Source organism: Glycine soja, chromosome 10, assembly GCF_004193775.1.
Source record: "Glycine soja cultivar W05 chromosome 10, ASM419377v2, whole genome shotgun sequence".
Taxonomy (NCBI): domain Eukaryota; kingdom Viridiplantae; phylum Streptophyta; class Magnoliopsida; order Fabales; family Fabaceae; genus Glycine; species Glycine soja.
Genome location: NC_041011.1, coordinates 5,910,643 through 6,186,346, shown reverse-complemented (window position 1 = coordinate 6,186,346; position 275,704 = coordinate 5,910,643). Strand labels below are relative to the sequence as shown.

The following is a 275,704-nucleotide window of genomic DNA, read 5'->3' as shown; positions in this document are numbered from 1 at the left end:
ATATATATATATATATATATATATATATATATATATATATAGATGGTGACAAGTTAGATATACAAAACAGTCATAGTATTTCTTATGTATGTGTTTAGAATTCTTTCAAAAAAGAAATATATGTGTTTAGAAATTTAATTTCGTATCTGTGGGATAAAAAATGTTGAACAAAAGTAAGTCTTTCAATAAATCTCAATATCTTTAGAAAGTTTTAGTCTTCATGTAATTCTAAAAAAACATTTCCCTTTGAAAGGGACAAATTCCTAAAAACAACCACTGTTGAGTGTTGACCGAATCGGAGTTCGTATTTTTTGTCGCTTTCAGTTTTCAGAGTCTTTCTTTCGTATCAAGGGTCAATTTATTTGTATTTTTTTAAAAAAAAGAGGTTTTTGGTTAAAAATATATTTGAAATTAAGAAATGCTACAAGTAAAGCTAAAAAAATTATTATAAGAAAACGAACCAATAACTGTGTCTTTACTTTTTCTACTCTAACTTTAAATGTCCCCCACTGAATCAAAATTCATTGTTGTACAACAAATTTGTTCTTATTTGCCTTTTTATGCAAATGTTTGGTTGAGTGGAGTGAAAGAGTTTAGAACAGAACGAGTAACATGACATAATAGGGAAGCTCACGGTCACGGGATTCACACTTTCATTCATGAAGTCAATTTTTTAAATGTAAATATGCAATACCTCTAGGTCAGTTGTAAAAAAGTTGTACCTACAAATATGGCGAGAATATTTTAAAAAATTGACCAATTATTGAATTGATTAAGATATTAGTCTAATGACTAACGATTCGATGGAATCATGATTGAATTCATATATATATATATATATATATATATATATATATATATATATATATATATATAAAAATTAATTTATTGGAAATAAAATTTATCAAAAATTAAAAAATTAAGATAAAAAGTGTAATTAAATCTAATTTTTAATATTACAAAATTATAATATATATATTAAAAATTAGATTTAATTACACTTTTTATCTTAATTTTTTAATTTTTAATAAATTTTATTTCCAATAAATTAATTTAGTTCATATTCTTAGAAAATAAAAGGTTCCATCGTACTTATTTTGTTCGTCTTGAACTCCTTCTTCTACGGTGACGACAGTCATAAGTTGACCTTGTCGTCGCCGTGGAAGAATGGAGAATGAGTGTAAATTATTACCCCTAACCTTTGTTGTGCCTTGCTCACTGATGAAGACTTTATCCTTGTTGCCTCCCATCCCATGGCTTAAACACCTTCGAGTAATAAATAGTTAGTAGCTTGAGGACAAATGGGCTAACACTGTTAAACCCACATGGGAGTTGCTACGTGCACCCAACATTATTGCTGGGGCACCCAGCAAACAGTGAAGTGGCGAAACTGCCCTTCAGCAATTATTCTTCCGGAAGAAGGTTCTTCCGGAAAAGTTCCGGAAATAATTTTTCCGGAAAGTTTCCGGAAGAATCTTCTTCCGGAAGATTAATTTGTGTCTTCCGGAAGTACTCACAGACAATTTCCGGAAGAACGTCATCCGGAATGTTTCCGGAAGAAGCTTCTTCCGGAAGAATTCCATTGTCTTCCGGAAGAAGCTTCTTCCGGAAGTTAGTTTTTTTTTTTAACAAATATTTTATTTTGTCTCCTTTATTACTTTTAATTGCATAAACTAATTTATAAAATAATTAATACTATTATGCATAAATAATTAAATAATAAAATAATTAATATTATTATGCATAAATAATTAAATAATTAGTGAACGTAATTATGACTAATATTTATAATTTGTTTTTTACGCGCATGTCAAATATTAATTTAAACCATAAAAATTAATTAATTCCTAAACGTGATTATTGTTTTATAACAAAATGAAGAAAAAAGAATTTTTATTTTATAATAATAAGTAAAAATAAAATAATATTTAATGCGTATGTAATGACGATTTTGCCCTTGTGTAAATTTCTTTAAATTAACGTCTTCAGGCTGTATTTTACTGCGCTTTCTTTGTTTCTTCTTCCGTTTGCTTTGTTTCTTCTTCCGTTTGCTTTGTTTGTTTCTTCCGTTTGCTGTTGTTTCGGTGGTGGTCCCTTCAGCAGTCTGTTGGTGGTCCCGTGAAGTGAAGTATTTGAAGATTTGGTGGTCCCGTGTTCCGTATTTGAAGTTTTATTAGTGGCTGTTGTTCCTATTTTGTCGGAGGTACGCGTTTATTTCGTTTTCCGGTTAGTTTTTAGAGAAGAAAAACAGTAAAAAGTGTATTCGGAAGAAATTTTAGGCACAGAAGGAGGAAGGTCCGGAATGACCACTTCCGGAAGAAGGTCTTCCGGAATTTACGAAGCCCAATTCCGGAAGAAGGTCTTCCGGAAGTAGTTTCCGGAAGAACTTCTTCCGGAATTGGCCTTCGTAACTTCCGGAAGACCTTCTTCCGGAAGTGGTGAAGGCCAATTCCGGAAGAAGTTCTTCCGGAAACTACTTCCGGAAGACCTTCTTCCGGAATTGGGCTTCGTAACTTCCGGAAGACCTTCTTCCGGAAGTGGTGAAGGCCAATTCCGGAAGAAGTTCTTCCGGAAACTACTTCCGGAAGACCTTCTTCCGGAATTGGGCTTCGTAACTTCCGGAAGACCTTCTTCCGGAATGTTAAATTATTAGTAATTTTTTTTAATTTCTGTTTTATAATTTTTTTAATTTCTGTTTTATATATATTTCTGTTAGTTAATAATGAATTATTGGTTTAATTAGGTATAATGATATATATTGTGGATTATAATTTTTTTGTTTTATAATGGTATATATATATATATATTTCTGTTTTATAATTTTTTTTTATTTCTGTTTTATATATGTTGTGGATTATTGATTTAATTAGGTATAATGGTATAATATTAAATGATTTAGGTAACTTAAATGTATAATGGTACAAAAATGTTTTATTAGTTGTTTATTATAGTGATAAGTTTAGTTTAAGTAAATAGTGTAGTTATAAATTTAGAATATAGTGATAATTTTAATATAGTCATGTATGATGCATATGTCCTATTAATATGTTTGTTATTTAAGGTGTAGTAAATTTTTGGATGTGGTTATATGATAATTTGAATGTACTTGTGTATGATGCATATGTCCTTAAGATGGACGAAGATCAATGGAGGTATGACTTTGCGATGTCACAAGAAGTTCATATGGATTATGATTATGATAATCAAGAAGAATGTGGAGTGAATGAACGACATGTCGATTGTTCAAATGCTTTTAATACATCTTAGGTAATCATAGATAATTTGAGTCATTGGTTGAATTGATGGTTTGTACGAAAATTAATGTGTTAGGGTTGCGTTGTAGGTATTCGCTACTCGAGATGATGTTTTGCAATGGGCTCGAACAGTTGCCCATGAAAATGGATTTGTTGCAGTGATTATGAGATCTGACACAGAGACCGGTAGCAGAGGAAGAAGTTCATTTATGTTAATTGGGTGTGAAAGGAGTGATACGTACAAGTGTAGAAATAAAGAATTCGTTAGAAAAGACACCGGGAGTAGGAAATGTGGTTGTCCCTTCAGGCTTCGTGGGAAACCAGTGCGTGGAGGGGAAGGTTGGATGGTGAAGTTGATCTGTGGGATTCATAATCATGAATTGGCGAAGTCCTTAGTTGGACATCCATACGCCGGGCGATTGACTAAGGAAGAAAAGAAAATTATTGCTGATATGACAAAGTCGATGGTGAAACCGAAAAATATCTTGCTAACGTTGAAGGAACACAATGCCGACAGTTACACCACGATAAAGCAAATTTACAATGCAAGAAGTGCATATCGTTCTTCAATAAGAGGAGCTGATACCGAAATGCAGCATCTGATGAAGCTTCTCGAACGTGATCAATACATTCATTGGCATAGATTGAAGGATGAAGTTGTGGTGCGTGATCTGTTTTGGTGTCACCCAGATGCAGTAAAGTTATGCAATGCATGTCATCTGGTATTTTTTATAGACAGTACCTACAAAACAAACAGGTACAGACTCCCACTACTTGACTTTGTTGGAGTGACACCAACGACGATGACATTCTCTGCTGGGTTTGCATATCTGGAGGCTGAGCGTGTTAATAATATTATATGGGCTTTGGAACGATTTCGAGGCCTATTTTTAAGACACGATCGCCTCCCTCTTGTTATTGTCACTGACAGAGACCTAGCACTGATGAATGCAGTGAAAACTGTGTTTCCCGAGTCTACTAATTTGTTGTGCAGGTTTCATATCGATAAGAATGTGAAGGCGAAGTGCAAATCTTTAATCGGGGAAAAAAATGCGTGGGACTATGTAATGGATAACTGGGGTACTTTGGTTGATTGTCCGTCCGAATACGAGTTCCATGAGTCATATCAGAAGTTTCAAGTTGCTTGTTCGCCTTGGCCGATGTTCGTTGACTATGTTAACGACACATGGATTATCCCCCACAAGGAAAAATTTATTACAGCATGGACGAATAAGGTCATGCACCTAGGCAACACAACAACAAACAGGTATTAACAACTGATTTTATTTGTTAGTAACGATTAATATTAAATGATATTTAATTGTTGTATATTTTCATGTTTGTTGTGTATTTTAAATGTAGGGTTGAATCAGCTCATTGGGCTCTCAAAAGAGTACTACAAAATAGCGTTGGAGACCTATGTAGTGTTTGGGATGCCATGAACAACATGATCACGCTGCAACACGTCGAAATTAAAGCATCCTTTGAAACCAGTACGCATGTGGTTGGCCATGTATATAAAAAAACCTTATACAAGAGGCTTCTTGGGATGGTTTCGAGGGATGCTTTAAATCAGATTGCTTCTGAGATTGACCGTCTACGTTATCTTGGCAACAATCTCTCTTCTTGTGGTTGTGTGATGAGAAGCACGCACGGGCTTCCTTGTGCATGTGAGCTTTCTAGGTATACTGCTACCAGCATCCCATTGGAGTCAGTCCATCTTTTTTGGAGGAGACTTTGCTTTTCAGACCAAGGGTTATGTGAGACGGAAGTCACCATCAAGGAAGAAATAGAGGTCATATCTAAAAGGTTTGATGAACTTGATGTGGCTGGCAAAGTAAATCTGAAGAGTAAACTTCGAGAAATCGCATACCCTGATCATAACTCTATGTGCCCTCCTCCATCAAAGGTGAACACTAAAGGTGCACCGAAGAAACCGATGAAAAGAAGTCAAACATCCACAAAGCGTGATCCGTCTTACTGGGAGTATGTTGATGCTTTTCATTCTGTTCAAAGCAGCAACTCTCCAGTGAAACGAAGTGCATCATGTTCTCAACCGCGTCAGCCAACAAGGATCATCCCGATGTTGGATCAATTTGCGTCATTCTTTCAAGGTTTCATTCGTGACGTTGTGGATGTGAAAGCGGACGGTAACTGTGGATATCGGTCCATTGGCGCTTTATTAGGTATGGGGGAAGATTCGTGGCCGTTAGTGCGTAATGAATTGCTTAAAGAACTTGGCAGGTGGTCGCATGAGTACATGAACCTCTTCGGTGGCACAGAGAGATTTGAACAATTAAAGTTGTCCCTACTTGTTGATGGATTTTCAAAGGTATGTTTTTAGGTTAATTTTTTTTAATAACAATGTTTAAATTACTTACATGTGTATGTTTGGTTCATTCAGGTTAGTGTGGACAAGTGGATGGATATAACAGACATGGGATATGTGATTGCTTCACGGTATAACGTAATCCTTGTATCGTTGTCCCAACAACAAAGCATGACATTTTTCCCTCTTAGAAGTCAACCACCACCTGACTCTTCTGGCCACCGCATCATATGTGTCGGTCACGTGTTTGGAAATCATTTTGTTCAGGTACATTGAACATAGTTAGTGTAACAATTATGCAATGACTTCGCTGGTTCGTTTGGCACGGTCAGCGCATGATATAATGTTTGTTCATGTACAACAGGTTTATTTGAAAGACCATTGTCCGTTGCCGCCCCCAGCGCTGTTGTAGTCAACCAATTGTTATTCTCAGGCAAAGCAATGGGCAATTCCATATATTAGTAGAATGCAGGAATACACAAGCTTGATGTCATTCAAAACACACTATGTAGACCTAAATGAAGACTAAACATTCATTGTTTATTTATTTGTATTCATTATGCGATATAATTCGTTGTAACCCGTCACTAACCAATTAATATTATCAACTACTCGTTTGGTTAAGCAAGGAAATTGTTGGTCCAACAAAAATCATTTACGCGTGCAACATACATCATTGTCATAATTGACAACACATAATGACATGCATGCGTATTACAGTTTGAGCGTGACAACACATTGGTTGACTTCAGTACACATTTTGAAACTAGCAGTCGCTCGACAACACATTGGTTGACTTGACTACACATTAGCGACAACACATTGGCTGACTTGACTACACATTTACGCGTGTCTATTTTTTTGTAAACAAAGTTAAACAAAGGCTCGGTCACAACCATCTATATATATGGCAGACTAGGCTACTAAATCACACATTATCTTGCTTTCAAATAATCTCCCAACTGATACACAAACTATGGCATTTCTAGGAGAAACTAGCAGTCAGACGATTGTCAACTCAAGGTTGGCTTTCATTTATCCAAATGGATCGATTATTTACAATGATACTGGGGTTTACTTCCAAACTTCAACTCCGGTGCCCATTCGAGTACCAAATAGGTGTGATTTTGCAAGCCTAAAAACCAGAATACACAATACCCTTCAGCTATCCGACAAACAATTTTTGGATGAAATTCACTACCGGAAGCCATTCACCGATACAGGTAACCAAATTCGCTTTGAGTGTATCAAATTGATAAATGATGACGATGTCAACACAATGTTAATGTGTAATGATCAATTTTCTTGTGTTGGTCCGATTGAGTTATTATGCACCGTTGGAAGAACACCAGATGGAATAATAAACTTACTTGAACGCACTATGCCTCGTATTCATGACGCGATCCTGTATTACAACGACAAATGGAACATGCCACCGCAGAACAAATTTGTTGGTTGCGCGTTCACAGGAAAAAATCTTAAGAAATTTCAAATTCCTTCAACATGTACCATCGATGAACTGAAGAATTTAATCAAGCAAGTTGCACCTAAAGGGATTCCCCCTCTTGGAATTCACGAATCACAAACGGTAAAACGATTGTTTTTCCGCCAACCAGCTCGGTTTGAGTATTCAGATACGGTTATAAAATATGAAATAAATGAGCTGATCACCAACGAAGAACTGCTGAAGGTGTTAGTACAATCTAACTACTGGAAAAAATATGGACCAATAGAAATTTTAGCTGTCTTTACTAAATATGTTGAAGACGAGGTCAGTGGGACGTCGCTAAAGAACTGAATGTCATGTTTAATTTTTTGTTTTTTCGTTGATGTAACCTTTATATGTTTACGGCGTGTTTAATTCCCATAATAAAGTTGAATGCGTTGTTTCAGTGGTCCAAAAAATTAATTGTTAAAAGGGTTCATTTTGTATTTTTTTGGATCTTGAGGCTTTGTTTTGACGTGTTAGTTGACGGAACCATGGAACGGAACTATTTTTTTTGGATTCTTTGACGTCCAAACATGAGAAATGGCCGCCCTCCGTTGTCTCAGGGCACTGGCACACCCACGCAAAAAAATCCCAAACATGGGTACTTGAACATGGAAAAAGGGTTCATTTTGTATTTTTTTGGATCTTGAGGCTTTGTTTTGACGTGTTAGTTGACGGAACCATGGAACGAGACTATTTTTTTTGGATTCTTTGACGTCCAAACATGAGAAATGGCCGCCCTCCGTTGTCTCAGGGCACTGGCACACCCACGCAAAAAAATCCTAAACTTGGGTACTTGAACATGGAAAAAATATTCATTTATGTAATTCTTACAAACAAAACTCATGATTCTAAAAACTTATGTTTTTTATGTAATTCTTACAAACATGGAAAAAGGGTTCATTTATGTAATTCTTACAAACATGGGTACTTGAACATGGAAAAAAGGTTCACTTATGAATTATTAATCATTTTAAAAACTTTTATTTTTTATGTAATTCTGACAAACAAAACTCATGATTCTAGGTTCCTTTTTTTAAAAAATAAATTTAAAACAACCGTAAACTTCGCTTAAGGACCACAAACAATCGGAATAACAAACTATATTATAAAATAATAAACTGTGCAAAACACGTCAACTATATTAAACAAAAACTGTAATAATTACAAATATTCATGTCAACTACAACACAACAAAATAAATACAATGATCAATGGTCCGTGCGGCGTCTCTGACGAGCCCTGACCGTCCCATCAGCACTGGGTCCCCCTCTCGCAATCGTCAGGCAGTCCTGCATAATGTCATATAACTCTGTGCCTGCAGTGACTATCCTGAGGTTGAGCACACGCTCCAACCTCTGTGCAATCGCCTCATATCCCTCATAATCATCCTGTCAAAGTCAGTAAAAACATTTATTATGAAATTCAAAATAAACAACAACTCATAAAACATTAAACGCGCAAATAATCTTACCACATATGGAGGGGGGTCAAATGCCACTGGAACCTGGGGGCTGGGCGGCTGTATGTAGTCCTCAGGGTCTGCAGCTGGTGCATCCCTCTGCTGGTCAGCTGCCTGGGTCGGTGTCATGAAAGGGTGAGATATGCGGAAAAACCACTCAATGTAATCCGCAGATACCTGCCCAGGCACTAAACAAGGCTGACCCGCAGGTAGTAAGTGATCCGCAAACTCCATCCACCTGTCATCTATCTGATCCTGTGACAATCGTGCACTAACAGGCGGCGGAGGGATGCTCTGGATGTAACCGAACTGGCGTACCACCCTCTCCGGTCGAACTGCGACGATCATAGGACCCCATCTGAGCTGACCCTGGAACGATGAAATCTCCTGAAACGCCCTAACACCCCGATGCTCCGTGTACGGCAACCAGGACACATCTGTGACGGTCAAACCATCACAACGTGCCCTGTAGGGTGCTCCTGTGATGCCCTTCATGTGCGCCTTCGACGTCAACCACCGGGAAGCACGTGGGGACGTCTCCTGGTATGTATCGTCAGTCACGCACTGATGCACACTAGGGAAGTGCTCATAGATCCAGCACTACACAATAATTGAGGTTAACATAACATAAAAACATGTTTAAATCATAATCGAACCTAACATATTAATAAACACAAAATTTACCTGAAATAGCGTCAAGTACCCCGCAACCTGTCGGGTGGTGGTCCTACAAGCCTCATCTAACTGGTCGTACATATGAACCAGCGCGGCAACCCCCCAAGCGTAACCACCACTATGAGCGAGGTCCCGGAAAGCGTCAAGGTGGACCACATGCACGTATGTTGCACTCTTATTAGCAAAAAGAGTGCAACCGACAAGGTGCAGCAAATAAGCGCGAGCTGCGACAATCCACCGCCGGGCCTGACATCTGGTCTCATAAATGTCACGAACCCATCCTAATCGTACATATGCTCCACGTGTGAGTGTTGTCTCGGCTCTGGCCTCCTCCGCAGACACTTCCAGTAACTCCGTGAGCAAGAATCTGGCCTCCTCCGTAGAAAGAGCGTGGAAACTGTGCAAGGCGCCAGTGATGGGCAAATGTAGAATGGACGACACATCATCCAATGTGATCGTCAGCTCTCCTACTGGAAGGTGGAAGGTGCTAGTCTCACTGTGCCACCTCTCCACAAATGCGGATATAAGTCCAGGATCGCCAGTAATAACTGAACAATCTATCAGTGGACTTAATCCTGTGGCAGCCACCAGGCCTTCAATCTCAGGCACTGGCCTCCCAATCAGTGTCAGCTTCCTCCCATGTGACACTAACTTCAAATCAGGACGTTCCTGATTTGAAGTACAAATTATACAATTATTAAAAAAAATTAATCATAAACAAATAAATAAACAATGACAAATAATTAACAAATTAAAATACCTGTCCACTCCACACGGCATGTGCAACATGCTCGGCAAATGATGTGAGCACTGACGGGTCACGTGGACCACCAGGGAATCCCTCTGCAGCATCATCACCATCTGACCCCTCACCACTATCAGCACCCTGTGCGTCCGCACGCATCTCAGGTGCCTCCGTAGGCTGCTCAGGGACATCATCAGTCATGTCAGCGACGTCCTCAGCCATATCACGTCCCTCCGTAGTCATCTGATGAACGCGTAGCCTACGGGCTGAGGCAGTAGGCCTACGCCTCTCGGGAACATCGCCAGCATCCTCGTCAGCAACTCTATCTCTGCCTACAACTCTACCTATGGCACGACCTAAACCTCGTGTTCTGGCCATGATCTGTAAATCATGTCGAACACGTATTTTTTTCGGTCAAAATATACACAATTTTCTTTATAAAAAATCAACTTTATTTATAAACAAATAAGACTAACTTAAATCAAATTATTTTCATACATACACGACCTAATTTTAAAAAAAAAATTAAACAACTTCATTTATATAAAAAAAAACAACTAATGTAAAATAAAATTATTAATAAACATGCACAACTTAATTTTTTTAAAAAAAATTAAACAACTTCATTTATAAAAAAAAAACACAACTAATATAAAAATAATTCATTACTAAACATCCACAACTTAATTTTTTAAAAAAATTAAACAACTTCATTTATAAAAAAAAACACAACTAATGTAAAAAAAATTAATTAGTAAACATCCAACTCTTAATTTAAAAAAAAATAAGAAATTTCATTTCTAAAAAAAAACACAACTAAATTACTTAGTAAACATCAACAAGTTAATTTTTTTAAAAAAAAAAATAAACAACTTCATTTATAAAAACAAAACACAACTAATATAAAAATAATTCATTACTAAACATCCACAACTTAATTTTTAAAAAAAATTAAACAACTAATGTAAAAAAAAATTATTTAGTAAACATCCACAATTTTTTTAGTAAATAAAATACTTCATTTATAATAAAATAAACTAATTAATTATAAAAAATTAGTATTTTTATAAAACTTCCAAAACACACAACTTTAATTATAAAAATAGACAACTTCATTTTTAAAGAAAAAACACTAATTTAAAAAAAAACAATAAACAAAAACAAACACAACTACTTTTATAAAAAAAAATTAATTTACAAATTAATATTTAGTAAAAATACACAATTTAAATTATAAAAAAAATATGACATCAAAAACCCAAACTTCATTTTTCATAAAATCTAAAAAACAAAATAACCAAAATAAATAAAATAATTCATTTAAAAAAAAAACAAAACAATTTCTGTTTAAAAAAAATTTTAAAAAAAAAACACAAAAAAAAAACAAAAAAACCACTTCCGGAAGAAGTGGTTCTTCCGGAAACATTCCGGAAGAAGGGGTTCTTCCGGAAAGGTCTTCCGGAACTTTGAAAGTTCTTCCGGAAGTGCGCGTCTTCCGGATTCTTCCGGATGAACCACTTCTTCCGGAAAGTTCCCGGAAGAGGTTTTCCGGAAGTCTTCCGGAAGAACCCCTAACGGGTCTTCCGGGAGACTTCTCCGTCAGCCTTTTCCGCCATTTTTTTCGGCGTACTCTCGTCTTCTCCCCTCTCGTCTTCTACCCTAAGGTTCCATTGCTATGCTAAGGTTCCATTGTTATGCTAAGGTTCCATTGCTATGCTAACAGTGATGCACATTACAAGCTAACGGTAAGGGGAAGGGGAACTAACCTGTTCGCGGAGAAGAAGAAGAAAGCCTTGGCGCGCCTCGCGGAGAAGAAGCTTCACGGAGAAGAGAAGAAGAAGCAGGTTCCGGGAGAAGAAGAAGCTGTTCCGGGAGAGAAGAAGAAGCTGTGTTCCGGAAGAGAAGAAGAATCTGTGTTCCGGGAGAGAAGAAGAATCTGTTCGAAAAAAAGTCTTCCGGAAATTACATTTGCGTTTTTTATAATTTTATTTTAAAGGGCAAAATGGTACTTTCAATAAATTGCTGGATGCACCAGCAATATTGCTGGGTGCACCTAGCAACTCCCAACCCACATTCTTAGTGATCTTATGTCATTTAGGCCCATAATATATAAGCTAGGCTAGTCCACATACACTTTTTTTTTTAGAAAAAAAAACTAATATTGATACTCTCCTTGGCAAAACTGAAAAATATATCAAAATGACACACATAAAATTAAAATATTTTATTTATTTTTAACTTAAAAAATATACTTAAGTACGTTAATAAATTGGTCCATAAATTTCAATTTTAGAATAACGATATTTCTTCTCTTCTTTGAATGTATATTTCATGTATCATTTCTATACTAGTTAATCATAAATATTTTGTTCATGTCAAATTATTCTCCTTTTATCTTTATTTATATATTTAATCATCTTAGATGTTTATCTTCTTCAATTTATCTTCTTTTATCTCTATCTCTAAATTAAATTTTAATAATTTAAAAGAATTATCATTATTTGAAAACAACCTTATACTATAATTTATTATAAATCTAAAATATAATTTATATATTTAAATACATTTATTTATTATGAATTTTAATTATAATATAATTTATATATTGAAAAATATTTATTTCTTATTAATTTTAATTGCATAAAAAATAAACATTTTAAAGTGGTAGAAAGAAGAGATACCCTAAACACTATTAAATAGTGTACCAATGGAAGCTCGTACTACTAGAAGTACTACCAATGGAAGAGATACCCTTAGTCATTTTTGTCAACTCACATTAACTAAAACATAAACATTTACTCAAATAATTCGTAGACCAAAATACTAATTCTATATATATATATATATATATATATATATATATATATAAAATCTGTAACGAGCTGTTAGCGTATAATGTGAATTCACGGCTTCAGGGCATAAATTTGTGTTGTAAGGCCAAAGTAGAATAATCTAGGGTGTATTTAAATCAACAGTTTAATTAAATCCATGCAATAAGCTTTTGTCAAATAAGATCTTATTTATAAACTTGATTTTGAGATTTATTAAAATAAATTATATAAAAAAATTCATAAATCACTTGTACAAAGTTAAATAAACCCTCTGGAATGCTCAAAGAACTTTCTTTTTAAGGTCTGGAGATTTTAGCACCGTAAGTCCCTGGATGTTCTAGAGTGCTCCCAATGGTAATACTCTTCCCAAAGGAAAATAATGTTAATGTGATAATACTTAATACCAAAATCTTGATGAGTATAATAATAAGTAATATAATATGATAATTCAGAAAGTTAAAAGAGAAATAATAAGTGTGAAGTGTTTGAGATGATTAAGTGTTCACATTAGACTACTCTTTTCTAAAAGTTACCTCATATGTGTTTGAACATATGGAGAATATAATACTATTAACTATAATAATAATCTAAATCACACATAGAGATCATGGAAGAAAACAAGCCCGACATGGCAAATATCAATTTCAGAGTGCAATTGATTGACACGGAAAGGAATCAGATTCCTTAGAGCACGAGGAGGGGTTGATGGTGCCTTAGAAGGCCTCTTGGAGTGCTCAAAAAGCTACACACACATCACTATTCCTATAAACAATGGACAACCAAGTAAAGTAAACAAAATTATGCAACTTTCTTCAAACCATTGGCACCATAAGAAGGATCAAAATTCACATTTTGTTGACATAGTTTTCAATTGAAATTTCTCTCTCTTTATTCTGAATGGGACTCACAGCACTGAAGGCAGAGAATCTGAAGCCAGTAATCCTCCTCAAAGCTGGTGTTCCCTTGGCTGTATCTTTGGCTGGTTTGATCTATGCATGGATTGTTGCAAAGAAAAACTTATCTACCAAAGTTTTTTCTTCACCAGAAAAAGAGTGTGTTTCTCCAAAAATCACTTGTCATCAAGGAACAAAACATGAAGAAAGCTTTCTTCACAATCTTTCTTCTATTAAATATGAAGAATCATCATTTTCTCCCATGAATAGCAGTGTTCTTTCTGGGAGCTTGGTGATCCATGATCACAACAACTGTTGTTTGGAACAAGAGATCACTAGCCTAAGAAGCCAAATTGAAGGACTTCAAATGAGGGAATTGGCCTTGCGTTTGCAGTTTGAGCTGTATTGTGAAATGAAGGAACAAGAATCTTTGCTTCTAGATGTCAAAAACATGTTGTCTTTGGAGAATGATCGCGCTGAGTTCTTGAGTAAAGAGATTTCGTCGATAGAGACCGAGACTAAGAGGTTGGAGAGTTTTGTAGTCCAATACATGAGTGTTGTTGAAGAGCATCAATATTGGAAATCACAGAATAGGGTGCTTCAAAGGAGGGTTCAAAGGCTACTTAGGGACTCAAAGGCCAAATCTCGTTTGATAAAGTGTCAGGCTTTGAAGATCAAAGAGAAAGAAGAAGAGATATTGAGAAACCATGATGCCTTGCAAACAAGGGTATGTGTTATTAACAAGTTAGAGGGTGAAATCATGGAGCTACAAAGGATTTTGGAACAATTGGAGGATGAGAAGGACGAGGTTGTGAAGAAGCTTGAAACCGCAGAAGCGTATGCATCTAAGTTAGACAAGGAAAAGATGCATAGAAAACCTTTGAAATACTATTTGGAGGTTGAATCAAGAGATGTGAATAAGGAGGACTACACCAAGGTTCTCAGTGAATTGGAGGAAATCAAGAAGGATCGCGCAACTGAAATTGAAGAGCTGATTCATCTGAGGAGGGTCAATGCTTGCTTAAGGGAAGAGTTGATGAGGCACTATGAAGAACAACATGAGCAAGATAGAGATCATGAAGAAGTGGAATTTGAAGGAGGCTTAGGAGTTGTGAAATATGAGTCAGAGCATGAATTGCATCATTCCCTTTTGGAGCATCAAAATGGTTCTTCTGCTCATGGTGATCATGCTGCTTCCAAAAGGAGAAAGTTGCTTAAGAGGCTCAAGAGGTGGGTTGAAGGAAGTGAAAAGGTAAGAGTGAAGCCTGAAATAAAGTGCCTTGATATGCATTCTGGTTCCTATGGATCAAAGAAACCACAAGTTCCTCCAAGTGTAAGGTTCTGCTCTAGTGCTTGAATCAAAATACCATAGCAACTCTTCCCTTTAAAAAAAAGTCAAAAGGTAATTAGACCAAGTCATGATCATAGTAGAACAAAACTTAGATACAGTTTCTTTTAAGTATTTTTATGTTGTTTTTCAATCAGAATTGGTGTTTCGAAAATAAGACTTTGATTGAAAAACAGCACAAAAGAAACACCTTAAGAACTGGCTCTAAGTTTTGACCATCACAATATAGCAATTGATACTAGACAAATAAAGAAACTTGGATGTTGGTTTAGAAGCAGTGACACTGAGTTTGTTGCAAAATAAATGGTGACGCCATTTCATAATAATTTGTACATTTCTGCAAGGCATTCGGACTTTATTAAACAAATGAGTCGTTTTCATTAACTATGTATCAATCTGCTCTAAATTTCAGAATGAATGAATGCTAACCTAGAATTAATTCTAAAGCAAGAATGAAACATATACGCTTATATTGAGAGACGTGATACTTTGCAGCAAGACCAAATATGCACAAACTAGACAAATTACTTGGTAGATTTGGCATGTTCAAAGATTACATTTTAGGGTCAGCTTAATTGAAAGAATAAATAATCTTAAGTATAAGGTGATTATGTCAATGCCAATGTCAATATAATCTTAAATTTATGTCCATGTCAACTATTTATGTTACCGGGACTCGATTCATATGGTTAGAAATCGACTTGGCTTTTCTGCTGTCTCTTTTCAAATTGTCCCTGTGTTGTCCCTTTGAAATGATACCGTTTTCATGATTTTTATGGAGTGAGTTCACGATTAAATATTAACACAATTGTTATACGAAGTCGTTTTGAATGGGCAGCACAGGGACAACTTAGAAAGAAACAGCAGGGAAGCCAGATCGGTGTTTGTACAAGTGTTATGATTTGCAAATCAATATTTATTGGAATAGTCGTTCTTACGAGAATTTACTTCTTCCTAATCAGTAATCACCACTCCCAAGGTTATCAAACTTAAGAGTTTACGTAAAGTCGTAAGAATTTTATAGACTCGACTCGAAGACTCGTAAGAGTCCACTTCATATAAAAATAATTACAAAATATCTATAAATAACATACCAAATAAATATTTCAACAATATAATAAAGTAAAATAGTAAATCATAAATTTCATACTACTTAAATAATCAAGTCTAGTAATGCATCATTACTAGATAATAACTTGCAGATGTTATAGTAGTGGTAATCATTCCCATCGGAAGTTTCATGTTATTAGAGAACAAGAGTTTGATGTTATTAAAGGTGATTTTTTTTTATTTAGGAACAACACATTAAATGAAGGTATGTTGAACATTAAACAGACAGAAAACAGCCCATAATATATGACTTATATTTTGGTCTAATTTTTTAACTTATTGACTCATTAACTTGATGATAAACTCGAAAGTCTATCGAGTTTACTTAGAGTTTATAAAGTCTATCCAGTCTACTAAAAATAGAGTTTTACACACGAGTCAACTCACAGAGGGTAAATGGACTCGTATCGTAAGAGTTAGTAAGTTAACTCGAGAGTTTAATAACGATGATCACTCCTAACTTAAGGATTAATCTCACAGTTATATTGATGGAATACCCAGTAAAATATTAAAAATTCAACTTTTATGTAGTTTTTTTTTCACACTTCTTGATAAAGAAAATAAAGATGGTAAAAAGTTGAGCTAATTAATTTCATATGCAAAAGAAAACTATTGAATAAATCAAAAGATATAGTGAATTCATTTTCTATTTTTGATGTTGGATTTGTTTTTTGTTGTTATGTGGGATCTTTGTAAAATCTTCCTCGTCCTAGACAAAAATCTGTTTAGATTTCCGAAAATAAGAAAATCGCGTATTGGTATTGTCTTTGTTTTAAATTTCCAGAATATACCATATATTAGAAATTTCCCATTATATGAATTATAAACTACCGAATCCATTAAGATTTTGAGCATATTGGCACTCAAATTTTACTCCAATGGTTTGTTGGTGACATATCAATATTAATTATATATCAATAAATAGTTGATTTAAGTGATATTAAATTTGATCTTTTTAAATAAGATTTTAAATTTAAGTTTTTGAAAAAAAAAATTGAAAAAGGAAAAGAATCCATTAAAAGCAAACACCTATACTCTCGTATACCAATAACATACTAATAAAAAAAAATCAAAATATCAATCATATGAATAACCCAATACTCTATGATGTAAAGCAAGTCAAAACCTGTGATTTTCTGAATGCTTCAAAATTGTGGATGGAATCAACCACGTTATCCTCTCAATATTTCTCTCTCTCTCTCCTCTGTAACCAAATCAAAAAATAAAAAAAGGAGCTAACTAAACATAATTCTGATATCGCAGTAAAGTATCAACCAAACCAACAATCCAACACCATGAAACTCTCTGTTTTCCACCATCAGCACCATCCTATGATTCTCAATTGCCCCCTTACCTTGACAAGTAACTTCTCTCTTCTCTGCTTCTCCATGTACTTTTTTCTATCCATACTAAGCTGAGGCAATTCCTTAACTCCACAGGAACACACAAAAGACTTAACAACAAAGGTTCATATAGGTGGTTACCATGCCACTGCTCACATTCTTCCACAAATAAAATTGCTGCTGAACCAGTTACGGTGTCTTTAAGTATTGAAGGAAGGAGAGCATTACTCAGTTGTCTCCTCACAACTGGTTAGTTATAAGTTATTAGTTAACTATCTTCCAAAATTCTCTTTCTATGTTCAATGTTCCATTCCATGTTGTTGTGGCTTCCTTAAGTGTGTTTATCTAATGTTAGTTGTTGGAGTCTATGCATGTGATGTGGCTGGAGCTGTTAGCACAAGTAGAAGAGCTGTATGTGTCCTCATTATTCTCCTTTTATTAATGAGAAAAAGTAAGAGAAAATGATTGTTCTGAAAAGCGAGTATTAATTGGAATTTTCCACTCTTTTGTTTTCTGCAGCTAAGGGGAGCCAAAATTCCTGAAAGTGATTATACAACCTTGCCCAATGGTTTGAAGTGAGTTTATGTTAACTTGTTAATCTTTCTAACTTTTGTTTTAGTATCATATTCTGGCGACTAAAGTGTGTTAAAGCCCTTCAAATAGACATCATCATGGATGAATTCCTCCATTTAGTACATTAATTTAAGTTTTCTTTAACTTTGACAAACAGAATCTGTCACTTTTTTTTGGTTTGCAGCATTTTGCAGACTAGTCTTAAGTTTGGTTTATCTTCCATTTAAACTTTCACAATTCACACTATTTTTTTTTTGTTGATTTCACTTTTAAGATGTGTATTGCTAGTTGGAGGCTGCTGTGTGATGAAAGTGTGATATCTTCAGGTACTATGATTTGAAGGTTGGGAATGGAGCTGAGGCTAAAAAGGGATCCCGTGTTGCAGTACGGTTGTGACTCAGTTAAATATGTTTCACTCATCAGTGTTTTGCATGTTATATAGAGTTGACTCATCATGTTATTAACTAAATGTGTGGGATTACCATATAGTTTGGTTTTTTTAGTACCACCTCAAGAACTTTTCTGAAGAGGAAACTGTCACAGTACTCAAAGCTTGTCAATGTTTTCACCAGTGAAACTGATGAATGCATATTCTGGTACTTAAGAATTAAGCAGATATTATGTATTCTGAGGATTGAAATTTACATAACATGGATTGTCAATGCTACATCTACTGAGGTTTTGGACCAATAGGCAACAAGCCTTGATCTGAGAGGTTAAAAGAACCAAAAGATTTAACAATCAGAAACTTAAATTTGTTGGCCATTGGTTATTGTCAACTTTGATGCCCTCCAGTCCAGAATTACATGGTCTGATGACTACTAGATCAAAGTCTGAGATGTCTCAAGTAATATTTTATCGAGTTGTTTATCATACAAATTCATTGAATTGTAAAAATAAAGGGATTGCACCTGATTCATTTTGGCAGAAGATTACTATGCAATTTTCTGTCTTTAATTCTGATAGGCTGGCATATGCATTCATATCAACTGATGTTACCAGTTCCACCCCCCCGGCCCCAGCCCCCATTCTCAATTTTTCATTTGCAAGTGCAATTTATTAGTCATTAACTATTATTAATCAAAATTCAGATATAATGAGATTATCATATTGTAGATTCACTATGTTGCCAAATGGAAGAGTATCACCTTTATGACTAGTAGACAAGGAATGGGCGTTGGAGGAGGAACGGTATTTTCCTAATAACCCTGCCAAATTGTAAACTCTTTGTATGTTACCTTATTAAGGTCAATTAGTATAGCAGTTTGGAAACATCAAATAGACATGAGAAAATGAACCCTATCATTTCCATTATTTCTGTAAGATATTCAGTTTCAAAAAACTATTTATCCTCTGTTGTGAGTGAACAGGTTATTCCTTGTATAAACAAGGCAGTTCCTCTTGTACACCTCTTGGGACAAAAATTATGTCCACATTTACGTTAAGTAAACTATATTGCCTAGTGGACTAACTGGTAGTGGTCTTGATCTGTGAAAAAAGCTCAACCTTGGCTTGGATCACCTATGAATATTTAGATTCAAAATTAGATATAATACTAATAGGCATATGTTTGATCACAATTACGCAATGAGCAATTGTAGGCATGTTGTAATGTATTTTATTTTTGCATATTATTGCTGCACATTAACTCAGTCACACCGAAATATCTACATGTTTATTGCATGCAAGTGTGTCCACCTGTTTCCTGACAATAAGAGTTTTGATTCTCTGTCTTTTCCTTGTTGCATAATGATAATTGATAACAATTACAGAAAATTCTGGATGATCATAACGTATAAATGTATGATACATTTTTGTTGGAAAATTTGCTTGTGGTTTGATGAGGACATGCTTAAATTATTGCAGCCCTATGGATTTGATGTAGGCCAATCTGAGAGGGGAACAGTCCTTAAAGGGTTGGATTTAGGAGTACAAGGCATGCGGGTAGGAGGCCAGGTGAGAACATATTCAAGAAGCAAGTCTCTGTTTTGTTAAGAATGTCATTGAAAATATTGGCAATCATTAAAATAATGTGTGAAATCTACAAATCCTTTTATCCAATTTGATGGGAAGCTTCATAGTCCTTTTGGCCTCTTCTAAGTCTAAGGGCACCGCACTGCTGAACAACTACAATGAATTGGAATTTATACTACTATAGTTTATGTTTTGTTTTGCTTTATCTTTGTATATTTTATTGTCATATAAGTATTCAAAGATTTTATATATTAAAATATTTAAACTACAGAGTTTTATTGTGCCCCTTGACGGCTAGACCTTAAGATTATAGATTTACAAGTTGGGTGAGTTCTTGACATCTCACTAAATATTTTAAGCTCAGAAACTATTTTCAGCATGTGTAAATAATTTTGCTTGGAAGGGGTGGAAATTGTTTAGATTTTAGGTTGGCTCGTATATTTCATCAAGCATTAATTCAGTTAGTTTTCTGCAGCGACTGTTAATTGTTCCTCCTGAACTTGCCTATGGAAGCAAAGGAGTCCAAGAAATCCCTCCCAATTCAACAATAGAGGTGAATTATTCTGATCTTTTTGTTTAGATTTTGTTACAGTAAGTTGATGCTTCAATTAATACTGCGTATCCTTGTTCTCCTACTGCAAGACTGATTCCAACCTTTTACTGTTCAAGTCTAAAGTGCTCTTTTGGTTTCTTCTCTGATTTGACTGCAACCTTCTGATAATAAAACAGTTTAATCAAAATTTAATCAGCTTGGTTGTTAAGGTGCTCTTTCTAAGTAAAACACAAGTTTTCATGAACCCCGAAGCCTGCTGAAAACCTGTGTTTCACTGGCATTCAATAAATTGCTTTAGTTAAAAAGCACGTTTGAAGTAAAAAGTAACCACTTTCACCCAACCAAACCCTTACCCCCTCCACTTTAACCTATCCCTTCCTACACTAGATATCAGGTTCTGTAATCAAAAGTATAAAATAACTGTTAACCCAAATAGAAAACTTGTTCATAAGGAATGGTGAAGTCTTCCTACATTTATTATCTTCAAAGCTCTCTGTCTATTGCTGTGCAGTATTTTATTCTATTGTTCTCTTGTTAAAGTGGATTTTCTCTTCAAAATACAATTTACCGTTTGCTATTTTCGGACTGCAGTTGGACATTGAATTGCTTTCTATCAAACAAAGTCCATTCGGGTAAGTAACGATGTCAGAAATTTTCTTTATTCCTATATCTTATAGTAATTCTGTAGTTTTAATTTCGATGATTTTTGGTTCTGCAGGACTCCAGTAAAGATAGTTGAAGGTTAATGCAATGATTTAATATTGATAATAAGTACTTTAAAACTTTAAAATGTTAATTTATCTACGATTAAGAATGTGATAATAAATTGATTTATCTCTCTCTCCACTTGCAACCCAAATAAGATATATAGGATTCAGAACTGTATCACATGTATTAGGTTCTTTAACCATTTTATAATGGAGTACACCTTCCCAAGCTTGCCCAAATGGCAATTGGAAAAATTGACAAAAAGACGAACTTTTCTTTTCATTTTAACAAAAAAATGTAGGATGAAAAATCATACAAGAATCAAGTTTATCCATGTAATCGAAATTCAAAGCAAAATTTATCCCCGTTAACATCATCAATATTCACTATTTTCCGGGTTTTTTTTAACAAGAAAATAGACTATAGAACATATACCGTAAAGGTTCAGGAGATGTAAAAAATCATTTATCAGATATCTCAGTTCTTGGAAAAGCTTCAACCACGCATGATCTAAGCTCCAAACTGGTAACATCTCACTTGCACGGCTTGTTTCACTTATGCAGAAAGTCTCTTCAAGAATCTTTGCAGCTACACTAGACTGTACAAGTAACATAATAAATATATCGTTGCAATCAAGAATTCAAAGGAATAAACTGTCTTCACAATTTTAAACTTACGAAACAAATACTACTACTTGAAAAACAAAATTTGATAATTTTCATCTTAAGTTTATTTCTGAATATTTTTGGAGCAGTTTTTATAAGTTTCACATGTTTTTCATATAATCATCTCCTGCCTTCCATCTTTTCATCCTCATTTTCACCAAAGATTTTGTTTTTTTTGGTTTATAAAACCAATATGACAAAAATGAGCGTACTTCCTAGTAAGTTATAAACTTATATGAAACAAGTGGCAGTAGCATCATCTTGTATAGAGAATGTGCCATACAGAACTCTAGTACTATAAACAGAATGTGACATCTTTGGATTTATGTTCAGTACATAAAAGGGGGAAGAAAAAGAAGCAAACCTGCCAAGTACTCTACTGCCTGATAGTATTGCGGGATATATACACCAGAGTGAGCTTTTCCCAGTGAATTCACATTCCCATTCATCCTGCTCCTGTTTTGCCTATGATGCCTAGTAAAGTTAGGAACCTGTGGAAGAGAGAAAAAAAATCATATATAAGGCTCATTAAAGGTATCATCAAATCAGGATTAGTTTTTCCTAATAAAATAATTTCATTTCCTCAGTGAAGATTTTATACAACTAAATACTTTGCATGAAGGAATAAAAGTTAGATTTTGTATAAAGATGCGGCTACTTATTCTTTAATGGTAAATATTTTCCCAAGAAGTGTCTACTTTACCCATAAAAAATATAAAAGAATCATAAAAAGAAGTAATGAAGACATTTATTTTTCGAGTTATCATGCAAATTTGTCACTCATAATAGGAACCTGTGATTGTTGAAATGATCTAGTGGGAGGCACAGAGTCATTAGCCCTCCATCCTGACCTCAATCCCAGAGGTTGATACAACAGCCCAGATTGAAACATCTGTGAAGCAACACTATGATAGAAGTAAGGTGGAAATCCACCAGGGATAACTGGAGTTGAAGATCCATCCAATCCTGTTTGTTGCGGTGCATAATGGAGATTCAACTGTGTTTTCCTGTCCATTTTCCTCTGAGCAATAGCAATATACAATGGTTTACGGTGGAACATGCATCCTGTGGCATATAGCATCAACTTAAAAACATAAACAGCGTAATAAAAGCAATGCAGACTTTATGATCCTAAACGGAATTCTGACTTATATGTAAGTGTTCTAAAATCATTAAAAAAATCTTTAAAGGGTAAATTCTCAAGATCAGAACATTAATAATAAATCACTACAAAGAAAACAACATAAAAATTATATCTGATCTTTCAATCAACCAAACTTCAAGAAAAAATAGTTTGTGATTCAATAAATAGAACATACAGGTCTTGTGTTCTATTATTGAAATGTTATATCAAGCATTTATATCCTGTTTCATAGTACTAACACAAATCTAGCTAAAAAAACAGAACATGTCACATTCAAATCCTATTATCTTACAGGATTACACCTGCAAAACTCACCATTAAAAGACCTCACAGCTTTATTAGCTTCCTCTGGGTTGGAGAAGCAGACAAAACCAAACCCCTTGCTTATCCCTTTGTCATCTCGCATAACTTTTACAGAAGTTATAGTGCCACATGAACTAAACAGATCTCGCAGTTCTTTATCGGTAACATCGTCATCAATGTTCTTCACATACAAGTTAGATGCCTGGAAGTTAAATGAAGACATGCTAAGAAAACTGAAATTGACCAGTTAAATGTAGAACAAATGGCATGGGATTACCTGATATTTCAATATTTGTTCCTTACGTTTCTCCTCAAATTGACGATGCAAGATTTGCTCACGTTCAGCCTTCTTTTGTGCCCTAGCTACATACAGATTCTTTGAACCTACTTAGGACAAATCAAAAGGCAACAATATGTGGAGAATGCCAAGAAAAGGCAATTTTGTGTATAAACAACCTGCACAGTAAAAGGGTAAATAAACTACCAAATTTTAATCCATTCATTGCTTCCATCGCCTTTCTAGCATCATCAGGATTCTCATAGTTCACAAATGCAAAACCCTTTGATAGCCCATTGTCATCCTTTGATATAACCAAGCTAATAATTTTTCCAAAAGAGGAGAACTTTTCCTGAAGAAGTGCTTCTGTAATATCTGAGTCCAAGTTTTTAATGTACAAATTTGTATATTTGGCATCATAGCCAGGCAAAATGCGGTCACCTTTTCTGACAAACTTCCCAACATATCTAGTAGAAGAACCAGAATCAGATTAAACTTAATCTAGGCAATAATGTGAAGACAGTAATTAATTTAAGGCACAAAATGCAAAAGACTTCAAATCATAAGAATATATGGATGATGAAAAACTTTAACATAAGGGTTTGGCTTAGGACACTGGTTAAGGAATTAACAATAAAAAGTTTTATTGAAAATTACATTGGAAATACACTGAAAATCATAGTGGGGTGCATTAATAATATTTTTTGATAAAAACTTTCTACTTTTAATTCCATTACTGGCATTTGCCCTGAAATAATGGAGAGTTTCACATACATCTGCTTGTCTCCCACAGTAGAGCCATTCAGCTTCTCAATGGCATTATTTGCAGATTCCTCTGACTCAAATTGAACAAAGCCATACCCTTTGCTCTTCCCATCCCCAGACATGACAACTTTGCTGGACAAAATATTCCCATATTTTTGAAATAAATCATGCAACCCCGCATTATCTATGGATCCAGCTAAGTTCTGCCACGGTATTGAACACCAGAAACTTTCCATTAGAATTCACTTCAAGTGATAACGAACCAGACAATGATTTAACTATTTCATACCAAAGCTGCAGATATACCTTAACAAACACATTCCCTCTGCCACTTTTCCTTGCACTAGGATCAGGATGTGACCACATGACCCTTATCACTTTTCCATTCAGATAAGAATTGTTTTTCAACTTCATTGCACGAATTGCTACTCAATAAATAAATCAAGGTTAGTGGAATCACACTACATCAACAGTATAAACACACTAAGGCAACAATAACCCCAGAAAGCACAAGTACAAATAAAACTAAAAAAATGAAATTGAGGTAAGCATCTTGTTTTGAAGATTCTCTAAGATCTCACAATCAATATGCTCTAATTTTTTAAGAGAAAAAATCTTGCAGTTAATAAAAAATTACAATTACAAATTTCAAGCCACACACTATGACAGTGACACAACTTGGTCTGGATCCTTTACGACACATAACTAAACAACATGCAGCCAACCAAATCAAAATCCACACTGATAAACCCCATAATGTCAATTCCCTTTATCCCCACCCTTTTCCTACACCATTAAGCATGTCAACATTTCAAACACCATTTTATACAATTTTAGTTTTTACCCCCATTTCCACACGCTAAACTCACAGGAGTCTTCCAAGATTAGTGTTTCTTTACAAAAACAACGATAGTATCAGACTATCAGTATCAATAAACCCTCCATTATCAATGAAGCCACCAAAATCTCAAACATCAAACTATGTACCAAGCAACGAAAAACCAGCTAGCTGGCTAGTTTCGTACATTATTCCGTTGCCACATTATTGCAATAATCGATAAATAAAAAAAACGAAAATTCTGTCTCTCTAAACACAAAAGAATAATCGAAGAAACGATAAAGAAAGAGACGCAATGCAATTTATCTCATAAATCGAAGAAACGGTAAATAAAAATGAAAGTTCTCTGTCTCTCTATAAACGCAAAAGAATAATCAAAGAAACGATAAAGAAAACACTGCAATGCAATTTATCTCAGAAACCGTTAATCGTTAATGTTATTAATTATTATATATACGTGTCTCAGAGAGAGAAAGAGAGAGAGAGAGAGAGAGATACCATCTTGCTGAGACTTGAAGTTGACGTAACCGTAACAGAGCGATTTCATTGTGACGCGGTCTCTGCAGACGCGAACGGAATCCATGGTCTTGAACTCCGCGAAAGCCTCGAAGAGGTGGTGGTCTACGACTTCAGGGTGGAGGTCTCCGACGTAAAGCGATGCCGGAACGGCGGCGACCGTCGCGGGAACCGCCATTGGTGAATTGGAAAACGACGGAGCGGTGGTAAAGAACCGAACGAAAGAAAGAAAGAAAGATCGAAAAAAGGTGGCTACTAAAACCCTAGCTTCAACGACGGCGTTTTATACGAAAATCTTGGTGAGAGGGAGTTATACAAAGAGAGGGGAAGTAGAAGAAAGGGAAATGAGTGAGTAAGTGAGTGACGAGGATTTTGCATGCACGCAGACGAAGGTGGATTGACCATTCAGTATATAGAGGTGAACGTGGAATTATGATCACGCGCTCCGCTAGAGCGTTACATACACGTCATTATGAAACTTGTACCAACAAGTAATTTTATTAGTAGAAATAATTAATGAAACTTATACCAACAAGTAACTTTACATAATTATGAGATTTTAAATGTGCATGGTGCAAGTTTTGGTTGATCATTATGAAATTTTTTCATAAAAGGTTTTTATGGACATGTGGGAGGAGTTTCCAATATTTTGTTGGCTAGAATCCTTGCTTTGTAGTTTGTATGATGAGATAATGGTTCTAATCAAGTAGTATGCTACTCTGAGTCAAATCACACAATCGAGCTGGTTGAGGATGAGATCTATATATATTTATCATCACTAAAGAAATGAAATTTGGGTGATAAAAGATTATTTAATTGCAAAGAGATTGGATTGCAGGTTGTTGCACTTTTAATTTGGAGATAAGGGTACTGCACTGATTTTCTTGCCAAGTTGGGGGCAATGTCTTCGATCATCATATCTTTGTTTTGCTTAATTAATGATGTTATATATATGAGCATAGTTCTTTTACTTTTAGCATGAGATAAGTGTAATGTTTCCTCGTATCTAGTCGTCCTTTTTAACATCTTGTGAAAACAAAAAAATATTTGTGTTAATTATTTACATTTGTAAAATCTAACAATATACTATTGTAAAGACGATAACTATAAGTAAACTATTAAATTCTTAAATGTGACATGTTTATCATTCTGATATCTGAATTTAATTAAACAAAAAAATATTATTAAATGTTTAAATCTTCTTTTATGTTAATCCCTCTGTTAAGTGGTATTACCTCCGAATTGAAATCTAAGCAAAAAAATATATGATGGGCTAAAATATAAACAAATTTTAATTAATTTCTTCCTATTTAGTGATAGAGTAAATTACACAAATTTTCTCTGAGGTTTGAAAAAATTATACAAGTTTCTCCTCCATTTTAATACATTACTTTGACCTCTCTGCTTCAATAACTCACAAAACTCTTAGTTTAAAAGACTAAAACACCATTTTCTTTTGCCTGAGAAACTCTCATCTCTAACAGACAATACCTCTCCTCAGTGCCGAGTAACGACTAAGTGGGGCCCCTATCAATGCTAGCGGTGTTGAGGAACAACTACTTGTCAGATCAAAATTGCAAATGGAAAAGGGGTTGGGGAGATTGACTAAGAGGCACCATCTAAGGAGGTAGTATCTTTATGTCAGGTGTTTTGAACCGCATTAATCAAAGATATGGAATGAGCAGTTGCATTGAAGCTCTATGTTTCTTTGATTGTTGTTTCTTCAAAAGATTTTATGTTGTTGCAATTTGCGAGTTTCATGCAATTTGGGGGTGCGGATTTTCCTGGTGAATTCTAAGATTCATGAGACATTTTAGCTTGCGATTTTTCTATAAAAATCCTTGTTTCCTCCGTGTTGTTTAGGTCTCTTAATGCTTATTCTATTTGATTTTGTAAATCGGGTCATTTGTTAATTTAATTATACATACTTATTGAATGAATGATGATGGATTCTATGGCAGTGGAATTGGAATTGTTTTATAAAAAAGTAAAAGATATGAAGCATCTATTTTATTGATAGTCTGACACGCATACTTAATAGAAGTTTATAAATTGACATAGATGGGGTCCTCAGTCATATTGTGCCAAGACTTCCTTGTAATTGTTAGGAAGAGGCTAATCAGGGATTTTAAGGTCACTCATGAGAATGCATCGTCTTTCTTAAAGCTGGAAAAGAATGTGGCCTGCAATTGTGCAAACTATAATTTTTTTTTTCAAAGGGTTAATGTTTTAAGGTTCAAGGAAAAGGCATTTTAGGAAAAAGAAATCATTAAATGTTGCATGAGTTTCACGTGATTGCTTTCGGTTAAAAATTTAAACGGTGTTAATCAATGAGGGGAGCCTTGTGTAACAATTGTTGAACATTTTGGGCGTTTTGTAGAGATTAAAAATGGAGGGGGGGTGCTTGTGTAATTTTTTCATACCTCAGGGGAGATTTGTGTAATTTATTTTTAATGATATCATCACCAAAATACCCATCATTTAATTAGAGTTTTATTTTCAACAATTTTTTTCTTATGCAATTAAATGTAATGGGTACTTTAGAATACGAGTTACTTTTTATTGAGACTATCAAAATTAAATGATACTAACTAATTTTCTTAATGTGTATGAATTAGTTGTTTTATATTTAATTCCAAATGGAGTATTTGTTAAACTTAATGGTGTGCCCATGTGGCCAGTTATGTAACAACATGTCATTGACCTTAGTTGGACTAGCATATGTGTACATGTGGATAGCGACCAGAGTAAAATAAGCAATGACCAAATTGAAAGTGTAAAACAATGTACTTAGCTCACTTCTTTTTTTCCATTTTCTCGACTTTCCTATTTTTTTGAAGGAGAAGAATAATGAGTCATATCCCTTCTCTCCCCTTCCATAGTTTGTCACCAATCATAGGTCCTTAGTTTCAACAAGCTTCAATTACCAAGAAAAGATAACTCTAGCAAAATACCTTAAAATGAAGCAAAGGTTGTAAGAATATTTGCTTAGAGAGAGAGAGAGAGAGAGAGAGAATGCTGGGTTGTGTGGTTAGAAAAGTTTGTTATTGGAGTTTTTATGTTTGGTGGTGAAAGAAGAATCATTTACTATGTGGATGGCACGATCATTGTTACCAACATAGACTAACGATTGGAGGTGCCTATGGAAAAGGTGGAGCGGAAGGACCAAGTTTAAGTGAGGGGTGAAGACCAAAGGGTATGAAAGGGAAAGATGTGTGTGTGGTGCATAAGAGGATAAGGTTGTGAGAGAGGAAAACATAGTGAAATAGAAGGAGTTAGACCATTGTGGTGGAGGGAGAATTCTCCTATTGTACAAAATTGGATCAAAGTTGTAGATTTTGATTAAGTGGGAGGATATGGACAAAATGGATTGAATAGAGAACTAATGGGAAAATATGGTGAGGATGGCATCATCATTTTGGGTAAACCAATATGCATTTTTACACTTCAATTTGGCCTCGGTTTATGTCCCTTTAGTCCCTCTCCACATGTATTACTTTTTGGGCTATGATTAATGTCACATTGACACATAACGTTCCATGTGTCACAATAGCTAAATTTAATAGGGGCAACTACAAGATTAACATGAAATGCAATTTACACAATGAGGGGGTTATTTTTTTCATTTAGTTAAATTTCGGGACTAAAGTGGTAACACTTGCCACATTTAAGGAATTAGTTGGTGGTTTACTTTATCTTGACCTTACAAAAGTGAGAAAATCTAGGGTAACAACTTTCTTGTCTAAACAAGAGATTATTTATGTTGTAAGTATGAAGTATTAATGTTATAAAACTATTACTAATGCATACATTTTGCTTTAAATTTGTTTCTCTACAAGAATGGATAGTTGTACCATATTAATTCGATGATTAAGTGAATACATGTTTTTAATGTTGTACAATGAAAAGTCACTATTAAGTCAACATTTGTGCAACTTGCTAATCCTTTATATAACTTCACTTCATCTAGTCTTTTTGTGGGTAGTACTCATAATTGTCATTTCTTTAATTTTTATGGAAAAATATCAAGTCTCAAAGAAAAAAGGCAGGCCTTCTTCATCTTTGGTGCCATAAATTCCAATATCAAGGAAACTCAGCATGGACAAGTTGAACGAAAGTGAAAAGTTTTAGTGTGTTCCTTCTAAGTTATAATTATCTTTATGCCTTTCGCTATGGATGACCTTAGAGGTAAACTCCATTCATTTTTTTGTCTTTTGTTTTTTGGCTCCAATAAAAAGGATAGTTAACAAAACTTCAGCTTTTTTATTTTAAAAAAAAATCTATATTTTTTTATTTGTATTCTTATCTAAAGTTCTACTTAGACACCTTTTATTGGGCACTTCCTTTAATTTCTACTTTGTATCACTTAAGAAAAGTTGTGCTTAGTAGTTAGTATCACTTTATTTTCTTCAACATTAGTGTATTATTTGATTTTATGCAATTGAACAATAGGGATTTGCTCTCTTGAAAAAAAAAGAGAAGGTGAAATGCATTTAAAATTTTCACAATAATGTTTTTGAATTCATTGGTGTTAGGAGTTTATATTTATTTTTTACCTTGCTTTTCATTCTGCTTCTATCGATATTGTATTGGCGTATATATGCTAGTAGTAACAGTAAACTATATATATTTTTATATATTTCTTGTCAAATTGAGGAAGTTCAAAAGCATTGACTCATGACTAAAATATAATTTTCTTTTTAGTGTATTGAAATTGGTAGACTCCTTAAATATAATTATATATTACTATCTTTTTTTTTCAATAATATTTGTTGTAGGTTGGCTATTGTTACTCTAGTACAAGGAAAAACACAAGCTCTTAGATTGTTTCCTGAATTAAACTATCAAAAACTCTTTCTTTGATATATTCACTATTGTTTGTGTTGTTGTCACAATGTTCACATTTCATTTTTATAGTACTTAGCTTGCATTAATGAGTAACAACTTTACTCATTTATAAAGGTATGTCTAGAAAATTTGTGTTGATAGATTTACTTGCAATGCATCCACTTAGGTTTGAGCTTGTCAAGCCATATGACATGACAACAACAATTCAACGCTATTGTTATGTGTTGTCATCTACCTTACAATAGACACATTTGGATAATAGGTGGTGTTGTCTCTTTAAGAAATTAGCATATATAACTAAGGAAATATGGGAAAACAATATTCTTGCCTAAATCAAGTGTTTTAGAAATAAAAAATTTATTTGTTTTGTAATTTAAGAAATATTAATGAAGTGGGGGACTCGATAATGAAATGTAATTAACTCAAAGTAGGCATTTTGCTTCAAACTCTTAGCTTCTCTACAAAAATGGATAATTGTGCTATATTAATTGGTTGATTAACTCAAGACTTAATTCAAAGTTACACAATAAAAAGTCACTCTCATGATAGCATATCTATAATAGATAATCTTTTTTATAATCTCACTTCATTTTGTCTTTTAAGGGCATCTCTTATATTTTTTATTTTACTTATGAGAAAAATATCAAGGTTCAAAGAAAGGGAGACTTTTCTTCATTGGTGTCACAAATTCCAATGAAAGTGTGACAACCTAGTACAGACTAGTTAGAAGAATGTGAAGAATTTCAAGGAATGATTATATTATGTGCATGACGGTTCAAGCATATTAGGTACTTTAATAAGCAGGAACATAAAATTTAGTTATAAAAGTTATGTTTTTGGTATTTGTTCTTACTGGATTTGACAAGTTCTACCCATGATGGTTCTCCTTTGTGAGTCTCTCCACGAATAGTGATAAGAGTACTTGTGATGATGGCCGTCGAATCGCTTCAAATAAAATTAGGAAATTTTGTCGTACATGATTAACTTAGGTTAACTCAGAGATATGATTCAATATGGTTTCTACTTTAATTCACTTATAAACAAGGGGAATTTCAAAGAATAGTTGGTAGGCACCGGAAAGAAATGCGATAACACAAAACAAAAACATGAAATCTAAACTGAATCAGAGTTTAGTTGCATAACACAAATAGAATTACACAAATAAGTTGTAAGAAAGATTCGAAGTCTTCAATCCAAATCACCAAACCAATGTAAATGGATTATTACAGTTCTGCAGAGAATGATCAAGTTGTGAAGGTTCAATCAATGTTATTAGAGTTAGTTCAATCGAATTAATCCCTAAATTTATTGAGATCATAAATTAGGTTGGAATATCATCCAAACAATCTGTTATTAAGTTCAAAATTAGGAAAGGAATCCCTAACCTAATTCGTTTTCAATCCTAAGCATATTCATAATCATGAAAATTGAAAATAGGATTGAAAAAAAATAAGGGGGTGTTTGGTTTGGTTGTTTTCTATTTTCATTTTCACTGAAAACAGAAAACGGTAATGAAAATGTATTTGGTTGGATTTCTGAAAACATTTTCAGTGAAAATGAAGACAGGAAACAACCAGAAAATGAAAACAATAAAAATTTTCGTTTTCAGTTGAGAACAGAAACCTCATTTCGATTAAAATGAAATTGCGGTGACAATGAATGTAATTTTAAGCAAATCTAAAAATACAAAAAGACAAGAAGTCAATATATCATAAATTTTCAATATTTTTATTTCATGAAAATAGAAAACAAGAAGTCAAATCAAGCATGTTTTCAGAATTCAAATCTTTTAAAAATGAAAACAATTTTCAGAAAATAAAAACAGAAAATGAAAACAGAAAATGAAAATGCAAACCAAACACACCCTAAACATTCACATAAAATTAGAAATATTAACTAGAACTCAAATTCAACCTTGCTTGGAGTGGATCCTTGGATTGATTAAGTGTTTAGCCTTTCATGATCATCACCAGTGGAAAAACCATGAAATTTGTGCAAGAAAAAAAAAAGAAAAAAAGTGAAAAGAGGAAGAAGAATGAAGAATAGTTGAGAGAAAAAGAGAGAAAAGATTTTGATCCTAAAGCTTGCACAACAAGCAACTAAATATGTTTTTGTACAAAATGAACTAACTAACTAACTAAATTCCACTAATATATATAGTTACTACCCAGAAGGAATGGATGGGCCTTGATTAGGTCCATCTAATCTACCTAATTAAACTAATTACATAAAACAAAGCCCAAATTCCTAGCCCAATTATTTAAGTACAGAGGTTCTGACTTCCAAGTCGATTTTGACCATCGAAATGGTAAAATTGGCGCAGGCTTACTTGTGACAAAATTGAGGATATTTTTCTTAAATTTCTAGGGACTACTTAACATTCCATTTAGAGTTCTGTAGTGTCCCATAGGTCCTGCACAAGGCAGATATATCGATTAAGCACAAAAATATGAAAATAAGCCACAATTATCAATTGAGCTCAATAATTTGCCTAAGACCAAAATTGAGTTAAGGTGAAAAAAATAAGAGACCAAGAGAGGTCAAATAAGCTAAAAAGAATAGAAAAATACTAAACTATAAATTATCAATCAACTTGCAAAGACACTACAATGCTCAAGTTAGAGGCACAAAAGTATGCAAGCATTAATATATGACTTGGAATCAAAATGATCTAATTGAATCCTGATAATCCCTTTCTAGAAAGCAGATAGAGCTATCTAATCTTAATTTTCCTCTTCAAGATAATGTAATTGCTTATCTTTCCCCTAATAATTGATACTTTGTTGTTTTGGGATGTTATCTTTATCTTTGGGCTAGAAGATAAAGTTTCTTTCTTACCTATAATTCTGCTAAATATTTGGAATCTGAATAGACTACTTGATCGACCACAAGTACTTTCGAATCCTAAGTAGTACAATATTCAATAATCTATTTACTTTCAATTAGTTTAAACTTTTGTATTCAATGATCATGATTTCTTGAATTTTACACAAGAAACAATTACTATTCAACTAACATATTATACTACAATTTTTTTTATATAAAACTAATAAATGTTTCTAATGTCATATAATTCATCTACTATACTATTTTTAAGGTTCACACACACACACACACAAACAAACAAACAAAAAAAAATTATATCATCATTTATTTATTCTTCAATTGTGTAGTACATGTTAGGTAATGATCACACATAAAGTTTTTTTTTTTAATTTGTATGGTGACACCAAAAACTACATTGGTGGATGACATTATTGATGGAAGTATTGAGTGGAGGATAAGAGTTAGAGTAGTCTATTTTGGAATGTTTTTGACTTCAAGGATGCTATGAAAACTAATTATGTTTAAATGATATGCCTAAATGATTAGATAATCAAACTTATATTTTCAAAGTGCTAGAAAATTTGGTTCCATGTTATCAACATTGATTTTTTTTTTCTAGTTTTTAAATAGAAGTCTATCAAGATACATGTTTCCATCAAATGTAGTCTCATCCCAAGGTTAAAAATATTGTTGGAAGAAGAGTTTTCTTTTCTAATTGGAAATTTGTTGGTTTTACAAAATGATCTCAACTATAAGACAACAAAGCACATATACAAGTTGAACTTTATGAGAAGCACAAGTGCTGTTAAATAAATGGATGTGTTAAAGAGTAAACACACATAACATGTTTTGAGAAATTAATGTGGTTTTTTATTTTGAGAAATTACATTTTTAAATTTTTTTGATTATTTATGTAATAAAAAATGTAATTGTGATGCATGTGTAAATATTTTTATACTACTAACCAATTAGAAATTATCTTAAATATGATTTTTTTAGAGTAATAATCATTATGAAAGTAGATAATGTTCAATTCTATGATAATTTATGATATAATAATAATAATAATGTAAAAATATTTGCACTACCAATGTATTTTAATTAATTTCATAACTGAAGAAAAATTTAAAAGTATAAAATAAGATCATTATAGGAAAAGATAAATATAATTTTATAAAATATTGTAAAATGTTAACAATATTGACAATAACATTGTATTTTAATAAATTTCATAATTGAAGAAAAATATAAAGTATGGAATATGATAATTATATGAAAAAACTAATTTAAAATAAATGTTTTTATAAAAATATTGTAAAGAAATTATATGAAGAGAAATGTTTAAATATTTTTTAACACACTTTTTTAATATATTATTTGTTGAATTACAAAATTGTGTAGGTTTTATTTTTTATTTGATGAATTTTACTTATAATTTTATAGATTTTTTTTTAACTTATAGTAGTACTCTGGATAGTGGGTTAGAGAGTGTTACTGTGACTTCTCTTACTAAGTAATAAACTTTTCTCTCATTTTTTACATTTACTTTTGAGAGACTTGAATTTAGTTATTTTTAAATACCAGTAATTATTAAATACTGAAATTTATGTTGATAAACAATTTTGTCAATAAAAAACATTTATGCGTTAACTTTTATAATTAGATTATTAGATACATGTATGGGTAAGTAAGCATTTAATGATACGATATAAAATCAATAGATAAATAAACGGTGATATTAATATTTAAAGATAAATAATTTTGTCAATAGAAACGTCTATGCGTTATTTTTTTTAGAGTTAAATACATATATGGACAAGAGAGAATTTAATTATAGAATATAAAATAAATAGATAAACAAACGGCTATATTAATATTTAAATTTTAGCATTAATTTTAAATAATAAAAATAGTTTCTATTAAAATAAAATACATTTATTACATAAAAATATAAAATCATAATAAATATTTTTATTATCGACTTTTTTTTACTTAATTAAAATATGCCCTTAACAAAACTGATAAATAAATATAAATTTTTTTATGATGTTTATGAATAAATTTTTAATTATTAAATGAAAATAATATTTTTATATTAATAAAATGATAAATACATTTTTATTTAATTCTTTTATATGAACAAAAAGTATTATTAATTTATGTAAATACAACATAACTTGAATCAGCTTTACATTTTTATGAAATTGGTTATTCATAGAAAAATAGTATATATTGTTAATTTATTAATTGTATAACATACATATTAATTTAATTCTTTAACTATAAAAAAATTTATTCTCAAATATTATAATTTTCATAAAAATTGATTTTAATTTTATAAAATATTAAGTTGATGATAAATTTCTAATGATTAAAATAATGATATTTATACATTTAAAAGATTAAAATGAGTTAAAATAAATAAATAAATTTGGGAAGCATGACATCCATCGTTTGATTAGGAGTGACAAGTCAATCCATTTTGCCAAGGAAAACTAGTTGAAAAACATATAGCAAATTGACTTCGAAAAAGAATGAAAGTGGGTGGCAAATTGGTGGGTTGGTAATATCTCAAAATACTAATTTAAAGAATTGATTTTTCCTAACTCTTAATTAATAATATTCATTTATATACATGGACTTGAAGATAAAATTTCTAAGGTGTGTTAGAAACATGAATATTTGGCAATTGTGCTTTTGTGTCAAATCATGTTGGTCCCATCTCTATTTTCCCCTATCAACGACGCTATTCTAGCTATTAATAAATTGAAGCTATGTTGGAGAACACGTTTTATAGCTTATTTATAACTTTTTACGGGTTAAAAAGTTTGTTTGATAAGTCAGTTTTTTTAATAATTTGTAGCCAAATGTCATTTTAAGTAGTGTTTTTTAAAACATTAATTTCTAAATAAATTATTATTTTTTTTTTATTTTATATTTTTTAATTGTTTTAATGATTAATTTTATTAAACACTTTCAATTTAATAAGTTAATTTTTTAGCCTTTAGTTATTATCTAGTCTTTCAGCTAATTTTGCCAAGCTTAAGCTTATGTATATTTCAATAAGATAAAAAATCAAATTTAAAATGAAAAAAAAAGTATTTGTTAACGTTAATTTTTCTTTTTCTTTTTATCTTTTAACCAATTTTCTCTCTCTTTCTTCATCTTTATCTCTGATCAAACATAATGTGAAGTTTAGATAAATGCATCGTTGTACGGACTAAATTTCACAAAATATTACAGTTCGATTTTGTGTTATAAAAATTGTGATAAGTTTATCTAGGCAACACTTCCAACAGAAGAGAGTCTCGTCTTGCCCAGATTGCAAGGCATAAGGCATAGAATTTTCTCCCTCATATGCCAATAACCTGTTTGATGATCTTGTGGCTAAGCTAAGAAAGGAATTTGATGCAATCTTACTTTGTGATGAAATCTTCTGCTTTTGATCTCCTTTGTATGAATAATTTCTTTGGTTTGGTTGTGGCAGAGGACTGGCGGAAAGTAAAATAGAATTCTCATGCCATGAGCTCTTATCAAAACCATTTTACAAATGAAGAAGTACTCCTCAGACCATTTGAACACTAATGCTAGTTACCCTTATGTGAATTGCAATGGAAGATGAGCCTTGGATAGATCTGTCACAATGAAATAGATTAAATAATCATAAAAAAAAAACCCACTATGGGTTACCTTTGCTTTTTTTCTTCCAAAATAGTTGGAACCGTACTACAGATAGCTAATGTAGATTCATCTAACATGCTTAGAGAAATAGCGAGCTTATAAAACTAACGTACCTTAGTCTCTGGAGGCTTCTCGCTATGCGAAGGTGTATAATCAATCACCAAGCAACAACTTTACCATTGTACAAAGACTCATCCTTAATTTATTTTAGATCAGCAAGACTCACCCTTAATGGCAAGCTTATGAAACCGATTATTTTCTTCTCGAAGCTAAATCATCCGAAGTTCATCTCCAAATTTTGCCTAATCTCCCTATGCAATGTTATTTTAAAGTGTACCATTATGGTCATTACTAATTGCATTGATCCTTTATTCAGAGTGCATTTTCCTTTACCGAGCTAGTTTTCCTCTGGGATAAACATTTATGTTAATATAATCATAGTGCCTATGATGAGTAAAAAAGCTTAAACAAAGGGTATTAAAATAAACCTCTACATAGTTTATGACTACCTTTACTGGAGTTTTATCAGAAATACTACTTACAAGAGCTATCCATGCCTTTTGACGTTGTTAATTTGATCCTGAACTGCATATCATCCTCCTTCAAAAATTTTGGAATGGCAATAGGATTAAAAAAATTTCCTTCTAATGGAATTTCCTTCATGGAGATATGTTTCTTAAGGTGGTAGAGTTTTCATGGAGGCTCTATTTACTTTATTTTAAATTAAATAAAAAACTTAAGCAATATACACATAGCCTTTATTATTATACTCTTTTTTTTCATCTTTATCATTTTTTTTAATATTTAGGAATCAAAGACACATACATACCAAGTATCTTGTTTGTGTTTTACAACAGTGAGCCTTTGAGGGGAACAAAGGGAAAATACTGTTGCTTTGATTTTTTTTTTTTTCTTTTCTTTTAATGATACACAAACTTGTTGCACAAAATTGGCGAGGCTGACAAGAACAAGAAGCCATGTACATGTGGCATGTTGAAGAGCAAGAAATGAGACAAGTAGAAACGGAAAAGAAAACACTAAAAATATATATTTTAGAAGTTTTATTTAATATATTTGAGATAAAAATAGAAGAAGACAAATTGAACCAAGTCCGAAGAAATACACTTCAGGTTCAATTTCAATTTAAGTTATCAAACAAGAATAAAGGTTATAAACAAATTATTCAAACTTCAGAAATTTTAATAATAATTAGTTTTTTTTTAATCAACTTTTGTTTACCACACCCCACCCCTTTTACCCGGTCAAAATTGGGTACTTTCAATCATGATATTTCAACCAATCATTCTTTGAACTTCCATGGAAATCTCCACTTATCAAACTTTTGTCAAAATTTTCCCTTCTCAACCTTTCATCGAAATCTCCAATTGTCTAGCTTCTATCCAAATCTGCATTTCTTCCAAGCTACTTGAATCATAAATCTTTGTCTTCTCACTTGATCTTTCTTCCCATGGTTAATGTTGAAAGCTTATTTTTACATTATCTTGAGTGATGATTTTGATTCCCAACACTTCACATAAAAATTTTCATACCAACATTATGTACATAGAGAGAGCCACAAAGCTTACAGGTAGTAACTTAGAAAGAATGTGTATTTTGGAGCTGCTAACATGAAGCTGCCCTGCATTGATGTACTCGTCCTTGCTCATAGTCACCGAAACATTTACAGACCAACCTAGCAGCAATTGAAAATTTAAGACACAGTAAAGTCATATATTCTTTGCAGGAATGAAAAGTCTCTGGTGAACTTACAGTCATAGTTAGCCCATCCAATTCGTTGTTGAGCTATGTCATACACAACTATCTTATCCTTTAGGACAAGATCTGCAAGTTAAATCAATTTTCATTAATCTCAAAACATCATAGTAGATCACTAGTTGATGTGATATATTTGATGCACAATTTACAGAAAACAAGCACGGATAGGACAACTTATGATTAGCATACTTATTCATGATCTTTTCAAGTAAAAAATCACATCAAATTTTTACCATAACACAGCTTCATTTACTATTTGAATGATGAAAATGAGACAATCTACCCTTTTTAGGATCATATTTTAGAGTTCCATCAGAATGTTTGCTGAAATCTGAAAATCAACTATCAACTACTATTTTCAAGATTTTTTTGTAACACTCAACCAGGTGTATTTCCATTTGCAGTTCTACCATGTAACAACAATGGGTTATGTGAAATTGTGTAGAAGCAACAAACCATAAATTCTCAATGGAATGATGGCACATTATCTGTTTACCACAGATACAGAAGACATAATTAAGACATTTTTTTTTACTCTTGATTGAAGTGCCCCATTTCATAATCACAAGAGTGTTATAATTTCTTTCAATTCCTTGCAGTCTGCAGATTTTGGTATGTTAAAAAATGTCCAGCATCTAACCTCCTAAAATTGAGGCTCCCTCCTGCAATTTCTGGAAACCAACGCACCACATTTCTGCACCATCCTGTTTAAGCAAATGGCACCTCAGCATATCAGCAACATATAATTTCAAACAATAACTTCCTTATGCAAGAATATGACATAATAAAAATACTTACAAGGTAACCATTATGCATAAGGTACTGCTCTGGTTTTAAAACCATTGATGCTCCACCCTCAAAGTTTAAACTTACCAAAGGAAAAATGTCACCTATACTGTAAAACATAAAGTCTGATGAGTTATCGAGAAATCCTAACAGGAAAACTTTATGAGGAAAAGCCATTCAAAAATCTTCTCAACAATTATTGTATATGTAATAACCTGGTTGAGACCAGATAACACTGGTTTCCTTTGGAATTTGTTTGCCTAGCAGATTGTGACACGGCAGTATTTATCTACACACTCATTTAAAATTTCAACATCAGTATATGCTATAGCTAAAGCCAAAACCATTTCTTAAAACACAAGAGGAAGAATTTATTTGCCTCCTTTCCCAACCCCCTCTTAATAATAATGATACCAACAATATAAAAAAGGATGTAAACCTCAATAAGGTGTCCAATGGCTGGAGTATCTTAAAGCATGCAAGCCTCCCATTAAATCACTTCTAGATTTTCAATACAAAGCAATTATCAATTAGATCAATGAATTGTTCAAAATAAATCTATAACTGACACAATAAAACTTGATAGCAGCAAAATAAAACAAAGGTAGAATCCAAATTAACTCAATGGACAAACATGCAATCACTGATTTCATGAAACAGATAAAACAAAAGACATGCAAGCAACAAAGTATGAAAAATATCCTCATTATTTACTCGCTATTTACAAATTCTCATCATGGAAAAGGAAAAAGAAGAATAATGTGCTCAACAAAGTACAATGTTTCAAGATTTTGGGTGAGGTACAAGAGAACTTACAGCAGTGACAAGAGGATCATAAGCTTCTTGAATAAGATATGCCAATGTTGTACCACAGTCAACTATAGTCCCTCCTCGGTTGTTAGATATTGATAATACAGCTGGATTAATTGGGAGAGGTTGCCCATTGACAGCAATACTCTGAAGATTCAAGTTGTAATGAGGCCTGAGATTTGATCAACCAGTCAAATACACTGAATATCTCATAGAATTGCAAATTATTTGACAGGAAAAAAAACAGCATAACAAGCATTTTAAAAACATGATTCTTTGAGAGCAATATTACCTAACTCAAAAACTTATATTAATATTATATATTAGGATTCTCCCTCCACCCACTTTCTCACCTTAATTTCCCTCCCCAAACTACCAAATCATACTATATATATGTGTGTGTGTAATCATAAATATATATATATATATATTATAACAAAAAAATAAACAATATATTATTTACAATCTATGAAATAAGAATTTTGAAAAAAATAATAAGAAATATTGTATTATTATCTATATCTATATACATTACAATTGACAATTCATCTCACCGCTCATTCTCTCACCTATTTTTCCGACCTATTTGCATGACTTTTTCTTGCCTATTTTTCCTTTCCATTTGAAAAAAATGCCCTTAAATTATATTAAAACTAGTTCTATTAAATTAAACAATGCATTTTATATTTTCAATTATATTCATTTTAATGCCTCTTGAAAAGAAATTTTGAAATGGTTTCCACCAGTAGGTTGATTCAAAAATACTCATCAAGAGTGTGGCATGTGACATAATTTTGGGTTTGTGTATGCCAAAATGCAATAGAAGCCAAAGGGGTTTTGATGAGAGGGTGTGATAGATCCCTTCAAGACAATATCATCTTGAGAAACGTTAAGATCTTCCAGGATCACTACTTTTATCATAAGAATAAGAATACTTACCTAAATCAAGATGTAGGCTAAATACAACAAAATAACACTCACCCAGCAGAAATTACCAATTGAGGTTAAAAAATGACATAATTTCAATCCACCAAACATTGGCAATTGCACCAAACAAAGATCATAAGATTTGTGTAAGCTAAGAGATTTTTCATTTCCTCTCATCCATACTAGTAAATTTTCATAATTACTACACGAGTAATAAATTTTGGCAATTGACAATAATGCAAATACCTAAATCAATTTCTTTCAGAAATGCCTTGTACATTCCTTTTACAACAATGTTAAAAAATATTAGGGGGAAATTATCAACTAACTGGGGAAAGAAAATGAGAAAAGAAGTGAAGAAGAGAACATACTGTGATGGGACAAGTGGACTATAAACAATACTTGGCTCCAAAATCTCACCAAGAACTAGAATGCCTCCTCCATTGCCGTCTCCCTTTAAGCAATGAGAGAAAACTTTGGGTGTTATTCCTTGAGATGACAATTGTGATACAACAGATAGAGGTCCAGGGCCAAACCCAAAAATTCCATCAACTGCCTTATCTGTCTTAGTCAAATCTCCAGACTGACTAATGCTACACCTGTTTCCAATACAGTCATCCAAAACAGTCTCATTTAAAACCAAAATGGAAAAATTCATACTAACTATTAACATAAACATGAGGGTATATGCAGAAAACTACCAGATGAGAGAGCATGCACAAAAGAGTAAACAACATCAAAATAAGCAATCCCTGTCTATTAACCTTTTTTTTATTAACAAATCATTCATCAACCTATTGAGTATTGACAAATCTTGCATTGTCAATTTAACACCTCCCCCCTCCTATTCCCTCTAATTTTCACTCCTACCAAGCATATCCCACATTTCCCTCTACTCTTCATGTGTTCCCAACCTTACATTGATTGCACACACCTTTATTGACAATAACAAATAAGCATAAGAACTCACCCAAAAACAATGGTAGCCGTAGAGTTAACTGCCGGAGGCTGTCCCATGATCAAGTTAAAATACATTGCATCCGAAACATAATAACCCGATGTCCCACTCCCATCTCCATACTGAAAGGTGTAGCTGCACTGATTAACCCTCGGGGAGCACTCAGCAGCAGCACCCTGGACTCCAGAAGTGCATATCAGGTCCGAGCAGGGAATCAACGCTGCCGTGGATGAGCCAACCGTGTCAAAGAAATTAAGCTCAATCTGAACATCACGAAACACATCCAACAAAAAACTCAACACATCAATCTCCAAATCAAAAAACCCACTCCCCATTAAGGCACCACAAGTATGCACGATAACAAGAAGCTGAACACATTAAGCACCAAAATCAAATTCGAATAAAAAAATGCTCACTCCCCATTGTGGCACCACAAGTATGCATGATAACAAGAAGCTCAACACAGTAAGCACCAAAATCAAATTTAAATTGAAAAAACCTCACCCCTAGTTGACTAGACTGAGGACAATTACTGCAAGTATTGCAATTCACCCACAATATATCACTCCCCGTATCAATCTGAACGTTAAACTCTTTAGGAGGAGTTCCCATCTTCACTTTCGTATAATACAACCTGAACATGAAAAATTGAAAACCAACATCATCAACACCATATTAATAACATATTCTGTAAATATTAAAACAACACTCTCACTTTGTCAATCAAAAACTAAATTCAATAGTAAAACTTAGCACTAAAGTATAAAAATGTAGTTTTGTTTCACACATACAAGTAATGCATTTTAGAAAACAAAAAAAATTTAATGAATTACCCGTACATACCCAACGGAGTTTGGATCGGAGGTGCCTTGGACGGAGAAGTCGACGACGCCGCGCAACATGCGGGCATGGCGGGCTCTATCGCGGGCCCTCAGCGCCGCCACCTCCACGCGGTGGCTCGTCGGAGGAATGCTCCGCTCCAGAGGAAGGAAAACGCCGTGCACCGCCGACAACAGTACGGTGATTACGGCCAACAACGTCGGAATGCAACACCGCATGTTTTTCTGTTATTGCGTGTGGTATTGGGTTTTGTTTGGGTGCTACTAGTGGGAATAGCGAGTGACTCGGAGCATTGAAAGTTGAAACATAGAAGAGAGAGAGAGAGAGAGAGAAGAGACTGTGACAGTTTCTTTAGGACACGATGGTTACTGATTATGGAAATGTTTAATGACCAGGATTCATGTCAGATACTAGTGTTAATCATGACTCATAAGGAAACAACACTTTGTGAGGTGCTGCTGCTAATGCTTATATACACATATAACACACCATCCAAATTGATTTTGTTTATAATTTCTGTTTTTATTTTTTTACTATGTTGGATAAAATTAACTCACAAACTAACCAGTAGCAAAAAGAAAGTTAGTTGAAAACTCTGAAATAATTTTATTGAATCTTATAATTGTCTGGTAAAATTATATTTTCAATTAGTTGAAAAATTAAAATTACATAAAAGATAAAAATAATAACAAATATTTAACAACAAAAAACTAAATATAAATTTTTTAGAAATTAACATTTTGAAAAACATTATTTCATGTAACGTTTTCAAAAATATTAAAAATTATTAAAAAAACTAATTTTTCATACAATTAAATAAATTTTTTAGTTAATAAAAAACATAAAAATTAATTAAAATATTTTATCAAACATACTCAAAATATTACATGAACATATGTATGTATTGTTGATAAAACAATATAATAAAATGGCACCTTAATATTTTTATTAAATATTATTAAATATCAAAGTTAAACTAAAGTTGTATGATTAAAACAATAATCCATGAAAAAATATTGAACCAAAATGGCAAATTACCAATAATAATAGGACGACTAAGAGTGGAATAAAGCTGAATTTGAATTAGTGGTGAGGTAGTAAGTACACTGACACGATGCTTTAGCCTCTCAAACTTTTTCAAATGAAAGTGAATGAAGATTCCTTATAATTATTGAAGTTTTTTTTTTGTTTCTAAGTAGCATTTAAATCAAGTACAATTAATTTATTCTACTCATTTACAGCCCCCTTTTGCCTGCAGTGGATCTAGAGGGCAGGGGCTGTTAATAGAGGAAAAAATAATGCAAGAGTTAAGTATTATTGTACACTCATGTTTTTTTTTCTATTTTTTCATTTCTCATTACATATATCTATCTTTTTTCTTTTTTCATTTCTCTGTTTTTTTCTATTTTTTCATTTCTCATTACATAGGTTCTACTCATAGAACATAAAAATAGGGTTACATTGATCATTTCTCATAATATAGAACCTCATTGTTTTTTATTTTTTCGTGAAACTTCGTTATAGATTTAGAAAATGATGGGAGTGAATAAAAAAAAAGGTAGAAAGATATTGCTGAGATCCCCACATCTGTATGAAAACAGACCCTTTATCGCTAGGTTGTATTTTATTATTATAGTGTAGTTTCTTATATGTACCAAAAAATTGATATGGATCAAATATCTTATCATATGGTGGATCACAGGGAAAATATAACAGTGTACTTATCGGATTAATTAGGAATGTTTAATTTGAGAATTTTCTATTTTTAATTTTACTTAATAGTGATAGAAATGCGTTTGATTAGATTTTAAAAATATTTTTAGTGAAAATATTTTTTCAAACAAACCAAAAATTAGAAATAATAAAATCTCAGTCAGTTGAAACCAGAACTTCACTTTGGATAGAATGAAAACACGTAACAAGGATTGTAATTTTAAGTAAATCTAAAAATATATTTTTTTAAAAAACACATTTTCATTATTTTTATATCTTGAAAACCAAAAATAAAAAGTCAAACTAAACATATTTTCAGAATTCTAATATTTTAAAAATAAAAATAATTTTCAGAAAATAAAAATAAAAATCAAACACACTCTTGTGTATATACTATATTTTTTGCGAAGAGATTATGGGACCTTAGACGAACTCAGATTGAAAATTGCAACAACGTGTCTAGTGAGCATACTAAGATCGAAAAAGATGGAAAAGAGACATGTGGGAACAGATACAATGGCTTGCTTCAATAATATGGAGTTGAAGGGACAAGAAGAAATTCAGAGACACTAATTTGAGTAATTTCAATTCACATGTGTTATTTTATTTCCAATCATAGATAAGATTAGCAAGCACGCATGAAAAAAGGGGCTCAGATTCTATTAATTTTGTTAAACTATAATAACAGCAACCTTTTATTTCAATTTTCATGCAATGTTATTTTATGTCAAGCATCGTTTTAAAAAATGTACTAAAAAATTACATAAGAAAAATGTCCCATTGTGACACTGTCCCACATGCAAGACTGGCCACTAGCTGTACAGTTACCCAATAACTTATTAACTTGAAATGAAAGGAATAGAATACGATGTTACAATTAATTATTAAAATATTTATCATTATTTTTTTACTGCAATATCATTATTTAATAACTCTCAAAATCAATAAATGAAAAAAAAATCATTTCTAGGTTGTCAAATTCTGATATTGTTATATCTAATATGACTTTTTTAAAGGACATCTAATATAGTAATATATGACCTTTTTTTAAAAAGGAAATCTAATATATGACTTAAGATCCACAAAAGTAAATAAACCAATTATCTGACCGATCGATCCACAACTTAAACAAGAACGAGATTAAAAAAAAAAAAAACAAATTTCCAATATACCTATAAAGCTTTGGCGTTGTATATGAAAAGCTTAAATAATGAGGCCATGAGGGATAGAGAATGAGAATATTGGTATGTGCGTGATTCATTGATAAATTAATGAAATTTACACAAATGAAAATTGTGTATGTATTATTGCTAACATGTTATTGTAATCGTATCTCATTAATTTGTCTCCTTTTAACATGATAAAGGATAATAGAGAAACCAAATCCTTTGTTTACATATTAGTTTGTGCAGCTCCATGATCAAGTTTATGTTGTCTTGTTGGAAGACTTTGGGTTACTTAACATACATCTCTTGTTGATATAAATATATCATAACCTTTGTCCTATCAACTTTGAAAGTTCTCTGATTTTTGTACTTCTAGCATATTGTTATTGTGAATGAAATCCTTCTAATATTACATAAACTAATTTGAACAATTTTTTTTATAAGAATTGAAAGTGAAAAAAGTATATATATGTAGAGTCCAAAATGTTGATTAAGCTTTCAGAAATATAAACTAGGAATTATAGTGGGATTACTTTTTTTTTGGGTGAATAATGGGATTATTTACACACAAGGAAAGACATGTGTTGTACGCAAAAGTTTGTCACATAATTCGTATTGATTATGTGGCAAGTCCACAACCAATGGAAATTAAAAATACGTATTAAGACTAACAACACATCATATTGTAATGGATTTTTTTCTCAGGAATTGAAAATAACAATTTTCTCTAACCTTTATATTGTCACATGCTGAAAGAAACCTAACACACAGGTGAATCAAACACACACAATTCCAACCCTGTGGCTTATATTATAATGAATTTAATTATGTATTTGATGAATTTTTAATAAATAAAAACATCCCAAAAATTATAATCAAACAAAAATTGAGACTAAAAATTTTCAGTTTTTAACAACACCGATAGGAATCGGAGAAGAAACAGGAACAGAAAGGTTTGGGAAGGAAGCAGAAATCGGGGTAGTGTGAGAGACGAGCATGGCGACGTGTCTTCGCCTTGGGAGATTTACGACTATTGATTCGCTCTCTCTCTTCGTTTCCACCGCTAGATTCTCCTTTTCTTCATCATCTTCGTCGTCGTCGTCGTCGTCGTCGTCATCGTCCGGTAAGTCCAAGACGGGGAAGAAGCTGATGGATCGTCTTTCCGCCGTTATCGACGCCGTCAATGATCGCAAACTACCTCCTGAGCTACGTGGCCAGCGCAGCAATGTCAGGTAATAATAACACACACAAAGGCACAAATAAACTTTCCTCTGTTAGTGGAATCAAATTTCTATCAAGTCTTAGAAATTCGTCACAATTGTGCGCGTGTATGCGTGTGCATTTGTTAGAGAGATTTTTTTGTTCAATTACATAGGTCTTTATCTTTATCGGATATCTCTCTCTCTCTCTCTCTGCGCTTACGTAGGTTTAAAATGACAGTGAATATGAAATTTAATAGATTAGACTCTTTTATATGGTTAAAATTATGATGAAAATGCGTGCACTATAATAAATTGTTGAGTTGTTTAAATGTACTTTTTTTGGTTTTCTCATTAACGAATACTACAAGGTAGTGTTTGATTTATACTTTTAAATAACTGTTTTTAGTTTTTGAAATGTAAATGAATAAGGTCGCTAGGACAGTTAGTGGGTGGAGGTCGGTGCGAGGCGCAAAGAAGAACTTGCTTTAGGAAAATGATTTTCGAAACTTAATAGATTTTTGATGAGAAATTGATTGGTGAGTAGTGTAAAATTATTTTCCAAAACAGTTTTTAAAACCAGAAATTGAGGAGGAAATCAAAGGGGCTCTAATTCATCACTTACCTCTATCAAGGTGAATTTCTTATTTTAGATGAGCTAAATCGGAAATGATAGACAAGAAATAAAAAAATAAGATGTAAAAGTTTCATATTTTTCATGTGTAACAAATGGATTTGAAACCAGGTGAACTCTAGCACCACTTTCTAACAATTTTTTTCCAACACATTTTCTCCTATCGAGTGCAATTCATGTATGTCTCACTAAACATACGAGTCACATCTCCAAAACTTGTAGAACACACGTGAATTTCAACCAATAAAAAAAGAGTATTGGAAAGAGTGTCAGAGAGTGTTACTAACATTTCACACAGACAAATATGTATCATTGTTTTAACATCTCCCAATGGCTAGCTAGGTTGCCTTCAGGGAAAGGCACTGCTGTGCTAGTGGAATTGACTTTGAATCCAATACATTTGGTGACTTTGTGTTGGCTTTCTCCTCATATGGTGTTTAACGCAAATTGGCTGTGTTGGACAGGTCAGAAACTGACATTATCAACGTTGTTGAGCAAAGAATATGGCATACCATGGAAGAAGGGAAGTTTGAGAATTTGCCAGGCAAAGGCAAGCCGCTTAAGCTCGACACAAATCCTCATGCAGATCCAGCTGAAGACACCCTGTACCGTATCCTGTCGAAAAACGGATGTGCACCGGAGTGGGTTGAACTTAACAAAGAGATTAGATCTAAAATATCTGAATGGAGGAAGTCCTTGAAGAAAGCTTGGGCTACTAAGTGCAGTGGAGATCACTCTGAGTGGGTTGAAAGTTCAGAGGCTTTGAAATCTCAGTTACGAGAAATCAATGATAAGGTGAGCTAGGTCATTAGCTGTGTTAATGTTTCCTGGTCCTTTTAAATCTTTAATTACTTTTCATAATTGTAATGCACATGTAATGAATCTATATTTTTTGGCAGGTTTTCCGTTATAACCTTATTGTGCCTTTTGGTCGGCAAATGTTTGGCCTTAAGTGGGAGAAAGAGCTAGGTTACTTAGAAGAAAAATGAGAATCATTGTTGTTAAATTTGAGCCAGTTGGTTCACTATAGTAGAAGATTAAAATTTGTTATTTTCCTGAGAAAAGTCATGCCAGGCGACTAATCAACTTGGAACTAGCTTAAGTTATTCAGTTCAACTAATGTTGATTACTTTTAATTTCTTAGCATTATGTTACTGGTTATGATTCCTCTTTCAGGCTTATTAGTATGGCTATATTTATATGGTTCATAACCTCCGATCATGTACATCCCAAGGATACAATACAAGTAAAGATAGTGAAAATGTATGTGACTCAACAATACTAGTTGTCCTGACGATTGTATTATCAGTTTTTGCTTTGAGACAAATTGTAGACTTCAGTTTTCTCTTTCAGTAAACAGGATTATGTTGTAACTACTAGGTGCATGTTTGGTTTGAATGCAAATCCAACATATAAAAGCAAAATGAAAGCAAAAACAAGGGTCTTGATCCTTTGGCAGAATGACTTTTGCCTCAAAAGTCATTTTGCACCGGATTTTTAAACATGTACTAGATGACTGGAATGATATGAGTGAGGGTTTTTTCAACTGCAGTGCGATAGTCTGCACTGCATTTGCCATTTATCTCCCGGCCTTGATCATAAAACTAAACGTTTTCCAAATCCTTTGTCTTTTAGAGGGAGATGATTGTTAACATTATAGACACCTACATCAGATTACTGCGGTTAAAGTAAAAAAAAAAAATTGAAATTTGAGGATATTATCTGGACCAGTTTTTCAAACAGACGAAATGTACCCTATTTTGATGATAATATAGCGCATTATTTAATAGGAAAATAACCTATTTTGCTGATGGGTTGTTTTTCTTTTATACTGTCCCCTTAAAGGTATACTTTGATCAACTTCGATCAAAGAAAAGGGGAGGGAAATACGAGAAGTCAATGCACTTTTCACGTGTCCCAACACAAGAGTGGAATCCTATAATAGCGATGATAGTAGTATTATTACAAATTACAGCTCGTAGACTCAGAAATATCTTATTGATAAAAGTAACGCAGAAGCTGAATAATGATGCGTTTGTCAGTAACTCTTTCCCAGATGGTCTGAAACTACTTAAAAATGAAAACATATGTATTGACTGATGACTACTATATTGACAAGAATGAAGAAAAAAAATCAGTTACATGCTCCACAAACAAAGAGTAACATTCTTAATTTTCCTATTCTTTATGTAGCTATATATTTGATGTTCTAGCTGCAAGATGTATGAGACTTTTCCTGTGGTAAGCAGTACGTAGCTTTTTGTATTTCTGCAGAAAAGCTCCAAGGTCAATCTCTCTGTCAAGGACTTGCTGATGCAGATTTTCAGATTCCTCTTCTGTATTATTCATAGCCTCTGCAAATTCATTTCATAAGACATTACGAAAACAAGCAAGTCATAACAATGAAAAAATTTTGTGATTATAATAATTAAGTGTTTATGACTGTAAATCATCATGTGAAGCCATACCTTGAATCCATTGGAGAAGGTATAGTGGGGAATTCAACTTCAACATTTCCTCTTTCTGCTTCTCAAGCTCATTCAGTTTCTCTTGAGCCACAGCCAACTCGGTTGTACAAATTATTTTATACTGTTTCCATAGGAGGATGGAGAAAATCCATATGTACAAAATTTAAAAAAGAACCACACAAATCATAGGATTATGATCACACCTGGTTCCTGAGTTCCACAACACGAGGTTCCTTTCGTAGATTTTCATCTGAATTTGAAATAAATTGTTAGAGAAGATCTGAAATATTCAGGTGGCTGCTAACCATCTAATGGCAGCGTGACAATAAAAAGAATTCCATAACTTACCGGCAAGCTGCAGATTCTCCTTGCAAAGAACATCATTCACCTGATCACATCCTTAGGTATAAAAATTGTTAAAATACAAACAAATAGCGCAACAGACTTTTCGGTATTTACTTGGGAGGGGGAGGGGGGGCGGATTGAGAGTATAATGTCTATGTAAACAAGACGACAATAACATTTGGTGTGTTTGGATGGACGCTGATAGAATTGATTCTAATTAAAATTGATTTTGGTTTTGAAGTGATGGAATTTCTGTTTGGATGGTTTTGGATAGAATTGATTTTGAAGTAAAATTCAATATAAATTTTTTGATCCAACACAAAAACTACTTAAAGTTGCTTCAGCTTAGAATCAATTCTAAACTTTTCTCAAATATGAAATCAAACATGTGAAAAACTATTTAAAATCAATTCTGAACTTGAAATCAATTATGCAACGTGAAACCAAACACACTTAAAAAATCTTTACATATCTGAATTTCAGGTCACACCAACTTGCTGATGGAACTACTTGTGCAGCTTTGCATAGGTATGACTATATGAAACTTAAGAACCATGTCAGTTGTATGAAATATGAATACATGGATTGCAGAATCAATGCAGAATGCAGACATTAAAACTTCCACTACTGCAACTAGCAAATTAAAATACTAGTAGATGACAGCTAGCAGAGGAACCTTTCTATGCTAGCTTAAGTAGCTATTAAGGATGCAGTTTTTTCCTCATTTTGATTCCTTAGTTGAATCAAGTGTCTAGTTGTTGCACCCAATATAAACACTACGAGTTGGGACATTAAACCCAACAATCTTAAAAATGAGGTTAGCCTAATCAGGCAAACAAACAATCTCCCCCACTGTAACAAGAGGGATATAAACTCACAACCTTGCTTTCATAAGCCTTTGTAGGATCAATCACCTGCCACTACACAAAAACCTTATGCTAACAGTGAAAATTTTGTGCTTATTATTTCTTGGAGCCACATTGAGCACCAAGTGGCTGATCCATGATAAGCACCATGTGTTGGGAATGGGATGTTGAGCTCAATAATCCTAAGGGAAAAAAAAACAGACAAAAAATGAAGCCATCTAATAGAACTTTCTCTAGAATGGCAACACCATAACTCCTTAACATCTTACATTATTCTGAATCTTGACCTCATCAAGTGAACTTAAAAACTGCTGATACACATCTTTGTTAGATAAAAGCTTCCGCAACTCATCAACACTGCCAAGTTCAAAAAAGAGGAAAAAGATATCACTACTATTATTTAAAGAATAAACAGTGCAAGCAAAGAAAATAATTTGTATGATAAGTTTATTAACTTTTATAATAAGACTAATGATATACACAAACATACCATTATTTTTAATACTCCGTCAATATCTCTTATTTTTTTTATCTCTCTCTTCTTATCACATCTTAAATTATATTATATCTATAGTTTTTTTCTCTCACTAGGTGTTGAATAGGACTTTTGGATGTCCATGTGACTTCTTCCTTATAATAATTACTTGAAAATCTTACTAATGATAATTTTTTTGATCAGTGTAAAAACTTTTATACTAAAGTGAATCCTTATTAAACTCTTGTTTGAAAAGATAAAATAATTCATAACATCATAGTGAGATTGCAATATAAAGTCAATGCACTGTTACATAACCAAAAAATAAAATTTCAAAAAACAGAAGAAACCATATGATGGCGTTGAAGACCTTTTATCCTTCAAAATAGCAACAAGTCCAGCAGCTTGGGCAGGGGGGACGTGTGAAGTGTTGCTGCTGGAAGAAGAAGAACCATGTTGATGTTCTTGTGATCCCCTGTACGTAAACAAACCTATAATTATAAGCTTTTGTAATTTTCAATTCACATTATTTTTTTCTCTAAACTTTTAAAAGGAAGAGAACATGTGGCATGGGAATGAATACTGCATAAAACATGACATGAATCAATCAAATAAACGATGGAAAGAAGGAATCATATCTGAAAACAAATTAAGAAGGTTACCGAAATTTAGTGGACATGGTTCCGTTTGAAAACTTAAGAACTAACGAGGTTTTGCAATGTGTTTGGTTGGGAATTCTGAAATATTCTCGTCTCTGTTTTCTTGTGATCCTAAGAAATAATTAAGCAGTAACTAACGCTTCCGCTACGCGTCGCGTTTTCTCTTTTTCACTGACGCGGGACAAAGAAATCTCTTTTTTGGAGAAAGTTCTTCTCTTATACTAAAATATTTTTTAAAATTTGGGTGAAAATCCTTTTCTCTATAAAAATGTATTCGTTGCATTGAGTTATTTTTTATACTTTCCAAAACTATTTTTTTTTTCATTTTTTAAGAATAAATTTATGAATGTTACACACTTTCAGTGATTATTTACTGTTATAAAAAATTCTCATTCTTTTACTCATTTGGAAAATGATCGATGTACGACTTTAACCAGCAGAAGTTATTATATGATCTAAAATCCTTATTATCTATTGTGTCAGTTAAGTTACATATGACATATCATTTGAATTTTATTATTATTTTTAAATTAAAAAAAATCAACTATATCTTATGCTGAGATTGACCGATGCAATAATTTATAAAAAAATATTCTCTTTTCAAAAATAAAAATAAAAACTTTCTAATATTAAAAAAAATACAAATTTTGATATGTTATTTTCTAAGAAATTTTAATAAGTTTCATATGACTTTTTAGTGACATATAAATACTACATTCTTTAAACAATATCAATTAAACTCTTAGATTTTGTCATATTTTTTTTCCTCTCATCACACATCATTTATTCTCTTTTGATTGAAAGTAATCTAAACAATCATGATATATCATGTGTAACACTTTATGACTTTCTTTGTAAAGATTGTCTTTATAATGAATTTTCAAGTAAACCAATAGATTTGTCTTCATCTTTTACCATATAATGGAGATCATAATTTTAAATATATTATTTAAACCTAAGAACAAGAATCAGAAGATGGTATTACATAGAGGGCTACAATAAGAGAACATGGAGCTAAAATTGTTCAACTATTTGAATATTGAACAAATTGTGTTGATTTTATTTTCCTTTATCTAAATTATCATATTTTTACTATTTAGTTTTATTAACTCTTATAATTTTAAATATTTTTAAAAGGATAATAAAATTCTTTCAAATTTATATATATTTTAAAAATCTTTTAAATTTTTATCATATAAATTCATTGAAATTCAAACTACGAAAATCTAAATAGGCCATAAAAGTCTTCTAAAAAAATTTTGTTACTAAGTAATAAAATTCTTATATAATCTTTTAAAACTCATTAATTTTTTATATTAAAATATTTTTTTAAAATCTCAATCCAATAGAACTCCCTTACCCTTAATCTCATGTTTAACGGATTTGGACAACTGCGTCAATTGAAAGCTTCATGGAGTAATAAAAGACCAGATGCTAAGCAATATAATATTATTTCCTGCCGTTCAAAAAGAAAAAAAGAAAAAAAAGACCAGATGCTAAGCAATCCAAAGTTTTTGAGAATTTCGCACATTTCCCTGTCCTTAGTTTCTTGCCCTATTCGTGACAACTGACAAATGACTCTTGGTCAAGTGCTATCTTTTGGCTTTTATTCTAAAATGGTGTAATTTTTTCAATAAATTATCAAAATGGGTAGATTTAAAAAAATATGGAATTGAATAAATCATCTTTTAAAAAACAATTTCAACATATGAAGAAATCGAGCTTCCAAATACAATTTTAATTTATTTTTCTAGTTTTTGTTTTATTTGTTTTTTTTTATAGACTCCTGCCCCTACTTAGCCAAAACTTCCATAGTCCTTGCTTTTCACCAAATGGTTATATAGCCTTCTATTGTGATAGTGTCTGTTTGGATAATTTTTTTTAGAATTACTTCTAACAGAAATGGATAAGAAAAAAAATAATAAAATAAACCTTTTCATAAGTTAAAATGAGTTATCTTATAATTTATCTAAAAGATGAAATAATATCTACAAATTAACTAATAATTAATTAATGAAGAACTTATTTTAGCTCATGAAAAGTTTATCTCATAATTTTTTTCTTATTGTCTTCGCTGAGAGTATTTGCAGAGAAACTTAGTCAAACAGGATCTTAAGTAAATTCTTGTTCAGCTCGAGGCACTTCTAGAGTCTTCAAAACTAAGCTCAAATCTCCATTTCTGCATAAAATGTTGACAAAATATTTAAAATAGTTGTTTAGTATATAAATTGGGAGGGGGGGCTTATTCGATCTTGGATAGTTTTCTTACGCTACTCGTATGTCAAAATTCATATTATTTGAAATAGTAGTAGCTATTAAGATAAAAATAAAATAATCATTTTAAGGTATTGTTTAAGAAAGTAAAATAAAAAAATATTTATTGTATAAATCATGAGAGAGTGAAAAAAGTATCATGGAAAACATAATTTTTCTGAAAATGCTAATTTACACGATGACAGTTCTCGTGCAAACTACACGAACTTGTATTTTATTAAAAAAAAAATTATAGATTTTTTAATTGCTAATTAATAATTACTTAAAAAATGATAGCAATCCATTATAGAGTTCGTGCTATTTAAATTCCTAAACATTTGTTAGTATATTTGCCTATGTTAAATAGCCAAACATTGCCGGGGGCAAAGGAGAAACAGCATTGCTACTCTAGCAGCGTATCGAGCGATTACGAAAGATGCTATTTTAAGGCAACGACAATGAGTTTTGGTCATCGGTTTCTTTGCCGCTAATTAATAAATATGTTAATGATAATTAATATGCCAGGGTGTTCTTGATCTTAGGCTTCAAAAGTGTGATTTGTGGCAGCAAATGATGCGCCTGCAATTGCATGTATCTATCCATATATAATTTAAATCACTATTAATTAAGCTAATCAAATCTTGAATAATAAGGAAATTACATGCAGATCATGATCAGAACCAACAGCATAAGGGTTGCCAACCTGCCATGCCAGCTAGCTTGCTCGCTATATACTTAAAGGTTCCTGATTTCTTTTCATGATTTAGTAAATAATTTGGTATAAAACTAAGTCATTCATGCATAACGAAACAATGATGAATGGTTTAGATAGTTTACTAGGAAAACAACAATTTAGAATCTATTATTGCTAGATTATCATTCATAGGTCATTTTTTATTTTTAAAATGAATTAGTAAATACTTTATTTGTTGATTAGCTTTTCTAATTGGAGTTGTTTAATTAACATAAGTTTTTTTTATAGTGAAATTAACATAAGTTTTTAAAGTTAAGAATTGCCTTCTATATGATCAAAAAAAGAATTGACTTCTATATATGAAATTTTATCATTGGAGGAAGTACTTGTGGTGTAGCCAGATATAACGACTGCCCTTGTACAGGGAATGATTCTTTAACATATCAAATAATTTTCTGACTCAAATGTTATCTACAATCAACAAATTAGTCAAAAGAGAAAATAAAAGAAACAAACCAGAAAGAGGAAGATCAGAATTGAAGAATCAGAAACTGGAAAATTAGAAACATATGAAAACTTGGAAAGAAAAAAAAAATGAAAAACTCAACTTAAAAACCTAATTGCATATGAACCAAACCTAAAAATCGAGAGCACTGGATCTAGATGAGATCCTATCTCCATCTACGTTGTCCATTATAGCTCCCTAAAAAAACTTAGAATCTCTCTCCCTCAAACAAACAAAAAAAAAGTAAGAACTCATAATGATATCATGTTTGACATATACTATTTTTTTTCTTAAGATTTTATTCTTTGTTCTAGAATTGAAAATAATATTAAGAGATTTATAATACTCACTCATATATTATGTTTTTCTCAAGATGAAGGTAATTTAAAACTTTAGTATGGATGCCAATTGTTTTGAATGATAAACTTAAAGGAATAGTAAAATTAACTTAACACTACCAAAATTTGAGTTTTTTACATCGGTGATTCTAAGACGGTTGTAAAGGATCGTCTTAGAAAGTGCAGTGGTGACATTTTCATAATTAACAGGAACACAATGACGACGTTTCCGCAAATCCGTCTTTGAACTGCATTCGATGGCAAACTTGTAAATTTTTTATTATAATACAAAGACGGTCTAGTCCCGAAAAACCGTCTTTGTATGGTTAGTGCTAGTTCTCACCTAATTAAGTCTCCGAAATACTCTCTCGTGCCTTACCTTTAAACCTCGTCGTATTGAAGCTTCCATCGTCGTCGTCTTCTCAAGACCATCGTGCCCCCATCGACGTCAAAGTCTGAACTCCTCCACCACATTACTCTCATCATTAGAAGGTATGAACCCTTCTCTTGCATTTTGATCTCTTCTTTGTTGAATTTTGTTGGGGTCAAAGTGAGTGTGGGTGTTGATGACATTGGGTTTGAGGTGTGACGGAAGGAGCATTGGGGTTTGCGGTTGTGGTCTAGGCCATGGTGGAGGAGTGTTGGGGTTTGTGGTTAAAATGTATCATGCTAGCTTCCAATTCATATATACAGTCTTTATGTTTTGCCATGTTTGTCACCCTAATGAGCAAACCCTTTTAATTGATGTATCTTAGTTTATTTATTCAGTATAATATGCTTTGCAGTATAGGACGAGTTGGTTCTACTTTTTCTCTCTCTACTCAGTGGTTTACTTCTTTTACTACAAACACGAGGCACAAGTTTATGGGCAATTAGGCGAGAACACTCGTGTTTGAAAATTTCTTATCTTTAAGATTAATTTTTGTTTTCTTGCTTCTAATTGCACTTCTTTCAGCATATAATATTATACTGAATATTATAGGATGTTATTATTTAGCTATAAAATTATATAATTTTTTTTCCTTTAGAAATAATTTTCTGTGCACAATTTATGGAGGAAGCATAATTGCAGACTAGTTTGTGAACAAGAAAAAACATGTCTTGTTCAACCAAAATGTAAATATTTTTCATTTAGGAAAAATAAAGTTGAAGAGGACATTGTAGTTTTCTCTGACATAATCCAAAAAAAATAAAAATCTTCACAAACAATTCCATGATATATGTGATTAATGATAGGGCAAAATAAGTAATGCTTAAGAATTGTTGCTTCATACATTGGTCCAAAGAAATCTTATTGGGTATCTTAAGAACAATGTGGTTGAAGAAGCCAACAAGTTGTTTGGCATAATGTTTGAAAGATTTGCAATAAGTATGTACATATTTTATGTAATGATCCACATGATTGAGAGACTATCATCTAAAAGGTGAAATTATTTGTAAGTTAGAATTCATCTGAGAGTGGGCATTCTTGCTTTTCAAATTCTTTATCTTTGTTTTTCCTTAGCTCTTAAAATGTTATTATTCGCATCGGTATTGTCGTGAGAAACATGGGTGTTTGACTGCTAGATTTTATAAGGTACCTATCCCGACCTTCAAATGGGGTCACAGAGGAAGGTGCACTGAGCTACAAAAGGAGGAAAACACTTGCAACTGCATTAATGTGAGGGATAGGTTTAAAAAAGAATAAAAAAGCAATTTGATAATTTATAGCAATGGAAAACATACTGTACCCATAATTGGGGGAAGAAAAATAAAGAGTTTGGATGGAATAGATTGGAATTCATTCCATCATCACCCAATTCATTCTATTGCAATTCAAATGATCATACAAACAATGAAGCTTGTTAAAATTCCATTTTCTTCTGCTTCAATCTATCCCTTTCCATCAATTCAAATGATTAAGGTTTTCTATTTTCTATCCTCTCTTTGATTTTTCAATTGTTACATGTCTCAGTCTCTCCTCGGCTCTTCCCTCACAACTCCAAGCCTTTCTTTGCCTCGTGAAGGTTTTTCTCTACTCTCTGCATCTATTTTTCTTCTTCCTTCTTGAGGTTGCCAATGAATATGAGTAACTATATCACAGTGCTTCCTCTGTTGATCCTAAAAATCTAAATTAAGAAAGTCCTTTTTTTTTGTTCTATTTTGTGTTTTTAGTTTCAAATTTGGAACCTACCTTTTAGTGCCTGAGTATGATAGGCCTGTGGTAGATGGAAACACAGTTAGGGGGCAAGGTGTGCATGTTGAATAAAATCATAAAATAAGCTAGATTATGTAAGCCCATCTAACTTTTCAATTGTTAAATTTATTTTAAACTAATTATTATAGTGAAATGTACATGTTAAATGTTGCTCTAACATGTTTATTAAAAATAGCATACAGTAAGATTTAACTAAAGTACTATAGTACTTATTTTTTACACTTGTGTTTTAAGAAGAAGAAAAATATTCTAGGCTTTATATTTCTCTTTTAATATTTCTCATTTTGATTAATGTGTTCATTTGTTTTCCTCTTTTTATTTTGGCATCAATCCTATAAATGAAAATTTACACCCTACATGTTCTCATTGAAAACTACATTTAATTAGCGAGTTAAAGAAAGTTTATGCTTTTTAACATTTTTAACTGATGCCATTTGCCATTAACTTGCAGGCTTCAAACCACGTTGAACTTTGGTCTCGAGAGAGTATGGAGTATTGGAATGCAACAAAGGATCATCTCAGTAATTACTTGAAACTTCCTATGACTACTCAGAACATGCAAATTTAATTAAAACGTATTGGCCTTTATAGGTGCAAATTTAATTAAAATGTAATCATATGATGTGGATCTATTGCATGATGCATCATTATTGACCTTTATAGGTGCAAATTTAATTAAAACGTATTTACCTGAATCATTATTGTATATAGGGGCAATCAAAACAAATAAGATTTTTTTAAAAAAAAAACCCACACATTCTAAGACGATTATGTCGAGAACCGTCTTAGAATGTAGTACATTCAAAGACAGTCTTAATCTTGGAACTGTATTAGAATGTCATCCTATGAAACCGTCGTCATAGATCCCAAAATTTTTTACGACATTCGCTACAACGACGTTTCGTATGTTCAAAATAACCAGCGTAAAAGACTCAATTTTTGGTAGTGTAAATTAAAGTTCTTAAAAATAAAGATTTTTGTATTTGAGACTTACTCATTTTTAACTCAGAGATGCCTACAAGTTATGAATATGACCCAAAATCACCAATTCACCATTATTCCTAAGGAAAAAGAAACAAAAAAAGAGAAATGCAAAATAAAATAAAACATCTTTCTTGACAATGCTAACTCTACCTTCATGTTGTAAGAGACAAGTCGGAAAAAATAGCTATCATGACAAAATTGACACCTTAAAAAATAAGTGAAAGGATAAAGAGTTGAAGACATTAGTACATAATGATCCAATAAGTAATAAGTTTAAATTAACTTGATCATTAACTAATAAAAAAAACTTGATCATTAAGTACCCTATTCATTATAGATTAACATCCTTCTAGCAAAGAATTACTTCTTGGATCTCAAATATAAGTTTAAAAAATAATTAATTTATGCTAATTAAGAAAGTTAACTAATCATATTTAATTGTATTAATCTTCATTAAAAATTATTTTTTTCAACTTACTCTTTATTAGAACTTGATAACAAGAATAAAAAAGAATCATTAAAATTCAATCAAATGAAGAGTTCTTTAGAGATAATAATAACATTAAATTAAGTAAAATTAGTTAAAAAAATTATATTTTAAATCAAGAAAAAAATATTATTTTCTTATATTTGATATCGAACAGAAAGTAATTACAAAATTGAAAGGAGAAAAACACACTTTCAAACATATTAACCATTGATTTCAAATCCATAGTAAATGTACTTCATATATGTATTTTTGTTGTTTTTTACTCACTAAGTCACTACTTTCTCGTTGAAGGTTAATTTACACTAACAAATTACATACATATATAACTAAGGACATTATGTTCGATTCTATTAAAAGTCAAGAGCTGAAATTGGTGCATTGAAAGTGCCATTCAATGGTTAATTTTACTAAGTATTAGACAAAAAAATATTATAAAGATCACATGTATATATAAACACATAACGCATAAAGTGAAAATTTCAATAAAGTTAGTCATTAAGACTCGAGGCTTGAGTAATTTTCAGAAGGAAAAAAAGTAAATCTTTGGCTTTATGATTTTGGTGCTCCAAATATTGATCAACCTCTAAAAAAATTCATTGCATTTGTTCTCTAATTTTTTTAAAAATCTGTCTTTTAAGTCCCTTCACAAGTAAATACTTGTAACACATTATAGCATATTTTCTCTCTTTTAAATCTCTCTAATAAAAATACTTGTAACACATTATAACATATTTATAATAAAACCTTTGGAGTAAATATGCGATAATGTGTCCGAAAGTTTGTTTTCGAAGGATAATTTTTGTGAGAAAATATACTATAATTTATCGAGAAATAAATTATGACGTTCTCTCTTTCTATTGCCCTTTAGTGAATCATTTATGTTCCTTTTTTCCTCCACTTCTCCATTAACGCAAAATGTGCGATACTTCTTTTTTTTTTTTTTTTTATCCACCAAAAGATTTACGCTTCATTAACAAATGGTACCAGTGGTACCTTTAAAACATACATAAAATTCCATATTACATATAAATCCAGTACCCCCTTAATAAATCTCTGCACATGCTATAATCAATTCTAAGCCAAGCTTTTAACCTCATATTACTGTTTTTTGAGGTAAGCGATATCCTAATATAGCAAGATTAGCTTATTACTCAAGAGCCTTAATACAAAAACATGGGGCTTACATACCAATCGTAAAAAGAGTGATTAAAATTCTTAACCTTTGCAGACAACCAAGACCACGCTTTGAATCGAATCTGCTCCACCCTACTATAGAAGTCCAGCTTTTCACCATAAAAAATTATCCTATTTCTATGGCACCAAAGTGACCAAGTTGTAGAACACCACACTGCCCTCCATAGAATAGTTTTCCTTTTCCCTAGCCAAAAACAATTATGCATAAAATAGTGTTGGAACAGTTTACAATGTTGAACTTGTTGTACTCCAATCCAGTTATAACAGATTTGCCACACTATGAATGCAAAATGTGCGATACTTAACTGCATTCAAGGTAACCTTTTGTTTTGCTCTCTAAAGGGGTAAGGAAGGGTAAACATGAAAGTAAGAATAGCAAGTAAAGCATGTCTTGTCAGCAAGGCCATTGAATTGGATTGTTACTACTTAATATGATATAGAAGCTGCTTTTCTTTGTTAACTCTTTATTTGGATTCCAAGCTTAATTGGCTTCATATCTTTACCGCATAATTAGCATTCCTTTCACATAATCAACGATACTTCTCTTCTATATTGATATACTTTTCAAGGGGAAAATGCATGCTATTAATTGTTCTTGGTCTTTATATTTGTCTATGAGCTAGTCCCTAATTTAAGTCTTTTTCTCCCTCAATTGACTCGATCGAAACTTTTTGGTGTGCATCTTTTGCTTTATTCTTTTAGTCGCATATTATTATATTCTACTTTTTGTTTTGCCCCGTTAATTCTCCTTTCTTTCTTATTTACCATTCATGCAAGTAAGGCTGAATCTACCATTTGAAGAGGGAATACGTGGGTTGGCCCTAATGATTTTTTTTTTTTTAATCCGTCCTCGTGATTCAGTTTCTCACACATTCAACTTTTAAATGAATTACTAGTAATGTCAGCTTAAGATCTTAGAGGTTGAGGTTATCTCTAGGACAATTGCCTTCAAATTGGTATTGCTTGAAGAAAGCAATGCCGACTTAAAGAGTTCGGATATCGACAAACTTAAATCTAAATTTTAATTAAATAAAAAGTTAATTTTTATCAACTTAATTTATTTTACTTAATCTGAATTAAACTATATACCAGGAGGAGAGTTCTGTTCTATATGCACCCCAACTAGCATGAAATTATGGGATGACGATAGTGTATTATGTTTACGACGTCAAAATAAAGACCATGCAAATAGGCCATGCCGAATGCCAAAGCCCAAAGGACCTTTTCTTTCAAAGGCCACTAGTAAAGTTGTAATAATACACCAATTTGTCCTCTTCTCCCCTTTCCATAAATCTATGAATCTTATATATCACACTTTTAAAATAATTATTTAATAATTTTTACATCACAACCTCGAAAGAATAGTTTACTAGCAGACAAATACACAAAACGTGGATAGTTAAATAATATCATACTTAAATTTTAACTATGCCAATTATTTATACAAAGTTATAAAAAAACATTTTTGTAACATTTCTTTAATCCCCACACGAACCTAAAAAATATCTGCTTTTGAGGTGATTAGGAAAGTAAATTTGTTCCAAACTGGCACTATAAAAAGGCCAATTAAATAATAACTAGTATCTCAAGACACTGTTAAACAAATTAAAGTAGAAATATTTTTTATTAAAATATAATTTTAGTTCCTTAATTTTTTATAATTTATAATTTAAATTTTTTAGTTTTAAAATTAAGATATCTATTCCTTTACTTTTTTGAAGTTAGTATTTTAGTCTTTCATTCAAATATTAAAGGTTGACTGTCAATTTTAAAATTTGAATGAGGACTAAAATTATTAATTTCAAAAAAATTAATAGATTAAATGTTTCAATTTTAAAATTAAAAGATTAAAATTATAGAATATAAAAAATAGAAAAAATAAAGTTATATTTTAGTCAATGTTTTATTAAAATACATAAAACTATGATATCTATAATATTTTATGTGCTTCTTTATAATTTTTACCGTGAATATATTTGTTAATTAGTACTCTTAAGACACTCCTTACCTTAATAAGATCCTATTAAAAAATTAGAGGATGTTATAAAATTTAATGTGGTAATTTTGAAGAACTATATGCTAGTAGGTGGTGATGCCATGGCATGGGAAAGTGGGCCCCACCAATCTACGATGGACCGTGGTTAGAACGCCACGTGGACAATGGTTTCCCCGATCGTGGATGAATTTGAGAGATACAGCTATTGAGGAGAAAGAAGGTGATGCTGATGCGTAGCCGACCCAACCTTGTGCCACTTCCAACGTAGAGACGCAAACAAGATCCAAAGTAGCGTAAGCACAAGACACTTCACCTCATTCCCATCCAACGGCTCATATCACTCCTCAGCCACCTCTTTCAATCTCCACCCTCTATTCCCACCCCTAGTTCTTTATTCACCCCCTTTGTCCCTATAGTCTTAGCTTCTTCTGTCTTGTTGAATTCTTAGTTCAACCCCGTTTACTCTCTCTCTCTCTCTCTCCTTCTCTCTCTATCTCTCTCTTATTCCACCATCCTCGTTTTCAGAAGTGAATCCCAATGCCTTCCTCACTCACCCATTGAGGCACATTCCATTAACTATCCATCAATTCAACCATGGTATGCGCATACAAACATATAATTTATATAATATATACTATGTAGTATTATAGCCTATGGTTTCTATATGATTTAGAATTAAATGCCCATTTTGTTTGTTTATTATCAAATTTTTTGGTTTGAGCAGGGCACAATGTTGGTGCCACCATGGCTTGAGCCACTCCTAAACACATCCTTCTTCAATGTGTGTCGGATTCACGGAGATGCCGCGAGGAGCGAATGTAACATGTTTTGTCTCGACTGCAATGAGAATGCGTTTTGCTTCTATTGCCGTTCCTCAAAACACAAGGATCACCAAGTCATTCAGGTTAATTTTTAATTAACTAATTGGACCATATACACAATTTACTTTTTAAATTATTCACATTTAATTTCTCATTGCCATTTCATGACATTGTCAAAGTCAAATCTCTTTTGGGAAAATGGGGGGGTTGAATCATGAATGATGATAATAACAATGATTGAAATTTATGGTGTTATTGCACAATCTATATAAAGTTGATTGATTGTGTTAATGCTGTTGATTAGATACGGAGATCTTCGTATCACGATGTAGTGAGGGTGGCGGAAATTCAGAAAGTGTTGGACATTAGTGGAGTTCAAACATATGTGATCAACAGTGCCAGAGTTTTGTTTCTGAATGAGAGGCCTCAACCAAAGTCTGGAAAAGGAGTAGCTCACATTTGTGAGATTTGTGGAAGAAGCCTCTTGGACCCATTTCGCTTCTGTTCTTTGGGGTGTAAGGTGAGACATTTATCTTAATTAATTGATTTTTATAATTTTAATTTCCCTCTCACAACACATCATTGTTCATTCATCCATATATATCATTATCAAAATGAGCATAATTCACTATCCCCATTCACCCTCGTCATATGGGTATAACACCCACCACCCGTACACCGTCACCTACATTTGAAAGCCCATCAACATCATAATTATATTCCCACCGCCATTAATCATCATTGTGATATGCATATTTATCCATTGACATTTTAATTTGATACATTTATAATAATAATAATAATTAATCTTACTGTTTTATTTATATAATGATAATTATTGAATAATAGACGGGAATCAGCCTGGCGTATAATGTGTTTAATTTAATTAAATAATGAATGTATGTAATGTATGATTGGACTAATTTAATTTGATAGTTATCTTGGTATTAATTATATTTTTGTTGTTGGCAATGACTGAATTAGCTTGTAGGAATAAAGAGAAATGGGGATGCAAGTTTTACTTTGGATGCTAAAAATGAGGCATCAACAATGGAGGGTATGTCAAGGAGATCGGTTTCTTCAAGACATCATCAAGAAGAAGAATTGCGTGAAGGCTCACAACAAGACATGTACCCGGCCACACCTTCTCCACCTGCTTCAAACGCAAGGAGAAGAAAAGGGATTCCTCATAGGGCACCTTTTGGCTCCTAATCATTTTTTTTTCTTTTTTACCCTCAAAAATTGGTGGTACATATACTCAATATTCAACCCCCGTTTACCATTTCTTCTTCTTCTTTTGAATCAATTAACCCCTCTTTGGGGGGGAATCTGGTCGGTTGTATAATCTATTTTTTTTTCAGTAAAGAGAAAAAGAAAAATGGTAGGCTTTGGTGGAGGGTGTCATTTGTCCAATGTCCATGAAGTGGTAAAAGCAAAAAAGAGGAAAAGGGTATATAGGAAAGTTCCTTCTTTTGGGGTTTGGGTCCCAAAACAACAAATTATCCCTTGTGAAGAATCAATAATGCATGTTTGTTTAATATTTAATACTTTCGAGTGTACATGTCATTAAGAAATTAAAAAGCAAGACTTTGTGGAGTCCGTTTCAATGTTTCATAGTTTTCTATGCCCCACCATCCACATGGGCCGTTTACATGAAGTTAATCACACCGTTTATATGCCTCATATCATATACTACTATTTAATTATTTTTTCTCACCATTAATGAAAAGTTGTCTTCGGGGAGATTATGAATAAACACAAATTAAATATTTTCTTTTGAACATAATTTATTACATATTGAAGAATCAATCATAACTTAAATCTTAAATCAATTAATTAAAAAATACTTTAAATCACTTAATTAAAAAATACAAATTATTATAGTCATAATACTATTTAATTTACAACAATATTTGTATATGTATTCATTAATATTTGTATGTATTGTTCTTGGGACAAATCGAATTACAACTTATCCTTACCAATTTTTGAGAGCTCAATGATGTTACATTCCCTCTTTTCTACTCCCTTCTATTCTTATTCTTGTAATTTCTGTAGTTTCTGTCTTTCTCTTTATCCCATATCGATATTTTTTTCATTTTCTTGATGGATTTATCGTCATGGAAATTATGAAAATGGAAAGGGTAACAAATGTGAACCATTCGTTGTTTTTATAATTAGGTAGTGTCCTTTTCTCTCTACTACATAATTAATTCCATGAGCTAAGCCAATTAGGTAGAGCAGATATTGAATTGATCGCTACTCAAAGTTATCGATTCTGAAAACGCGTGTCTTCCAAATTTAACATAGACTAGGTACGTTAATTAAGATATTTTAAGTTTTTAATAACATAATGTTCTTCAATCAGTACGGATTTTGTTGTTACAGTATTACTACTACATGATTTAACTTTGGCCATATATTTAACTTTAACTACATTTTTCTCCTAAGAAAAAATAAACTTTAACTACACTTTTTTCTTTGCATAAAGACAGTTAGAGACTGGTTTATTTTGATATGTAGAAATTAACCTTAACATATTATTATATTTTTATTTTAACTTTAACCTTGTCTATTTAGCATTAAATTCATGGAATTAGTATTTTTTTTTGGATTTAATCCACCCATTAAACTCGAGTTGGGAAATATAATTAAGAATGACATTTTTACTGAGTTTTAATGTTATTGTTTTTAAGATTCAAATTTAAAAATGTACAGTATATTTTATTAAATTATAAATTGTTTGAAATTCCTCATTGTAAACGATGTAATTTCCTATTTAAAGTACACCTATAACTTTAGGATATTAAATGTGACGTCACCATTTCTTAGTCTTTTCAGTTCCCCAAGCCCGTCGTTCTTTTACTCAACCTGTACACTAAACCATCATAACAATTAAGTTCAAATTAACTTGTTTCATCTCCTTTTCCGGAACATCCACCTGCAATATATGTATTGAAAATGATCATGGAATTAACGTGTAACAAAAAATTGACAAGAAAAGAATGATCATTGGACACTATAATTTTTTTAAAAAAAAAATAGTGTAAGATGTCCAAACTCTCGAGAGACATTTAGGTGTTTTATTTTGTCACAATGTCTCAGAAAGAGTAGCATAAAATGGGGAATTTCCTACGCATGTTATGCCGACTACAGTATTCATTTTCTTGACATAGTAGATATCCCAAGACTAGTCCTTATTATTACATTTAGCTGTCATTGAACCCATTTCATGGGAATATTGATTTTCCTTTTCATGTACGGTTTATTCTAATTAATATATGTACTTGTGTATTTGGAGCTAGTAGTACTTTAGTAAGGCGTTTTCAAAGTAACTTCGGAGTAGGAATGCAATGAATTTATAACCAATCAAATAAATGAAAGGCTCCGTAACATTGTTATTCATTTATTAGATATCACCAAATCTATAAAAAAGAAATGTTTATAAAAAAAATTTGTCTCTTTAAAATGAGTGGGTTTTGATTATTTTTTTCCATCGTGTAACATCCATCAATTTCGATGATAATTAAATTTTGTTGAAAAATCTAACTAGTCGATCTCTCATCCCAATCATATTTTTTACCATCCACAAAATTTAAACTTAAGACTTTTTTTATGAGACTAAGTCCAATTTTACTCAAATCAATATGTTGGTATGATATTTGATTTTTTCAAAAAAAATCTTGATTTTTCTTCTTTTTATATTTTGAAATTGTTGATTTTGAGTTGAATTTTACGTCCAATCATTACACACCAAGATCACATGCATCAAGCCTAAACTCTTACTCGTGAAATATGTCAATTAACCCCTAATAAGTCAATCAATCCATAATATGTCAATTAACCCTTGATATGCCACCATCGGGTTAAAGATATACCTCTAAATATAGACCATCTCACAATAAAAAAATACAAAACAAAAAAATAAGTTAGACAATGTCGAGCTATGTGATCGACTAGAACTCAATGTTAGTTGGAACATTTAGCATCAAGTGTGTCTTAGTCTCCTTGTTCCAAATAATGAGGTAGATCCCAATTTGAAGTTACTAGCTAGTTTTTAAGGTTGCATCTTTACAACTATGACCCTAGGGACTTTGCTAAGCCTAATAAAATGTGATCGCAATCACATCACTTCATGATCCAATGAGAAATGAATAATGTATATTATATAGTTGAAGACAAATTAAGTTGATGTTTAACTGATGCAAAGGACAAATATTGTGCCTAATAAGAGGTCAAACTGAGAATATCCAATCAACATAAACATCATTTCAAGGTCATCTAAAGATAGATGACAAAGAATCATTGTAAGTTGACCTATTACTAAAACTTATATTCCAAGTCGTGTGCTCATCAAATGGATGACTAATTGTCATGGAAGTATAATGTAGTAACATGAATTTAGTTTTTTAAGCATTGCACACGCCTTTGACTCGTTAAGGGAAGATTGTGTATTCTCTCAATTTTAGGCTAAGTTATATGTTAACTATGATCTATTTTCTTCTTTTTATCTTTAAGTTTTATTCACCTCTCAGACTTGAACCTGAGGCTTGCATATCCTCCTAGATTTCAGGTTGAGTTCTAGATCCGAGTCCACAATTATTGGACACTAAGCTTATAGGTATATCAATCATGTCACATGGACACCAAGCCTAAATTCTTACCAACTAAATATGTCAATCAATCTCTAATATGTTAATTAACCCTTGATACACCATACTAAGTTAGAGGCATCCCCCCACCCTTCTCATGTATATACCTTCCCACAATGAAAAAAGACAAATGGGTCAAGCAATGATGTACTTTGAGATCGACTAGAGCTTAAGATTGACTAGAACAAGAATAAAGCTTAAGGGTTTCTTATATTTCCTTCTTTTTAGAAATAGTGACATCCATTTTGTTTCACTCCCCCATCTCCGCATAATTGCTCTTTATGATAGAGCCTCGTACCCTTGGGTTAGAGATCATTTTGTATACCTTTTATGAATTCATCTTTCATCTTCTATCCTTCTTTGACTTGAGTGGAAGTTTTGACGACAATGGCCTATTCTAGCTTTAGTTATAATAATTCTATCGCTTGTTTCATCACCCTTTTTGTTATGAAAAGAGTTAAAAGATTATGAAAAGATAAAACAACTAAACTTTAAACTTTAGGTTGACAAAAAAAAAATTAGTATTAGTTTTTATAAAACAAAGATGCCTCATATGTTGATAAGTTCATCTATATTAACAAAAAAAACCTATTATATAACTATCACAATTAAAATAAAATATATCTCTTAAATTTTATTTTAGCTCTCACTTACCATTGGACCGTTCCTGTAAAAAATTATATTATATAAGAAAAATTAATCTTGATAATATAATAAAAAAATAAAATTTAAGTAAAATAGTATCATATAGTTAGAGTAGGTCAATATGACAATCTTATAAACCGAACTTATCACAATTTACCAAACAAATAGAATCTAAAATGTAAAATTTGTCATTGTTGTGGATGATTAATCTAATAGTGTGTACAAATTTCTCAAGATTTAACAAACTCATCTAATTAAACTATAGGTTGAGGTGATATCACAACCCAAGAAAGATAATTTTAAAAATGCTAATATATCCGAAGAAACAACTTTTTTCCACGACCATGCCAGTTAATTAAATTTTAAAATAAATTAAAATACGATCCGGATAAGATAATTTTAACATTTCAAAAGTTGATCATAGCCACTAACCAGCACCATTTAAAGCAATGACCGTACCATAAATGTAGGTATATATCATGGCCATAATTACAATTTAAAAGCTTGCATGTGATAAAATGCCTTACTGATCATGCTTTACAGTTATACATACAATGACTCATCCTATGGAACTTTGTTTCTGATCTATTTGTAAAGTTGCAATTGTATCCACGATGCACTGTTATGACCATGAAATGGGTCCATATGCAGTAGACCAGGACTTCTTCAGGTGCATGTCCATAGCAACCTGCTTGTGCTCCATGAGCAACACGACATAAACAGATCAGTGTTTCGAAGCAACCCAGGTGGGATGCTGAAATTTTGAGGGTGAAAACAGTCAAATCATTACCCACTAGTTGATGGTGATCATCACTTATCTAGGTTGTGTAAATGAAAATTGGTCATTTTTTTAATTAACATTTTATTAATACATAGTATCTATCACTGGTAAGATTTTAAAAATGATACACGAGTATACAACTGTGATTTAGACCGTAATATGAAGGTTTTTTAACAGTTCATCACCGCAACACGATCGTAATTGAGATCGCATCGGCTGCATTTATTCATAAGTTGTTGTGATACCAACAAATGCAAAATTGCAACGCAACCGTGACCAATATTTAAACCTTGATCACTAATTTTACTGATATAATTAATTTTCGTCAAAGAATCTGATTGATTATTTTTAATGGATTCTCTCCTCTCAATCATGTTTTTTTCGTGAACAATTTGTTTGGGAGTGGTTTATGTCAAATGCATATATAGATATATAGCAATAGGGGTAACAATCTAACATATATAATGGCCTATGGTTGCGAGTGGGGCTTCCATTAAATTTTCAACAATGTTCATCTCTTTGGATATATACATAGCATGTTAATTACATATATATGTGTGAAGTGTGTGAACATTTCTGGAATTTGCTAACTCCAGAATTGCTTAAGGCTGTGGTTAAACATGAAAATAATGTTGCATCTAGAGTGTACATGTTGTAGGGAAGTAAGTAATGGTTGGTTTAGATTTCATTTTCAAACGGTGGAATTTCAATAAATCTGGGTTCTGTTTGTTGGCAGTAAAAATGAAGGATAAGATACTCTCCCTAAATTTTTCTCCACAATCAAACTGAGTAGGTAACAATTATTCATTCTATATGCAATATCAGTTGCGCTTAAAACAAAACTTGCATGTGTCGTGTTCAAACCAGAATAATAGTGGGAATTAGGATGGTAGCAAGTCGTTTAAACCAGACAGTGTTATCAGTTCAGATCTATTAAATAAGTCTTTAAATTTACATATTTTAAAATTAATTATAATGATTAAAAAAATTAACAGGAAGTAAATTAAGAAAAGTCATATTTTAAAATTTTTAAAAATATAGTTAAATGCTTTCAAAATTACCTTTCCGTAAAAGCTGCATTCAGAATTACCTTCATTCCGAAAGCATTTTTGCTTAAAAAAACATTTTGGAAGCAACTTTTTTAAATTCAGAGCAGTTTTTCTGAAAATTTATTTTGAATATTTCAAGAAGAAGGTTCTGGAAATCATTATTGTGTTTACGGAAAGCCATTCCGGAAGCAACAATTGTAATCCAGAATAACCTTTTTAGAAGTGTATTTTGTATCTTCTAGAAAGGATGTTTTAGAAAGTATTATTTAACTTATGAAAGAACCATTTTGATAACAAAAGTTATAATGTAGAATAACCTTTCAGAAAGTGCATTTTGTATCTTTCAGAAGGATTAGTCTGGAAGCACTATTTTTACTTACTCAAAAGGTGTTCTATAATATTTTTCCTTCCGTCATCCCATAAGAGTTTATACCCTTACAGAACGCCTGTTCAAAATAGGAATGACATTCCTGGAAGAAGAGTTGAGTTGGTGAAGAAGACAAAGAGGAAGAAGGGGAAGAGGATCCGAAGAAGATAGAAGTAGGGTGGGGTTTTAAGAAAACTAGGAGGTGCATGATGCAATAAGAGAGATCAGAATTCAATTGCCTTAACCATAACGTACCAGCCCGAATATATAATGGCGGTTTCAATTATTCACGCGATTCGGTTTGTATGATTATTGATTATAAAATAATGATGGAGCTTTCAATTATGCACGCAACAATTATTGTTCTGAAAAAATAGGCTCAAATAATAATGGAAGTTCCAATTATACACGCGTTTGCTTTGATTTGTTAAAAGATTCAAAAGGATTTTATTCTAAATTTTTAAGGGAAAGGTGAAGTGTATTTTAAAGGGTAAAAATAGAGTTATTGATAAAAAAATAATGATTTAAATTATGACAAATTATATTTACACAGATAATATATAATGAAGTTATTAAAATCTAAATTATTAATCTTTCGATCATGAATGTGATTTTATATTTTATATTTAAAAATATACTCTTTTATTTTGGAATAGTTAGATTTTTTTAATAAAAAAAGTAACTTTTTGATAACTTGAAAGGTTTGCTTCAAACATATACTGTAACAAAAAGGTTTGCTTGAAACAAACATGTGATATGTATTGTGTAGATTGATATGTGGTCAAATAAGCAGTTGATTGAATAAAAGACTGATGTAAAATTTAATAAAGAATAACATAAATTGTATTTAAATAAACAACAAAGACCCAATCGATTTAAATTTATTCTAAAATCGTTCACTAAATCATCCTCTGACAATTTTTAAATTATTCCCCTCTCACCTAATTTTAACCTTTTCAATTTCTTGTAACACGAAGAATGTGCAAAACTTATAACGAAGCTGGAAGTGTAATAATCATCATTACCCTATTCAAATATGAGCCCATAATTTTTGTTTTGGTGTTTCATACCAGAAACTCATACAGTAATTTCTAAAACTTTGTTCTCTTAGTTGCCATTTAGCCGCTTATTTGTTTTAGCGGTGGCAATATCTTAAGCAAACAGGAAATCAATAATTCAAATCAGCAAATGCTTTTATTTATTTATAAACCATGTGTAGAATAATAAAATATTGTTTTCGGCATTATTATAGTAGATTATAATCTCCATAACAAATAATCGGCTCAACAATTTGAGATAATAATCAATAATATAACCAGATGTCATTTTTTAGCTCATCCATCCACGGCAATTCATTGACCCAGCTCATTCATTTTTTTTCTCTCTTATCATTACCATTTGTGTTAATGAGTGCTGGTGATTGCTCATTCTTATTGCCCTCTATCTTCAAATTCATTTCGTTCACAATAAAAAAAAATAGAATAAATAAAAGAGTGACCTTTAGCCATTGCCCACCACTCATCATCCATCTCCATCACAAACCATTACATTCTACAAAAAACCACCTTAAGACTTCACAACCACAACAATTCCACAAACAAAGAACATGGTAGTATCAAAATGTCTAAGTCTAACACTCCATGTTCCTACTCACCCCAGTACTCCTTTTCTCACCCCACCCTCCAAAAAAACTCCAACCTTGTCTTACTCTTCCACCCATTTTTCCTTCCAAACAAAACTGAACAAAGCCTTTCCCACCTCATACAACCATTCCTTAACCAAACACTTTCCAATGAAATGTTCCAATTCTTCCAGCTACACATCACCACCAGATTTTGAGCTTGAGTCTGATGATCCAACACTCACCAATGAAGACCTCAAGCCAACAACACCAAGTCAAAGGACATTTTCAGGCTTCGAAATAGCAAGTTTATGGGTTGGATTAGTTGTTGGCGTCCCTTCTTATTACCTTGCTGGAAGCCTCGTTGACCTTGGCATGGCATGGTGGCAGGGCATAGCAACTGTGGTGGCAGCAAACATGATCCTCTTGGTTCCTTTGGTTCTCACTGGCCATGCAGGAACACGTTATGGCATATCATTCCCAGTACTTGTTAGATCCTCTTTTGGGATCAATGGTGCTCATGTTCCTACCCTTATAAGGGCACTTATTGGTTGTGGTTGGTATGGTATTGAGTCTTGGATTGGTGGAGAGGCAATTTTCCTTCTCTTGCCGAAGGCAATGAAGGAAGCTACTTCATTGTCTCAGTCTCTACCTTGGCTTGGCACTTCCCCTCTTGAATTTGCTTGCTTTTTGGTCTTTTGGGTTGCTCAATTGGCCTTTGTTTGGAAGGGAATTGATGGCATTCGAAAGCTTGAGAAGTACTCAGCTCCAATATTGGTTGCTCTCACTTCTTGTCTTCTTATTTGGTCTTGTGTCAAAGCTGGTGGAATTGGTCACATGCTCTCTTTGTCTTCTAGGCTTTCTACTTCAGAATTCTGGTCTGTTTTTTTTCCTTCTCTTACTGCCAATATAAGCTTTTGGGCCACTGTGGCTATTAACATTCCTGATTTCACTAGATATGCTAAGAGCCAGAAGGATCAAGTTATTGGTCAAATTGGACTTCCCATCTTTATGGGGGCATTCACATTTGTTGGTCTAGCAGTTACTTCATCCACAAAAGTGATATTTGGTCAAGTTATTTCTGACCCAATTCTGCTTCTTGGTCAAATTGGTGGCCTCACAACTAAGATCGTTGCAATCCTTGGTATAAGCCTTGCAATTATCACCACCAATATTGCTGCCAATGTTGTGGCACCAGCAAATGCTCTTGTGAATCTAAGTCCTAAATGGTTCACCTTTAGAAGAGGAGCACTTCTAACTGCACTACTTGGGATTGCATTTCAGCCTTGGAGGCTTTTGAAGTCAAGTGAGAGCTTTGTTTATACTTGGCTAGTTGGATATTCTGCTTTGATGGGTCCTATTGCAGGGATTGTTCTAGCTGATTACTATATTGTACAGAAAACAAATTTGAATGTTAGTGACTTGTACTCTAGGAGTCCTTATGGGGCATATAGGTATTCAAGAGGGTTTAATGTGGCTGCTATTCTGGCACTAGTTGTTGGAGTTTTACCTGTGGTTCCTGGTTTCTTGCAGAAAGTTGGAATTGCAACTTCAGTTCCTAACACTTTTGTTGTGATCTACAACAATGCATGGTTTGTAAGCTTCTTTTCTGCAGGATTCTTGTATTTGGTTCTATCAAATTTGAGAGGGAAACCTGGTAACTCTGCTGCTAGAGACCCCCTTTTGCCTACTGCAAAGTAAATATAGAGGAGCTTGTGGAATGGACCATCTCACCCTATGTATGAATGTTGTACATTGAGATATAGCCAATGAAGAAAGTTTATTTAGACATTATTCTTTGGTTGAAAAATGTTCCATGATGAGAGTTGTTTTACTGGTAATTATGAGCTGGCTTGTACATTTTTTTTTTCTTTCAATGATGGGATCATATCAATACTAATGTCTGTAATATAATATAACTCTTGACAGATTAGATATACAAGGTCCTCTTCCCTATAGATATCAAAACCTGTTTTCAATTCAGTTGTAAAGGAAAAATAAAAACTATTGCTGTTACTGCAACTAATGATAGTATTCATCTAGAGTTATGTGCTTTTGTAGTCCTTGTTAATAAAAAATTATACATGAGATTTCATAATTGACCCCAAAAATGAAAAGAATGGATAGGGTATAGGCATTCTAAAATATATCACAATAGTTGGAATATGTCATAATATAGTTATGGACTTATGGTGCTATATCAGCTCTCTGTTTCATAGAAGGGCAACTTAAAAAGTTTTACAAATGATTTTCAAACTTGAAAACTAATAACACCCATAACTAAGGTTATGTTTGACAAAACATAGCTATAAAGTCAAACTACAAACTGAAAGCTGAAAAACTAATGAAAAGCTCGAAACCGAAAAGTTATTTCCAGCCATCTTATTGAAGCATAAGTGTGTGATAAACATTATAAAGTAGCGAAAAAATATGAACTTAAAAAAAATTAACTTAAATAGAAAAGATTAAAAAAATATAATAAATATTTAAGGATAAAAAAGAAAAAAATATAAAATATTAATAACTAGAAGTTAATGTTTAAAAAAATGTTAAACGCTAAAAACTATTAAAAAAAATCTATTTATCAGACAATCAACTAAACTTTTTAACTAATAAAAAAATCTAATTAAAATGACTTCTCAAACACATATTACATAAAAGCAAAAAATATCTTAGTTATCAGTGATAATAGTAAGAATAAAGGTGAAGTCAACTTTCTGTATAATGTTCGGATTTGAATTATAGGCTTATCGTTTTATAGGCTTCATAAGACTAAAGAATTAAGAAAAATTAACTTTTTGGTGGTGAATAAGAAAAATTAAAATTTTAATAAGGCTACAATATAAAAAAAAAAAAAAAAACTAAGGAGTTATATTATGAATTAACCCTTATGACACGATGATTTTCAAAGAAAAACCATTTCACTTTTCATTAACATGTTCACCACAAAAGCAAAACTACCGTCAATTACGTTACTTTACTTGCATCGAAATTTGGTTTTGGGTCGAAACCTACACTGATTGGGCTAAAATGCAATTGGGCTGGACTCTCATTTGAACGTGCTCATCGCTTCCCTTCTTTCGCCAACCTACCAGATTATTTACATCCACTAGTTGCCATTGTCAAACAATCTTCATGAATTTCTATAGGTATTTTTAGGAGGACATTAATCAGAATTGATTGAAATTGAAATATATAATGAGAATAATTAGAAATAAAAATTGTGTGCCTTAGTGAACCAAGGATTTAAACGAAATTGAGAACTATAATGGCTCAAGGATTGTGTACTTTATTCATGCAAGGGAAAAAGAAATTGAAGTATAAAAGCTTCTAAGCACTTGAGTGTTAAAGGAAAGAAGGATGAAGAACAAACATTGGCACTAAGCACCTGAAATTCTAAAAGCGTGGGAAAATAGAATACTCCATATTCGTAGGTGCTTGGCGCCAGAAAGACTAATAGAAGTTAAGGAATAAGTGTAGGTGCTAAGCATCGAATAGTCAATTAAAAAGCACTACTAGATGTAGTGTATACGTGTTTAAAATTAGATTCAACACTAAAATATTACTTCTCAACATTATAAAATAAGTTTAATGGCTATGAATTACTGTGTGAAATATATTATCATTTGTAATTTTTATGACTTTAAAATAATTATTGTAAAAATTAATAAATATTTATTGTATATGTAATTTATGATTGAATGATTATATAAAAATTATCTTATCATGTTTTTCTCTTATAAATTTGGTTGCAACATTTTTACTTTTCTTTCTAGCCATATAATGTTAAATAGAATTTTACTATAAAAGAGTTATATGGATAAGGAATTGTAGTTTCCACTTTCAATTAATTGTACGCTTTTTTACGGAAATGATCAACTCTCCCCAGTCATGTTAAATTGTTAATAAGAAAAGACTTAATTTGGTGCTCAGAAGAAATAATAATGATAATGAAATAGCTAACAGAAAACCAGTGAAGACTTGGTAGTATGCATGGCAGAACTTAAAATATTATGAAGCACTGTTTGTAATTGTTCATACAATATTAAGATGAGGTGGGCCAAGATAGAAACAACACCATGCAAAGAATCGGGCACATAAGACGAAAGACAAAGCTAAATAATTAGTGATTAGCAATAATAATTTATGTTTTAGGGAACACATATTATGACATTGACCAAACTTTGGAACTGGAATCGTGAAGCACACCTCCCCCTTTGGTCTAATTGGAATTTGGAAGGGCAAGCATATTGGTGAGCAAACAGTACTTTTGCCTTAAACAAGGGCACCGATTTGGCCCCGTTAGTTAATTAGACGTGTTTGTTTTATAAAGGTTAAATTATTATTTTGTTGTTTTATATTTTAGTGTTTTTTATTTTGATTCTTTTAAATTTTAAAAGTATCATTTTGATCTTTTATATTTTTAAATAATTTTATTTTCATCATTTTAAGTAGAAACGTTAAATATATTAACAAAAAATACAACGTGTGTCTGTTAATGCTGATTAAAATAATAATGTAACATATTAATTAAAATGATATCATTTTAAATAATTTCATTTTAATTATTTATATTTTTTTAAAATAATTTCATTTTGATATTTTAAGTTTTTAAAATGATTTCATTTTAATCCATTAAGTTTGCAAAATAATACATTTTGATCTTAATAGTTGCATATGATGTCAAGGTTAGTGAATGCAATTAATAACATTCTTACAAAAATAGTGGCATTGGTTTTGTCTTAGTGGGTACATGTGTGTGTACAATAATTTTAGGTAACACTTTCATAGTTTGATGTTGAAGCAAATATTGTGGAGGGTTGTCAAAATTAAATATCCTACTTGAAAAGATAGTGTCTTACTTAGGATAAAGAAGACATTAGAGATTGATTATGCTGCAACACAACACATAACATTGGTTCACTAAGTTTGTTTTTGTGTTGAATGTTGTAATGTATTTATTATTTTAAATTTTCTTAGCATTAACAATTGATTTACTTATGTGCAGGTGTGCATATAACTAATGTATCTAGCTTCAAAATGATTTTCACCTACACATAAGTCAATTAATAATGCTAAAAAACTAAAAATAATAAATATATTATTGCATCCAACACATCTAATTGAAAACAATTTTGGTACATATACTATACTCTTACATCATCCATACGTAACTTGTATGATCAAAATGTACCATTTCACATACTTGATAGACCAAAATAAAATCATTCAAAAAACATAAAAGACTAAATTAGAACCATTTAAAATGGCATTATTTCAATTAACTTGTTACATCATCATCTTAATCAATGTTAACATATACAATACACTTTTCCATTGACATATCTAATGTTTTTGAATGTAAGGACTAAAATAAAAATTTTGAAACTTAAAGGATCAAACTAGAAAAAAAAACTTAAATATAAAAGAACAAAATAATAATTTAGCCTTTTATGAACCAATTTTAAAGTTATTTTTAAGGACCAATTTCAAAATTTATGACATTGGTTTATTTGTTTTATTTGAAGAAACTTTTTATTTAGAAAAAATGAAAATGGCAATGACAAAGATTGAAATTTTAAACCATAATAAAAATTTTGACATAATGTCATGAAATATTTTTTTAAAATTTAAATTATTATCTGTCAAAAAAAGAATTTCAATTATTAAATAAAATTATATAAATAGTGTAAGAGTTTAATGATGTAAAAATTTATATTGTTAACCATTTGAAAATCATCATTAGTATGACTTTTAAAATAATTATTATAAAAGTCAACAAACATATTATATCATCATACATCTTTATTTATAATTAGATGTCAGTATAAAATTATTTTATGTTGTCTCTACAAAATTTATTTTCTCACAATTTTATACTTTTATCACCTATATTATGTTCCTATTAAATTTACCTATTTGCACCAACACTTGATATACTTTAATGGTAAGAAAATTAATTTCGTTTAAATAACAGCTTGATTTAAATCTCATGAAAAAAAAAATCGAAGCAAGTTTTCTTTCTTGACTAAGTTCATCATCATTGATTTGACATTTATCGGTGAAAACTCAAAATAACTCCAAAATATAGAGGAATTTGAACTCCAAGGATTAGTCCAATGGAGTAAGATAAAATTTTGTATTTAATAGATTATGTAGGTTTGATTATTCCCATTTTCATAAAAGGTGGGATAGGTTTGGATTTGAGTTTATAAAAGATGGGATAGGGTCGGATTTGAGTTTATAAAAGATGGGATAGGGTCGGATTTGAGTTTATAAAAGACGGAAAAAAAAAATCAACCTCATTTTTATTAGATTGTAAGGGTTTTAAAAAAATTCACGGAAAGGTCATATCATATTTTTTAAAAATGTATTTGTTTATAAATTAAATCATTAATTATTAATTATATTTTAATTCAAACAAAATATATATATATATATATATATATATATATATATATATATATATATATATATATATAAAGAATCCATAACGTAAAGATATTTATGAAATGAATTATAGTTTAGTTAAATGTATAATATTTAGTTTTTTCATTTAATTAGTATTATAATTATAATATTATATATTTAATTACTAAAATAATAAAAAAAATATGAAAATAATTATATAATTAATAATTACATATATATTATGTATAATAATAAAATTATATATAAAATATATAGAGAGATATATTCATAGAGGGATGGGGCAAAAGCAAGGTGGGAGTGACATACTAGACCCCGTTTTTCTAAATAATCCAAATCAATTCCTAACTTTAATCAAAGTAGATTTTTTCCATTAAAATCGAGACAGAGTTAAACGGATACTCACGTGTTCGTTTTATTGTTATGCTAGTTTGAACTTTTACTCTCTTTTTTAATTGAGGTAAATACAAATTTCTCGTTAAAAAAAGTGTGGAGACTTTTGTTGACAAAAAAAAAAAAAGTGTCGAGGCTTTTCCTATCTTCATATAAGGCGTATTCTCTTTCCTAAATTTTTATATATCAAAAAAAGATATAGGTCGAGGCAAAAGAAAATATTTATCCAAAAAGATTAATATCAAGCACCAATAAAAATGGTAGCTAGCTAATATATATAGATCGACGCCAGAAAAATCTTTATCCACTCATAATATTATGCACCAATATATAAACGGTATAGCTACCTAATATATATAGTTCGATGCTAGAAAAATCTTTATACACTCATACATAATATGGTATCCAGCTAATAGATATAGAGCCAAACTAGCTTGAGGGATTACATTCAGGCTTTCAATTAATTATAATTGAATTACCTCCGGCCTCCTCCTAGGTCGTTTATTATATAGTTTATGTCACCTACTACTAAGAACATTATTCATTTGATTATTTCTGGGCCTCATCTAATAGTATATATATTAATTTGTTGACACGCATATTCAAGCATATTCTTCTTTTTCATGAAAAAAATATGTTTATACAACAAAAGAGAGGAATAAGAAGGAAAAAATGAGATAAAATAATTAATATAATAAAAAGAGATAAAAAATAATATTATAAAATTTATTATACTGATAACATAACTCTTATTTGATAAGTGTATATAAGTATAATATAACCTACGGCTACGTATACGACATGTAAATCTCAAACAGCTGGAATGCATTGCATGTATAAGCTATGTTATTAATTATAGTTATAATTATAATTATAATTTAAGCCAAGGAAAGTATGCCTGGCCCACATGTAAATCTTATATCTTGTGAAAATGTTAACAAAATCATTGTGAAGTTTTAATATATCCTCTCTTTTGTGTGGAGTTCGTGCTTGTCATCCTCTCAACTCCCAGGCAAACTTGGCAACTTCTCCTCGCTTAGGCAATGAAAAGATAATCTTATATATCAAAGATATAATAATCAACGATAGGAAACTCCATAATATAATATTTGACGTGGATAAAGCCACTTGCAAATTGCAAAGTGTCATGCAAAACCAGAACATAGTTTTGTTGCGCAGAACGAACTACGTATTCCATGCACTTCGTTGATTTTTCCGAGTCATTGGGAATGATAATTCAGAAATACTGAAATAATTAATCGTAGTATATAAATTGATGCACGAAAATGAAATAAGTCACGCTACACAACCCTGAATTATGTTGCAACGAAATTGATAATGGAGCAGACCTGGTAGGGACAGATGGGGATTTGGAGATATAGAGGGAAAGTGAGAGAATCTTATTTTTACTAATTATTATTATTATTTTTATTATTATTATTAGTAGTAGTAGTAGCAATAAATATTTTTTATATATGTTAGGGGTTTTCTTTGTAGGATTACATCTTTCCAAAATGATTACTCTAGTTTGACATAAATGTGGCTTGGAATTGTTGAGGATGGGTTGACAATTACCAAACCGATATTGAAAAATCAGATAATAATTGTTAAATCTAAATTAATGACGACAAATCTCATGTGCAACTTGCAAATTGTTAAGAATACGTTCCCAAAACCAGAAATTTTGTTGTGGCTAGAACCTACGACCTTCAACAGGTATTGCTAGGAAAGTAACTAAGGCACGGGAAAGGAATCGTTTCTTCCAAATTAAAAATTGATTAATTTCATATATATAAAGTTTTTTTTTATAAATAAATGTAGTTGACTGAAATTTTTCTTACAAGAGAAGTAGCAAATTGTGTGTTGATAGCATTTGACTTTAATCAAGCTTGATATTTAATCGAATTTTATATATAAGTAGGGGGTGGTTTGGTGCATGTATTAGTTGAATTGATTTCAAATATATATTAATTATATACATTCCCACTTTCTCTTGTGTATTCCTCATTAGATTATTCAAGCAAAAGGAGTCATCAACGTATTGCTGAGCTGGTGTTAACTTAGACAGTGACATCATCACCTCAAACATAATAAACCCATTTCACATGGCGCGTAGTTAATTAGATTAAGGACCACCAGCTCATTAGGTAAGTATAAAGTGCGCAACGTAATTCAGTGTTTCCCTCTATAATTAGAAGTAGTAAAACGTGACTGGCCCAAAAATAAATCAAGTTTGTCACAAAAAAAAAAAGAATGACTCACTATTTTTTTAATCCTGAGACATTTGGGTTTCTATTTGACATTCAACTCATTCTTTTCTTACTAGAACAACACATTTTAAAGATAAAATGATAGATTTAGTTGCAATTTTATGCTCAAACTAAAGATCAAACTTCAATCTTTTGTTGTCAATTTGTTATGATTAAATGACACACAATAAAATGTTGTGCATTGATGACCATGGAATTGATTTTAGACTCTTTTAGACCTAAAATTGGGTATTTTTGTGTGTTAAGTATCATTTAGGGTCTTTAATAGTTTGTCTTCCAATTCTCTTTCAAGCATAAACATTTCTCGTGGTACAAGGTTGTTTTTATTTATCCTAAAAGTTCTTTCTAGGTTTTTAAAGTTAAATCCATCTTTTTCTGTTGCAAATCATTTAGTTTGTTTTATAATAGGGACTTTAGCAAATTTACAGCAGCAAACAAAGAAAGGAAAAAGAAGAAGAAAAGTCACAGTGCAGTTCACATACCCACCAAATAGCAAAAATTCGAATTGCAACTGAAGATTTGTGCATCATTAGATGAGATAGATTTTTGGACAACATGTTCAACATATGTGATTCTTTTCTTTCAAAGGTTGAATCATCTTTCGCAGGTTTGCAGAGAGAGGGCACTTGTTCATATATGAAGCTTTTGCGAGGGAATTAACTCCTCGCTAAAATAATGAACCACTTTTGCAAGGGAATTATGAGTAAGCAAAAGTTAGCCGCTGGTCCCTTGTTAATTACCGAAAATTTCACGACAGAATAATTTTCTCTCTAATCTCTTGTGATTTAGAGAGGGTCTAGGGAGGGAATTTTTCTATTCAATTCCATCATAATTTAGCGAGAGATTTGTGAATAAATATTCTATGTTCTTGTTTCTCATTTTATAAGCTTTGTGATTGGTTTACTTTGAATCATTGTATGTATTCTTTTTGTAATTGTTGGAAACTTTTTTATATCCTTTATTAATAATAATAGAGTTATTTCTTTGGTCAGGACGACTTGAGATTTTTTACCGTGTTGAAAGATTTTTCATGTTAAAAATATTTTTGTGTGTCTCTTGTGAATTTATGATTTATAATTTTATTTATCGTGATTTTGATTTTATGATATATGATGTATATATATGAACATAAACCTGACATCATTGGTAGAAACCTAAAATTGGCATACTATGTATGATTATATATAGGTTGGGATGAACATAAAATAGAAAGAATAGTAAAGAAAAAAAAATACTTAGCTTCTACATCATTAATGCTTTAAGCAATGTACAAAGTGATTACTTTCAGCATTGGTTAGGATAGAAATCAATGTAAAAAGTGATTTTTTTTTCATCGATTTTGAACTCAATGTAGAAAATGAATACTTTTTATGACACATATTGATACCTGTTAAATATGAGTTATTTTTTTATAATAAAAATATATTAAAAATATCTTTAAAAATATTTATTTAACAGTTATTTTTGGTTTAATTGTTAGGAATTAGTATTTTTTTTTTATTTATAGCTTGCAGATATGAAAATGAGGGATTAAAAGCAAAAAAGATCCAGAAAATATAAAAAATATGAATACGGAGATTTTTAGCATGAAGCTCAAGTCCACTCCAACAACTATAATAAGGGAGTCCAACCAAGGAGAAAAGACACCATCCTGGAAACTTAGAGCTCTCTAATAAATACATCCTAAGTTTGAGTATATTAGAAATCCTTTTTTTTTTATGTCCTTTTTCCATCCTTTCTCCTCCATCAATTTCTATACCCTTTTCAAGTATAAGACCCCTTATGTTTATGAGAGACCAAACCCTTAGTTAGGGTCTGATAAGCTATATTTACCAATGCAAACAGGTGTTTTATTTTCTTTCCTATTATCCTTTCTTATTCTAATTTCATGTATTATTCATCCTTACATCTTCTTTAGGTATTAGGTGCTCGACATTTTGAATAATACATCATCCTTACATCATCTTTAGAAAAAAATCTAAAATAATACATCTTAGCCAAATAAGGCAGGCTAGGTCTCAACATTATCACATTTTGAATTTATCTTTCTTTATCTTCATCTTAATCTTTTATTTTTCTAATCTTTTACTTTTCTTATCTTATCTTTTTTTATCTTCTATTTTTATCTTTATCTTTGTCATCTTTTAATTTAAATCTTTTTTATCTTTAAATTTTTATCTTATCTACTATCTTTCTTTACCTATTATTTTACATTTCTTATTTCTTGCTTGTAAATTGAGTTTGCATCAATCTAAGTACAAACAAAGTCCCTATAGAAATCGACATCAGACTTTCGAGTAATTTACTAGTTGTGACAAATTTGGTACACTTTCCAAACCGTTAACAACTTTTTGGCGTCGTTGTCGGGAATTTTGTTTTGCGTACTTGGTTGTCTGCATATTCCAGTTCTAAAGCAATCAATTTTATCCTTTAACTTTTTTTTTCAAAAAAAAAAAAAACTATTTTCAATTTTTCTTTATTCACTCTTATATTAAAAAAAAATTCTTGTGAGTCTATGCTTGCAGGGTAGAACCTAAGAAGAACTTGATCCATGGAAGATATTTTAAAGATGAAAGATCTTTTTAAGAGGTGGACTGAGTATCTTGATAGCACACGATCAAGGGTCAATCACCCACCACCAGTAAATTGTGATTTTTGTGGAGGAGAGCATTTCAATGACAACTGTCATCTCTACTCCATGAAAAATTCTTGGTGGAACAGAAGTTACACCCTTACAATTAATATTGATAACGGCTGAATATGAGCTATTTTTTATAATAAAAATATATTGAAATATTTTTAAAAATATTTATTTAGCAGTTATTTTTTGCTTAAATGATAGGAATTGATATTTTTATTATTTATGGCTTGCAAATATGAAAAAGATAGATTAAAAGAGGAAAATATCGAGAAAATATCAAAAAGGAAGATTTTTAGCATTAGGTTCAAGTCCACCACAACGACTATAAAAAAGGAGTCGAGTCAAGCAGAAAAGATCACCATGACACCACACACCCCCCCGGAGACTCAGAGCTTCCTAATGAATACATCTTAAGCCTGGGGAAATCCTTCTTTTTATCTCCATTTCTTTCTTTCACCCCTCTTATTCCACCAGTTCTTATACCTCATTCAGTGTAAAGCCCTCAATGGCCATGAGTGGCTAAACTCCTAGTTAGGGCATGGCAGGCCTATTATCAATGCAAAACCAGGTTTTTCTTATCCTATTATCTTTTATGTTTATCTTTTCATGCATTATTCATCTTTTCATTCTTTTAGGGGTTAGGTGCTCAGAAGAGGGTAACTTCTAAATAAGATTTAAAGAAAGTATGCGTGCATCAGTTTTAAGGGTTAGATGCTCAAAAGATGGTAACTTCTAATAGAAGAACAAAAAGAAAAGATTTCATAAAAAAGTCATTACTAGACATAGAATGATAATTTTATGCCCATGCATATTTGCAAACATCTATAATTCATACTTCATGCATTTTATTTGTTAAATCTTTTCAAAGGGATTTGGGAGATAGATAAATAAAATAGACTTTTTCATCTTGAAGAATCAGGGGCAAGTAAATGAATAGATGTGGGTAGGATAAAATCACCTGAATTGATAAAGAAAAATCATAAAATCATACATCCTAGGCACAGAGGACATGCTAGGTCCTAACAACATTACCACATTCTAATAACTTATCTTTTAATCATCTTATCTTTTCTTTTCTTTATCTTATTTTTTCTTCTTTATTTTAATCTTTAATTTTCTTATCTTTTACTTTTTTTATCTTCTATTTTTAATCTTTATCATCTTTTAATTTAAATCTTTTATTTTTTTTATCTTCTATTATCTTTCTTTATCTTTTATTTTAAATTTATTATCCCTTGCTTGTAAATTGGATTTGCATTAATCTAAGTACAAACAAAGTTTCTGTAGATTCAATACTCAGACTTCCGAGTACTTTACTACTTGTGACAAATTTGGTACACCTGTCAGCGAGTTAACAAGTTTTTGGCGTTGTTGCCGGGGACTTTGTTTTTCATACTTGATTATTTGCATATTCCAATTTTAAAGTAATTAGTTTTCACTTCTTATTTTATATTTTATTTTACTTTCTTTCTTTAAAAAAAAACTTTTTCTTGTGAGTCTATGCTTGTAGGGTGGAACCTGAGAAGAACTTGATCCATGGGAGATATTTTAAAGATGAAAGATATTTTCAAAAGATGGATTGAGTATCTTTACAGCACACGATCAAGAGTCAATCACCCACCACCGGCAAATTGTGATTTTTGTGGAGGAAAGCATTTCAATGACAACTGTCATCTCTAATCCATGAAAAATTCTTGGTGGGGATAGGAGTTACACCCTTATAATCAATATTAAGAAGAAATAACTCCTAATCTTGAGAGTGTGTTCACAGAATTCACGACATACCATCCTAGCTCTACAACCAATCAAAACTCAATGCAAAATCAGGAAACTCAAGTTGGTAAGAGCTACTCCATGGAAAATTATCAGTGGGAGCAAGAGTTACAACCCTACAATCAATATGAAGAAGAAAGAACTTCTAATTTGGATAATTTGTTGATGCAATTCAAGGAAGTCATTGAATCTACTCAACAAGCATTTAAAAGTCTAGAAATTCAAATTGGTAAGCTAGCAAAAGAAGTGACTAAATTTATGGTCAGAAGAGAAGAAAACTTTGTAGAGGTTGAAGCTCATAAGGAAAGCCTTGTAGAAGAGCATGATTCAAAAGAAAAAGATGAAGAGAAAAGTGAGGAGAAAACAAAACAATGAGAGAAGTACTCACAAGTAGAAATTCAACAAGAAAATATTATCCAAGTCAATACCCTTCCTCATCAACTGATTGTCAAGGAAAAAAGGCATGGAGAACATAAGAAAGCCTTAAGTGTCATTCTTTCCTTGATCACCAACACTTCTCTTGCGATGATGTGGAAGGTGCTTCCAAAATACATGAGTTTCATGGAGTCTCTAGCTAAGAGGATGACTTAGAATCTTTAATTATCCACAGTCAGTGCATTGATGGTGTCCATGTTTCATACGTTGTATGTTGTGTGTACACATAGGGGATGCAGTGACCTTGTTGGATATCCCTGGTGGGGGAAATAGAGTGGTTAAAGAATTTTAAGCATCTCTGGAGGGGGATGGCTTAAAATATTTAATTATCCATAGTCAATGCATTGATGATGCTCATGTTTCATACTTCATATGACATGGAAATAATATAAACTTTGTTAGTAAGTACCTGTAGTTTCTCATGAGGAGGAATACTTGTACTTGGAGGCATGTCACTCAGTTTGGAACTCTCTTGAGACTCAGGCTTATCACCAGGGGGGCGACACTTACTGCCTAGCTTTCCTAAGTGAGAGTGTCGTGTGGATGGATGATGACTACTTGTTGAGTGTATGTTGGACTAATGGATGTTTGTGTATGCTTATGGTATTTGATAATGTTTTCTTACTAATTATGATTATTTGATTTTTGTATTAACTTCTTTTATAATAAACTCACCCCTCGCAATTTTTGTACCGTGTGGTTAGTACTTATGATGATCGCAAACCTTTATTCGTGGGAGCAGAATGACAGTAGTAGAGTACGAAAAGTGAGATTCTTTTGTGGAGCCGCCGAGCCGATGTGATGACGTTGAGATTATTTTGGGAGAGAGTTGTGTTTTGTTAATCAACTCCTCCGTAGCTGGTTACATAATTTTTTTTTTAATTGAGGATGCAAATCACAGATTTAAGTATATGTATGAACAAATTTACTTTCCATAAGCCTACTTTAATTATCTCCTACCTTTCTCGCGGTTTAGAGTGGTGATTTAGAGTGGTGATTTTGTAGCGACGAGGCAGGTCGTTACACACCTTATTTGAGCTAAAAATGATAATCATGTTTTTTTTTTGTAAAATCCATAAGCCTACTTTAATTATCTCCTACCTTTCTTTTAGGGTTTAAGAGAACATAAGGGTTTTAATCATGATATGCCCCTAATTTGGGGGAGGGTTAAGGTAAAAATTATCTTAGGAAGGTAAAACAACACACAATAAAACACCCTCAAAAAAGCTTGTAAGCCCAAAGTTTCTTTCCTAAAAAAATGAGAAAAAGGAGATAAATCTTGGAAAAGAAAAAGAGAAGAATAATAAGGGCAAAAAATAAATAGGTGTCATAAGTGTTGTTAGAACAATAAATTGAGGCTGAAAAAACAAATAACCCTAGGTTGAATAAGTGGAAGTTTTTCTAGGATAAATGCTCTCTTATAACACTAATTCTTAAAATCCTAGAAAAACCATAATTTCTTTGATTAGCCAGGCCACATTACAAGCTAATAAAAGTCCTTAGTGATCCACCAAGTATAACTAGGATAACTTTAACTGAGATGAAGTGCAAAACTGGGAACATTAATTGCAGGTTGTAGAAATTTAAACACTCACCCAAGACACTTGTGCGCAGAGAGAAACACTAAAGCCTTGTGAGGAAAAGTGAGGCAAGCCGACCTAATTGATTTTTTCTACTAACCAATTCTATCTCAATGTTTGTTTATGCTTCTATTGCAAGATCATGACAAATGCAAGAAGGCTCAGCTAAGAAAATTTGAAAAATTACAGCTATTGAAAGTGTTGGAGCATTCAGAGCCTGCTCTCATTTTTGTTTTTGCTTGAGGACAAGCAATATATTGATTTTGGAACCAATGTAGAATCCCTCCCAAAATCGATGTAGATTCTCCTCTATGTAGTGGAGTCTTTTACTTAGGAGCAATTATATAATATTTCCACAATGTTGTGACATCTCTAACTAAACTAATAAGACCTTCAACAACATAGAAAAGAAGATAACGAGTCTCCTTGAAACCTTTATGGATTTTTAACTTTCCCAATAGGAAAATAGTTTGAGAAAATTATAGTGGTACCCCCTATGTTTTACTCGAATTACAAGAGACATCCTTCCTTTTTTTCAACCTATAGAAAATCTCTAACTTTTGTGTTCCTGCTACAGTGGCTCCCATTGGGTCTCAAATTCAACACTTGATTGCTTTCAGGATCAATGATAGTCCCAATAAATTAACACAAGACTTTTTAACGTGCTTTGATTTCACTCACAAGCTTTTTGAGAAACTTCCCAAAAATTCATCCATCCTAAAATTGTTTCAAGTCAAACACGTTTAACTGTAGAATTTTAAAGTAATGAGTTACCAAAAAATATATACATCTTGTTAGTATAGGTAGTACTAATTTACTTCTTTAAATCATCACGAACTAAACAGGTTTATACTTGCACCGCCTTTATATCTTTCTCATTCGAGAGTGTATACCTGATTCATTCAAGTATCGCCCCCCCCCCCCCAGTGTATACCTGATTCATTCAAGTATCGCCCCCCTAGAAGCTTGCCAATAATCACCTATTATTTGTGCCTCATCTCTTTTACATCAACGATCACTCCCCGTTTTTGTCGACGTTTAAGATGTTACACCAAATTGTGTAAACTCCATCTAGTTTAGAGTTCACATGACTAACACGTGATCTTTGTTTTTTTTTTAACAAAGCTCCCCTATGTTATATTTTTTTTGTTAAAAACGCAACACCTTTAGCATACTTTTCACTTTCCTCCTTTCATGTCCATCATTGTCGTAGACTATCGTGCACCATATCGGAAGGTAATTTTTGGCGACAATGTTTTGCCTCCCTCTTTATTTTTCTCTTTTCCCTTTCTTTTTTCTTTCTTCACCAAATCTACAAATCAATCTTCCAAACCAATTATGTAAATCGAAAATGAAACCCTCACTTGCAGAATGAATAAATTAAAAACAGAGCCTTGCATGTGAGCACAACGAAAATGAAAGCCTCCATCATCACTGGGACGCACTTGTCGGAGCTCCGCACAAAGGTGAGGAATGTTGACGAAATCTATGGTGGAGTCGTGGTGTCAAATCTGTATTCTTAAAAACAATGTCAATGTAGATAGATAATCCAAATCTAAAATGTAGATTGAAAAACACATAAAACAGTAAAACACATGGAGTGTGTATGTAATTGTATAGTCAAGGATAATTTTAGGTTTCAACTTTTAAAACTAAACTAACTTATCACCATTATAAGAGAAGTGTCAAAGAAATATTTTCAAACACAGGAATACGTTGTGTAATTCACGTAAATTACAGGAAATGTCACTATAAATTGGTTTAAAAATTACCAAGGAGAAAGACAAAAAAAGAAGTATGATTTTGATTCAATATTTTTATTTTCCACAAAACCTTATCACTGCGGGCAGGAAGTTTACCAAGTCATATACCTTTCCAAAAATCACCTTTAGAATCAAACAGTCTTTTTCAAACTTTTTGCACAAATCAACTATATCATTTATTGCAGCAACGCCGAAAAACTTGTCTAGAAAGAAAAGCTGAATAAATTGATTGATTGTATTTGTAATATATAGTCTTTAAGCTTCTAAAAATCATTTTGAAATATTTTTCTAAAGCCAACCTATGAGGAAAATTGGATTCAAATCACTAACTTTTTTATTTATGGATTCTTTTTTTTTTTCAAAGACAAGGACTAAAAAGATGACACGACGCCTTTCATAAATTTATCATGATGTGAAATTCCTCAATTATAGCACATATTTCCATTTTGGTTATCAAAAGTATTTGATAAAGTTCAAGAGTTGAAGTCCTTTGGCAAGTAAGATTTTATGCATATGCGTAAATAGGAGTGGATTCAAGGCTTCTCGGAAAAAATATCTTTAAAAAAATTGCATTTAAAGATATTTTTACTCCTTCGAAATAAATGAACTTTTATTTTGGTTATTGTAAAAGAAATATTTTCATCTCTAAAAAATTATGAAATCGTTATTTTTAGTCCCTATTATCATTGACATTTATTAACCGCTTATATATGTTAAATAGAAGATTAAGTGATCATCCCAAATATTAATGCATTATATCAACATTTGACATCTCTAATTTTTTTTCGTAATTCTTAAAATAAATATTACTTCTTTATCTGAAAATGAATATTAGGAAGCAAAAATAGTGGTTTCATATTTTGAAGCGATGAAATCAAAGATTAATATTTTAGTGACCAAAACCAAAATTCACCCATTTACATGGATAAAAAATAGTGATTTCAAGATTTAAAGAGATGAAAAATTATCATCAAGCCTGTAAATGAATTGACATTGGATTGTTTAAGCTTCATCAATGATCTCGAGTTCAAGTCCTAGATGCGTTAGTTAAATACTTGAAGGAAGAATTGTGTTGCTCATAATGATTCTACTTGATTCGAACATAATTGTTCCTAATGAAAAATATTAGTGGTTTGAAAGAAAATAAAAGAGATGAATAATTGAAAATAAAAATAAAAATAAAAATTAAAGAGACCAAAATCAAAACTCACTCATTTTGTAGAGATTAAAAATATATTTAAAGATAAAAATGATATAAAACACTATTTTCATATATAATTTATTATATATAATAATTTATCACTCTAATTTTGTACCAAATTGCTATTAAAAGAACCGCATATTAATAGTTTTGCCTTTATTGTTACACCACTTATTTGATAAAAAATTAAATTATTAACAAAGAATCAAAAATATTGTTGGATCTACTATAAGAGAATGTTTGTTTCACATATTTAATTATATTTTTTGGAATAATTTTTTTGGAAATATTCTTATTGGGAATATTATTTGCATCAAAGATGTTTGGTAAATATTTTTAATTTCTAGAAATTTTTTAAAATTTATTTTAATTTAAAAACAAAATATTAAATACATAGATAAATGAAGTAGAATAGAAAAAAATGACAAATTATTTTAAATATTTTCATGAGAATATAAGATTCACACACCTTTACACATTACACGGGAATGTGAAGATAAAAAAACATATATAATATGAATATCTGAAAATGCATTATTTCTATAAATATTTTTTACTAACTATTTCACAAACATGTGAATATGTATTTTTATCTTCACATTCCCAAACAAACGTCCTCTAAAAGTAAGATGCATAAAGTGATGGAAAATTCCTGCTAAAAAAAAGAGTGATGGATAATTTTATTGATACGGAAAAATAGTATATTATTAATTAGTACATGTACTGCATTATACTGCTTGAATGACCTATTATATTTGTAATCACTTACCCATAAATATTGACGATTCACGTAATAGTATAAGGTTTGTTTCATTCCATTTATATGAGTAATAACAATTTATTTATCCAGATAATTTGTGTTTAATTTTCATTATCTATAAAATTTTCTTAATTCAACAATAATCATATGGTTTGCATATTAGGTTTTATTTATTTTCAGTCCATGCCTTATTTTTGGGATCCATCCTCGTATCTATGCAAGCAAGTATGAAAGATATTATTGTCATCATTGTTTTACAAAAAAAAAATTAATCAATACAAATAAATAAATAAATAAATTTAAGAGAAGTTTATCTAATAAGTAAAAAGAAGTAGGATAATATCATTAAAACAAAATATGAAGTAATAATGTTATTAAAAGGATTATATATGAATTTCTAATTTAATTAAAATTAGAATATTCATATCTTGAATCCATATTAATTTAAAATATGTATATGTTTGAGTTATAAATTAAACAAAATAAGATAACTAGTCAACATATATATATAACAAAAAAAGAAAAAAAGAACAATCTTACTCAAATCGTTTGTTGTTCTCCAATCCGTAAAAGTAAGGGAATTGGATTTCCCACTTGGCACAGAGACTCAGAAAGAATGCAAGAAGGATTACTACCATTACCGTCGTTGGAAGGAAAGAAAATCATAAAAAGAAAAGAAAAAAATTGAAATTTGAATTAAAAAAAATAATTTTATTTATAGAATTCAATCTTTTTTTTTTCCTTCAATAAAAAAATAAAATATTTCGTTATATGTATTTATTTATTATTTTTCCACTTTTTCTCATTAACCAGAGATAGGGTAAAATTTATTCACATACACATGAAAAAACTAATAAATAAGGTAAATTGGGCCATATATCATATTATGAGCATAGAACCAGCAGTCAATAGTCAAGTGCAGGAAATCCTGTTCCAAAAGCAAGCCCCTCATAGGTTGAGATAAATCATATTTACAATTTATTGTAATATTCTTATTATTGTTTGCTGATTAAAAAAAACTTTATATATATATATATATATATATATATATATATATATATATAGAGAGAGAGAGAGAGAGAGAGAGAGAGAGAGAGAGAGAGAGAGAGGAAGAGAATTGTTCTTTGTTGATATGCCATACACCGCTTTTGTTCTTTTAAAAGGTAGTGTTCTCTGATTTAAAAAGTCATATTTGCTCATGATCCTTATAAATGAGTAGTTGAGTCATATTCAAAATATATTACTTTGCTTCAATCCCAAACTATTCTTTTTTTTTTTGAATTATATTTCAATTTCTGAATGTGTAAATAAATAATAATTCAATTCCTGAAAAAAAAAATCAGATTTGTGTTTAAAGAAAATTTCTGTCTTTTATCAAAAGAAAAAAAATTGTCATTTGTTTCTTATAGTTCTCAGGATAGCCTTAAAAAATTCTGAAGTATGTTTTTTACAAAAACATATTAAATTTTTCATGGGAGGTATATGCTTTTCAAGTCGGGTACCATCATTATATATGATAAAATTATTCTTCCTAATATTCATAGTTATATATTTAAAATTTAGACCTTTTAAGTTGGAATAACTCCGTGTGGCAATACATAGATCCTTACAGTCGGTAGTAAGGTTTCTTGAACTGAAAAGAGTTCAAGAATATGGAGGGATAAGTCACAAACCTATGTCAAAACCTAAAGATTTTTTTTTATTTGCAACACAAAAGTCAGCGATCAAAATAGTACCATGGAATGCGTATAGAGAGATATATATAGGTAGGTCCTATGAAAGGCACAATTAATGTATAAACAGTTGAAAACTTGAAATAATACTAGTTTTCAGCACCAAGTCGATGTAACTGTGGCGACCCTACTCCTTCCCCCCATGATCTGACTCAACTTTTGTCAACGAATTTGTTAATATTAGAATTTGTCCACTGTGTGTGTTCACAAACCTGAAAGCCGGTTTTCTCCAAAACTTGCCACTGTTCCCTACCCCACACTTCTCTTCTCATCACACTATATAAACACATCAAAATGAACACAACATTATCATCCATCCAAACTTTGGTTTTCTCCTTATAGTCCCCAAGATTCTTTTTCTTTATATATTTCTCAATCCAGGTAATTGGGAATGAATATATATATATATATATATATATATATATATATATATATATATATATATATATATATATATATCTAATTAATAAGCTCTGCTTTCTAATTTCTCAAACCATGTGGAAGAGCACATTTTGATATCCCTCAACATATGTGCATTTACTAGACTATTATATAAATTTAAGCATAGTACACTTTTTTTTTCTATCTTTCTTGGTATGCACTTTTTTTTTATCACCTTGGTATGCACTTGTTCTTACTTTACTTGCATGTGCAGGACATTTTATAGTGAGAAGCACACATGTCTCCAGCAATGGTGGTAGGAAGTGGTGAGAAGGGTGAGAGTGATACACCAGGAAATCAATATCAGAAAGGAGTGAAACAGCTTGTTGAGAATGGCCTTCACACAATACCTAAAAAGTACATACTTCCTCCTTCTGATCGACCAGCTACAAATTCAGAAAATTCAAATGTTGCCAAGCAAAACCTTCAGCTACCCATCATTGATTTTTCTGAATTGATTGGTCCAAGAAGGCCCCAAGTCCTTCAATCTCTAGCCAATGCTTGTGAACGCTACGGATTTTTTCAGGTGAGCTAGCTACCAACTTGGTCACATAATTTTCCTAAACTTAATGATCATAGAGAAACCTTGTACCTAATTAATATACACATGTTGAGCTATATGCATAAATAAAAATTTGGAGTTCAAACAATTTGGACCCTTCATTTGGAATCTTGGATGGAGGCACAATTAAGTTGCTAGCTAAGAAATAGCATCATGAGGACAATATTAGTTATCATAGAATTGATGATGTGAATACGTGATTGAAGATTCTTTTTGGTTTGATTGGTGCAGCTGGTAAACCATGGCATATCAGATGATGTTATAAGCAGCATGAGGGATGTGAGTGGCAGGTTCTTCGATCTTCCTTTTGAGGAAAGAGCCAAACACATGACAACTGATATGCATGCACCGGTTAGATATGGAACAAGCTTCAGCCAAACCAAAGATACTGTGTTCTGTTGGAGGGACTTCTTGAAACTCCTCTGCCATCCCTTGCCTGATTTCCTCCCTCATTGGCCTGCTTCCCCCTTAGACTTTAGGTGTGTACTATGAACTTAGTTAATTAGATAAAACTTTAATTAAATATTAATTAATGATTAATCTATTCACTTTCCTCCCCTCTCTCTCTCTCTCTGCCTGGACAACATTTTTAAAATGAAGTTCTAATATCCATTTATCACAGATTGAGTTGCTTGTCAATTTGATTAGTGGCAGCTTTCTGCATACACAAATTAATAACTTCATGCCAACGAGATGGATGCAACTGGTAGGATTAAACAATATGATTAAAAGGTCCAAGACTCTAAAAAAGGCTCGTGACATGATCTTGCCTTGAAATGAAACAATCTCCCTTCTCTTAAGCATTTTTCGGTTAATTAAAATATTGAGAGATTCATTTCTTGTTGGAATATAAATTTAATGTTTTAAATTGTGGTCGTAGTCACAATTATGTGGTTGTAGTTTCGTTATGATCTTTAATGCTATAAAATATTATAGATCGATAAATGATGCAATCGCCATTGTACTTGGAAGAAACCACTTTTTTTAAACTTTGTATAAATTAAATTATTACATGTAGTTAATTGTACGTAAGCAATAATAGGCTAGAATAACCATTAGGACTGGCCCAGTACTAAGAGGTTTAGATAAAGTTATGTAAGATTTTAAGTTCGACCTTAATTTCATCGTTGTAAAAAAGGGAGAAAAAAAGTAATGGTAGCATAAGGATAAACTTAGCTTTTTATTTATAATTTTTCATTAATTGCAATGTAGGAAAGTGGTGGCTACCTACTCAGAAGAAACAAAATACTTATTTCTGATGTTGATGGAAGCTATCCAAGAGAGCCTAGGAATCAAAGTAGAAGTCAAGAAGCAAGAAGAGGAGACAGAAGGAAATGACAATAATATTCTGAAGGACTTGGAAGATGGGAGCCAGATGATGGTGGTCAATTTCTACCCACCATGCCCTGAACCAGACCTAACCTTGGGGATGCCCCCTCATTCTGATTATGGATTCCTCACACTCCTCCTCCAAGACCAGGTGGAGGGTTTGCAAATCCAATTCCAAGGTCAATGGCTCACTGTCAAACCTATCAATAACGCTTTCGTTGTCAATGTTGGTGATCACCTAGAGGTATACAAATTCTTTTCTTCATTACACATTCTTGTATCACACTTTTTTTATCATTAACTTCGCTAATTAGGAGTGTTAGTAACACATTATCTATTATTCTCTTACTAACTTACCCTTCACTTACAATACAAAAAATCATCAAATAATGTAATTTTTAATAAATTTTAATTAATAATAAAATATGTGATGAGGAGAATTTGTTAGAGAATATATATATGTTATTATTTATTAACATTTCTCATTCGCATGCATATGTTGGTATTTTAGTGTTCTATTTTTTCATATAATGGCTAGCAACACACTTGGTAAACACAATCATCTTATCGTATATTTTTTATTATTGGTTAAAATTTTACTTACAATTAATTAAATAATGAAGAATGTGTTTAAAAATGTGTATTATTAATATTTTATTTTTTCATGTATTAAAATTAGAGTTTTGCCTTAATTTATATTGATCTATAACATAAACTTTTATTATCCAAATTACTAAAACAACACAAAAGGCACATAACTACGTTTAAGTTTTGTCCTTACATGCAAATTTGAATAAATAAAAAATCATATATTTGTAGGTCCCATTTAATGCTGATTTTTTCCTTTTTGTTGTGTGAACTTATTAATCAGATATACAGCAACGGGAAATACAAGAGCGTGTTACATAGGGTTATTGTTAATGCAATGAAGAAAAGGACATCTGTGGCTTCGCTGCATAGCCTTCCTTTCAACTGCACCGTAAGACCGTCACCCAAACTCATTGACGAAGCCAACCCCAAACGTTACGCAGACACGAATTTTGATACTTTTCTTGCATACGTTTCCACCAGAGAGCCAAAGAGAAAGGAATTCCTGGACTCTAGGAAATTGTCTTCTACATGACTAGAAGTCTAGAAGAAGAAAAATAAATGAATTTTTTTTTCATCCAATGCAAAAAATTATATAAATTGAAGTGAAGTGTCATGACCTACAATAATTTTGGGTGAACTCAGATATTCTGTGGTCGAGAGTAAAAGACTGATCTCTTAGGATATTGATCTGACACACAATAATTAATTGATTATTAGGGGAAAATTATGTGTGTAACATATATATTATTAATCTTGATTTGGTTGGACCACTTAGATTGTCACTGATCCTAGACTTGCAGTCTCGCCCTGTTTTTCTGTATTATTATTAACTTGTTATTATTATATGTAATATGTTTGTACGTGATCAGTCTCGTGAGCAAAGATGCTAGCATGTCCTAGCTCTGAAATTTTGGACAGTGTGATAAAAGTAATTGGCTACGTAAAAGGAAAATAATTCGATAACGACGAATGCATGGTACTTTAATTATGTAAAAGTAGGCAATATTTAATATTTAGATCTTGGGAGATTTCCTTCGCATTCGCACTGTCATAAAATGGATGCTGTCTGTTATGGAGCATAATTGGACCCCATTAGATTTAAGGATCGTTTTGGACCAGCTTATTAAGATTGTAGAAATTACTTGGGCTGATAGCTGATTTGGGCCAACCGATCAGATAGTACATAAGGGCATTTATATCCTGCACCTCCCATTTTGTATTCTGCATCTCCAAAAAGAATTAAACTGACAAAAAAAGCCCTTTAGCATGCACCCCCATTTTGGAATTGCGATTCCTAAATAGCATATGCTTTTGAAATATAGTTTTTCATATTCCAGGATACCCATTCTGGAATGTAGGTTTTTGTATTTTAAAATAGCTATTTTGGAAACGTATTCTATTTTAGAATAGTCGCTCCGAAATAGGCGGTAAGACCCCATTCCCTTCTTCAAACTCAAACTCTTGTTGTCAAGCCATCTTGCCAACGTGTGCCACATTTGCACCTCCGCGCCATTGTACACCACCTTGTCGTCAAGCCTAGCCACCACCATCCTTCATTATTATCCCAATCCTAACTTTGTTCTCTCCTAAGGGTATTTTTTACCATTGAGATTTTTTGGGAGGTGTAGGATTCATATTGGGAGCTACAAAATAAATAGACACTTAGATTCATGACTGACCCAAAATTAGTTGGACAAGGTTAGGATTCATTAAATTTTAGTCCAATTGTGTAAGCATATGGGGCATAAATCAAATGAGAGTAACACCAATATGGTATGACATGGTTGGTAGATAATCTTATTTTTTTTAAGCATATGGTCATGAATTTGATCTTTGACTCGTGCGTATGCAAAAATATTTGTTGCAAGATATCATTTCCTTAAATGAATCTCAGTACCTCAGGACGAGTTATGACTATCTAAAATAGCTAATCAACTGCCAAATGGTCCATACCCAGTGGATCACAAGATTATGATTTCATAAATCATAACCATAGTAAAATGCTAAAAATGATCTAGAATATGAAGAATGGGATCTATTCAGGTATAGATTTTGAGCCTCATAGAGACAACCTATTCCATAACATTCAAGCAAAGTGTAATAGATAACCAACTTGTCTTAGGTCAAAGTGATGGTCTTTTATCCTATCAGTTGCTTGCACACCCCTCCCCCTCTGATATTCATGGGTTGAGGCATTATGGCCTATCAAAATGTTACTTCATGTCCCAAGGATTCCAGTTGGTGATTATATCCATGTCAACCTTATGGTGTGCTTAGTACACATCATGAAGGACGATCAAATCAAACTATGATCTAGAGTGTGATTAGATTGGGTTAGGATCTAAAGAGTGATTGAATCTGACTAGGACCCCAGAGGGTGATCGGATCAAACTAGGTCCCCGGATGATACACAACCTTCAAGCCTCAAGCACAAAGTGCAAAGAGGTTAAGTATGTGTTGGATCAAATCGAACTTGACCCCAAAAGGTACACAATCCTTGAGCCTCAAGTACAAAGTGCAAAAAGGCTAAGTATATGTTGGATCAAATCAAAATCTAACTCGGAGGATATACAATCCCGAGCCTCAAGCACAAAGTACAAAGAGACTAAATATGTGTTGGATCAGATTGAAACCGAACCCAGAGGGTACACAACTCTCTAGCCTCAAGCACAAAGTACAACGAGGTTAAGTATGTTGGATTTCACCTATGAATAAGTGATAACTCGTGAAATTTATTCTAAGTTAGTGGTGATCGAATTTCACATATGAATGAGTGATGATTTGTGAAATTTGTTCCTAGTTAATTTTGATGGAATTTCACAGACTCTCGCTCCTCACTTCCACCCTAGTGCTGACGGCCTACTCTTCTCTTCTCTCACACTTCCCCAACTTCTTTCTTCCTCAGACTACGGCGTTTATGCCTTCCGCCACGTGTCTGCCTCAACATCGTCCCCAACAAGGCCTCCGTCAGTGTCGTCATGCGACTTTAATTACGCCTTTGAAGACCATGGGCAAAACGCCTTCACCCAGTCAAATAATACGATGTCGCGAAACAATGTTTCTCCAATAGAGTGTCCCGCATTGCACACCACCCTCCTCGACCATTGTGCGTGCGTGTTTGTGTAGCTTGAGTTTAGCATTTGTGTTCTTAATCTAAGGATGTGTATTTTTTTCTAATACTTTTGTTCCCAATCTTGATTTTTGATATTGATTTCTAGTGTTGATTTTTGTTTGATATTTTTTTCCCTCTTCTTTGTTCTTGTACCAGGGGAATGTACCTCTCCAAAAATTTTAAATAATAAAAAAATAGAAATTAAATATAGCTAATAAAAAATAAAATGATAGAATACAAAAATTTAATAGTTAATCTAAGTTAGAATAAAGTTGAAATTTACAAAGTAATTTAAGAATAAAATCATTTAATAAAATGTTTACACCAAAGAAACTAATTGTTTTTGTTAATAGTTATAGATAAGAATTTTTTATTTTTTCCGTGGATTTTTCTTTCTTTCTTAATCTTGAGGATGTGTATTTTTTTTTTCTGAAGAAGAAAAGGCCATTTTTGGGTTTTTATTTTTTAAATAACTACCTACAAATCATGTGTCTTTTTTTAAAAACGGAATTACTACCATTTAACGGAGAGGATGCATCTATAACAGGAATGAAAAAGTTAGAAGGGTTTTGTAGTACGGAAAGTAGGAGGAAATACATGTCTAATTTGAATAAATCTTAATGTCAACAAGTATTATATAAAGCATGAATTTCATGCCTACAAATAAAAGCTGTTTATTTTACACATCTTTCTACAGCCTTTGACTTTAAAGTCAGAGTGTTTGTACAGGTGATTGTAAGTCCTGCATATCTCTGACTGAAATCTTCACTAAAAAAATTTGTGCATCCACCGGTGTTGATCTTTCACCAATTCTTCATACATAGTGGATCAATTCATAATTGATTCTTTTTGTAATTAGTGATAATCACGCAAAATGAATGAATTAGTATATGGGTTGAAAATAGTAATAATTACACACAAAAAACAATTAATCTTCAATATAATACATTAAGAAACACCCGTACCATCTTGTTTAAGATCGAAAAGTTAATTTTTTTTTTTTGTTAAGGAATGGATAAAGTAAAAAAAATAAAAAATGAGACAAAGAGTAGTAGTTGAGTCACCCTTGTAGCGTGGCGCACTGTTTAACTGCCAAACTCCCACAAGCTAATCCTTCCTTGAAACAATGTCTTCCTCACTCTCCCATCTCACACCTCTCTCTCTCTTCCTTCCCCGCAGACCCACCGTTTCCTCTCCCACTCCAAAACCTTATCGCTTCTCCGTCAAATCCTCCATCAACAAACCCCCCGACACCGGCACCGGCACCTCCAAGCCCAGCTCTTGGTTCAGCCCCGACTGGCTCACCTCCCTCTCCCGCTCCCTCGCCGCCGGCAACGACGACTCCGGCATTCCCCTCGCCTCCGCCAAGCTCGACGACGTCTCTGATCTCCTCGGCGGCGCGCTCTTCCTCCCTCTCTTCAAGTGGATGCAGGACTACGGCCCCATCTACCGCCTCGCCGCCGGCCCCCGAAACTTCGTCGTCGTTAGCGACCCCGCCATCGCCAAGCACGTGCTCAGGAACTACGGCAAATACGCCAAGGGTCTTGTTGCCGAGGTCTCCGAGTTCCTGTTTGGGTCCGGTTTCGCCATCGCCGAAGGTCCTCTCTGGACGGTAATGCTCTCGCTTTTTCAAATATTGCTTCAATTGTGTTTGTGAGAGTGTTTTTGAATTGTGAGAATGGGAAAACTCTCAAGTTAACTTTTTATTATAGCAATGTAGCAATGAGGTGCTGGTGGCAATACCTTCATTTTCTTTCTTGAAACCCCTTTCTCCTGGTGTCAATGTTTATAACTAGTAGTAATATTTAGCTAGTGACTTGTTTTTTTTGGTTATCATATTATTGATACGGAATATATCAGCTTTATCGATGACTAAATCTGGATGGTTCTAGTGACTTATACATAAGATAAATATTGGTTTTTATGAGTTTGATTTCTATGTGCAAAAAATAATGTCAATCAATTAATGAGAAATTATCATTGACAAGACCTTTAAAGATAGTTCAGGCTAAAGTTAACAATCGTATCATATATAACAAATTTTGTTGATTAGATGAGCATATGACAAATTTTGTTGATTAGATGAGCATGTGCAGATATATTATTTACTCTACTTATAATGAATAAATAATTTGAATATATAAATTATATTATAATTAAAATTCATAATAAATAAATATCTTTGAATTTATAAATTATATTTTAAATTTACAATGAAAAATTTAAACTGCGATGTAAGATTATTTTTAACTATCGACATATAGATAAAAGAAGTTAGATGGAAAATAAACTATTGAAATTCAATTTAAAAATAAAGATAAAAGAAATTAGATTGAAAGTAACAGAAGAGGTAATAAATACGATCAAGTATATAGATTAAAATAATGGGAGAATATTTTGAGAGATTTTTTTTTTACTAATTGTGGAAGTAATACATGAAATGCACATCCAAAGGAGAGAAAAGATAATATTCAAAATGTATAATAGAGAGGGAAAAATGAGGTTTTCACTCTCCAAGTTATATATTGTAATTCATAGTATAGGAGTAGATATAAACTATTTACTCATATATGGTTAAATTAGTATTAATTGTTCTTCTTGACATGATTTTATAGATTATTTTGGGCGACAGGTTCTTTGTTACAACTGTTTTGTGATCTATACTAGGCAAGGCGCAGGGCTGTGGTTCCATCTCTTCATAAACGGTACTTGTCTGTTATAGTGGATAGGGTGTTTTGTAGATGTGCTGAGAGATTAGTGGAGAAGCTACAACCTGATGCACTTAATGGAACTGCTGTTAACATGGAGGCAAAGTTTTCGCAGTTGACTCTTGATGTTATTGGTTTATCTGTTTTTAATTATAACTTTGACTCGCTCAACATGGACAGTCCTGTTATTGAGGCTGTTTACACTGCATTAAAAGAGGCAGAGGCTCGATCAACTGATCTTTTACCGTATTGGAAGGCATGTTTTTTCCAATCTTACATTCATGACATGGATTTTCTTTCCTTGTTTGTGATGTCATGCGTACATGTGTATATACATATTTTTTTTTTCTCTTTGTTGTTGTAGTTTAAATTTCTTTGTAAGATAATTCCGAGACAAATAACGGCTGAAGAGGCTGTTAGCATTATCAGGAAAACTGTTGAAGATCTTATTGAAAAGTGTAGAGAGATTGTAGAATCTGAGGGTGAAAGAATTGATGTCGAGGAATATGTGAATGACAGTGACCCTAGTATCCTTCGGTTCTTGCTTGCCAGCAGAGAAGAGGTTTGTTGTATGCCTGTATTTTATTGCTGACATTTACTGTGTTTTTAACAGTGTTCTTGTGAGGGTTGCTGTATGTTCTAAATGTATAATAATACAGATAGAGATTTGATGTGAATTAAATGAAATATAAATTTCTATGCACTGTTTGTACACTGTCAATCAATAAAAAATCATTGTTGGTATGACTTTTAATGTAGTTATTGTAAAAGTCAATAAATTTACCATCCATAATAGTTTGTGATTGAATAAGAATGTAAAAACTATTCATTGTTAGTGTATAAACTATTTACTCATAATTTTATGGGAGCATTAATGATTGTATGCCAATACTGAACACTCTTGTCAAGGTAGTAATGTTGATTGATCATAACACAGTCAAGCAAATGTCATCCTGTAATTCTTTGTTATTTACTTAAGAATGTTCATGTCTTGCCATATTTTTCTTGTTCATTATGCTACTTTCTGAAAAGTTTTGAACCATAATATTTCTGATTTCTAGACTTATGGTTTGGACATATTCCATAAGGAGATAAATTATGGGTTTTCATGTGTAGTTTGCGCTTACTGTTCAATCATTTGAGTTTATCAGCATAATTTATTTGCACTCCTAAGTCCCAAATATGAAGGTCTATGCTGCCACCACTTCTTATTACTTGCCATATCACTTGATGATGACACTTTCTGTTCTTTTTATTGGTCATTGATCATCACAACCATGTATAATCTACTTTTATAGTACGAAGAACTTTTTTCTTTGGATCTCTGTTCTCCATTTTTATTTTTATTAGATGGTTCTACGTGTAGGTTTCCAGTGTGCAATTAAGGGATGATCTTTTGTCACTATTAGTTGCTGGTCATGAGACCACCGGTTCAGTGCTGACCTGGACACTTTATCTTCTAAGCAAGGTATCATTTGACTATATTTCTTTCCTTGTGTAACATCTTTGTTACGCCAACTTTATGAGTCGACTGCAAAGCTTCTTTCTCATTCTCATCAGTATCAATGAGTTGCTGTTGTATGTTTTTCATGGGGTAATGTGAGAATTGATTATTGCATGATTTTCATGATCCTCCTGCTGCATTGTTTCTGGTTTTCCTTTTGAACCTCAAATTAGTTATCCAATTAATCTAGCTGTTAATGTGGAAACTTGGTAATTATAAAACCAGTTTAACCTAGTTCAAAGATATTAGACCAAATTACACTGACACCCCATGGGATTTCTTGAGATTGCACTCAACCTCTTACTTTTTAGTTTTTAATATTTATAACAACCTTCCTTATAGGAGTATGCGATGTATTGTGTTTCTTAAGTAACAGGGGGTGTCAATGTAATGTATATATTGGATGTCAATGTAATGTTTTTCAAACAATTAAGCAGGGTTAGTGTAGGGGTAAAGGAAGGGGTTATGGGGAGAAATTTAATGAAACTTTGGGAGGTGTTAATGTAATCTACTACAGATGTTAATATCAATAACATTGTTCAAGGACCTAATAACCATCTAATTATTTTTATGCTTCCAGCATTATTTAAGGACTGAACATTTATTGATTGTTGTTTTGAATTTACTCAATTTAGTATGTTTATAGAAATGTCTCATAACGTACTATTGTTAGTATTTAGGAAAAAGCAAGAGCTCCACCGTGATATTGCCCCTCAAATTATGAGCTCTATTTATGTAGGATTCTTCCTCATTGGCAAAAGCACAAGAAGAGGTAGACAGAGTTTTACAGGGAAGGCGACCTACCTATGAAGATATTAAAAATCTTAAGTTCTTGACACGCTGCATTATTGAGTCACTCCGTCTCTATCCACATCCTCCCGTAGGTTGCAATGTTTCTCAGTATAATGATTTATAGTAAGAACATATATTTGAGATGGAAAATATTTGTATCATCTTTTGTGTATGACAGGTCTAGACCTGTGATAGTTTATGCTTGTTATGAAAATTAGTTAGCATGGTAACATTAACATACAAGCTTAATTCCATGTTTTTAATTCTCATCAGTATCAAACAAAAAATTAATAAATTCTAAGTTAGTTAGTAAACACTTATTTAAATGATCTTTATTATATCTCTGAACAGTTTAAGTTCACAGCTATAGTCTTACTCTCTCAAATATGCTTTATTGGAACTGGCATTGTCAAATATCTTTCGCTAATGTTACAACTTCTGTTCTTATATAACCTTATGCATCCTTAAGGTATTGATAAGAAGAGCTCAAGTCCCGGATGAGCTTCCAGGTGGTTACAAACTCAATGCTGGTCAAGATATTATGATCTCTGTATACAACATACATCGTTCTTCTGAGGTATTACTTGGTGTTTTCAAATGTGAAAAGCTTTCTTTTGTGGGTCAAATGCAGCTTCTCACTCTCTCTTTGAATTTAATCTGTATACTTTGTTATAAAATATGGTCATGGAATTTTAAATCACAGTCTTGTTCAGTACTGGGTAGCTGAGTAATCAGCAGAGGAGATCCCTTGTTTCATATGCTGCCTAAAAGTTTTATTTACTATGGCCTATTGTGTGATAAAACCTCTTAAACGAATGCCTCTCTACTGTTCTGCTTTTGTTAACCTTCATTTTTTTATGACCGCTCCTTGAAGTAGTTGAATTGTGCCACGGTCAACTGTCTGTTTTGTTACAGTAACCACATCTTAAGGCTATGTCTTTTGCAATCAGGGTTACGAGACCTGTGAAGACTGCATAGAGCCTTCAATTTTTTATTTAATACAGTAATTTAAAATGGTTAGAACCTGTTCTGTTCCATTTCAAAAAGAAGCTTTCATTTTCTTGTTTTTCCCTTTCTATTTTGATGGATGGGGGGAGAAAAAGAAAGAAAAACAATACTTTGGATAACAAAACAAGTTTGATTCTAGGGCATCAAAAAGTTATCCTCTGTTTCTGTCTCTGTTTTCAGTATAGAAATAATAGTATCATTAAAAGCAATTTGCTGTGATGATAAACACAAGTTATTTCTATCTTGCAGTTGATGTATATTTTTATTTTTATTTGTTATTTTGGTAGATTAAATCTGATATGCAAGTTGTTGCACTGTCAGAATGTTATTTTTCGCCGTCTAAATTCACTTTTTTTATATATTCTATAAATTTCATAATTTTGCAAGGTCTGGGATAGGGCTGAAGAGTTTGCACCAGAAAGATTTGATTTGGATGGTCCAGTTCCAAATGAAACAAATACAGATTTCAGGTGTGTATTATTGTTACAGTAATAATTCTTGCACTCCACAAAAGTGACAAGTTACACCACTGTGGTAGTAAGTTACGTGTGCCCTACATGCTGGTGGTTCTTTATTTCCCTTCTCCCTATTGAGTCATATTTTCCTACTAAACTGCATCAGTAAGTCCTATCACTTAGTTTTTTCTTGTGTGGAGAGAAGGGATGGTTCATTCTGGTTCTTTCTTCTGTGGAATATTCTTGTTTCTATATAATAGTTTGCTTAGATTTTGAGTCAAAACGTGCTACAGATTCATTCCATTCAGTGGAGGTCCCCGCAAATGTGTTGGTGATCAGTTTGCTTTAATGGAAGCTATAGTTGCTCTTGCAATCTTTCTACAGCACATGAACTTCGAACTAGTTCCTGATCAGAATGTCAGTATGACTACAGGAGCAACAATACATACAACAAATGTAAGATTATATAATTGTTTCTTTGTGATGAGTATACCGAATAGGTATTCAGGCAGGAACAACGAGTTTTCTATAAGTGACTTATTTCTATGTTTTGCAAATCTCAGTGTTTGCAAGAGGGGAATGAGAGTAAAAGGAAATGTCAAGTGGCCATTCAATTCGAGAAAATGTTTTATTTTATTTTCTGTTTTTACTTTTAATTGCTTAAATATCACTTGTTTTCACTTAGTTGCCTGTTTTCAAAATTGAAGTTTGTTTAAACAGTTAAACAGTACAAACTTTTGAAAACAGAAGACAAATAAAAACAAGGTAACATTTTTATAATTAAAAGAAAAAAAAATTTGCTAGCCAAAATGTCAAATGACTCCTAAATTATTTAAGTTTTCACGAGCTTCATATTTTTTCCTTTATTTTTGTTAAGAGGAAGATTTTTCACTGTGTCCTACTCACATTTAACCAGTATTTTCTACTGTGTCCTAATAGAATTTTTTTTTTGCAGGGCTTGTACATGAAACTGAGCCGACGGTTGAAATAGTAACATTTGTTCATCTTTGCATAAGCTGCAAAATTGTCTATAACTATCAGCCTATCAAATTCTTTCGATTTTTAGCTAGCTATTATACCACAAGGTATCAGTAAATATGTATTTGATAACAATTATTTTCCGTAGTCAAATCATTTATTCATGTTTTCTAAATGTTGTAAAGAAGTTTAATTGAATGAATTGCAAAGTGAAGAACTAGTGTAGACACAAGTCCGGGTTATGAAACCATGTTTCCATTTTCATTGCGGGTTTTGCCATCCATCAATCTTTATTAGAACCGAGCCCATTCCTTCAAAAAATAATATAGAAGAGTACATTTACAAGGAATTACAAATGATGTAATTACTTGTTATTCTTTCTTAAAAATAATGTGTCTTTTTCTTATTTTTTTTAAAGATATATTTTTTCTTTTAATGTAATTATGTATATATGTATAATAAGAATATTATTTTAAAAAAACTCTAAAAGACATATTTAAGGTGATTTTCAATCAATTAACAATATGAAAATATTTACATGGGCAAATCATGAAAATTAAACTCCTAAAAAACCTATAAAATAATGAACAAATAATACATATTCTTATATGGTCATTTTTTCACAGACATCAAATTGCAAATGATCATATTTAATAAATTTGTTAATTTTTATAACAACTAACTTAAAAGTTATATAATTTTTTTTATTTGGCTGGTGATGTAAATTTTCCCTAATACATGTATATTAAACTCTACAACCATTTTTTTTAAGTTTGAATAAATCATAATCCACTAGAGGAGTCAATTTCTTGTACTCTTTAGTACCTACTTTCTTTGTAGTTAACTTTCTTCTTTTTTATTTTGATAATTTTTCTTATTTTAGTTCAAACAAATTTTTAAATAAGAAAATGATAAACATGCAAAGATAGTGCTGCTTAGCTTCCCTATTTTTTGGTTTTTTGATATACCCAACAGACATAAAAACATTTACTTTTTTATATAGATCACAAATATTTTTACTATGAGATAATCTTGTTTAAGTTGGATAGGACCATTATGAATGATGAAATTCTTCCTATGAATATTTAACATAATTATATATTTAGGACTCAAATTTGAAACACTAATTAAATTTGAATAATTTCATATTTAAATTTAATTTTAAATTTTAAACGAAAATGTTATGTTATAATTCATAATTAATATGTATTCAGCAAAAAAATATCATAAATAATATTTCTAAGTTCTAACCACATTTTACAAACTGATTTGTCATTGAATGAATCTCATATTTAGACAACGAAGCTTTCTAAATGTTCATCATTATTTAACGACAAATTAGTTTCCGAGACATTTTCAAAATTAACAATTGGGCTTGAATGAATGACTTGACCATTTGTTGGATCTAAATTATTACATTACTATTTTATTTTGTTGCCATCAGATCACATTTTTTCTTCAATCATCTCCTCACCACTTCTAAATGTACCCGTCATCCATAATTGCCTTGCGTTTCACTTCATTTTGGCATGTCATGTTCATTTGCTGAGCTCGTAGGCCCCTCTTTCTTCTCCCATGAGTGAAGTGAACATATAATAGTACGCTGAACTCAACAAACGTATTTAAAATTTGAAACTGTATTTTAATAATAGTTAAAAGTTAGGAGAATAAAAAAGTTCTCTATTATTGACTTATGAGAAGAGTTGGTGACTAGTAACTAGTAAGTGTACCATGGCTAAACTAACAATAGGACCCAATGCAAACCTACCACATAAAATAATATATGGCCAAAACTTACCATAATTAACACCCTAGTCTTCTATAACGTGTATTGATGGAAAGGGAATGGAGAAATTCTTTTCTTACAAGCAGCAACTTTTACACATCCCTTGGGGCCGATAAGTGATGATTAACATTTTCCGATAGATGTGACTATTGGGAATAATTATATTTGTGTAAGATTTAATATATCATATAATTAATTCTAATTTCAATAATAAATTGTTGTTAATTTTTTATTATTTTTTATAATATTTGATAAAAATGGTTGATTTGATAAAGTCATTAATTAAAATTAAAGATTTATTATCATAATAGAGATTATGAAAATGAGAAATATGTCTCTTATAATTTTAATCTAAATTATTTTTAATTGTAAAATTATTGTGAATAGAACATCAATAATCTAGATAAATCGATATATATGTAACGATCTTTATTGGTTAAAAATCAATAGATCTCATTTATTAAATTGTATATATAGATGATGTATATGTGAATGTTATCATTGAATTCACTCAATTGAGAATTTTTAATAATTAATATTATCTTGATATGTTAATAGGAAGTTCTCAAGAAGAAATATAATAGTTTCATTTGACTTTAGTTTATCATAGTAATTAATAAGTTATTTTCTTATATTTTAATTTCGGACACCTAATGACTTAGGACACTAGTTGAATGAATATTGAATATGATTAAATACTTGTAGAATTAATGATTAATCAAGAAGAAATCCATTAATTCTATAGGTAATGAGTTTGAACTCTATGATAGAATTAAGACCTTAACCAAGACAATTGAATGAAAGAAAAAAAGAGTTTCTTAAATCATTCATTGATTAAATATAATGCGTTAACTTATTAGTGTTTGATAGTAATATTATATCCTAGAGTTGATCTTGAATGGTAATGATGGAAGAAAATATTATATTATTATTCTATTGGTTCTTGAAGGTAAAAAATATTATTTCACGCTATTCGAACGTAAAGAAGTGTTGCTAGACGCCTATCTTATACGAACGTTAAGGAGTATTGCATTATTCCTCCATTGGTTTTTGATTAATTTACTACAGTTTAGTATTAAACTTACGAGATTACAAACAAACCAATGTTTCAATCTTTGTAAAAGAAAATAATTTATTTGATAATTAGATTAGAGAATTTAATTTAATCAAATAAATATTTTAGTGAAATATTATTATATTCTTTATTATCTCCGTGATATTATTTTATAAATGTGGAAGTTGTTCATAGGATGAGAATAAGATTCTACGTATCAAGATATCATGTGATTAGTTAGTTATTGTAATTAGTCATGTGATTATTTGGAAATTATCTTTTTATCATATCAGGAACCTTCTTAGGATAAAAATGTATGACATAATTTTTATTTTCAAACATAAAGATAGAGAGATATGAAATTATTTTAAATAAAATCTCCTTTTTTGAGTATGTCTAAATTCATATCTCTTTAATATTATAAATAGAAGTATCTACCTAATAGCATCACATATAAACTAGAAATGTTAAGCCTAGCTTGAACCAGTATAAAACGAATTCGCTCTCTAGAGTTCCATTTATCAAAGAGTTGATGATAGATATTGGTCTTAAAGAATAATTTTTTACTTCAAGAATGTCCATTTGGATACACAAATTTAGATTCCTTATTGTTGTATATTTTGAATGCAAAATACATCCTAATTTTTCATTGGAAGTGTTGGGAAAACTCCTATTTAACTATCAACAACCCCAAACAAATATGAAAAGACAAAAACTTACATAAATGAAAGAGGTAGATTTTTTTTTCTTTCAATGAAACAAATAATACCTTAGTTACTTGTTAAATTAAATTAATCTATGGTAACAGGCGCAGGTTGAATATGTTGCCCCAAAAACATTTCATATCCTTTGTATAACCTAAGTTGTATTAAAATATTTTCATAAAACCGGAAGACACTCTAATACCATCGAACAAAGTGTCAATGACATTGGCATGGCATGAGATGCAACTACCAACAAAGACTCACTCAAAAAATTACTCTATAAGTTTAAACCACAACTAGTTTTAGTTAATTGTAGCTACTTAATTAATACATCTGATTAATTAGTCATAGTTACTTAATTTTATCCCGTTATATTTACTCAACTAGTTCTTAAAAATAAAAGAATTACACCTCTATTACATCCATAAAGAGGATAAGACTTAATTTTGAATCTTTAACTACTTATATCAAATACCAAACTCAAATTGACCTTGTATCAAAATATTCACCCTCCTTCTTTTCCAATTCCCTCCCCCTCCCCCACCAAAGCACATACACGAAAAAAGTTCCAATCCCCATGTATATCACACACACGAAATCACGACGTGAACGAGGAAAAGTCTCTTTCGGACAATAGTATTCATTCTTCTAGGTTTACTATTTTTGAAAATGATTTTTCAACAATAAATATGATGTCTTTTTAGTGCACTTTTAAAATATAATTATATACTATGATAATTTTTATATTCAACTAATATAAGTACCAGAACAAGGCTTTGATGCTAACAAAGATGGATCTGATTCATAAAAAATAAATTCATATCTTACAAAAACATGAATTCAACTTTCGGTTATCAGTGTGAGGACATTGCTGATAGATAATTGATAAACACTCCTACTACAAATGATCTTTGAGCATTGAGGTCTGATCTATCCTTAATTAATGAATCCCGATACCTCTCTCTCTCCTAAATTTTTAGTTTATCAAATTATTCTATTCCTATCCTGGCATCCTTGGGGAACAGGTTGTTCATTTTTGTTTGATATTGCTTCAGTTCAGTGCTTAGGGTGGTGGTTGCAGCAGTAATAATATAGTAAGTTGCAACCTCTCCCAGTTGTGAAAGCAACGCCTTTCAGGTTCTTGGCCAACCACCGTGTGCCACGTCATCAAACAGAACTTTTCGATGACTTTCCCTTCCCATCATCAAACAGAGAAAAATAAAACGGGGATTGGGTCATAACCGTTTCTTTCTGTTTCGCTACACTGCATGATGTTATGCACGCATAAATAAATACCAATAGCGCTTCTGTTTTTACTTTCTTTTATTTTTTTTGTTGCGCCTTTTTCCGTTTCTCTCAATGCTCGATGGTTTTGTTTGAAGGAACAATAAAATAACACCCTTCGAAACAATGACCACTGAGCTAACGCTCTCTCTCTCTCTCTATATTCGTCTCTTTCGCCAGTTGGTGACAGTGGTTGCGGAGAAGCTCATGAAAATCATGAAAAACGTCATTTTTAGTAATTGCTGAGAATGAGTGATTGAGAAAAAAACGCAGTGAGAAGAGAAAGAGAAAGAGAAAGGGAATGTTTAGGTTGCATAAGCACAGGGCGGAGAAGTCAGGGGACAAAATCGAGTTCAGAATCTCTCATCTCAAGGCGCTTCAGGTTTATTTCTTCTTCACTCTTTCTCTTATTCGGTTTCTCGTGTTTTTATCTCAATATCTCTCTCGTTTTCGTTTCGTTTTACGTTGATCAATTTGACTGGTGTAGTATAGTGTCTGTATGAGTGTATGTGGTTCCGTGTTGCTTGATCTGCTTCGTCTTTAGAATTGTTGATCCGCAATGATAATTCGTTTGTGCAATGCAGCTGGAAAACTTAGATCCTAATATGGAAATGAATTAACGAGCATTGGTATAGTGAAGTTGTTTTCTTTTAAATTAGAAATTTATATTTTATGAAGTGCTTCGTATTATATTGTTTGAGACGAGTGATAGCAAAATACTCTTAATCAAGGTTTTAAATATCAGTCGCGTTGGAGTTTCGTCGCATTTGTTGATATTGCAGCAAATCGCGAACAAATGCGGTCTAAATTGCGATCACTCGCGCACAGTTACAAAAACCTTTATGTTGCTGCCCAAATCACTGGACTGTTTTCTAAAACCTTGCTCCTAACATATTCTCTATCATTGGTTAAAATTTGTTAGAGAATACAAAGTTACAAATGAAACTCACTAAATAAGAAGAGAAATTCACGTAATTTTGTAATTTGCAATAATTTCAGCTAATAACCAAAAGTATAGTAGAGATTGTCTTACTAGCATTTGTCTTGTTAATTGATATGAATAGCTAGGTGCAATAGCTTTGTGGTTTCTGTTTTGTTCTCGTGGAATGCAGAACAACGATACATGTATTTTTTAATAAAGAGCCAAATCGTAAAATTATTTGCGTTTAAGAGTTAAAGACCAGACGGTACTGTTAATCTGTTATAACATTACAAAAATTCGTGAATCGTGGCAAAATTTCTTTTCAGAATTTGACATACAAATGCTTTAAATTTTCTAAAGTTTCAATACGAGGCTATAAAAAAAACGCAGGTTCAGTCAATAATGAATGCTGATTCTAATGTTAGTAGGTACCCAAAGGGTGGGACAAGCTGTATGTTTCTGTTGTCTCAGTAGAAAATGGTAAAACTATTGCAAAGTCGAGCAAAGTGTCAGTGCGTAATGGAGGTTGTCAATGGTCAGATAACTTTTCAGAATCTATATCGATTTCAAGAGATAATTCTTCCAAGGAGATTGATGATTGTGACCTCAAGCTTATTGTTGCCATGGTATCATCACTATTGCTGCTACGCACAACCGTTTTGTTATTCTTCTGTTCCTTTATCTTTATTAGCATGAAGTTTCTCAGTTTCGATTACTGAATTAATAATCTGTATCACTTAACAGGGGTCATCAAGATCTGGCATCCTGGGAGAGGCCACTGTTAGTTTGACCAGCTATATGAGTTCAGGTGCTGCTATTCCACTTTCAATCCCACTGAATAAGTGCAACCATGGGACAGTTTTGCATGTAAGTCATATAACTGAAGTAATATCTTACTTGTGACTGACTGGCTTTAGAAAGTGAGAAGGGATTGCTATTTTGCTTTCATGGATGGTCATGTGTCATTTTGGATTAGATTCAAAGTTGATTTTTCTCAAATAGAGGGAAAATATAGCACTGGATATATGAAATATTTTGCTGACTGGAATTGAATTAACAAATATTTCCTTTTGAATTTTGATGCTTAAAAATATATAATTGTCGTTTTGAATTAACAAAATAATGATATTGCAGAAAAATATCATTGAATTTAGAGTTGGGAATTCAGTGGTTATGCATTTTGCAGGTAACTGTGCAGTGCCTTACACCAAGAACGAAACTCAGGTTTGTATTGGATTTGGAGGGTAGTCTTTTTGTATTATTATGTCAATTATTCTAGTAAGTATTTATCTCCTACACTTTTTCCAGGGATCAAGAATCAAGTGAGACAAAATTCCATTTGAAGGCCATCAATGAAAGTAATTATGATCTGTCTGTCAAGTCCAATGAATCAGATTGTTCAAATGTACAGAGTGTTGAATCTTCCTCTGTTGAAGATTTCGACTCTATCTTATCCCCCGGAGAAATTGAGACAATGGTAAATGTACAACTTTTTCCCTATAATCATATCTGTTCTGTTGCATAAATGGTTATAGATTTCTTCCCACATATGCATATCGGTAAATAATAATTCTCTTTGTGCGCCTTTAATCAATTATCAGGATGAACTTTCCAGACTCAGATAATTCTCTAGTTTAACTGTTTGTTTAGATTTAGGGTCTCCTGATTTATCAGGAACACATTCATGAGGTTTATACACGGAAAGTTTTGCACAAAAGACATTGCATCATCTCCACCAATTCCAATTTTAACTGGCTTTTTCTGTCCTTTAAGTTTGCAAAAAATAGTTCTACTAATTTAGAGAGATTTTTGCTAGATGGTAACTGCTTTTTCATCCTAGAGGGTACTTTAAAAGTCATTCATTGTACAGAGTTGTCTTCTATCACGGTCCAGGAAGCAAAAGAATTTCTTTATGCAGTAGAGCCATTAGCTTTCTTATGTTCGAGTTGTGTCGTAATTTACTGTTGGCCTGCCTTAATCATGAAACTAATAACACACTGCACTTGCACCTTGGCTGCAGGCAACAAGCTTCTCTGGATCTGTATCAAACTGCAGCCATAACTCAACTGAGGGTTCCACAGGAAGGGGAAATATCTCCCCATCTATCAGTGATGGGCAGAGCCCGACTGCAAGACAAGATTCAACCAGTTCCCAGAAAAGTGTATCCCATCACAATTATCCTGTGAATGATACTTCTCAGCCAAATAATTCATCATTTAATTCCCAGAATATGCAACACATTGGTGCATTATCTTCTAAGAAGACCAATGCTTCTAATAACCGTCTGGAAGCTGCAGGGGACACAAGTGAAGAGCTACGGGCAGAAGCAAAGATGTGGGAGATGAACGCCCGAAAGCTAATGGGTGATTTGGACATGTTGAGGACAGAATTCTCAGATCAATCCAAAAAACTGGCTGGTATAGAAATGGACCTTTCAGCGACACAGGTAGAGCGTGATGGTTTGAAAAAAGAAGTTGAACAGTTAAAATTGTCATTTGAGGATCCAGTAGTGAGACAGAAAGCATTGGAAGATTCAGTGTCTCAAGTTGAAGGTATTCCAGAAATTGAAAATGCTCTAAAAGAGGAACTGAAGTTCGAAAAAGAATCCAATGCCAACTTGTCTTTGCAACTGAAGAAAAGCCAAGAAGCAAATATAGAGCTTGTTTCTGTTCTCCAGGAGCTGGAAGAGACCATAGAACAGCAGAAAGTTGAGATAGAAAACCTTTCATCATTACCCTTAAAATTCAGTGATCTAGATAAATCTTTCCAACAAAGTATAGAAGGAAACAAACACTTAATGCAACAACTAGAACAATTGGAGGAATCGAAGAAAAGTCTGCTGGTCAAGGTGCAAGAGCTGGAAGGGACCTTAGAGGATAAAATGCGAGGCACTGAACATGCGAAGATTCAAAACAACAGAACACTTTCAGATATTGAAATGGAATATGAAAGCAAATTATCTGCTAAAGATAAAGAAATTTCAAGTTTGAAAGCAAAGCTATTTGATTCTATCCCCGAAAGTTGTAATAATGTGGAGACTGTGTCCAGAAATTTAGGTGATACAGATCTTTTGAGAGAAATCGAAGCACTGAAAGAGAAAGTTCGGGAACTTGAGATGGACTGCAATGAGCTGACAGACGAAAACCTTGAGCTCGTTTTCAAGCTAAAAGAAGCAAAGAAAAATTCGAAAGATGGTGGTGCATCTGAAGACCTTTTGTCAGACAAGCTCAAAGATCAATCTTCTACTAGCTTGGGGTCTGAGGTAAGCAACAATTTATTTCGAATATTCCATTCAGAAGACATGGTCCAGGCGAAAAAGGACATCAAGATTAGTAATGATGATCATTTTTCTATTCAAGAGCTTGAGACTTCAAAATTAGCTCTAGAAGTCCGAATCACAGATTTGAATAAGGAACTGACTAATAAAACATCTGTGATAGGAAATCTTGAGGCTAATTTATCACATAAAGAAAAGGAAATTGGGGTTCTGCAGAAGCTGCTAAGTGAGTTGGAAGCCAATGTTTATCATCTTGAACAGGAAAAAAGTCAACTAGAGAAACACATGGATACCTTGATAAAAGAAAATAAGCATGAACTGGAGCTTCACATATTAGACATAGAACAGGAAAAACAACAATTGTCAATTCGTGTTTCTGTTTTAGAAGCTCAGTTGAGAGATTTGACAAATGAACAAGAGTTTCGTTTATCAGAACTAGAGAACTCTAGATCACAAGCTGCAAGACTTCAAGAGAAGATTATGGAGATGCAGTCTGAGATAGATTCTTCAACAGAAGACTTGAAACAAAAATTAATGGTGGCAAAAATTCACTGGTCAGAAGCACAAGAAGAATGTGAATATCTAAGAGGAGCAAATCAGAAGTTACAAATTACCATTGAGGATCTTGCAGAAGAATGCAGTTCTTTCGAGAAGCTAAATGGAGATTTGAAGCAGCAAAACTTGAAGCTAGAGGGATATTGCTCCCATATGGAAGCCAGGTTGAGGGAATCAGATGAAAGATTTTCCAAGTGCTCTGAAGGAGTGGAACTCTTGGAAAAGAAATTTGATTTAAAGCTGGAAGATATTGCATCAAAAGAAAAGCATCTAACTTCAGATTTAGATGGTTTTTTTTATGAAAATCGGAAACATATGGAGCAGGCTCAAGTCTTGTTGAATCAGATGCAAATGGAGATGATGGTAGAAACTCAGAACCTTGAATTAGAAGTTGAGAAACTCAGTCTGAAACTTTCAGCAGCGCATGATGAGAAAGAGAGAATAGCTTCCAATGCTATGCTTGAAGTATCCACATTACGTGCTGATAAAGCCAAACTGGAATCTGCTTTTGAAGAAGCTCAATCTAAAGTGAGTTTGGCTAAGAAAGAGGTTGATATGATACAGTCTCAATATGAACAAAAGCTGGAAGACCTAACAACACAGCTTGCCGAATACAAAATTAAAATGGAAATGCTGATGACTGAACATGAAAAGTTGTTGAAGCTGGTGGAAGACTACAAATCAAGAGAGCTAAAATTCAAAAGTACTATAAATGCCCTTGAATTAAAGCTAACAGTCACTGAATATGAAAGACAACAAGTCATGGATGAATCTGGAATTTTAAAGGTTCAGTTGCAGCAGACCCATCAATTTGAAAATGAGATTATAGCTCTAAAGAATGAGCTCGATGCTTCTAATTCCGAGAAAGAGAGACTGGAAGCCTCATTGTGCCTAACATCTGAACTATGTGAAGATCTGAAGGCAGAGAAGATATCATCTGGACTAAAGATATTAGCCTTGGAGCAGGCTGCGTCTGAATTGGAGGACTGCAAGAAAACTAGAGCGTCCCTGGAAGAAAAACTTCTGCAGTTGGAGAATGACTTGAAGGCAAAAGAAACAAGATGTGCCCAGGATACTGAACTCAGTCACAGCAAAAGAATAAACAGGCAGCATCAACAGACCATACAACTGCTTGAACAAGAAAAAGCTGAGTTCCAGACAAAAGCCCAAGTCCTTGAAGAAGAATTGAAGCTGATCAAGGAACAAAAGAGAAATCAAGTTTCAAAGTTAAACAGGAAAATTTTACCTGTTCACGATGATCTGAAGGCCTCAAAAGTTAGTGCTCTTTTTCATTAATGGCATGGAACATTGTGATGACAATACTAGTAATTTTCTTTCTATGATTTAGCAGAACCCTGTGGTGAAAAATACCATTCAATATCGCAGTAATAGGAGAAAGTCATTAAAGAATGACAGAGAAGTCATGAAAGATCAGCAGGACCCTGGTTACAGCATCAAACATCAGAGTGAGGTAATATGTTTTGAATATGGACTATATTGTAATTTACCTCCGTGTCAAATGTTACAAAGTATATTTTATAATTACAATTTGTGTGGTGCAAAGTGATAATATAAAATAAATGTAGTCTCACTGGAAATGACACCTTACTTTACAATGTTTCTGTTTCATGTCTCCTTTTTCTTAAATAGGTAGAAACTGAACTTGGACTTCTTGATGAAAATGTTCATGCTGTTGAAGTAGATCCACTACCAAAGACTCAATTGGTTGAGAATGAACTAGCAAAAGAAAAAGAAGTCAAGAACATTTATGAAGTTCAGTTCGACAGGTTAGAGGAACATACTGTACCTTCAAAGCTAAAAGGAAAAGGCTTTTAATCTGTTTATATAACCCCCTTATGCTGATTCTTTTATTAGTTTGAAGCTTTCTCTTCTATTGTGAACAATCCAATAACAACAAAAGTTGTCTTCCCACGAGGTGGGTTATTTTAAATCATTTGAAAGGATAATTCCAATGTCTTGAAAGACAATATGTTTCAAAATTGAATATGTTCATCACATTGGTTGCTTTACAGATTAATATCAAAGATGTAGTAGTTACTCTGCTGCTAATTTTGGAAGCCTTTTTTTTTGCACGTGCCTTATTGCTCATATGAAGTAATTTGTGTTACATAACTCCTTGTATATTTATCCTGCAGGTCGCCATCTCAAGACCGAAACAACCAAGCAAATGGCCCAGTAAAACCAATGGCTGAGGAACTAGTGACTAAAGAAAAATTTGAACGTACAAAATCTATGCTAGAGGCAGAGTTAAGAGATATTCAGGAGCGCTACTTCCACATGAGCCTTAAATATGCTGAGGTGGAAGCTGAGCGTGAAGAACTTGTGATGAAGCTCAAGGCAACCAGGAAAAAAGGATGGCTTTCGTAGAATTATGATCAGTTCGATGACCCTTTATCGAATTTGAGGCTGCCAATATCGGGTAACCTTTCACGAATTTGAAGTGTCAGAGTTTTCAATCCACCACCATAGGATGCATGATTTGGGAATGACTCATTCATTGAATAGGAGAATAGTAATAAAACTATAATAGTCGATTGTACTTGTAAATATAGATATTTTGAAGTTAAGAATTACACTTAGCAAGTGATATTATTGTGATTACATAGTTTCAAACTCGCAGCCATTCATTATTTGGGCTGTTATATGTGCTGCTATTATTAAATACAGAGAAAAGGTGCACACAAAATAAACAAATGTCTCTTCCATAGTGCCACGTGACTAACCGAGCGCCCCACTAACAACCGAGAGCATGGAATTAGAATTTAGAAATACCTTGTTATCAAACTCGAATCATAAGAGCTCTGTAGACTCAACTCCTGGACTTAACTCGTAAATTAGTAAAATACCACTTCATATAAAAATAATAACAAAATATCTATAAATAACATACTAATTAAATATTTCAATAACATAATAAAACAAAATAGTAAATTATAAATTTCATAATATTTAAATAACAAAATCTAGTAATGTATCACTATTAGATAATAACTTGTAGATGTTAGTGGTAGATCATTCCTATCGAGGGTTTGATGTTATTAAATGTGAGATTTTTTATTCGGAAACAATACACTAAATAAAGGTATGTTAACACTAAACAGACAGAAAATAACCCAAAATAATTTATATTTTGGTCTAATTTTTATAACTTGCTAATTCGTTGTCGAGTCTACCTAGATTCTATTAAAAAAAGAGTTTACATACGAGTCAACTTACAGAGGGTAGGTGGATTTGTAAACTCGTAAGAGTTAGCGACTTAACTCGAGAGTTTGATATCCATGATCCTGACCCACTTTAGAAGCACCACAGAAGTAACTTTTAGTTGCTTTTGGTTCATTTTGACATAAAAATTTGATCAAACATGGATCACATATGCTAATCCAAACACACATGAAGTAACAAACACATTGCCAAAGATAGATAAAATTTCATTAGTATCTTTGGAACAAACAATACAAACATATGAGCTAACACAACAAATCATTTGAAACCTGGGATGAACTAGGCAATTGCAAAGAGGAAAATATTGATCAAAAGAGAGCCTAATCAAATTGAATCACAAATTACAACTTGTCCTTGAATATTGTTGGTGAATACTATTGAATGTAACACTCCGTTTTTTTGTAAAATAAATAAAAAGAATTTTATTTAAAAATTAATAGAGTTTTTAGAAATTAAATAAACGAGAGAAAAAAAATTGTTAATTAAAATAAGGGTTTCATAGTATTAGAAAATAAATAGAGTAAAATGATGTTTTAGAAAATAAAGGGATATTTTAATTGGTTATTTATTTAATGAAAGAGTAAAATAGAGTTAATTTTTATAAAATAATAAAATAAAATAAAAATATAATAAATAATAGACTCGGAGTATCCTAGTCATAAATAGAAACACATTGAGTTGGTTTTTCTAACTCAAATTCATTCTCCCTTCCTCCTCTTTCAAAACCCTCACTTTTTCCCACATATACCCAAACATGTTCTATTAAAACTACGATCTCAGACTCGTGTTAACCATTGGATCGTTCTAAAATTTGGACACCACTTTCGAAACTCATCTTCGTACATCTTTACTGTTGGGATTTATGAAATAATATATATAGAGAGAGATATGTCATTCACACAAAGACAATGAATTTGAGGCTCCAATCCCTTCTCATTCTCTCTAACGCTTGGAAACCATAGCAGAACAACCAGAGGAAAAGCTTGAAAAATCTTAGAAAACCGCTAGAGAGGTCGCTATTGCTATCAGACTATACACGTGAACTCGCTTAGAGGTAAGAGATGAGTTTTTCGTAATTGGGGTTAGAATAAACATGTGTAGGGATCATCAGAGGATCAAATTGAGATTTATTTTAGGATGTTTATTGTATTGCAATTCTACCTTTATGATTATGATCACGAGATTGTTATGTTTGGCGGACCAATTGATGTCCTAATACGAATTGGTTGATAAAATTGAGTGATACTTATGTTTTCGTGTTTTTGAACCTATGATTTTGATTCCTTTGATATTATGTGAAATTATTTGAGGGGTTTTACTTCCCATGTGTTGTGAGAAACATTTCTATATAATTCGTTTATGCTTTGAATAGGATTTACTAGATTAGCGTGAGAATTAGATTGTTGGAAACATTTTTTATCATGTTTTGGTCTCATAAGCTTATTACATGTTGATGATTATAACACATATATATGCGTATGAATTGTTAAAATAAATTAGTAATTAATAGTTCAAATAATAAAATTAAATTGAAGGAAATTAATATATTAAGATCCAATGATAAATACTTTCAATGCATTTTTAGTTTAATTATTTATTAATTCTTTTTAATTGAAAATAATATAGTTCGATTTAATATATACATGTTTTGTGTCATGTAAATATTAATATTGTGTGATGCTTATATGCTTCATGAGGTGGGATAACATGTTGTGTTTAGATTATAACATTGTGATTGAGATTTGATGTAATGATAAATTGAGTATGTGTTGAATTGTAAGATACATGTGTATTGAATTTTTGTGTACATTGAGTTATAAGTTATGAAGTGTACAATCACACGACTGTAATACACTTCAAGGGCGATGAGTTAATGCATGACGAGTATTGTGATGGAATCCATTTTGGGAATCCGATGAGTTGAACCACTTTGAGGTGCGATGAGTTAAAGTTATTTTGAGAACAATTAAGAAGTTGTGTGTTTTGTATAGTTCATAGATAGATTCTGTGTTAAAATATTTTTTGGATTGGATCTGAATCAGGTAGGAGAGACCTTGACAAACTCTTCGGACTCTAGGCCTTGGGGGTAAATACACCTGGTTTGAGAGCTCTTTTAAGCCTGTGTCGATCCCACATGATTGGAACATTCTCGCAAAATAGCGTGACCCTGACTTGTCTCCCTATGATTTTACCTAGTGAGAGTGACCTAACTTATCAGTGTGTGGTCTATCTTGTCATGTACTCCTAGGCGTCCAACGAGATTTTTTACTGACATGGTATCATACTGTATATAAGATTGAGTCTTAGTGTATTTGTTGCATAATGTTTGAATAATGATTATTATGACTTGTTACGTGATGATGGATAATGAATAGTGTGAGTGTGAGATGCTGTATTGTACTTGAGATGTGTTGTTTTGAACATGTGATTAATGTGAAAGTGTGAAATCTGATTTTGAGATTAAATCCTTAGGACAAATGATGTTACGCAATGAGTGGTAAAATAATGTGAATTGTGCTAAGTTGAGCTTGTTATACTTATATTATACATATGTGCTTTGGTTTATCTCTATATGTTTAGAAATGTGATAACTCACTCTCTTAATGTTGTTTGTGTTTGGATCTTGTGATGATTTTAAACCTTGTATTCTTGAGAGTAGATGGTTAGGTTGATGACTATGAAGAATCTTATGCTAGAGGATGCTGGAACACTATGCTCTAATAGGATGTAACATCAAGACTTAGGGTTTTATGTTGTTTTTATCATACGCTATTTAGAGATATGTCGTTGAACATGATTTACTTTTATGTTTATCATTGGAATTTTAGTTGTAATACAGGTACGGTCTGTTTGGAATCAAAACTTATTTTATATTCTTAACGATAAGTTTAACTTGTTAAATTGTGAACGTAAACCTTTTACTCCGTTGAGAAGTTTTATTTGTGTTGTAAAATAAATCTTTTTAAATTACTCTTGTTACTTCATATTTGCTTTCATTATATGTCGAGATAGAAAGTGCCATAATGAACAACCCTGTCACTTAGTAAGTCAAATCTTACACCTATTTATCACCATTTGAACACTCGTTGGTTTCCTCCGTAAAACTTAATTAGCCATGTACCTAATTATTTTTTTTGACTAACAAATCAATCAAATAATTATCACACTTTTTCAATCAAAACATTATAGAAGAAATTTTCTGCTGCATTCAGTTGTCATAGTTACATTTTTATTCTGCATAACAAATAACAATAGAAACCTTATAAATTTGTCCATGATGTCTCCCACTGACTACATTGGTGGACTGTTTAGGCCCTCATTTCCAATATATTCTATGCTTTCAAACTACTTTTCCTATCAATCGGATCCCAAAACTAGAAAAAGAAAAATCCAACAGCAATTCAGGTAGAAGCATCATTCTGTTTCACTTTGGCATCAAATAATATTCTTCTCTTTTGGTTGTTCAAAGCATCCACTGATGCTAACCGGCGCATATGCTTTTTCCCAATTCCTGCTGTTGTGTTTCTTTAAAAAAAAAAACAGTTGTTTGATTTACTAAAAAATTCCTTCATTGTTCAAAACATCACTTTCTTGTTAGACTTTTCCACAAAAGTAGTAGCTATTACACTCTTACACTTATAAACTTTCTTCAATAGATGTTTTTCATGTATTAAGACATGCGATGAGGAAATCTATTTTAACCCCCAAATTAATTACATAAAGACTGGTCTCAAAGTGCTCTTCAAAAGACCAAATCCTCCAGCGAAAGGAAACATTACGCAAGCAAATAAACTAATCAAACTTTTTATCAGAAAGAGGGCAAGGCAAATAATAATTGATGATGCTGTTGTCACTAAGAATGCGAAATCTCACTCATACAATAAAAGAATAGCTATATAAAAGTCTGACTCAGAACGGCTGAAAGCCAAATATGTAGTTACCTAATATATCTGTTCAAATTAATGGTAAAATATTCAGAGCCACACGGCCCTAGCATATGACTCCAGCTTAACTATACCTGACTCCTCGCAAGCCTAACAAATTTACACTGGTTGGTGTGTGTTTTTTCTCATTATCATGCTATTTGGGTATAGTATTCACTGATTTTACCATGATTAGTCTTCATCAAAATCTGATTAGACAATTTTAGGAGACTTTTGACAGTTTTTTTATTTTTGAAAATCATAAATCCTGATAATCATGTTTTTAAGGAAATTTATTTTGTTGATCATTGCAATCTTAAAATAATTTTTTAAGGGATTAAAGAGTTAAACAATATTTATATCACGTTAAATAATTTAATTAAGAGTAAGATTTAAATAAAAAAATTACTTGGGAAAATAAAATATGGGCTTCCCCGAAAATTTTCACAAGAACTTATTAAAAATCATTCTTTGAAAAACATTGTTTTTTGAAAAGTTTCCTAACCTACAATTCCCTAGAAACCAAAAACTTCTCTCTTATCAAACACTTCGTTAGTGAATCTCTTTTCCAAACTGGATAATTACTCAAGAAGACTAAGTACAATAATACTCATACTAAGGTCTTGTTTGGTTAATGTTTATGAACTTCATTTTTTTTTAAAAAAAATTGTTAATAATCCATTTAAAAGGAAATTATTTATGTTTAAAAATATTTATTTAAAAAGTAAATTCATAGTACATTTTTTTTTTTTAATTTTTGAGAAGCAAAAGAAATTTTACTATATAATCCATTGGATCAGCACAAGAAGTACCTAAAAACCAAGGGAAAAAAAAATCAGATACAAATAATTCGTGATCTGTTTTGATAGCAGCACGATCAAAACCCACATCCCACCCAAACTGCAATGCTCCCCAATTGAAGTGGTCTATAATTCACGCATGACAGAATTATTTGTGCATCATGAACGGGTTGACCGTCATACAAATTCCACTTAGCACACTGCTATAACAATGTACTTCCTCCATGCAATAAACTGCCAGCAGATTGAACAATATATAAGCTCGCATTGGGATATCGAGCATTTTTACTGCATAAAAGAGAATTAGCTTCATACTACAATTTAAAATGAATTTATCGTCAGAACTCATTAGGAATAACTTAGTGATAGAGGATGAAAATAGTTTGCACGAGGTCCTAAGCTTGAATAGCATTGTTTGAATCACATTGTTGTTATTGTACACACACAAAAAAGAAAAAAAATCTCATCAATTCTATAGTTTCATTTTTTTAACATAATTCTTTCATCAAAATGTTTCCAATCGTACAAGTCTAACATATTTCATAAGAATCAATTCATAATGTTGCATGTATTAATTTTTTTTTTATATAAAAATACCCTTAATTATGAGATATTTTTCGGATTTCAATAAATAGTAAATGAAATACATTAATGTCTTGTGCTATTTGAAAGTTTAATTTTGAATGTGGTTTGTAAGATATTTTAGCTAGTTTTTAATTTTTTTATTAGCTAAAAGCTTATTTAGATGTTTGGTAAACAGGTTTTTATTAGTAGCTTCTAGCATTTGAAGTGACGTTTTTAAAACGTTAGCTTCTAACTTCTAACTTTTAGCTTCTGACTTTTTATATGTTCTTGCATTTTTATTCTCGATATATTTATTTATTTTCCTTGTTACTTTTTTAAAATAAATCATGATTTTATTATTTTTTTTATCATTTTACATTTTGCAGCTACTTCTGAACAACTAGTTTTACCGAACACCTCTAATTTTATAAGGTAGTTTTTCAACTTCTAGTTACCCGTTAGTTTTTCAGCTTGTGACTAACTTTCCAACTTTGAGTTAATTTTGTCAAACAAAGCACTTTGTCTTGCAGAAAAACTATTTTGATCACCTTACTTTAACTATTTACATGCTAACAAAAATTAAAGCAATAAATATATTGATGAAAACTAATTATTAAAGGAATTAAAACTAATAGTAATATTTGAAAAGAGAATAAAATCTGTCTCATTAATATTAAGGATAACTTTGGGGGAAAAATATAATGTTAGAAGAGCTTTAATGCTACTTGTAACGTCCTGAAACTTCGCTAACTATAAATCGATATTTAAATGTATTTATCGTGTTATTTGATTATATGATTGACTTGGATGAATTGAGGTATGGTGTGAATTAGTCATGTGTGATTTGTTTCATGTGAATGTTGAGTTCTGTCGAATTTTATTGACCTATATTGAAATTATGAGATTTTAAATTTTACCTAAACCTGTTCCAGTAAAACTGTGATCCCGAAATCGTTAACCGTTGCATCATCTTTAAATTTGGAATGTAGATTCCTAACCCATGACCCCATAGCATGACCGCTGGGATTTACAAAATAACTATTTCTGACCTCTTGCTTAGCGCAAGAAGCGCGCTAAGCGCAATTCCAACTCGAGAGAGTATTGTGCCAAGCGTGAATTGTCACGCTTAGCTCCAAAAGTGAACTCCTGCTTAGTGAGAAGAGGTCGCCAAGCGATATCTGTAGAATACAAATACGTTTTTTGGCGTGAAAACGCGATTTTTCACTCTCCTCCTCTTCATAGGCCTACCCAAACCCTAACACTTTCTTCTCCACCACCCATGACCATCAATGGCCACCACGAGTCGCTGTTGTTTGCCGTTGAACCACCACACGAAGAGGAACGTTTTAATCGGAGTGGAATCCTCAGAATCCACCTTAGGGATTTGCGGGAGAACAAGCCCTCATTCCTTTCTTTTGTAGCTTCTCTGAGGTAATCTTGACTTTTAAGTTTTTCTCCTAGTTAGTTTGAGTTTATCTTAGTGTCTCTTAAATTTTGGATACTGTAATAGGGTGTTTTTACACTTCCTTTGAAAAACCCTTGAAAATGAGACGTTGTAAAAGTTATCTTTTTATAAAATTGATGTTATTTTCATGACCTTTGTTGAACCCCGGTCACCTTGGCGTGATCGAATTTTCAAAATGACGCCTCCTTGTAGTAAAACCCAAAACACCCCTTAGCCCCTTTTATTTTGACAGGGGTAATTGACCCCAAATGTTGTTATTAACCTTGTTTTTGAAATCTATACTAAATTTCCTTCGATTTGGTATATAGAACCTTGTGTTTGGACTGACAAACATGAACAAGAGGTCCCGAGCGACACAGAGAGGAACTGACAGAGAGCTCACGATAGGTGATAGGAGTTTATTATAATTTTATGGCTTTGATACCATAACTGGGGCTAGTGAACCCAATTATGGGAGTGTATGTTTGTCCTTGTATATGTCGGTTTTCAAGAAAAACAATGTTTTCGACTAATGGGATGCAATACGTTTGTTATTGATAAATGACATTATTGTTCTTATTAGACTTGTTATGTCTGAAGACCTGGGGAGTGTGAATCTCAAACATGAACTATACATGTATGTATGTGCGGAATGTAATTTACTAATGATATTGTTATTGATGATATTAATTAATAAGAGGTGACATTGATGTTTAAGATAATGTTGATAGAGTATGATGTTGTTATTGAAGATGATATTGATAATAATTGATATAAGATGATGTTGATATTGATGATTATGTTGATATGAGATGATGTTGTTGTTGTTGATTATGTTATTGAGATGAGATGATGTTGATGTTGATAATGTCATTGAGATGAGATGATGTTGATGTTAAGAATGACATTGAGATCAGATGATGTTGATGTTGATAATGACATTGAGATGAGATGTTGTTGATGTTGAAAATATCATTGTGATGATGTATGTTATGTATGTACATGGGGGTGTAGTGACCATGATGAATATCCCTAGTGGGGGAATTAGAGTGGTTAAAGAATTTTTAGCATCTCTGAAAGAAGATGACTTAGAACCTTTAATTATCCACAGTTAGTGCGTTGATAGTGCCCATGTTTCATACTTCATAGTGCATGGAAATAGTATAAACTTTGTCAGTAAGTATGTTAGTCGTCATTTATGACTAACTTTGGTATTGAATAGTTTCATGAAATTAGCATCTTTCCTTCAATTTATGGTTCTTTTTGTAGGAGTTGTACATATTTTTATGTTTAGTTTGATTTTACTCAGTAGATACTTCTATTTTGTGAATTAGTGTTGAAACCACTTCAGTTTCAGGCCAAAAGAAGAGAAGGTCTAGAAGCTGGTGTCTCGTTTAGCGATGCATATGCGCTTAGTGAGTGACATCCACTAAGCAAGGCACACATCTCGCTTAGCATGTTGGGAAACCCTAGAAGAGGATCAGCCAGAGAGAGGCGCCCTCAGCGCGCTGCCAGCTCACCCAGCGAGTCGTCTATCCCTTCTCGTGCTTAATGCGCCCAGCTCGCTAAGTCAAAATTCACTAACTCGTGCTTAGCGAGCCTTCAGAATCTGAAACGTCAAGAAGCCTTTAAAACACTAAAGTTGGCGTAAAAGAGGAGAAGAGTAAAAAAAATAGAGCAAGAGAAGAAGCTAGAACGACAGAGCCTCAGCCTCCAAGAGAGTTTAGGTTAGATGAGTGATTTTAGGGTTCTAGAGGTTGGAGGAGACATCCTCAACCATTTGTAGCCTTAGTCTTTCTTCAAAATCTATCCTTTGTGCTAAAAGTTGCTAACTTGTAATGGAAGGCTAAATCTCTTATTAGGGAGTTCTGTTGAACCTTTGATGTAATATTCTCTTACTATCTATTTAAAGTTGTTTTTATGTGTTCATTGCTTCTATCTATGCTTATTTCTGTATGCTTGTGGCTTGATCACCCATTTGTATGCATAGTTAGGATTTTTAGTACTAGGAAGTGCTTTAAAACCTTAGAACTTGATAGAACAAGCTAGAAAACTACATGTCTGGGGATGGAGTGCAACAATCTAGTCCTTATTATGCTGTAATCGTAATGCAACTCTTTTAGACTAAGTTTGTTGATGGATCAAGGACGAGGTTTAAATAGAGTTAGGCCCATTCACTCGAAGGATCTTGGTTTAGGTAGTTTTTCAGCATAAGAACACTAAAACAACGTTAAATAGAGAAAAACATTTAGCAACATCAAAGTAAGTTCAGTAGAATGACCTAACGCTTGTTACTTGACTGTTTTACTTCTCAACTTTTAGATATTTTAATCTATAGTTAATTAGACTTTTAGACAAAATCCCTATTCAACATTTACTTGCTTTAAACAAATGTTTGCTTATAGAACATATATTTTCTGAATGAAACAAGTTCCCTGTGATTCGATACTTGGTTCTTACCGTTTTATATTACTTGTGCAACTCAGTACACTTGCTGATTAGCATCGCAGAATATTATCAAACAAGTTTTGCTGCGAACAAGTTTTTGACGCCGTTGTCAGAGAGATTTTTTCCATTTAGAAAGTAGAGTTCAATTTGTAGACATTTATTCTTTATTTTTTGATTGATTTTGTGAATAGTTAGATAGAATTTATTTTCTCGTGATTTGGTTAACTTCTGCTTTGTTTAGTGTTTCTTGTATGCGAGGTAACTCTTTTGCAGGTGATTTAGCTTCATTAGATTTGGAGATAAAAGCTACTTGTAGGAGAAACAATGCAGAGAGAAGAAGAAAAATTTTACAGGAAAAGACAACACAACCAAGTTTGGAGGAAGCTCAATCAACCAAGAAGTGGCTGCATTCGTTTAAGGGAAATAGCTTGAAGACTTGGGAAGAGGTTGTAGAGAAATTTTTGAAGAAATATTTTCCTGAGTCTAAGATAGCTGAAGGCAAGGCAGCTATCTCCTCATTCCATCAATTATCAGATGAATCCTTGAGTGAAGCACTTGAGAGATTTCGTAGCTTGCTGCGAAAAACACCAACTCATGGATTCTCCGAGCCAATTCAATTGAATATTTTTATAGATGGTTTGAGACCACAGTCCAAGCAGTTATTGGGTGCTTCTACTGGAGGGAAGATTAAATTGAAGACCCCTGAAGAAGCTATGGAGCTTATTGAGAATATGGCTACTAGTGATCATGTTATTTTACGTGATCGAACTCATATTCCTACAAAGAAAAGCCTATTAGAGCTTTCCTCACAAGATGCACTATTGGCACATAACAAGTTGCTAGCTAAGCAGCTTGACACATTGATAGAAACACTTAATAAGTTGCCAACTCAACTACAGGTGACTCAACCTTCACATTCAACAGTTTTGCAGGTTGGAGGTTGTAACATATGTGCAGGAGCTCATGAATCTGGTTGTTGTATACCTCTTGGTGAAGCTGCACAGAAGTGAATTATATGGGGAATCAACACAGACCAGGATTTAATGCAGGTGGATTTATAGGTTTTCAGCAAGGTTCTAATTTTAATCAGAATCAAGGGCAGTGGAGGTCTCATCTTGGGAACTAGTTCAATAAAGACAAAGGAGGATCATCCAACATGCCTTAAAATCAAGGGCCTAGCCTTTATGAAAGAACAACCAAGTTGGAGGAGACTTTGGCTCAGTTCATGCAGGTTACTATGTCTAATCTCAAAAGCACAGAGTCGGCCATAAAGAACCTAGAGATTCACGTGGGACAACTAGCCAAGCAAATAGCTGAGAATTCTTCTGGAAATTTTGGGGCTAATACCAAGAAAAATCCCAAGGAATAATGTAAAGCTGTCATGACCCGAGGCAAGAAGGCGATCATAGTGGAAGATGAAAGGAGGAATGGTGATGAGCAAGAGTTAGGAGCTTAAGAAGAAAAAGAAAAAAAAAGATCAGTTGAGAGAGAAGTGAATAAATGAAGAAGAAAAAAATAAAGAAAAGAAAGAAAAAGAGGAGGAAAAGAAGACCAAGAGTGAGTTGGCTAGAGAAAAGAAGAAGGAGGTTGTCCCATGCTTAGGGAAGGAAGTACCATATCCTTTGGTGTTGTCCAAGAAAGACAAGGAACGACACTTTGCTCGTTTTCTTCATATCTTCAAGAAATTTGAGATAATTATCCCTTTTGGAGAAGCCTTGCAACAAATGTCACTCTACTCTAAGTTTCTGAAAGATATGCTAACCAAGAATGGAAAATATATCCACAACGATAATATTGTGGTGGAAGGGAAATACAGTGTTGTGATTCAAAGAATCCTTCCACCTAAATACAAGGATCCCGGGAGTGTCACAATCCCTTGCTCTATTGGTGCAGTGTCAGTTGGAAAAGCTCTCATTGATTTGGGAGCTAGCATTAATTTGATGTCGCTCTCCATGTGCAGAAGAATTGGAGAGCTGAAAATTATGCCAACAAGAATGACATTGCAGCTGGCAGATCGTTCCATTACAAGGCCTTATGGCGTGGTTGGAGATGTTTGGTCAAGGTGTGACAGTTCACTTTCCCTGCGGACTTTGTGATCATGGACATTGAGGAGGATGCTGAAATCCCTCTAATTTTGGGTTGTCCCTTCATGCTAACCGCCAATTGTGTGGTGGATATGGGGAAAGGTAATCTGGAAATGGGAATAGATGATCAGAAGATCACATTCAAACTTTTTGATGTAGCAAAGCACTCACTTGACTGGGATATCTGCTCCGAGATGAATGAAGTTGAGAATGAGATGGTTCTGATGGCTAGAGCCAAGCTTGCTCCAGACCCTTGAGGTAATATGCGTCAAGCTAGTGATGTTAAAGAAGCGCTTACTGGGAGGCAACCCAACTCTTTTTCCTTTATTTTCTTAATCATTGCATATAATTAGGTTTCAACTTGTTTGTGATTGCTAGAATAAGTCATCAACATGCTTTGTATGATACATGGGGTTGTTAAAGCTTCTTTGGAGTTGTGGATGAAGAATAATTTAGAAAATTTTTTAGTCATCCACTCGCTTAGCACGCCTTGTGTGCTAAGCGAATCATCCTTCATGCGCTGAGCGAGTCACCACTCGCGCTAAGCGCATCAACCCCAAACCATTGGCTGAAGGGGCCTCGCTAAGCCCAAAAACCTCTCTGGAATTGTATTTATTGGAATTGGGCTAAGCAAGTCAACTCGCTAAGCGCGCAACATAGTCTTGCTAAGCACATATGTTGCTAACTTGTAATGGAAGACTAAATCTCTTGTTGGGGAGTTCTCCTGAACCTTTGATGTAATATTCTTTTACTATATATTTAAAGTTGTTTTTATGTGTTCATTGCTTCTATCTATGCTTATTTCCGTATGCTTGTGGCTTGATCTCCCATTTGTATGCATAGTTAGGATTTCTAGTACTGGGAAGTGCTTTAAAACCTTAGAACTTGATAGAGCAAGCTAGAAAACTGTATGTCTGGGGATGAAGTACAACAATATAGTCCTTATTATGTTGTAATCGTAATGCAACTCTTTTAGACTAAGTTTGTTGAGGGATCAAGGACGAGGTTTAAATAGAGTTAAGCCCATTCACTCGAGGGATCTTGGTTTGGGTAGTTTTTCAGCATAAGAACACTAAAATAGCGTTAAATAGAGAAAAACATTTAGCAACATCAAAGTAAGTTCAGTAGAATGACCCAACGCTTGTTACTTGATTGTTTAACTTCTCAACTTTTAGATATTTTAATTTGTAGTTAATTAGACTTTTAGACAAAAACCCTATTCAATGTTTACTTGCTTTAAACAAATGTTTGCTTATAGAAGATATATTTTATGAATGAAACATGTTCCCTGTGATTCGATACTTGATTCTTACCGTTTTATATTACTTGTACGACTCAGTAAACTTGCTAATTAGCATCGTAGAATATTATTAAACAAGTTTTGTTGCGAACAAAGTACATCTAGTTTTTTATGAGGAGGAAGTTTTTCATGAGGAGGAATACTTGTACTTGAGGGCATGTCACTCGGTTTGTAACTCTCTTGAGACTCGGGCTGATCACCATGGGGGGAGAGAGTTGTCTGTGCACGACAAGGTGACCTCAACACTTGCTGCATAGTTTTTCTAAGTGAAAGTGTCGCGTGGACATGCTTAAGCTATTTTCTGACGAATGGTACCACATTACATTTGAGAGTTGAGGTCAGGTGCATGCATCATACTGAGCATAATTGATTAGAATTATGGAAGGTTGATGACTATTTTTTGAGTGTATGTTGGACTAATGAATACTCGTGTATGATTATGATATTTGTTAATGTTTTCTTACTAATCATAGTCATTTGATTTTTGTGTTAATTTCTTTTATAATAAACTCATCCTTACAATTTTTGTATTGTGTGGTTAATACCTGTGAGGATCGTGAACCTTCGTTTGTGAGAGTAAATAGACAATAATAGAGTATATGAAGTGAGATTTTTTTGTGGAGCCGCTAAGCCAACATGATGATGTTGAGATTATTTTGGGAGAGAGTTATGTTTTGTTGATCAACTCCTCCCTAGTTGATTATATAATTTTTTTTGAATTGAGGATGTAAATCACATATTTAATTATATGTATGAACTAATTTACTTTTCGTTATGTGAATGATGTGTACTGAGTTAATATATATATATATATATATATATATATATATATATATATATATATATATATATATTTCTTTAAGTAATTGTGTCTTATTTGGTGAATGTATATCACGAAAAATTCTCATTTTTTATAAGCAAATTATGGAGTTTTCATTTAAAAATTAAAATTTATGCGGTTTAAAGTAGTGATATCGTAGTGACAAGGCGGGTCATTATACTACTAACTAAATTAACTAATTTTCTTAATTATAAAAAATTAATTGGATATTATAAATAGATTTGAATAAAATATTTCATAACAAAATCATGGTTAAAAGCAACTAAACATAATAAAAAAAAACGTGTAAAGGTCCAAAAGCCCAATATATATAAACTTATCATTAGTTGTTTTTTTTTTAAGTCAGGGAAAGGGAAAGTGTAAAGTTATATTATAAGCATATTGATTATGTTAAAAATGAAAAAAGATATATCAAGCATATGGAGATTTTAAAAAGGGGGAAATGTATGACTTTACAAGCTATTTTGTACATTGGTCTTCAGATACATGGTAAAAATAATCAACCTTTCAAAAGTCTCGCTCTCCTCCATAAAATTGTCAACCGCGTATTAATAGTTATTAAACAGCAATTAACAGAATAAATAATAATAAATGTGAAAGCTACTGTTCTTTTGGACTTCCACCTCCATTAAGCAAGTGAAAAATTAACACAAGACAATATAAAAAAAGAAATAAAATAAGCCATCTTACTGTGTATATATTTCTAGATGAATCCGCCAACCCTCCCCAAAAATGAAGTTATTTCTGGAAACTGTGTTTGTATTTTGTACTCTCAGAAATTGAAGATTTCAAAACCAAATATCCAGCATCCAATCAGAACCATATATGATATAAAAAATAGTGGTTTGATTTTGTTAGCCCATAGTTCTCCTGCTGCTTCAATTCAAAGAACTCCTAATAACAAAAACCATATATGCTACTACCCCTTTTGAAATTGAGTGAGCAGTGAGGTATCACTCTTTTCAATTTTCAAACCACTGTTGGATAGAGAATTTTGATCACGACTATAATAAATCCTAAGGGTAGCAAAAAAGAAGACACGTGAGGGGAAAATTGGAAAGGTGTTTGTCATATGTGGAACCAAAGGAGAGTGTGCAAGGGTATATGCTTTGGTAGATGCTATATTAGGAACCTCCATTTCACTCTTTATCACTTTAATTTATGTTCCCTTTAACAAAAAGTCATCCCCCAACACCGCACAAGGTACTTAAGTCATCTTACTCCTTTATTGCCATTATGACCAAACAAGAAACAAAATCCCTATAACACCCAATCCTAGCTACAACTTCAAACCCTCTCTGAATTGCACCACCCCCATCATCCCAAACATGTAACACCCCTTTTGAAACTTTTTCTCATGAGCCACCCCCCCTTTGCCCCATGCCACCACTTCCTTAACCAATTTGGCATGTGGGGGTGGTGAACATGTTGTGGATATATGGTGTGTTTGGTGTGGCTATAATGGTATCTTCCTTATCTTTCCATGCTCCTTTTCTTTCAAGGCTAAGCGAAAACGCTCCTTCTTGAGGGGCGGTTTCTGTTGGAAAGGGCAACTTCAATCCTTTGGCATTTTTCAACTCCTCCATCTCACCTCACACACTGTGATTTGGGCTCTTGAGGGACATCTCAGAATGGCAACACCCCTTTTTATCTGTACCGTACTATTTTCTAGTTCTTTTTCTTGTACAACGAAATTTAGATGCAGTTTCTTAGATGTTGATGTTGTTTTTTAATCAAAATTAGAGTTTTATCTTGATAGTACCGGATTATCAAGGTAAAACTCTGATTCTTATCAGAAAATGGCACCAAAAATACTTTAAGAACTGTATGCAAGTTTTTTGTTGTTTTTTTTTGGTAATTCTTGTTTGTGATGTGATGATTTCAACTGCAAACTATGCCTATCAGTATGGTTACCATAGACTATATGTTATCTAATAAATTTACATTTGAATAGGCCTTTGGCCAAAATGTATTATTGTTGTCGTTAATATGAATATGGTTAAATCTGACTCTAGTCATGTTATTTTGCTAGTGTCTTTGCATCTTACATCATTATTCATTTACTCTATATTTTTGCTGATAAAAATAAGAAAATCATTTTCTTTATATAGCACGAGACTTGTGGTTTTATTTTTTTATTTTTATCTTTTTGATAAATTAACTACATATCATCTGATTTTATTAGACATATATATATGGCAAAATCTACTGCCATGTGCAAATCATATGGAGCCATATAAAGAAAGCCCCCACAATGTAGTGTTGTAAACGTGTTCTGCACACACCTTAGCAAACAAGGAGCATAAATTATCCATCCCTTCGTACGGAGAGATAGATTATTAGTGTTTTAGTGCTTCATGTTTTCTAACTTCATCTTCCCTTTGTAAGGTTGGACCATCTGTTTGTCCTTTTCTTTTTTCCTATTTTTTTTCTCTTTTCTCTTCAATAATTAATATATCTTCAAAAAATATTATCATGTGAGTTTTGAGTGTTCGTTAGTATGCGACATGCTAGCTGATGATACTCAATTCACACATCAGTGATATCAACGACGTTTAATTACAAATTTCTACACTAGCTATTGGTTGGAACTGATTTAGAACACGAATCATATAGTTATTAGTCAATTACAATAGAAAGCGGGACCCAAAGTAATTTCAACGTCTTTACAGTTACGTCCAAATTTGGATCTAGTCCTAGTTTCTTTCAGTTAAAGTCGTAATTAACTATATGTTGCTTTCTCAGCAATTTTGCATGTCTAATATCAGTTTGTCTAGTTATTAGACAGTTTAATTTCCAAATAACTGGTCTGACTGCGTTTCAAAATGTATTATTGGTGCAAAATTAAGCAGTACTAGGCAGAAATCACCTGGGATTTTTTATATGAACGGAAATCAGAATGTGTTGAGGGTGTGTCTATATACATTAAATTAAGTAAAATTAATTTTGATCAAATTAGTTTTAAATTACATTACTGAGATATGTGTCCAAAGTTACTTTCAATCATAAATTCTACCTTGGAATGTATGGTATGGTGGGAGGAATTGATTCTAATGTGTAACCAAATAGATACTAATAAAATCAATAACAAGTTGTTAGTTTCGGTGGAATAAATTTGATCTTCTTAAATAAGATCTTGGTTTGAGTTTTATGAAAAAAAGAATGACTGAAAAGAAAGAATTTTATTAAAAGTGATAAGCTAGATAATTAGATAACTTTCACTAAATCAATTAATTGAGAGGATAACATGAAGTAGTTTTATAAAGCATATTACGTGAGAGGGGCAAGACAATTAACTTTGCCTTTTACAATCATGATATAGATGAGATGATAAGATGAACATTGTGAATTCTTCTCATTTCTTACATCTGACAGTATCACAAGTCACAACATATCTGATATGTATAATATGTAAAAGATTGCTAACCTCCACACCTTCATGTGAAAGTAATTAACAACTTTCACATTTTGTTGTAGATGAAAAAAATCAAAATTCTACTTTATAAAATAATCAAGTTTTCTTTATCAGTAAGAATTGAAAATACTTATGTAACATGTTCAACTAGTTAAATTAGACCCCTTTAATTATAAAATAATAAAATTTTAATTATATCTGTCACTTTAATTATAGAATTTAATAAAAAGAGAGAATACTTGACTTTAATTATGTGTTGGTTCAAGAACTCATATTCTTAAATATATAACTTTAACGTCAGGTCATGTGATTCACATTTTTATAAAGGAAATATTTCTATATATTTTTGGGAGTGTTCCCGTTAAGCACGTCTTCCCTTAAAATCATGTCAAGTGAACTCATTTATGTACAAGCAAGAATTTATCGATTCTAAAAAAATAGAATATATATATATATATATATATATATATATATATATATATATATATATATATATATTATCGTAATCAAACACACTCTTTAACAATTCCACGTTAACTTGGCATACTTCACGTGAATTTGGTGCTAAATGTGACTGCAAAACTGAAATCCAAACATGCTATAATTAAACAGACGCGTTTAATAATTTAAAATCAATAATACAAACACACTCATGCATTAATTGGTGTTTATCGCTAATTGGCTACTTCTTCAACTCAAAGCCATGTTGTGGCGCAAGATCTTCCTATTATAGTGTTGGAACTAATATAGGATGAGAAGGCCCCTCCACAAGTTTCTGTTTATTATGTGGAACCTATATAACCTATATCTTCCTATATTGCATTATTATGTATAATGTAATTTAGGATGATATTTTTACATTTTACATTTTACATTTACAATACAAATATTCTTATATTTATGTAAGAGTGTCATGATCAGTCGAAGGCAGTGGATATGCAAAGTGATGGAGTTGGCCTTAAACCATACTGCAGCCATATGTGCTTTGGTTCCCTTTTAATGTGAGATATAACTTGAAGATTATAAGACTTGAAGAGATTTGATGAAGGCCTCACACTTGTTATGAAGAAGGATTGCGTCAAGCTTTTCAGTTTGGGCTTATATATGTTTGTTGTGTCTTGATGTCCATATTTTATTTTCTTTGTTATCCTATTTATTCTAATGAGAGTTTTAGATCCTTGAGCTATTTGAGAGTAGGAGTTAAAACTGTTGAAAAGAAAAGTTAGAGGGACCAAAATGTTAAAAGAATTTGTTTAGTGATTAAAAGCAAATTTTTTAAAAAGTTTAGAAATAAAAAAATATCAAATCCTTTTTATATTTAGTCTTTGCAATGATTTATTTTATTTTAATATTTATTTAAAAATTAATTGAAAATTAAAATCTCAACATGATATTTTTAATAAGATAAAATATGTTTTTAATCCATCATTTTCTTAATTTCTGTTATTAGTTCCTATATTTTTTATTTTTATTTTTACTTCCTTAAATTGTTCTATTTTGTTTTCCCTACATGCTAATTTATTTAAGTTTATGGTGACTTTTAAGTGGTACAAAAATTTTGGGGTCTAAATGTTTATTTTTGTAACATTTCTAGTGATTTCAGAAAATTTGATGGTCAAGAACTTCGGAAACTCAAACAGAAAATTTTCAAGCACAAATTCTCTTGATTACTTCACTTAACAGTTGAAATTAATGTGAAAAATTAAAAATAAAATAAAATAATTTACGAGAGACTAAAAATGATATTTTTTTAAGGTTAAAATATGTTTATTATAAATATCGAAAAATTTAAAATTCATCTCTATAAAATTTTAAAAAATCACCATAAATTATATTTTTTTAAAAAATCAAATCACAATTTGTGACTGTTAAAAACCATCACAAATTGTAAGATTTTTTTTTTTAAAAAAAAAAAAACCTTTTTTCCCATACCCATGCCACCACCAAACACCATCCTAGCCCATCACCATTAAAACCAAACACCACCAAATATCGAGTGTTCCACTCTCCCTTATATTTGTGATCTCGACATTCTCATATGTTTCCACCATCTGTAACCCCAACACCGTCGTGCAGGTTGTGTTAGTTAGTGCGGGATAGTGACACGTGGTGGAGGAAGTGATGTAGGTGACCACGCAATGCGGAGAAAATGGGTAAGGTGGTGATGAGAGTTGTGGTTGAAAGAGAATTAAAGAGGATCGAAGGAGATAAAATTAGAGAATAAAAAAGAGGAAACATAGCTCCACATATTTTATTTTTAATGAACACTTAGATTTAGATTTCTCCAAATCTAATTTTAGGTCAAAAAATAAAATTTTAATTTTAGGATTACAAAAAAGATATCAAAAAATTTACATGACAAATTTCAAACTTTTTAATATTTATAGAAAAAAAAAATATTTTAATCTATTATGATATTGATAGTTGATGATGTAATATGCCACTACCATTACTTACCAAAGTGTAACTTCGTAGGGGTGCCGACCATTGACCAAACAAACAAAATATTCCATAAACGTTCACAAAAAATAAAAATTATAATATGAGTAAATTATTAAAAAGATAAATGACGAAATTCATTAGTAAAGTGTAAAATAAATTGATTATTAAAAGATAAAAAATATATTAATTATCACTTTTTCTTATAAACTTATAAATCAAATTTAAAATTTTCATCCTTATTAAATTGTCGGTGTCTCTCGTATCAAGTGAGAGACGAATTTTGGTATTTATGTTTTTAAAAAAAATAAAAACGTAAAAAAATATAATTTTTTAAGATAATAAAGAGGAAAAAAATTAATCCTGAAGCTATCCCCACATGATCCACACCTCCTTCCCTAATTTGTGAGCTGGTCAGTTACTTACGAGGAGTGAATGAGTGAGTCAAACTCGTCGTGGACCCCTCTCGTCTCCATTCCCATTTCCCCTTCTCTTCTCAATCAACAACATCACTCCAAAACCCTACTTCTCTCTCCGATTCCCATGTCCCCTTCCTCCTAATCCCCCTTCCCCCTCCGATTTCTATTCTCACCTCCCCCCCCCCCCCCCTATGGAATCCACCGCCACCACCGTTTCCCCCGATTCCGAAAACGACACCACCAACACGCGAGTGAACGGCTACGTCGTTTACACTCGCCGCAAGCGCACCCTCCTCACCCTCCATTCCGGTAATGACGCCGCCAAGAGGCTCAGAACAGCTGAAATCAAAGTCGAAGCTCGCAACGACGATGACGACGTCGTTTTCAAGCGCCCCAAGCTCGAGTCTGAATTAACGGAGGAGGAATTGAAAACGACGTCGTCGTCGAAGAAGATCATTGTCGTCCACAAGAAACCCGCCACCGTCAAGGAGCTCTTCCAAACCGGCTTGCTCGATGGGGTACCGGTCGTTTACGTCGGTTGCAAAAAGGTTCCTGCATTTTTATTTTTTCTCTTCATAATCATAATAATAATAATGTACTAGTAGTAGATTGTGGCGTGCTACGTGTCCGAACCTTAACTAGTCTCAATTTTAGATTAATTTTAGTGACACATGGTTCGGACACACTCTAAAATTAGCCTGATACATTTTCTTAAACAAAAAAAAAAATCTAATCTGGTTCGGGCACGAAGGACATTTTCTAAAACAAAAATCTAATCTTTAACCTTATTTTAGAAAATGCATGTGCTTACTTGGTTGGTTAGTGACTGTATTTGTTGACTGAAAAATTGCCTGGCCTGTTGGGGGAGTGCGTTGATAAAGATTAATATTATCAATGCAATTAAAATTTGAGAAATTATTTTGTAAGTTAGAGAGAAATAGGACAAGTAATGAAATAAGATGAATGATAAAGAGAGATGAGATAAATTATAAGTTGTGTTGTAATAATATTATTTATAAGAAGAATAAATAATCCCCATATGTTTATAATGACTATAAGTTGTGCTTAGTTGCTTTCTATATCTATAGAAATTTTTTATTGTTTGGTTGATAATGTCAACTCTTTTTTTTAATATGGTGGGTACTATCACCTAGTTGAATGATATTGTAAAAAAAATTTAGATAGACATTACGTCGAAATTAAGCTCTTATTAATAACCCTTTACAAACAGGCTTGACTCAATGTAACCTTATTTCAAAATTATTATCTTGTTTTCTGTTTTTTGGCTGGTGGGTGGATCACTAGTTGTCTATTTTGAAGTGTGGCTTTCGTGAATAAATATAGCGCCACTGAGCTTAATGCTGGTATGGTGCGTTGGGATTGTAGGATTCAACTACGGAATTGCGAGGTGAAATCAAAGATGGGGGGATCTTGTGCTCATGCAGTCTGTGCAATGGACGCAGGGTGAGTTATCATTGTCATTTTGTTTTTGGGTCATGCTGTCATGGGTACCCACTACACTACCCGGTGGTTCCTTTAGTTTGAGACTACCCTCTCATTTGTTATTCCTTGTTCCTTTTGCCCTTGTAGGTTATTCCACCTTCCCAATTCGAGATTCATGCGTGCAACATATATAAGAGGGCAGCACAATATATTTGCCTTGAAAATGGGAAGAGCATGCTTGAACTAATGAGAGCATGCAGGGCAGCTCCACTGCATACATTGGAGGCGACCATTCAAAATTTCATTAATTCTCCACCTGAGAAGAAATATTTTACTTGCAAAAATTGCAGAGGTGAGAGCTTTGCTTTTGTTATGCTTGTTGTTCATTTATCACTCTGATCTAGTGTTTATTTTATTTTATTTTGTTGGATACTTATTGGTACTAATTTTAATCGCATAGGGTGTTTCCCTTCTTCCAATGTGGAAAGAGTGGGGCTTTTATGTCTATCTTGCGTGGAATCAAGGAAATCTGAAAAAAGTTCTATTCATGCTGTTGGCAAAAGAATCAGGTATTAATTTCTTCGGCCTGCTGAGTTTGATAGTTAACTTGCTGTCTTTGCTGAGATTTTGAAAAACCATGCCCTATGATTATTTGTATACTTATGTTGTAAAGTTAGTAATAATCTGCGGCTCACTAGAACAATGGCTTTTGAAGGATAGAAGTTAGTGTTTATTGAAAGTTGAAATGTCACATAGGATCTTGATCCTTGATATTTGTTTTAAGAGTAGTAAACGAAAAATTTGACAAGTTACAAATTCAAGAATCAGGTGATGGCAGCTCAAGGGTGAAAAACAGTTGTTTTAAAGAAAAAGTTATTGGAGGAAGGTAATTGAGAATCACCAGGTAGCGTTAACCTCATTAGAGATGAGATGTCTGAGAAGGATAGAATGGTTGGCAAAGTAGTCTTCGGTGAGTCAAGAAGTTTTGGACCTAGATAAGGAATCTTGGTGGTGGAAGGAAAGCGTTCAAGAAATGGTAAGAAACAAGAGGAGTTTAAAAATTGGGCAAGGTATTGGAAGTTTAAAAATGAAACAAGGAAAGTTGTGAATGAGACTGATCCAAAGCTTTTGAGGAGTTTTACCAAGATCTTGAAACATAGAATGAAAAACACAAGATATATAAGCTTACCAAAAATAGGGAAAGGAAATCAAGAGATTTGAACCAAGATGTATTAAAGATGAAGAAGGGAAAGTTTTGGTTATAGATCAAGATATCAAAGAGAGATGGGAGAACTATTTTTATAAGTTTTTCATTAGTGTAAGAATCGATCATTAATATGAAGGGATTAAAAATCCAAGTGGACAAATAGAGTTTTATTTACTACTGTAGAATCTGAGTCGGAGACGTTAAAGAAGCCCTTAAGAGTGTGGTTAATGGTAAAGTTGTTGGTCTTGGTGATATTCTTATTGAAGTTTGGAAATGTGTAGAATGACAGGGTATTATTTGGCTAACTAATTAATTTAAAGGGATCTAAGAAAATGTCATATGAGTAAAGAAGGAACACTTTGGTTCCTGTATATAAGAACAAAAAAGATATTCAAAATTGTATAAATTACAGAGGGATAAAACCTATGAGCTACACTATGAAATCATGGGAAAAGTGATTGAGCATAAATTGAGAAAAGCTTGGATTTTATGGAATTAATTTGGATTTATACCAGAAAGATCTACTATCTTTTATGGGGGTTGATGGTACTGAAATAAAAAAAATAAAAAAAGAGACATACAAATGATCTTTATTGACCTGCAAAGGAATGTATGATTGATTGCTAAGAGAAGTGCTGTAGAAAGCTTTAGAAAAGAAAAGTGTCCGTCTGTCTTATATCTAGGCTATACAAGATATGTACGGTGAGATGATTACTAGTTTGAGAACTTTTAGAGATGAGACTAAGGACTTTCCAATAAGGATAGGTTTACTTCAAGGCTTAACCTTGATTCTTTACATGCTTAATCTAGCCTTGAATATGCTTATTAGAAACATACAAAACATTATCCCCAAATGCATGTCTTTTGCAAAAGATATTGCTTTGGTTTTGATTAAGGAATCAAGAGAAGATATTGACTCCAAACTTGAGCTTTAGAGACAAACATTGAAATCAAAGGGTTTTTACTTGAATAGGAATAAGACAAAGTATATTGCATTACTATTTTAACAAGAAACAAGGGAAAGGATGTCGAGGTAAAAATTGGAGATGATGTCTTACCATAGGTTTCTTAATTTAAGTATTTGGAATCAATAAGATGATGGAGAAATTAATGAACATGTTACAAGCGAGATACAAGCTGGGTGATTAAAATTGAGAAGGGATTATTTGTGACTGCAAATTACCTATTGAGCTCAAAGGGAAGTTTTATCAAATTGTTATCTTAGTGAATGTTGGACTTTGAAGGGATGAGAGAAAAAGTGGGAGTAGCAAAAATGAATTTGTTAAGATGAATGTATGGCTATACAAGAAATAACAAGATATGAAATGATTGTGTATATATGGGGAGATATTAGTATGACACCTGCAAGGAAAAGATGACAAAAAAATTGGTTTAGGTGATTTAGATACAAGAAAAAGGTCTGGAAGCATTGATGAGGAGAGTAGATTACTTGGTTTTTAGTCTTATGAAAAGAAGTAAAGGGAGACCGGGAAGAACATTTGAGGAAATTATTAAAAGGGATCTCATGGTGAATAATATTTCTGAGAATTTAGTTTTTAATCAAGCTCAATGACATTGTGTTGTCCATGTAGCTAATCTCACCTAGTAGGATAAGGTTATTGTTGTAGTTATCAATGCTCATTTTACTTTTTGCTTACAAATACAGCTGCTGTCTATCCGATATAGTCATTATAGGAATTATAAAAGAAAATGCAACAGGTAATTTTTACAACAGAATAATAAAGAAAAGAGAAAGCTCTTAATTTGGTCCTCCAATGTTAGATGTGTCACCACAGTACTCCAAAGTTATGATTACAAAATACTAAATTGTTCCCCAAAGATTTAAATCATCACTAATCCTCCAAAGATTTAATTTGACAATGAATTGGTTGCTAAAAAATATAAACTATACACTGTATTTGTCTTTATGGAGAATTGAAGTGGTTGATCCACATATCTTATAAAATTTTAATATAAAGCAAACAATATCTTCAACTTAAGGCAATGCAATAACATAAATTACATGAACAAAATATGATCTGATAATCTGACTAGATATATTTTTCTTCTAGTTTAAAATGAAAGCAAAATAGGTGCAAAATGTTGAAACCATGTGTATGGTGCTATGAAAAGATTTTGTGCCCTTTCCGCTCTCTGACATTCTTTTCTTTCATCATTGCATTGCATTATTTCAGGTCCCCTCGGCCAGTATTATTCTCCCGTTCATGTTCATGTTGTGCTTCTGAATCTGAACTATGTATCACTCCTCAAACTAAGAAACAGTGGAAGACAAGAACAAAGTTGGTATTTATATCTATTTCATTTATACTGTATATGATGTAAATTTGAAAACTTTTTGCATAACTATTTTGCACCAACTAATAAACTGTGTGGTTAAATAGTTTTGAACTTGATGGATTTCTTAAAAGAAATTTCTGATTATTTTGCCATCTGCTTTCTTGTTGCTATTTATATATTTTTTAATTTATATGCTCTTGAACAAATTATACGTTCATCAAAACTGGTTAGCAGCTCAAATTCTTCCAAGAGTGTTTCCGTGCCTAGTTTATTTCACAAGAAAAGCTTGTTCAACATGGAGACAGTTTTTTTTTTTTTTTATATCATTCTTGATATTATTAGGATAACAAGATTGCAAGTTAAATTGATTATAGCCAAGTATCCCTCTCTCCCTTTTATTATAATCACTTGTTATTACTAGGTCATCAAAACTGTCGGTAAAATTGAAGACTGCACCAATTACTTCAAAGTGTTTATCTCCACAAAATAAAAGTCAGTGGAGGATCTCTAAAAGGTTAGTTCCTTTCTGCCCCTTGTCTTGTGTGTATATATATCTGCCTCTAATTCTTTTTGCATATCTTCTTTAGTGATGATATTAATTATTTTTCACCCAATATATTCTTCTTTAGGTATCAACGATTACATAAATTAATTTTTGAAGAGGATGGATTGCCTAATGGAGCTGAAGTAGCTTATTATGCACGTGGACAGGTAGTTCATGTGTGAATTTCTTGTACAAATAATTGTGTGTTGGTTACCCTGTTAATTGTTTCATTCTGGTTGGTAGAAATTGCTTGAGGGTATCAAAACATGCTCTGGAATTGTCTGTCGATGCTGCAACACTGAGGTATTTTTTCTTACTTTTGTCTCATTTGTTTGTGGACAGACCTCAGGAATTTCTAAGTTGTATAGATAATGTTTTCAAATTTCATTTGTTAAATGTTTTGCAGATCAGCCCCTCACAATTTGAGGTCCATGCAGGCTGGGCTTCTCGTAGGAAACCGTGAGTTTTCTTCTTGCCAAGTTTCTTGGGCGGGGGGATTTGGATTATGGTTGTGTGGGATGAATTTCAGAAGCTTTTTGAATTGCTTGTACCTATGAATTTTTATGGCAGTATAATGTTTTTTGGCAGTTATGCATTCATCTACACGTCAAATGGGGTGTCACTCCATGAGTTAGCGATATTTCTCTCAAAAGATCACAAATGCACTACAAAGCAGAATGATTATGTATGTGTTGTTTGTTGGGATGGTGGAAACCTGTTGCTTTGTGATGGATGTCCTAGGGCATTTCATAAAGGTCAGATTTAAATTACAGAAAAGAGTTCATGGACAAATTGTCTAGTTTTTATTGTGTGTAGAATCATCCCCCCCCCCCTCTTAATTTTCTATCCCCTGCCATTGTGGCTAGAAGTTCTATATCAACTACACTGAAGTCGAGATATTTAAGATGCAGGAGTTTTGATACAACTGTATTCCCTAGGGTGCTAACATAAGAAACAGCTCCTTTACAGTTTTTTCAGTGACCTTTGTCAACAGTTTGACAAGTGTATCAAATATTCAAGTAGTAAAGACTCGGAAGTCTGAGTGTCGATTTTCACAGAGACTTTATTTTGTACTAGTGTTGTATAATTTTTAATTTATAAGAAAAAAGATGGGCAAAAAGAACAGAATAAGATAATAGATATTAATATAGAACAAAAGGAAATAATAGAGAATTCAATGAGATGAGAATGTTAGCACCTAGCATGTCTTATTTGCCTAAGATGTATTATTTTTTATTTTTCTTTATCAATCAGGTGAATTTATCCTACTCACATCTATTAGATTACTTGTCCTTGATGATGTCTCACGATGACAAGTTTATTTTACTTATCTATCTCCCAAATGTATTTGCAAAGATTCAATAGATAAAATGCATGAAGTTCTAATTGTAGATGCTTGCTTTGATGCATGGACATAATGCAATCACTCTATGTTTAACAATGATTTTATTAAAATACCCCTTTTAGTTCTTATTATAAATTATTCTCTGTCGAGCGACTAATTCCTAAAACTAATGCATGCAAAACCTTCCTTGTATTCCTATTAAGGATTATCTTTTGCTGAGCATCTAACCCCCAAAATAATACAAGGATGAATGATGCATGAAATTAAAAGTAAGAAAGGATAATAGGAAAGAAAACACCTGTTGCATTGATGAATATGAAGTATACAATACATTTTTTGATTTTTTAGGACTGTCAGGTCCTAATTAAGGGTTTAGTCTCTCATAGTCATAAGGGACCTTACACTTGAAAGGGGTTTAGAAACTAATGGAGGAGAAGGGATGAAAAAAGGGAACAGAAAATGATGAGAGAGAAGAAAGAATTCCCTAAGGGAGAGTTCTTAGGCTTTAGGTGTGTATTAGAGTGCTCTGAGACTTGGTGTGTCTTTTCTCTTTGACTTTACTCTCTTTTTATAGTTGCTGGAGTGGACTTGGGCCTGTGTGCTCACGCTTAGCGCGGATGCATGTATTCGTGCTTAACGCGCCTCTTCCTCCCTTAGCGTTAGTGCTTGTTTTCGCACTGAGCGCGCCTTGGGTGTTGAGCGCGTATTGGACTGGCCTTTTTCAACTTTGTTTTTTTGCTATTTTCTTCAGCTTTTAGGCTTTTAATCCCTCCTTTTCATATCTGCAAGCCATAAATAGGAAAAATGTCAATTCCTAACAATTAAGCATGAATAACTACTAAATAATTATTTTTAAAGATATTTGCACTCTATTTTCATCATCAAAAACAACTCATATTTTACAATTATCAAGCTTGTCTATGAAATGTGCAAGTGAGAGTGTATACACCCTTGAATTTTAGTGGTACAGGATCACAGTATACTTTAAAAAATTAAGTTACTTGAAGAAGGAGCAAGAGAAAAATGTTTGTTTATATATTCTTTGCTTTCTCTAATACTCTTTTACCTCCTATGCTAAATACCTTCTTAATAGTTATGTTCCTCTAGATATGATTTTGAAATGCTTACAAGTTAGCGTAATCTCATTTGTCTAATATAATTGATGGATGGGATTATTTTACCCGGTAGAATTTGTACTTTGGCCATGCTTCGAGGCCTTTTGATTATAAACTTCTATAAGACTAAGACATTGTTTTCTACAGGTATTAAATTATTAAACTAAAATTATAGAACTAGATGAAGTTTTTATTTTCATACTTCCTAAATTTTCGTTTCACAATTTACTGAATTGGAAGCAGCATCTGTGAAGAATATTATTATTATCTTTGATAAATTACAATATAGTCATCTTGTAAGTGGATTTATATGTTCCTATGTTTGGAAATGTACAGAATGTGCATCTGTATCAAGTATTCCTCGGGGTGAGTGGTACTGTCAAATTTGTCAACACACATTCCTCAGAGAAAGGCCTGTGTTACACAATGCCGATGCTGTGGCAGCTGGAAGGGTAGAAGGTGTTGATCCTATTGAGCAGATTGCCAAGAGATGCATTCGCATTGTAAAAGACATAGGAGCTGAGATGGGTGGATGTGTTTTGTGCAGGTGATAATTGTATTGTATTGAATTAGAACGTAGAAGCCAATGCATGGACTTCACTTGGCTCTCATCTAAATACTTATTGAAATTAGAAAGAGTCATCATGCTTTTACTTTGGTATTCAAGTTTAATAAAAAAAATTTGCAATAGATTCATGATTTTCCACCTTTATATACTTGAAAAAGAAAATTTTGACCATGTAGGAGTTCTGACTTCAGCAGATCAGGATTTGGTCCTCGCACAATTATAATTTGTGATCAGGTAGGCATTATAGTATATTTTTTATTTTTCGGCAACGTAATAGCCCTGGTAACATGCAAAGTCATGTTCTCTTTTTTGAAGTGTAGTATGATCAACATCGATTTATGCCTAGTTCTTGATGATGCTAGTATCTAACTCAAGGGATTGATCTGACTATACTGAACTAACTTCATGTTGTTTTTCATAAACCCTCTTACCCCCCTACTTGTTTGTTGTAGTGTGAAAAGGAATATCATGTGGGCTGCTTGAGGGATCATAAGATGGCATATTTAAAGGTACTCACCATATTGCTGTCTTTATATGTGGATACATTAGTTTAGACACCAAATTTGCTCTTCACTTTTAGCCCTTTGGACATAATATGTGTGGAACCAATGACAGGAGTTGCCAGAAGGGGATTGGTTTTGTTGCAATGATTGCACAAGAATACATTCTACTTTGGAGAATCTCCTGATTAGGGTGGCTGAGAGACTTCCTGAATCTCTTTTGGATGTTATAAAGAAGAAGCAAGTGGGAAGATGTTTAGAACCCCTTAATGAAATTGATGTACGATGGAAACTTCTTAATGGAAAAATTGCATCTCCTGAAACTAGGCCATTGCTTTTGGAGGCAGTGTCCATGTTTCATGTAAGTTCTGTCTGTCCGTATGAGTTGATTCATCATCATTATCATTAATATTATTTTATATGGTTGCTTCATTATCATCATCATCCTCGTATCATTTTATTCTTTATCATTTACTATCATCATCCTTGTTTGTTCCCAATGAATGGTAGAGCTGCTTTGCATTTTTATTAATGGTGTTATTCTTCTTTTACTAGATTGATCTTCTTCATCACATGACTTCAGCGTGTGATTTAATAGTTGTTGAGACAATTATCTATAAATCCATTTTTAGGCAAGTAATGAAAAGTTTTGCCTTCAGCAAAAATGCATGTTAATGTCAGTGTAAGACTTACACCATTCAATCACTTTATTTAAAATGAGATTTTGATCAATTAAACCATTGAATCATAAGTATATATTATCTTGATTGTTTGTGTTAAATCTTTTGTAAAAATTGAGCAACAATTAAAATATAATCAAATTGTTCTTATTCCCTAAAGAAGGATATATTATGTTAAATTTGATCAATAAGGTATCCAATAATTTTGGATTACTATAAGATTTAATAGACTAGAAATTTATGATTAAAAATTTCATTGGGGAAAGCCTTTTTGAGTTATTCATAAGATCATTAAAAAAATTTAATACAATTGTTGGACTTTGGCCTTTAGACATATCTTGCATGTTTCAGGAATGCTTTGATCCTATAGTTGATCCAGCTGCCGGACGTGACCTTATTCCTGCCATGGTTTATGGGTAAAATTTCTTAGAACATTTGTTTGCTTTTCAATTTTCTCTTCAATTTCTTTATTCCCTTTGTCTCAACTAACATATCATTCATATGCAGAAGGAATTTGCAGACTCAGGATTTTGGAGGAATGTATTGTGCATTATTGATTGTCAAGTAAGAAGTAGTTTTCTGTATTTAACTACAATTATTTCATATCTTTCTTTCAGTGATGTTCACATTTTGTTCGCTTTGACATTGAAGTTCATCTGTGGTATCCGCGGGCATGGTTCGAATTTTCGGTAGAGATATTGCCGAACTTCCTTTAGTTGCAACAAGATATAAGAACCGTGGAAAGGTGAGAGATCGTGTTACCAAATTGATTAGCATTTCTTGGGACACCATTGTCTCACCTGCCCCCAACCTTATTTTGTTTTAAAATATTCCCATGGGGATTTAAAGTTCAGGTTGGGGAAGGTGTAAGTAACCTGTACAACATATCTAATAAGCTACTAGTTCTGCAAATGTTTGATTAGCAAAATCTCCAATTAATGCTTCATAAAGTTAGCTATATCTCGCAAATTTCCTTTTAATGTTTTTATTGACATTAGATTTAGTTCTGTGATCTCCACTACTGTTCTTTTATGTATTTAAAGTGGTTTCTGTCTTGCTTGCTTCATAATTTCATCCCATTGAAGTTCTGTCTGGAATTTTGATATATTGCTCTGTAATGATGATTTGAATAGCGGGATGACTAGATACAACTTGGTTTTGTTATGTTATGATCACTTTTGCCTAATTCTTGGTAATGCACGATTTATATTTATATTGATATACTCTTACAGGGCTACTTCCAAACACTTTTCGCGTGCATTGAGAGGCTGCTGGCTTTTTTGAATGTGAAAAATCTTGTGCTACCAGCTGCTGAAGAAGCAGCATCTATATGGACAGAAAAATTCGGGTTTAGCAAGATGAAACCCAACCAGGTATATGTCTACAATTAGGTTTCTGTGGTTTTGATAATTTAACTAGCTGCATTATTTGTCACAAGACTCACCCCAGCTCAAAAAATGATCGGAGTTTAATTGTGTTGCAGCTTACCAACTACAGAATGAACTGCCATCAAATCATGGCATTCAAAGGGACAAATATGCTTCATAAAACGGTGCCTCAATGTCGGGTCATCAATACTCAATTGTGAGAAATTTGTATACAAAAAAGTGAATCGTGAAAGGGGAAAACCCTAGCTTTCTTGTCGCCATCTTTTTTTCATTCAACCTAGTCTGTACATGTATCGACTTTAGGTTATTTGTAGCCAATCCTGAGCCGCCTATACTTGATATTTGTTTGACGTTTATAATGTCATTTTCCTATTTTAAGTTTTGGTTAGTCTTGAGCATACTCGAGTTCTTGATCTTGGACCTTGTGCTTTGCTGCGGTATAATATAATGCTGTTTTATATAAATGAGATGTTTCTGGTTTGATTTAGAATTTTAGATTGGGATAGGGGAGGGCTAGCAACACATTTTCTTTGATACTCTCCCAACTTTATATAACCTTAGTAGTAGTTGAATGCACAAGAAATATTAGTAATGCATTCTTAACATTTTTGAATATATTCATTATTGGATCATATTTATCTGAAATCACAAAATTGTGAGTTCTACTTTTTAATAAGTTATATTCAAGCTAATAAATGGGATAGCAGCAAAGTCAGATTATTCTACTATCTTGATCCGCTTCAATTCTACTCAAAGGAGAAGATACAATAATGCTTTCAAATTTGAAAATTCTTGGTTACTTGAACCTGAGCTAAATGAAGTGGTCCGAAAAGGCTGGGACAAAAATCCTGATGTTGATCTTACATCAAAATTCAAAAATTGTTATAAAGAAATGAAAAAAATTTCAGGCGACAATACAGAGATCAAATTGATGATTGTAGAAGACATTTAGACATGATTCGCCAATCTTCTGATGTTGTAGCAAAAAATTTCTTAAAAATAAATAAAAAGCTAAACTAGTTGATTGGCCAAGAGGAAACAATGGTCCAAAATTTTTTGGCTAAAAGATGGGGACAACATAATTCTTTCACAGTGTTGTAAATATGGTTATCAAACTCTCGAGTTAACTCGTTAACTTATACGAGCTTACGAGTCCACTTGTCATTTACGAGTTGATTCTTGAGTAAATATTTTTTTATAGACTTTGAACAAACTCTATGAACTCTAAGTAAACTCGGTAGACTTTCCAGTTTATTACCGAGTCAACGAGTTAGCAAGTTAAAAAAAATAAATCAAAATGTAAGTTATTTTTTTATTATTTTTTGTCTGTTTAACATTCAACATATCTTCATTTAGTGAATTATTTTCAAATACAAAATTCTCACTTTTAATAATATCAAACTCTTGTTCTCTAATAACATCGAACCCTCAATGAGAATGATCTACCACTGTTATAATGTCTGCAAGTTATTATCCAGTAGTGATATATTATTACAAAACTTGGTTATTTAAATATTATGAACTTTATGATTTACTGTTTTGTTTTATTATATTGTTGAAATATTTAATTAATATTTTATTTATAAATATTTTGTTATTATTTTTATATGAAGTAGATTCTTACGAGTCTACGAGTTGAGTCCATGAGTTGAATCTATGAAATTCTCACGAGTCTGCGTAAACTCTCGAGTTTGATAACCTTGGTTGCAAATGCCAAGAGAAAATCAAATCATATTTCCTCTATCGAGAAAGATTTTGGTGAATTAGTCTATAGTTATAAGAAAATTTGTGATAGGTAGTTTCTTACTTCAATAATTTGTTTCAATAGAAAAATCTTTATAATGATTTTCTCCCAATCATAAATAAAATTTCCATTTCTGTTGCCTCTTATGACAATAACTCACTTTTGTCCCCCCTTCATAGATGAGTTCAAAGTTGCCATTTTTCATATGAACTCTGATAAATTACCAAGACCAGACGGTCTCAACCTAGCTTTCTATAAACAAAATATGGCATATGTGTGGTGAGGAGATACCACATGGTTTGAAACTGGTAATTTTTCTCCTCAAGTCAATAACACCTCCATTGTTCTTATCCCCAAAACCTTGAACCCAACCACCATGAAGGACTTTAGGTCAATCTCTCTATGCAATGTCTTGTATAAAATAACCTCGAAAGTCCTAGCCAGCATATTGAAATCTATCATCCACAACTGTATTTCCCAAAAACAAGTTGCTTTTGTTGAAAACAGGTCCATCCTAGATAATGTTTTGTTGGCCTCTGAAATTATTCACCATATGAAGTGCAAACATAAAGGGAAAGTGGGAGAGGTTGCCCTTAAAATAGACATCAACAAAGCTTTTGACTGTGTGGATTGGAATTTTCTGTTTGATGTTTTGCACAACATGGGTTTCAATGATTAATGGATTGGATGGATGAGACTGTGTCTAAAATTTGTGCAATACTCGATCCTTGTAAATGGAGACGCAAATGGACAAATCATTCCAAGGAGAAGGCTTGGGCAAAGGGATCCATTATCCCCATACCTTTTCATTTTGTGTATTGAGGGGCTTTCTTCTTTGATTAAACACAGTGAGGGCAAAGGAGAAATTCATGGAGTGAAAGTGTGTAGAGGTGCTCCGACACTCACACACCTTTTATTTGTTGATGAATGTCTTTTATTTTGAAGAGCAGAAGAAAATGAGATAAACAAACTTAAGGAAATTATCAACACCTATGGAAGGATCTCTGGCTAAACTATCAACTACCAGAAGTGAGCAATCTTTTACAACACCAACACCCCACAACATCTTAGAGACAACATCTTTACAATACTGGGGATCACTCAAACCATAGATTCAAGCAATTATCTGAGACTGTCTTCAATTATTGGCAAGAAGAATAGAGTTGTTTTCAGTTTTCTCAAGGTCTGTCTTTGGAAACACATCAACCATTGGTCATCAAAGCAACTCTTAAAAGCGAGTAAGGAAACACTCATAAAGTCAGTTGCTCAATCAATTCCCTCTTACAACATAAGTGTTTTTCTCCTACCAATCACTCTTCAAGATGACCTTGAGAAAATGATGAATTCCTTTTAGTGGGGTTCTAATAATAACTCGTCAAAAGGAATACATTGGCTTAACTAGGAAAAATTATCTATGAAAAATGAATTTGGGGGAATGGGTTTCAGACATACATGCTTTTAATCTTGTTATGCTAGGGAAATAGAGTTAGAGATTATTGACCAACCAAGATACTACTTTCTCAAAAAGTATTCAAAGCAAAATACTTTTCGTCGGGGAATTTTTTGGAGGCCAATATAGGCCATAAGCAAAGCTATGTTTGGCGTAGTATCCACGTTCCATGGGTAATTGTAAGACAAAGTATGAGATGGCGTATTGGAAATGAAAACTCTATAAAACATGTGGACTCAACCTTGGTTGCAAAATAATTCTTGTCCTTTTGTTTCCTTTCTCTTATTTTAGGCTTGGAAAATCTTACAATGGCAAATCTCATAAACCATGACCTACAAGAATGAAATAAAGTCTTGATAAAGGATACTTTTACTGATGATGATGCTGGAAAAATCTAGTGTTTGCCTTTAATACTCACAAATGAACTTTATTTTCTTGCTTGGAGCCGCACCAATACTCGAGCTTACACTATTAAAAGCGCATACCACAACATCATGGAAGAAATCCTTGACACAAGCCATCTCAAGGTTGCTGGAAATTGGGTACAGATTTGAAAGCTTAATGCCCCTCTAAAGATCAAGAATTTTATTTGGAGACTCTAAAGAAATTGTGTGCCAACCCGACAATGATTGCAGAAGAAAGTGTAGAGTTCCAAGCCAAAAGATAAGGTGCATGCATAGTAGGAATTGAATTTTTATCACTAAGGTATAGGTGGTTTAAATGTAAAGTGGAAGATTGCATTTTACGTCTATGCACTCTCTCTTCCTCTCAAATCCATTTTTTCTTGTTTCTTTCCCAAAACCCTCTTCTTCCCCATACACTCAAACCTATATCAGTAAAATGACGATCCTAGATTCGTTAACCGTTGGATCACTATGAAATTTGAAAGGATTGTTCGAAACTTAATTTTGGACATACCCACCGTTGGGAGTTTTGAGATAATGTCTTTGGTGGATTAAATGACCCTTGCGCTGAGCTTTCTCTTTTCCTGCAAACACCTAAAACCTGTTCTAGTAAAACTATGATCTCGGATCTGTCAACTGTTGGATCATCGTGAAATTTGGACACCATATTCAGAACCCATTTTCTCACATTCTCATCATTGAGATTTGCAAAATAATAACTTTTCAGAGAACAATTAGTCTCGCACATTGACGGTAAAATAGAGGCTACAATCTCTTCCCTTTCTCTCTAATGCTTGGAAACCATAACAAAGCAAACAAAGGAAAAACTTGAGAAATCTTAGGGAACTTCTAGAGGCACCACTATCACTGTCGGACTACACATGTGAGTCCTCTTAGAGGTAAATGATGAGTTTATCACAATTGGGGTTAGAATGAACATGTGTAGGGATCTTTAGGGGATCAAATTGGGATTTATTTTGGAATGTTTATTAAATTATAATTTTTCCTTTATGATTATAAATACGATATTATTGTGTTTGACGGACCAATTGATGTCCTGATACAAATTGGTTGATAAAATTAAGTGCTCTTGATATAATCCTCCCTAGGAAGGGACCAGTCACTAGAGCCATGAGCAAGAGACTCCAAGAAGATTGGACTAGAGCTGCTAAAGAAGGCCCTAGGGTTCTCATGAACCTCAGGATAGATTTTTGAGCCCATGGGCCAATGTTGGGTCCACTTATCTTTGTACATATTAGATTAGGATTTCATTATTTTTGGACCTTTTATTTAGGGCTCCATAATGTAGGTAGGGTACCATAGAAATGTAGGATTTTTCAGCCCTTACATTTTAGGGCACCTAGACTAGTTTTTGTATTATGGGTAGTTTTGTAATTTCACGTGCATTAAGTGAATATTTGATGTGTGTGTTGAGAAATAAATTTAATTGAATTGGGAGAAGCCCAACCCAATGAAATTTTAGAGGGGGAGGTGAGCATTTGCTTGCTACACCTCATTGCCACATCATATAGTCACACTTTGTGTATGTCCTTCATGTTTTACATGCCTCATGACACCTAAGCACACTTAGTGGAGAATCTTGGACTTGATTTTGGATTAGTGGGCTGAACCACAACTAAAATTCACTAATCATAATTAGTGAAATTTTGGCTTCAAAATTTGACTCCACAAATTCAATTTCAAATTGAAGTGAAATTTGAATAGAAATTCAAATTTTTCTCCAATTTTTGTGACACTTAGACTATAAATAACAACCATGTGTGTGCATTTTTTCAACTTTGATCATTTGAGAATTACACTTCAAAGTTCAGACCTCATTTAAGACACAAAATTTCGTGCTCCTTCTCTCCCTCTCCCTCTACCCATCTTCTCCTACCTTCAAGTTCTTATCCATGGCTTCCTATGATGGTGAGCTTCTTCTTGACTCATCTTCTTCTTGAAGTGGCGTCTCCAATCATCTTTTTTCCATCTCCATTCCGCTGCCATTGATCTTCGGGAAGCAAAGGACTCCATTGATGAAGAAGATCCAAGGCCTACAAGCTTCACATGGAGCTACGTTAGCTCTTGGTGTTTTCATGTTTTTAACCTAGGATTTTGATTCATTGGTTTTGATATGATTGTGTGAAACTTGTTGAGGGGTTTTACTCCCCATGTTGTGAGAAATATTTTTGTATAAATTGTTTGTACATTGGACAAGATTTGCTATATTAGCATGATAAATTGTTATATTGAGATTATGAAATTGTGATTAAAATTGTGCCTAAGTGATAAATTGAATATGTGATAAATTGTGAAATAACATGCTGCTTTGAGATCATAACATTGTTATTGGGATTGAGTATAAGTATAAAGTTGAACATGCATTGATTTGTGAGATACACGTAAACATGTGATGGTGGATTGTGACGTTGTGATATGCTAAAATTGTTTATTATGAAATTTGGTTGTGAATAAGTGTGTGGTTAACACTTGATGTGAAAATACTTGTGTTGTGAGTTGTGAATTATACAATAACCCGATTGGTGTTTACCTTGAGAAAAGTGTTTATGCACAATGTTAAAGGAAAAGTGTAGGATTCCTAGTTAGGAAGCTAAAGTGTTAAATTGTAGCACAATGTTTTAAACTTGTTTGAAACACGAGTGTGAGGTCTTGGGTATTGTATAATTTATTAGTAGTGTCTGTGTGCAAAAATTGTTTTAGGGGTTGGATCTGAATCAAGAAGGTGAGACCCTAACGAATTCTTCAGAGTCTAGGCCTTGGGGGTAAATACACTCAGTTTGAGTGCTCATTTAAGCCTATGTTGATCTCATATGGTTGGAGTATTCTCATAAAACATAATGATCCTGATTGGTCACCTTATGATTTTATTTAGTGAGAGTGACCTGACATACCCATTATGTGGTGTGTCTTGTTATGCACTCCTAAGCACCTCAGGATGATTTTTCACTGACATGGTACCACATTGCGTATAGGCTTGAATCTTAGTATAATTGTTGCATACACTTGCTAATTGTTTATTATGAAATTGATGAGTGTTATTACATTTTGACTCGAGTGTGTGATTCATGTGTAACGTGATTGGTGATTGAAAAAAAAATTTAATGATAAAGTGGTGAAGTGACATGGATTGTATTGTGTTGAGCTATGTTATAAAACTTCCATAATTTATTTTGATTACGTCTTTGTTTATTTGTATTTTTTTAGAAATGTGATAACTCACTCCTTGTGTGCTATTTGTGTTTGGATCCTATGATGATATTGAATCTTGTGTTCGTAGAAGCAAATGACTAAGTCGATGACTTTAAAGAACCTCGTACTAGAGGACGCTGGGACACAATGCTTTGATAGAGTGTGACATTGGGGATGACTTTTTATTTTAATTGTATGATGTTATTTTATTTTATTTTATCTCCCTGATATAACAAAAAAAATCTTGTAAACTTTGACGGCCTTGTTCCGAGCTGGATATGTTTTTAATAAGTTTTATTTGATAATATTAAAGCGAATACTCACATGAACATCTTTATGTTAATTGAATAAAATCATTTTATTTAATTCCACATTTTTATATGTTTTTCTTATTTATATGTATATCGGGGTATAAGGTGTCACAAGAGGTGCTGGACCATGATAAATTGTTGTGTTTGTTATTATTTTTTCTACGATGTAATCTTTGTTGTGTTTTCACGATCATTTGTGGATGTGAGTAATTTTATTTGAGAAAATGTTGATTACCCAACAAAAAGGTATCCCATGTTCATCTGAATGCATATTTTGTAACTCTTGAAATTGAAAATACTTGACACCTCTTTGTCACTTGTCATAAAGCTCAAGAAATATGGAACCAAGCTGGAATTTTCGAAGTCATCCAAAGGCAATCCCAAATAGTAGAAAGTTTTCACTCTCTTGTGTCTAATCTGCTTAGCAACTAAATGAACCAAGTAAAGCGCATTTCTCAATGTCCTTGTGGTGCATATGGACATGAAGGAATGAAGCCTTGTGGAAGCAGATTGCCAAACCTCCTAATATTTCTTTTGATGCAGTTATGAACTACCACTCTCAATGGCAAGCAGCACGCACAACAACATGCTCCAACCAAACACCACCAGCACTAGACCAAGTTATAAAATAGAGTCCTCCACGTCAAAACTACATCAAGTGCATTCTGGATGTGGCATTGCTCGCTAATGATAACAAATTTAGTCTTGGAGTTTGTTTCCGGAATAGCCTTGGAGAGTTTCTAGAAACAAAGACAACTTGGTTTTACGGCATTCCGTCAGTTTTAGAAGCAGAATGTGGGAATTATATGAAGCAATTCAGTCATCCATTCAGTTGTAACTAAACAATGTGATTTTTGAAGTAGACTCAAAGATGGTAGCAGGCAATTTAAATATGTTGGGATCGATTGTCTCACTCCTTGGAGTGCAGCTTATATATTTGTTAAACAACTTCACCTAATATTAATTGATTTTAACATGAAATTTAACATGGTATCAAAGTAGGCTCTGATCCTCGAGACCTCACCTCAGCTTCTGCTGTGACAACCTACCATTTTTAGAAATAATCCAAGTGAGGGTTGATTTCATCTCATGCTTCTTTATCATCTCTCATAAGGAAATGTCGTGATAGTTTAAAATTGATTCCAAACTAAGCCAATCATGTTGCTCACACTTTAGCATGAGTTTCACGATTTCATGCTTGCAGCCAATTCTTGGATACCATTCTCACTTGTATTCGTGTTTTACAACTACCTTAACCGTATATTCCTTTTAAAAAAAAGTTATATTCATGATTTTATAATTTTTAATAAATTTTAATTGATAATAAAGAATATAAAAGTGTTATTAAAAATACGCTGATGTAATGAACAGTGATATAAAAAACATTAAAACTCTATGTTTTAGTCCCTGTATGGGCAATTTTTTAAAATATTTAGTCTCTGTTTGTCAAGTAACTGTTAATTTTTGGTGCTCTAACCCCATCACAAAATTGAAACTGATGTAAAATCTTTAGGAATTTTTTGGTGGTTGTTAAATAGACAGAAAAATGAAAGCGAAGATGGTTTCACCATGCACCACTATTAAAAGAAATTGTTGACAGTAGGGATCCTCATCCTAATTTTTTTTCTCACGCTTCTCTTCTCCGTTCCCTCCTCTTTCTCTCTTCTTTACAAAAACAATCAAGACAGTGAAGACACTAATAAAGCTAAATTCAATATATATACCTCAAACAATATCCTAAATTGTCCATAAAATCTCAAAGCCTAGGCAAATATGCCACTGTGTGCATATCCAACTATAATTGAATTCCAAGATACCTAATATATATCTGACATCACAAATCACCTCCAACGAGGATGTGTGGTAGAAACATCTTTGTTTATAAATATTTGCCTATGTTAGAAATATTAAAATATAAAATTTTAAATAAAATGAATTAAAGGAGAATAGTTGGGTATAGTTCACATGCGTGAGTGGCGATATTTATGAGAAGTTACTTGAGCACTAAAGTCTTTTTTTTATATATATATATAAATTACATGTATTTTCTTCTAATAATAATCATGTTTTAATTTAGTTAGGTAAAATTAATGTGAGTAACAAAATTTTTCCTCTGAGTGATTAACTGAAAAGTGGATATTTAAGACTTCTTATAACTCTTAATGGTAGGATACTTTAATTTCTAAAATAATACTACACATTTAACTGGGATTTCAACTTTTCACAAAATTTATAATCTTGTTGAGACGTACTCGTGAACATAGGTAAAAAGGTGTTCAATTTCGTAAATTTTTCTATGTATCACCAATCACCATTTTTGTGATGTGTGTGTTTATGCCATTGATATGGAGTTTTCCCAATAACCCATTCATTCCTTATCTCACACTCCAATCATGCATCACTCCATTACCCTTTTTCCTTTTCACATGTTATTAGAGAATAAAAGCATTCGTACTTGCCTCCTCCACTCATACTGACCAATTCATAAAGCTCAAGCACGAGAATCAGTAAAACCCCTTTTAACTCACTTGGTCAATTTTCTCCTTCATGTCTTAATTTCTCACATTATGTCACATTTCCTACCAGGCTACCGCCATCACGTGCTGCCATTCCATTCCAAATTCAATATTTGTATGAAAGACTATAACACTTCAAACGTGTTGTATGCAAGGAGAATTAGCAACATGATCGTCATTGTTCATTTATTTAAAATCCTACATTGTTTTATTTCTTTTGCTTAATCATTTGTTTTCTCCCTCCTGATCATACCATCTTGTTGTATATATTTTTTCATAAAGTCTTGCATGATTAACTTTAATATGACACTTCCATTTTGTTTTTTCTTTCTACTGTTATTCATTTGTCAGTTTGTCATTTCCTTTATTTCTGTAATTGATTTTTTTAATCATATTTTATTGATAAATAGTTTATCTTGTCATTTTCTTTTCTTATATTTTTCCATTATTATTTATTTCAATTATTTATATAAATAATAAAGTTGTATAATTAAAATGAAAATAATTTTTCATTAGTTATTCCCATCAAATATGTTTGGTACATACTTCTAATTTTTAGGAATTTTTTTATATTTATTTTAATTTTAAAATAAAATATTGATTAAATAAATGATGAGATTGAATAAGAATAAAATGAATAAGTTATTTTAAATATTCCCACGGGGACGTAAGTCTCATCCTTTTACATGAGAATAAGAAGATGGAGAAACATATACCACATGAATTCCTATGAATTATGTTTGAAAATATTTTTTGATTACCTTTCAATAAACATGAAAATACATATTTTAATCTCTATATTCTTAGAAATTCAAATAAGAATTTGTGAAACAAATGCCCCCTTAGTTTTTAAGTAACAAGGTTTTAATACAAACTAAAATTCTTAAAGTGATAAATAATATAAAACAAAAGGAATGTTTCCAAAAATAAATGAAATGATTTGAGTTTTATTTTATATAATAAATACTTTTTTCTTATTATTTATCTTGTATCCATGAGTACCCAAGCACAACTACGCCATATTTTAAACATATCATTACTTTTACTAAAACAATATAAACTATTAAAATAATTAATAAATAAATAATACAATTATACATAAAATATTTTAAAAAATACTATCATGTTTTATTTTCTGAGTTGAATACTATCATGTTTTCTGTACAAATATTTAAATAAAATAGTTTTTAAAAGTGTTAACACGATATTCTGAAATATTTATAGATATTTTGTGGAAAATTAAAGTTTAGAAGAGGTTATCCTTATTTAAAGACCAATATGTAAAGTATGTCAAGTCACTGTTATGTTATAAAAAAAATGCAATCAAGTCATTAAGAAAAATACAGACTACTTTTAATCACATTATGCTGAAAGTCGATTGATTAACCTTTTAATTTGTGAGAAATTGACTTTCTTATTTATTATTATTATTAGGTTAAAAAATAATTTTGCTTATAATATGTAATTACGACTGGTTCTAATTCGCACTTATATGAACGCAATAAAATTTACATCACTCCACCCATCCTTTTGGATTATTGACTTCCTCGTTTAAAAACTCAAATTAACATTGTAGATTCCCACATTGAAAATATATTAATATTCAATGCTCCAACACCCAATACACATCATGCAATCCTCAATTATTTCATTTTGGGTTTTCATCCACAATTATTCAATTGTTAACACTATTTTGGGATATTTAAAGATATTTTGTGGAAAAAAAATGTTTAGAAGGTTTTCCTCGTTTAAAGACTAATTTTGTAAACTATATGAATCATAAAATGAGAATATATATATATATATATATATATATATATATATATATATATATATATATAAAGTTGTTATGATCTAAAAATAACTACCAAATATGCTAAATTTTGACTAATTAACCTTTTACTCTGTCTTCTCTCAAAAAATAAAATCTTTTTACTCCTTCCTTTCCTATATATAAAATCCAATTATCTAATATCAAAATTTAAAAAATGGTTAATTTAATTTATAACAATAAATTTATAATTTTTACTAAAATTATCTTTATCATTAATATTTCTCATTCTTCTAATGATTTTTCAATACTTTTTTCTTTTAATAAGGAGTATTTCTAGTATAAAAATAATTAATGCAAAAAACATTGTAGATTGAATTTTATAAAAAACAACAAACATTATTTTAAACTTAGGTCTTATAAATAGGAATGAAGAGAGTAATTTGTTCAATAGAAAAAAACTTTTAATTTGTGAGAATTTGAGTTCCTCTTTTCTTTAATGTTTTACTATATTATAAATGCGAAATATTCATTAATTTTGGTTATCTACCAAATAATCTTGCTGATTAATTTTGGTGAAGTCTTCACTCTTAATCATTTTTTTTTTAAAAAAGAAAAAATCATGAGTTTGATCTCTCTTACTAATAAAAATTAATAATTAATATTTACCAATAAAAAAAATATATTCAATACTCTAACACTCAATACTCATCATGCAAATCCTCACTAATTCAATAGTTACCGCTGTGTACTCCCTAAAAAAAGTACTGCTAAGTGTAAACATCATCTATCATCTATATGAATGAGTATTAATTCAATAGTACGATCATTTTTATTTAACCATAATTTGTTATGTATATATAATTGTAAATTTTAACAATAACTATCTTATAAATCATTTTAACGATTAATGATATATTTTTTTATACTAATAATATATGCCAATTAAACTTGTGGAATAAATTCTCTTATTTCATTTAATATCTTTCTCATCATTTTATCAAATTTAAAAATATATATGTGATTGAATCATTTTTTTATTCATCATAAAAATATTTAAATAATATTGCATGATGAGTATTGAGTATTAGGGCATTGAATACCATTAAGCTATTTTCAATGTCAAAATCTTCCATGTTAAACGGAGTTTTTAAATGAGAAAGTCAACTAGTATTATGTTGGTATCAGTAATAAAGTATTGGATTTGAATTTTGTGAGTATAAATATTTACTATTAATATTATGTTAGCCTGAGTTTCTGAATCAAGTCTAAATGTTATACTATTTATATAATAATTTTCAATAATATTTTATACAACATTTTTTTTCTTTAATCCTTTGTTTTACATCAACCATCTTATTTTATACTAGGGGAATATTTTTAAGTAAAAAAGACAGGTTAAATAAAAATAAGAATGCCAGATGAAAAAAACTAGAATATAAAAATAGTGGTAGGATAATGGAATATACGCATAAGGATTAAAAAGTTGTTTCACATTTTCACGTTCCTTACACACGTTTTTGGTGTAGAACAGATTCAAACACCTACTTAGTAGGGGTATAAGGATAAAATTGTCTTTATGAATTGTGTACACTAAAAATGAGTATTCTCTTTACTATTAGTCTCTATCTTTTTGTCTCTTTCTTTTTCATCATTAAACAAAATATATAATAAGAGTTTACTGTATAATTATAATTTCTCGTTTACAAAATAGTACTTACATAGGAAGAAGATAGTTTCCAATTCATGTACCTTATCGTGACAATATAATCTACTTTTTCTTAACCAGGGTACGGTTATCTTTTTATTTTTGTTACAAATCCTCTGTGACAAACAGGAAAAAACAAAGATTTCATGAAGTAAATCACTAGCTACAACAAAATCTATTTACTTCACCAACCAATATCTTAACTCACCTCACCATAAGTAACAAAGAAAGAAGAAAAAAACTAATCGTATTCATGACTCTAACCTTTAGTCGATTAATGTTTCATTACATCTTGAATCAAGCATGAAATGTTGAAACGAGATGAACCTTCCTCCTCTAGAGCCCTTCTAGCAATGTTTCCAAGTTCTGTTACTCCACTCCTCCTCTTGTCTCCCTCTTCACCTCCTTCCATAATCATCTCTATAGCTTCCATGATTTGTATTTTCTTCACCAAAACCCCACCTTTCTTTTCATCACCAAACCTTACTGGTACCTCGACCCCTATCCTGACTCCAATCTTCAAAACTTCAACAATGCATTTTTCATTCAAAAATTGCTCAGCAAACAAAGGCCATGTTATCATTGGCACCCCAGAGCAAACACTTTCTATAGTTGAATTCCATCCACAATGAGTCAAGAACCCTCCAATTGAAGGGTGAGAGAGTATTAGAATTTGTGGGGCCCATCCCTTAATCAAAAGACCTCTCCCCTTGACCCTTTCCTCAAAATTCTCATCTTCCAACCACTTTTCCACCTCAAAATTCTCTCCTATAGTTTTTACCACCCAAATAAAGGGTCTATTTGATGCTTCCAAGGCCAACCCAAGTTCAATTAGTTGTGATGGAACAAGCCTACACAAGCTACCAAGACACACATAAATAACTGACCTTTGTTCCATTAAGTTGAGCCATTCCAAGCATTGTTTCTCTTCAATTGAAGGCTTGTTCCCTCTCTCAAACTTGTCCAAACTCTCCTTGTTACACAAAGACACCGGACCTATGCACCAAACTCTCTTGTTCATAACCTTTTCGTACTCGCCGGCGCACCCTTGTTCCAATTCCTCGAAGCTATTCACCACAATCCCATAAGCAGACATTTCAGCCTCAACCATTTTATCCCTGAAATCATCCAAGTCAGGTAGAGCAACAAATGCACCAGGAAGCTGTGCTCTTGTTATCTCAATTACCCTTTGTGGCAATCCAGGAATCACAAAAGGCTGTGAATCAGAGTTGACAGAAAGATGAGCATTGCTGAGTTTGATGTTGTGTGAGCTGAGCAATGAGAAGCATGACATGCCGTGGAAAACAAGCCTTGGAATGTTGAACCTTGTGGCTGTTGTTGAAGTCCAAGAGATGCATTTGTCTGAGATAATGCAACTTGGAGGAGTAGCATGACTTTTGAGATACTCTTCCAAGGGCTCTTGAAGCATGTCAAGTGCATTGTAGAACTTTCTGAGGAGGTTTCTTGATTGCAAAGTGTCAAGATTCTCGCACCCTATTGGAAGACCAACTTGTTGGCATGGGAATGGGATTTGCAAGAGGTGAATTGGAAGGCCAGATTGTGATATTGCTCTGCAGATTGTTTGCTCAAACCTTGAGGCGTTTTGAGGGGTGCTGAGCAAAGTCACGACCACTCCTTGCTCGGCCAAGATCTTTGCCATGTCTATCATGGGGATCATGTGGCCTTGAGCAAATAGTGGAACCAACACAAAGTGAGGTTGCATTGGTTGAATGGCCATCTTTACTTTGTTAATTTGGGAGCTGCTATGTGACTATGTTGTGGGTTTGGTCAATTGGATTGTGCATCGTGGTGTAAATAAACTGATCATATATGGCTGTAGATTAGGTTGGTTAAGCCTCAATCGAAGACCTTGACTTAGAATTTTGAACACTTCAAACGTGGGCGCATGCATCCAGCATTCACATGAAACTTGCCCGCTTAATGTATAGTATTACCAAATGAACAGTGTTTTATCACTTGTTTTTTTAATAACGATGTAATAATTCTAATATAATATTTTTATGGCAATCTTTTTTCACACTTATAATGTTTGATTAACTTACGACAGATTTCACATAGATTTCAATCAAGAATTGCGTGAGAAACAAGTAAAAACAATATTGTATTCGCGCTATATCAATTATATAGTATCGTAAACTTTTGTGACGACGATTCTAGGTTTTAGCAATCATGTATAAATAATAAATTAATAATTTGATTATGAATATTTTTATTCTCTAAATTAGTTAATTTTATCCTAATTAATTGCTTTGTGTTTAATTTGTGATGAGAAGTATTGGGATTAATTTTGTCTCAAGTCAAATATGATTTTAGCAATGATATATATATATATATATATAGTTATTGTTAAGTAATATTGATTTTCCGAAATTCAATTTGACTAGAAGTTATAAATAAAAAATAAAAAAACAGCTTGCTCGGTCACATCTGGGGATCATGTGGCCTTTGAGCAAACAGTGGAACCAACACAAATTAAAGTGAGGCCATATTAGCTGCCTTTGTTGTGGGTTTGGTCACTTAGGTTGGGGTGTAAATAAACTGATCACATGGCTGTAGATTGGGTTGGTCAAGTCTCAATCGAGGACCTTGACTTTGAAATTTGAACATTTCAAATTGATCGGAAAATGGTCCAAATACATCTCATTTTTTTATCTGAGCGAAAGAAAGAGAGAAATGAAAAAAAAAAAACAAATAAAAGGAGTAGAAAATGATAGATGTGATTATAAATGACTGGAAAAAAAATGAGATGTAACATTTATGGAAAAATAATGGTATAATATAATTTTTGTTCCATGATAATCCTTTTCACATTTATAATATTTTATAATATATGACTTACGGTGGATTCCATGTGAATTTATTCAAGAGTTGCGTGAGAAATGAGCATACAAATAATATTGTATTCGTACTATATCGACTATATGCACTGTTGACTTCTGTGTCGACAACCTGCAACTTTAAACTATAACAATCATGTATAAATAATGAATTAATCATTGATTATGATTTTTCTTTAATGTTAATTTTATTTATTTAGTGCGTGTTTAATTTATGACGAAAAGCATCGAAATTAATTTTGTCTCAAATCAAACATGATTATATTTTAGCAAAGATACATATTTTTAGTTATTTGTTACTGGGTAATATTAACTTTACCTCCAAACTTCAATTTAACTAAAAGTTATATATAAAAAAAACACTCTCGTGTTAGATTGAAATTTTACAATTAAATTTTCTAACAAACTTACTTTTAACATAAAATTATTTAAATATAAATTATTTTATTTGAAGATTAGTTTTTGATCAAAATTAATTTCATCCAAAATCAAATTTATAAATGTTGAAAAACAATTCAAATTTGTATTTTCAAATCTTTAGGATATTATTTAAATTAAAAAAAAGATATTGTCTTATTCTTAGAATTAAAAATATATTTCTCTTTTAAAATTATAATACTACATCTATATATAAAAGTTATTAAAATGAAAAAAAAATTATCTAGCCTAAAGAAGAGGGAGCAGGAGCCACTATCCTAAGTGAGAGAGAGATCATATTGAGGAAAGATTTATAAATTTGTCCAACTTATTTTAAAAAAATTCTGAATGTAAGAATATGAGTCTAATCACATTAAATCAATTAAAGTTAACCGTAGCTAGCTGTAAGAATAAGGATCCAAATCACATTAAATAAATTTATAATTTTTTTATGGTGTCGCCACTTATTCTTGATTATATAATTTTTAAGTAATAAAAATATGAGTGTATTTTTTTTTCCAATAATAAATGTTAACCCAAAAACAGAATTGGAGTGTTTCTTTTCCTTTGCCATACGATCAAAAGGACGAGAAACACTCTACTTATAATTAATTAGAAATAATATGTAACCAAATGCGTAGAGCAACCTTACCAACCTAGACAGCTACTTAAAGACTAATTAAGATCAGGATTTTATTTGTTAACCTTCAAAACAATTATCTTGTTCGAAGAGTGCTAGGAACCATCAAGGCAACTACCATATTGGTTCTGGACCGAATAGATGTACAACGATATTTTCAAAAATAAGAAATGTCAATATGAAACTGAAGAAATTGATAACCAAATATCCATTTCACTAAAATTTTATATAAAATTTATAAGTGTCACTATACCTAGTACAATAATTTTGCAAATTGACCTTGGCCCATTAGGGATGATCATGACATTGATGCTATAGTTTTGGTCTGTCGAACTTAAAAAACATACATATATTTTTTGGTTAAATATATTTTTAACCACTTATTTTATCTTGATTTATGTATTTAGTTTCTCATAAATTCTTTTATTATTTTTAATCTTTTATAAATTGTTCCGTTTTATTTATAGTCTCATATTAATTTCAATTGTTAAGTAAAGTCATGATATAATATGTTGATATTTTTATCAAACTATAACGTTTGTTTTGTTAGGAGACAAGTGAAGTTTGTCACTTATAACTTTGCTATAGGGGCAATCTCCTATGTTGGTCCCATCACTTTAGTGATATTCAAATTTGTATTGCTACACAAGTTTCTTTGAAAATAATGAAATATTTACATTAAAAAAAAAAGTAAAGTCATGACGAACAGTTTGACGAACATAAACTGTGAAAATTTCCTGATAAGCTTTTATCCATGTGTTAGGTATTCAAAACTCTTTTCTTTTCCTTTTGTTTTCTTTTAACCTACTTAACTACAAGTAATCGGACAAAACACTAGAAAATGATGACACATTTACTAGGTTGTTTTATATATTGCATTGTCCAACGTTGATGTTGGTTGTTAGACCTTCTCTCGATCTCGTTAATTAATTAGGTGACCATCTATTGGAATTTTTAACTGACCAACTCTGTTCTTGTCCCCTCCTTGAACTTGAAATGCTTGTTTTTATTGAAGGGGACGTGAACATAACATTAGTTATTATATTCCTACTTCCTAGTTAAGTTTCTGAACAATTTGCTAACCCGCTCATGCACATTAGATAGCATTCCTCCAAATAATATTCTAAATTAATATATTTCGTGTCAAATTTGCTTAAATCTTGTCTGGCTAATCGGGATAGTTACCTGTTGCTGAATACTGTATTTAAAAATCTTTAAAAAATAATTGGACTCAAGAACTTATTTTGCATTCCGAGTTTAAAAACTCTCTAACCCATCTTAATTAAATAGAATAATCATTCGCTTTCTCTTCTTTCTTTTTCTATATATTGTTCCTACTTAAAATTTTGCAGTATTTTCACCCTCAGTAATGCATTTAGTTAATCGCTGTCGTTGAATAAGGATTAAATAACTCATGTTTAACATCTGATTTTTCAATCTTCATCTAATAGTTAACATTTTCTAATTAAATGAATGTAGACTTTATTTTTTTTTACATTACTGTTTTCTTTTAATTTACAAAAATGTATAATTTTCTTAAAAGAATTACGTAAGTCGTGTTTTTCTTAAAAGAATTACAAAACATGACTTTAAATGCAAAAGTCGTGTTTTGAAACATAACTTTGTATTTTTATTTTTAATTTGATTTTATGATGCAGAGTTTATATAAAAAAAAAACACTTTTATAAAGAAAACTAGAGTCGTGTATCAAAGACAACTTTGTAAAAAAATTAAAGTAAATGTCTTTTTTGAAATCACAACATAAAAAACTAAAAATAAAAAAGTTAAAGTCTCATTTGAAATTATGACTTCATAAAAAGAAATTGAGAAAGTGGTGATTGAAAAAATGACTTCTAAAATTTAAATAAAAATTAAAGCAGGTCATATTTTAAAACACAGTTTTAAATATAGAAGTCATATTTTAAAATATAATTTACTCATATTTGTAATTTTATTTAAAATTTACCTTTTTTTTTCGAACTCGACCTGACTTTGTCTTGACAACTTTAGTATACTGTTAGATTTCTTCACAACACATTTACATATTTATATTACTTTGAAATATATATATATATATATATATATATATATATATCCTGGCTCATGCAACTCCTATTAAATCATAAATCTCTAAGCATCTCTCTTTGGTTGTTCAATGATTAGTCTATATCCAAAAACAAAGATAAATAGTTGACACGCTCACAATAGCAAAGTCAACGATTTAAAAAAAATCTACTCAACTGTTAGAAATATATTTACCCATCATATTTGTACACTCTTATATTTTATATAAGAAATATTTTTTATTTTTAGTTATTTAAACAATATCTTAAGGAAGGGTACTTAAAACACTCACTACTACAAATAAGTCTTTCTATATTGACTAGTCAGTGATCACTTGATTTAGAGACTTCAAAGGTTGACCTTTATGTGAATTTAAAATCTGTGCATACACATAGATCAGTTGATTAAGGAAACTTGATGTTTATGCAAAACAATTGTTTCAGATCACAAAATTAACAAACTATATTAATATGAATCTCATAAGGCTCAAACATAATAAACAAAATAAGTGTTTAAAACTAAAAGGGTTAAAAAGTAAAAAAAAAGTGTAATTAAATTGAGAATTAAAATTTCAAATAAGTCAAATAGTTTTTTTTATAAATATATCACAGCATGTCAATTATAATATAAATTACTTCATATTTACATTTGTCAGGTCACATAACAATTGTTAATTTACAGTTAAACACTTGAATTTCATGCACCTTAACAGTGATCACACTATTTTCTCTAATTACCTGAAATAAGAGAGAAAAATTATCAATTTCAAATCCATGTTCATGTTCTATTAACTGCATTTAAAGAAGAAACTATGCACATATAAATAAACAATTCTAAATACAAATCTATTAAAATGCTGAAATGAAAATATATCCCATGTGAAAAATAAATAATTTTTAAAGTGCCACAAATTTAAAATTACTCACTATTAATTTTTTAAGTGCCAAATAGATAATTTTTTATATAATTACTCACTATTGTATATGTTTGATTTAAAAAATAAAACATCAAAAAGGATATATAATAAGTTAAAAAGTTAATAAGATAAAAAATAAACACACTTGCTAAAGTTAAATCAACAACACATAATAATACTAATTAATAATAATAACAAAATAAATAAATTAATTAATTAAATACAAAAAGAGAAAGTAAGGAAAATTGCTACTTTTCATTGCACTACCGACGTGATTTGTCTCCCGTGTGAATCTCAGCATTAAAGTTGGTAGAGTATTTTCAATTACAATAAATAAGAAATTCAGAGTATAATTTGTTTTCACCCATAAATATAAAGAGAAATAACTAAAATACACATAAAATCAGAAATATATTATGTAAATAAAAATGTAGGAAGCAATCAACAAGATAAAAATAGAAACATTATTAATTAACTGAAAAAGAAAAAGGTGATTTAAAAAATAAAACATCAAAAAAGATATATAATATGTTGAAAAGTTAATCAGATAAAAAAATAAACACACTTGCTAAAGTTAAATCAACAATACATAATAATAATAATAATAATAATAATAATAATAATAACAAAAGAAATTAATTAATTAATTAAATACAAAAAGAGAAAGTAAGGAAAATTTCTACTTTTCATTGTACTATCGACGTGATTTGTCTTCCGTGTAAATCTTAGCATTAAAGTTAGTAGAGTATTTTCAATTACAATAAATAAGAAATTTAGAGTATAATTTGATTTCACTCATAAATATAAAGAGAAATAACTAAAATACATATAAAATTAGAAATATATTATGTAAATAAAAATGCAAGGAGCAATCAGCAAGATAAAAATAGAAACATTATTAATTAACTGAAAAAGAAAAAGGTGATTTAAAAAATAAAACATAAAAAATGATATATAATAAGTTGAAAAGTTAATAAGATAAAAAATAGACACACTTGCTAAAGTTAAATCAACAACACATAATAATAATAATAATAATAATAATAATAATAATAATAATAATAATAATAATTAATTAAATACAAAAAGAGAAAGTAAGGAAAATTTCTAATTTTCATTGCACTACTGACGTGATTTGTCTCCGGTGTGAATTTGAGCAATAATAATAATAATAAATTAATTAATTAAATACAAAAATAGGAAGTAAGGAAAATACCCTATACCTGAGGATACTCCACCCAAGGGGCCCAAACAAATTTACATATACACACAATATCATAAGGAGTAAAATCAGTAATTACTTATGGTAATTGTTAACAGACTAAACATAACAAAAATAAACTTGATAAATCAGTAATTCCTATTATATTAAAAGAATTGTACATGTCTTCTTTATTTTATTTATATAATCAAATACACAGTATCATTAGAATCCAAAAATATACTTATAAAAAAATATCATTATTTCTATTTTTGTTAACTTTATAATAAAAAATCAATTTCCCCAAGTTTACAAATTAAAAAATATCAATTTAATATTTTAATTTACCGACACATGGGCATCACGTGCTCTTGGATCGCGTGGGTTTCACGAATTTGTAGCGAGAGATGGCATGATTATGATCAATGTTCGTTCATCCCTTCAATTTTCTGCCACCATCATCCCAAAACCATTTCAACACACTACACACACACCAACCCAATCAAATCTTCCTCTGAATCCTCTAAATTAATCCCCAACCAGGCACCAAATAACAACACACATCGCACATCACCAAATTGTCACAGAGAATAGCTAAATTGAATTCAAATTTATATTACCGATATCAAGGAGTAATTTAGGAACGTCGTTATCAGGTAAAGCAAGTAGTTCAAGAGCTTTCTCTGATAGAGTCGCCTATTTGACACAAAGGAATTAATTAATGAATGAATTTCAAAAAGAAAGAAAATTAAATTGGGAATGAGAAGAAAAAGAAAGGGAAAACCTGAATTTGAACAATAGGGGAAGCTCTGTGGCACGCGTCAACAAATGAGGCAAAAAAACCATCAAGCAAAATAAGGACCAAAAGCATCAATAACAAAGTCTGGGTGATTTGGGAAGTGATAAGTTGTACAAAGAATATTCAGTTAAAATTATTATATGGGAAGTGGACCGGAGTAAATAAAATTTTACCACTAAACTGACCCAAATCCAAAGTGGCAAAAACACAGATCGAAAAGGAATTGTAGGGACACACACATATACCATATACGATTTTATTAATATTAGAATGTTTTTTTTTATGCTTTAGTTATATATGTAATATTATTATGATAAAATTATTTTATTAATATTAGAATGTTTTTTTTTATACTTTAGTTATATATGTAATATTATTATGATAAAATTATTGATATTTGTAATAATTATTTTAAAAGTCACATATAAAATTATTTATAATTGATTTCAAGTGAAGATTTTTTTAACATTATAAACTCTGTATATATTATAACATTCACATAGAAGAAAGTGAAAAACACGAAAGGTAACTTTAATTAGGTCTGGTCATTTCACAAAACAAAGAAACTATTCTGCACGCAAAGGTTAGCAAAAGAACAATGAAAGGATTATCAGCGCAGATTTAGGCACTTAGGGTATCCGAATAAGTTATTTTTCTGCTAACGTGTTTCACTGGCAGGTCCAGGTCGTGCATATCTGTGGGAAACATTGGCACTTTTGGGGGTTGGATTGGTTTGGGCACTTGTCGTGCTGATTAGAAGAGACATGAAGCTTGATGCACTATTGGGAGGAGGGCTTTTGGTTATTTACTTCATTTCTCTATTCCTGAGGCTGATTCAGACACTTGGTTCTCTCCAATTTCAGCATATGTTGTTAGGCTTATTCTTCAGCAGATGATAATGAATTGTGAATTTCTCATCATATTGGTATAGCTATTAGCCACTGACATCACTTTCTGTGCAGGAGCTATATTGTGCAACCATGATAGGTAGGCCTAAATTAGATAGCGTTAGAACTTCCACTGCTATTTGTACTTAGCTTTTCTTGGCTAATGCCATTTTTAATACATTAAGATCACAAAATTACATCCATACATGTATAGAGAGAAGAAGATCAAGTTACTGTCTAAAGTCTCAATAACTCTTGCTAAAGTTTTTTCCTCTTCTTTTTACAAATGCTCATGTTTGGTCTGAAATCAGCTTCATATTGCACACACAATGTAGCCATTGGCAGTGGCGTGCTGAAGCCCAACATGTCAACTTTTGAGACCCAAAGAAAAAGTGCTAAAATTTTCATACTTCAACTGGTGGTCGTTTAACACTGCATTTGGCACTTTAGCCGCTACACTGTTTGTTGTGTACATTCAAGAGAGGTTTGGGTGGGGATTGGGGTATGGAATATCAGCATTGAAGCATTTCATTTGGACGTAGAGGCAAACAAACACATGGTTAGTATCGATGGATTGATCTCGGCATGTGCCAGAGAGCATAGCCAGCAATCTCCAAGTACAACCGATCGAGCACCAAATTTAATTTAATGCTTCCCCTGGTATCCCCATGGATTTTTGCTTGTCCAATTCCATAAATCCCTGCACATTTCCTCTATACCGTATTTTGCCTGCACCATTAAAAAAGACGATAATAATAATAACTCTAAACTGTCTATCGACAATGCAGCATAGTAGGTTGGTCGTCTGTTCTATAGACCTCATCCTTTTAATTACCAATTCATAAGCTGGTTTCTCATAATTATGCAGAGTAAACCATACAATTATAAAGCTAATCTTTAATTTTGTTGTGCATGAGTTAGTAAGTAAGTTTATAATATCGCCAGAGATAAAAAAATGATAATGATCATGAAATTGAGAGGAGCAAGTAAAAATAAAGAAAGCGATGGTGGGTACGTACTTCCAACCAAGTTCTTTCTCAGCCTTGTCCATAGATGCATATACAGCAGTAGCATCCCCGGGTCTTCTGGGACACATTTTTAATGGAATTTTCTGGAAAATTAAGAAATCAGGTTGAGTGGATGATTCATGTGAGCGAGGAGAGGAAGATGAAAAATAATATGATATGACCTTGCTGGAAGCTTTTTCAAAGGCAGCAACCATTTCAAGCCCACGCCCAGTTCCAAGATTACCAAACTATTTGGTAAGTTCCATTCCCACCTGAATTGCATAAAAATAACAAACATACAAAAAATAGAAGTGACAACAATATACTCTTAATGGCAGTCATAACAACCATTATTGCCTATCCAAAAGAAATAATTTCTCTGTAGTATCAAGTATGATCATATACACAGGTAGTTGAATGGTATTTGCATTAACAAATGTTGCATGTGTATCTATCAACTGCAAAGTCGAGAGCATAGCTGTTGTTAAGCCTCCGAACTGCCATTTTAAACTGAATTTGTGTTTTATATATGCTGTCCAATAGAAAATCTTTCACCCTATTCATTCAAGTGGAAATATTACACAACATTCATTTCATAGTTTCTAAATATTTTCTACCTTATATTCTGCAGAACCTTGTTGTTTGCTAAGTAGGGCCTCCAGTAGGAGCTTGTAATAGGCCTCTTCAATAAAGCACCATCCTAGATTTCCACCATACACCTGAAGAAGCCCCTACACCACATGTTAAAAAGTAAACCAAAATTATGAAAACAAAATATTTAGCACTTGCTAAACTAAAATCAATGAGGGTAGAGATAGATAAGTTAACCTGGAAGCGAGCAATGGCATCGGCGGCGATGGTGGTGTAAGCACTACCCATGTGAGGAGGGGCATTAGTACAACCAACACCTAACTATGAAACTAATAAAGCCAATTTTTCCGCTTCCATAACAAAACTAAATATAAAACTGCTAGCAAGCAAGCACAAAAGTAACCAATGAGAGTTTATATGCTGCATCAAGTTAGGCTGCTTAACTCACAAAATTGGAGAAATGCTGATAAAAAAAAATACTGTATGGAGAAATTTCCCCTGAACTGAACATTTTTTTTTGCCATACCCATTGGGTTCTGAAGGCACGCCACCATTTTATTTGCCTTACTGTAGCTCCCCAACTGGTGCCTCATTGAGCCACAGGAAATGAATGAAGTCGTATAATTTTGCACTAACACTAACCTGCTCATGATTAAAAAAAAATCAAAATCATTCAAGACAAAAACAATTGAGTAATTTAGAGAAAGGTTTAACTTTGTGACCTTATATGGAGTTGGGTTAAGCCTCCTCATGTGGTCAGATCGCATTTGCTCAAGTTGATTGATGCATCGCTCTCTGATATCTCTTAGAGCTGGTAAAGAATCTTTCTTTATATCTTCAAAAAAGAATAAGCAGGTTACTATAGAAAAGTAAAAACTGACAGTCATGAGCTGCATGCACTAAAATGACTGAATATATATATGAATTGCAGATAAATGCTGGTATTGGTAAGCCACTTTATATATTCCAGAGTGCAACCTAGTTTTCAGTTAACAACATTTCATGCAGGAACTAATAAGATAATACATTTTGCAACCATAGGATTAACAGATGAGGCAATAAATTCCTTTTCTTAGTTTAAAGGGGTAGTAAGCGTTAGTGTGGCAGGTTCAAAAGCTACACAACCAAATTATACAGTTGGTTAATAATGAATCATGGGATTGTACTTATAAACGATGTAATTGAAAACTCAACTGGCCGCCCACCATCCATGATTAACAAATATGGCTTATAATTAAAAACATCAGTGTGCAATAGAATTTTGAAAGAGGAAAAGTGTGCCAAAGCTAATTCAGGGATAAGAAAAAAGAGACAGAGAAGAGAGCGTTTACCTGCAGCGGTGCGACAGAAGGAGTGAAACCGTTATTGGAGAATGCTCTTTCGGAGCAGAGGCAGAGCTGTAAATTTACCTCAATACACCCGCTCCCCGGGGCCAGACTGACCTTATACTGAGGGGGGGTTTCAAAATTAATACATTATCATTTATTTATTTCAATTTCAAATAATATATAATCTATAGAATATTTTCATGGGCATTCAATACCAACTTAGCAAGAGAATGGGAAAATAAAATAAAATGAAGAAAAATACACTAAATTAAAGTAAGCACCTTAGCAACAGCTTTGGGTGGGTATTCTCCTCCTAGTCTTGTATCAACACACTGCCTGACTTTATCCTCAGTGAGTTTTGGTGTAGCCTGAAACAATATACATCAATTGTTGTCATCAGTTTCATCAGCTAGGATTTTAGAATCGACAATAGACCATAATAAAAAACTAAGTTGTTGAGGTTGGAGAGAGCGTGTCCAGCATCGCAAGCATCCCACCCGCGGAGCTCACCAAAGTCGTCGCCATGATTTCGCGAAGAGGAGTGGAATTCGAATAGCTAAGGTTAGGGTTAGGGTAATAAGAAGAAGAAGAAGAAGAAAGGGAAAACCTAATTTAGAGGGATGGCTTTTGGCTTGCTCCGGCACCAGCTGTTTTGGTGCTTTAAGAAAAAGAAGACATGTTGCTGTTTTGGAAAAAAAGCAAAACATGTGTTGTTGTTGAAAAGAAAGCAAAACACGTATCCAGGTGAGCAGGTGGAGTCTGGAAAATCAGACACATGTAAGAAGCACGAGAGTGGAAAATGAAAGGGCTAAAAAAAAACCAAAAAAAAATGGACTGGTGAGCTCTCAATTATGGATATTTTGAACAAAAAACTAAAATTTTAGACAGCTATCAACCTCTCAGCCATGGGTATTTCAGTATTTTCAATTTCCTTCTCTTTTATTATATAGATATTGATTATTCGGGTCATTCTAGATTCGTTTTCACCCGTCTTAAATAGGGATATCGTAAAATATGGTGGGCTTTACAACGCCGATTTTTCACCCATCTTAGTATATCAGTGTTTCTAAGACGGTTATTTGGATAATCGATCTAGAAACTGCATGACTTTCTACATTGGTTATGCGTATAACCGTCTTAGAAATGCATTATTGTAGTTGCCTTTCTACATCGATCATGCGTATAACCGTCTTAAAGATGAATTAATTTATCTGGCTTTCTACATCGATTATTCGTAAAATCGTCTTAAGAATTGAGTACTGTGTCAGCCTTTCTAGATCGGTTATTGAATAACCGTCTTAGTAGATGTGTCATTCTAAAACTTAGAATTTAATTTTTTTTTTGTTTTTCTTGTGTTATCATAGCTTATACTATTGGCTTTACCTCAGTTCATCAATACAAAATATTTGGAGGAATACAAAGTATGATAAATACAAACTAAATAATAAAAGTAATTCACAAAACGTCAACAAATATCAAATGAAGATTTAATTCACCTTTGTCTTATTTATTTGAAGCAAAGCTTGCAATCTTAGGCACATAATGAATCCAAATAACTGAAACCCTCGCTCGCCCTGCAATCACCAAGAAAAATATGAAGCTCTAGAGAATCAAAATGAATAAGCTGGGAAAACAAAAGGAAAATATACATGATGCTAGTTGAAAGGAACTGTTATGATCTTGCCACTTGCCAATGATATAACATATTATATTGTGGTGTGTAATACATAGAATGCCATGACATTTAATAAGTACATAACTACAAAGAGCCTAATTCATGAAAAGCTTTAGGGGAGGCATCATAATCATATATATAACATGATTAGATAAAATAAAATGATAATTAAGTAACTTCAATGCTAGTTGATTATTTTAAAAAAATCCCAAAAACACGACTATATGATATAAGCTAATAAACTAGAACAGTGCAAATCCAAAAGAAGAAGACAACAAAGAATAATGCCAAGAAACATCATTTTCCCTGTGATTGTCATAGATTTGCAATTCTTGAAAAGTTGAGATCTCATTAACTTCCAAGCAGGTTTCACTTCATGAAAAACAGATTCCTTATTTTCAAACAATCACAGATAAACTAAATCGCACAAACCACCACCACCACCTAATCTGTCCAACACCACTCCAAATCTAGAGTGGCTCAAGGAACATGATGCAACATTGACATATCTCTATAGTCACACAAACACCTTTCACACACCAATATGAATCAATCAAGAGCCCCCCTATCCCAATCTCAAAAAGAAACACATCCATGATCATTCACAACATTCAAATACAACAAATCAAAAGAAAGCAATGAGATTAAATTAAAGAGAACAAGACATACCCCACTTGCAATGACAACTCCAGCAACAATAGGAATAAGGGCACCATAGGTAACCCAAGTCTCTCTCTTGAGGGTGATATGAGTGAGTCGTGCAACCAAAAAATCTACAACAAGGGACAAGCATAACAGGGAGAAAGTGAAAATTCCATTGAGGTAGTGTCATATGATCTCATTCACATTGATTCAATGCTATATACAAGTATCTTAGCATCATCTGAAAACTAAAAAGCCAACTACATAATAAAAGCTTCAAATAAATTAATAATAACACAACAAGGGACAAGCATAATAGGGAGAAAGTGAAAATTCCATTGAGGTAGTGTCATATTTTTTTTTATTTTTTTTGAAGAATGCCATAATTTGTACTTGATTTAACACAATAAGGTTAATTATAAAGTTACTTTAATTTGGTTTCTAAAAACAATAATAACAATAATTTTGCCCTACCTAATACATCTTTCCATTGCGTCGGGGAACAATAAAGTTCAACATCAATCATATTGCTCTTGCAAAGTAACCAAATAATGCATTACTGCATTAGCTGATGATGACAGAGGTTGCAAAACTTCCTTTGAATTTGTTGACACCATTTTCTCCAATGTTCAACATTAATCAGTGTTGAGATACACAACATCCTTACTTACCAATCAGGTTTTAGGATAAATGTAAATTGAACATAATTACAAGGTGATAGGTGCTACTACTGTGCTTTTAGAAACTAAATGATAGGATAATAATTCTCTGATTCATTTCATTCATAATACAACTGAGGAATATGGCTGCCAATCATTGGCTAGCTATACATGTACTATATTCAGAGAATAAAAGTAATGGAATTGATAAATAAATCCAAGGTTGTTATAACAAAAATTGCGGACAAGCCATGAGGGAATCTTCAGGAACTCTTGTCCTTATCTTTAGCTTGTGTCAAACAAAGTCCTTAATATGGGTAGGCCTCCTTAGTGTCCTCTTAGGCCTGTTGGGTTGAGTTGCTATCACAAGGTATAATACAATGTTTATTAAGGATAGATATCATTTAACTCTTGAAAGGACAAACGTGAGTTAAATTTAGCTATATATAGTGTGGGCAAGACCCGTTAACTCCTAGACTAAAAGGGTGAACGTGAGTTGCATTCTTCAATATATAGAGGGGAACATTCTTGGGGTTACAGCATTAGACCGCTAAAAATGTTCAAAGAAGTTCACCTCAGACTTAAATTAGTTTCATATGAGAAGAACAGAGTAGCGTAAATATAATAATCTCAAAAAGACTAGAAACTCTCTCAAGGAAATCTTTAAGGTGAGGGTGGCAGCATACGTAGACAATGTGCTCCTCACTATTGAAATTAATAGGAAAAGTGAAGTCTACATCCTCACAAGGTTCCAAGGTAGAATGCACCAAAGTTTCTGCAGAGTCAAAAACAATAGAGTATAAAATAAGCAGTTCAACCAAGAGCTTTGACCACTACTTATTTTGAGCAACAAAAAAGCAAAATGAGACTAAAATAATAGAAGATTGGTACAAGCACTTTTCACTATAAAAACATGTTTCTACCTCCAGGCTCCAACATTCATTTTCACATGGTATGATAATTTCAGGACACAACACCAATTTAATTAAGGCAACACAATCATGAGCTAGAACCCACAAGGTCACAAAGTAGCAACATTAAGATTGCACCAAGGCTGATGGTTCACCCCCACATAACTAATTTAATATAGGTTCTATGAAACTATACTAGTTGATGATGTGTGATGACATTAAATTAAAGCATCCAAGTAATGAATGATAGTGGTATGAGTAGAGCGAGAGCATAGCCATCATATAAATGTTAATAAGAAAAATTAGAAAGATGAAACTAAATATAACTGCATAACAATAAATTAATGACGACCCCAAAAAAATCGAGGGGAAAAGGACATGGAACAGAGGCCATCAAAACAGAAATCAACAGGATACTAGCATCAGTTCTGTTGTAGCAAACAGGCCATCCATATACCTAAACTCTCTCAAAATAAAAATAAAAATAAATAAAACATTCTGATGAACACCTTAACAGTTAAGCATGGATATATGGCATAAACTTCCATGGAAAGACCATTTCCATCATAATCAGAATTGCAACCATTCACATTTTTTGTGCTTAAAGATGAATTGTTTATGTCTATCTCTATTGCAGTGTCAGAGTCTCGACTAACATGACCATCTACTGCATCTTCCTGTGGTGACTCTATTTCTTGGCATGGAGAAACTCTCTTGTGGTCTTCATTTTGAAAAATTTTGATAAAATTTGAGAATCAAACAGAACAATAACAACTACAAGACATGAGCGTGAGCTAACCAAAGAAGCTCAACTCAAATCATGGATATTTGATATGAAAATCAGAAGCGATGAGCTTTCATGGCAAGTAATGCATTCGCAGTGGCTTTTTTCCTTTAACGAGAAAAAAATAAAGGAAGAGAATGAATCAACTCACAGTAAATAAGCTGAAGGAAGAGACTAAAACCCTAGATTTATTAAATAACATTATGTTGGAGCTAAGGGGTTTCAGCTACAGTGCTTTAGGGAGAGAGAGGTTTTAGGGAGAGAGGGGTTTCAGCTACCGTGCTTCACGGCGCGAGCTAGAGTATTAACGGTGTAACCTAGGGCACAAGACGGTACGTTGGAGTTGCGACTAGCTAGAGTGTTTGATTCTGGTTAGAAAGTATTTCGTGTAGCTACGGGTCGGGGTCGAGGATGCAATATTACTAGTGTATACGAAGACAGACATACGCGATAATCGTTGTTGTCTTATTTATGCTAATTACAACATTGCCACCAGCTTACATTCTAAGATGGTTCTTTGTAACCGCCTTATAATGTGCGACGTAAAAAATATTATTTCTCCCCCGAATTACAAAACTGCCACCACCTCCTATTCTAAGACGGTCATTCAGAACCGTCTTAGAAACAGCATTGTAAAAACGCACTTTTGTAGTAGTGACGGGTAAACAAAAACATCAGTTTGAGGTCCTTTTCCAAACTATTTATCAAAAGAGGGTTATTTTCAAACTATTTACCGAAGGGGTCTATTTTTATTTACATTGCGCCAAAGACAGGGGCACAATTCAACGGGGAGATGATATGTGGCATTGAGTTGTGTTGTGCCAAAATATTTGCACAATGGATTGCTATAGCTACAGTGGCGCAACCACTTTTGGACAGGTTATGTCAGCGTGTGCTTTCGACAGCGTGTGTTGCTACAGCTGTAGTGGTGCAACCACTCTTGATTTTTTTTTCTGGATCTTCACACTCGCTTTCATCAAAGGAAATTAAGACATCTCATAATTTAGAATTCAACCTAAAAATAAGCAAGATGTGGTAAAAAATTACTTACATCAAAGATAAAATTTAAATACTATCACATAATTATATTGTAACTTCAACACATTAATTACTTGTTAAAATTCTCTTGATTTTAAGTGAAATGAATAATATGTACACTAATATCATGTAACTATGTGCAAACCATTATATATAATACATTTATTTACTTTAAAATTAGTTATTTTAAAAGTTATATTTATAATATTTTTTATTAACTGAAATTAGCTTTTTTTTACACTAACAATACATCTTTATTAAATTTTTATAAGTATTAGCTAATTAGTATTGATTTTGTAAAATATTTTATTGCTTGATTTATTTTAAAAATATTATTAATTGTCATTTTACAAAATTAAGAATTAAAATGATAGTTTTATAATTAAACAAAAATATGAAAATTTTGTAAAAGTTAAAATTTAAGTGACCTGACCAATATTATAAAGAATAAAAAGTTTCACCATATAGATTATGTCAAATTAAATAGTGATATTAAGTTCGAATTATATATATATATTAGATAATTAAAAAATTATCTCCGATAATAATTCTGTGACTGGATCAAAATTTTTTTTGTCACTATTTTCTTAATTATTCAATCAATATTTGTTTTAAATTTTTTTACCGTATAATAGTAATTGACATTTGAGTTAGGTAGTGATTCTTTTTTTGATCTCACAAATCACGTGAACAATTTTACATTATAATATAATAGTAATTGACATTTGAGGGATACATTATAATATTTATAACACTTAAATAATTTTTTTTAACAAACGGGGCTCACGCCTTAATAAGAACATTTTATCTTCTGAGGACATAAATACTATATAGCAACGTCCATTAAATAAAATCGAGTGTGAAGATCTAGAAAAAATAAAATCAAGATTGGTTGCGCCACTGCAGCTGTAGCAATACATGCTGTCGAAAGCGCTGGCATAGCCTGTCCAAAAGTGGTTGCGCTAGCTGTAGCATCCTATTGCGCAAAACTTTTGACACAACACAACTCAATGTCACATGTCATCTCCTCGTTGAATTGCGTCCCTGTCTTTGGCGCAATGCAAATAAAAACAGACCCCCTCGGTAAATAGTTTAAAAACAACCCATTTTGATAAATAGTTTGGAAAAGGACTCCAAACTAGTGTTTTTGCCGTGATGGGTAAGTAAAACCCATATATTTAAGTATCTTTCATTTATTTGAGAATTATTATAAGTTAAATATAAGACTTTTTTTGTTGAAGTATAGCTATTTTTTTATTCAAACAAAAATTACAAATACGATGCGCATAATATTTGAACTTTTAATTAACATTTATTTATTTTTTAACAAATTCATCAAATAAAAATTGTTGAAACGCGAGGTTAGTGATAGTATCTCCGTGGCCCAGGGTCAAAGCCCATAAAAATTATCTCACAAAGGAAGGCGGGCTTGAAAGTTGAAACGTATGAACCATAAAAAAGGAGGGAAAAAAACGTAAAAGCCTAAAAGGGCACCCTTCAAGGCTTCAACAATTCAACCTAATAAAAAGGTGCCAGCATGGCAATCCCGGTGACACAATCCAACGGTCTACATCCTCAAATAATTGATTCACGCGGATCGCCACACAATCCAACGACAAAGAACCCTCCTTCCTCATCCGATATATAAGAAACCTCCAGAGCCCAAGCAACCTCAAGAATGCATCACGCAACACATAGTACAAACAAAAAAAAGTGTACAACACAATGACCTTATCATCTCCGAAGCCGCCGAGCCAGGATGCCAGGAAGAGGAAAAGGAGGCAAGGGTTTGGGAAAGGGAGGAGCGAAGCGACACCGTAAGGTTCTGAGGAACAACATCCAAGGGATCACAAAACCTGCGATTCGGCGTCTCGCGAGGCGTGGCGGCGTTAAGCGAATCAGCGGCCTCATCTACGAGGAGACACGTGGCATCCTCAAGATATTCCTCGAAAACGTGATTCGTGATGCTGTAACCTACACCGAACACGCTCGCCGCAAGATTGTCATTGCTATGGACGTTGTTTACGCCCTCAAGAGACAGGGCAAAACCCTCTATGGTTTCGGTGGTTAGTTTGGAAAATTAACAAGTGTCTTGCTCTTGTTAGTACTTTGAACGTTTCGAATTTGTTGATATCAAATCAAATGTTGCTGGATGGATCTTCACGATGTAATGGTTGTTGTTGTTGTTGTTGTTTGATCCTATAGCTTATTGTTGTTTACTTTCTCTTCTTTCTCAGCTGATTTATTTTTCTTGAAACTTCGCGTATTATTAACTTGTTACACCTTTTGAATGATGTGATTGGAGTTTTTATTTTTATTTCTGGGCCTTAGAATGTGTTACTTTGCTTAGGGTGTCGCATATTTGCTATTTTAATTTCTTATAATATAATGTTCTTCCTTTTCATTTTTTGTTATCGAATATCACAAATGTGTGAATTTAATTATTTGGTTTCAGTTGTGTTAACTGGATTACTTAGGTATCATAATTGTACAGTTTTAATCCTTCAAGTATATATGTTAAGATCAAGTATATATGTTAAGAAGGATATCGTACCAGAAGCCAACTAGGTTGCAAATTCTTTGGCTAAGAAGCATGAGTTATTATAAACAAAAAAAATCCAAAATCCCAATTCGTTTCTCTATTTTTTTTAAAGTTCAAAGCAGATCACACAAGAACTATGAATTGCAACCTAGAAACCAAAAATCCCATCACTTTGTGCTGGACATCAAGGCGATCGTCATTACATTCATGAGACCAATACTCGGGCCATTGAAAACCCTGTAAACGGAATTGATTCAAATTCAATCGATTTTCGTTTAACTGACCGAAACATAATTAATCTCGTGTTTGTGGTGATTATAGAGAATTGAGATATTTCAAAGAGGTCGCCTAAACTAACTGCACGAGCTTGAAGGTGAAGTTTGAATATGTGTATTTACTTATACGGATCATTTATGAACTCAAATTGACTCAAATCGATTCAAACTGTTTGAGTTAGATGATTTACGTATTTAAATTAAAATCGAATTAAATTGATTAAAACTGTTTAGGTACGAGTTGTATCATTGGTTTAAATTTATAGATCTGTTGACAAGGAGAAAAAAATGAGATAAATATGTATTTGGAGGATAATGTTGAAAATGATCATCATGAGTTTGACATTTTGAATGGGTAGAAATGAAAAGTATCCAAATATTATATTATTTTTTGTATGACTAGAGATATATTAGTCATTTATGTATCTATTGTATCATCTCAGTCTGCATTTAGTACTGGCGTAGAATTCTATATTCATTTCGTAGTTTTGAGTCTCATTATTGTTGAAGCTCTCATTTGTGTCCAAAATTGGCTTAGATATGTGAAGCAAAATATTAATGACTTACAAGTTGAAATAAATGAAGCGAAAAAATTGAATGTGTAATCTCTTATTTCATTTTTTATATTTGTATAACATATCAATTATTTTTTGTGCCAACAAGTTGTGTTTAAATTTTGAGTTGTTTAGTTTGACTTTAAATATTGCAATTATTAGGGACTCTAAGTGTTAGAACCACAAGTGTTAAGACTATTAATGTTGAAACTTCTTAAGGTATTACTTTTGAGTACATTTTTATTTGTTTCACCTTTTTTCATATTTTTTTTTTTTTGTCATGTTTATAATATTAATGTATCATATATTGTTCATTTGATTTAGCAAATCTAGTTGGAGCAAAGCTTATTGCAATAAATTAGTTTGTAGAAAATAATTGTAATTCAGACTATTATAGTAAATCTCGTTGAAAAATATTTTTTTAATTTATATTAGTCTATTTTAGAATATTATGCTGATAGTATTAAATGAATCAATTTTACTACTTTCAAAAATTTGATAATATTGTATCAATTGTGTGGATGAATTATGATATAAAATAGTAGTTCTAAGAAAAAAAAATCAAATTTAAATGGGTAACTCATTGGCCCGAGTCGAACCAAATAGTTCATGAATGAGTTGGATTGAGTTTAAAAAAATTGTGAAAACCGAACCGAATCAAAACGATCAAATTTGATTGGGTTGGATCCTAAATTTGGCCAATCTCGACTCGAACTGGCCCGTGAACAACCTTATCCAGGAGCTATTGATTGGGGTTGGGGTGTCTAAGTCAGTAAAAAAATTGTGACAACCGAACCGAATCAAAATGATCAAATTTGATTGGGTTGGATCCTAAATTTGGCCAATCTCGACTCGAACTGGCCCGTGAACAGCCTTATCCAGGAGCTATTGATTAGGGTTGGGGTGTCTAAGTTAGTGGATTTTGGTTTCCGGGGTCATTCTTAATGTTGTCATTAGTGGTTTCTTTCTTTCTTTTCCCTCTTTTATTTATTACTTTAAGCATATATTAAAAAAACACTTAGTTGCGGTTTTAAACGGCCAAAAATCCTTTGCAAATGTAAATACAACACTTGTCTATACGTTAACATTGTTAGTCTTAATTTGAACCGAAGGACTAGATTGAATCAATTACAGAAATTAGAAGATCAAGTTGAATCATTTAAAAATTAAAGGATCAAATCAAATTTGAAAGATTAATTAGAGGGCCAAAACAATAATTTAGCCAAAAAAAATTTAAAACAAAAGATCAAACAAGTTTTTACTCCAAAATTTTGATTACATTGCTAACTTACTCTAATGTGAAAGTATGTTAACAATCCCACCGTATATATATAAGTAAGTAATTATTATTGTGTCTTTTATTACACAAAAAAAATACTCAAGTTAGACTTACAATTAACTTGAAATTTGAGGTTGGGAAACGAAAAGTGGAGAAACATAGAAATTAATCTATAAGGAGAAGCCTAAAGACTGATTGGCTCACTTCGCAAGCAAGAAATCTGATTTCTTTATAAAATATTAAAAGTTTATATTTTAGATCCCTCCTATTCATGCCCAGTGCAAGTGCACCTCTAAACTATGTTCAAGCCAAGCATGTCTTATATTTCGAGGACTTAAGACCTCTAGAAACAAGGAAAGAAAAAGTTCTAATATTTTTCTATTGATCCCCTTCATACAGAGAAGTTACATATATATAATATTCCTAGATACTAGAGGACAAAATCCAAAACGTAATAACAGAATGCACATTCACAACACAACATAACAAACCAGATACTATAGTGCCAACACAATTATTCTTCTAACAGATTTTGCTCAAACGTAATCTTTCATATGTTTGGGTGGATTGATTCTCCTCTTAGGCCTTTCACTATCAAGTTGTTAGGCCATAGTCCTCTACCTATCATTTCCTGGCCCATCAAAAAACACCTTGTCCTTAAGGTGGTAAGTTTCCTTCAACTCGATCCACTCGACAGGTGATAGCAAGATGGCCTGAAAGGGCGTGAAGACTGTTATGGGCCTGTGAGTGCGCAGCCATTTATGGTGACTCTTGTTGCCAAGCCACCGAGCCAAATGTTCCATGTGGGACATCATCATCTGCTATCAACAGGAAGAATTTAGAGGACCACTTATGGCTTCTGTCGAACTTCTCATTATAATTAAAACAGAGGCCCTTTTCGCGGCATACCACCATTTCTTCTGACGACAGACGCTTAAAGGGTATTAGTGATTGTTTCGACAGAATGGGTAAAAGAGGAGGTAATGGGTTGAAGTTTGAAGCTTGTGGCGACAATGGATAAGAAGGAATGGGGAAGTAGGGCTTGCCTCATAGCATTCGACGAGAGTCACTGAATTTCTCTTCCTGCAGTCGGGCCAGAGCAACTGCTTGTATCAACGTCAATGGTTGTATGGCTTGAACCTCCCGGTGAATCTCCAGAGCTAAGCCAAAGATGAAGCAACTCAACAAGAAGGGCGTTGATAAGCCAATGTTTCGGTTGGCTAAGGATTCGAACTCTGACAAGTACTTGTTGATGGAGCCACCTTGCATTAGTTTGAATAGAGTGCCAATGGGGTCCTATAGGTCGATGATGCAAAGCAGGTTTCCAATGCCTGAAGTAGACCAGTCCATTAGGTGAGTTGTCCATTCCTTGTCATCCATTGGAACCAAGCTAACACTAGTCTTTCCATGTAGAAAGAGGCGATAGTGAGGTGATGATGTTATGGGGTGTAGTGATACTTGAAGAATTGGGTTATCTTGAAGATCCAACCCATAGGATCTGAGCCATCGAATTGTGGAACTTCTAGCTTCATGTGATGTTGAGTTGAAGATTGCGTGGCCGCGTGGGGAGTAGCGGCAGAGGAAACCAACAAGTGTTGGTTGGTCTCCAATTCAGCCATTTTCTGAAGCAAATCGTCAAGTTTCGTGGACATGGAATTCTAGGTTGCAAGGAGATGGATTTGGGTGGTGAGTTTGGCAATGACTTCTTCGATTCTATCGATGTTAGACTTAGAACGTGTAGATTCCGTCATTGGAGCTCAATGAAAGCACCAAGATGTTAGGAACTGAGAAATAATCCTTAGATTCTAAGGACTAAGGACATGCAGAAACAAGAAAAGAAAATGTTCTGATATTTTTCTATTCACTCCCTTCATACAGAGAAGCTACATATATATAATATCCCTAGATGCTAGAGGACAAAGTCCAAAACGTAACAACAAAATGCACAACACAACATAACAAGCAAGATTCTATAGTGGCATCATAATTATTCTTCTAATAGATTTTGCTCAAACATAATCTTTCATATATTTGGATGAATTGATTCTCCTTTTGGACCTTTCACTATCAAGTTATTGGGCCATAGTCCTTTGCCTATCAGTTACCAAATAAGCTCTTAATGTTAATCTTTATCCAATGACAAGAAAATGAAAAGAAAAAGATAGGGAGACGTGATAATGCATTAAACCATACATTTGAACCATATGATCTTTTTCTTTTTATAAGCTATAAATCTTTGCCCATCCAAGTCCAATGAGATTCAAAACATAGGCCCCAGAAAATAGAAAATGTTATATTTAATATCCCTATTGCTATATGCAATCTTAGAAGATAAAAAGAAATAAAAAAATAGACAAAGTAATACATATGATATAGAAAGAAAGAAATAAAGAGTATCAAATAAAGTTGCATTTTTTTGAAAGGTAAAACAAAGTTGCTAAAAAATATTATCTCATGTTTATGCTCCAAACATTAAAAGACATAAGGATTCCATATTTATTACAAACAATGCCACAAAACAAGGAATCATTGAATGGATTTCTAGACAAGCTTCCAATACCAAATGCATTCTGTCTCCATTGTGGCTTAACTTTGATTCAGCGATTGGGCATGCACTATGTCATCAATCAACATAGACATATTATGGTAAGACGAACCTCCTTCTTCTATGGTTTTCTTTGCCATGTCTGCGTACTTTTTAGCTTTTTCTCTTCTTTTTTCATGATCTCCACCTTTACGCATCACTTTCTCTATGGCCTCTTTAACACTGTCCTTTTTCACCTCTCGAACACATTCTCCATACTTATCTTTCCCTCCACAGTGAATAGCAATTTCAGTTCTCATCGTCACACCAATCTCAGCCACTTGAGAAAGAAGCTTCTCATTGTAAAACATTTCAACAGCAGACACAGGTAATATCACCAAAGGCACACCAGCACAAATGGCATCCAATGTGGATATCCATCCAGCGTGTGTGAAGAACGCTCCAACTGCTCTATGTGACAATATCGACACTTGTGGCAACCAGTTATCCCGAATCAAAATTCCTTTATCTTTGACCCTCACTTCAAATCTTTCTTCTGACAACCACCTTTCCATTTCATCTCTCCTATATATTCCTTTGAGATCCCAAATGAATGGTCTTTTTGTTGCTTCCAATCCTAAACCAATCTCTATCAAAACCTTAGGTTCTACTGGACAAAAGCTACCAACATAAATTACTGAGCTTTGTGGCCATGAACTAAGCCACTTCATATATTGGTTGGTTTCAATTTCACTAGCATTTGGGCTTTTACTAACTCTCCCAACTTTGTCCCAATCATCCTTGTTTGTTAGTGATAAAGGACCAACACACCATACCTTATGCCCTGTAACCCTTTGATACTCTTCAACATATTCAGCTTCAAACTCTTCAAAACTATTCACCACTATCCCATATGCCTCTGCTTCAGATCCCCTTATTCTCTCACGTACAACATCCATCTTTTGGCTCGAGTTAGGCGAGTAAGGCTTGGATACTGTGGGCAACCTACATTTCCTCATTTCAATTCTATGGGGTAATCCGGGGATAATAATTTCATCTGAATCTGAAGAGACAGTCTCATAGACCTTATAAGTTAGCAAGTTGTGATTGCACAAGAGATTGAAACAATTAGTCCTATCATATGTTATTCTTGGGACTTTTAACTTGACTGCGATGTCAGCAACACAAAAAATGTGCTTGTCATGTATAATGCAACATGGAAAGGGGTTTAGCTTTTTAAGAAGCTCTTCTAGTTGCGGCTGCAACATGCTTAAAGCTGTGAAAAGTTTCTCCTTCAAATCTATAGAAGGTAGTTGTATGTTTTCAAACCCCTCTGGTACTCCAACCTCTGCATTGGGAAATGTAACTAGTTGAATTTGGATTGATGACCCAGATTGGATCTCTCTGTCGATGCTGGCTTTGAATTGGACTGCATAGCGGGCTGTGGTGACTATGGTAACTTTTACTTTGCGTCGTGCCATTAATTTGGCCATGTCTACCAAAGGACGCATGCAACCTGACAACATCAAGGGGATGAACACAAAGTGAAGGTTGCGTTCTGGTGTTGTCTCCATTGGAAGCGCTTGTGTTGTGTCACGGGAAAACTGTAATTTGAAGGCAAATAAGTTACAACTTTCATGGAACTGGACAGATAAAATATCAAATATATCTTATATGAAGCTTGTCGTCTATGATGTGTCAAAGGTTATGGTTGGTGGAGAATGATATACTCTCCCAATCTACCTAATATTTTATAAAAAGTACTAAATGCAAAAAAAAAAAAAAAAAACTTTTTTGAGGAAAAAATAAATATACTTGATATCTTAGAAATATAAAATGATTTGATATTTTCTTCACCTTGTAGAAGGATTATGCAAGTCTTAACACTAATTCATACCAAATAGTGAATTGCAGATCTAGTCACAAATGATGTGCATCTTTTATATGTTTTTAGTAGAAACTGATACCTCTAAATTTATTTCAAATCCATAAATGTTATTTTGTATCTTAAAATTAACTATGGGGCTAAAAACAATGATATCATATTTTTGAAGGATAGAAATAAAATAAAACAATTTACAGGATCAAACCTAAAATTTGAAATCACTATTTTAATTCCCAACATTAGTCACAAGGACCAAAGATAGTGATTTCAAATTTTAAAGAGATGTAAAACAAAGATAATTTTTACAAGAACCAAAATAAAAACACAGGTATTTTATAGGAATCATATTTCTTTATGAATAATTTTTAGATAAGAGGTGACAACATAACTTGGTTTTATAAAGCAAGTTTACATAGCCAAACCCAACAAAGCTCAAGATTTAAAATAGAAAGGAAAACAATTATTCTAACTTTGTCATTATAAATAATACAGAGTACACCAAAAGAAAGAAAATGAAAAGATGAGTAAGTTAGTTATGATTAGGGGTGTTCACGGGTTAGGTTGGGTCTAGGCATGACAATGGGACAGGGCAGAGACGAGTTTGATGTTCTTCATCCTCGTCCTTGTCCCTAATCCCTAACCAGGCTAATTTTTTACATCTGTCCTCGTTTCCATTTGGAGTTAGGTATCCTTGTCTTGTCCCCGTTCCCGATCCAAAATTTTATTTTTTTCTAAAAGACAATAAATTTGATTGGATTATCATACCTGAATGTGCATAATACAAACACAATAAGTGGTTCATAATTGTACACACACAAGCTACATAGTGATGTCAATGTTCTAAGTAAATACTAGTGCAAATAACACACTTTGCCAACTATTGACATTACAAACAAGATTAATTCAAAATACCAATGCAGATAACATACTTTGCCAAGTGAATGTCATTACAAGTTTATAACAAGATTCATAAAGAAATCAAATTACAAGTTTGTAACAAAGGTTCACTTGAACAAAATGATAACCTTTAACAATTTAGATAATCTTTATTCTCTTTACTTGTGTAACCCTAAATAAGGATACATAAGTAGTTTTATATATTTGTGACATAAGGGGGGTGGGTAATGGGTACGGGTATGGAAAAAATGGCTATCAATCCATGTCCCCATCTCTGAAAATAAAAATCGGGTATTACCTGTACCCATCCCCATACCTAGTCAAACTGGAGGCAAAGACGAGCTGTTACCCACGGGTACGGGGTTGTTTGCCATCCCTAGTTGGGTCAAGTTTGGCTAAACCTGCTGTCCAATTCGATCAAAATTTAACAGGTTGGGTTGGGTTGGTTTGTGTTATTTTTTTACATACCCAACCCAACCCGATAAAAGAAAAGACATCCAACATCCATACATCGAATGGCAATTTACATGCATCAAAACTCATTAAATAGAATCCAAAATTCAAAATCTAAAGAATTACCAAACACACTATTCATGGTAGCCAACTAATGCAACATATCAGACATATATCTTGAAAGGAATGCTAATCGTTTCACCAAATAACCTAACATTTCAAAACTAAAGTCATTTGAAAGGGAAATAAAAGAATCGACTACTTAATGCATAAAAGCTGAAACAAACCTTTAGTAAATGTACCCTAAGCCGTAATCCCAGCTTCCACTCAACGTTAGCCAATTGAACCTGAAAAGTTAGGGTTTGATGAAGAGAGTTTTTTCTTCAAATTTCTTGAGAGGAAATACTTTGGGTAATGTGAGGAATGACACTGAAAACATATAATAGAGAGAAAATTAATGTTAATTTTAATAATAACCATTGGATTAAAATTAATGGTTAAGATAAATTTTAACAAAACTCACCGTTCACTTTTACCGTTTTACTTGATATATTTTTTAACTCACATTAAAGGCATCACTTATGGAACCAAAACTACTTTCTTTTGCAATTTCTTTCTGGCTATCTTACTATGGTTTCCAACCTAAGAAATTGAAGGATACCCATGGTTTATTGAGTTGCTTCCCTATCTCTCACCTCAAGGATGCTTTGCTTCTTCTTTTTCACCTTTATATCATGTCAAACTAGTGATCATCTAAAACAAAAGTGGTAGAATGATGACTACGACATCAAAAGAAAGTCGAGGTAAAATGATCCTATTTAGAAATAGAAAAAATCATCATTTTATTGAATTAGTAATGAATATGAAAAAAGAAAAAATCATACCGAAAATTAGCTAGGTTTGGTATGCCCTCAGGTCGCTCTCTAGTTGCCATTGCTGGTCACGCTCTCTGGTCACCAAAGCCACCAAGACACAAGGTTATCGTGTCTTCTTTCAACTGTTCGTTGCCAACCTTTTTAAAGTTATCTCATTACGGCAAATTGATTTGACAAAGGGAAATTAAATTAGGGCTAGAGAGTTATTTCTAACTTTAATGAAATGATAAGTTTTGTTAAAATTCATCCTAACCAATAATTTTAATTTAATATTATTTATTTAAATTGAGAACTTTACTGTTTTTTATAAATTAAGGAGATCCGCTCCAAAAATACCAGAGTATATGAAAAAAAAGGAAAAAGGATAAAAAGTCAAAAGGGAACAGAAAAACTAAGCAAGAAAAAAATGCTATTGTTGCTTAATTACACATGTATTGAGGGGATAAAATAGTAAATGTTGTAGTAGTTAAGTTTATTATATATAAATAAAGTAATAGACTATATTTTTCAAATAATACTAAACAATGTAACTTTCAAATTGTGCTTTAAATAATTCTTTGAATTTCATTATTAGATTATTAAATGAGGGTATTAAAGGTGTACTATTTCCTCCAATTCCAATAAAAGCATTATTAAATGCACCGTTTTGTAGTCATTAGAAATGTAACATCAGTTATTTTTCTAATGTGTTTTAAAATAATTTTAATAGAAATTTTAGTTTTAAAAAAAATACAATAAATGAATGTTTGATAATTTTTTTGTGAGTTTTAGTTGAAAATTCTACAGAAATTGAAATTATCTCGTGAACTCAGCGTGGAAGTACAATGTAAAAGTGAGAAAATAACCAGAAGCGTTGCAAATTTATTTATGTGGCCAATTCTAATCATAAGCAATTTTCTTGGTGCAAGTTGTATTATTGTTTGAGCACCTATTTATAAGACTTCATTATCCAATTTATTTGAAATATAAAAAAATGATTAATTTAATTTATAACAATAAATTTATCCTAATTTATATATTTCTTTAAAAATATTATTACCGTTAATTATCTTTTCTCTTTTAAATGTTGGGCAAATAATCACTTTTATCTCTGAAAGTGTAGTTCACTGACAAATGTGTCCCTAAAAGATCTAAATGCAAAATTTAGTCCTCACAAATGTTAAAAGTGTGACAAAAATATCTTGTCGTCAACTTTCTTCCGTTACCGTTAAAAAAGTTGTCTATGTGGCACAAAAAAATAAATTTGTCACAAAATTGATTAGTAATGTGATCATGCTAATTAGATTGGACGAAAATGTCAGTAAGAAATCATTTTTGGACGTAAATGTCAATAAAATTTTTATGGATTAAATTGTCAATAATTTTTTTGTTGGAGGAATTTGTCAGTAACTTTATTTTGACTTAAATGTCAATACCTTCTTTTGGAACAAAATGTCAATTTTGTGATATATTTTGGTTATTTGGATGAAAATAGTCACCAATTTTGGACGACAATGTCAGTAATTTAATTTTTTATGGGCAAAATATAATTTTATAATAGATTTTTGACATTTTTTATCGTTACAAGCATAACGTCACAATGATCACTTAAAAATTAATTTGCAAAAATAATTTATAACAAACATAATATCAATAATATTTATTATGAATAATAATTTTTTTGTCACAACATAAATTATTCAAAATAAATATTGTACCAAAATATCAAAATAAACATTGTATTAGAGTATTAGTCATTACAAATTTATCTAAATTATAATAATTAATCACTATCTACTATAAATAAAAGATTAATCTATTCCATATTTTAGTTCTTCGAATCTTGGCGGTTGGGCATTCCTAGTGTAGGTATGAAACTCATAATTTGGTTGGTTCTTGTTATGAGATACTCCATCTGGCATTATAATTCGAATTGGTACTGGAGGTCTAAGTGGAGGTGGTCTAAATGCAGTTGACATCGGTGGAGGTATGAAGATTGTTTCCTACGACAGTAATAAATACTAGTTAGTTGTGTATAACATAATTTAACAATAACTAATCAATAAAATGTAAAAATCACTCACATGACTGGAGTTGGAATATTTTGAGTTGAAGCATTTTCAGCATTAGGAATTAGAGTAATTTCCAAATTAGTTTAAGGTTGTTCAACTTGTGAAGCAGATTAAGAGCAGTTAATCTTATCCTACATATATGTAAGATAGTCATTAGCCTTGCACAAATTTAATATAACTATAGATAAATAGATTATTGAGAACTAACATTAGTAAGTAATCATTAGCAACTAACATTCCACGTGGATAGTACAAATTTAATGTAACTATGATAGACAAATGGTGTATGCAGTGACATCCTCCGAAAGGAGTAATCATCAAAATTTAGTCTTTAAAGGTAACCTTTTGCAACAAAACAGAATAGTCAAATGGTTGCTAACAATATATATATATATATATATATATATATATATATATATATATATATGATTAGTTCATTTTTATACAACACAAACAACATTTAACAATAGCAGACCTGCATAATCAGAATTGCATACTCAATGGATTAACAACAGTAGATCAATTTACAACATACACAAAAAAGTGGATTTACAACAAGTAGATCAGTTGACAACAAGTAATCAATGTTTAATCTGTTACAACCATGCCTCATGAACAATAAAAAACTTAATCAGATGTTTAGAAATATCTTACTGGTGTTGTTGTGGTTGCATTTGAGTTATTGCCTTCATCAACAGTAGGTTTCCACTTTTTTGGTCTTGGTGGAACACCACTATTAATGCATCCTCTGTTGTTATGACCATTAAGACCACATCTAGTACATGTAACCTCTTTGTAGGATCTTTTTAGTCTATTGTTATTGACTTGGTCCTCATTTTGATCTTTTTTTCTACATTTTTTGGGTCGACCAGGTCTCTTTTTAATATGGGGTGGTGTCAGCCTATCAAACGTTGTAGTTTCCCAATATTGTTGACTCCTGATAGGGCGTATGTAATTTTCATAGGTTTCATTCTAAGATCTAATGGTCAACATACCATCACTATAGTTCTCTGGTATGTGGTTATTGTATCTAATGGTAGCAATCGCATGCCTACAAGGCAGTCCTGTGTACATAAACACAATTTTCATAGAGATGCAATACATAAAATCTATAATTGACAAATTTAATTCATCCAATAGTATACCTGTAAGTTGTCACATCCTACATGTGCATGACTAGTTTTGTAGATTGACATCAATTCTTGTTTCATGATGGCAGACCTCAAATCTAGTTCCATCAGGATCACCAACCCAGTTTGCAATCCACTTGTTGAATTCAAGTTTCTCCTTTTCCAGACTTAACTATTGCATAGGTACCAATGGGCCTAATCTTACAACCATTTTCAGTTTTGTGCATTATATACGTCCTTATATCCTCACACAGACTCAAAATTGGCTTATTTCTAAACTTTAAAATCTTTACATTAAAAGACTCACAATTGTTGTTGGTTATGCTGTCAACTTTGCAATTTTCACTAAAGTAAGCTTTGGTCCATGATTCACAGAGCCACTTGTCTAAATATACCCATGCTTTTTCGTTCTTCCTTGTTACAACTTCCATACTAACCTTAAATTCTGCTTCAGTAGTAGATTGTGCACACTTCCAGACTAGGCCTCTTAACTCTTTATCTTTCCACTGCTTTGAGAAATTCCTCCATAAGTGCATAACACAATATTTGTGTTTCACACTGGCATAACTTCCTGCATTGTAGGAAGCAACCCCTACACATAGCATATAAATAAACATTACATGTTAAATATCAAAACGGGTAAGTGTCAGGAAAATTAAACACACAGAACAAATTATATTGCCAACATGACACACTAGTATGATTTGAATGAAATCACATACTAAATTACTACATAGTAAAAAAGAACCGTGATGTTTATAACTTATTGACATTTATATCATTCAATTATTGTACTTACTGACAAAAATTTCCACGATATAGTATATCATATTGCTATCACATATGCATACATGAAATCAACTTTGTATATTGAATTGCACCTTTTGGATGTCTGACATGAAATTTCATCCATATTGCTTGTAGTCTCCTATGTCTTCATGTAACAAAGTGAGGAACCACTTCCAATTATCTTTATCTTTAGCATTTATTACTGCATATGCAATCACAAAAAAAGCATTGTTTGCATCTTGTCCCACTGCTGCAAGCAAATGATCGCCATAGTACCTTTTCAGGAAACAACCATCAAGACCAATAAAAGGTCTGCAGCCAGCCTTGAATCCTTTCTTGCATGCATCTAAACATATATAAATTTGGTGGAATTGTGGATAAGATCTAGGTATGGGAATGCAATTCATTTTCACAGTTGATCCTTCATTGCTTCTTGTTAACTCATGTGAATAGTCCAAAAGCTTAGCATATTGCAATTGGATGTTTCCCTCTACCAGTGATCGAGCCTCTTTGCTAGCCCTAAACATCTTTATTTCATCATTGTGCACACCATAATGTTCTCTGTGATGTTCATGTGCTTCCACATGATTTAGGTTTGGATGAAACCTAAGCTTATCAACCATCCTATTTGCCTATAATTTCATTGTAGCTTGTTTATTTTTAAAGACCCTTCCACATATGTGCTCCTCCAAAAAAAGTCTTGATTTGAAAGCTTCTTGTAACTTCAAACCATGAACAATAAATTTCCTATGAACATCCAACTTGTTTACAGCATGCTCTAGCTCAAATGTTGTCAACTTTTACCCATTTCAGATCTCTGACATGAAAAATAGTAAAGTCTTTGACAACTTCAATAAACATTTAGATGGTATCAAACTCCATCCCAACCTCCAAATGCACTTGTCCAAAACTATTTGTAGGATTGTATTGAGGATACACGATTTTAGAATTGGAGTCACCTTCATCATCACTATTGGAAAGGGATTGAAATTCTTCAGACTGGTAACTATCTGCCAATGTGTCACTTAATTATCCATCATCTTCTGGAGACACATATACATAGTTTGGGTCATTTTCAGAATGATTAGAAAACTCAACATCCCCATCATGTTCTTTAACTTCATCATTATCTGTATCATTGTTCACTTCAGTTTCAATTCCAACAACTTTAGGTTTTGTTTTAACTCCTATTTCAACAACTTCAGTTTCTGCTTCTTGTACATTAGTTCCAAGTACTTTATTTTCATCATCTGAACCACCTTTAACACCATCAACATCCATATCTTCAATACCATTCTGAGTACACCTCAACCATATTTTCTACACTGCAATTTATAGGCATTGCATATACTTCAATCACTGGCCCAATGTCACTAACAGGAAACCCCTCTAGATCAGCATTTTCTAAGTATACATGCACTTTTTTTTTTCTGGATTAGCAAGCCTAATTTGGCACATAGAAAACACATTATGAATTGGTCCTTATAAAAAAGAACAAACATCACTTTTAATTTGGATATTATAAATAGAAACATAACTAGTACAGTGTTACATGGGTGAACATTCTTATAAAATTGAAAAAGAATACTCTTAATTTTTTTTTCAATTGGACAAGACTCTTATTCTTTTTTAAAGAAATTTTCCAACTCGTTGTCAGATGTAAAATAAACCCATTCCAACCAGGCTTATTCTATAAATCAAATTATATAACCAATTCATAACTAACTCAATTCAAACTACCTTAAATCCATCTTAATGGATTGGTTTTATATTCCAATCTAGTTTTTTGGATTTTAAACCCAATCTAATTAATTGAATATGAATTCAATATTTGTTTGGATTTTTAAATCCAAAACCCATGCTCACCATAACTCTTCAAATGATATAGCATTCCTTTGGAAAAAAAAAATCCTTGATTGAGATTGTTGAGGTCGATAAAAAATATATCTAATTAAGATCCGTAAAAAATAATGGTGTCCTAGTTGTGGTTGGCCAAAATGCTCAATCAAGGTCGACCAAAAATATCTTAGCCAATATCGACCAAAAATAACTTCAATCAAAGTAAGCCAAATACAATCCTTATCAAGGGTGACAAAAAAATTATTTAAAATTTAAAACTAAATTTAAAACCAAATTAATTTTGAACTATAATATGGTCTAAAAAATCCAAACTATTTCATCAAATTAAGTTAATATAGATTTTAAATCCTATCCATTTAAATGGATTTGGATTGAATTTTTAAAAGTACAATCCATGTCCACCCTACCAACCATTCTCACCCTCACCCCTAATACTTATATAAAAATTAAAGTGAGAAAAATCAAAGTTACTTGAAAATAAATCATCCCACATTTATTAAAAATAAAACCAAAATCCAAGGAACCGTCATAACAGTTTCAAGAAAAACTAAGAAATGCTTCTAATACCAAATGCATTGAAGCAAAAGCTTATCACAACACGTATATGCATTTGGTTGGACATTATTATGTCATCAATTAGCATGGACATGTTGCAATAGGAAGATCCACCTTCTTCCATTGCTTTCTTTGCCATGCCCGCATACTTCCTAACTCTTTCTCTTTTCTCTTTCTTCACTTCCACCCATCACCTTCTCTATAGCCTCTTTAACATTGTCCCTATTCACTAGAACACATTCACCATAGTTATTTTCCACGCTCACACCAATCTCAGCCACTTGCACAACAAACTTCTAATCGCAAAATTGATGAGAAAACATAGGAAATGTCACTAAAGGCACACCAGCACAGATGGCTTCCATTATGGAATCCCATCCACAATGTGTGAAGAATGCTCCTATTGCTCAATGTGAGAAAATCAATTCTTGTGGATCTGAATCCCGAATCAAAATCCCTCTTTCTTTGACTATTTCTTCAAATCTCTCATCTAGCAAGCACTTTTCAATTTCATCTTTCCCATATGTTCCTCTTAACACCCAAATGAATGATCTTTTTGCTGCATCCAATCCTAAACCAATCTCTATCAATTGCTCAGGTGTTAAAAATTTTATTTGGGTTCTAAGAGGAGCATATAAAAAGAGATGAAATTAAAAGGTGGTTGTTAGAAAAGATTTGAAGAGAGGGTCAAAGAGAGAGGGATTTTTGTTCGGGGTTGGGCACCACAAGTGTTGATATTGTCACATTGGGAGCGTTCTTCACACATTGTGGGTGGAATTCTTCACTGGAAGCCATTTGTGCTGGTGTGCCTTTAGTGACATTTCCTATGTTTGCTGATCCGTTTTACAATGAGAAGTTTACTGTGCAAGTAGCTGAGATGGGTGAATGTGTTCAAGTGAATAGGGAAAATGTTAAGGAGGCTATAGAGAAGGTGATGGGTGATGGTGAAGAGAAAGAAAAAAGAGAAGAGAAAGAGCTAGAAAGTATAAAGAAAGCAATGGAAGAAGGTGGTTCTTTTACCCCAACATCTCCATGCCTATCGATGACATAATACATATCCAATTCAATTGTTAAACAAAAGCTAAGCCACAATGGACACCAAATGCATAAGATGTAATAAGCTTTTGCTTTAAGACATTTGTTCTTGGAAGTATTGCTTCTTTATTTTTTTCTGGAAATTGTTAGTTTAGTATAGGTCCTTGATTTTTGTTTTATTTGTAATAAATGTGTACTCCTTGTGTTTGAGGCTTAAAGCTTAAGTATAGAGTAGTTGCTTTCAAGAATAGTGTTGCTATGGAAATTTCCTTTAAATTTCGCGGCAACGTCAAACCAAAATCCTACCCAATGTTTTGAAATCCATCATACTGCGCCTTTAGAATTCGAAGAATGGTACAATGATTTTAATGGGTCCCACCACTGGGTTATACTGTATTAAATATCCAATAAATATACATAAATAATGGAATCACGTCTTAGACAGAAATGTTACATAACAATACTACAAATAATCACATACTACTATGCTACGAATAATCACTGATCTGTTTTTTTTTTCTTGGGGGTGTTAAAATAAATAAATAGTTACTGATGCAAACAACTTCATTGGTATGTAGATGATTTGAGGAAACTACACGCTAAAAACTATAGTTTTTGTTGGCCAGGGGCACTCTGTATATGCTAAATAAATTCTCTGCAGCACCATGATCTAGTGGAATGGAATATACTACTTGATTCAATGGTGTTGAAAAAAATCTAGGCAAGTAATGGAACATACAATGAGTACCAATCTGATTCCACCAAGTGAGAAAGAAAGAACATTTTAAGTATCTCTCTTGTTTTGTTGCATGACATCTTGGATAAGGAGTGTGACATTGGAGTGAGAAGATCCACCTTTTTCAACAGCTCTCTTAGCCATCTCTGCAAGTCCATTAACCCTTTCCCTCATTTCTTCACTATCCCTACTCTCATCCATCAACTCATTAATAGCTCTCCCAACATCTTCTTTCTTCACCAAAAGACCATTCTCATCTTCCTCACCCCACTCCACAGGAACCTCCACCCCAACCTTCACTCCAACTCTTAGTATTTGCACAACAAGTTTCTCATTGAAAAACTGGTCTCCAAATAGAGGCCATGTAATCAAAGGCACACCAGCACATACAGCTTCCAAAGTTGAGTTCCAACCACAGTGTGTCAAAAACCCTCCAATCGAAGGGTGTGAAAGAATCAGTACCTGAGGAGCCCAACCATGAATCACAAGGCTTCGATCTTTGGTCCTTTCCTCAAACCCCTCTTCCTTAATCCACTTCTCCAATTCCCCCAATTGATTCCCTTCCCTAATGACCCAAATGAAGGGTCTTTTTGAGGCTTCCAAGGCCAAACCAAGCTCTATTAACTGAAGTGATGTTATGTTACACATGCTTCCAAGGCACACATAGATCACACCCTTTGGTTTCTGCGAATCAAGCCACTTCAAGCAAAAATGCTCATCAATTGAAGCCTTGTTCCCTCTCTCAGCCTTGTCTAGTTCATCCTTGTTGCTGAGTGAAACAGGACCAATGCACCAAACTCTTCCATTTCTTGCTTTTTTGTAACCCTTGGCATATTCTGGCTCCAACTCTTCAAATGAATTCATCACCACCCCAAATGAAACCCCTTCAGCAGCACCGGTTTTGGCATAAAACTCCTTCCACTCTTCACTAGAATTGTGTGCTGGAGTCTGTGCTATGGTAAACTCAACCTTGTCGGGCAGACCGGGCAGAGCAAAGTACTCTGTCTCCGAGGTAATCGTTGACCGAACTTTGTGGACTCCTATGTTGTACAAACAAAAGAGACTGAAGCAACTCTGTCCCAGGAATGAAAACCTAGGAATATTGAATTTTCTAGCAATGTTTGCTGTGTAATGCAGAGTCATGTCGGAAATTATGCAGCTTGGTGGAGGGTTTAACTCTTCAAAGAGTTTTTCAACTTGCTCCTTCAGGGTGTTGCTGTTTGCAGCGTTGAAGAAATCCAAGCCTGTGCCAAGTGAAGGTAACATGTCGAGATTCTCACACCCTTCTGGCAACCCTGCTTCTTGGTATGGGAATTGAACTTCGAGTAATCGGATTTGGGAATTAGAAAAAGTTGATGTGAAGCGTGATGCGTTTTGGTGGGTTGTGACCACTGTGACAGTAACACCGTTCTGTGCCAGAATTTTTGCTATGTCCATCATGGGGATCATGTGGCCCTGGGACATCAGAGGAAACAGAACAAAGTTGAGGTTGCGTGTTTGGGAACTCATGTTGTTGGAGATGGGTTTGCTGCTATGAATGAATTCAGCGTTTATCAGTGAGTGAATGGTAAGATGCAATTGTAGCTTAAATAAATAAGAAGCACCAAGCGATATAAAGTATTGTTGGTGATTATACCCATCAATTAGGGTTACATGTACAGTGAGAGAAAGAGACAGAACAGACAGAAACGATGGGTATTATCAATGTGTCGCAACCTCACAATGGTAGAGTGTCACACATGATTTACTCATTTTAGATGAGCTGATATTCATGGATTGGGCGGTGCAGAAATAATATTGTATTCTCTAACTAATTCTCTTACAAATTTACCTACTTCTTAAGAATATATTGACTTAATTATTAATTTAATTTTTTAAATTATTTAAAAAAAATTAATTTATTTTTTAAAAGATTCAATTTAATCTTTAAATTTTTTTAAAAAATATTAAATATTTTAAAATTTCAAGGATGAAATTGATAATTAAGTCAAGTATAATATATATATTAAGAAAGTATTAAGCAAAACATGATAGATATATTTAATGGATAATAAGATGTAATTAGAAAAGAATCGATAAATATTATTAAAGTGTTTAATATATGAGTATTTTTATGATGACAAATACTATCAATTCAGTACTCTAAAATTACTGGTAAAAGGGTCGGTAAAAAGAAAAAGCAAAACAGAAAAAGTATTTATTAGAATGCCAAAAATACCCTCATGCTTGATTTTTGATATTATTTTTATGTTAAATTATAATTTAAACCCCTATAATTTTAAATTCATACTTTTAGTTTCAATGAAGACATTTAGTCTTCTTATTTCTTAAAATGAATAATTTTAATAATTTTGTCAGTTGATCGTTCAAAATCAAAGATTGATTTTGGTAGCGATATATTGATGCTGGCATAGAACCTACATATAACTTACATGGAAAAAAAATGAAGTGAAAAATAAAAAATATTTCAATAGAAAATGAACTCATAATCTTTTATTCATAGAAAAATACATTTAAGAAACTTGTTTTGTTTAATTAATTACATTAACTTCTATGTATTATTGACCAAGAGTTATTAATTTTTTTTCTTCAAATTATCTAAATTTTAAAATTTAAAATAATTAATATATAAATATTTTTATTTTATTTTATATCATTTTATATATTTTTATTTTTAATAGTTTACATATTTTTATTTCTATTTTACTATTTTATAATTAAATTTCGTAAATGTAAATTACTTACATATTTTTTTATAAATTAATTTTAATATTTTTACTCTAATTGACGTAAAATTATTCATAAACAATATAATAAAACACTTATTTTATTTAATTAACTACATTAACATCATTTTCTATGTATAGCTAGTAAAAAATTATTAATGTTTTTAAAAAATTATCAAAATTTATAAATTAAAAAATATTTTATATAAATATTTTTTTATTTTACATAAATAATTAAAGTAAAAAAATATTTATATTAAAATCAATTTACAAAAAATATAAATAATTTACATATTAATTTATAAAATTTAATTATAAATTGATAGAATAAAAATAAAATACGTAAAATATTCAAAATAAAAATATATAAAATAATATAAAATAAAATTTAAAATATTTATATATTAAATATTTTTTAATTTATAATTTTTTTATAATTTAAAAATAAATTAATAAATCTTGACTAATGATATGTAGAAGATAATATTAACATAATTAACTAAATTAAGCATGTCTTGTTTTAGTTTATTATTTTGTTTATAAATAAAGAATCATAAATTTAATTTTTATCAAGATATTTTTTATTCTATTTTTTTTACATAATCGTTCTATCAACTACATAAACTCTACATCAACATCAATTTTGAACAATTTACTTATGAAATAACTAAAATTATTTATTTTAGAAGATAGAATAACTAATGTCTTGATTTAGAAATTAAAAAACTAAAATTTACAATTTAGTCTATTTATTTTTTAATTCTTTAATCAGTATTTACCGGTTATGAAATATCTTTTTATGATAACCTCATAAAGTATATATAAATCTGTATAAAAAATTTCAAAGTCATTTTAAAGAAATTTACATACTAAAAACTTACAGTGGAAAAAAAAATTCATTAATGAAAAATTTATATGATTGAAAGACTTTCTTGAACACATTAAAAAGAAGACAAATGTCGAAGCAAACTTATGTAGGAACGTAGAAGGGAAGCAAAGAATAAAGGATTGATACCAAGTGTGTATGTTAAGAATAAGAAACACTTAAAATTTATTAATAAAGTATTAAGGAAATACCATTGGAATAGATAACGAATAAAATTATTGCCTATAGTAATTAAATTAAATATTATGTAAACTTTATAGAAAAAAAAAAGTATTCCGCGTAACTTGTCTGTGAGTGTGACTGCTTTTTGCAAACACATCATTCCAGGGTTTGGACAAAGTATGCACGCTCCTTCACTTTTGTCAATAAAAAAGAAGATCTTAAAACAATTGGAATAAAATGACAAAACTACCCATGCACAAAAAACTCCATCTTCTGAGACTTTTTATATATAATTTTTTTTAGCAAAAGAAAAACATGTAAAGGCATCACTGTACCAAAGATAATCTCAAACAAATTGACACTAATATACAGCATGCCAATAATATATTTGAAAAGAGGAAAAACAAATACAAGGAAACGCACACAGGGACATAAACCAAACCGGCATTTGTATATATCAAATTGTCTCTGACATTTATGTTTTTTTTTTCCCTTCTTGTATGAAAATTATCCTTGGTTGTTAGGATTAATCAAATGCATGTTACAATTTTATAATCCTTCTGGATCATACTGAAAGGTAAAGAAATGAAAGATTCCTTGAAGACTGAAGGACCAGTTCACCAAGGTCACCTAACCTCTGTAGCTGTGGACAATATACATATTTTATTTGCGTCACGAACTTTCCGTTGTCAACATCATTTTCCCTTGGTAAACTTTATGAAGATGGGGATAGCGAGAATTTAGTAATTTGCGGTTGAAGATATGATGCTCTGCCCCTTTTGCTACCAAATGCAATATATATATATATATATATATATATATATTACATGAGGCAGTCTACCTCCCGTCTTATACACTCATAATATAACACTTTTTTAATTATTTTATATAAGAAAGTTAATTAATTTAGCTAATAATATTAAATTTATTGATAATTTTTAAAAATTATTCTTAAAATTATTAGGATTTATGATTTTTCTTCTTTTATTTAATTTTTCTTTACCTAATTAATGATTATATGTTAGTATTACGATTAATTGAATTTTTTACACCAAACTTTTTAATTTTTTGGTGAATTTTACTCCATTTTTTTTTAATTTAATGCATTTTACCCCAACCTTTTAATTTACTTAGTTCTAATAACTCTTTTTTATTTTTAATATTAAGTTACAATGAATGATAAGTTGAGAAAAAATAGTTTTAAATTAAATTGGTGTAATTAAATATTATTAACTTAACTTTTTTAGATATCATAAATCAATTTTTTTTAGATCAAAGGGAGTAATTATTATATGTCTTGTATTCAGTGTGTTATCCAAATTGGTCTGATCATCAATCTAATCGAAGTACTGGATAAGTAAGTCAGAGGTTAAACCAATAAATTATTAATTGATTTAGAGAATAATATAACTAACAAAATATAATTAATTCATATTTTATACTTTAAATAAAATATATAATTTCTTAAATAGTACATAAACATTATTTTTGTCATCCAATAACTAATAATGCATGGTCTGACAATTTTAGAAAGAGAAAATAATGTTCTACTCGGTCTTTCAAATCCGTTCGGGTCGCAGGTTTTCAATAAAACCGGCCGGTTGCACTTTGGTCCAATAACTGATCCAGCCGATTTTCACAACATTGCTTGTATCACATAGAAAGTGTTTTTATGAATAGGAATAGAGAAAAAGTTGAGCCCAATAAGTGGAGTGCCTAATCACACTTGTTTACAATGACTAATACATTATAATTTGGATTTTGATCAGTTGATGTTTTTTTACATTTTTTTCTATGAAATTAAAATTAAAATGTGTAAAACTGGTAAATTTTTTGTGGATTTTATTATTTATTTATTTACTAATTTATTATTAAAATTATATATTTAAATGATTAAAAAAAGAAAAAAATCCAACCCCTTTAAAAGAGTTTTGGATCCGTCCCTACTAGTAATTAAAGTCTCATATTCGAGTTCTATGATTAAAAAAAGTTGAGAGGAGAAACCCCGTGAGAGATTATTAATTTCTCAAGAAAAGATTACTCCCTTCATAACTTTTATAAGAGAAAAAACAATTTTTTTTTGTTCTGAAATGTAAGCAAAGCTTAATTACTTTTTTCTTATTTAATAAAAATATGTTTAAAATGCCCTTCATTTAATAGGGAGTTGTGCTTAATATCAAGTTTCAGTGAGAAATAATTTTAAAAAATAATTATTTTTAATTAAAAATAACACAATTTAATAAAGTAAACTAATTTTGGTAGGATGTCTCTAGTCCAACTTTTTTTTAGCATAATTTCTCCTTATAAGTAAAAGCTAAACCAAACACTCACTATTAGAAAATATGTTTTCTACATCGGTTATTTATGACTTTCAACATCGGTTTTTGAAAAAACCAATGTTGAAAGTATCGACGTTGATAGTATTAACGTTAACATCAATTTTTGAAAAATCGATGTTAAGGTAAAATTATCAACATCGGTTATATAAATAACCGATGTTGCTAATATGAATTACACCCAAAAAATGTATATTAATGTTGAAAGTTAACATTGGTTTTTACAAAAAACCGATATTAACAAATGTGTTAATGTTGACAGTTAACATCGGTTTTTTTCAAAAAAACCGATGTTAACGAATGTGTTACTATTGACCGTTAACATCGATTTTTTCAAAGAGAGTACCCTTTTTTCTCACACAAGTCAAAGAGAGAGTATCCCTTTTTCTCGGATCTTTTGAAGACGTACGAAACCCCTTTTTCTTTCTCGGAACCTTTTCCCACTTTCTCAATTATAAGAAGCCACAAATCAAAGAAAAATAAGTGTGAAATATTATGAAAAAATTACACGAGAAACTTTGGTAGCTTAATTTATTGATTAAAAATGCTCTAATGAGTGCAGATCTGTTCTTATATATAAAAATAAAGTGATCTTAACTAACTAACTCGGCGTCACAGTTCACAAATACTACTATAAATTTGGGTAGCTAAAAACTTGGGGTTTTGTACTGTAAGAAGCGATTGATAGAAGGAATGAATGTTTTTCTTTTCTTTTCTTTCCACAACTCTCAATTTAAACTTACACTTTTGATTCATTTATGAGATTTCAAAGAATAAAATAAAATTTGAAATTTTTTATTATTGATTTTAAGATTTTATTAAACACGACTTTCACTTTAATTATGATTTTTTTCGAGGCACCAGATTCCTCTAAACTGAAAAGGGGCAAATTATATAATATTTATAGCTATTTTTTCATTAATAATTTTTTGAAATATTTTTAAATTTAGAGCAGTTGAATTGTTCATGACAGTGACAAAAACAATAGCACTAGAAAACTTAATTATTGATTGACGTCGAATAAACTAAAACCGAACCAAATTCAAACCCCTCCAAAAGCTAGAGTTGAATTTTCTAACCTCTCCAAAACGTAAAGTTGAATTTACTGTAACACAATTCTATCCCCTCCAAATAGTAGAGTTATTCATCACTCTGTCTATATCTATATATACCTTTAACTTCAAACGTAGTATGCAATACTAATATCTAGCAGCATCAAGGCATTGCAACGAACTGATCAAATGGCACAGAGTGTGCAAATTCCGAGAAAAATAAGACTATAATTCGGGAACTATTCTCGTATGCTGTCAAAGATTCAAAAATAAATACCACTCATATTCAATTATACTTATGATATCCAATTTTCTTATACAAATTGGCTTAACCCAATTCGTAATCTTGTTAATCTTTTCTTTAAAAATCGTAATCTTGATAATCTAAGTGATAAATATTTACATTAAAAAATAAAATAGATTATTCAGATGAATATTTATTTTTTGTTGATATAAAAAATATTACTACTGTATACAATTGTTGTATAAACACTTGTCAAAAACACAATTTATTGTCTTTCACAATTCACTAAATTACATGAGAGTTACTCTCTTTATTTGAAGAATCTCAACTACTACATAGTACGAACAATTCTATGATTTTAATATTAAATTTATTAGAAAGAGTACTTTACTACTATACTAATTAAATAGAAATAATAGTAACACTTTGTACTTTTTTAGAGATGGCATGTTTGGTAATCGGCAATTTTTTAATTTGGGAGTGAGAGATGTTGCTTATTTAATTATTATAATTTTTTATTTTTATAATAATTAAATAAAAATATATTAATAATAAATTTTAATTTTTTTACGATATAATTAATTTTACCAACATTTTCTATAAAAATTCTATAAAAGTTAAACTTTATTATTAAAAACAGTTTTTTTTCAAATTAACTAACATCAAATAATTTATATAAATGTGTGTTATATTTAAATGATAATCATGAAATAATAAAATTAAAATTATGAAATTCATTTTAAAAATTTAGTTTAATTTTTAAATGCTTACCTTTTGAATTTATAATTGTTTATTAATTATTATATTTTTTTAATTAAAATATAATTAATAACGCAATTTATGGTTTTTTTAAAATATATAAATAATTAAAAAAAAGTTTATATTAACATCGATTTTTCCAAAAAACCGATTTTAACATATCATATGTTAACATTGGTTTTTCAAAAACCGATGTTAACAACATTAGTTAACATCAGTTTTTGAAAAACCGATGTTAACGTGTATGCATTAACATCGGTTTTTTGGAAAACTGATGTTAACATCATTAGTTAACATCGGTTTTTCAAAAATCGATGTTAACATCATTAGTTAACATCGGTTTTTTTTTTATAAAATCGATGTTAAGAATAATACTTTATTTACAAATATGTCATCGCTTTTAACTTAACATCGGTTTTGTTCAAAATCGATGTTAATAAGCCGATGTTAAAACTGTTTTTTGTAATAATGACTTTTTAAAGTAAAATAAATGTAAGGTATCCAAACAACTTTAACTTATTTTTAAAGCTCTTTTTTTTTAAAAAAAAAAATAAAACTTTAGCTTAAAAGTAACTTAAAAGTTCAAAAGAAGCTGGGCCAAAGGCACCCTTAATAGGTATGAAATAAGTTTTTTTTTTTCTTATAAAAGAGAACAAAGAGATTACTTATAATTAGTGTGAAAGAGAAAAAAAATTATCCCAAAATAATTATCATTTTAGTTCTTTAATATAATATTAATTATTTTTTTCACTTTTATCATTTATAATAATAATGACAAACAATAAAATTTATAAATAAATTAATAATGATATAAGATTAAATTTGTAAAATTATCACTCTTTTTCATCTATTTATTGTATTTTTTTAATTTGTGTAAAACAACCTAAAACTATTATTTTGAGAAAAAGAAAGTAATAAAATTAATAGATACTTCCTAGTTTTCACTAATAACAGAGTGATTCAAACAAGGGTAGTCTCTCCACATAACAAACATACTTAATAGAATAATAAAAATAATAATATTCTCTTCACCTCCAATTATAAGATTATTTTTAGAAATTTATTTGTCTTTTTATAAGAACATTTTCTAATTTATAGATTCATTAATTATTTTTTTTCCCTACATACTCTAATTTAATTATTCTTTCTTCAAATATTAATAAAAATACAATTAAATGGATAGAGATATAAAAAAACACTACAAAAGATATGCATTTACCACAAATTGTATTTTCGACAGTTAGCAATGACCGTCACAACTATGGGAGCTAGTAATAATTTCTGGCAATTTCTTGTAGAACACAGGTAAATTTGTTAGAAATTTTGTAATAGTTTTAAACTGTGTACATTTTTGCATTTTTTAAAAAAAATTCAATCATCAAATTTTTGAATCTCTAATATTTATTTATTATCTTTAATTTTTTCCTCTATTTGCCACATTTTGTTTTGGTGTGCACATATTACCCTACCAGCTGAAAACTAATTCATTTCACAGTTTCATTAAAAAAGATACAATCTCTTAAAACAAAGATTTTTTCCTTTTATAATAACAATAACCACAATATGTAAAACAACTTCATCTTTATTGAGTTAAAAGAAAAAGAAAGTAAATCCATGTCAGTCTCTACATATTCAATTGATTTCCCATCTTCGGTGAAGCCTCTTTACAAACATTGAATTTTAAGGAGTGAGCAACTAGTACAACGGTCACAACATGGAATTTGAGGGTATGATTTTCACACTGGATTAATTCTCAGCAGGAAAGATAGACCTTCAGGTCCTTCTCTAAGATTTAACAGTAGTTCTATGTCTAACAAATGTCTGCATATGCTCTTGCTTCAGTTGCCTAGTCACTAGGAATGAATCATTGGTTTTTCAGAAAGTTCTCAAGATCATCTTATCTTTCCATTCTTCTTCTCATATTCTTGTTTCAATTCTTCTAAACGATAGGATATCTGATGCTAACCATAATGCAGATGTAAATTATATCTGACTTGAATAAATATTATATAGTCTAGTAACATCATAGCCATGCATTATTGTAGTGGCCATCATGTAGTGTGTAACCAATTAGTTTTTTTTATTAGTATAGAATAAACAAAATTATAAAGGGACATGGAAACAAACCTGAAACAACTTATAAATATTCAATTAATATATGAATCAAAGGCTTAACGTCGGATCTCCCTGCAGAAAGCTGAAAAAATATGCATCATGGTGTCAGCCAAGAAGGTAAAAAGAGTAGGGACACTGCCAAATTAAAAAACCAAGTCCAACTATCTTGGCATGGAAACTGCCAGATTAAAAGGGTATATAGGCCATGCTCTATATTTGAGCTGCATGTTCAAGATAATAAATGTTTAATCCCTAGTCCAACTATTTGACAAAGGTAAGAGAGCAGCTACAATGATCAATGTAAAAAAATGTTTGGCCCGTTGCCCAGTAAAACCATTTTTGCTCAGACTGTGCAAAAAACTATATGGAGACACATTTTCTACTCACAGATTTAATGCAGTTAGATATCTTGGAATAAGACCAACTCTTAGAGAATGTATCAGTAATATAGTTATCACTTGATTAATCACATAAATAAATACGAGATTTAAAAGTAACAGATTATGTAACATTCAATTTTGAAAGTAACTTTGAGTTTGACAAATAAAATGTATGTGGAAGTTATGAAGTGAAGGAGAATGTGCATCCTGCTCCAATTCATATCATTCATAGTCCATAACAAGGAGTTAGAGAAAGGAAGAGGACCTAGATAGAATAAGCGAGTGGTAACAATGTATCTAGATTTATTGCATCCTCGGGGAAGTTTTTCAAAGCATGTATGAGTTTTTCAAAAGGTAGTTTAATCTGATAAACAATAAAAACCACAAACAGAGAGCATAAATTTGCTTTAGTTTATAATACAGAGGCAACCCTGTCTGCAGTCAAAATACAGTAATATTATCATTATCATCAAAGAGTATATAATATTAACAAGAAACATGCAATTAGAGCGAAAATAATGTAACCCTGTGTTGCATGTCTCCACCAACCACACGCAACCTCAAACACTATCAACATGATTGGGATCGACAACGAAAACAAAATCCCCAATCCCCAATCCAAAAACCAAAACATCAAAAATGGCAAAGAAAAAGAAAAGATAACTAACCAAAATGAGATCAAAGAATGTGGCTTGCCCTTAAGATCCTTCAACATCTTTGAGACTCTAGAATGAAAAAATGGAAGATGAGAGAAGAAAGTGCGAAGTGAAGAGACAAAAATGAATGGGAAAGAATGAACTGAAAGCTTTGAGAGCCTAATTGGAAAATCATATGCACAAAACTATGTGAATTTCGCTCACGTTTAGATCCGCACGGTCTTGCAATTCGTCATGCTTTTCCTTCGGTGGCTTTGGCTTCTCCATCTGTGCAATTGGTGGATTCTCCGCTCTCTGGCGGTGGCCGCGCTATTTTCGCCGGAGCCTCTTCTTTCGTTTCATCTTATTCTTCAGGTTTATTCTCATCTTCTGTAATTATATTTTTTGTAAGAGATGTAAATAAGTTGAAATGATAATACAATTTTCTTCCATTTTTGCTTTATTATGGATTCCTCACTGATAAGTATCTAATGGCTGCATTACAAATACACTTTGAATCCTCAGCCACGAACATTATGACAATGAAAATGCAACAAACGTTTCCACAATCTAAAGGGCAGGACAAAAGGTTATATCATAACTATCAGCCCCTTTACACTGATAAATCGGAGGTTGATTGTCCCCAGGGTAAGTATGAGCAAACGGACAAAGCCCTTTGTACTTCACGGAAATCTCATCCGGTTGGCAACCATTGCCATTGCAACAATATTTAGGGTCCTTATACCCATCACAAGGACTATTACATCCCACATATTGGTCATTCTTGTTCCCAGCAATCAAATCCAAAGGGCACACACTAGAAAGCTCTTTGTTGCAATCCACCATAGGGCATGGCCCTGAACCGTCCACGAGGGTTCCACCATTTGGTTTGATTCGAACCAACATGTTTTGGCCATGCTTCAAGCTCACTTCGTAGGACACAATAGGGTTGTTCACAACGAAGTTTAATTGGGTTATTGGGAATGAGGGGTTGAGGCCTGCACACTCCATGATCCCGTTGCCACAGTCGCCGGTTTCGCACGAGAAGTAGTTCGATGCGTTGGTGGAGCAACCGGTTCGAACCCAGATGGAGCCGCTGTAGTGGTCGTCCATGTTGAATATCTCGTAGGTGTCGCGGGGAAGGTCTGGCTCCAAGTCTCCGATGCTAGGGTTTGAGGCGCGCCACAGGGTGTCCGAGCATAAGTTCTCGAAAGTGAAAGTCACGTCAGATTGCACTCCTGAAAAAAAAAAAAGAGAGGTAAAAGTGACATTATATCATATTGAAAGTTAAGGTAGGAACTGATAAATAATCTTATTCTTAAATATGTTAGAAAAATTGATTCCTTAAATAAATTTTAAGATTGATGAATTAGTCAATACCCGAGTTCATCCAAAAAAGGTCTCTCAATCCCTTAAATAAAAACATAGTATGTGATGTGAAGCTATATATATATATATGTTAGTTCTGCAAACATTTTTTAATCATAATCATTTCACAATTCTTAGTTCAGTGAATCGTCTCAGCGTAGCTATTTATAAGAAAATGAAGAAATAGCATCAAATTCATCAATTTGGTCGGATGCAATGGACTTGGAGGATCTCTACAGCTGATTCATTTTCTAAGCATGTGTATTTAAATTATGAACTGACCTCAATGCTTCATGTTTGTGAGATGGATGAAAATGTTAGATGAAAAATTAGAGCAGGGTCCTGTGAACAATGTTTAACTGACCAATTTTTTTTTGTTTCTTCTTTGTTTAAAAGGGAGAAGTTTGCTCAAATGTATTTGTTGAAAAGTTTTTTATTAAACAATTAGTACTTTAATTTTTATAAAAGAACAGGAAAATATTTTTTTTAAAATAAATTGAAAGAGTTTTTATAAAAAAGTTAGTTCTTCTTCTCTTCTCTCTCCTAGGTTTAACACAACCTTAAGAAAGTTTAATTGATTTTTAAATCTATTTTTTTAAAAAAACTTAATTATCTCAATTCATTTTTAACGACCAACTAATCTTTTATGTTAACCCATATGTGAATATCCCAAAGATAATGAGAAAGATATGTTACATCATATGAAAAACAAGTGGATCGATTCTCTACAATTGTTTTTGTGAATACATGAAATCGTGACCACAAAAATAGTTGTTAATTATATATTAAATAACAATAGGAAATATAACAAAAAATTAATAACGTGTTTGATTTAGCGTAAGTTAATGAAAATCACATCCAACTTCCACGTTAAAGCCAAAGCTAATTATTTTGTATTGCTTTAGATTTTCACATTCTGAATCCACATTTTAAAGGGTTGAATGTAAATCCTAACACCCACTAAAGGGTTACTTTTAAACTGCAAGGAATATGTTTTCTTCTTGAACTGGAATGCAATTTTTTTATAAAAAAAACATAAGACGAAATAAAAAAAAAGTGGATAAAAAGAATAATTCTACTAAAAATAGTCGATCATATTTATTTAATAAAAATTATTCATAACTATTGAATTATCAACATAAGTAACATGGTTACAAAAAAAATCATAAGAGAACCCAAATTCCTTGTAATCAGGAAATACACTTGATTCATCCGCTCGGTCAATAAGAATCATTGGAAAAGATTGAACGACTAATATATCATCTCATAAATTCGACTATACAAACCTTCTAATCTTTATATCCAAAAAAAATCCATATTCATGAATGCAGTAAATCCATGAAATCCATTTTCAAAAGAGGGGATTATTCGTTACCTGCACATAGCAGCAGCATGGGAAGAAAAAGATTCAGAGAGACGTTCTTTGCCATGGAAAACTACCTTCAACTTCAAATTAGATACGGTAGAAATTTGGGAAGAGAAAAGATTTATAGAGGAAGACTGAAACATAGAAAGAGAAACGAAAAAAAAAGAAGAGAAAGTGAATCTTAAGTAATCTCAATTTTTTTATTTTAAATTATAATAAGTTAAAAATCACACTTTTAAATATCAGCATGTTTAAGTATATAAATATTTACTAAAATTGGAGTATATTTTTTAATTATGGTTTCAAATATAAGAAAAAAACACGTTTTTTCTTGCCTTAAATGTAAAAAATTATAACTAATTTTATTATTTCTAAGATATCCTTTCATTTAATAAAGGCGATGGTCTCAATAAATATTTCTTATCCTTAATATCAAATTTCAATGAAGGATGAGTTGAAATTTTTTTTAATTGAAATTGACGTAATTAAATGTAATTTCTAATTTTCTTAATTAATGTGTCATGTTTTTTTAATTAAAATCAATGTAATTAACTAAATTTGAGACAAAGGGAGTATAATAAAATTATGACACCATTCAAATAGCATATATTAGTTATTACAAAATAACATTAATTTTAACGCTTAAATATTAGATTTAAATATTTTGAAAATGGTAATTTTCATTAAAAAAAGAAAAACATATATTACATTCAAAATAAAAAATTATAAAAGAATATTTTTATCAATAAAAACTGATCATTTCTAGAAGCTTTAAATTACCCCTAAATGCTCATATTAACATGATCTTCAAACATTAAGACAATTATACATTACTCCCTCAATTCTTATTTATAAGACTTAATTATTTAACTTATTAAGATTAAGAAAAATAATTAATTTAATTGATAACAAAAAAATTATCTTAAATTTATAACTTTTTTTTAAAAACTACCCTTCACATTAATACCATATTTCTTCTAATTATATTTTAATACATTTTCTATTTTCTTTTAATTAGGGGTATATCTACTTTAAAAATAATTAATTCATGAAATATTATAAATTAGGTTTTATAAAAAGAAACTAATATTATTTTAAATTTAAATCTTATGAATAAGAATGAATAAAAAACAAAACAACTTTTATTTACATAATTGTACATAGGATCTTCTTGAGGAGGAAATTAAAAGGATAAAATATTTATTGTAAAATTTATAATAAACTATACAAAATTTTATGAACAACACACAATATAATGAATTATCGTGTCATCACCATTTAATAGTTTTCAATTAATGAGAAATAAATATATTCATTATCATATTTGATTTATTCTTCTTTTAATAAATGCATATTTAATTTGATGATAAATGTTCAATAAAATCATCAATTTTATCTATGATATTATTGTAAAAGAATATTTTATCTGCATTTAGTGTCGAGCCTATATTAGAAAAGAGAAAAAGTGTCGAGAACCTGAGTCACAAGTAATATTTTTAAAATTGCATTAGTCATTGAATCGGTCAAAATATTGGTTCAAAATTTAATGGTTGTTCAAGTGTGATTAAATTATGGTTGAACTGATAATAATTTTAATGATAATAATTTAATAATGCATAAAATAGTATTAGAAATATGATAGTATAGCATGGCAACGCTAAAACAAAGATAAAAATATCAATTCATATATAGTTTCTTATAACATTCAAAAGTAAACATAAAAATCTAAATCAATATCATAATATTTAAGTTTAAATTTTTGCTTAAAAATTTTTAAATTTTAATAAATTAGAACAATGTCAATTAACAATAAAAAAATAACATAATGAATAAAAGCCAAAATTACAAATTAATATAATAGAAAATTATTAAATAAATTAAGATATAAAAAATATAAACTATTATAAACTACTAAGTTATATTTTATAAGAAAAAAAATAATTGATAAATAATTTATATCAATTTGTATATCGGACTAAATATGTATTTTAACTATCTTTAAAATATTTTAGATTAAATATTGTTAGATAAAAAGATAATTCAGATGTTTAGTTAGTTAGTTCTATCACTTGTATGTTAGTTAGTGGTAGTTATAACAGAATTAGAGGAAGAACCATATATAGCTTGCTGTAGTAATATACAAAACAACTGAGTATAAGAATAGTGATCTGATTTTTTTTTTGAATCTGTACAAGAAAAACTCTCTTTCTTTCCTTCTTCTTCTTCCCTGTGAGATTGCCTAATTATTTATCAGTTTTCAACAGTGGTATCAAGAGCAAGGATTTGTGGGTCTGTTTCTGTGTGAATCAACCCGCGAAAGGTGGGACCTGTGATTGAAACAATCAAAGGCGATTCTATGTGAATCCATGTTTTTTAAGGAAGACGAATTCGAGCAGAGGAAGAACCTTGAGCTATGACGAGCAATGGAGTTCCGATGAACAATCTCCCAGTTCTTGGTGAAAAGAATTTTGATCGATGGCATGTGCAGATGAAAGCTCTTTTGGGTTTTCAAGGTGTGTATGAGATTGTCACGAGCGGGTATCAAGAACCCAGTGCCAGTGCTATTGAGGCACAACGATCTACCTACAAAGATTTGAAGAAAAAGGACTACAAAGCCTTATTCCTAATTCACCAGTGTGTAAATGATGCCAACTTTGAGAAAATTGCAAATGCCACAACCTCAAAGGAAGCATGGGATATTCTTATAAAGAGTTATGAAGGTGTAGAAAAGATAAAGAAGGTAAAGCTTCAGACATTGAGAAGACAGTATGAGCTTCTTGCAATGGAGGAGACTGAATCAGTAGCTGAGTATTTCACCAAGATTCTCACACTCACCAATCAGATGAAGTGCTGTGGAGAACAGATTAAGGAACAACTGGTGATTGAGAAGGTGCTCAAAACACTGACATCAAAGTTTGATCACATTGTGGTGGCCATTGAAGAATCAAAGGATCTTACATCCTTCAAGATTGAAGAACTACAAAGTTCACTTGAAGCGCACGAGCAAAGATTAAGAGAAAGGAATCCTGAGAAGCACAATGATCAAGCCTTACAAGCTCAAACAAGTAGAAAGTTTGACAAGCAAGGAGACAAATCCAAAAAGAACAAAGGAAAGTGGCGTGATGAGAAGTGGAGAAAGACTGGAGATTCAAAATGTGGTGATTCTGGATCATCTTCACAGAAAGTTGTGTCAAATCCAAGAAGCCAATTCTTAGGGAAAAAGAAATGGGTCGACAAAAAGAAGGTGCAGTGTTACAACTGCAGGAACTTTGGCCATTTTGCAGCTGATTGTAGATTCAGTAAAGGCTCTCATGTGAAAGGTGAAGAAGCAAGGTTGGCACAAGAGGAGAATACAGAAGATGATCATTATCTGCTGATGGTTACCACCAAAAATGATCTTCAGTGTGCTAATTTCTGGTACCTAGACACTGGTTGCTCAAACCATATGTCAGGGAGAAGAGAGTGGTTCACAACACTTGATGAGACTTCCAAAAGCACAGTGAAATTCGCAGATCACAGCTCAATTACAACAGAAGGGATAGGGAGCGTGATGATTCAAAGAAAAGATGGAAAGAAAGTCTGCATCTCAAATGTCTTGTATGTTCCCAGGATGAAAAGCAATTTACTCAGCCTTGGACAATTGCTTGAAAAGGGTTATACAATGGAGATGAAGGACAACATGCTGAAAGCTTTTGATAAAGACAAGAAGAGTGTCCTAAAAGCTCCATTCTCGACCAACAAAACATTTAAAATTGAAATTCAGATTAGTGACCAGAAGTGTATGTAGTCCACCACAGAAATTGAAACTTGGCTATGGCACAAGAGGTATGGCCATCTAAATTTCAAAAGCTTAGAGCTACTAAATAGAAAAGGTTTAGTAACAGGCCTACCAAACATTAGAGTTCCTGAGAAGCTATGTGATGAATGCCTAATAGGCAAGCAAGCTAGAAATTCTTTTGTTTCAAGCATACTTACAAAAACTGTTAAACCACTTGAAGTTGTGTATACTGATGTTTGTGGTCCTTTTGAGGAGGAGTCTCTTGGTGGAAACAAATTTTTTGTAACCTTCATTGATGATCTCACTAGAAAGGTGTGGGTTTATCCTATTAAGAAGAAGAGTGATGTGTTTGACACTTTTCAAATTTGGAAAACTCTGGTCGAAAAACAGTGTGAGTCCAAATTGAAAGTGCTAAGATCAGATGGTGAAGGAGAATACATGTCAAATGGATTCAAATCCTATTGCACTAAGGAGGGGATTGAACATGAGGTTATAGCTCCCTACACTCCACAGCACAATGACACAGCAGAAAGGGAGAATATAACCATCCTCAACATGGCAAGGAGCATGCTAAAGACAAAGAACCTGCCAAAGAAATTCTGGGCTGAGGCTGTTTCAACATATGTGCATTTGCTGAATAGATGTCCAATAAAGAGATTGGAAGACAAGACACCAGAAGAAGTCTGGTCAGGCACTAGACCAAATGTGAGCCATCTTAGAATCTTTGGGTCTATCTGCTATAAGCACATTCCAGACGCAATAAGGAGAAAATTGGATGACAAGAGTGAGAAACTCATATTTCTCGGCTACCATTCTACTGGTGCATACATGGTTTTTAATCCTCAAGCTCAGAAATTAGTGTTGAGTAGAGATTTGAAGTTTGATGAGGGTCAATCCTGGAATTGGAGTGATAAGCAGGGCACATCTGAATTGAGAACCAGAATTGAAGGTCTAAACACTGATGTAGGAATAGAAGAAAATGTTGTTCATGATGAAGCAGTATCAACGAGTGATGAGGACATGACCAAGAGCAAGGGCAAGGATCCACTTGAAGGACTTGGAGGACCTATGACAAGGGCTAGAGCAAGGAAAGACAAGGAAGCTCTTCAACAAGTGCTATCCATACTATTTGAATACAAGCCCAAGTTTCAAGGAGAAAAGTCCAAGGTTGTGAGTTGTATCATGGCCCAAATGGAAGAGGACTAAATGACACCACTTTGTTTCAATTTTAGAGTGTTTAGTTTGTCTAAATAATGGCCCAATCCTTGTAAAGTTTGCTGACCAAAAATATGCTTTGGGTTAATCAACTAAAAGGGCTTTAGTTAGGTTTAGTTCAAGTTGTAATAAGGGCCCAATTGGCAACCTAGGCATCATCCTTTTGGGAGACCAAATGGTGGCTGACTTGTTGGCTGTTGGGGGTGACTTTTGGTTGCCACAATTTCAGTTATACTCAGCCATTAAGTTTTTTTAATTCCCTAGGTTAATGGCATTAAGTTATTTTAATTCTAGGTTAGTGGGTCATTACTAAAATCTGTTGTAAAGCTTCTATATAAGCTGAACCATTTTATCAATAAACACAAGTTGAGTTTTATTCAGAAAATTAGAGTTTCTCTCTTTTATCTTAGTGAGAGTGATTCTCCTAAATTCTTGAGTGATTCAAGAATACCCTGGCTGTATCAAAGGACTTTCACAACCTTTGTGTGTTGCTCTCGCTGGAAAGAGTGATTCTTTCCTTCCTTTCATCTTCACCCTTGTTCTTTCAAACCACAATTCCAGAAAATCCACCTCTGCCCAGAATTATCTTGTGGCCATAACTCCCATTTTACGCACTCAAATTAAGTGATTCTTGAGCCTAAATTGAATTTCAAAACGAGATCTTTCACCTTGTTTTGGAATCACCTCATTTGGAGTCCTGTAGCTTCAGTTATTGCCATTTCTATATTTCTGTCCAGCCACCACTTAACCTACATTTTACCATCCCATTCATCCATTTTATGCCAAGAACCACCTTATTAAGACCCACGAAATTAACCACCTTATTTTCCATCCTTTCCTTAATCAATTTTCGCATTTTCCATCAAGGTTTAATCCTAGACGATCCTAAGTCAGCCCTTGTGCCATGAGAGTTCATATCATTTGGTATCAGAGCTCCGGTTCTAGGATCAACACTTCCTTTGCTGGAAATATTGGGTAACATCCTTCTTTATTCTCTTTGCCATTTATATTACCTTCTTATTCATATATTTTAGGCTGAACCATTGCAAAAGTTAAGCCTTTTGATCTCTTTGTTGTAAAAAAAAAAAAAACAAAGCAGAATTTCGTATAAGCAAAATTAAAAAAAAAAATTGGGCTGAATGGTTCATGCTTGAAGAACTTTAAAAAAAATCTCTTTAAGGTAATATATTGGTTGCATGAAGGATTGTTACTGAAATTCCTAAATTCTGAAATTTATTTCCTTCATTTGTGCCTAAAAACATTGTTAGCCTTTTTCTTGGTTAACCTTTTCCTTGTCTCTCTAGCCTTACCTTACACATATTGGTGAATTGTTCTTTGTTGTGGCCATAATCTCTTGAATTGCCTAAGAACTCAAGGGGAATTAGAGTGGTAAAAGGCAAGAGTGTTTCATTAGAGAAAAGCCATAATTGTGTGATACACTTGAGTGGGTGAGGTATTCAAACAACAACTATAATTGTCTTGTTACGTTTGATTTGTTTGTTTGAGATGTTAGGTACTAATCCTAATGATGGAGTGGGGCTTTCGCAATTCCAAATGCAAGCTTTGATGCAACATTTGGAGAGGTTAATGAAACAACGAGATGATGCACTCCATGAGAGGTTGGATCAAATGGAGAATAGAGATCATAATGAAGAAGAAAGGAGGAGAAGAGGGAATGATGGTGTTCCTAGACAAAAACGAATTGATGGTATTAAACTCAACATTCCTCCATTTAAAGGAAAGAATGATCCGGAGGCCTACTTGGAGTGGGAGATGAAAATAGAGCATGTTTTCTCATGCAACAACTATGAGGAGGACCAGAAGGTGAAGCTTGCCGCCATGGAGTTTTCCGACTATGCTCTTGTGTGGTGGAACAAGCTACAAAAGGAGAGAGCAAGAAATGAAGAGCCAATGGTTGATACATGGACGGAGATGAAAAAGATCATGAGGAAGCGGTATGTGACGGCTAGTTACTCAAGGGACTTGAAATTCAAGCTCCAAAAACTAACCCAAGGTAACAAGGGGGTTGAGGAGTATTTCAAGGAAATGGATGTGCTCATGATTCAAGCAAATATTGAAGAAGATGAGGAGGTAACTATGGCTCGATTTCTTAATGGTTTGACTAATGATATCCGTGATATTGTTGAACTGCAGGAGTTTGTTGAAATGGATGATTTGCTTCACAAAGCAATCCAAGTGGAGCAACAATTAAAAAGGAAGGGAGTGGCTAAGAGGAGTTTTACCAACTTTGGTTCTTCTAGTTGGAAAGACAAAGGTAAGAAAGATGGGGCTGCTACTTCTAGTAGTTCCACACCTATCCCATCAAAAACTCGCTCAAAGTCCCAAGAGGAACCCTCTAAAAGGAGTAGAGATGTGAAGTGTTTCAAGTGCCAAGGCCTAGGACACTATGCTTATGAGTGCCCTAACAAAAGGTCCATGGTTCTTAGAGATGGAGAATATATAAGTGAATCCGATGTTGAAGAAGAAGAGGAGAGTGAGTACGTAGAGGAAGAGGAGACTCCGAAGGGAGATTGTTGATGATTAGGCGGTTACTTGGTGGTCAATTAAAGCATGAGGAGGAGAGCCAAAGAGAAAACATCTTTCACACTAGATGTTTAATCAATGGCAAGGTGTGCATGGTGATCATTGATGGAGGTAGTTGCACCAATGTGGCTAGTGCTAGATTAGTGTCAAAGCTAAATTTAGCTACTAAACCACATCCTAGGCCATACAAACTTCAATGGCTTAGTAAGGATGGGGAGGTGCAAGTGAGGCAGCAAGTTGAAGTGGACGCTTCCATTGGGAAATACAATGATAAGGTACTTTGTGATGTTGTTCCTATGGAGGCCAGTCACTTACTGTTGGGGAGACCATGACAATTTGATAAAAGAGCCAATCATGACGGTTACACCAACAAGATCTCTTTCATGCACCAAGACAAAAAGATTGTGCCCAAGCCATTGAGTCCACAAGAAGTGTGTGAGGATCAAAAGAAAATGAGAGAAAAACTTCTTCAAGAGAAAAGAGAAAAAGAAAAAGTGAGCAAAACACTTGAGAGTGAGAAAAAGAGGGAAACACTTGAGAGGAAAAAGAGTGAACAAAAGAAGAGTGAAACACTTGAAGTGAAGGAGAGCTATTTAGCCACAAAAAGTGAGGTCAAAAGGTTGTTTCGTGCTAAACAGTCACTATATATCTTGTTTTGCAAAAATCAGATTATGACCACTAACACTTTTGATGATTTTGAAGTGCCTTCTAGTGTTAAAACTCTTTTGCAGGATTTTCAAGACATGTTTCCACCAAATGTGCCAAGTGGACTACCACCTTTGAGGGGAATTGAGCATCAAATCGATCTCATTCTGGGAGCTTCTTTGTCCAATAGGTCAGCCTATAGAAGTAATCCAGAAGAAACCAAAGAGATTCAAAGACAAGTGGATGAACTCATTAGCAAAGGTTGGGTAAGAGATAGTATGAGTCCTTGTGCTGTCCCAGTGATTTTGGTCCCTAAAAAGGATGGGACATGGCGCATGTGTTCCGATTGTAGAGCCCTTAATAACATCACCATTAAATATAGGCATCCTATACCTAGGCTTGATGATTTGCTTGATGAATTGCATGGTGCATGTTACTTCTCTAAAATCGATTTAAAAAGTGGATACAATCAAATTAGGATTAGAGAAGGGGATGAATGGAAAACTGCTTTTAAAACAAAATATGGTTTGTATGAATGGTTGGTTATGCCTTTTGGCCTAACTAACGCTCCTAGCACTTTCATGAGACTAATGAACCATATCTTGAGAGAGTTCATAGGAAAGTTCGTTGTGGTGTACTTTGATGATATTCTTATCTATAACACTTCACTTGATTTGCATATTGATCATTTAAAATCTGTCTTGACTGTGCTTAGAGAAGAACAATTGTATGCCAATCTTGAAAAATGCATCTTTTGTACTAACCATGTTGTGTTTCTTGGTTTTGTTGTGAGTTCAAAAGGAGTGCAAGTTGATGAGGAGAAGGTTAGGGCTATTCAAGAATGGCCTACACCTAAGTCTGTGACCGAGGTGAGGAGTTTTCATGGCTTAGCAAGTTTTTATAGACGATTTGTGAAGGATTTTAGCACATTGGCAGCACCTCTCAATGAAGTGCTCAAGAAAAATGTTGGTTTCAAATAGGGAGAGAAACAAGAAGAAGCTTTCAATGTTCTTAAGCAAAAGCTAACTAATGCCCCCATACTTGCGTTGCCAAACTTTCAAAAATCTTTTGAAATTGAGTGTGATGCTTCAAATGTTGGGATTGGGGCTGTGTTGATGCAAGAAGGCCATCCAATTGCTTATTTTAGTGAAAAGTTAAGTGGTCCCACCCTTAACTATTCAACTTATGATAAGGAGTTGTATGCCTTAGTACGGGCTTTGAAAACATGGCAACACTACCTTTATCCCAAGGAATTTGTCATTCATAGTGACCATGAGTCCCTCAAATATATCAAGGGGCAAGGCAAGCTTAACAAAAGGCATGCGAAGTGGGTGGAATTCCTAGAGCAATTCCCTTATGTTATCAAACATAAAAAGGGAAAAGGTAATATTGTAGCCGATGCTCTTTCTCGGCGTCATGCATTACTTTCTATGCTTGAAACAAAATTGATTGGTCTTGAATGTTTGAAAAGCATGTATGAAAATGATGAAACTTTTGGAGAAATTTTTAAAAATTATGAAAAATTTTCAGAAAATGGTTTCTTTAGACATGAAGGCTTTCTTTTCAAAGAAAACAAATTGTGTGTGCCTAAATGTTCTACTAGAAATCTGCTTGTTTGTGAAGCACATGAAGGAGGTTTAATGGGGCATTTTGGGGTCCAAAAGACTCTAGAAACATTACAAGAACATTTTTATTGGCCTCATATGAAAAAAGATGTGCAGAAATTTTGTGAACATTGCATTGTATGTAAAAAGGCAAAATCTAAGGTAAAGCCTCATGGATTGTATACTCCATTGCCAATTCCGGAGTATCCTTGGATTGATTTATCCATGGATTTTGTTTTGGGGCTGCCAAAAACAAGCAATGGTAGAGATTCCATTTTTGTGGTTGTTGATAGGTTTTCTAAAATGGCTCATTTTATTCCATGTAAAAAAGTTGATGATGCTTCCCATGTGGCTGATTTGTTTTTCAAGGAGATTGTGAGACTCCATGGTTTGCCAAGGAGCATTGTTAGTGATAGGGACTCTAAGTTCCTAAGTAATTTTTGGAGGACTTTGTGGAGCAAGTTGGGCACTAAATTGTTGTTTTCAACCACTTGTCACCCACAAACCGATGGGCAAACGAAAGTTGTTAATAGGACTTTGGGAACTTTGCCTAGGACAGTTTTGAGGAAGAACTTAAAAACTTGGGAAGCTTGTTTACCCCATGTTGAATTTGCTTACAATAGAGCTGTTCATAGCACCACTAATTGTTCTCCTTTTGAAGTTGTTTATGGTTTTAACCCACTAACTCCTCTTGATCTTTTGCCTATCCCTAATGTTTCTGTTTTTAAGCATAAAGAAGGTCAAGCAAAGGCGGACTATGTGAAGAAGCTTCATGAGAGAGTCAAAGATCAAATTGAGAGGAAAAATAAAAGCTATGCTAAACAAGCCAACAAAGGGAGAAAGAAGGTTGTCTTCGAACCCGGAGATTGGGTTTGGGTGCACATGAGAAAAGAAAGGTTTCTGGAACAAAGGAAATCAAAGCTTCAACCAAGGGGAGATGGACCATTTCAAGTGCTTGAAAGAATCAATGACAATGCTTACAAAGTTGAGCTGCCCGGTGAGTATAATGTTAGTTCCACCTTCAATGTCTCTGATTTATCTCTTTTTGATGCAGATGGAGAATCCGATTTGTGGACAAATCCTTCTCAAGAGGGAGAGAATGATGAGGACATGACCAAGAGCAAGGGCAAGGATCCCCTTGAAGGACTTGGAGGACCTATGACAAGGGCTAGAGTAAGGAAAGCCAAGGAAGCTCTTCAACAAGTGCTGTCCATACTATTTGAATACAAGCCCAAGTTTCAAGGAGAAAAGTCCAAGGTTGTGAGTTGTATCATGGCCCAAATGGAGGAGGACTAAATGACACCACTTTGTTTCAATTTTAGAGTGTTTAGTTTGTCTAAATAATGGCCCAATCCTTGTAAAGTTGGCTGACCAAAAATATGTTTTGGGTTAATCAACTAAAAGGGCTTTAGTTAGGTTTAGTTCAAGTTGTAATAAGGGCCCAATTGGCAACCTAGACATCAACCTTTTGGGAGACCAAATGGTGGCTGACTTGTTGGCTGTTGGGGGTGACTTTTGGTTGCCACAATTTCAGTTACACTCAGCCATTAAGTTTTTTTTAATTCCCTAGGTTAATGGCATTAAGTTATTTTAATTCTAGGTTAGTGGGTCATTACTAAAATTTGCTATAAAGCTTCTATATAACCTGAACCATTTTATCAATAAACACAAGTTGAGTTTTATTCAGAAAATTAGAGTTTATCTCTTTTATCTTAGTGAGAGTGATTCTCCTAAATTCTTGAGTGATTCAAGAATACCCTAGCTGTATCAAAGGACTTTCACAACCTTTGTGTGTTGCTCTCGCTGGAAAGAGTGATTCTTTCCTTCCTTTCATCTTCACCCTTGTTCTTTCAAACCACAATTCCAGAAAATCCACCTCTGCCCATAATTATCTTGTGGCCATAACTCCCGTTTCAGGCACTCAAATTAAGTGATTCTTGAGCCTAAATTGAATTTCAAAATGAGACCTTTCACCTTGTTTTGGAATCACCTCATTTGGAGCCCTGTAGCTTCAGTTATTGCCATTTCTATATTTCTGTCCAACCACCACTTAACCTACATTTTACCATCCCATTCATCCATTTTATGCCAAGAACCACCTTATTAAGACCCACGAAATTAACCACCTTATTTTCCATCCTTTCCTTAATCAATTTCCGCATTTTCCATCAAGGTTTAATCATAGACGATCCTAAGTCAGCTCTTGTGCCATGAGAGTTCATATCAGCGAGACCTCAGAGAAATAGACAAGCCCCTGCAAGGCTGGATGACTATGAGATATTCCCAGATTCCTCGATTACAACTGATGGTGACTTTGTCCATATGGCCTTACTTGTTGAGATGGAACCTATTGGTGTGGAAGAAGCTTTGAAGCACTTACATTGGGTTGAAGCAATGGAAGAAGAGCTGAGGTCTATTGAGAGAAACAAGACATGGAGTCTCACAAAGCTACCAACAAGAAAGAAAGCCATAGCAGTAAAATAGGTCTACAAAACTATGTTGAATCCTAGAGGAGAAGTAACAAAGTTCAAAGCCAGACTGGTTGCAAAGGGATTTCTGCAGAAGCAAGGTCTGGATTATGATGAAGTATTTGCCCTTGTTGCTAGGTTGGAAACAGTGAGACTTGTAATAGCAATGGCTAGCTACAATTGATGGGAAGTACACCAAATGGATGTAATATCTGCATTTCTTAACGGCTCACTAGAAGAAGTAGTTTTTGTCACTCAACCACCCGGGTTTGTGATGAAAGGTAGAGAAACAGAGGCGTACAAGCTTCATAAGGCCTTGTATGGTCTGAAACAGGCTCCCAGAGCTTGGAACAAGAGAATAGACACCTTTCTCTTGCAAATTGGATTCATGAAATGCACTACTGAATATGGTGTGTATGTTAAAGGAGAAAGTCTTTCAGATATCCTCATAGTGTGTTTATATGTGGATGATTTACTGATAACAGGAAAGGATTGCAGTGCTATCTCGACATTCAAGCAAGAGATGAAGTCTAAGTTCGAAATGTCAGATCATGGAGAATTATCATATTTTCTGGGCATATAGTTCAAGAGGACAAAGGCTGGAATTTTTATGCACCAAAGCAAATACACAATTGATGTCCTAAAGAGGTTTCAGATGCTTGACTGCAACTCAGTTTTAACTCTTGTTGAAACTAGTGCTGTGCTAGATCAATCAGGGTTTGAAAAATTGGTGGATAAGACTGTGTTCAGACAAATGGTTGGCTCCTTGAGGTATATATGCAATACCAGACCAGATGTAGCATATGGAGTTGGCTTGGTGAGTAGATTTTTGAAAGCACCACACCAAGGTCATTTGAATGCAGTGAAAAGGCTACTGAGGTACTTAAAAGGGACTATTGGTTTTGGTTTGCTGTTTCCTACAAACTTGAGTAGCAATTCCTGTGAGATGATTGGCTTTTCAGATGCTAATTGGTGTGGGGATAAAACTGATAGAAAGAGTACCACAGGGTATTTGTTTCAGCTAGGAAATGCAACTATCAGTTGGTGTTCAAAGAAGCAATCTGTGGTGGCCTTATCGTCATGTGAGGTTGAATACATAGCTGCCAGCATGAATGCTTGTCAAGCAATATGGTTAGAAGCTTTGCTGAATGAGTTGAAGGTAAAATCTGAGAATGGAATGCTGTTGATGGTAGATAACAAGTCTGCTATAAGCCTTGCAAAGAATCCTGTTGCTCATGGAAGGAGCAAGCACATTGAAATTAGATTTCACTACTTAAGAGATCAAGTGTACAATGGAAGACTGAGGTTGGATTTTTGCAGATCTGCAGATCAACTTGCAGACATTTTGACAAAACCTTTGAAGAAGGAGAGGTTTGAAGATCTGAGGAGAAAGATGGGACTTAGAAGCTCAAATGAAATCTAAATTTAGGAGGAGTGTTAGATAAAAAGATAATTCAGATGATTAGTTAGTTAGTTCTATCACTTGTATGTTAGTTAGTGGTAGTTATAACAAAATTAGAGGAAGAACCATATATAGCTTGTTGTAGTACTGTGTAATATACAGAACAACTGAGTATGAGAATAGTGATCTGATTTTTTTTTGAATTTGTACAAGAAAAGTTCTCTTTCTTTCCTTCTTCTTCTTCCCTGTGAGATTGCCTCATTATCAGTTTTCAACAAATATAATTTTTTTTAAAAATATTGGTTCAAACTGATTTCTCTACATTGGTTTTATACTGGTTGTCAGCAATTTTGGATTAATTTGACCAAAAACACTTGATTTTTTCGAATTAACGGATCAATCATTACTTATTAGGTTTTTTCCAGTTCAACCGATTGAATCGGTCGGTTTAGTGTTCAAAATAATGGTCACTAGGGTAATAGCATGTAAGTGTACTTCCATTCCATCAGATTTTGACACTTTCAAAATATCTCACTTCTTTTGCAGTTTTGACAATTGAATAACCCACTCCTTGATGAATCTGTAACGGTGTTAATTGGACTTTCTTTCGAGCGGTATCATCAGTTACTTGTGCTAATTCCGGTTCAATAAAGCTCCAAATGTTATGAGCTCTTAAATGTGTGACCATCAACATTTTCCAATAATTAAAATTTAACTTCTTCACATCTAACTTGGGATCAGACCAAACAAAATTATAGATGTGGAAGCCATCTCTCTTTCAAAAGTGTATCTATTTTTTTTTAAAACACAGTAAGAACGTTCTCGTTCCTCACACACTCACGTTTTTTTTTCCTCACTATCACCGGACTCTCAAGTTCTGGTACCAATGATCACCGTGTAATCACTTAAGAAAACTCAATGGTCAAGTAAAAACAAATGCCGGTCGCACCACTTAATGCCTACGTTAAAAGTAAAATAATATAAGAAAACTTAGTTGTTGAGAACAAAGTGGTGTAATCACTTTTTTTTATCAATAAATATTAATAATTATTAGTTTTTGTTAACAAAAAAGATCAAACTTGTAATTTTTTTTAATAATTTAATGAACTTTATATTTCTACTTTGAATTCTGCCTCTTTTGCAAGATCACTCTCTGTGGTATAGAGAAATTATTGTATAGTTTAATTAATCCATCAAGCATGTAGTAGTGGAATATCTGTGTTGTACGTGGATGTGGAAGCTTGAGAAGAATGGCGAGAGTGTCTATGCAGGGACTTGGGTGCATGGGCATGTCGATCATTCTTCTATGTTCCTCCTAAGCCTGAACCCTGATATGATTGATCTTATCCACCAAGCAGTCGAATGCGGTGTCACATTTCTTGACACCTCTGACATCTATGGTCCTCATACCAACGAAGTCCTTCTAGGAAAGGTTCTCACTCTTTTCATTAATTCTTTTCTTTGTCTTGTTTGATATGTCCACATGTATACTCTATTATGACTGTAGTCAAGGTTTTAAATATTGATTACGGTCACATTGCAATTTCGTCATGTTTGTAAATATCATGATAAATCGCAAACAAATACGCACTATCCACTGAATTACAGTCACAAACATTTAAAAAATCTTGATGTTGCAGTCCAAATTAGGGTCAGAGACCGTTTTTTAAAACCTTGAGTATATGATCTATAATTTTTTTTTTATCATATTGCTAGTCTGGAATCCTGCCTAGGTTAGCTTTGCTATTCTTAGCCGGTCCCAAGCCCGGATAAAAGGAGAGGGTTGTGTTAGGCTTTCGACGGCCAACGTAAAACTTTGTCGAATCTCTATGACATGGATCAATTACGTAATAATGTGAATGCTAGGTCGTTGACCGGAAGCAACACGCTGTATGGCTTGAGTACAGTGTCAAAAGAGCAAGGGCTGCTGCATCGCCGCCCGGATGTAGTGAAAAGTAAGCAAGGGTTCCCACATTTTCGTGAACGGGTGTGGGTAAAGAAGCTAGTTCATGACAGGAGGATTCGCTTTGGTACATGGAATATAGGCACACTTACTGGAAAATCTATGGAAATAATGGATGTTATGGTGAGGAGGAAGATCAATTTTATGTGCCTACAAGAAACTAAGTGGACAGGTGAAAAAGCGAAAGAATTAGACAACTCAGGATTTAAGCTGTGGTATACGGGAAAAATCAGATTGAGAAATGGGGTAGGGATTATTGTGGACAAGGAGTGGAAGAAGGATGTCGTGGATGTAAGAAGAGTAGGAGATTGTATCATAGCCTTAAAATTGGTAGTGGGACAGGACACCTTTAATGTTATTAGTGGGTACGCACCTCAGGTTGGGTTAGCAGAACACTTTAAGGTAAAATTTTGGGAGGATCTAGAAGGGGTACTTCAGGATATACCCCAAGGAGAGAAAGTTTTCTTAGGAGGGGATCTCAATGGACATGTAGGCAGCGTGGCTAGAGGTTTTGAGGGGGTGCATGGGGGTTTTGGCCTAGGGGAGATGAATGGGGAGGGTAAATCCATCTTGGAGTTTTCGGAGGCTTTGGATCTTTCTATAGCCAATACATGGTTTAAGAAAAGAGCGGAACATCTTATCACTTACAAAAGTGGAGGGACATGTTCTCAGATAGTTTTCTTCCTTATCAGGAAGTCTGATAGGAAGTATTGCTTGAACTGTAAAGTTATCCCGGGAGAGAGCTTGACTACCCAACATAGAGTTTTGGTCATGGATGTAAGAATTAGAGATAGGGCAAAGAGAAGAAGTCCTATGGTAGCACCAAGGATCAAATGGTGGCACTTGAAGGGTGAGAAACAAGGAATTTTCCAACAAAAGATATGGGAGGGATGGTGTGGACAATCACAAGGAAGTGCAAATGATATGTGGAACAAGATGTCCCAAGAGATTATTAAAGTGGCTAGAGAGACGTTGGGTGAATCTAGAGGTTTTGGACCTAGGGGTAAAGAATCGTGGTGGTGGAATGAAAGTGTTCAGAGCAAAGTTAGAGTAAAAAAGGAGTGTTTCAAGGAGTGGTCTAGGTGTAGAAATTCTGAAACTTGGGATAAGTATAAGATAGCTAGAAATGAAACCAAAAAGGCGGTGAGTGAGGCAAGAGCCCAAGCTTTTGACGGACTATACCAAGCTCTAGGAACCAGGGACGGAGAAAGATCTATATATAGGCTTGCTAAGGGTAGAGAGAGGAAGACTAGAGATTTGGATCAAGTAAAGTGTGTTAAGGATGAAGAAAGCAAAGTCTTAGTGCATGAAAAAGATATCAAGGAAAGGTGGAAGGCGTATTTCCACAACTTATTTAATGATGGATATGGATATGACTCTAGCAGTCTAGACACAAGAGAAGAGGACCGGAACTATAAGTACTATCGTCGGATTCAGAAACAGGAAGTAAAGGAAGCGTTAAAAAGAATGAGTAACGGTAAGGCGGTGGGGCCAGACAACATACCTATTGAAGTGTGGAAAACTCTTGGAGATAGAGGTCTTGAGTGGCTCACCAAACTCTTTAATGAAATTATGAGGTCAAAACGCATGCCGGAGGAATGGAGGAGAAGCACGTTAGTGCCAATCTATAAGAACAAGGGGGATATACAAAATTGTGCAAATTATAGGGGAATCAAGCTCATGAGTCATACCATGAAATTACGGGAAAGAGTGATCGAACGGAGATTAAGAAAGGAGACTCAAGTTACTGAGAATCAATTTGGTTTCATGCCGGGAAGGTCGACCATGGAAGCGATCTATTTATTACGGCGGGTGATTGAGCAATATCGCATGGACCAACAAGACTTGCACTTGATTTTTATTGACTTGGAGAAAGCGTATGATAGAGTGCCTAGAGAGATTTTGTGGAAAGCTCTAGAGAAGAAAGGGGTTAGGGTTGCATATATTCGAGCTATTCAAGATATGTATGATAGGGTATCGACTAGTGTTAGGACACAGGGTGGAGAGTCAGACGATTTTCCCATCACAATTGGTTTGCATCAAGGGTCAACCCTTAGCCCCTACCTTTTTACCTTAATTCTGGATGTCCTCACGGAACAAATCCAAGAGATAGCGCCGAGATGCATGCTTTTTGCAGATGACATAGTCCTCCTTGGAGAGTCGAGGGAGGAGTTGAATGAGAGGTTGGAAACTTGGAGACGAGCTCTAGAAACACATGGTTTTCGCCTAAGCAGAAGCAAATCGGAGTATATGGAATGTAAGTTCAACAAAAGAAGGAGGGTTTCTAACTCAGAGGTGAAAATAGGAGACCATATTATCCCTCAAGTCACACGGTTTAAATATCTTGGGTCTGTAATACAGGATGATGGAGAAATTGAAGGGGATGTGAATCATCGCATTCAAGCAGGATGGATGAAATGGAGAAAAGCATCGAGGGTGTTATGTGATGCAAAGGTACCGATCAAGCTAAAGGGAAAGTTTTATCGGACTGCGATAAGACCGGCGATTTTGTACGGAACAGAATGTTGGGCGGTCAAGAGCCAACATGAGAATAAAGTAGGTGTAGCGGAGATGAGGATGTTGCGGTGGATGTGTGGTAAGACTCGATAGGATAAAATTAGAAACGAAGCTATTAGAGAGAGGGTTGGAGTAGCGCCTATTGTAGAGAAGATGGTGGAAAATAGACTTAGGTGGTTTGGGCATGTAGAGAGAAGACCGGTAGACTCTGTAGTGAGGAGAGTAGACCAGATGGAGAGAAGGCAAACAATTCGAGGCAGAGGAAGACGCAAAAAGACTATAAGAGAGGTTATCAAAAAGGATCTCGAACTTAATGATTTGGATAGAAGTATGGTACTTGATAGAACATTATGGCGGAAGTTGATCCATGTAGCCGACCCCACCTAGTGGGATAAGGCGTTGTTGTTGTTGTTGTTGTATATTGCTAGTCTGGAACATTGATCCTTTACTTTGAGCATGCATGTAATATGAAATGAGATATGATGATAAGATATATGATATGAAGAGTGCGTGCATATTTTTATGTGGCAGGCTCTGAAGGGAGGGGTGAAAGAGAAGGTGGAATTGGCTACCAATTGTTTGGGCTCAGCTTTGGTGAAGGGAAAAGGGAGATCATATCCGTGGTAATCCAACGTACGTGAGAACTGCTTGAAGAGAGTTGACATCAATTGCATTGTTGATCTCTATTACCAGCATGGTACTGATACTCGTGTGCCTATTGAAGTCACGGTTCCACTCATTCTCTATGCTTTTTGTTACGTATTTGACTAGATCAGTTAAATATATGCTTGTATGAAAAAATTCCTTAGGCTATAAACATCTAGAGAGGAACCAAAGCATCAGAAATCTGGAAAGGAGTGACCACGGCGATGGAAATATGCTATGTGTAACTTTCATCAAGAATAATATTGTCTTTTAAATTCATTAATAACATAATGTGTCATTGTCCGTTGAATTAAATAAAATATTCAGAATATTAAAAAACTAAAAATACCAGAAAGGCTTGTGATATCCGGTTATTTTTCTGTGTATCAAACACAAAGAAATAAACTTGTTCATCGGAGCACGCGCCTCAGAAATAACCATTTTTTCACATTTACAAAAAGAAACATATGATGACTTCCAAGTTTTCCCCTGGCTTTTGTATTGGGGATCGAGCTTAAAAAACTTATTGAAGAGGGCAAAAGAAAATATACTGGTCTATCCGAGGCCTCAGCTTCAACAATCAGAAGAGCACATATGCAGTTCATCCAACTTGCAGGTGTGATTTAATATACAATCAGAAGAGGCAAAGGCCTTCCGCACCAGTCAACAACCATGAACAACATAACTTTATGACTTTTAATTTTTACTTCTCAGGGAACTTGGTGTTGGAATTTTTGGATATATTCCTCTTGGGCAAGAATTCATAAGGAGCAAAGCTGCTTGAGAATTTGGCACAGGATGATTACCGGAAGGTTTGTGGAAAGCATGCTACTACAGAAGTTCTGAAATTCATGTCAATTACTTGTTCATTTTCATAACCAAAATCTCCTAGACTGCTTTTGGACCCTTGGATTATTTCAAGGCCCTTGAATGTCGCAGTCGTGACATCTACTTCTAACCTTAGCGCTTTAGAATTTTCAATTTTAATTAATCCTAACATTAATGATTCAAATATCTCTGTTAATATCACTGTTGAATCATTCATCGTTATTGTCTGCAGTGATCTACATTAGATAAATCTTCATTATACAACAATCATGTTCACTAACTGAAAACAGTAAAAAAATAAATAAATAAACATATGATTTAATAACATACATGGTGCTTCCTTAGATCCTGGTTTTAGGATTTTCCCTACCTGTTACAATCTACAATTCTACATTGATACCTAAACTTTATGTGTGTTTAAATCTATTGCAGTCTCTGCCTAGATTCAAGCCTGAAAATGCAGACCAGAATAATACTAAATTTGCGAGGGTTAATGAACTGGCTGCTAAAAAGGGATGTACCCCATCTCAACTTGCATTGGCCTGAGTTCATCACCAAGGAGAAGATGTGTGCCCAATTAATACCTGGTAGGGAAAACATTGAGGCTTAGTCTGTCCAACTAACACCAGAAGAAATGACAGAACTTGAGTCCTTTGCTGGTGCAAATGCTGTCAAGGGTGATAGATACGGTTATGAGGTACCTATTGTTGGAAGAAGAAGAAGATTTTATTTCATTTGCCACACAAAATACAAGAGTATGATCCCCTATTTATATTAAAATAGAGTGACTACTCACATAATTTGCTTATTCAAGAATACTAAATGCTCACATAATTGCTTATTCAAGACTTTGTAACTCACAACCTTACAACTTTCATCTTCCACAATTTAAGGCTCATAAAACTTGTTATTATTATTTTTCTAATTAATATCTAACATCCTCCCTTAATTGGAAAATTCTTCTGCACACCAAGTCTTGCTCGCAATCTTCGAAAATCTTCAAATTTTAGAGGCTTGGTGAAAATATCCGCAACTTGATCTTGAGTTTTCACATGAGTCAATTCTACTTCTTTCTTGGTAATGCACTCTCTAATGAAATGATACCTTGTATCTATATGCTTACTTCGTTCATGGAACACCGGATTCTTGGCAAGCTCTTGTGTAGATCTATTATCAACATAGATCTTTGTGCTTTCCTTTTGCAACAACTGAAGTTCCTCCAACAATCTTCTTAGCCAAATGGCATGACATGTGCAAGAAGTTGCAGCTACATACTCGGCTTCACAAGTAGAAAGTGTCACAATGCCTTGCTTCTTAGAACTCCATGTAAAAACACAATCACCCATAAAAAATACAAATCCGGTAGTACTTTTTCTATCATCAACATCTCCGGCAAAATCACTATCACAAAATCCCACAAGCTTATAGTTATTGGAGGGAGAATAAAACAATCCAAAATCAATTGTACCTTTCAAGTAACGAAGAATTCTTTTTGCGGCTTTTAGATGAGGAGAGGTAGGAGCCTCCATAAAGCGACACACAACTCCCACCGCATATAGAATATCGGGCCTTGTATTGGTTAGATACCTTAAACTCCCCACAAGACTCTTGAAGATCGTGGAGTCTACCTTCTCTCCTTCATCAAACTTTGATAACTTCAAGCCACCTTCCATAGGTGTGTTCATGGGATTGCAATCAAGCATATTAAATTTCTTCAACACTTCTTTTGTGTACCTTTCTTGTGAGACAAAGATACCATTCTCCGTTTGCTTCACTTCCATTCCCAAGTAATATGACATGAGTCCCATATCTGTCATATCAAATTCACGAGACATGGACTCCTTGAAGTCTTCAAACAAATTTGGGTTATTGCCAGTAAAGATAAGGTCATCCACATAAAGACAAATAAATAAGACATCACCATTATTAAAAGTTACATAAAGAGCATACTCATTTTGACAACGAACAAACCCATTGTCTTGGAAGTACTTGTCAATGCGAGTATTCCATGCCCTCGGTGCTTGCTTTAGACCATACAACGCCTTGTTCAATTTCAAGACTTTTCCTTCTTGACCTTCGATGACAAAACCCATTGGTTGTTCAACATAGACATCTTCTTCAAGATAGCCATTTTGAAATGCCGATTTTACATCAAGCTGAAAAATTCTCCACTTCATTTGAGCTGCCAAGGAAATAAGAAGACGAATGGTTTCCATGCGGGCAACCGGTGCAAACACTTCATCATAATCAACTCCATATTGTTGCTTATAACCTTTAGCTACAAGTCTTGCTTTGTGTCTCTCAACCTCTCCTTTTGCATTCTTCTTGATTTTGAACACCCATTTGACTCCAATTGCTTCATGACCTTTGGGAAGGCTTGATAACTCCCAAGTGTTGTTCTTCTCAATGGCTTTGATTTCTTCTTCCATGGCTTGTCTCCACCTTTTGTCTTTCATTGCTTCATCAAAGTTTAAGGGTTCACTGTCAACAAAAAGACAAAACAAATCATTTATAACTTCAGTTTCATCATATAATTCTTGAATATTTCTCATTCTTCTTGGCCTTTCACTTGAACTCCCTTCGGAAGATGATGAGGCTTCATTGGTTGAAGGAGTTGGTGAAAGTGCTGGAGTTGAATCATTTGGAGTCAAGGCTTCTTCATCTATTTCTTCAAAGTACGGGAAAAAATCATAAGTGTCTTCTTTCTCCTCCCAATTCCATGTGCCTTCTTCATAGAACTCGACATCTCGGCTCACAATTGTCTTTCCATTGTTTGGATTGTACAATTTGTAGCCTTTTGAGCTTGCATCATAGCCAATGAACACATGTTTCTCACTCCGATCATCAAGCTTGAGTCTTCCTTGGTCGGGTACATGAGCATATGCAATGCTCCCAAATACTCTCAAGTGATCAACTCTTGGCTTCACTCCACTCCATGCTTCTTGTGGTGTTTGATCTTTGACATTCTTTGTTGGGGAGCGATTGGACAAATAAACGGCACATGCAACAGCTTCGGCCCAAAATTCCTTTGGCATATTTTTAGCCTTCAACATACATCTAGTCATATTAAGAATAGTTCTATTTTTTCTCTCCGCTACCCCATTTTGTTGTGGAGATCTAGGAACCGTTAGAGGGCGACGAATCCCATATTTTTTACAAAATTCATTAAATTCTTTTGATGTGAATTCGCCACCTCTATCGGATCTTAGAGCTTTGATTACATAACCACTCTCCTTTTCCACAAGAGCTTTAAAATTTTTAAAAGCTACAAATGCCTCAGATTTTTGCTTTAGAAAATAAACCCAAGTTTTTCTACTATAATCATCAATAAAAAGCAAGAAATATTTATTGTTACTACATGAAGGAGGATTGATTGGGCCATACACATCGGTGTAAACAAGTTGGAGAGGCTCCTTTGCTCTTGAATTAGCTTCTTTTGGAAAACTCCTTCTTGCATGCTTTCCAAGGAGACATGCTTCACACAATTGATTAGGATGGTTGATTTGAGGCATCCCTTTCACCATCTTCTCCTCTCCTAAGGATTTTAGTGCTCCAAAATTCAAGTGCCCAAATCTCATATGCCAACACCATGATTCATCTTTTATGCTAGCCTTCAAACATTTTGCTTCATTGGTTTTAATGTTCAAAGCGAACATTCTATTTCTTGACATAAACACCTTGGCAATCAAATTAGAATTTTTATCTCGAAGCCATAAACAACAATCTTTCATATGAATTTCATACCCCTTTTCAACAAGTTGTCCCAAACTCAAAATATTGCTTTTTAGTTTAGGAACATAGTAAACATCCGTGATTAATTTGTGAGCACCATCTTTTAAAGAAATTAAAATGGTACCTTTTCCTTGGATTTGCACCTTGGAAGAATCTCCAAAAGAAACATTTCCTTTCACCTTCTCATCAAGTTCCACAAATTTCTCTTTGCATCCACACATGTGATTGCTTGCTCCATTGTCAAGATACCATAAGCATTTGTCTTCCTTCTCACCATTATTAAGTGATAGTAGTAGTGTTGACTCTTCAACTTCTTCTTTATCATCAACAAGATTGACCTTCTCTTCAACATTTTTTCTACAGTCCCAAGAGTAATGGCCATATTTATGACAATTAAAACATTCAACATTAGATTTATCATACCTCCTTTCATATGCTTTTTCATAATTGTTTCTACCTCTTCCTCTTCCTCTTCCACGACTTCTAGTGGATTGATGGCTCCTCCATTCATTATTGTCAAAATTATCACGATCTCCTCTTCCTCCTCTTCCTTGGCCATGACCACGTCCACGACCACGTCCTCTTCCACGTCCACGTTCTTTTTGACTACTTTCTCCTCCATTTTCTTTCAAAGAAGCTTTGGCTTTGAGGACTTGCTCCAATGGCTCATCATGTCTTCTATTGAACCTTTCTTCATAGGCTTGAAGAGAACCCATCAATTGGTCTACGGTCATTGAGTCTAAATCCTTAGACTCTTCAATAGCACAAACCACATAATCAAATTTAGCGATTAAGGAGCGAAGGATCTTTTCCACCACACGAACATCTTCCATATTTTCTCCATAACGCTTCATTTGGTTCACAATAGCCAACACCTTGTTGCCAAAATCTGAGATAGATTCAGATTCCTTCATATGCAATGATTCAAACTCTCTACGTAGAGTTTGTAGGCGCACCTTTTTTACCTTATCAACACCTTCAAGGGAGGTTTTCAAAATCTCCCATGCTTCTTTGGATGTGGTTGCATTTGACACCAACTCGAACATAGCTTCATCCAAACCTTGATGGATGAAAGTAAGTGCTTGTTGATCCTTCTTCTTCGACTTCAACAAAGTCTCCTTCTCATTTGGTGACAAAATAGCCTCATTTTGAGGTTGGGCATAACCTTTCTCTACAATCTCCCATGCATCTTGAGAACCTAACAAGGCTTTCATGCGACGACACCAATTATCATAATTCTCTTTGGTAAGACGAGGGAATTGAAACATACTCAAGCCATTGCTTGCCATCTCTCAACTCACAAAGTATTTCTCTCTCAACTCACAAAGTGTTTCTCTCTCAGCACTCTAGAACTCAAGCTCTGATGCCACTTTGTTGGAAGAAGAAGAAGATTTTATTTCATTTGCCACACAAAATACAAGAGTATGATCCCCTATTTATATTAAAATAGAGTGACTACTCACATAATTTGCTTATTCAAGAATACTAAATGCTCACATAATTGCTTATTCAAGACTTTGTAACTCACAACCTTACAACTTTCATCTTCCACAATTTAAGGCTCATAAAACTTGTTATTATTATTTTTCTAATTAATATCTAACACCTACTTGGAAGAAATCTGATACTTCACCACTTTCTTCTTGGAAAGCTTCATAATGAAGTGCTTTGCTTGTACTAGTGTAGCTTAGCAAGTTGCTATGTGAAACGAACTTCGCACTACAAGAGAAAGCCTAATTACTGACGGCAAAATCCGCCGGTAAGCACAAAAATCTGTCAGTAAGCTTTTGTAGTTTGACTAGTTTCTAGAAGTTGGTATGCCTTTTCTAGTGTTTTGAACTCCAGTAGATGATTCCATATGTGTTTATGTATTTGTATAAATAAACAAAGGTAAGCATGTGAGAAGGCTGTGGCATGACTTAAGTGTTGTGATTATTGCCTTGGAAAATAGCTCAAGTGATAAATCTTGCTTCAGTTGCGTATACTAGTCTTTTAGTACAGTGGGAGTGAGTTTAAACATATACATGATTATAGATTTGTATTTTCAAAATTCTGAACAATTGAATTTTTCTTAACTGTTATTAGTTTCATACTATTATGCTTGAGATGATATAGATTCAGAAAATCCACTAGAATCAGTCTAATGGCAGAAAATTTGGATAGTTTGCATGTTATCGGAAGTTCAAATCTCATTGTTGTTATTATAAAAAAAGAAAATACATGTTCAAAATAGTGTCACTTGAAAGCTTAATTAGCCTTTATTTCTTTAGTTACATTATATTGAAGCTTAGTATACAACTTAATCTGTATGATTAAAAAAAAACTTAATCTGTAACTTTTGAGATATATTTCTAAATTTTCACAACTGTTTTTATTCGAATTCTGTCCGCCAAAAGTTTAGTTTCTGTCCTTAATTAGATGATCATTGACATGACATTCTGTGCTAGTGAAGTGGAAATAAGCTATGATATTTTGCATACTTTAGTTTTAGGTGACATAATCAGTGAATTGGGATTTGACTTGGCATATATATAATCATATGGAATTGAATAGAAGAATTTTATATGATTAGAGATAATAATAATAATAATAATAATAATAATAATAATAATAATAATAATAATAATAATAATAATAATAATAATAATAATAATAGATTTGGTATATAACAATTTATTATTATATTAACAGGTCATTTTATTTTAATACATACATAAAGACCAGTCAAACATGAGGCATGAGATAATGATATTAATCCTTTAGTTGCTGAGGATTTGGATCTAAGGTTGAAAAAGCAAGGAGCTCCTTGTCTTGTTGCAATATGGCCATTTCATCTTCATTCAAGTAAACCCAACATTCAATTCCATTTCCTGAAGGTGTATCCATTAGTATGACCGCGTTAAAAAACATAGAATCGTCAACTGAATCAGCCACACAAGACACCCAAATTGGTTTTCCCCATCCATAATCAACGTCATAAAGTCCAAAGTTGCACCAACTCGTAAAATGAACGTAATTAACCCCACTTGTGGTCGTTGCAGCAAAACTCGATGCTTTCTCAATTAACTCTTTTGAAACTTCACAATATTTAGCATACCCTTCATCACCTTCGAAGCCTTTCACAAAATCTGAGTTGATACTTGACACTGCTTCCCTCAATTTAACAACCAAGTCAGGTAATAACTCCATTATTACCTTGTTGTCCTTTGAACTCATTATTAAAGCCAAAGCCAACCATGCAAAATTACCCATACACGATTTTGGAAACATAGGAGATGCCCTTCTACGCATATTTACCGCATGAGTTATCAAAGTAGGCCTCTCTAAACCAAAGTTTGCATTGAAAACTTTTGCAGTACATTTGCATAGAAGGGATGTTACTACCTCCACTCGAGTAGGGTTTTGCACGGTTAAACTAGACCCTTGAGCCCTTAACCTCGAAATAGCTTCAGCATCAAATAAAAACCTCCTCATAGCAACCCTACCCTCGTTCAAAAATTGGCCACACAAATTCATCACATTTGTGTCATGTGGGCATGCATAATTATTATTATTCTGAGGGAAAGGGGTATCAAAGTTTGGAAATTGATCAAATGCATCTTGATGAGAAAAGTTAGAATTAGAACCCCAACTATTTAAAAAGAAACTTGCACCTGCTCCATCCGCTATCATGTGAGATATCAAGGTACCTATCACCATGCCACCACATGCAAAACAATTCACTTGTACCATGGCTGTGTACCCTTCGGTCGCTAATTCCATAATTGGTTGATTTGGAACAAGTTTATGGATAAGCGACGAGAAATTAGGTTGGTTGAAAAATTCAGCTAGAGTGCAACTTACTTTGGCCTCGGTGTAGTGAACCCCTTCATCATTGCAATCGATGGTAAACTTGTCCTTAACCCTTCCAGCGAATGGGTAAAAATGAGTCAAGACTTGTGATAATGATTCCTTTAATTGTTTCAATCTTTGTTGAGTTATAGTACTGTCAATATTGGCTTGAGAACTCTGAGCAAAAGAGTAGAAAAGAACCATTGGTATGTATATAGAAGGCATGAACTGGTCTAAGATTGAGAGATTATATGTATTTGGGTGATTTGGTGTTGTGCAAGAGGGTTTGATGCACTGAGTGGAGATTATTTCAACTTCCATATTCTTGGTTGATGCAAAGGTGTGATTGAGAAAGTAAGTAGCATAGTCGATTGTCCCACTCTGCACAAATATATAAGAAATTTGTCAAATAGTGTCTCTTTTTTTTTTTTTTATGAAAATGTTTCTTTTTATTATCTTTAATCTTTTTTATATTTTTGCTTTAGATAAATTTGAAATTTAAATTTTCTTAAGCCCTAAATATGTTGTGAAACGGTCGAGCCTTTGAATTTTTATATTAAATTTTTTTTATTGAGTTTAATGATTATACAATGAAAAACACTATACACTATCAATTAATTAGAAATTGTGGTTAATGTAATTTTAAGGTATTATTATAAAAAAAATTATATCATACATAATATAGTTTGTAATTAAATTATAATAATATAAAATTATTTTTCAGTCCATACTATACTTTCTTTATTTATATATATAACATTTATTGCAATAAAAATATTAAACTTATCTAATCATTTAAATATATGTTAATAAAATTTAATAAAATATTGGAGTATTCAATTTAATTTAATGCCTTAAATGTTCCTTTCAATATATTTATTGATCTCGAAAAAAGTTGCATACTTTGCTGCTGATCATCCGTAGAAAGTTTTCATCATTTATTATACTAAATAAAATACTACTACTTTATTTTACATAGTAAATGATTAAAAACATTTAATAATATATTTAACATCCTTAAATTAATACCTTAAGCGTTTTTATAAAAAAAGTTACTGATCACGACAAAAGACACGCATTTTTCAGCTTTTCATCTGTAGAACGTTTCATAATTTATTATAATAATATTTAAAATTCATTTAATACTTATTTTTAAATTCATTTAATACTTGTGTGATGACTCAGGCACATTGATCACAAAACCATCTTATTATATTGTCATAAAAATTATTCGGTGCACCAATAAAATATGATTTGCTTATCTTATTATATGTATTTTAACCAATTGGGAAGGTGTGCTTTTTATCTTAAGGAACGAGTTGAGTTAAAAAATAATAGAATATGATAACTACTTTCTCCATCCCTTTTACCATCCTATCTCACACCAATGCTTCTATTATTGTTATTGCCATTTTTATTATTATTACGATCATTGTAAAATTATTGTTATTGTTATCGTTATCGTCATCATCCTCATTACTTTTACTGTGTCACAATTGTCATCATTGTCAACATCATAATTACAACCATCATTGATATGCACACCACACCATTGTCAATAATTCTTTATTATTGTTCTCATGACCTCTTTCATAAATATCATTGTTATTGACACTATAATCGTTGTCACCGTCATTACTCAAGGTCTACGGGTCAGCCATTATAACCCACAGCCTTCACGGGCCATGAGCTTAAAAAAATTACCTATTTATGATTGTAGACTTTTCAGCTTGATATAATGAATTTACCCATGCTTCTTAACCATACTTTTAATATAAAATAAAAAAAATCACACCTGAAGTAACTTAGGGCTTTTTTTGAACCATCTCACTTTTTTCTTTCCAATTAGATGTTTGATTGAACCATTTAATAAATTTAGTTGTGGTAACTAAAGATCATAAGTATGTCTGAGGATCGATGTTTGTTTCTAGTGCTAAAACAAAGTTGACTCCAAAATATTCAAAGATATTTATCCATAAAAACCAAAATTTTGCACCACAAAATGTTTTTAAGGGATAAATTTCATAATGGGACTTTTAAAGATAAGTTAATACAAATATATCCACAAACTACAATTTTATTATTTATTTATTATTGCATTTTTTATTTAGTTTCACGGATCATGAACTAGCCCATTACCTTGAGAGTTAAGTAGTGTGGACGCGGGCAGATTAAAAGCCTAGCTTGTTTATTGGGCATTGCTAGGTGCACCCAGCAATTCAATGAAGTACCAATATTACCCTTTATTTAACAAATAGAAGATAATATATTTTAAAAAAAAAGTCTTTCTTCTTCCGCGGCCTGCTTTCTTCTTCCTTCGTTGCCCGTGCACCCAACAATCTTCCATTTCAAATTTGCTTCCCGTCTGGCATCTTCTTCCTCCGCGCCCTTCGTTTCTTCTCGTCTGGCTTCTTCTCCTCCGTGTTGGCTTTCGTTCTCCCCGGCTTCCCCTCCATTGGCATCCTCCATTGGGTTCTTCCTCCGTTTGTTCGTTTCCTTCCACCATTCAGGTTAACGTTCTAACCTCGTATCTCTGTGAATCGCATAAATGGTCGTAGGATAGACGATATTAGTGATATGTGTGGTGCTTGAGGTTGAAGACGAAGGTTCTTCCGCAGAGAAGAACCTTCTTCCGTGCGTGTGAAAGTGGATTGTGGTTGTTCGAGCGGAAGAAGGTGTTCTTCCGCGAGTGTCAGCGGAAGAAGGTGTTCTTCCGCAGGATCCAGCGGAAGAAGGTGAAGAAGGTTCTTCCGCAGGTGAAAGGCGAACCGACTCTAACGCACGGAAGAACCTTATCTTCCGCGGATTCTCGCGGAAGAACCTGTGGAACCTTCTTCCGCAGGCTACCTCTCCTTCTTGCGGAAGAACCTGCGGAACCTTCTTCCTCGGACCATGTTTTGCTGTATATTGATTTTTTTTCTTGAAAATTATGTCTGAACCACCAATTTATTGATATTATTAGTTAGTTTTTTTTATTTATTTGCTATTACAAAGTGTATATGTATATGAGAAATGAGAAATTGTTGCCTTTGATATATGAATATGCAGATATTGTATAAGGCAAATTTTTGATTAATGAGCCTAAGCTGTGACTTATATATATTATGTGGTTGTTTGAGGCTTTAAGGTTTACATATGTATGTGGTGATTTTGTTTTTCATGCACCCTTGGTTGTTGCTTTTGATGCACCCTTGGTGGTTGTTTGTGTTGCACCCTAGGTGGTGATGAAAGATAGCTTTCATGCACCCTTAGTGACCAAAAAAGAAAAACATTCAGTGTATATGTTGGAATAAGCTACAAATAAATGAATCTCCCAACTTTATCAAATTCTTGTGTGTACATTAGTGAGAAACATACAAAACATGTGTTTGAACAAATTAGTAATGACAAAGCTTTGTTACCAATTATTTGAATATTTAATTTGACCAAAAAAAGTAAATGTTCTTCATGATTTCAGATCATGGTTAGAACATGAGGTTTAGGTCGTGCGTTAGGAACTGGTAGAGGTAGAGGCATTAGTGAGGATGCGCATTAGGCTGATGTTCCTCGGCGTCGCAGGCCTACTGCTTCAGCACATAGGCAACGGGTTCGTGTGCGTGAGGACATTACATAGAGACCTGAGGATGTGCCTTAGTTGCATGAGGATGTTCCTCATGTGTCTGATGCTACCCCAGAGATGACAGGCGTTGCCGATGCTGTTCACACAGAGGGAGTGGCTATTGATGGGAGCTTGGGATCACCTGCTGGAGATGAGGGATTCCCCGGTGGGCCACGCGACCCATCGATTTTGACCGGTTTTGCTGAGGATGTCGCACACAGCATCTGGAGTGGACAGGTACGTGCTTTTTAAAGTTGAGTAATTACATAAAAATTATTTGTAGTTGGATTTTTTTTATATACACGTTATTATAAATTGTTATTCAATTTAGGAACGACCCGATCTGAAGTTGGTCTCCCATGGTAGAAAAGTAGATAAAATTGGGAGACCAACGCCTAAGATCGAAGGCATGATTGCTGCCACCAGATTGAGTCCACTGATCAGGTGTTCTGTTATCACCACTGATCCTGGACTCATATCCGCCTTCATCGAGAGGTGGCATCGCGAGACTAGCACGTTCCACCTGCCAGTAGGCGAGTTGACGATCACGCTGGATGATGTGGCGTCACTCCTACACGTTCTTATCACTAGCGCGCTGCATAAGTTTGAGCCGCTGGTTACTTCAGACGCGATTGGTCTACTGACAGAGCTTCTTAAGGTGAGTCATGAGGAGGCTACAACTGAGACCCGACAGGCTGGTGGGCCTCATGTCCGGTTAGGGTGGCTTCAGGACGTGTATGAGAGCCAGTGCGGGGCCAGACGATGGGTTGTAGCAGCCCACACGTATCTGCTCCACTTTGTGGGTTGTACTCTGTAGAAGCAAAGCTTCATGGTGAATCAAAGGTGATTCAAAGGTGTTTTGATGATAATAATGATAATGACAAAGGTGATGATAAAAAGCTCAAAGATCAATCAAAGAACAACTCAAGTGAATCAAGAACAATTCATGAGTTCAAGATAAGAATCAAGAAGAATTCAAGACTCAAGAAGAAAGTCTAGAGACAAGAATCAAGATTCAAGGTTCAAGATCTCAAGAATCAAGATCAAGATTCAAGACTCAAGATTCAAGAATAAAGAGAAGACTCAATCAAGATAAGTATTAAATAGTTTTTTCAAAACTTTGAATAGCACATGAATTTTTGACAAAACCCTTTACCAAAGAGTTTTTACTCTCTAGTAATCGATTACCAGATTGTTGTAATTGATTACCAGTAGCAAAATGAGTTTGAAAAAGTTTTCAAACTGAATTTACAACGTTCCAATTATTTTCAAAAAGCTGTAATCGATTACAATGTTTTGGTTATCGATTACCAGTGCCTTTGAACGTTGAAATTCAAATTCAAATGTGAAGAGTCATATCCTTTCACACAAAAGCTTTGTGTAATCGATTACACTAATTTGGTAATCGATTACCAATGTTTGTTTATGAATAAATCAAAAGATGTAACTCTTCAAAAAGGTTTTGACTTTTTCAAATTGGTTTTAAGTTTTTCTAAAAGTTATAACTCTTCTAAATGGTCTTCTTGGCCAGACATGAAGAGTCTATAAAAGCAAGGCTTTGATTTGCTTTTCAACATACTTTTTACATTCATTCAATCAATCCTTTGCAAGCCTTGAATCTCTTTGAACTTCTTCTTCTTCTTTGTACCAAAAGCTTTCTGAAGTTTTTTGGTTTTCCAAACCTTGAAAACTTGCGCTATTCATCTTTTCATTCTCTTCTCCCTTTGCCAAAAAGAATTCACCAAGGACTAACCGCCTGAATTCTTTTTGTGTCTCTCTTCTCCCTTTTCCAAAAGAACAAAGGACTAACCGCCTGAATTCTTTTGTGTCTCCCTTCTCCCTTGTCAAAGAATTCAAAACGACACAGTTTGAGAATTCTTTTGATTCTTCCCATTCCCTAATACAAAAGTGTTCAAAGGACTAACCGCCTGAGAATTCTTTTGTATGCCCATCCACAAAGTATCAAAGGTTTAACAGCCTGAGATCTTTGTCTTAACACATTGGAGGGTGCATCCTTTGTGGTACAAGTAGAGGGTACATCTACTTGGGTTTGACTGAGAACAAGAGAGGGTACATCTCTTGTTGATCAATTCTAGTGAAGGATACATCCACTAGGTTCAAAGAGAACAAGGGAGGGTACATCCCTTGTGGATCTTTGCTTGTAAAAGGATTTTTACAAGGTTGAAAGAAATCTCAAGGATCGCAGGTCGCTTGGGGACTGGATGTAGACATGGGTTGTTGCCGAACCAGTATAAAAACTCTTGTGTGTTTGTTTCCTTCTTCCCTACTCTTTTACTTTCCGTTGTGCATTTAATTTCCGCTTTTACTTTCTGTTAAGATTCTCTTCTACTCCTCATTCTCTTAACAATTTAGTAAAAGCCTTAGAAGAGTAATTTTTTAATTAGTAAAGGTTTAGGAATAATTAATTCAACCCCCCCTTCTTAATTATTATGAGGCCACTCGATCCAACATACTCTTTTCGCCAACAAGAGTTCAACCCATGTACATGTCGTGCACCTGGAGGCTTTCATGGACCTGGCCCAGGCAGGGGGATTTGCCTGGGGAGCGGCAGCATTGGTCCACATGTACGAGCATCTGAACGACGCGTCGCAGGCCTCTACACGGCAGATGGGCGGTTACATTACACTTCTTTAGGTACGTATTATTACTGATAATTTAAATTGAAGTAGCATTGAATCCCTTTTTTTTTATTGATGTTCACTATGTGTTTGTAGTGCTGGATATATGAGCACTTTCCTACAGTGCATACATGCGTCGTTCATGATGCTTATGATGAGGGGAGCCCACGGGCGTGCAGGTGGCTTACGGGTAAGGCTCATATGACGGGGATCAAGGGAGCTCTGTATCGGACACGAATGGATGCCCTGACTGTGACTGACGTGTGCTGGATGCCCTATGCTGAGCACCACGGAGTCAGAGGCTTTGACTTGATATCGTCGTACACCGGTCAGCTCAGATGGGGTCAGATTGTCGTGTACGTTCGACCTGAGCGGGTTCTTCGACAGTTTGGCTACATTCAAATCGTCCCTCCGCCGCCGGTTTGTGATTCTTTGACGATTGATGATATAGATGACTGGTGGCTGCATTTTTCAGACCATTTGTTGCCTGCAGGGGAGCTCTGTGTAGTTCCTGGGCAGGTGGTGCCAGACTACATGGACTGGTTTTTTTGGATTTCGCACTCATTCATCACGTCGATCGAGGAGACTGCTGAGCCGAGACATCCGCCTCCCCCTCATGATGAGGAGTTTGTCGAGGCACCTATCCCCGAGGTTTCAGTCGCGTCCGATCTCCCTACGCATTCAGTGGTAAGCATAACTTGTGTAGTTTTTCATAATTTAACTTTTTTAAAAATGTGATACTAATTTTGTTATTTTGATTGTGACAAGTTGACTGCCAAGGATGTCAAGGGATGGCTGAGGATTTAGGAACGATTGCTGAGGATTTGGAGCGGGTCATCAACCTCAGGATGATCACTGAAGGCACTGACTTATATGACATCATGACTCGTTGTCTGAGGAGAGCTAGAGGTGACGCCGCAGATGGAAGTCTTAGGCCGCGACAAAGATGCCGCATAGATTAGGATTTATATTTTTATTGTATTTAAATTATTAATTTTAGTATTTGTTTATGTATGTGATAAAACACATTTACTTACATCATTTATGATTTATGTTTGTCTCTCTATAAATATATACTTTGAAATTTAAATATAAACCACACACGAGTCACATTTATAATGGTATTTGAATATATAAAATAAAAAAGATAAAATAATTTAACAAGGAGATTTTCTCCTACTTTGTAATTTAATATAAATATATAAATATTATTTGTTTTAGGAAAAGAAAAAAATTGTTATATTGAAAATAATATCTTATTCCATTCATTCAAATATGGAAAGAAAAAATAAAAATGATGACATCACAATTTTATTAAAGAAAAAAAAATTAAAAGTTGGACCTGTTAGAAACATGCCTAAGTACTCATGTTTAGGCTTTTTTTTTAAAATTATGTGGGAGCCACTTGAGACTATCGAGGGCCCCTATTTGCCATGTTTGCACGTCAAGGAACCCAAAAAAAATAAAAGCAGCGCCCTGTTCCATCGAATCGCACCTCGAACTGAGGCACCAAAAATAAAAAAAGTTGGTTTTGGGCCTGTTAGAAACATGCCTAAGTACCCATGTTCGGGCTTTTTTTAAAATTATGTGGGAGCCGCTTGAGACTGTAGAGGGCCACTATTTGTCATGTTTGCACGTCAAGGAACCCAAAAAAAAAAAAGCAGCGCTCCGTTCCATCGAATAGCACCTCAAACCGAGGCACCAAAAATAAAAAAAAGAGTTGGTTTTAGGCCTGTTAGAAACATGCCTAAGTACTCCTGTTCGGGTTTTTTTTAAAATTATGTGGGAGCCGCTTGAGACTGTCGAGGACCCCTATTTGTCATGTTTGCACATCAAGGAACCCAAAAAAATAAAAGCAACGCCCCGTTCCATCGAATCGCACCTCAAACCGAGGCACCAAAAATAAAAAAGTTGGTTTTGGGCCTGTTAGAAACATGCCTAAGTACCCCTGTTCGGACTTTTTTTTAAATTATGTGGGAGCCACTTAAGACTGTCGATGGCCCCTATTTGTCATGTTAGCACGTTAAGGAACCCAACAAAAATAAAAGCAGCGCCCCGTTCCATCGAATCGCACCTCAAACCGAAGCACCAAAAATAAAAAAAGTTTGTTTTGGGCCTGTTAGAAACATGCCTAAGTAGCCTTGTTTCATACATAATACACATAACAAATGGGTCACAAACATAACAATTTGACACACTAACACATTACATTCACTTGAACATGATGGACAAAATATAATTTGCACGAAACACCACAACATATAACTAACATTCAAACATGCAAGGACGTAACCACCTCGTCCTCATTTTCCAAAACCACTTTACTAAAGAGAGCCAAAATTTCTATTGGCACAAATTGTTTCCAGTAATTGGACTCTACCAACACCTTCAGCACGTCGTCGTTAAATTTCAGCTCAATAATTTCAAATTTTAAAACTTTGTCAGAATACTCCAAATGAGCAGGCTGTCGATAAAACAAATGCCTTACAAGTTGGGATTCATGAATCCCATGAGGAGGATTCCCTTTAGGTGCTACTTGCTTGATCAAATCCTTCAGTTCCTCTATGGTACATCCTTTTGGAATATCAAATTTTTGGGGATTTATTCCTGTGAACGCGTAACCCACAAAGTTGTTTTGGCGTGACATGTTCCACCTTCCGTTGTAATACAGAACCGCATCATGAGTAGGGATGCTGTGGCATTCAAGTAAGTTTAAAATTGCATCTGGTGTTCTACCAACGGTGCATAACAACTCAATCGGTCCAACACATGAAAATTGATCATTACACATTAACATGGTGTTCACATCCATGTCATGTTTCAATTGCATACATTGGAAGTGAATGTTGTTACCTGTATCTTCGAGCGGTCGCCGATAATGAATTTCATCCACAACTTGATTGTTGTTTAGCTAAAGGGTGTTATGTATTATGCTTTTAAGAGTTGAAAAATCGCATAGGTTTGATACTCTCATGGGCACTGGAGTAGAACTTTGAAAATAAACCCCACACTCATTGTGAATGACGGCTCCATTTGGAAAAATGAATGCCAACCTTGAGTTGACGATCGTTTGAGATGAAGTTTCTCCTAAGAATGCCATTGTTTATCGAAATTTCTTTTGACAGATTGTGAATACCACTTGCTGTTGAGTACCATGGACATGCCCATGTCTCATTTATATACATGGCCCAAGCAGGTGCATGACTTCACTTTTAACAAACCCGTGACTATTTTTCATTTTTAAGTTTACGAGTAAAACATTGTCGTGTCACGTCAGTAATTGTCATGTCACGTCAATAAATGTCGACTCACGCTAGTAATTGTCCTGTCACGTAATTGCTTTTAAATGGACATTAGTATTTCAATACTGATTAATTACATGAACAGAAATCCAATTGTAAATATAGATACATAAATATTACAAGTTCAGTGTTTGCTTAGGTCTACATGCATTGTATTAATTGTTATTAGGCTTAAGTAGTGTTGCATTCTACCTTCATATGCAGTTGGCCACTATTTTGCCTCCGGATACGAATTGCTTGACCACAACAACGCCATAGGCGAAAGGGACAACGATCTTTCAGATAAACTCGTTGTAAGTGAAATTACAATAATAACTTAAACGAACAAACCAACTCATTCAATAATTGAAATTATTTGAGTAAACGAATTTTCAATGGATCGGTGGTTGACTTCTGAGAGGGGAAAATGTGAAGCTCTGTTGTCGTGACAACGATGCAAGGACTACATTATATCTTGACACAATTACATATTCCATATCCGTTATATCCATCCATTTGTCCACACTAACCTAAATCACACAAAAAAATACACGTGTCACTCATGTAAACATTATTTATATAAATAAAAAGCATAAAACACATACCTTGGATAACCCATCCACGTGTAGGGACAACCTCAGCTGTTCAAATCTCTCCGTGCCACCAAAGATCTTTATGTAGTCTTGCGACCATTTGCCAAGTTCTTTAATCAATTCGTTACGCATCACGGCCCAACACTCTTCTCCCATACCTAACAAAGCGAAAACTGACTGATATCCATAATTACCATCCGCTTTCACATCAACAACGTCCTCAATGAAACCATGCATAAATGGCGCAAATTGATCCAACGTCGGGATCATCCTTGCTAGCTTCGGTGGTTCAAAAGATGATGCACTGAGTCTGACTGAGGTGTTGCTGTTTTGAACCGAATGATAAGCATCAACATACTCCCAATAAGATGGATCACGCTTTGTCGATCTTTCGCTTCTTTTCATTACTTTCTTCGGGGCACCTTTCGTCTTAACCTTTGGCGGAGGAGGACACATAGAGGTCTCATCGGGAAATGCGAATTCTCGGAGTTTACTCTTGAAAGTAACTTTCCCGCAAACATCAAGTTCCTCGAATCTTTTATATATTCTATCCATCTCTTCCTTGATGCTCACTTCGGCCTCACATAGCCCCTGGTCTGAAAAACTAAGTCTCCTCCAGTACATATGGACTGCATCCAGTGGGATGCTGCCACCATCATACCTTTGTAGCTCGCATGCACAAGGAAGACCTAGCATGGTTCTCAAGACACAACCACAAGAAGACGAATTGTCTTTAAAATGACGTACGTGCTCAAACTCAACCGAAATTTCATTTAAAGCGTACCTTGAGACCATTCCCAGAAGCCTCTTGTATAAGGTTTTCTTAAAAACATGACCAACGACATGCGTACTTGTTTCGAATGATGCTCTAATTTTAGTGTGCTGCAGCGTCATCATGTTGTTCATTGCATCCCAAACACTACAGAGGTCTTCAACGCTATTCTGTAATACCCTTTTCAGAGACCAATGAGTAGATTCAACCCTACATTTAAAACACACAATAGACAACACAAATTAATAACAATCATTTAAACAAACTTGACAAAAATAATAAAACATGTAAATACCTATTTGTTGTTGTGTTGCCTAGGTGCATCACCTTATTCGTCCAGGCCGTGATAAACTTCTCCTTGTGTGGGACAATCCATGTCTCACATACGTAGTCAACAAACATTGGCCACGGGGAACACGCTACTTGAAACCTTTGAAGGTGCTCAGGGAACTCCTGCTCCGAAGGACAATCTACCAGATTACCCCAGCTATCCATTACGTAGTCCCATGCATTCTTTTGACCAATTAGCGATTTGCATTTTGCCTTCACATTCTTATCTATGTGAAACCTGCACAACAAATTCGTACACTCCGAAAACACAACTTTCACAACATTCATTAGGGCTAGGTCTCTGTCTGTGACAATAACAACATGGAGGTGATCATTTCTTAAAAAAAGGCATCGAAACCGTTCCAATGCCCATACAAGATTGTTCATGCACTCACCCTCCAGATATGCAAACCCAGCAGAGAAATTCATCCCGGTTGGTGTCACCCCCACAAAGTCAAGAAATGGGAACTTGTACCTATTTGTTTTGTAGGTACTATCTATAAAAAAAACAAGATGACATACGTTACATAACTTAACTGCATCTGGGTGACACCAAAACAAATCACGCACCACATCTTGATCTTTCAATCTATGCCAATGAATGTATTGGTCACGTTCAAGGAGCCTCATTAGGTGTTTCATTTTAGTGTCATCTCCTCTGATTGAAGAACGATATGCACTTCTTGCATTGTAGATTTGTTTGATTGTGGTGCAACTGTTGGAGTTGTACTTCTTCAACGTTAGCAGGATGTTTCTTGGTTTCACATTCGACTTCGTCATATCAGCAATGATATTCTTCTCATCATCTGTCAATCTCCCAGCATATGGATGTCCAACTAAGGTCTTCGTCAATTCATGGTTGTGAATCCCACATATCAACTTCACCATCCAACCTTCACCTCCATGCACTGGTTTTCCACGAATCTTAAAGGGACAACCACATTTTCTAGTGCCAGTGTCTCTTCTAACAAATTCTTTCTTCCTACACTTGTACTTACCGCTCCTTTCACACCCAATTAACACAAATGAAGTTCTTCCTCTGCTACCAGTATATGTATCAGACCTCATAATTATTGCAACAAAACCGTTTTCATGGGCAACCGTTCGAGCCCACTGCAAAACATCTTCTCGGGTTGCAAAGACCTAGGACACAATCACGACATATTAATTTTTACACAAATCATACATTAAACCAAACAACTCAAACTGATCGACATGATTACCTGAGAAGTATTAAAAGCGTCTCAACAATCAACATGTCCTTCATTCACACCACAATCTTGTTCATCTTGAAAATCCATATCAACTTCTTCGGACATCGTACTGTAATATGCCCATTGATCTTCGTCCATCTTAATTCAAACTATAACTATCACCTAATTCAACATTCAACTAAATATTTTGAACAATACAACAACCCAAAAAAATTTACAAACTATCAATATTTTAACAACAACCAAATTCAACTTTGAATTACATAATTTCAAAATTATAACCTAAAAAGTTCATTTAACCAAAAAATACTTCAACCTAGGCAAAAAAATCAACACTTCAACCAAGAAATATATTTTTATGTTTCACATAAATTACAAATAGAATTGACCAAAATAACATTCAAAATAATCTTAAAACTAAAAATCATAAAACAAATTAATCCACGGAAGAACCTTATTCCGTGGAATGTCGTGGAAGATGTTCTTCATTTGCTTCAAATCATACACTTACACCATTCCACTACCCAAAATAAACAATGATACACACAAAAGCTATGTACCTTAGTTGACAAATATCACACCAAAGCAGAGCACAAGTACAACCAACACGGAAAAATATCGCACAACACAAGCACCGCGGAGAAACAAAGAAAGCAACAATGAAAAAAAAATAAAAAGCAGCTTTTTATAAAAGAAAAACATTCAGGGGTATTTTGGGGTTTTTGAAAAATTACTGGGTGCACCAGCAATGTTGCTGGGTGCCCCTAGCAATTCCCTTGTTTATTTTGTGGACTTAAACGAATGGGCCATTTATATTGCATGGCTATATAGGGAGTGTTGCTAGGTGCACCCAACATTTTTGCTGGTGCACCCAACAAACCTATTAAATGCCAAAATTGCCCCTACCACCTTTCTTCCTTAAAAATGCCATTTTTTTTTCCGGAAAAGCTTCTTACCTCCATTTTCAAAAAGCTTTACTTCTCATTTTCTCTTTTTCGTGCGACATTGCCTCTGGTTCGTGGGGGTAGCAACGTTGAGCGCAGCGGTGAAGGTGAAGTTTCCGGCGTCAAGCTTTGCGGTGGTCGGTGGCGGCAAACAAGGTATGCAGATGGTGTTTGTTTGTCGCAAACGTACGGATGACTTCCGGATCAAGTTGGTCCGTAAGTTCCGGATCAAGTTGATCTGTAAGTGTATTATTTTTGGTATTTGCTGTTTTTGCATCTGTTTTTGCATTTTTTCATCTGTTTTTCCATTTATTTTCCTTTTTTCTTTTAAAATACTAATTTTTTTGTATGGCCATTTTTTGTTTGATTTGGTTAGATGGATGAAGATGAGTGGATGTATGAAATAATGTCTGAACGAGCGGATATGAATTATGAAAATGTAGAATCATGTGGTGCGAATGAACCACATGTTGATTGTTCGGATGCATTCAAGACTTCTCAAGTTATAATGTTAATGTTTGTCATATATTTAATAAAATGAATACTGGTAGAAAACTTAAATTATGTGGATTTTGTAGGTGTTTGAGTGCCGAGAGGATGTTTTGCGGTGGGCTCGATCCGTGGCTCATGAAAACGGATTTGTGGCGGTGATTTTAAGGTCGGACACAAACACAGGTAGTAGAGGAAGGAGTACATTTGTGTTAATTGGTTGTGAAAGGAGTGGCGAGTATAAGTGTAGGAAAAAAGAATTTATCAGAAGAGACACTGGGACTAGGAAATGTGGGTGTCCCTTCAAGCTTCGTTGCAAGCCAATGGTTGGAGGAGAAGGCTGGATGGTGAAGTTGATTTGTGGAGTGCATAATCATGAATTGGCCAAGTCATTAGTTGGATATCCATATGCGGGACAATTGACTAAAGCTGAAAAAACACTTATTGCTGATATGGCGAAGTCCATGGTGAAGCCAAGAAACATTCTGCTAACTCTGAAGGAACACAATGCCAATAGCTGTACGACTATTAAACAGATATACAATGCAAGAAGTGCATTCTGTTCTTCCATAAGAGGAAGCGATCTTGAAATGCAACATCTGATGAAGCTTCTTGAACGTGATCAATATATTTATTGGCACAGAATAAAGGATGAAGACATGGTTCGTGATATCTTTTGGTGTCACCCTGATTCAGTGAAGTTAGTCAACGCATGCAATTTGGTGTTTTTGATAGACAACACCTACAAAACAAACCGGTATAGACTCTCATTGCTCGATTTTGTTGGGGTGACACCGACTGGGATGACATTCTCTGCCGGTTTTGCATATGTGGAGGGTGAACGCGTTAATAATTTGGTATGGGTTTTACAACGCTTCCGAGGCCTTTTTTCAAAGCTTGATGCCCTCCCTGGAGTTATTGTCACTAACAGAGACCAATCATTGATGAATGCAGTGAAATATGTATTCCCTGAATGCACAAATTTGTTGTGCATCTTTCACATAAACAAGAATGTGAAGGTTAAATGTAAATCACTAATTGCGTAAAAAAATGCTTGGGATTATGTCATAGATTGCTAGGGATCTCTAACTGATTGTCCTTCAGAACAACAGTTTGATGAATGCTTGAAGAAGTTCAAAGTAGCTTGCGCACCTTGGCCAATATTTGTTGACTATGTCAAGGAAACATGGATAATACCACACAAGGAAAAATTTGTTTCCACCTGGACTAATAAGGTGATGCACTTAGGAAACACAACAACAAACAGGTATGAAACTGTTCAACTATTTCTATTAACATTGAAAAATTTATGGAATTGTATTATTGTATATGTTTATTTTTATTTGTGTATTTGAAATGTAGGGTTGAATCTGCTCACTCGTCTTTAAAAAGACTGTTACAAAATAGCATTGGAGACTTATGCTGTGTGTGGGATGCCGTGAACAACATGATTACGTTGCAGCACACACAGATTAAAGCATCATTTGAAACAAGTACACATGTCGTTGGACATGTGTTCCAAAAAACCTTATACAGGAGGCTGCTTGGAATGATTTCAAGGTATGCTTTAAATCAGATTGTTGCTGAATTAGATCGTGTTCACTATGCTGGCAAGAATCCCTCAAGTTGTGGTTGCGTGGTGAGAACCATGCTTGGTCTTCCTTGTGCTTGTGAGCTATCCAAATATGTTGGTGGTTTCATCCCACTTGATTCAATCCATATGTTCTGGAGGAGACTCAGTTTTTCAGACCAAGGGTTATCTGAGCCCGAGGTGGGCATCAAGGACATAATGGAAACAATATACCAAAAATTCGAAGAACTTGATGTTTGTGGCAAGTTTACTCTAAGAAGTAAACTTTGGGAAATTGCACACCCTGATCAGAATTCGATGTGTCCTCCTCCAGCAAAGGTTAACACAAAGGGGGCACCGAAGAAAACTACGAGTAGGAACCCGAGGTCAACAAAGCGCGATCCATCTTACTAGGAGTATGTAGATGCCTTTGAATCACAACAAAATAGCAATTCGTCGGTGAGACGTACTGCATCATCCTCTGAGCAACCGAATCGAAGAATGATGATGCACCCATGTTGGACTAGTTTCATCCATTTATGCACGACCTCATTGATAAGATTGTTGATGTCAAAGGTGATGGTAACTGTGGATATCGGTCGGTTGCCGGTTTATTGGGTATGGGTCAAGACTCTTGGTCGATGGTCCACAGCCATCTGCGTAAAGAACTTGCCAATTTCTCAGAAGACTATATCAAGCTCTTTGGTGGCACGGAGAGATTTGAGGAATTAAGGATGTCACTACTTGTTGATGGGTTAACCAAGGTATATAATTTATGAATTTGATTTTTAAGACTTTAGTTTGAAATTAAGTTTGACGTGTATATTTGTTTTATTCAGGTGACAATGGATAAGTGGATGGATATAACAGACATGGGACATGTCATTGCATCAAGGTATAACGTAATCGTTGTATCCTTGTCTAAACAACAAAGCATGACATTCTTTCCCCTTAGAAGTCAACCGCTGAAAAATTCTTCATTGCATCGTATAATTTGTATCGGTCATGTCTATGACAATCATTTTGTTGAGGTACATTGTAGATATGAAGTGTTTTTTTTTATGATTATGCAATGAGTTTTGTAGGATTGAGTTAACATTTTTTTTGCATACACAACATGTTTATTTAAAAGAACGTTGTCCCTTACCGCCTGTATCATTGTTATGGTCTAGCAATTGTCATCCGCAGGCGAAGTCGTGGCCAAATCCATATATTAGCAGAATGCAGCATTACAAGAGCTTCGTGATGTTCAAGAGAGACTATGTTGACATAAATGATGATTGAACATGTAATTTATAAATGCCTGATCGTTTTGAACATGTAATTTATTTGTTACGTCCACAACAAAATTATTACTTAATTATAAAAAAGCATGTATGATATATCGTTGTCTGACTTGACTACACATTGTGAAAAACCGTGTATGATAAATTGTTGTCTGCATTAACATAAAGCGCGTGAAAGGACCCTGCACAACATGACTACACATGCAAATCTGATGCAAGCTAAAGCATGTCATGTCATTCGTGTAGTTGATAACACATACAGAAAGCATGTGCATCCGTATTTTCAATCTTTAAAAAAATGCAGCACTGATATTAAAACTCATCTATATATATGGCACAACCTAACCTTGTAAGAAAGCACAAGTTTCAGTATCAACCCAAGTCTTACAAAAAACTATGGCATTCTTGGGAGAGACAAGCAGTCAGACAGTTGTGAACTCCACATTAGGTTTTATTTTTCCAAATGGATCCATTATTGACAATGACAGTGGTGTTTCCTTCCAAGCTTCCACTCCAGTTCCCATTCGAGTACCTAACGGATGTGATTTTCAAACGTTAAAAACTAGAATACACAATACCCTTAAGCTAATCGACAAGCAATTTTTAGATGAAATTTACTACCGGCAGCCTTTCACGTATACAGGTAATCAATTTCGGTTTCAATGTATGCAACTGAAAGATGATGTTGATGTTAACACAATGTTAATGTGTAATCATGAATTTTCGTTTGTTGGTCCGATTGAGTTATTATGTAGCATTGCTAGAACCCCAGATGGTATTTTAAACTTACTTGAAACTACTATGACCCCTACTCATGATGCCCTGCTATATTACAATGGGAGGTGAAACATGTCACGCCAAAATGAGTTTGTTGGTTACTCGTTCACAGGAAAAAATCCCAAAAACTTTGACATTCCCACCGGATGTATCATGGATGAACTGAAGGATTTGATCAAACAAGTTGCGCCTCGTGGGATTCCCCCTTATGGTGTTGATGAAACACAAATGGTAAGGCGATTATTTTTTCGGAAACTAAGTCACCATGAGTATTCAGAAAAAGTTATAAAATTTGAAATAATTGAACTCAAAACCAACGAGGACGTGATGAAGGTGCTCATTGAGTCTAACTACTGGAAAAAGATTGAGCCAATAGAAATTTTAGCTGTTTTCAGTAAACTTGTATCGCAAATGGAAGACGAGTTGCCCTTGTCGCAAAATTAGCATGAGTTAGTTGTAGTATTTGATGGAAATTTAATTTCGTTCGACTATGTTGAAGTTAATGTACTGTTTGAATTCATGTATTGCATAATCGTTTTCAATTACAAGAATCTCAACTTAAAAAATAGATTTCTATATATAACAAACTAATTAATAAATTATTGTTTTTCTTTTTACGGATCAACGTACGAATCACCTTGATCCGTAAGAAGAAAAACAAGCAAGAACAATTTTGGCATTTAATAGGTTTGCTGGGTGCACCATCAATAATGCTTGGTGCATCTAGCAACACTCCTATATAGGGTAGAGCTAAATAAGTTTGTCAGCCAGCCGGTGATCTATATACCCAGCTGTAGTCATTGTCATTTGCAACCATATGATCGTTGCTATTGCAACAACCGTCACCTATTACTATCTAGTTTGCATGAAATATAGGACATGCTAACATAATAATGTAACCCAATTATGACCTATTACTATCTAGTTTGCATGAAATATAGGACATGCTAACATAATAATGTAACCCAATTATGAATTTAGAAAGGCCACAAATTTTAAACAAGAACATCATATTATTTATGTATGAACAATTCACTAATAAAAAAAGCCACCAACTAGAAATTATATAAAAAAATAATACTAACGCAATTATAAAACAAAATAACAAAAATTAAGTACTATATCATATATGAGTAATTATGATATAAAAAAAAGATAATTTAGAGGAAAGAGGTCCACTATAGATAACCGGTCAATTACTACTAACAAGAGTCATCAATAAAAGTTGATGATAAATATTTTGCATATATATCTTGGTTTCAAAAAGATAAGAAAAAAATACTCTATGATTAAAACTATAAATGATTAACTGCCACTTAAAAGTATAATTATTGGTCATAACCAAAACAAATGTCTTGATTAGAAGTGAGGAATTTGAAAGTAAATTAGAATCATTGAAGACTATTTGTGATCACATTGCTTTGGATATCATTTGCATTTTAACTAGGAAAAAACTTTCGTCTTTATAAACACACGTCATTTGCATTTTAACTAGGTATATGTTATAGCGAGAAGATTACGTGATGAAGGGATTTTCTTTGTGAAAAAACTATTGAAACATTCTCGCCGTTGATCCCGGGGGATATATTAAGACAATTCTACACAGCGGATATATGACAGCAGCCTCATTTTATGGTCAAGGTTGACAGCAGCCTTGAACTAACTCATAGTCTTGTCTTAATGCAGCAGAATTGTTCCACGTAACAATTATATTGTTGAAGATTCAAGCCTCGTTGCCTATAAATAGCATGGCTCCAACCATGCAAAACTCACCATTGCACCTGCAAAACGAGAAGTATCCAACAATGACTACCACCCGTGTTGCTATCTGTCTTTGCTTTGCATTCCTTTACTACGGTATATATTTCAACTACATTACACTTCTCATTTTATTTCCTTCTTTGCTTATTTGCTTTACTTAATAGACGCGACTTAGACTTATTACATTCATTTATTTAAGAATATAATGTAGACATATTTCTCATGTTAATTGGTATTATGCGCTATCCGTCAGCCTGAATCAAATAATTAAGTTGTTAAGCCTGCTGGCAATAGATGAAATCTCTTCCGCAGCAAGTAAAAAGAATTATGATATTTTCGTCACGTTATTTTAGGTGGTATAAACCCTATAAACTTTGTCTTACTGAAATCTATATACAAACTTAATTCTTTAAATCCTAAAAAATTCTCTTTTTACCTTCTTTATCTTGTATGATATTACTTATTATATTTATCACTTTCTTTTTTCCCTTAATTATTTCACTCTTCCCTCCTAAGAGGGTTTGTCTGAGAGTAAAATTTTGATGAAATAATTAATTTTTTTAAAGTTAAGAGAATTATATAATATTAATTTATAAAAGCGATAACAAATTGAAATATATATGTAAAAATGTTATTTTTTTAATTAATCATTTTAATTTTTTATTTTAAAATGTTATCAAATTAAAGGATATTTATTAAAAAAAAATGCTCTTTTCATTCTTTTCCCCTATATAAAAACTCATTTTTAAGCATAGTCTAACCGCCGTCTCAAAGGATATAAAAAAATCTGCAAAATAAATTTATATGGAATTTATAACATTATGGATAAATATAAATATGCTTGTAGCAGCTGATGATTTTGGTTTTGTATGCAGCGGCTGAAGGAGCCAAGGTTAGTTTCAATAACAAGTGCACATACACGGTATGGCCAGGAACCCTAACCGGTGACCAAAAGCCCCAATTATCAACAACTGGTTTCGAGTTGGGTCCAGGAGCATCCAACTCTGTGGACCTTCCATCTCCATGGTCCGGTCGGTTCTGGGCCCGAACAGGATGCTCCAACAACAACGGAAGGTTCAGCTGCGCCACCGCCGATTGCGCCTCCGGTCAAGTCGCATGCAACGGTGCCGGTGCAATCCCGCCAGCTACTTTGGTAGAAATCACAGTTGCAGCAAACGGAGGGCAAGATTTCTACGACGTGAGCAACGTGGATGGCTTCAACGTGCCCATGTCCGTAACCCCACAAGGTGGGAGTGGCGATTGCAAAACCTCAAGTTGCCCTAAGAACATTAACTCTGTGTGCCCTGCGGAGCTTCAAGTCAAAGGGTCCGATGGCAACGTCATCGCTTGCAAGAGTGCTTGCGAGGCTTTTAAGGAAGATAGATATTGCTGCACTGGACCTAACAACACCGCAGAAACATGTCCACCTACGAACTACTCTCAGATTTTCGAGGAGCAGTGTCCCGATGCTTATTCCTACGCTTACGATGATAAGAGCAGCACTTTCACTTGCTCCAACAGGCCTGATTATGCCATCACATTCTGCCCTTGAAGTGCTCACCAGTGGAGAGATCGACTTAATTGGTTATATATCCCTCCGTTTAAAATAAGTGAATACACAAATACTATTACCCACTCATAGGTTATATAGTATGAATAATAAATCACGTGATTTCGGTGATTGTATTGATGAATTACCATCCAATTAATAAAGTTTAGCTTTTATAATTGATTTTCTGTACGTGATTAATTTGGACTGGGTGGTTTTTTTATATGTGCCGCTTTACCTTCGTTTTTAACTTCTTTGATGTTTAATGGAATAACTTCTATAACGATATAGTAAAAAACATTATCTTATGACTTATGGAACGGATTTTTTTTATCTGGGGTGCAAAATATATAAGATAAAAAAAATGGGCATTCAGTGTTTTCAAAATGATTGTTGACTTTTATACTGTAATGATGCAATTTTTTCCCCATAAATTATCAAAATAGATAGATTTTTTTAAAAAATTACAAAAATAAGTGAATTGTGTTTCAAAAGATGATTTTAATACGAAGAAATTGTACTTCCAAAGACAATTTCTTCTTCGGTTTTTGTTTTTTAAAACTTTATGGCGGTTAATATGTATTTATGGCAATATATATATATATATATATATATATATATATATATATATATATATATATATATATATTCGTGTGTGAATGTGAATGGAAATAATGATTTTCCGTGATTTAAATAAAAGTAAAAAAAAATGCAGATCGTGTTTAACAATACAAATTACTACATTTGAATCATCTTATGGGTGTTTTCTTTCAACTAGCATCATGACGCATTATCTTTGTTATTAATTTATCAATATATGGTTCTCAGCTTAGACACTGCTGGTGCAAGATGCTTGTGTTCATGTAAAGCTATACGTGGCCTTCTACCAACGTTACATTTTTGCTTCTCTAACTTTGTTGGATAGTAGAATTAATGCATTATTGTTGGTGTCATAAATTCTGTTCTGTCATTGTTATAAATAAATATGCTAATGGCGTCGCAGGGATTTGTAGATATGTGGTCTACCAATGTCATATCTTACCATATACTTCTTTTTCGATCTTTTTTTTTCTTTTCATTTTGTCGGTGATGACATTAATGGTAAATCTGTTAAATTTGATAAAATAAAGATACATAAAATGAATCTTTGCTTCAAATGTATCTTGCATCAAATATTTGTCTTTGAGCATCATGATATGAGCTTTAACATGTTGTGCAATCACATTATCACCATCAATAAGTTGTTGAAAATTTTGCGACAGTCAAATTAGATAAATCATTTTTTTCTTGATTTACTTATGGAGTGGAATGTCTCCAAGTAAGGCATGATAAGTAACATGTACATCACCAATAATGACATAAGTAACCGACAGTTCATCAATCTTGAGGCCCAATTGAAAAATGAAATGTGAGTTTTGGATCTCTAACGTTCAATCAACTTAGTGATCAAATGCTAATTAATATCAATTTGGCCGATAGTTATAACACGACCAAAACTAGTTTCATTTATTAAATTTTTCACATGATTATCTACACGATCCAAATGCGTAAAAGATCAGACAGAATTACACCTAGGACAAATCATTCTTTCTTGGTCTTCCCATACTTGATTCGAAATATGATTGTGTTGTAGGCGCAATAACGAGCCATCAATAGGCCAAATTATGCATGTTCCATTGGTTCAAAAAAAAACAAGAGATTGCAAGAAGGATGAAAAAGGTGGAATGTGGGAAAGAGAAATAAGCTCTGCGAGAGAAGTCAGGTGGGATAAAAATTAGAATGAAGAAGAATGAAAGACCAACTGTAACTGGGCTCAAACATGCATAATATTAAGAATGCTTGTTTTGGTTGAGAGTTTAAATAGTTTATAATGATCGATGATAGTGTGATTTTGATCATATTTTTAGATATATTTGTTTTTCATATTTTTATTCATTTTTATGTTTCCTTTTCTTTTTTATTCAGAGACCACAAGCTGACTCATTATTAGCCTATATTATATATATATATATATATATATATATATATATATATATATATATATATGAACTATGTACTACTTATTTCATTATTTGAGTTAGATCAACTAGGAGTATATATAGTTAAGTTTAGGTTGAATTTCGTTTAATCTATTACCGACCGGATAAAAAATAAATTAGATTAGGTTAAATTAGATTTATATAACTTTTTTTATATCAAATTTGAATCAAAATAAACCTATATCAATAATGAGTTGAGTTAGATTGGATTTATGAATATAATAAATTAATTTTAATTCATTATATCCATAAATTCAATCTAACTCAACCCATTATTATATAGATTTATTTGGTTCAAATTTGATATAAAAAAAATTATCTAAATCCAATTCAACCTAACTCAATATTCCACCATTTTCAAATGAAATTTTGATATAATTTTTGAATAATTGTATGCATTTGACACATATTATTGTATATGCTACCATCCATTTTCTCCACAATATTTAACTGTGTTTTAGGATCACTAATTAATAAATCAAAAACAAAATATAATATATATATAAATATATATATATATATATATATATATAACATTTTAATTATGTTATAAAATTTTATTGAATATAAATATAATAGTATAAAAAACCTAAATAGGAAAAGATAAATATGAGACTAAGGCACGTGTAGTAGACTAGTCATATCATTGTGTGTTTTCTCATTTTTATTTTTAGTAAAATATATAAATAATAAATTAAAAATAAAAATAAATCACATCAATAAATTGAGTTAGATTTGTGCATTTAATACCAAAACCTAATACTCAATCTAAAGAATAATGATTTTGATTAAGTTGCATTGGATCTTATCCGAATAATTAAAAATTTTAATTCAAAGTACTTCAGTTGAAATAGATTAATTTAAGTTTATGAAAATTTTCATAGCTTTACTTATAAACACCCCTAAGTTCAACTAATTTAAGTTGCATGCTATTGAGAGGACCTAAAGGGAAAGATTGACCCACATAGCCAACTTTACCTATCTAATATTTTTTATGTTGTACATTCCTAAAATTATAATAAAGGAAAATACTTAACATATATTTAGTTTCTTTTTTTACAAAAAAAGGTATACCGGGGATTAGGCACCCCCAATATCAACATATGCCCACCTAAAGAATTACTAGTTTTTTTTACTTGGCAAAAATAATATATATATATATATATATATATATATATATATAAAGGAAATGCCTATGGAATACACATCCTCTACCAAGACAATGGCAGAAAGGATCAAAAGCTAATCATACAAAGAAAAAAACATAAAAACAGGGGGTGAAAAGCAGTACTGCCTAGCTTTATTTTGTAGTTAGTGGGGGAATCTGAGTGATGCATCTGTTTTTCTGTCTTATGCTTCTTAACCCTGTTTTCATGTTCTTTACTCTGTACAGGCACAAATTGTAACAAGTTTCACCTAATTATAACTATTCAATTAATTCATAGGCACTTGAGGATTTCTCTAAGAGCAAGAAAAATGACATCCGAGAGATTCAAACCCATCCCATTCTGTTCCACCTTCATTTTATTTTTACTTTTACTTTTTTTCTATTACAATATATATCACATATTTTGTCTATATATTAAGTTTTTATCTTCCTTGTATTTTTTAACTCCATTTCATCTCAATTTGAGATGAAGTGGAGAAATATCAATACTCTAAAGCAGACGTGCATGTGATGCATTGCGCACATGTAATTATTGCTCTCAGAAATCAAGGCTGTATCAGTGTAAGAGTTGTCTTGTTTGAGCTATAACTACACTCTGCAATGGATGGATTATGGTGTCCCTACGCCCGATTCCTCTTTCAAGGCTTGAAAGGAGTGAAGATAATTAATTGAAAACAGACATCGATTGTACACTGTTACATCCTAGCAGGTGTGCCATATATACGTACAAGTTGAAACGGCAGGGAACTTGGTCCATGCATGAGGTAAACTGCAGGTGAGTGTCCTTTCAGTAGAAAATAAATTAAGATGAAAGTTTTTAATTAAAATAAGATTAAATTATTCATTTGATCCCTATAGTTTTATGATTCTTCTATTTTTAGTTCTAATAGTTTGAAAGTAGTCCTTTTAATTCTTTATGATTTACATTTTAATTCTTTTTTAATTCTTGGAGTTAAAAGTATTAATTTTAGTCCTCATAATTTATATTTTAATTTTTTTTAGTTCCTATAATTTAAAAATTATAGAGAATAAAAAAAAATAAGAATCATGAAACGATTAAAAAGATCATTTTCAAAACTACAAATACTAAAAGAGGATTAAAATGTAAATTATAGGGACTAAAATGATTACTTTCAAATTATAGAGACTAAAAAAGTAAGAATCATAAAATTATAGAGACGAAATGAATAATTTAACCTTAAAAAAAATGCAAAAAGATGAATCTGATATTTTTTTTTTATTTTCAATTAATAAAAATAAGGGTTACAGTAGATTAAATCCACTGTAATTTAATTTTTAATTTATTAAAAGTTCTTACCTCAACCTTAAACCTAAACACACCATTCTCTCACTCAGCCACCACCGTTGCACACCCTCGTTGCCATCGGTGGTCAAGATCATGAACCGAAAGAAAATCGTTGCACACCCTTTGGTATGTGTCCATGGTGGCGATTCCCAACACCGTGAATTTTTTTTCTCTGTTCTTTGTTTTGTATTTTATTTCTAATTTCAGATTTTTCTTCTCTCCTCGTCAGAGTCGCCGCACACCTTAGAGATATCTCCTTCCAATTTTGACATCCACATTGCAGGTTTGCAAATTAGTTTTTAATTTCACTTTGTGTCTGTTTATTTGATTGGTTGTTTCATTATTTTGTGAATGACAAAGCTGGGCCAGAGGGAGCTTAACTAACACACACATGTGCATTTTGATTATGAAATGTTGGGTGCTCAACTAACACAAGTGAAGCAAGAGAATCTTGTAGATCTTCTCAAACCATTGCTCCAGAGTGGGTGGCTGATCAAATCTCAGCCAGCGTCTTCAATCTCATCGTCGTACACACACATTTTTGTATCATGACTTAGTACCATACTTCTGTGATTTTTTTTATACTTTATACTTCATAGAAGCACTTCAATGGTTTTTTGATATGACTTAGTAGCAAGTACTCATGGATTTGTATTATCACAACTACTATAGTTCTATTGTGAATTTTGATGGTTATATATATATATATGGAAATGAAATATTGTCATGCATTAATTTTATGTTTAACTAGGTACTATTTTTATATTATTTTCAAATAAGTATTGTTTTTACAGGTTTTGATAATTTCCTAAAAAATAAATTTAATTAAAAAATATAATTACCTAAGGTTTCCCACTTTATTATAGTGGGTTCTTATTGTGCAAAAAATACACTATATTACATATAGTTTAAGTCGTTTATATCACAATGGTAAAAAATTCACATTAATACAATGAGCTAAATTCACTATAATTTGTTATACATGTTAGCCCAGGTCTATTGTTACTCATCACTTATTGACGGGTAAGTCCTTTGTATCATCGATAATCAATTTACTGATGACTAAATCCACTATATTACCTTCTACTTACAATGGACTAAGCCCGTCGTATTACAAACGACTTCTTTGTGGTCATCGATGAAATTTACTGATAAAGGTTTTACAAACAAACTCATAGCCCACTATAAATCGTCTGTTTACAGTAAAATTTCGCTATTAGAGTGGGTTTAGAGGGAACTCAATCGATTTTTTTTATCAGTTCAATAAATAGTCAGGTTTTAAAATATCAGGAAAAAAAATTATCTTAAATTGGTTGATTCTTGTTAATCAGACACAATTTAAATGATTAAATTGATCCATTTTTTTAACTCTTCTATTTGGTGGAGGGATTTGTGCAAGGTGTGTGGTGGTCATAATGAGTCCAAGTGGTTTGATGATGAGTGTGTGGAGTGGAGGGTGAGGAGGGAAATAGGGTAGAATTTTGGCATGATTGTTGGATTGGCCATGAACCACTAGCTCATGTCTATCCTAGAATTTTCTTAAATTCTAACCAAAATGAAAAGTGTTAACTCGTTGGCATGTGTACCAAATCTGTCACAAGTAGTAAAGTACTCGAAAGTCCGAGTGTCGAATCCACATGAACTTTGTTTGTACTTAGATTAATATAAACCCAATTTAAAAGCAATAGATAAAAAATTTAAAATACAGATAAGAAAATAGATAAGATAAAGATTTAAAAATCAAAATAGAAGATAAAGAAAATAAGAAAATAAAAGTAAAAGATAAGAAAAATAAAAGACTAAGATAAAGATAAAAAAATAAGATAAGATAAGAAAAATAAAAGATAAAAATAGAAGATAAAAAATAAAAGAAAATCAAAGCGTGATAATGTTGGGACCTAGCATGCCTTGTTTGTCTAGGATGTATGAGTTTATGATTTTTCTTTATCAATTTATTCATTTGCCCCTGATTCCTCACGATGACAAGCCAATTTTACTTACCTATCTCCCAAATGTCTTTAAAAAGATTTAATAAATAAAATGCATGAAGATTTAATTCTAGATGTTTGCTTTGACACATGGACATAATGTAATCATTCTATATCTAACAATGATTTTATTAAGATATTCTTTCTCCTTGTTCTATTGAAGGTTACCCTCTCTCGAGTATCTAACCCCTAAAACTGATACATGTATAATTTCCTTAAATCTTAATTAAAGATTACACTCTCTCGAGCACCTAACCCCTAAAAGAATATAAAGATAAATAATGCAAGATAAAAGTAGAAAAGATAATAGAATAGAAAACACCTAGTATTGCATTGATAAATAATGAAGAGTACATCATACATCGCTTTGACTTTTAAGTCTGTCAGGCCCTAACTAGGGGTTTAACTACTCATGGCCATGAGGGCTTTACAATGAGAGGGGTGAAAGAAAGAAAAGGAGTAAATGATTTCCCCTAGGGGGGATTCTGTAGTGGTCCCTTTTCCCCTGGTCTGACTCTCTATTTATAACTGCTGAAGTGGACTTGGGCCTTCGTATGCTCACTTAGCGAGCTCCTCTCGCTTAGCGCGTATTGTTCTAGTGTTGCGCGCTTAGTGTGTGCTACACGCTAAGTGCAACATTGGGCTGGGCCTTTCTAATTCCTTCTTTTCTTTGTTATTTTCCCACCTTTTTTCTTGTTGTCACTCCAGTTTTTATATCTGCAGTCAGGATTTAACAAAACATCAATTCTTAACATATTAACACAAATAATTGCTAAATAAATATTTTTTAAAGGAAATTTTACTTAGTTTTCTATTATCAAAGTATAATTATTTAGCACTTATCAAGGAGCCTATTAGTAGGATGAGTTTGTAGGATGGAACTTTAACTGGAGACGGTCTTGGTTTGAGTGGGAATTACCCATGGTGCATAATTTTTTTCAGCTTATTGCTATTTGTAAGCTTGGGAATGGGGGAAGCTATTTTTTTTGGATTTGGAAGGAGCACGGTTTTGGAAACTTGACAATGAAATCAACATATGGTTACTTACTTGCCGTGGCTGTTGGTTCCCATCAATCTCAAACCTTTGAGTCTCTATGGAACCTAAAAATTCCTCTTAAGATCATTACTTTTGTTTGGAGAGCTTGGTGGAATGCTGATAGCAATACTGATAGAAATAACAGCACAACAGGCATCATACCACTACCTTAGACAGTTATAACAATTCCACAAATTAGCTTAGTAGGATGTTAACAAATTTTGTTATAACAAATTATATTTTGTTAGAAGGAAAGTATTATAAATATGTAAAGAAGTGGAATTAATGGGATATATCAAAATAATTATCTCAATTAGTTTTCCTTAGTTTCTTAGTAGTAGAGTAGCATACGTAACAATTTGGTCTGGCCTGCCCCTTCTTTGTCGCTCTTCAATGGCGAATGCCGATGCTGAACCTTCTACCACCAGCTTGGACCGCCTCGAGGCCGCCATGGCCAAACTCGCCGCAGCCCAAGCTTCCATGGATTCCAATCTCTATGCATCTCAACTTTGTTTCGCAGTGACCCAAGCCTCCATGATCTTCAAACTTGATCTCATTATCCTGAAACTGGATACCATGATATCTCGCCAATGCTCCCCGTTTCCTTCTTCGGTGCAGTCATCGTCGTCGCCAGCTCCTCTGCCGAACGTTTATTATTACCACCCCAGCCAGTACCCTCCTCCGCCTCGCTCTCACGTGCCTCCTCCTTAGTTCACACCATACTACCACGTTCCTCTTCAGCCTTATCCTCAGGAATGGGGTAACCCAAACTGGCCATTGACAGATGCCTTAATGTTGACTCCCCTTCTTATGTCGATCGCGATTCCATGTCCCGCACCTAGGCAACAAAGCCCCACACCCATCTCGACTCCGCTTCCCATGGCTGGAAAAGGAGATGGTCCTGCTATCGGAATCGATTCCAGCACCACCTACTTCCCCGTCAGAGTGTGGCAGCACCACCGTGTCGACATCAACCTCCACCTACTTCTCCACCTTCACGTATGTGATAACCCTTAGGGTTATCTTTGTCAGACCCCAAACAAGCCCACCAACAAAGCAACTTCTATCACATTTTTTTTTTCTAAATCCATCCTTGTTTCAGTTTTGTTTTGATTGTCCAACCTTGAGGACAAGGTTGGCTTTTCCAGCAGAGGGTAATAATAGCAATACTGATAGAAATAACAACACAAAAAGCCTCATACCACTACCTTAGACAGTTATAACAATTCCACAAAGTAGCTGAGTAGGATGTTAACAAATTCTGTTATAACAAATTATATCCTGTTAGAAGGAAAGTATTATAAATATGTAAAGAAGTGGAATTAATGAGATATATCAAAATAATTATCTCAATTAGTTTTCCTTAGTTTCTTAGCAGTAGAATAGCAGTAGAGTAGCATTCGTAACGAATGCCCGCCCACAGCTGATAATATTAGGAGGAGGAATATTCCTGTGACATATTCGGACTTGGTCGACCCTTTTGTGGTTCTCTTGATGAAAACATTGGCTCATTCTCTTTTCAGTTGTCCCACAGTCAGCTTGGTTTGGTCAGAATGCTACTCGTGGCTTAATCTTTCCTCTTCAATACCTGCAACTGTCCAAGAGCATTACTGTTTTATATAAGTGCTCTCCGATTACAAATCGAATTTGGCGGGTCTTGTGGTGTGCCATTACATGGGTTGTTTGGAATTGGAGAAACAACATCATCTTCAACAGAGACAAGTTTTTCCAAGACATTATTTCAGTCCTGGTCATGGTTGAAATCATCTGAACCAAATTTCACTTTCTCATAAGCACTAGTGCATGCATTTCCCATCAGATTTAATTCACGTTAATGCTGTCTCTGCTATTCTGCTGGTTCTATTTTGGGCTAGCCATATGCAGATTTTCTGTTGCTATTTAATTTGTATCAGGTTGGGGCTTACTTATCCATGGTATCTTCTTATATGCACAATTTCGTGTATATACTAAGATCCCACCGACATGTTCTATGTTAATCTCTTGTATCTGAGGTTAGGATGGGTAGATTAAGTGTTTCTTTATCATCTTGACTAAAGCTTGACAATTGCTAGCCAATGCTTGTTACAACATTATTCGTGCAGTTATCAATATATATTTGCTTATTTAAAAAAATATTCCATTTTTTAAAAAAAGATTTGTTTTTTTTATATATAATGGTGGCACTAGACTTCAACTTTAAGACTTCATGCATCATATCCAAAAATCACTACTAGATGTCTAGATCATCTCCAGTGGATTAAAAAATAATATTTTTGTTTTTACTAAATTGAATAATACAAAGTCGCATCTATTGTACCCCTTGATTGATATGCACCACTTAAAATTGCTTGTTATTACAAATTTTTAATAATTTTCAATGTCTTCTATTTATTAACATATGTTTTATTTTCTTGTTTTTTTTTTCTCTTTGGTTGTCATGCCACAACCAAAAACTAAGAAAATGATTTATCAATTACTAAAAAATAAAATTTGTCAAACGTTACATGATTACGTTAATAGTATCGTTAGTAAATAGTAATAATTTAACTTTATAAAATTAATTTTACAGTATCGAATTTTTAGTTTCACTTATTGTAATGGTACAATTTTGGTTCTTCAGATTCAGACATAAATTTTTTACTTGATAAAATTGAACTAAAAATAATTTTTTTTTATAATTTCTTACCTGATAATGGTGAGACAAATAATATATCAATTATTATTGATGATTTCATGTTTAATAGTTCAATAAATACATTTAAGAATGAATGCATATTTTATTAATGAACTTCACGATAAATCAATAATATAAAAAATTAACAATTAATATATTTGAAATTAAAGTAGTTATATTTTTTTATAATTAAAATAACACAACATTCTTATTCTTTTCTTATATAAAGAATTTGAGGTAATAACAAATTATTAAATAAAATTTATTTTAGTTATTGTTAATTTAAAGTAAATTAAAATCATCACGACCGAGTCTTATAATTAAAGATGAGCCTTTTATTAAATACAATAGAAAAAATTCAACAGGACATTAAATAACTATTATTTCTTGAAACAGGACCGAGTCTTAAAATTAAAATGAAATTCTGTAAAATGAATTTTCTTTTATTTAATTATTTAATTTCACTTTTAATTTGATTTACATTTAAATATTTTTTTGGAAATATATATTTAATTTAAATGCACTAATATATATATATATATATATATATATATATATATATATATATATTCTCATCTTATCATAAATTTTCAATGTTATAATAATTGATTTTAAAATTATATTTGGCATAATTTGTTTAATGGATTGACCGTGTAAATTTATACCTGCCGTGTATAAAAAGTACAAGTCTTGGTAAACTCCCATTGGATCACGTAGTGGGCAAAAATAGGTAGCACAAACTCATAATTCCATGCGGCGGACGGCAATATCTTTTAGAAAAAAATAAATAAAACTTAATTATATTTTAATTTTTTTAGTTGTTTTCTACTTTAAATTAATTAATTTTCATTTTAAAATTAAATAAATTTTATCTAAACGTTATTTTTTCTACCTACAAACTTTACGAAAATTGACCAAATAAATTTTTATTTTTTTTGTTTCGAATTTACTAACTAAAAAATAAATTTCACTCAAAATAATAAAGATTAAAATTTCCTATCTTCAAATAATCTGTTGTAAAATATTTTAAATATCATCATGTTGGTACATTTTATATTTAATATTTATAAGCTTTTGAAATTATTTTATATCTTCATAACTCTCCAGAATA

The 275,704-nt window shown here is 32.8% G+C and overlaps 23 protein-coding genes, 2 long non-coding RNA genes and 1 pseudogene across 35 annotated transcripts; 15 read left to right on the top strand and 11 right to left on the bottom strand.

Annotated features, from left to right (window-relative positions):
• The first annotated feature begins 13,437 nt into the window (after window positions 1-13,437).
• Window positions 13,438-15,410, top strand: LOC114369940 (protein CHUP1, chloroplastic-like). Its single transcript, XM_028327222.1, has one exon. It carries the CDS (start codon window positions 13,683-13,685, stop codon window positions 15,033-15,035), a length of 1,353 nt encoding a protein of 450 aa, XP_028183023.1. The 5' UTR covers window positions 13,438-13,682; the 3' UTR covers window positions 15,036-15,410.
• Window positions 15,411-17,281: 1,871 nt separating this feature from the next.
• LOC114369247 (peptidyl-prolyl cis-trans isomerase FKBP16-4, chloroplastic-like) lies at window positions 17,282-21,464 on the top strand. The gene is made up of 10 exons (XM_028326437.1): window positions 17,282-17,498; window positions 17,576-17,728; window positions 17,835-17,890; window positions 17,999-18,054; window positions 18,379-18,436; window positions 19,169-19,243; window positions 19,919-20,008; window positions 20,502-20,579; window positions 21,171-21,211; window positions 21,298-21,464. Exons 1-10 carry the CDS (start codon window positions 17,432-17,434, stop codon window positions 21,323-21,325), a joined length of 702 nt encoding a protein of 233 aa, XP_028182238.1. The 5' UTR covers window positions 17,282-17,431; the 3' UTR covers window positions 21,326-21,464.
• Window positions 21,465-21,600: 136 nt separating this feature from the next.
• Window positions 21,601-26,166, bottom strand: LOC114369246 (polyadenylate-binding protein 7-like). Its single transcript, XM_028326436.1, has 9 exons — window positions 25,778-26,166; window positions 24,748-24,866; window positions 24,451-24,644; window positions 23,884-24,143; window positions 23,677-23,783; window positions 23,412-23,601; window positions 22,746-23,017; window positions 22,317-22,443; window positions 21,601-21,885 (listed from the first exon to the last, which is right to left on the bottom strand). The coding sequence occupies exons 1-9, from the start codon at window positions 25,971-25,973 to the stop codon at window positions 21,881-21,883; spliced, it is 1,470 nt and encodes a 489-aa protein (XP_028182237.1). The 5' UTR covers window positions 25,974-26,166; the 3' UTR covers window positions 21,601-21,880.
• Window positions 26,167-36,647: 10,481 nt separating this feature from the next.
• Window positions 36,648-43,670, bottom strand: LOC114370254 (aspartic proteinase-like protein 2). Of its 3 annotated transcripts, none has more exons than XR_003657800.1 (12): window positions 43,251-43,670; window positions 42,912-43,041; window positions 42,420-42,670; window positions 41,821-42,048; window positions 40,529-40,694; window positions 39,928-40,001; window positions 39,725-39,821; window positions 39,567-39,630; window positions 38,921-38,992; window positions 38,737-38,843; window positions 37,264-37,750; window positions 36,648-37,104 (listed from the first exon to the last, which is right to left on the bottom strand). XR_003657800.1 is itself a non-coding variant. In XM_028327556.1 (12 exons), exons 1-12 carry the CDS (start codon window positions 43,463-43,465, stop codon window positions 37,067-37,069), a joined length of 1,500 nt encoding a protein of 499 aa, XP_028183357.1. In that variant the 5' UTR covers window positions 43,466-43,670; the 3' UTR covers window positions 36,651-37,066. The 3 variants fall into 3 exon arrangements, 2 of the variants coding, with proteins under 2 accessions (XP_028183357.1, XP_028183358.1); XM_028327556.1 differs by having other exon boundaries at window positions 36,651-37,104; window positions 37,693-37,750; XM_028327557.1 differs by having other exon boundaries at window positions 36,651-37,104; window positions 37,693-37,750; window positions 43,241-43,450.
• Window positions 43,671-46,932: 3,262 nt separating this feature from the next.
• LOC114369959 (dnaJ homolog subfamily C member 28-like) lies at window positions 46,933-49,311 on the top strand. Its single transcript, XM_028327239.1, has 3 exons — window positions 46,933-47,358; window positions 48,424-48,754; window positions 48,859-49,311. The coding sequence occupies exons 1-3, from the start codon at window positions 47,123-47,125 to the stop codon at window positions 48,946-48,948; spliced, it is 657 nt and encodes a 218-aa protein (XP_028183040.1). The 5' UTR covers window positions 46,933-47,122; the 3' UTR covers window positions 48,949-49,311.
• Window positions 49,312-49,935: 624 nt separating this feature from the next.
• LOC114370837 (vacuolar protein-sorting-associated protein 37 homolog 1-like) lies at window positions 49,936-52,940 on the bottom strand. The gene is made up of 7 exons (XM_028328226.1): window positions 52,776-52,940; window positions 52,484-52,588; window positions 51,908-51,995; window positions 50,776-50,815; window positions 50,631-50,677; window positions 50,428-50,548; window positions 49,936-50,313 (listed from the first exon to the last, which is right to left on the bottom strand). Exons 1-7 carry the CDS (start codon window positions 52,790-52,792, stop codon window positions 50,153-50,155), a joined length of 579 nt encoding a protein of 192 aa, XP_028184027.1. The 5' UTR covers window positions 52,793-52,940; the 3' UTR covers window positions 49,936-50,152.
• Window positions 52,941-63,841: 10,901 nt separating this feature from the next.
• LOC114370409 lies at window positions 63,842-65,901 on the top strand. Its single transcript, XM_028327757.1, has 4 exons — window positions 63,842-64,020; window positions 64,148-64,327; window positions 64,549-64,764; window positions 65,229-65,901. Exons 1-4 carry the CDS (start codon window positions 64,018-64,020, stop codon window positions 65,454-65,456), a joined length of 627 nt encoding a protein of 208 aa, XP_028183558.1. The 5' UTR covers window positions 63,842-64,017; the 3' UTR covers window positions 65,457-65,901.
• A 7,254-nt stretch (window positions 65,902-73,155) lies between these two features.
• Window positions 73,156-75,327, top strand: LOC114372559 (purine-uracil permease NCS1-like). Its single transcript, XM_028330184.1, has one exon. The coding sequence runs from the start codon at window positions 73,345-73,347 to the stop codon at window positions 75,058-75,060; it is 1,716 nt and encodes a 571-aa protein (XP_028185985.1). The 5' UTR covers window positions 73,156-73,344; the 3' UTR covers window positions 75,061-75,327.
• Window positions 75,328-94,585: 19,258 nt separating this feature from the next.
• Window positions 94,586-98,120, top strand: LOC114370191 (protein DMR6-LIKE OXYGENASE 1-like). The gene is made up of 5 exons (XM_028327475.1): window positions 94,586-94,718; window positions 94,993-95,304; window positions 95,572-95,819; window positions 96,553-96,913; window positions 97,541-98,120. The coding sequence occupies exons 2-5, from the start codon at window positions 95,017-95,019 to the stop codon at window positions 97,790-97,792; spliced, it is 1,149 nt and encodes a 382-aa protein (XP_028183276.1). The 5' UTR covers window positions 94,586-94,718; window positions 94,993-95,016; the 3' UTR covers window positions 97,793-98,120.
• A 3,298-nt stretch (window positions 98,121-101,418) lies between these two features.
• LOC114372632 (carotene epsilon-monooxygenase, chloroplastic-like) lies at window positions 101,419-108,081 on the top strand. The gene is made up of 9 exons (XM_028330302.1): window positions 101,419-101,984; window positions 103,040-103,336; window positions 103,445-103,642; window positions 104,447-104,548; window positions 105,324-105,464; window positions 105,846-105,953; window positions 106,772-106,854; window positions 107,133-107,295; window positions 107,795-108,081. Exons 1-9 carry the CDS (start codon window positions 101,499-101,501, stop codon window positions 107,828-107,830), a joined length of 1,614 nt encoding a protein of 537 aa, XP_028186103.1. The 5' UTR covers window positions 101,419-101,498; the 3' UTR covers window positions 107,831-108,081.
• A 4,073-nt stretch (window positions 108,082-112,154) lies between these two features.
• LOC114372377 (myosin-11-like) lies at window positions 112,155-120,110 on the top strand. 3 transcript variants are annotated; one of them, XM_028329891.1, is made up of 9 exons: window positions 112,155-113,027; window positions 113,996-114,193; window positions 114,312-114,434; window positions 114,754-114,791; window positions 114,876-115,044; window positions 115,588-118,674; window positions 118,751-118,870; window positions 119,050-119,186; window positions 119,556-120,110. In XM_028329891.1, the coding sequence occupies exons 1-9, from the start codon at window positions 112,947-112,949 to the stop codon at window positions 119,785-119,787; spliced, it is 4,185 nt and encodes a 1,394-aa protein (XP_028185692.1). In that variant the 5' UTR covers window positions 112,155-112,946; the 3' UTR covers window positions 119,788-120,110. The 3 variants fall into 3 exon arrangements, with proteins under 3 accessions (XP_028185692.1, XP_028185691.1, XP_028185693.1); XM_028329890.1 differs by having other exon boundaries at window positions 118,748-118,870; XM_028329892.1 differs by lacking the exon at window positions 112,155-113,027 and having other exon boundaries at window positions 114,126-114,193; window positions 114,702-114,791; window positions 118,748-118,870.
• Window positions 120,111-131,545: 11,435 nt separating this feature from the next.
• Window positions 131,546-131,917, top strand: LOC114370451. Its single transcript, XM_028327806.1, has one exon. It carries the CDS (start codon window positions 131,546-131,548, stop codon window positions 131,915-131,917), a length of 372 nt encoding a protein of 123 aa, XP_028183607.1.
• An 8,363-nt stretch (window positions 131,918-140,280) lies between these two features.
• Window positions 140,281-151,871, top strand: LOC114372344. The gene is made up of 19 exons (XM_028329846.1): window positions 140,281-140,867; window positions 141,706-141,783; window positions 141,910-142,114; window positions 142,223-142,331; window positions 145,165-145,269; window positions 145,689-145,781; window positions 145,897-145,978; window positions 146,055-146,114; window positions 146,218-146,270; window positions 146,400-146,566; window positions 148,608-148,818; window positions 149,016-149,073; window positions 149,292-149,348; window positions 149,455-149,700; window positions 150,371-150,435; window positions 150,527-150,583; window positions 150,671-150,764; window positions 151,252-151,392; window positions 151,503-151,871. The coding sequence occupies exons 1-19, from the start codon at window positions 140,511-140,513 to the stop codon at window positions 151,605-151,607; spliced, it is 2,343 nt and encodes a 780-aa protein (XP_028185647.1). The 5' UTR covers window positions 140,281-140,510; the 3' UTR covers window positions 151,608-151,871.
• A 12,652-nt stretch (window positions 151,872-164,523) lies between these two features.
• LOC114370364 (UDP-glycosyltransferase 73D1-like) lies at window positions 164,524-166,461 on the bottom strand. The gene has a single exon (XM_028327680.1). The coding sequence runs from the start codon at window positions 166,257-166,259 to the stop codon at window positions 164,796-164,798; it is 1,464 nt and encodes a 487-aa protein (XP_028183481.1). The 5' UTR covers window positions 166,260-166,461; the 3' UTR covers window positions 164,524-164,795.
• Window positions 166,462-171,076: 4,615 nt separating this feature from the next.
• Window positions 171,077-173,568, bottom strand: LOC114369674. Its single transcript, XR_003657679.1, has 3 exons — window positions 173,402-173,568; window positions 172,966-173,313; window positions 171,077-171,237 (listed from the first exon to the last, which is right to left on the bottom strand). It is a non-coding gene; the product is annotated as an uncharacterized LOC114369674 (long non-coding RNA).
• A 747-nt stretch (window positions 173,569-174,315) lies between these two features.
• On the bottom strand, window positions 174,316-179,588 carry LOC114371988. 7 transcript variants are annotated; one of them, XR_003658097.1, is made up of 10 exons: window positions 179,574-179,588; window positions 178,726-178,803; window positions 177,511-177,597; window positions 177,233-177,349; window positions 176,624-176,736; window positions 176,139-176,543; window positions 175,928-176,041; window positions 175,493-175,582; window positions 175,323-175,414; window positions 174,316-175,032 (listed from the first exon to the last, which is right to left on the bottom strand). It is a non-coding gene; the product is annotated as an uncharacterized LOC114371988 (long non-coding RNA). The 7 variants fall into 7 exon arrangements; XR_003658096.1 differs by lacking the exons at window positions 178,726-178,803; window positions 179,574-179,588 and adding an exon at window positions 177,837-177,992; XR_003658094.1 differs by lacking the exons at window positions 178,726-178,803; window positions 179,574-179,588 and adding an exon at window positions 177,740-177,991.
• A 5,039-nt stretch (window positions 179,589-184,627) lies between these two features.
• LOC114370910 (histone H4-like) lies at window positions 184,628-185,236 on the top strand. Its single transcript, XM_028328312.1, has one exon. The coding sequence runs from the start codon at window positions 184,698-184,700 to the stop codon at window positions 185,007-185,009; it is 312 nt and encodes a 103-aa protein (XP_028184113.1). The 5' UTR covers window positions 184,628-184,697; the 3' UTR covers window positions 185,010-185,236.
• A 4,739-nt stretch (window positions 185,237-189,975) lies between these two features.
• LOC114370447 (UDP-glycosyltransferase 73C4-like) lies at window positions 189,976-198,233 on the bottom strand. Its single transcript, XM_028327801.1, has 5 exons — window positions 198,203-198,233; window positions 197,841-197,995; window positions 197,495-197,575; window positions 197,269-197,337; window positions 189,976-191,755 (listed from the first exon to the last, which is right to left on the bottom strand). The coding sequence occupies exons 1-5, from the start codon at window positions 198,231-198,233 to the stop codon at window positions 190,175-190,177; spliced, it is 1,917 nt and encodes a 638-aa protein (XP_028183602.1). The 3' UTR covers window positions 189,976-190,174.
• Window positions 198,234-202,002: 3,769 nt separating this feature from the next.
• LOC114371945 (UDP-glycosyltransferase 73C3-like) lies at window positions 202,003-204,110 on the bottom strand. Its single transcript, XM_028329281.1, has one exon. The coding sequence runs from the start codon at window positions 203,885-203,887 to the stop codon at window positions 202,427-202,429; it is 1,461 nt and encodes a 486-aa protein (XP_028185082.1). The 5' UTR covers window positions 203,888-204,110; the 3' UTR covers window positions 202,003-202,426.
• Window positions 204,111-214,094: 9,984 nt separating this feature from the next.
• On the bottom strand, window positions 214,095-216,556 carry LOC114369460 (thaumatin-like protein 1). The gene is made up of 2 exons (XM_028326691.1): window positions 216,417-216,556; window positions 214,095-214,911 (listed from the first exon to the last, which is right to left on the bottom strand). Exons 1-2 carry the CDS (start codon window positions 216,469-216,471, stop codon window positions 214,244-214,246), a joined length of 723 nt encoding a protein of 240 aa, XP_028182492.1. The 5' UTR covers window positions 216,472-216,556; the 3' UTR covers window positions 214,095-214,243.
• A 14,757-nt stretch (window positions 216,557-231,313) lies between these two features.
• Window positions 231,314-241,407, top strand: LOC114370440 (annotated as a pseudogene).
• A 1,092-nt stretch (window positions 241,408-242,499) lies between these two features.
• LOC114370438 (vinorine synthase-like) lies at window positions 242,500-246,048 on the bottom strand. The gene is made up of 2 exons (XM_028327788.1): window positions 245,917-246,048; window positions 242,500-243,960 (listed from the first exon to the last, which is right to left on the bottom strand). Exons 1-2 carry the CDS (start codon window positions 246,046-246,048, stop codon window positions 242,500-242,502), a joined length of 1,593 nt encoding a protein of 530 aa, XP_028183589.1.
• Window positions 246,049-247,255: 1,207 nt separating this feature from the next.
• On the top strand, window positions 247,256-247,994 carry LOC114370434 (protein MAIN-LIKE 1-like). Its single transcript, XM_028327784.1, has 2 exons — window positions 247,256-247,414; window positions 247,509-247,994. Exons 1-2 carry the CDS (start codon window positions 247,256-247,258, stop codon window positions 247,992-247,994), a joined length of 645 nt encoding a protein of 214 aa, XP_028183585.1.
• A 5,495-nt stretch (window positions 247,995-253,489) lies between these two features.
• On the bottom strand, window positions 253,490-256,144 carry LOC114370430. Its single transcript, XM_028327778.1, has 7 exons — window positions 256,049-256,144; window positions 255,856-255,935; window positions 255,509-255,774; window positions 255,151-255,289; window positions 254,893-255,030; window positions 253,703-254,672; window positions 253,490-253,627 (listed from the first exon to the last, which is right to left on the bottom strand). The coding sequence occupies exons 1-7, from the start codon at window positions 256,142-256,144 to the stop codon at window positions 253,490-253,492; spliced, it is 1,827 nt and encodes a 608-aa protein (XP_028183579.1).
• A 1,212-nt stretch (window positions 256,145-257,356) lies between these two features.
• LOC114371169 lies at window positions 257,357-260,300 on the top strand. Its single transcript, XM_028328607.1, has 6 exons — window positions 257,357-257,452; window positions 257,529-257,557; window positions 257,609-258,057; window positions 259,640-259,773; window positions 259,849-260,040; window positions 260,102-260,300. The coding sequence occupies exons 1-6, from the start codon at window positions 257,357-257,359 to the stop codon at window positions 260,291-260,293; spliced, it is 1,092 nt and encodes a 363-aa protein (XP_028184408.1). The 3' UTR covers window positions 260,294-260,300.
• A 2,498-nt stretch (window positions 260,301-262,798) lies between these two features.
• Window positions 262,799-264,565, top strand: LOC114369509 (thaumatin-like protein 1b). Its single transcript, XM_028326743.1, has 2 exons — window positions 262,799-262,929; window positions 263,709-264,565. Exons 1-2 carry the CDS (start codon window positions 262,821-262,823, stop codon window positions 264,383-264,385), a joined length of 786 nt encoding a protein of 261 aa, XP_028182544.1. The 5' UTR covers window positions 262,799-262,820; the 3' UTR covers window positions 264,386-264,565.
• Window positions 264,566-275,704: the final 11,139 nt, after the last annotated feature.

What these genes read in the sequence shown, in the direction of transcription:
- LOC114371169 (XM_028328607.1), top strand. Translation starts at nt 257,357, where the DNA reads ATGTCTGAACGAGCGGATATGAATTATGAAAATGTAGAATCATGTGGT. An exon ending in TCTGATGAAGCTTCTTGAAC is followed by an intron (nt 258,058 to 259,639) that starts GTGATCAATATA and finishes GTATGGGTCAAG; the next exon opens with ACTCTTGGTCGATGGTCCAC. An exon ending in TTGTTGATGGGTTAACCAAG is followed by an intron (nt 259,774 to 259,848) that starts GTATATAATTTA and finishes TGTTTTATTCAG; the next exon opens with GTGACAATGGATAAGTGGAT.
- LOC114369247 (XM_028326437.1), top strand. Translation starts at nt 17,432, where the DNA reads ATGAAACTCTCTGTTTTCCACCATCAGCACCATCCTATGATTCTCAAT. An exon ending in TTAGCACAAGTAGAAGAGCT is followed by an intron (nt 17,891 to 17,998) that starts GTATGTGTCCTC and finishes TGTTTTCTGCAG; the next exon opens with CTAAGGGGAGCCAAAATTCC. An exon ending in AAAAGGGATCCCGTGTTGCA is followed by an intron (nt 18,437 to 19,168) that starts GTACGGTTGTGA and finishes ATCATATTGTAG; the next exon opens with ATTCACTATGTTGCCAAATG.
- LOC114369246 (XM_028326436.1), bottom strand. Translation starts at nt 25,973, where the DNA reads ATGGCGGTTCCCGCGACGGTCGCCGCCGTTCCGGCATCGCTTTACGTC. An exon ending in GAGGGAATGTGTTTGTTAAG is followed by an intron (nt 24,645 to 24,747) that starts GTATATCTGCAG and finishes ATACCGTGGCAG; the next exon opens with AACTTAGCTGGATCCATAGA. An exon ending in AATGAATGGATTAAAATTTG is followed by an intron (nt 23,784 to 23,883) that starts GTAGTTTATTTA and finishes TGTCCTAAGTAG; the next exon opens with GTTCAAAGAATCTGTATGTA.
- LOC114372344 (XM_028329846.1), top strand. Translation starts at nt 140,511, where the DNA reads ATGGAATCCACCGCCACCACCGTTTCCCCCGATTCCGAAAACGACACC. An exon ending in GTCTGTGCAATGGACGCAGG is followed by an intron (nt 141,784 to 141,909) that starts GTGAGTTATCAT and finishes TTGCCCTTGTAG; the next exon opens with GTTATTCCACCTTCCCAATT. An exon ending in CAATTATAATTTGTGATCAG is followed by an intron (nt 149,074 to 149,291) that starts GTAGGCATTATA and finishes TGTTTGTTGTAG; the next exon opens with TGTGAAAAGGAATATCATGT.
- LOC114372377 (XM_028329890.1), top strand. Translation starts at nt 112,947, where the DNA reads ATGTTTAGGTTGCATAAGCACAGGGCGGAGAAGTCAGGGGACAAAATC. An exon ending in ACACCAAGAACGAAACTCAG is followed by an intron (nt 114,792 to 114,875) that starts GTTTGTATTGGA and finishes CACTTTTTCCAG; the next exon opens with GGATCAAGAATCAAGTGAGA. An exon ending in TATGAAGTTCAGTTCGACAG is followed by an intron (nt 119,187 to 119,555) that starts GTTAGAGGAACA and finishes TTTATCCTGCAG; the next exon opens with GTCGCCATCTCAAGACCGAA.
- LOC114369940 (XM_028327222.1), top strand. Translation starts at nt 13,683, where the DNA reads ATGGGACTCACAGCACTGAAGGCAGAGAATCTGAAGCCAGTAATCCTC.
- LOC114371945 (XM_028329281.1), bottom strand. Translation starts at nt 203,887, where the DNA reads ATGAGTTCCCAAACACGCAACCTCAACTTTGTTCTGTTTCCTCTGATG.
- LOC114370191 (XM_028327475.1), top strand. Translation starts at nt 95,017, where the DNA reads ATGTCTCCAGCAATGGTGGTAGGAAGTGGTGAGAAGGGTGAGAGTGAT. An exon ending in AACGCTACGGATTTTTTCAG is followed by an intron (nt 95,305 to 95,571) that starts GTGAGCTAGCTA and finishes TGATTGGTGCAG; the next exon opens with CTGGTAAACCATGGCATATC. An exon ending in GCTTCCCCCTTAGACTTTAG is followed by an intron (nt 95,820 to 96,552) that starts GTGTGTACTATG and finishes ATTGCAATGTAG; the next exon opens with GAAAGTGGTGGCTACCTACT.
- LOC114369959 (XM_028327239.1), top strand. Translation starts at nt 47,123, where the DNA reads ATGGCGACGTGTCTTCGCCTTGGGAGATTTACGACTATTGATTCGCTC. An exon ending in GGCCAGCGCAGCAATGTCAG is followed by an intron (nt 47,359 to 48,423) that starts GTAATAATAACA and finishes TGTGTTGGACAG; the next exon opens with GTCAGAAACTGACATTATCA. An exon ending in TACGAGAAATCAATGATAAG is followed by an intron (nt 48,755 to 48,858) that starts GTGAGCTAGGTC and finishes ATTTTTTGGCAG; the next exon opens with GTTTTCCGTTATAACCTTAT.
- LOC114370254 (XM_028327556.1), bottom strand. Translation starts at nt 43,465, where the DNA reads ATGCGGTGTTGCATTCCGACGTTGTTGGCCGTAATCACCGTACTGTTG. An exon ending in ATGATCCTCTTGTCACTGCT is followed by an intron (nt 40,002 to 40,528) that starts GTAAGTTCTCTT and finishes ATGAGTGTGTAG; the next exon opens with ATAAATACTGCCGTGTCACA. An exon ending in TTCTTTCTAAGTTACTACCT is followed by an intron (nt 37,751 to 38,736) that starts GTAAGCTTTGTG and finishes AAATTTTTGAAG; the next exon opens with GAGGATGATATGCAGTTCAG.
- LOC114370910 (XM_028328312.1), top strand. Translation starts at nt 184,698, where the DNA reads ATGCCAGGAAGAGGAAAAGGAGGCAAGGGTTTGGGAAAGGGAGGAGCG.
- LOC114372632 (XM_028330302.1), top strand. Translation starts at nt 101,499, where the DNA reads ATGTCTTCCTCACTCTCCCATCTCACACCTCTCTCTCTCTTCCTTCCC. An exon ending in CACTTTATCTTCTAAGCAAG is followed by an intron (nt 104,549 to 105,323) that starts GTATCATTTGAC and finishes CTATTTATGTAG; the next exon opens with GATTCTTCCTCATTGGCAAA. An exon ending in CAACAATACATACAACAAAT is followed by an intron (nt 107,296 to 107,794) that starts GTAAGATTATAT and finishes TTTTTTTTGCAG; the next exon opens with GGCTTGTACATGAAACTGAG.
- LOC114370434 (XM_028327784.1), top strand. Translation starts at nt 247,256, where the DNA reads ATGACAGGCGTTGCCGATGCTGTTCACACAGAGGGAGTGGCTATTGAT. An exon ending in ACAGCATCTGGAGTGGACAG is followed by an intron (nt 247,415 to 247,508) that starts GTACGTGCTTTT and finishes TATTCAATTTAG; the next exon opens with GAACGACCCGATCTGAAGTT.
- LOC114369509 (XM_028326743.1), top strand. Translation starts at nt 262,821, where the DNA reads ATGGCTCCAACCATGCAAAACTCACCATTGCACCTGCAAAACGAGAAG. An exon ending in CTTTGCATTCCTTTACTACG is followed by an intron (nt 262,930 to 263,708) that starts GTATATATTTCA and finishes TTTTGTATGCAG; the next exon opens with CGGCTGAAGGAGCCAAGGTT.
- LOC114369460 (XM_028326691.1), bottom strand. Translation starts at nt 216,471, where the DNA reads ATGGCAAAGAACGTCTCTCTGAATCTTTTTCTTCCCATGCTGCTGCTA. An exon ending in CATGCTGCTGCTATGTGCAG is followed by an intron (nt 214,912 to 216,416) that starts GTAACGAATAAT and finishes TTTTTTTTTCAG; the next exon opens with GAGTGCAATCTGACGTGACT.
- LOC114370409 (XM_028327757.1), top strand. An exon ending in AGGATCACCAAGTCATTCAG is followed by an intron (nt 64,328 to 64,548) that starts GTTAATTTTTAA and finishes GCTGTTGATTAG; the next exon opens with ATACGGAGATCTTCGTATCA. An exon ending in TCTGTTCTTTGGGGTGTAAG is followed by an intron (nt 64,765 to 65,228) that starts GTGAGACATTTA and finishes TGACTGAATTAG; the next exon opens with CTTGTAGGAATAAAGAGAAA.
- LOC114370451 (XM_028327806.1), top strand. Translation starts at nt 131,546, where the DNA reads ATGTCACTCTACTCTAAGTTTCTGAAAGATATGCTAACCAAGAATGGA.
- LOC114370364 (XM_028327680.1), bottom strand. Translation starts at nt 166,259, where the DNA reads ATGGCCATTCAACCAATGCAACCTCACTTTGTGTTGGTTCCACTATTT.
- LOC114370438 (XM_028327788.1), bottom strand. Translation starts at nt 246,048, where the DNA reads ATGGAGGATGCCAATGGAGGGGAAGCCGGGGAGAACGAAAGCCAACAC. An exon ending in CAAATTTGAAATGGAAGATT is followed by an intron (nt 243,961 to 245,916) that starts GTTGGGTGCACG and finishes ATATTTGTGCAG; the next exon opens with AGTGGGACAATCGACTATGC.
- LOC114370837 (XM_028328226.1), bottom strand. An exon ending in GGAGAATCTGCAGCTTGCCG is followed by an intron (nt 50,678 to 50,775) that starts GTAAGTTATGGA and finishes TTTCAAATTCAG; the next exon opens with ATGAAAATCTACGAAAGGAA. An exon ending in CCTTCTCCAATGGATTCAAG is followed by an intron (nt 50,314 to 50,427) that starts GTATGGCTTCAC and finishes ATGAATTTGCAG; the next exon opens with AGGCTATGAATAATACAGAA.
- LOC114372559 (XM_028330184.1), top strand. Translation starts at nt 73,345, where the DNA reads ATGGTAGTATCAAAATGTCTAAGTCTAACACTCCATGTTCCTACTCAC.
- LOC114370430 (XM_028327778.1), bottom strand. Translation starts at nt 256,144, where the DNA reads ATGGACGAAGATCAATGGGCATATTACAGTACGATGTCCGAAGAAGTT. An exon ending in GAAGAAGTACAACTCCAACA is followed by an intron (nt 255,290 to 255,508) that starts GTTGCACCACAA and finishes TTTTTTTTATAG; the next exon opens with ATAGTACCTACAAAACAAAT. An exon ending in CTTGTATGGGCATTGGAACG is followed by an intron (nt 255,031 to 255,150) that starts GTTTCGATGCCT and finishes TTTGTTGTGCAG; the next exon opens with GTTTCACATAGATAAGAATG.
- LOC114370447 (XM_028327801.1), bottom strand. Translation starts at nt 198,233, where the DNA reads ATGATATACTATATCGTGGAAATTTTTGTCA. An exon ending in CTACTGAAGCAGAATTTAAG is followed by an intron (nt 197,576 to 197,840) that starts GTTAGTATGGAA and finishes CCTATGCAATAG; the next exon opens with TTAAGTCTGGAAAAGGAGAA. An exon ending in CTGATGGAACTAGATTTGAG is followed by an intron (nt 197,338 to 197,494) that starts GTCTGCCATCAT and finishes TTATGTACACAG; the next exon opens with GACTGCCTTGTAGGCATGCG.